This window comes from Thamnophis sirtalis, unplaced genomic scaffold (assembly GCF_051295495.1).
Source record: "Thamnophis sirtalis isolate CommonGarterSnake01/CBP01778 unplaced genomic scaffold, rThaSir2_p1.2 scaffold_3, whole genome shotgun sequence".
Taxonomy (NCBI): Eukaryota; Metazoa; Chordata; class Lepidosauria; order Squamata; family Natricidae; genus Thamnophis; species Thamnophis sirtalis.
In genome coordinates, this window is record NW_028261383.1 from 126,033,539 (window position 1) to 126,321,896 (window position 288,358).

The 288,358-nt window shown below is 42.7% G+C and overlaps 6 protein-coding genes, 1 long non-coding RNA gene, 1 other non-coding gene and 1 pseudogene across 16 annotated transcripts; 5 read left to right on the forward strand and 4 right to left on the reverse strand.

Moving 5' to 3' along the window:
- The first annotated feature begins 10,964 nt into the window (after positions 1–10,964).
- Positions 10,965–11,037, forward strand: TRNAR-CCU (transfer RNA arginine (anticodon CCU)). The gene has a single exon. It is a non-coding gene; the product is annotated as a tRNA-Arg (tRNA).
- A 4,505-nt stretch (positions 11,038–15,542) lies between these two features.
- On the reverse strand, positions 15,543–20,664 carry MRPL58 (mitochondrial ribosomal protein L58). Its single transcript, XM_014057379.2, has 6 exons — positions 20,461–20,664; positions 20,089–20,125; positions 18,070–18,129; positions 17,733–17,815; positions 16,690–16,859; positions 15,543–15,749 (listed from the first exon to the last, which is right to left on the reverse strand). The coding sequence occupies exons 1-6, from the start codon at positions 20,647–20,649 to the stop codon at positions 15,665–15,667; spliced, it is 624 nt and encodes a 207-aa protein (XP_013912854.1). The 5' UTR covers positions 20,650–20,664; the 3' UTR covers positions 15,543–15,664.
- A 7-nt stretch (positions 20,665–20,671) lies between these two features.
- Positions 20,672–52,610, forward strand: LOC106541840 (uncharacterized). Of its 2 annotated transcripts, none has more exons than XR_015696009.1 (4): positions 20,672–20,763; positions 29,940–30,098; positions 44,581–44,839; positions 49,517–52,610. It is a non-coding gene; the product is annotated as an uncharacterized LOC106541840 (long non-coding RNA). The 2 variants fall into 2 exon arrangements; XR_015696008.1 differs by having other exon boundaries at positions 49,520–52,610.
- On the reverse strand, positions 31,608–66,733 carry CDR2L (cerebellar degeneration related protein 2 like). The gene is made up of 5 exons (XM_014057378.2): positions 65,691–66,733; positions 47,513–47,625; positions 45,643–45,791; positions 44,025–44,189; positions 31,608–34,639 (listed from the first exon to the last, which is right to left on the reverse strand). The coding sequence occupies exons 1-5, from the start codon at positions 65,767–65,769 to the stop codon at positions 33,754–33,756; spliced, it is 1,392 nt and encodes a 463-aa protein (XP_013912853.1). The 5' UTR covers positions 65,770–66,733; the 3' UTR covers positions 31,608–33,753.
- Positions 66,734–73,456: 6,723 nt separating this feature from the next.
- On the forward strand, positions 73,457–142,817 carry HID1 (HID1 domain containing). Of its 7 annotated transcripts, none has more exons than XR_015696011.1 (21): positions 73,458–73,782; positions 88,335–88,484; positions 93,673–93,843; positions 104,056–104,169; positions 107,091–107,197; positions 108,014–108,130; positions 108,837–109,059; positions 110,789–110,845; positions 110,929–111,069; positions 111,913–112,003; positions 113,257–113,408; positions 113,529–113,607; positions 114,209–114,373; positions 121,579–121,806; positions 122,844–122,977; positions 124,835–124,915; positions 127,201–127,292; positions 136,660–136,818; positions 139,386–139,468; positions 140,452–140,486; positions 141,368–142,817. XR_015696011.1 is itself a non-coding variant. In XM_087709983.1 (21 exons), exons 1-20 carry the CDS (start codon positions 73,717–73,719, stop codon positions 140,483–140,485), a joined length of 2,382 nt encoding a protein of 793 aa, XP_087566109.1. In that variant the 5' UTR covers positions 73,458–73,716; the 3' UTR covers position 140,486; positions 141,368–142,817. The 7 variants fall into 7 exon arrangements, 5 of the variants coding, with proteins under 5 accessions (XP_087566111.1, XP_087566110.1, XP_087566109.1 ...); XR_015696010.1 differs by having other exon boundaries at positions 141,173–141,997; XM_087709983.1 differs by having other exon boundaries at positions 139,386–139,406.
- Positions 137,660–137,814, forward strand: LOC148048170 (U2 spliceosomal RNA; annotated as a pseudogene).
- Positions 142,818–143,961: 1,144 nt separating the features above from the next.
- On the reverse strand, positions 143,962–163,341 carry OTOP3 (otopetrin 3). Its single transcript, XM_087709987.1, has 7 exons — positions 162,793–163,341; positions 158,630–159,067; positions 158,193–158,326; positions 157,155–157,213; positions 154,834–154,952; positions 144,897–145,828; positions 143,962–144,227 (listed from the first exon to the last, which is right to left on the reverse strand). The coding sequence occupies exons 2-7, from the start codon at positions 159,021–159,023 to the stop codon at positions 144,057–144,059; spliced, it is 1,809 nt and encodes a 602-aa protein (XP_087566113.1). The 5' UTR covers positions 159,024–159,067; positions 162,793–163,341; the 3' UTR covers positions 143,962–144,056.
- A 9,562-nt stretch (positions 163,342–172,903) lies between these two features.
- On the reverse strand, positions 172,904–182,097 carry OTOP2 (otopetrin 2). 2 transcript variants are annotated; one of them, XM_014057384.2, is made up of 6 exons: positions 181,384–182,097; positions 180,445–180,578; positions 179,399–179,457; positions 178,148–178,266; positions 176,926–177,812; positions 172,904–174,647 (listed from the first exon to the last, which is right to left on the reverse strand). In XM_014057384.2, the coding sequence occupies exons 1-6, from the start codon at positions 181,796–181,798 to the stop codon at positions 174,561–174,563; spliced, it is 1,701 nt and encodes a 566-aa protein (XP_013912859.1). In that variant the 5' UTR covers positions 181,799–182,097; the 3' UTR covers positions 172,904–174,560. The 2 variants fall into 2 exon arrangements, with proteins under 2 accessions (XP_013912859.1, XP_013912857.1); XM_014057382.2 differs by having other exon boundaries at positions 174,555–175,052; positions 181,384–182,096.
- Positions 182,098–187,811: 5,714 nt separating this feature from the next.
- USH1G (USH1 protein network component sans) lies at positions 187,812–203,865 on the forward strand. Its single transcript, XM_014057394.2, has 2 exons — positions 187,812–188,165; positions 202,620–203,865. Exons 1-2 carry the CDS (start codon positions 188,002–188,004, stop codon positions 203,863–203,865), a joined length of 1,410 nt encoding a protein of 469 aa, XP_013912869.1. The 5' UTR covers positions 187,812–188,001.
- The last annotated feature ends 84,493 nt before the right edge of the window (positions 203,866–288,358 follow it).

Consider the following 288,358-nt stretch of genomic DNA (forward strand, 5'->3'; position numbering starts at 1 on the left):
CTTTCTGCAACCTGTTTGCATAGTCAGTAGGATTTGGTAGGGTCCTGTCCACCTGGGTTGTAGTGGTGTTGTTCTGGTAAAGTGTTTTATCCACACCCAGCTGCCCGGTTCGTATGGATGCACTTTTTCCTCCAGGGGTAGCGTCTGGGTCAGGGCACTCTGTGTCCACATAAACTGTAGTCTTTCATGCAGGGCTGTAAGATAAGTAGATAACACCATATCCCCACTTTCTAAGCTTAGGGATTGTGGGTCTAGGCCTTTTAAAGTGTCAGGTGGCTGTCCCAAAAGTATCTCAAATGGGGAGATTCCGATATCTCGACGTGGCCTAGTCCTGATGTAAAACAGTGCAATGGGCAATACCTTTGGCCATGAGAGATGTGTTTCCTGGCAGAGTTTTCCTAGTAGGTCTTGACCTCCCTATTAGAGTGTTCTGTTCCTCCTGAGGATGAAGGCGAATAAGGGCAGTGAAGGTTCTGGATAATACCTTGGAATATGTGATTCAGGACTTGAACTACAAAGTGTTTGCCCCTATCCATGTCTAGGACTGTAGGTATCCCAAATCTTGGTATAATATCTTTGATGAGGTGCCTGGCCGTCTCTAAGGCTATAGCATGGCGCCAGGGGAAGGCCTCTACCCAGTGTGTCTGCTGGTCCTGGCATACCAGGGCATATTGGTATCCATCTGCTTTAGAAAATTGTATGTAATCCATTTGTACCCTTTCGAATGGTCTCTGTGTCCAAGGCCTACCGTCTTCATGAATGCTTTTCCTAGACGTACTGTTATTGGCCTGGCATATCTGGCAGGTGCTAGTCACCCTGGTAGATTCACTATATATCCCTGGCACATGCCATACCCTTCTGGTGGCGTCTACTATTGCTTGTGTCCCACAGTGGCCTTTCGAGTGTAGCCTCTGGCAGATTAGCCGTATGAGGCATCGTCGGGCTATTGGCTTTCCATCCGGGGCCCTCCAGAACCCTTCCCTGAAAACTGTGCCCAATTTCTCTTCCCACATTTCAGTTTTCCCGCTTTCCAGGAAGTTGGCATAAGGGATGGTCAGGTTCGCTCTTATTGCTGCAGCTGCTACATTACAAGGGAGAGGTTTGGTTGCTACCCATTTAGCCGTTGCATCGGCATATCTGTTGCCTTTTGTGATTAAGGAGTCATCCGTTCAGTGAGCTTTACAGTGGATGACTGCTATAGACTTTGGCAATTGAATGGCTTTTAGTAGTTTGGAAACTAAGGTAGCGTGGGCTATTCATTGCCCAGCTGGTGTTAGAAACCCCCGCTGTTTCCATAAGGCTCCTGTAGCATGGCAGATTCCAAAAGCATACTTGGAGTCGGTATACATATACATATACATATACATATACATATACATATACATATACATATACATATACATATACATATACATATACATATACATATACATATACATATACATATACATATACATATACATATACATATACATATATGCATACATGCATACATACATACATACATACATACATACATACATACATACATACATACATACATACATATATATATATATATATATATATATATATATATATATATATATATTGGTAGACCGGTCCCTGTCAACTTTGCAAGCTTTCGTTAGTGCTATGAGTTCAGCTGCCTGGGCACTATGGGAGGAGGAAATAGGAGAACTTCATGTAGGGAAACAACGGCGGCTCCCACTACCCTTTTCCCATTATGCATATAAGAGGAGCCGTCCGTGTATAGATCCATGTCTGGATTTAGAAGTGGGGTATTGGTTAGGTCGGGTTGGGGGGATTCAGCATCGTGAACCAGGTAGAGACAATCATAGGTTCTCCCCCTGTTCTGTAGGAAGTAGGGTGGTTGGGTTCAGGGTTGTACATCTTTCAAATGTTATATGATCTGTTGTAAATAATTCAGCCTCATATCATGCTAGGCGCTGCTGTGTAAAGGCTTGCGTTTGTGATTTTAAAAGGATTGCAAAAACCTTGTGAGGGACCTTTAAAAGCAGCAGGTGTCCCAGGACTATGTCTTTTGACCTCTTTACAATTTCTACTGACGCCGCCACTGCTCTTAAACATGGCACAGCCCCCTGAGCTACTGGGTCTAGGGTTACTGAGTAATAAGCGACCAGTCACTGCGTGGGGCCAAACGTTTGTCTTAAAACTTCTGAAGCTATCCCTGACTTTTCATGAATAAATAGTGTAAAACGTTTTTTGTAATCTGGAAGTCCCAGCACCGGGGCTGAGGCTAATGTTTGTTTAATTGTTTGAAGAGTTTGGTCTAAAGAATTGGACCATTCAATGGGATCGGGCATGACTTTCTTCGTTAATTGTATTAAGTGTCTAGCTAATTCTCCAAAAGACGGGATTCATGAGCGGCAGAAGCCTAGCATGCCCAGTAGGGCTCTGACTTGCCATTTCGTTTGTGGAGGTTTCATGTTTAAAATGGTCTGTACTCTGCTGAGGGCTAGTTCCCTTGTTCCCGGTGCTATAATGTAACCTAAATAGGCCACCTCCTGTTTCAAATATTGTAGTTTGGTGGGTGACGCTTTATGTCCCTTATCTACTAAGACTTGGAGGAGGTGTATCGTGTCCAGTTTACAGTCTTGCTTCATTTCGGATGCCAATAACAAATCATCCACATATTGTACTAAGGTCGATTTGTGAGACAATGATATGGAAGAGAGATCTGCTTTTAAGATCTGGGAAAATAAAGTGGGTGACTCGGTGTAGCCCTGTGGCAGGTGAGTCCATGTGTACTGTTGGTCTTCCCAAGTGAAGGCAAAAAGGTATTGGGAAGCCCGGTCTACCGGGATACTGAAAAATGCAGAACACAGGTCTATGACAGTAAAATATTTTGCCAAAGCCAGGACCTCCATGACTATAGTTGCAGGATTAGGCACTATTGGAGCCTGGGATATCACGTGGTTATTGACTAGCCGCAAGTTGCGTACGAATCTGAAAATGGTGTTCCCCTCCCGATCCACCTTTTGTTTCTTTACCAGGAAGATAGGGGTGTTACATGGAGAAGTGTACTTGTGGAGGACCCCTTGCTCTAGATATGCTATTATTAGCCTCCGGACGGGTACGACGGCCTCGGCCTGAATTTTGTACTGTGGGGCTTATGGCGGGATCTCGCATTTTATCGTGATTTTCACTGGGGAGGCTCCCTTTAACAGTCCTACGTCCGTGGCGTCCCAACCCCATAGAAAAGAGGGTAGAATTTTTAGGTCCTCATGCAGGGAGGTGGCCTCAATAACTACCATATGGATGTTTTTTGTCGGGATGTCCAGCAGCAAACCATCCTTTCCACATTTAATAGCGCCCCCCATTTTACACTGGAGGTCTCTACCCAGTAGGGAGAGAGGTGATTGAGCACAGATTGTGAAAGAATGCTTTAGGGACAGCGGACCTAAAATTGACTGGTATCTCTTTGGTAAACTCTACTGGGATAGTTCTCCCTCCTACTCCCATTATCTCGTCGTGGACCCCTGGAGCGACTGAATTTTTTGTTGGGGGTGTTGTTATTAATGAGGATGTGGCTCCTGTGTCTATTAGGCACTCGTACTGTTTTCCCCCTACCCAAAGAGATATCATAGGCTCCACTTCAGGGCCGTTCCTTAAAGAAATGGCCAATCTGCAAAAGGTAGCTGAAAAGTCCGTGCTTTCATCCCCTAGTCATAAGGAAGACTGATCCCTATCCCTTCTTGTGTCCCATGTGTGTCTGTAATTCTCCCTCCGTTCACCCTGATTACCTGGGCGGGCCCTTGGCAGGGGGGCTCTAGGTTGGCCTCAGCGTGGGTGGTTTGCTGGGTTTTGTCTACAATCCTGCTTTATGTGTCCTTGGAGATGTATTGGAAAATAGTCTTTAGCCACGCCTCCATACAGGTAAAGCTGTACATCTAGGCCTGATAGCTGACTTTACAGCAACACCTCAGTGGCGATGATGGCTACAATTCTGTACTCCTGTCCAGTGGTCTTTCGGAAGCTGTACAAGAAATAAAAAGAGGTAGGGTCTTCTGCTGTCAGTGCCACATACTGTTAGGAGAAGATTGATAGATTTTGTTCCCTCATTTCTCCAACCCAATATGTTATCTCCTCTCACCCCACCCTCCCCTTCCCTCCCATCCCCTTCTTTCTGTTAGTAGAAGACTGCTCCTGCCCCACCCCACTGCTGGAAGAAATATCCTTCTGGGTACAGTTCCAAGTGGAGAGAAATACACTGGAAACATAGTGGCTGTTTGGAAAGATGGTTTTAATGGTGGACAGGATCACATTCCTTGAAGATGTTGGGTGAAGAAGAAAAAAAAGGTAGAGATGCTGAGAGTGCCTGAGTTTTATACCCTCTCTGGGCTTCTGAATTTGAGCTTGTATTCTGATTGGTTGTCAGACTATCATGGGGCCATGCAGGGGCAACTCTGTAGGCTATCCTGAGTCCCAGGCTTGGTTGAGCCTTGCTGGGTGCTGTAATCTTCCCAGGTGCCATGTGGTGAGATGGGTTTAGGACTAATCCTACCTTTGTTGGATCTTGGGTGAGGATATTTGCTTATGAATAGACCTAGCTATCTCTTTATCTCTTAAGTGCTGACATCTGCTGTGGGCTATTGAGGAGGGTGGATCTGAAGAGTGAATCTGTTTCCTGCCTAAAAACATGTTTCTCCATTTCTCATCCAGGGAAATATAATATTCTATCTTTTTAATATTTCCTAGAATATTTCATTTTTCTAGGAGGGGGGTGGGTGCTAACGTCCTACACCACTCTATGGGAAAATGGGAGTGAGGCAGAATGATCTCTTTAGCTCATAGTAATGCTGCCCACCAAGACAAAAGGGGGAGCAGTCCTGCTGTCTTTTTTCCATCTACAGCGCCACCATTCTGCAGGGTGGAGAATGAAAGAGCAGACAATCCCTTTCCCCTCCTTCTCTCCTGCTCTGTTTCCCTTGCAACAGAAGGGGAAGAGTGGATACAGGCGTGATGGGACCTTTGGTTCCTATTGTCTGATCCCATGGAATGATCATTTGGTGGGATGAGAGGACTGAGAGCAGAGCTCTTGTCTGCCATCAAGAATTGGCGCCAGTGAAGGCGTTCTCTAACTTGCCTTTTTCTTACACCCCAGCATACTTCCCTGCTGTTCTTTCACAGAAAAACAATACTTTGGTGCTCCTACCTAGGCAGAAAGTCCTTTAATTCCTTTATTTGGTGAGAGGCACATTCTGCCATGCCTAGTCCTGCTAGGAAGATGTGGGGCATATTTTGCTGACAACTTCTTCCCTCAGAGTATGGAAGTAGGCAAAAGAATTTCAGAGAATCCTTAACCTGATAATTAATCAATACTGAATATAATTTTGGGAAATAGAAGTAGCAGGAGAGATGAGGGAATGTGATCATGTAAGCAGTGGCGAAATTCAAATTTTCTTAGTATTGTTTCTGTGGACATGGCTTGGTGGGCGTGGCAGGGGAAGGATATTGCAAAATCTCCAATCCCACCGCATTCTGGGGCCAGCCAGAGATGTTATTTGCCGGTTCTCTGAACTAATCAAAATTTCCGCTACCAGTTCTCTGGAACCTGTCAGAACCTGCTGAATTTCATCCCTGCATGTAAGCAGTGGTGGGATTCCATTTTTTTACTACCAGTTCTGTGGGTGTGGCTTGGTGGGCATTGCTTAATGGGTAAGGTGACCAGATTTTCAGATTGGTAAAGAGGGACACCATTGACGGGGGTGGGGGGGCTTGATTAAAAATTTTATATTTTGTCAAAAGGTCACCCCAAGACACTGAAACCAGCATAAATCCGAATCTGTTGCCAAACAAAATTTTGATCACGTGACCATGAGGATGCTGCAACGGTCGCTAAGTGTGAAAAATGGTCGCAACCATTGACTTATAAATAGACTAATGTTCTGAAAACCTGACCTAAATTACTATATATTTTAAATAGCTGTAAAGCTATGCTGAAAAAGTTGTTCTCAAGGTATTGTGATAAATTCAATAAAAAGAAGGGAATTCTTCATGAACTTAAGGAGAAATGAGAGTATTGGATAGTAAATGGACAAATAAAATTACCAATCAAAGAGAATATTTGCACCTCAGGGTTGAAATGAGATGTTCTCTCTTACTCTTTCCTCTTCCTCTCTTCTCTCTCTGTCTCTCTCATCCTCTTTCTCTTTGTCTCTCTTTTCTTTCTCCTTCTTTTCCATTCTTCCTTCACTTATTCTTTCTTTCTCCCTTCTCTCTCCTTTGTCTCTTTCTGTCTCTCATCCTCTTTCTCTTTGTCTCTCTTCTCTTTCTCTCTCCTTCTTTTCCATTCTTCTGTCACTTTCTCTCTCTTTCTCCCTTCTCTCTCCTCTTTGTCTCTTTCTCTCACCCTCTTTCTCTTTGTCTCTCTTCTCTTTCTCCTCCTTTTCCATTCTTCTATCACTTTCTCTCTCCTTCTCCCTTCTCTCTCCTCTTTCTCTCTTTCTCTCTCTCTCTTACCCTCTTTCTCTTTTTCTTTCTTTCTCTCTCCTTTTTTCCCACTCTTCTATAACTTTCTCTCTCCTTCTCTGTCTCTTTCTGTCTCTCTCCCCTCTTTTTTCTTCCTCTCTCCCACTCTTTTATCACTTTCTCTCTACCACCCAACCTGTCCCCATACTTATCTTTGACTGATCATGTTTGCAATAATTTACCTTTTCTAAATAGGCACAGTTCCCTTACCGGATCCCTCACTCAATCAAACAAACACACACACAAACACACACAACCATTTTTCTCCAAACTTTGGTCACAGCATGGTTCTGTCTTTGGCTGGTGGGAACAGCTTTCCCCTTTCCCCGTCCAGTTTGGCAGCGAGTCTAGCGGAGAGCTGTCCCCATCCCTGGTGACCGGGGCGGAGCGGGGGTAGCGAGAAGGCAGGCCTGGCTCTTCTTGGCTTCTGCCTCTCCTTGCAGCATACAAGAAACCCCGCGATCTCCGGTCTCTCTTAAGATACGGAAACAAAGCCCGGCGCCTGATACAGACGTCACAAGAGAAACGGCCAATAGGAATGGCTCGTGGTCACAGATCAAAAGAGGCGATCGCGACGGAGAAAGAGCATCCATTAGCGCTGCCCTCCCTCCCTTCCCTACTTCTGCGCGTCTCGAGACCACCACGTAAACAGAATTTGCCCCGAAATTTTTCCCGCGGACAATGAGCTCTCCCTCAGACCTTTTACCGTGACCCGACAAAAGCGCGAACGTCATAAGCGCGGCGACAAAATCGTGGCGCTAAAACCACGATGTCAAAAGCACGTCGACAACAGCGCGTCGACAACAGCGCGCCAACAACAGCGCGCCGACAGAAGTGCGATTTAAGTTAAGGTAAGGTTTAGGGTTAGGTTTAGGGTTAGGTTTAGGGTTAGGGTTAGGGTTAGGGTTAGGTTTAGGGTTAGGTTTAGGGTTAGGTTACAGCGCGCTTCTGTTGGCGCGCTGTTGTCGGCGCGCTTCAGGGCTCATTCGTCGCTCCTTCGTCGCGCGGTTTTGTCAGCGCAGTTTTGTCACCGCAGTTTAGTGAGGCGCGCTTTTGTCGTTCGCACATTTGTGGTGAAACCCCTTTTACGCACGCGAAAGATTAAAAAGCTAAATTTACTGCCACGCATGCCTGGAACGCCTGCAAAGAAAGAAGGGGAATGCGGGCAAATGTGTGAAGGAGAAAGAGCAAAAACCAACCCGTCCTTGCGCCATTCCGACAATACAACCACGTGCTGCCAGACTCCAAATAAGTTCTAACTAGGTTACCCAGCCTATGCGAGCGGCAGCGGATGGGCAGGGGAACGAATGAGCGGCTCACTCGTTCCCTGTCCATCCGCCCGCTCACACGCTACAGTACCCAGCCCATGCGAGCGGCAGCGGATGGGCGGGGGAACGAATGAGCGGCTCACTCGTTCCCCGCCCATCCACCCGCTCACACGCTACAGTACCCAGCCCATGCGAGCAGCAGCGGATGGGCGGGGGAACGAATGAGCGGCTCACTCGTTCCCCGCCCATCCACCCGCTCACATGCTACAGTACCCAGCCCATGCGAGTGGCAGCGGATGGGCGGGGGAACGAATGAGCGGCTCACTCGCTCTCCGCCCATCCGCTTGCTCACTCGCTACAGTACTACCCAGCCCATGCGAGCGGCAGTGGATGGGTGGGCGAGCAAGCGAGTTGCGAGCGCCAAAATAAAGCGGGTTTTTTGAAAACGGCCTGGGCCGCGGGAAAAATTATGAAAAGGCGTGCCTGTCCCGCCAGATGCGGGACGTCTGGTCACCCTATTAATGGGCATGGCCGGGTGGTCATGTGAGGGGCTGGGCATGGCCAACTCCACATCAATCATGTCGAGGGGCCCCTTGCCTCGCCCCGCTTGCCTCCCAAGCTCTTCTGGTCTTTGTCTATTAATTTGGCTACTACTACAGTGTCAGGTTGATTATCTAATGCCTGCCTGTCCTTCTGGATCCAGATCTCCCACAGATTCTTAGCTCTATTATTCTTCCCACTCTTCTGTGGAAACTCCTTGATGGCTGGCTGGAGAATTCTGGGAGTTAAAGTCCATACATCTTTCAGCTGAGAGACACTGATCTACCCCTTGGGTTCTATCTAGTGTGGCAAATCCCTGCTTCTATGGATCTGGTGCTTAGTGCCTATTCTTGTGCTGTTATGATCAGTGATCAGTGCTGCCTTTTACATACACACACCACTTGTAATGCTAATGTTCTTAATTTTAAGGGAAAGAAAATTAAGTGTAATCAAATATATTTTGGATTAAAGCAGTAGATTATGTATAAAGTCCCAATAATAATAAAGACTGTAGGATCTCAGGACAGGAGCACTCAAAGATGCTCCAGATCAGGGGTCCCCAAACCTGGCAACTTTAAGACTTGTGGACTTCAACTGGCTGAAAAATTCTGGGAACTGAAGTCCACAAGTCTTAAAGTTGCCAAGTTTGAAGACCTCTGCTCCAGATGGATAGGAGTGCCCAAAGAATGAGATACTCAAAGCATAATTCTAAACAATTCCCATTGAGGGAAAATGGAGGACAGCCAATGACATTATGGCTGCTCCCCTCCCCCCGTCTCCCCCCCGCCGTCCCCTCCATCCCCCCCGTCTCCAATGAATAAGAACGAAGAGCTAAAAAAAGGACATATTCAGGAAATGGAAAGAGAGCCAAGTACAGCCAATAACTGTAGAACAGATGTCAGCAAAGTGGATGTTTAAAATATTAGGATTAGTGAAAGGCAATAAGGATTAATCCCACTTCTTCAGATATTTCAAAAAGAAAGAAAGAGCAAACATTCCACACCTGCTCAATGAAGGGAGCAAAATGTTAAGCAATAACAGTAGTGAATGTAGTCTTTTTACCAGTTGACAGGGTCAGACAATACACGAGCATTGGGGTTGATAGCAATCTGCCTTTCATTGAGGACCTGTATACTGCACAAGTCAAAAAGTGGACTGTGAAAATATCTACAGACCCTTCACATCCTGGACATAAATTGTTTCAACTTCTTCCCTCAAAATGACACTATAAGGCACTGCACACCAGAACAGCTAGACACAAGGACATTTTTTTCATCGCTCTGCTTAACAACTAATTCCCACAATACTGTCAAATTATTTACTAAGACTGTATTACTATTATTCTTCTCTTCCTTGCTAGTAACTATGTCTTCCCACTTATGACTATAACCATGTTGCTTGTATCTTTCAATTTATATTGTTTTTATTTGTTTCCAAGTATGATTTGATAGCTTATTAGTAACCTTAACTATCACTAAGTATTGTATTTCTTATTCTTGATTAATGTATTTTATTCTCCTTATGTATCCTGAGAGCATATGCACCAAAGACAAATTCCTTGTGTATCCAATCACACTTGGTCAATAAGGAATTCTATTCTATTCTAATATCTGAAAAGATCACACAGGAGAAGTCAAAAATTGTTTTTTTCCCCTGAGAGTGCAAAGACAATGGATTTAAGTTTCAGGAAGGCAGACTCTAGCTGAATGTTAGGGGAAAGAACTTCTAAGAATAAGAGAAATTGGACAATAGGGCCGATGATGTAGAGGGATAGTCTTTTTTTGAAAGTATTCATAGAAACATAGAAAACTGACAGCAGAAAAAGACCCAGTGGTCCACCGAGTCTGCTCTTTGAGTTTTTTGTTTGCTTGTTTTTTTTCTTTTAAATTTATTTTTAACTATTTTTTAAAATAAAAAATAATTCAGTCAGAAGCTACACAGATTTTGATTCCTGTTCTGGTTTCCAGGTTGGATCTGATAGCTACTGTAAATGTAAAGCTCTGGGAATTGTTTCCACAGCAGACCTTGTGAAAAAAAGGAGAGTGACAAATTGAAGTATATTCAAAAAAGGGTAACCAAGCTAATGACAAGTCTGAAAATGTTAATTTGTTGCAGAATTTAGGGAGCCCAATTTGAAAATCCTTGCTCTGATGGATCCTGCACAGAGCAGGGGGTTGGGCTAGATGGCCTTTAAGATCCCTTTCAAAGTTTATGATTTTTTAAACAGTAAGTTTCAAACTTGGCAACTTTTAAGATGTGTGGACCATCTGCATCTTAAATGTCTCCAGTTCTAATTGTCTGAGACCCCTTGTGATGTATTTTCTCACACCTCTAGAGCAGTTTCTAGCAAGCTACAGATTTGGAATTGTACTCTACAGTTCTCAAGAGTTTGGCCATTCAGCCTGAAGGACAGGCATTCTTGAAATCCCACGTACTTGGAGACCATTAAACTAAAGGGGGGGGGGGGAGAATGAGAATTATAATAGATTATACAGGCAACACCTAAATGCCAAAAAGAACACCACTCAGATAATAGTATAATGGAAGTAAATTCACCTTGGTTTCCAATTATTACTTTGTGCGGATAGAACAGAAAAGACCGGAGTGAAAAGTTGAATATTACAGAGTTAAGTACAAACGTAAGCAGCTTTTTCTAGCGCAGCCCCAGTGGCCTAATGGATAAGGCACTGGCCTCCTAAGCCAGGGATTGTGGGTTCGAGTCCCATCTGGGGTGGAAAATTTGCTTTTTGGGGTGTGGTTTTTTAAATTGTTGTCTTCTCTTGCTTTTGTGAATATTTAAATTGCTCAGTTTTCCTTCTATTGTTACGAATATTTCTGCTGATTTCTTTACCTCAGCATGACAGCGACCTATCGTGTGAGGCTTTTCTTCGACGCTACACTTGGGTGGAGGGGGCAGGAGGCATACTCGAAAAACGTGCCTAATATCGTTGTCATACCGCAGGCTTTTAATCTGACCCTGTCACTATTTAGTTACTTGCTCCAGATGGTTGAACGTATCAGTTTCGAAATAGAACTGACTAAGCTTTTATAAAATACTGGGCTCATTGGATCTAGAATCATTTTCAGCCGAAAAAAATGAAGTTCTTTATCCCCACCTAGTGGCAAGTGGGAATTACTGCAAAGCCGGGGCTAAGCAAGAGGCTAAAAATGTTAGTATTAGCCCAGAATGACTGGGCTGAAAAATATACACGCCACTCCCTTCCCGAATTGTGTAAGTTCAAAGAATAGATGCTTAGACGCACTTTCATCACTGGATGAATTTTTCTCTCAAACAATAGAAATAGACGTATTTAGTAAATACCCCTTGCAAGTACATCTCACTTGCAGCATTTATAAAAGCTTTAAAACTCATCTGTTTTGCCCACTTTTAAATGACAGCTTTTGTTGAGGGTGCTGCTATTTTTACTTATGTTTTGCTGCGATTGCTGTGGAAATACGTCAATACTACAATGTTCTGTTTGCAGATTCTGGAGATTCAAATTTACTCCTCTTTATTGCATTTTACACTTGTATTTTGTTCACCGTTCTGGCCCTCTCAAAATGATTTCAAAATAAAATTTATAAAAAAGTATTTTGTCAGCATTTGCGTATAAACATTAAGTATTAAGGATCTGCCCCATTTATCCTCATCTTACTATGAGGCATTTGTGGAAAGGAAAAATGTAACCTTTGCCAAGTCCAGTTGTAATATTGATTTTAATGAATAAAAAGTAAGTAAGTAAGTAAATCTTTATTACGGCCAAAGACCAGCAATACAGATTAGTTTTTACAATATGTTAAAAAGTACTGACATTAAGATATAATTAAAAAGTATTAACGTTAAAAGTGGAAAATAACATACATATTCTCAGATTGTTCGGGTCACTCCCTGGTTTACCTGGGTGCAATGCTGTTAAGCATAGGAGTACAATGGTCCAAAGATTGTTAGAGATGTGTCCAGATAATTGGTGCCAGATGACAACTATACTTCTGTAGCCAATTTTTTTCTTATGGACATTGCAGCCGCACAGAACTTTGCCACTGCATACATGGTAACTGGGTTAGTGTCCTGAAGGAGAAAGCCTAGATTAAAATTGTCTGCCCACCCTGGCAATCTCTCTAATAAGGGGAGAATATATGCAGACATACAAGCTCAGTATAGCTCGCAGTGTAATAGAACATGTGAATTATCTTCCACTTCTCCTTTACCACATATACAAACCCGTTCTGCAATAGGTGTTCTCTTATACCTGCCCTGGAGGAGTGCTGAAGGGAGAATGTTGAATCTGGCTCTGAAGAAAGCTATTCTTTGTTTTGAGAAGATCACGTCATTTAGATATCTTGCCGATTCCCACACACCCTGTTTGATTCTGTCCCTACTGTGGAGAGGCAACCTATTTAGTTCTTCTTGGAACTCCATGTCCTTCATTCTATTAATTACTATTTGCTTTGCTTGATCAAAGCCTAGGGACATTAAGAATAAGGGTGAGAGCCCAGCTTGTGATCAATTGCCTGTTTCCAGGGGGAGGGGAAATTGTCAGTCAACACTAGTGGGGACAGTCCCTCTGGGAAGAAATGCATTTTAAGCCAATGAATGATCATCATCTTCCAGGCTCTTACCTGAATTTGAGGCATGCCTGCCTCAATTCTTAACTGGGCATTTGGAGTTCCATTGGGTGCAGCTAAGATGGCTCGCAGGAATTTGGTTTGTATGGTTTCTAGTAAGTCTTTCTTTGCAAGGATTCCTGTTTGTGCCCCATATAGAATTTGTGCCAATGTTTTGGCCTCAAAGAGTTTTAAGGCAGCAGGTACAATCTGACCCCCACCTGTATAAAAGAAATGTTTAATTGCATTTGAGGACTTATTGGCTACTTGCAATGTGTAATCCAGGTGTGCCTTCCATGTCCCTTGCGAGTGGAAAACCAGCCCAAGGTATCTTAATGTTCTAACCTGTTCCAAACTATGTCCTTCTATTTTCCAGGAGTATTGGCTTGGTCTTTTAGCAAAAACTAAATTTTTTGATTTATCAAAGTGAATAAAAAGAAATACCAGTAGAAACCAAACAACCCGTGCCTCATTGGGTCCTTGTTTCAGCAGTATTTCCTTACCTAACAGAGAAACAGAATGAACATGCAAAACACACACACACACACACGCACACTACTGAACACAAGGAGGGCACCAGAGGCCCCTGGGCAGGGACTACTTAATATGGATGGGCTGGCATGAGCCGCTATGGAGCGACGGGAAGCAGGGAGTGCTATGAAGTACAAAATCTTTCTGGGAACTCATAATCTGTAACAGCACTTCTCAAGAGAAAAACAAAAAAACAAAAAAACCCCAGCAGGAGTGATTTACACAAACGATTTGTGACCTTCCTTGCCTGCTTCCCCATTGACTTTCCTTGTGGGAACCTGGCAGGCAGCATTGAAAATGATGGCCATGTGACTACAGCTGACCATGGCAATGGAGCAATGCTGAAGCAGACACAACTTTACCAAATTTGAATCTCATAGAGCAGTGATGGCTAACTTTTTTGTTGTTTTCCAAAAGTGCGTATGTGCGTGTACAACAGTGCCTGGCTGCAGCCATAATGCAATGCACACATGCCCCCCTGCTCCCCAATGCATGCGCACATGACCCCCACCCCCATTTTTGGCATAGGCCTCCCTGCAGCTTCCTGGGAGCAAAAACAACCATGGGGGGGCACGCTCCACCTCCCCTGTGCTCCCTCCATCCCTGCTCATGTGGCCCCCTCTACCCCCCATGCATGTGTGACAGAGACCCAAAAATCAGTTGGCCAGCAGAAGGTGTGCGCGCATGCGCAGTGGAGCTGAGCTGGGACAAAGGTTTGCATGCCTGCAGAGAGGGCTTTGTGTGCCACCTGTGGCACATGTGCCATAGGTTTTCCATCACGGCCGTAGAGGTTATGCTAGATTTTTAACACTTTTTAACGTTAGCCCATTTGAAGTGCGTTGATTCAAAAATGATTGCCATTTCACCAATTGAAGGTTAAAAACAGACGAACAAGAGAGTTTTAGCAGTATATAAATAGGCATAACAGAACAAGTGTATAAGGTAGCAGGTATTGGTTTTCTGAACTTCCTTCCTTCCTTTTCCTCTCTTCCCAGACAAGGAGAAGACTTGAGATCGCCCACAAATGCTACAGACAACTGCTGCACATGAAGAGACAACAAGACAGCTGTCTCTGGTGAGTTTAGAGCAGTGATCCCCAACCCCCGGTCCGCGGACCGGTGCCGGGCCGTGGAGTACCTGGCACCGGGCCGCGCAGCGGCCGGGGGCCATGATCGCTGCAGCGGCCGGGGGCCATGATCGCTGCAGCGGCCGGGGGCCATAGTTTCTTTCTGTAAGCAAATTAGGGCTAACTGGCACAAGGGGTGTTACTGGACCGCTGGTGGCACTCTGACGTCACCAGCGGCCCACCGCCCCCGTGTCCAGCGCCGCCCTTCTCATTCCTTTTCAGCGCTTCAGCGCTGGCCGATTCCTGAAAAAAACCTAAGAGCGCCTGCGCAGCTACGTAGGGCTAGCGTAGACAGCGCTAGTAGCGTAGCCTTGCGTAGGCGCAGTTTGTGCTACGCTATCTACGCTAGCCATACTGAACGCTGAAGGCTACGCTACTAGCGCTGGTCATTGACGCGCTCAGCGGGCCACGGTAAAATTATCAAAGGCTGACTGGTCCACGGCGATAAAAAGGTTGGGGACCACTGGTTTAGAGTTCCTGGGATTTCTGCAGTTACTAGCTAAACATTTTGAAGCATTTCTTGTACAAGAGTATACTTTAATATTGCAATTAGCTATACAGATAGTTAACTTATAACAGTTCATTTAATGACTTATTGTCTTATGACCGTTTTTCACACAATCATTGCAGCATCCCCATGGTCAGATGATCAAAATTCAGGTACTTGGCAATTGACTCACAAGTTGCAGTGTCTCAGGGTCGTGTAATCACCTTTTACCTTCTGACAACTAAGTCAAAGTTGAAGTCAGATTCACTTAACAACTGTGTTCCTAACTTAACAAGTGCAGTGATTCATTTAATAACTGTGGCAAGAAAGATTATAAAATGAGGAAAAACTCACTAAATAACTGTCTCTTGCTTGGCAACAGAAATTTTGGGCTCAATTGTGGTTGTAAGTCAAGGACTACCTATATATTCAGCCACCATTACCAACAGTATAAATGTAATTAAACATCCGTTCCTGTTTCAAGGGCAAATTTTGATGATATAGGTTTTTTTATTTTAATGTAAAGAACACAATAAGTTTCTCATTTCCATCTAGGAAATAGTAAGAGTCCAAGAAATATGTCTTTGCATTATTTATGTCTCCAAAAGATGTTCAGTCATAGTCCACTTGTCTACTTTGCTTCAAAGAAGATCGTGCTTTTTTTTGTCGGAGGCGTTCTCTGTTCCTCTTCTCCACCCTAAAGCCAAACAGATATAGAAAATGACATTTAAGTGGTTCTAAAGTAATTCTGGATTTTTACCCTTCTTCTAGAATCTAGACCAAATGTTCATAAAATAACATTGTAATGGACAGAGCTGATTCCATAGGATGGATTGTGAAGAGTTTCTATCCTTCATTTCCCAGAAACCTCTAGGACAGTACTTTGTAGCAATTTTTGTTGTAACTCTTTACTTGGGTAGGGGATGCCCCCCCTTGTTAACTGTGGGGCATAAGACATAGAAATCACACAGCCTATTCTGGTCAATTACAAAAATATACAAGAGTCATAAAAGAAAACTAAAATCTGTAAATCTACATTCTTTCAAGAAGCAGGAACTTTAGAGGCATGTGATAAGGGAAAATCTGCCTCTCCCTTGGAAGTTACAAATATAACACATATCACAACAACATAACAATTTACAAGTTAAACTTCAAGAAAGAAAATGTGTTGGTTTAGAGGGAGCTGTTGAATCTGAAGTGAGCAAAGTTAGTGAATTACTTCCCCATTCATTAGTAAAGGTTCAACGTCCATCTAGATTATTCAGCATTTTAAATGTAGAATGTTCATGTTGATCCATGATGTGCCATCCGAAATTAACAAATGTTGTCTTTGCTTCCCTAAGTGAAATTAAGAAAAATAAAGAACTAGACTGTCTTATTTATTATGATGTATTAAACTGTAGATACTCAGTGAGTAGGGACATTAAGAATAATGCAAGTGTTAAGCAAGTGTTTTCTTAAACTGCCTAATGTGGTAAGTATGCTGAATAATGAGAGAGAAGAAGTTCTTGTTTTAATTACAAATGGCTCCATCTTGACCTAAGGGAGCATCAACTGAGAATTCTGGTGTATATGCATCATATTCTTATGTCCAAAGGAATTCTAATTCAGTCCTGTTATTTTTGTCTCAGATTTACCTGTTTCTGATCATCTCAGCAGTTTCTTCAGATATAACATGAGGACTCACAGTGGATTCTGCAATCATGTTCCTGATCTTTTGTAGACAGTCTGCCAAATTCCTCATCTGATAGCGACTCACTTCAGAAGTTATTATTAGCTCTCCCAATTTATTGATCTTAAGTTTTTGCTGGGAAATAAAACATTTTATTATTTATTGTATTTATTTTTCATAGTTCTAAACTCCCATCTCCCTTAAAGAGGGAGCATATTTATATAACTTTTTATTCTCTGGAAAATAAAACATGTTTCTTCTATCAAAATATGATTTTTAAAGTCACACGTTAACTGTAGTGGTTAAAATTACATAATGATTCACAATAATGATGATTTTATGATTCCTCTAAGCCAAAATTAAGGGTTAAAGGGTTAAATCACTCCCTATATTTGTAGACAAATTATATTTTCGTCTAACAACAAATACTTTATTTTGTTTGAAAACTTGGGGTTAGACCTTCTTATATAGAAATATTGTGCCCCCAATTTCTACCTGAAACCATTTAAAGCAGTTCTTTGACACTGGGACTTGTCTGCTAAATTGTAGCCGGCCAGTCATTCTTTGAGATAAAAGGAAATAAAGAAGTAATACAATCTTGCATATAACCACATATTCTTATATAATCCTGAGTTTTTGAACTAAGGAGAGAAATAAACAATCATATAAAGAATTTAATTGACAGAATTATCATCTAGAAAATGCCTCCTATTTTCAATGGTCCCTAACATCATGTCTTTTACCAGGCTTTTATTTACAATGTCAGAGTGCTTATAAAAAAAAGAATTTCAATCTCATAATGAGATAAAGCAATTTTTAAGATCCATCTTCTGATGTTATATGTTTATGGATTTTAATTTTGCTACACAACCTAAAAGGGTCCCTCTGGATGATCTATATTTTTTATGTAGGAATTTTTGTGCAGGAATTTTTGCAGGAAATTGGTAAACTAAGTGTATGCTACTTAACAATCTATCTCAAAAGGGGAAAATAAATTTTGAGAATTACCAGCATTGCCATTTTTTGTCGCACTTCTTCAGAGATCCAGTCTGCTGATGCCAAATGGAACCGGACTTCTGCTTTTGAATTCACTGGGTGTGAAAAGAAGCAATAAATAACAACTCTGCAGGATAAAGAGTTATGCAGCTTAGAAGGGCCTACTTTTTCCTCCCAATTTATTGATAAGTTTGCTGCTCATGAATACTTGATCATATTTGTCAAATTTCTACGCTGCTCAACTCCAAAATCTGTACCTTAATTTTATTGTAGGAAGTCTCATTAATGTCAATGGGATTTGTTCTCAAGAAATACATGTATATGTACTCAGTCTTTGTTTTGTTTTTACCTTTATTCACATTCTGACCTCCTGGGCCACTGCTCCGTGAATAGGATACAGACAAACGATCTGGAAATCCAAAAAATGAAAGCATGAAAAAGGATTGAAAAGATATTCATTTATATTCTAAGTATATTTAAAAGAGAAGTAGAATGAGTTAACAAATACAGGTAGTCTTCAACTTATGACCATAATTGAGGCCAAAATTTATGTCACTAAATGAGAAAGTTGTTAACTGAGTTTTGCCCTATTTTACAATTTTTCTTGTTTGTTAAGTGAACCACTGCAGTTAAATTAGTAACAGTTGTTAAGTGAATCTGGTTTCCCCATTGACTTTGCTTGTTAGAAGGTGGCAAAAGGTGATAAAATGGAGATAAACATGACCCCAGGACACTGCAACTGTGAGTCAGTTGTCAGGCATCTGAATGTAAATCACATGACCATGGGGATGCTGTAGCGGTCATAAGTGTGAAAAATAGCAATAAGACTTATATACTGTTTCACAGTGCTTTTACAGCCCTCTCTAAGCAGTTTGCAGAGTCAGCATATTGACCCCAACAATCAGTTTTCATTTACGGACCTCTGAAGGATAGAAGGCTGAGTCAACCTTGAGCCAGTGAGACCTAAACTGCTGGCAGCCAGTGATCAGCAGACGTAGCCTGCAATACGGTGGGCAAGGATAATTGACCCGCAAAATATAGCCTCTCATTACCAAGACAACCCCTGCCTTCTCGAGGTGCCCACCGTTTTCCAACAGAAGGGGCTCTGTCGACTCTTGGGCCCGGCGAGCTCAAGTAGTACTCAGCCTAGAATCATGGATCCCGTTGATTCGGGATGCATGCGACTCTACAGCGAAGGGATTGGCGATGCCGTACCGACGCTAAAGACTTAAGTCAAGTAAGTCAAGCCTGCAATACTGCATTCTATCCACTGAGCCACCGTGGCTCTTTAAAATGGTCATAAGTCACTTGTAACTTTCAGCGGTCATTAAGTGAACTGTTGTTAAGTTGAGGAGTACCTGCACTGGCATCTAGAAAACTCTTATTAAGAATAGAAAATAAAATACAATATTGCCCATATAGCCATTTTAGGAATATTTTCACAATTAAAGGTTTTTTTTAATGCTGTTTTTTCAATAATCAGTAATTTTATTAAGAATTGTTGAAAGATTAAAAACTAACAGAAATGAATGTAGATTAAATAAAAGAAATGGGGGGGGGAGAAGAGTTCAACTGTAAAAGTAAGTACCATATTTTTCAGAGTATAAGACACACCTTTTTCCCTCAAAAAAGAGACTGAAAATCTAGGTGCATCTTATACACTGAATACAGCATTTTTTTCTCCCAAACCCATGCCCCTTCACCAAAATGGCCATGCATAGCCTCTTTCAGAATGCTCCTGAGGGCTGGAGAGGGGAGAAGAGAGTGAAAAATGGGGCGATTTTTGCTCAACCCCCCCCCCCCCCGGAGCACTCTACAAGCCTCCTAAAGGCTATTCATGCCCTTTTAAAAAAACGGGCTGTTTTCATGAGGTCTGCAGAGTGTAAAAACTTTTTTTTAAAATTTGCCTCTTCAAAATCTTGGTGCGTCTTATACTCTGAAAAAGTCAGCAGTCAGCAATAAACATAGATGTTTTTTCTCTAATAAAAAAAGTCAATTTAGCCATCTCAGCAAATTCCAACATCATCATCATTGTTGTCATCATCTTCATCTTTATCATCACCATCCATTTTTTCATTGTGGGTAGAGTCAAGTTGTTTCATCTTTATGCATATTTATTTTAAAAATTTATATTGCCATCTACTCGCACATGTCCATTGACCCTTCTGTGCAATAATCCATCCTTTCTTAAAATATTCTGATTTTCAGTATATAGCCAATGTACACCTAATCAAAAATAAATTCCATTAAGTTGAATGGCATTTATTTGGGACCAAATTTACACTCATTTATAAAGCAGATAAAAGAGATAAAAGATATTAAGGAAATTTAGGAAAGTCATGGCATTTTACTTATGTTCGGGACTCACCCACAGGAATCTCTGGAATTGTCTTGCTTGCCAAATCCTGTAACACAGAAATGCATATAGTTGAGCATGCCAAATTATTACTGTTGCAAATATTTTGTAATAAATTTATCCTATTAAAAGAAAAGTAATAAAAAAGCAATACATAAGACCACATTCAGACCCTTTTTGGAATATATACAAGCACCAGTTCTAAGTCACCTGTATTATTTTATTTCTCCTACTTTTTATTTACTATATTTGCTCCTCTCACCAAATTTCAGAGCAATGCATACATCATCAGATTATATTCCAAGTTAACTGCTACCAATCTGGTGCTTTCAAATATGATGGACTGTTAAATAAGCATTTCCCTTTGGACCTCCGAATCCCAACCTTCGCAGTGTCGGCTTCTTTTTCCTGCGGTTGATAGAGTTGGTCCAAACTGTATGCACTTCGGAATTGAGAACCGAAGGCCGAGTGACCAGAAGCTAAACCTCGAAGCGGAATTTTCCTAGCTGTCTCCCAGAAGAGAAGCCACTGAACCGGCATTCGTCGAAAGCAGCACAGCGAGTGTGCCGCCATCTTGAGGTGTGGCGATCGCTTCTATAACGAAGCCGACTGGAGTCGCCTTCCTATCACCGGCGTTCCGTGAAAATATTGTTCCGGGGTGGAGATGTTATGGAGGGGATCAACGAGGTTTGCTTCTATGTATAAGTATTATTTATTTGCTTAGGTATATTTAAAATTGCACTGTTTTCCCTCAGAACCGTAAAATGCTTGTTCAGTAGAAATGCTTACGAGGGGGACTGCATTTCTGTGCTTTAAAAGTATTAGTTCCTAATAATGTTTCCGTGTAAGCATAATTCTTAGCAAAACAGCAGAGGACTGAGCTGCAAATTACATTAACATAAGAGGCTGAATATAGATCGGATTTCAAATGCCACGGGATTAAGGTTACAAAAAGATTTACAAGGGAGTGAGTCCCACTAAATACACAAGCAAAAAAATAATAATACATTAATTACGAGCCAGCGTAGAGTTTTAATTTATTATATTTGTGTTTGACAGAGTTGGCTGAAAAACAATAGCACTTGTTTACAAGAACTTTCATATCAAATATTTTTATTATGGAAAAATGAAACATTTTGAAAAGAAAATTTATTTTATTTTTTTAAGAATTATTTTAAATTTCCTTTTTAAAAATAATTTTCATTTGTACATGAATTTTTTATAGATACTTAATTGCAAATTCAGAATAGATACATTCTTGTACATAAGAAAAAATATTATTATTCTGATTTTTAGGTATTCAGTAACAAAATTAAAATCAAACTTTTAAAATTTAAGTCAGTCCTTTGATGAACTATATGGCTGGTTTTTTTGCAAGCCGCTAGAACATCAGTAACTAGGATTGCTTGGAACTTCTATTATGAGGAACTTATGTTATTCATGGACCCCTTACTAAACTAATTAAGATAGAACACAGATGGTCCCTCAACTTGTGACCACAATTGAGCCCAAAATTTATGTTGTTAAGTGAGTTTTGCCCCATTTTATGACTTTTCTTGCCACATTTGTTAAGTGATCACTACAGTTTTTGAATTAATAACATGGTTGTTAAGTGAATCTGGTTTCCCCTGATTGTCGCAAAAGTGGATTACATGACTCTGGGACATTGCAACCATTATAAATGTGAGTCAGTTATCAAGCATCCAAGTGTAAATCACATGATCATGAGGATGCTACAATGGTCATAAGTGTGAAAAATGGTCATGTCACTATTCAATGTTGTTGTAACTTTGAACAGGCACCAAGTGAACTGTTGTAAGTCGATGACTAGCTGTATCTTATTTTTAATAATATGTATGTCTGTAGTAGTTTGGAAAAAAGGCTTCAAAGTTCTCTTGCGCCCTTTACATGTCATGACAATCAAGCATACATATGTTGGCTACAAAAATTCTGGGAACTATTATATGGCAGCAAAAGAGCTAAGGGTTTCTTGTAGCTCTTCATTGATGTTTAACCAAGATATTGGTGTTCCTAAAGTGGAATTACGTAAGAATCATGCCCTGGTAACCTCCCGTTTAAGATTATTGCTATGCCCCCTATATGGGATTGCAGCTTGAAGACCTGGAAGCTGTAGATGCTTCAGAATGAAGTCATGTGAGCAGTTTTGGACATTCATAAAATCTCACTGCTCTGTAAAATGCATGTATTAAATATCAAGGCGTGGGAAATATCAAGGGAAAGAAGGTGGGAAGAAAGAAGGAGAGGAGAAAGAGGAAAAACTGGGGAAGGAAGGAGGGAGGGAAGAGAAGAGGGTAGTAAAGAGGGAAAGAGGGAGGGAAAGAAAGAGAGAAGGAGAGTTGAAAGGAAGGAGGGAAGGAGGGAGGAAAGGAGGGAGATTAAAAGGAAGGAGGAGGGAAAGAGGCAGGGAAGGAGGAAAGGTATGTGAGAAGGAGGGGGGGACCGAGGGAGAGAAAGGATGGGGAAGGAAAGGAGGAAAGGAGAAAAGAAAGGAGGGAAGGCAGGGGAGAAGGAAGTAAGGGGGGGAGGGAAGAAAAGAGGGAGGGAAAGATACCTAACCTTTGATGTTTATAATGATTTGATAGTATGGGAATAGCTCGAAATGTAGTTGTATTGTTTGTTACAAGTTATGGATGTTGTATTTTCTTTTTACCAATAAAATCTTTATTAAAAAAAAAAAAATATCAAGGCATGAGGTAAACGGAACGGCTTTTATTCGAACAGTTAACAACAGTAGGATTTCAGAACGCGGACAGCGCCAGCCCAACTGACAGCTCTTTATATACCCGAGCTGTCAGTTGGCTGGCCCATGGGTGGTTGGTGGTGTTACTGCCAGCCGGCAGGCGCGCCCCAGCCAATCAGGTTTCGGCTGCTCCGGCCCCGCCTGTCGGCTGCGTCGAAACAACACAACACCCCTTCCCCCCAGATAGCGCATGCGTACTCCTGTAAGTACACAGGTTTTCTGCGCACGTGCTGCGATCTTCTCAGTCTGGGAGTGTCCTCCGAAGAAGGAGGAGGTGTCCTGCTTTCGTGACGTGGCCGATGGGCAGGCCCGGGCCCGGAGTCTGATGGGTGGAACAAAGGTAGGCCTGTATGGTGGGCGGAGACGCTCTGCGGGGACGGCGGCTTGAGGTGGCGAAGCCGTGATTGGACGTGGCTGGGCAGGAAAGGCGGCTGATGGGCATGCAGGCCCCAGCTGTGTCATTCACGGTATTGTGGTTGCGGCTGGAGACGATTGGCCCCCGGCAGGCGGTGGCTGGATAGGACTAGCAGCCCTTGGGTATGCAGACCCCGGCTGCTGCTGTTGATCGGGCACAGCTGTTGAAGGTTGCGGACCCGCCGGTGCCTGGCACCGAAGCTGGTTCACATGGCGCCTCCATATTCTTCCGTCGGCCAGCAGGACCCTGTAAGAGCAGGGCCCTGTTAGCTTGGTTATCACCCCGGGCAGCCATTTCGGGTCCCCCGCGAAGTTCTGTGCAAACACCCCCTCCCCCACCAGAAATCCCCTAGGGGGATCGGATATGGTTGGAGACATGGGAGAAAAGGAGGGGTGCATTCTGTCCAGTGTGGTCCGTAAACGACGGCCCATAAGGACCTCCGCTGGGCTTTTCCCAGTGGATTGACAGGGGGTGGAGTGCTGGGCTAGCAGATAGGTGCGGAGGCGGTGTGGCCAGGGAAAGTGGTTTAATCTAGAAAGGCCTTCCTTAGCAGAGCGCACCGCTCGTTCAGCCAAGCCATTGGCAGCAGGGTGGTAGGGTGCCGTGGGGGTATGCCTGATCCCTAGGGAAGCTAGGAAAGAGAGGAAGGAGTAGGATTGGAATTGGGGCCCGTTGTCGGAAACGATGACGTCCGGAATTCCGTGTGTCGTGAATAGGGAGTGGAGAATTTGGATGGTGGCGCCTGCCGTGGTATAGGTCATAGGGAAGATCTCGACCCATTTGGAAAGGGCATCTACGACTAAGAAGAAGGAGCGGCCCTCCAGGGGCCCAAAGAAGTCGATATGGAGGCGGCTCCATGGGGAGGGGGGAATCTCCCAGGAGCGGGCAGGCACAGAAGGGGGAGCCGGCCTGACAGCCTGGCAGGGAGGGCACCGCTGAACCCAGGCCGCAATATCGGTGTCCATGGAGGGCCACCAAGCATAGCTGCGGCCGAGGGCCTTCATCCCCACTATGCCTGGGTGTCCTTCATGGAGATTGGTGAGCACCTGCATGTGGAGGGCAGCCAGTATAACAACCCTGGAACCCCACAGCAGGGAGTCCTGTGATGCAGAAAGTTCGTATCAGTGGCGGTAGAACGGATGGAAGTCGCCGGAGCAAGTTTCCTCCGTCCAGCCCCGCCTGACAGCATCCAGAACTCTCTGGAGGAGGGGGTCAGAACGTGAGGCCTGAGAGACATCGGTGGCAGACAGGGGGCAGGTGATGTCGTCGGTCAAGGTGTAGACCGATACCGAGGGTGCAGGGTCCGTGACAGGCAATGGTAGGGGGCAGCGGCTGAGGGCATTGGCATGCCCCAGCTGTTTGCCCAGCCGGTAGATGAGGGAGTATGAATAGGTGGAGAGGAACTCCGACCAACGGCCCATTCGCGGTGACAAGATGGTAGGGGTGGGACGGTCCCCGGCGATGATGCCTAGGAGGGGTTTGTGGTCGGTCACTAAGGTGAAGTGCCGGCCGTAAAGATAATGATGGAACCGTTTTACTCCCACAACGGCCGCGAAGCCTCCTTGTCCAACTGGCTGTAATTACGCTCAGGTTTGGACAAGGTGCGGGAGTAGAACGCGATGGGTGCCTCAGAACCATCGGGTAGGCGTGGCTGAGGACAGTCCCCACCCCGTAGGGGGAGGTGTCGCACGCCAGTATGAGTGGTGGGTGCTTGTCGTACTGGACGAGCACAGGGGTGGCGGTTAATAGAGTTTTGACAGCCGCGAGCGCATGCGCTTCGCGGTCTGTCCAAACCCAGGGGGTAGAGGCGTCAAGAAGGCGATGCAGAGGTTCTGTGACCGAGGCTTTATGCAGGATAAAGGAGGAGTAAAAGTTGAGGAGCCCCAGGAAAGCCTGGAGCTCGGCCTTGGTGGTGGCTGTGGGGGCGGAGGCAATGGCCTCCACTTTGGAGGGGGTGGGATAGATTCCACGGGAATCCACCAGGAACCCCAGAAACTCCACGGAAGGCATGCTGAGCTTGCACTTAGAGCGCTTTAAGTGCAGGCCGGCAGCTCGGAACCTGGAGAGGACGTCCCTTAGCGTTTGGACGAGTCCTGATTGGTCCTTGGCGGCAATCAGGACACCGTCAAAGTAAGGGACGACCCCCGGAATGCCATGGAGTACCCGCTCCATAAGGCCTTGAAATATCCCTGGGGCCACACTGACCCCGAACTGTAGGCGGCGGCATTTGAAAGCGCCGCGGTGAGTCACAATGGTCTGTGCGGTGGCAAAGGCCTCATCTACTGGCAGCTGCTGGTATGCTTGGGCCAGGTCCAGCTTGGCAAAGATCTGGCCCTGGCCCAAGGAGTGCAGAACATGCTGCACAACCGGCACGGGATACGGGTGGGCTTGCAAGGCCTTGTTCAGGGTCGCCTTGTGATCAGCGCAGACCCTCAGGGAGCCATTGGATTTGAGTGGCAAGACAATGGGGGTTTCCCAGGGGGCATGGTCGATGGGCATTGTCGAGCTCGGCGTCCACGCGAGCCCGAAGAGCGAAAGGGACCCGTCGGGCCTTCAGGCGGATGGGCGCCACCAAGGGATCCAAATTGAGGGCAATGGGGTGCCGATGTAGCACCCCAGGGTGTCGGAGAATACGTCATCGAACTCCGACAACAGGGAATCCAGGGAGGAGGCTAACTGAAGGGAATTTATACCAGAAATGCCTAGCCCCAAAGCCCTGAACCAGTCCATCCCTAGGAAAGATGCTAAGGGTGGCTTAACGACTACAAGGGGCAAAGGGCCCCGGAATTTTTGGAAGGAGACAGGGAATTGCCTGCAACCCAGGATGGGGATGGCATTCCCTTGATAGTCATGGAGGAAGCAGTCAGCGGGACCCAGTTGGGTAAGCTTGAGGGTCGGTATAAGTGACCTCAAGGTGTACCAGGACATGATGGTTCGGGCGGAGCCCGTGTCGAGCTCCATCTTGCAGGGGCGGCCTGCGAGTAAGATGCGAAGGTGCATCTTACCCTGGCCGCCATAGGATGACGAGGCAGCTGAATCGGCTTGCCAATCGGGCAGGGGTGGCTCCGGAGCAGACACACCGTAGCAGCTCATGTGGCTTGAAGATGATCCAGGCGGTTGATGGCGACTGACAGGAGGCTGGGCCGGCGAAGGAGGAGGTCTCGGGTTCCGAGCATCTCCAGCGGCTGAATGGCAGACGTTGGAAATATGACCCGACGGCCATACGGAAACGGCAGAAAGCCCTGGAGTGGCGGCCGCCACAGCTCAGGCAACCACCTCCATCGCGCGGAGGCTGGGCCCTCATGCGATCGACTGAAGAGATGGCATCGGCACAAGGGTCAAGTGCCAACATTTGGCTGTGAACGGCCGAGTTGGGCAACGCCTGCAGAGCGGACGTCGGCAAACGGCGGACGTCGGCAAACGGCGGACGTCGGGGGTTGACTGCCCGGCCATTTCATAAGCCTGGGCAGCGTCGACAGCTATCTTCATGGACAGCACTGACCTTTCCAGGATTTTTCTGTGAAGATTTATGTCGAGGAGCCCATATATAAACTGTTCGAGGAGGGCGTCCTCTAAATCGGGGAATTTACAGTTAATTGCGGCTGATCGCAATTCGGCGACGTATTGGGCAATTGACTGGCCCTGCCATTGGATACACCGCCAGAAATATTGCCGGCGGGTGTACTTGGAGGGAGAAGGATTGTAGTGAAGCTTGAGCCACTCCATCAAGACATCGAGAGGCAAGGAATGTACTGGTGCCGGTGCAGCTAGAGCCCGGGCTGTGGCGAACATTTCGGGCCCGCAATAGTGGAGAAATGTGCCCCGTCGCCTCTCCTCAGGGAGCTCTGAGAGGTCGTGCGCCATGAGGAAAACCTCAAACCTCTCCAGGAATGCATCCCATGATTCGGCCTCTGGTCGAAAAGCAGCAAAAAACGGAGGAAGGAGCCAGAGCCGGGACGACGACGGGGTCCGTGTCCGACATCCTCGTCGCCAGTATTAAATATCAAGGCGTGAGGCGTGAGGTAAACGGAACGGCTTTTATTCGAACAGTTAACAACAGTAGGATTTCAGAATGCGGACAGCGCCAGCCCAACTGACAGCTCTTTATATACCCGAGCTGTCAGTTGGCTGCCCATGGGCGGCCGGTGATTCTCCCGCTAGTTGGCAGGCACGCCCCAGCCAATCAGGTATCGGCTGCTCCGGCCCCGCCTGTCGGCTGCGTCGAGAGAACACAACAGCATTAGCTTCCAATTATTTTCTAGGTGCAATCCAAGGTGCTGCTTATCACCTATAAAGTCCTATATGGCATAGAACTAGGCTTTTTGCAGGACTCCCTGTTTCCCATGATCTCTGCTCACCACACCAGACCTAGGAGGGAGGATATGCTCTGGTTCCTTTCCATTGGGCAATCTAATATAGTTGAACCCAAAAGTTATGCCTTCTCTGTGGCAGTACCTTGCCTTGTGGACAGTATCATCCTGGAAATCCAGATGGACCATGCTCAGTTAACATTTTGTAAGTCAATCTGCGCCAGGAATTTAGGAGAGCCCTCTCGGTTAATGTTTTTTCTTTTAAGCTGGTATTTTTGTGAACATTATAGTTTGGATTAATTCAATTGTTAGCTTTAACTTTTCATACCACTGAAAGTCACCATTATAAGTTGTATGGCCATATGCATTTTATTGATCAATTAAAATATTTTTGAAGTAATGTACCAGTGCTATATGAATGATTTTGGTTGCTGTTAAATTACATTTTCATGTATCCAGGGCTGGAAATTCTGGAAGTTTGAGAGCATATTGTGGAGGCATTCACAAAAAGGCAGACACTGGAAACTTGCCTATTAATTAAAAACACTGTCGTAGTGAGTTTGGTTGATTCCCCCCTCCCCCCCTTTTCTTTTTTGCTAAAAGAATCTTTAAAAGAAATGAGGTGAGCAGGGATCCTGGAAGACATCAAAGAAAGAGGTGAAAGGTACTAATGCCAAACTTACCATTTTGCCCACTCATGGACATAATGTTATACCAGTGTTTTTCAGTAAAAGGAAATAAATTCCAATGAATTAATGAAAGAGTGATTTGAAATCAGCATCATAAGACTGAACACTTTAAGGTAGAAGCCAGACAGATTAGGCAATTGTGTATTAACAGTACAATTTCAGAAGATGTTCTAAATAAATGAAGATATGCTAGAAATTTAGAATTAGGTCTCATTGAATTCAACAGTTTATTCCTAGGTACATTAAAACACTGAACATTATTCATTCTTTTATATATTCCTTTTTGAAAGGAGATTTCTAGAGTGCAAACATCATGTGAGACATGCATATTTTAACATATTTAACGTAATACTACATTCAACCAAAAAGCTTAATGATCTATGACATATTTTTCCAAATATGGTTTGTCCAGTCCTACTTTATAGGAATATTATGCAGAATATGCCTGTGATACAACTTAGCTTCCTTATCTAGTACCTAATGCAGCTTATGTTTTCACTGCACCATATACTTTATTGATCAGGGATATATAGGACACTGAAGCTTTAAATAGGGCAAAGAGGGAAAAGGTTTCTAATGAGTGCTATAGCATCTTCCTCCCTTCCCATTCTGTTGAACTTGTAATTTTAATTTAGCAGTATATGGTTCTAGTAACTATACTATTGACAATGGTGGCCTTTGGCTCCTAGAACAAAGTAAGTTAACAGATTTTTGAAGATAGTAGGATGAGGCAGGAATTATTCTGCTCTTAAGAGGACAAAAATAATGGTTACTTAGGCAGAGTGTACAGAACCTGTGTGGTGAGGATTTTGGCAGCAACATTGTGAAAAGGTGACATATTGCAAAACTTTTGAGGCGTATTTTGAAGTTAACCTATTCAATCTTTCCAGTTCCCAACCAAATTGAAAGTGCTGAATTTTTAAAAAATTTTTTGCTGCTCTTAGCAGATTGCCCTACGAGAATTTAGCTCCTCCACGTACAGGTAGTCTTTGACTTATCACCACAATTGAGCCCAAAATTTTTGTTGCTAAGCAAGACATTTATTGAGTTTTGCCCCCATTTCACAACTTTTCTTGCCTCGATTGCTGTGAATCACTGCTGTTGTCAAGTCAGTAACATGGTTGTTAAATGAATCTGGCTTCCCCATTGACTTTGGTGGCAGAAAGTTGCAAAAGGGGATTGCATGACCCTAGGACACTGCAACCGTCATAAATATGAAACCAGTTGTCAATCACATGACCATGGGGATGCTGCAAGGGCAGTGTGAAATTTTTTTTTCACTGCCATTGTAACTTTGAACAACTATTGTATGTGGAGGACTACCTGTATTTTCCTCAAATCTGTTATTTGTAATTTCTATTATTGACTGGGTGTAATAGCAAGTAGTTTGGAGTGATAGCAATAGCACTTAGACCGCTTCAGTGCTTTACAACCCTCTCTAAACAGTTTACAGAGTCAGCCTATTGCCCCCAACAATTGGGTTCTCATTTTACCCATTTCGGAAGGCTGAGTCAACTTTGAGCCTGGTGGGATTCGAACTGCCAAATTGTAGACAGCCAGCAGAAGTAGCCTGCACTCTACCCACTGTGCCGCTCTAATCACTTTGTGATCAAATGCTTAAAAGTCTTTCATGGTGTAGATAGGATCTGGTTACTTGACATATCACTTGTCTGTTTCTGCCTATCCAGTGTCTGGTCAAGGTGGATGCACTACAGGTCCCATCAATGAAGTGTTTCCATTTTATGGGACTGAAGAAGTGTCCTTTCTGTCATAGCCCTGCCCTCAGGAACAACATCCCAGTCTCCTTGATTTCTGGAAGCCTCTTTTAAGACATCCCAGGCATGAAGGTAGGCTGGCTGTGGTGCCCACTGCATTCCCCCCCCTTAAATATTGGGAATACTGTTTTAATCCAGGTAGTCATGTGGTATTCAGTTATTCATAATGCATGGATAGGTTGATTGCCTCATTTAGTGACCATTTGTAGTTACAATGTGATGAAAAAGCGATTTTGTGAATAATCTTCACATTTATGAACTTTGTTAACAAAGGAAAGCTGAAGTAAGATCATAAGCCGTCATGGTTTTGTTTATTGACTGTTTTACTTAATGGCCGAGTAGCTAGTCCCAATTCTTTTGGGTTTAGTTACCTGTACTGGACTTCTTATATGCCACCCAAAATCATGCTGGAGTTGGGTGGCCTTGACAAATCCAAATAAAATAAAATATTAAATTAGAATTGGATTGTTAAACTGGACATCTTGCGGATTCCAATGTAAAAAGTCATGGATATATATGTGGAAGGACAGACTGCCTGAACAGACAAAAGTATCTATGCTCCTTCCTCACACCTTCTTGGCTCTCCCTAGTTGTCAAGATAACCTGATTGTCAATCAAACAGCAGTTGCTGGACACAAGAGGTTCACAGGCCTTGGGAAGAAAAGGTTGCACAAGCACAGTCAAAGCGTGTGAGTCAAATAAAGAGGCAAACTAAAAGACAGACGGACCCGATTAGAAGAGGCAGCCGAGAAAGGAGTAGCTAAAAAAACTGTGGGAAGAGATATGTCTTTTCCCTTCCCTCAAAGCTGGTGTGAGGTAAACGTTCTACTAGCCATTTCCCTACGAGGGAGCAAAGATTCAAGAGAGAAGAACTAAGACACCCAGCCAAAAAACCCCAACCAAGTACAAAAGATGAAGAAAAAGTCTGAAATTCACAACAAAAAATAGAAAACAAACTAAAAAAGACAGATTGAACTCTGCAGAAAGCATGCAACTCTACAGGGTGACAACAGGGAGTAAGACAACAAAAATATAAAAATCAGAAATAAATATATTTGAAATATAAAATCGAAAGATAAAAAATATAGTGAAAGGGGACTTTAAAGAATATAGAGTAGATAAAAAGCTTCTAAAATACACAAAGAACATTATTTTTTAAGTCAGTTCTGAACTAGTTGAAGGGATTTATAACTTTTTATATGTAAGCCTTCCTGTGTATAAAATACACAGTAGTTTCACTTAATGCCAGTATTCCTTTTGGTCAAAGATAAGTTATCAATATTTTGCTGATCTGACAGTAAACTGCAGGTGTTTCTTTGTTCAGAACTGATATTTGCAAAGAGATTAAAAATACATAATACAAACCACTGGAGCATTCAGAAATGTAAGATGACACTTTCTTTTGTTCTGTAGCTGGAGGAAATATCTATTATGAAAATAGCAACAGTACTGTTTTCTGGTGTGTTCCCCTTCCACTTTATTTTATGCCTAAAACATTTTCATGGTCTAAATGAAGGTAAAAAGTTCAAGCCTATTTCTGAAATGTTAACAAATATACATAATGTACAGGAAAATTCAACATTCATAGTACTGGTATTTCTTTTTTATTTAAGAACAGAATAAAGCATTTTTAAATATATTAATTTTAAGTATGCTACACAAACAAGACGCTGGTTTGCACATTAACAGTTTTCAAAACCAAGATTGCAATGGCCCTTTCCCACCCAAAATACTGATGCAACAAACAGATTACTTTTTAGGACAAATATAAAGTCAGAAATCCCTTAGTAAAAAGGTAGTAAAGGAAAATTAAAATGCCACAGCTTTGATGGCTACAGATCAAAGTAAATATTTTGAGAGAACCAACTTCTTTTGTTATTTTTACAGATTACTCATTTTTTTATTGTAAGGCATGAAGGTTTGTATATGGTTACCAAAGTGGTAGCCACAATCATGGGTATGGCTCGTTTGGACCACATCCAGGGTACAGAAGAGGTTTGAGCATTTAGTCAAAGAACCAATTCAAAAGAATAGCTCCTGGATAGACTAACTCAAAACTACTTCCATGTATTTCAAAAGTGACTTCACTTGGTTAAGCACAAGGACTCAAAAGTTTTTCATGGCAAGAATATAGCAAATGAAATGACAATCCGGTCACACAAGAAAGAATATGCTCACTCTCTTTGACTTCACAGTTGACTTCCCACACAACTACCTTCTTAAACTTCTATTTACCGTGTTCATGAAATGGGATATAAAAACTGGACAGATCTAGCTTGATGAAATGCAGACATATAACAAGAGGCCCAAATTATTAGAAAAATCTGTGAGCCTCCATCTCCTTGGTGAAACTTGACAACCTTGACCATTAAAGAATAATTGTCTAAGGATCTTTGTAAGAAAAATCACACAATAGTGTTTAAAGATGAAAGAACAAGAAGGTAATATGCTGAACGTAATATAGCACATTCAAATATCATTTTATGTTATTATAATTCCAAAGAAACAACAGACTTTGGATTTATTCAGATATATCCAAATTGATCCAACATTTCTTCAAGTATAGTACTGCTTGCTAAGCCAATAATCTTATGTATGTGTACCCTAAACATTATTGAAATGTAATACTGGTAAGCGTATGTGCAGTAATTCCTATTATTTATTATGGTGTATCTAAAGTAGCCCAATATTTAATTTCAATGAAATGGAGAGTGATGATTCCTGAGACTGAAGAGAGAAAGCTTTGTGTATAAATATGCAATGTATAAATCACCCCTATTCACGTTTTGCAAGGCATGCAAATTATATTTTAGGATCAGGTCACAGAAGATAATAAGGGTAATCATTTGAGCAACAAGGCTTGAAAAACCAACACCTAACTAAAGATGGAGCTCTCTCCCCAAGTCAGTAATAGCACTTATTTATTTGGCTTCTGGAAATCCCAGAATGAGTGATGACAACTTACTGAAATAAATACTGGAGGAAATATACTGGACATCCTATGTTTAGTTTGCTCTACACATTAGATGATCAGAACAATTAGGTATGCCTGATGAAGACATTAATCAATCTGACATTTCTTTTCAAGTTTTTCCAGTTGCAATGAACTTGCATTGTAAATATTGAAAAAGTTGACCAATAAAATAATGGCTTAAACAGGAAGAACATATTCCCTTTCAGAATAGGGAGCTGTCCATTGAAAAGTCTCACTGATGATGGATCTGATTCCATGGGTTCTTCATGGAAAGAAACAAAATGGAAATATAGTATGGGGGAAGGGTTGAATTTCAGGAGTTGCTTTTGGAAACTTAATTTTTTAAAATTATGTTTTGGATACTCCGAGTCATTATAAGGAATCTGATCTTGATCCTATGTTCCATGCAGAAAAGTGAACAGCGGCTGTGGCAACAGATGTGAAGCTGTGGTTAGTTGGCCCAATTTCCTATTTAGGCGTTCTGGCTGCTGCAGGATGTGAAGAAATCCTCATAAAATCTTTGATACCAACTACAACTACAACATATAGATTTTGCAGCAGATTCAGGGAGCCAGACAGCTTGGAGTAGAATGTGACTTGGATTCTTGCTGATTTTCAGGCACTCCCAACAGGCTCCTTTTCTGTGCAAGCTATCAATATAAGAAGCTTCCAGAGCACAAAGGCAGAAAGCCAGGCAATTTTTCCTGGGCTAAAAAGAATCGGGGGCTGAAGGTGCAGGTGAAGAGGGAAGATTCACTTGCTAGTCTTCTTTTTCACCTTGGTGGCATTGATATCTGCTTTTGTCTTCTGGATTCGAGAGAAGATTTCCTTAAACAGAGCTTTATATTCTGGCTGACTCTGCTCTAGTCGTTTGTCTACCGCTTCCACATGTTTGCTAAGGCTCTTCTCCATTGTTTTGAGCTCTTCCAGCTCATAATTCTCCCCCCGGAAGTCTCTAAAGGAGCTGTCACGGGAGATGGGGCGCGAGGTTTGGACACCAGCATGACGTACGCTGTCCTTATGTTGACGGCACTTGCTGAGAAGCTCCTCATACTTTTCCAGCAGGGCATGGTATTGCTCATCCACTTCCCTCAGGATTGACATTCCCCTTTTCCGTACATTGTTGGCATGGAGTGTATAATTGCCTTCATGGCGGCTCACAGCATCCTTGGTTACAATGGCATTAAGGGCTGTGTCGCTACAGCTTTTCCGGACAGGATGGTTTGGAGAAGCTGCCATGGAGGATTCATGATTTTTCCTCCCATCTTCCTCCGAAAGGTCTATGTAGTCAGATTCAGGAGCATTGTTTAATGGCTCCAGAAGTGTTTCTGATAGGTTGTCCTCTCTGCTGAGGAGATATTTCTTGACTTGCTTCATCTGCTGGAGTTCCAATAATTCAGTTTCCAATTCTTTAATGCGCAATTTGCAGCTTTCCATTTCACAAACTCGTTGCTCAAGCTCTGAGTACTCCTGGATGACTGATGTATACTCTCTCTCCACCCTTTCTTTTCTCTGCTTCTCCTGGATAACTTGGGACCGGAGAGAATTTACCATCGCTTGCAGTCGCTCATTCTCTCGTTCCAAGGGCATTTGGTTGAACTCCATGGAAGAGCTGTGGATCTGGAACGCATCCTCATATCTAATATTAAAAAGACAATATGGTTGGCAAATTAACAGGATCCATGGGTAGACAGCATTATCATTCTAGTGAAGTGCCTAGTGCCATGATGGCGAACCTATGGCATGCGTGCCTCAGGTGGCTGACAGAGCCATATTTGCTGACACGAGCTATCAGCTCTGGCGCCCAGCTGATTTTCAGCCTTCCAGAGGGCTAGGGGGGCCGTTTTCACCCTCCCCAGGCTTCATGAAATCCTCCGGAGCCTGGGGAGGGAGAACCCTCGCCCCCCACGCGGGGGTCACGTACACATGCACAGGTGGACAGGGTGCATTGGATTGTGGGTGTGGGCACGCATGTGCATGCAATAGCATGTCCATCCACAATTTTCACATGCTTTTACAAAAAGGTTCGCCATCACTGGCCTAGTGAGACACTTCTGGATAACCACATAGTTGGCCCTTAGGATAGGCAAATTTAATACCTCAATGCAATAAGTGCCTCTGAGCTGCTAGTTTTCTATGTGTACTTATATATTTTTCACAAAGGTTATTCAAATATATATCACCAAAATTCTGTTTATCACATACCCAAGATTCAGAAAGTAAATCTCTATACAGGTAGTCCTTGTCTTACAACCATTTGTTTAGTGACCATTTTAAGTTACAACAGCACTGAAAAAGTGAGTTACACTTTTTACACTCCTCATATTTAGTCAACATAGCATCTCATGGTTACATAATCAAAATCTGGACACTTGCCAACCAGCATATATTTATGACGGTCGCAGCATCCCAGGGCCATGTAACCACCATTTGCGCCTTCCCAGCTAGCTTCCAAAAAGCAAAATCAATAGGATTCATTTAATGATTGCATGAGCCACTTAACAACTGCAGTGATTTGCTTAACGACCATGGCTAAAGGGGCATAAAATCCAACATGACTCACTTAATAACCACATTGATTAGCAATAAAAATTCTGGTCCCAACTGTGGTCATAAGTCAAGGACTACCTACTGTATATAACATTATCAGAGATACTGCTTCTCTTCTATGCTGAATGCCAGTGTTCTCATTTGAGCTGGTGGTGGTGAGTAGGATTAATGTACTTTCTGAAATCATAGAAATGAACCCTGACAGCAGCTGATGTCTAAAATCTTATGTCTTTCTTATTCAAACACCAGTTTTAACATGCACAGCAGAGATGGGTTGCTCCCAATTTGGCCCAGTTTGGGTGAACTGATAGTAGTGGCAGCGGGAGGCTCTTCTCACCCACCCGGACGCTTCTGCACATGCACACGGGCATGAGCAAACCGGTAATAAAAAAATTGGAAACCCATCACTGATGCACAGGAAGAGTGAAAGGCTACAAAATTATTTCTAGAAAACCACACCTTTCTTCCAGCTAGGTTGCCTAGAGCCCCTAGTCTTAAAAAGGGAGAATTCTACTATACCCTGAAATGACTAAGGACCTGTACTTCTCAATACAGTGTACTTCTGTAGTAACAAGAGCTACTAGTGACTATAATGGAACTAGATTTATCCTTACCGGCAGGTGGATCATTACCAATAGTATTAAAACAGAGAAGGAAAATAACTTGCTTATTCAATTTCCCCATTATCCCTAAGATTCATAAAATTTGGATTCTTATTGAGTAATTCGTGAAATTTCAGACCAGATTTTTACAGATCGTCTACAAATATGATACAGAGGAAACCCAGATTTTATTTTTCTGATAAATTTATATCTTGACTTTTCTGCAGGAGTTCAAAGCAGCTTATGCAAGGATTTCCCTTAATTTTGCCCCTCTACCAACACTGCTGGGATAGGGGGAATTCAAGAGAGAGGGACTGGCTCAAATTGATCTGTGGAGTTCCTGTGGCTAAAGTGGATTTGAATGTGGATCTCCATGGTCCTAGCCCAGCACCTACATCATATTAAAATCACCTCCTTTTGTTGCCTTCCCCTCATTTCCCTCAATAATTCTTTAGATCTTGAGAAAAATTGGATAATGAGCAGAAAACAGAATAGAGCACAATGGCTTTTGATTAAGAATCTAATTCATGGAAATACTCTGAAATTTAACCTTGAACCAGGATTCAGTTAATAGCAGGTTATGTTTAATTTAATTTAATTCCTAAATGAAATTAATATAGCACATTTGGTAACAGGCTACAGGAATATGCACATGAATGTTACTTGCTTTCCCTTTATATGGTGCCATCTCTATTAATGACAATTTCACTTGAGTATAAATTTGAACTGTGCTGAAAAAGATAAGGAGAAGGGAGGAGTTAAACAGGAAGCTATTGGAGTTAAATAGGAAGCTACTGGAATTAAATAGGAAGCTATGGATTTAAGTTTCATTCCATAAAGAATTGGATAGCAACTAAGTATGTAGAAGAACAATTATTTCAATCATCAATAATCAAAAGGACACAATGTCCCTTGTGTGTTCTGGGCACCGTACAATATTTAACTGTCTCACTTACATCAAACACACAGATCTAACAGAGCAATTCTAGCAATACTCCTTGAACCTTGTTTTGTTTTTGTGATGTGCTGCCCTGCTGTCCCAAAAAAACTGGTACACTGATTTGAAATAGAGAGATACAAAATAAGTAAGCATAACTATGGGGGCTGGCCAATTCCCCTCTAAAAATTTGCCTTTGGGTGCCTTTGAATCTGTCCAGTTAGTGGGAGGATGGATATAAAACAAGTGCTGAGTTAATCGTATCTGCTTAATTCAGCACATATTCTTCCTTGAATCTTAATAAACAACTTGTGCCACAGTCATTAATTGAAAAAAAAAGTGTGTGGGTGGGAAAGGAGTGAGCAATACCCGATTCCCCCATCTCTCATTGATATATAGATTAGAAAGAGGGCAGTGAAATCCCCCTTAATTGTTATAAACCAGTATCTATAAAATTCAAATTTTATAAAGTTATACATAGCCTTAGGCACCTCGGGTAAAACATATGAAAGGTATGATAAGGGTGTTTTTATATGGATAATTATAAGATTTTGCCTAGAATTATTTTAGGACCTTAGGACAGCAGTAATTATTTTTGCCAGAACTCCATGAATTATATTTATTGATTGGTTCATTGATTGTTCAACTGTTTCTGCTAGAACCAGATGGGACACCAAAGAAATCTTTCAAAGGTGACTGAATTGTGATTAGTGTTGACGATAGACCGTTGGCTTACCTGAATGGTCATTCTCTAGGTGCTGCGGAGTGTCCAAGCACGGGTTAACTTCAGCTTGCTGCCCAAGGAACTGAGTTTTAAAATTGATTGTAGCTCCGCCTCTTGGTTGCCTCAGAGGCTCAGTTTTGAAAAACGAAGAAGATCCAATAGTCCATAACTCGAACCAGTCTAAGTCCAAGTCCAAGACACAGGTGAAACACACCTCGCAGCCCCACCTCAAGTGTGGGTTTGGACAATCCGCAGCGCCTAGAGAACGACCATTCAGGTAAGTCAACAGTCTTTCTCTTAGGCGCTGCTTGGAGTGTCCAAGCACGGGACATGCCAAAACTATGTCAAAGTCGGGAGGGAAGAAGAAGAACTGTACGGGGCCGGGGTGCTTGCCACAACTCTCTGCAAAACTCTCCTCCCAAATGACGCCTCAGCGGAGGCGAACGTGTCCAGTTTGTAGTTTCGAATGAATGGAGACGGACCAGACCATATAGCGGCACGGTAAATTTCCTCAATTGGAGCTTGAGTAGCCCAAGCAGCCGAAGTTGCTGTCCTCCTCGTAGAATGTGTGGTAATATGAGGGGGAACTGGCCTGGCCTGAGTCTCGTAAGCCATTTTGATACTTGCTCTGAACCAGCGTCCTATGGTGGAGGATGTGCTTTCTTCCCCATGGAAGCTGGTTGGAATGATACAAACAACGCTTCCGACTTACAAAAGGGAGCGGTCCGTTTGATGTAAATGCGCACCGCCCGCCTAATGTCCAACTTGTGCCACGTTACTTCTCTCTGGTGCCTAGGACGAGGACAGAAGTCCGGAAGTATCACCTCTTGCGCCCTGTGGAAAACAGTGTTAATCTTCAGGACGAAGGCAGGATCCAATCGTAAGATGACTCTATCGGAGTGGAAGATGCAGAGGTCGCCTCTGACCGACAAGGCGGCCAACTCCGATATCCTGCGGGCCGAGGTGATGGCCACCAGAAAGGAAGTTTTAAGGGCGAGGTGGCGCAGACCCACCGTCTGCAATGGCTCAAAGGGTGGCACGGCAAGAGCCTGCAGTACAACGGTCAAATCCCAGGTAGGGTACCTATGGATGGGGGGCGGACAGATGTTGGAAGCCACTTTTAGGAAGCCCTGAACCTGGGCATGTTGAGAAAGTGGTAATTGAGAGTTAGTAGACAGAATGGTGCCCAAGGCAGCCACCTGTCGACGGAGAGTGTTGGGTGCAAGGCCCTTGTCCAAACCGTCCTGTAGAAATTCCAGGACTTGTGAGATAGTCGCGGATGAGGCACTTATCTGATGGTTGAGGCACCAATGTGAGAAGGCCGACCAGGTTGCTTCGTAAATACTGACGGTGGAAGGTTGTCTAGAAGCTTGAATAGTCCGGATGACTCTGTCAGAAAAACAGTGAAGCTTCAGGAGGTCCTCCTCAAGTGCCAGATGGCCAACTGCAGCCACTGGGGCGCCGGGTGTTGGACGGTCCCCTGGCTGAGGGAGATTTGCTCCTGAGGTATGCGCCATGGTTGGGACACCGACAAGCTGATTAGGTCGGCGAACGAAGTCCTCGGCCAGTGAGGAGCTACTAGCAGTACCTCCGCCCCTTCTTCCAGTATCTTCTGGATGACCTGCGGGATCAGAGGAAGAGGAGGGAAGGCATAAAGTCGACCCGGAGGCCAACGGGATCCTAGAGCGTCTGTGCCCTCTGCCCCAGGGCAGTGGAACCTGGTGAAAAACCGAGGGAGGTCCATGTTGGCCAGCGAGGCGAACAGGTTGATCACCCGGTGGCCGAACCTCTAGGACGGCTGGCAGAACAGCCTTGGATGCAGCCGCCATTCTGAGTTCTGGATGGTGGTCCTGCTTAGCCAGTCCGCCATCACGTTGTCTACGCCGGAGATGTGGTCGGCTCGAATTGAGGCCAGATGTTTCTCCGCCCAGCGACCCAGGGCCTCCGCTTCCGACATCAGGGCCAGGGACCGTGTGCCGCCCTGATGGTTGATGTAAGCTTTGGTGGCTATGTTGTCGGTCAGAATCAGTACATCGCAGCCCCTGACTTGATTGAGGAACTGACATAGGGCCAGTTTGGCCGCCCGAAGCTCTAGCCAAGTGATGTTGTGGGCGAGCTCCGCCTGCGACCATCTGCCCTGGACCACCGAAGTCCCTAGGTGAGCGCCCCAGCAGAAGAGACTGGCATCTGTAATTATTATCAGGCGCTCCGGGTCCCTGAAACGACTGCCTTCGCGGAGGGCATCTGACAGCCACCACTTGAGGGAGCGGAGGACCTTCGGGGGAACTTGTATCACCCGTCTGGAGCTGCTGGCTCTTCGTCTCTGGAGGGGGAGCAGGAACCACTGCAGTTCTCGCATGTGTAACCGCACCCATGGGACCACCGAAATGCATGACACCAGCTTCCCCATCAGCTGAGAGAGGGAGACGATCGATGCTGACTTGGTCGAGTGGATGTTCCTCACCAGAGTCCGGATGCTGTCTACCCTCTCCTGGGTGAGGAACACTTGGCAGGTCTCGGAGTCGATGATTGTTCCGAGGTGCTGGATTTGGCAGGTCGGGGTCAGATGACTTTTGGTGAGGTTGACCGAAAACCCGTGGAGCTGCAGGACCTTGATGGTGGTATTCAGATCTGTCCGGGCCTGCCCCCTGGATGACGAGTGGATAAGGATGTCGTCCAGGTAGCATTCCAATCTCACGGGAAGAGACCGGAGCCGTGCAGCCACAGTTGCCAGCAGCTTGGTGAAAGTCTGCGGGGCCGACGAGAGGGCCTTCTACTGGTAGTGGCAATCGGCGAACTGGAACCTCAAGAACTTGCGATGTACCTGGTGTATCGATACATGCAGTACGCTTCTTTCAGGTCGATCGAAGTCAGCAGATCGCCCTGTCTGACGCAGCCCAGGATGGTCTGGAGGGACTGCATCTTGAAGCGCTTGTATGCTAGATGTTTGTTCAGCTTCTTGAGGTCCAGAATCGTCCTCACCCCCCCTGATGACTTGGGGACCAGGAAGAGGATGGAATAAAAACCCCCGCCTTCATGACCCTTGGGAACTTCCTCTATGGTCTATCTCCACCCTCATTAGTTGGAGCTTGTGGGCGGACCTGGGGATGGGGCAACGGAGGAAGGTTCTCGGGGGAAGAGACAGGAACTCCAGGGTCAGCCCATAGCGGACCGTGTTCCTGACCCAACTGTCCGTCGTGGTCTCCTCCCACTGGGCGGCATAGAGCTGGAGGCGGCCGCCTATGGAGGGAGCCCTGTGACGGTCACTTAGATTTCCGAAAGGGTTTGTTGGAGTAACCCCCTCGGAATGGCTTGCAGAACCCTTGCTGCCTGCCTCTGTCCCTAAACGAGAACCTATCCTGGGAGCGATCCTGTGGGGGAAAGTAGGCGCGACCGGGTTCGCCGGAGGAAGTAGAGGGCTCGCTGCTTCGAAAGGAGTTCTTACGAAAGGGCTGACACTTACGTTCCTGCTTCTTGGTGACTGGGGGAAGCACCTTGCGTTTATCCTTAGACTCTGTCAGGAATGGGTCCAAGGCCGCCCCAAAGAGCTTTCCCCCTTTGAAGGGAGCGGAAGCCACCTTCCATTTCGCCTTCAAGTCAGCCTGCCACTGGCGAAGCCACAGCAGGCACCTCAAGGTAACGTTTGAGGCCAGGGCCCTAGATGAAAATTTAGTGGCCGTGAGAGAGGCGTCAGCGGAGTACTCCACGGCGGCAATAATCTTATTGACGTCCTGCCTAGTCCTGGAGTCTCCTGCCGGAAGCCCTGCTAGCATTTTTCGAAGCCAGAACAGGGCTGCCCTGCCAAAATAGGAAGAGTACGAGGAAGTGCGCATGGCCCAGGCAGTAGCCAGGTGGGTCTTGTGAGCTGCGGATTCCGCCCTCTTGTAGTCCGCCTTAAGCCCTTCCAGCAACTCCGCGGGAAGGGAAGAGGGAGAAGTGAGGGACATGATAGGATCGTCCACCTGGGAAAGCTTCAGAAGCTCCTCCAGTGGGGCCTCCATAGTGTACAGCTTCCTGTCTATCCCACTAGGGTTGGCCATGGACCCTGGTTGGGCCCATTGCCGCTGAATAATATCTAGGAACAATTGAGGAGCCGGAACTAAATCCAGACGCGGAGGCACCTCTTTAAATAAGCCTGCGCCAGGATCCTGGGGCCCTATGGTCATGCCAGTGGCTTGCTCAGCCGGAGCCTTGGCTGCGGGGGCCGGGAGGCCCATCTGGGGCCCCACTGCCCGGGCCTTGGTGAGAATGGCCCTAAACATAGCGGGGTTGAAAAGGCCTGAACTGGTGGTCTGCTCAGGGGTGGGGTTCTCATCATCCGAGAGAACCAGAACCTCTATCTCGGCCTCCTCCAAATCCGAGACCTCACTAAGGCCCGTTGGGGTAGGAGAGGACGCCATAGCCTCAGAGCCTTTGGGGCGTGCAGTATGGCTCTCAACGTGTTTGGGCGCCACAGAGGGCAACTTAGCCGCTAGCTGTAACATGCCATCAGAAATACCCCGTGATATGGCACGAGCCACAACCTCCTCCATGGCCTTAGATAGCCTGGCCTCCTGACCCTGAGGGGGAGGGGGCTCCAATTCAGAAGGAGCCAAGGATTCTTCCTCAGCCCCTGAATCTAAGTCTTCCAGGGAGTCTACAGCCATAGAATGGGTTGGTGACCCCAGAGATGCCCTAGGAGGATTGGGGGAAAACCCAAAGTCCTCGCTGCCTGGGCCTAAGGGTGATTTCCCTTGCTGGGAGACACTTCTGGGAGACCCACACCCCACTTCACTTGGAGTGGGGCCCATGGAATTCTTACGCTGCGCGGCCTGGCCTTCTGGAATTGTTTCTCCAGGGCCTTCTGGCGATGCACCACCATCCTTTCCTCGGCCTTAGAGGCCATCCCTGCTTTTGGATGATTCTCCCTGGGGGAAGCGCCCACCCCAACACCCTTGGCCACTGGATTGGGCCTATTTCGCTTGCTGAAGAGGCTAGATAAGACAGAAAACTGCAAACGAAATACTAAGAGGCTAAAAACAAAGAAATAAAATAAAAGGAGCTACACTATCTCAAGGATTAGGGGTCCAGCTTGTTGCTCAAGGACTGGAGCCCCACAAATACGTCCTATAGGGCGTCTGAGTTTTTTGAAACTGAGCCTCTGAGGCAACCAAGAGGCGGAGCTACAATCAATTTTAAAACTCAGTTCCTTGGGCAGCAAGCTGAAGTTAACCCGTGCTTGGACACTCCAAGCAGCGCCTAGGAGAAGAATGAGATCTCTGACCTTCAGTTGGTCATGAAGTAAAGCATGTAGAAATGTATCTATTCTTATTATTCTGTAATTCTGTGTCCAAATGGAGGAGTTTCCAAGTGTGAGAAGAACTCAATCGGTGCTATGTATGTGCAATTCACACTGAAACTAACACTCAGGTGATAGTGAGGAATGCTTTAAACCAATACTGGGGAGAGTAACTTCTTGAAGTAATTGTTTCTTTCCATTCGGTCCTGCTGGCATCAGATGAAACAAACACTGGAGCACAGTGTAGCCTATTTCAAAGCAGCCTCTATTTGCATAAATTAGGGAGATATTACATAAAAAATAATCTAAAGCCTCTGTTCTGCACTGCTGCCCCTGCACATGGCAGGTGCCCTTGTTTTCATTTCAAATGCCAATTTAATTGTTTGTTTCAGAGAGGGAAATGAACTTCAGGTTTGCTTTATCTGAAATTGAAGTTCAGTTGTCTCAGAGATTTCTATGTATAAACAACCCTAATGAGAACTTCTCAACAGCACTACAGGAAGTTTCATCGTTGTTAAGCCCACTTTTTAAATATGTATTTTCTTGCATCAGTTTTTTGCTACCCGAGCATTTATAGTCTGGGAATTAAAACAAATGGTTAAAATTTAAAAAAAAGACTTCCATTCATTATTGAAGACTTTAAAAAACAAATTAGAATTTTCAGAATAGCACAGAAAATCCCAAGCCTTGATTCAGTTTGACGATGCATTGATTTCTGATATAACAAATGGAGATTTGAGAACACTGAATGGCTCCAAAATCGGGAAACAACTATCTCCACAATTATTGTGCAAACGGCTGGGAAGGAAAAAGACAGAGGTCCACACAAAGTCAAGGTATACTGTTGTGTCATCTACTCCCTCTATAAATTAACAGATGGCCAAGTAGAGATATTTAACAAAAATGAAGTACTATTTTTCTTGTCCAAAATACCTGGGACTTGAGCATAATTCCTTGAGACAAGGAAATGTGTGGATCGTTCGACGCCTTTCTCTTTTTTCTCGGCGGACACGCAGCTGGTCTAAGCTCTGCAGTTCTTCCACTTGTTTTTGTAGCTCGTCAACTTGATTTTGTAGTCCTTCAATTGTTTCCGTCAGGCTGTAAATAAATTCAAGATTGATGGAAAAGAAATGAAACAAAAAGCCGAGCACTACATTATATAGAATCAAATACAGACATAACATGAAGAAATGGTTATACTATTCATACACCTATGCTTTCCTCCAAGCTATAATTATCTGCCGTACCATCTCTGGAGAATATGTGTATGTGCCCTTCAACTATATTTTTACACTTCAGCAATTCTGGGCTGTAAATTGCAATTACATTTTCAGGGAGGTAAGCCCGTATTAGAACCAGCTAACTGTGCTGTCAGCTTTTCTTTGTTTCTTTTCTCCCTCAATACTAATTATGCATGCTTAGCCCCCAAACATTTAAAGAAGCATAAAACAAAGAATAACTATGTTTCTATCTGCCTATTTTTTTTCAGAAATACTAAATCATCAAAGTTGCTATTGTGTTATGAGCTGAACAGATCCTTCTCACACATCCTTTCCCCATCCCAATACATTTTCAAACACTTGCTTTTTCCATCCTACAAATCCTACCCTGGAAACATGAGATGGTATAGAGGACACAGTCAATACTGTTTTCCAATGGGAATTTATGTATTAGCATTTTCATTTGGAAATACTTTTAAATTACTCTCCGGGAAACAGAATGAACAATAGCCCAAAACAACATATGAGGTAAGAGAAGTCACCTATTCACATGTCCATCAAATACAATTCTTTCCTTGTAGGGAAGTTGGCAAACTGTATTTTTATTTATAACAGGTCCTCTCAAAAGAGAACAGGTCTATGTCTCTGCCACTATACTTGGGGGGCAAATGCTACCTTGCATACATTGTTTTCAGGAGGGAATATCACTACAAAACTTCCTCCTATTATTTTTGAAATCAGTAGCGTTTATCATTTAGAAGCTGCAAAATACAATAGCTGATCTTTCTAAAGATTGGAAAACAAACCCCACTCACTCTGAAAGCTCTTTCCACTATCAGTCAGCAATGCAACCTCTACCTTTCAATTTTTGACATACCCGAGACAAACATGATATCCCTGGGCCCCACGATATGATGGGCCTTTTCAAAGTCTTTGTGAGCTGAATAAATTACCTTTGTTCAGCTGTCACTATAGAGGAAACTGCAAGATAACTGCTCTGAAGAATAGTGGGAACCCCCACTTCATTCCACTTGCCCACTCCTCAGAGGTGCACTTCTTACTTGAACCCAAGCGTCACTCACCCATCCCCAAGCAAATGCAGGGAAGAAATGGCAAATCCAGGGGAAGGGTTTTGATGGATTGCCATTTTTGCACTTTCCCCAATTGACTAGCTTTATGCAAATACAGGAAATGCAGCAAGAGATGCTGCAGAGGCGAGAGGTGTAATGCCAATGTCTGTGTAAATGTGTCAATCATTTGATCTTTAATCCTTTGGGGATAGCAAAGAAAATATTAAAACTACCAATCAGACCTATCAGACAAATGTTTACCATTGTATCTTCTGCTGAGATGCCTTGCTCTCTAACACAAGCTTCTGATTGGCCAGTTCTAGATCCCGTGTTGTTAAATCCAGCTGTTCATAAACTTTAGCATGCTGTTCATTCATATGCCGCAACATTTCCAGCTGTTTTGTCAAATACTAGAAAGAAAAACAAAAAGAAGTGCAGCCAAACCAATCCAATCTCTTTAAGAATAGCATAATTAAATGGGAGGCAAATACAACTTTTTAAATGTCTAAAAATGTATCTCTAATCAGGCATCAATTTTAGGATAACCTAGGCAATTATTGGGACGCGGTGGCTCAGTGGTTAAGATGCTGAGCTTGTCGATCAGAAAGGTTGGCAGTTCAAATCCCTAGTGCCGCGTAACAGAGTGAGCTCCCGTTACTTGTCCCAGCCTCTGCCAACCTAGCAGTTTAGCAGTTGAAAGCATGTAAAAATTCAAGTAGAAAAATAGGAACCACCTTTGGTGGGAAGGTAACAGCGTTCCGTGTGCCTTCGGCGTTTAGTCATGCCGGCCACATGACCACGGAGACGTCTTTGCTGGCTCTTTGGCTTTGAAACGGAGATGAGTACCGCCCCCTACAGTTGGGAACGACTAGCACATATGTGTGAGGGGAACCTTTACTTTTTAGGCAATTATGAAAATGAGCAAATGGGCAATCTATCTTAAAAAATAATATAATCTTTTCTGTCACACAAAAAGTAGAATCTGTGGAGTGATGACTTAGGAGAAACTATGTTGGCGACAGTTACAAAAACGTGTTTTAAGCCCGAGAAATGAAGACAACTTTAGAAAGTAACTTAAGTTGACTCTGCTTTAACTCCCTTCTTGGGATATAAGATGGAGGGAAGGGAAAATGCAGTCAGGATTCTTGTGTTCCAGTTTTTCTCCACAAAATTGAGCTTCAGTCTTCTTGAGGAATCGGTTTCCTGAACGGACCTACATCAAAGGGCTGACATCAATCGTGAAAACCTCACTTTATCTTCCTTTCTCCGCCTCTTTATTTAATTATGAACATTCATACAGATAATCAAGTAAGACACACCAATTTAAATCCCTTTAAAGCAGCAGAAAACATCTTCTGGAATTCTTTCCACCTTTAAAAAACAACAACTCTGCATCATAAGACTAGAAAAGGCAGGGGCTTATGATGAAGCAGTCAGAAGTATTCTGAAATGCTTCCCAGCTTCCTCTCCCAAAGAGATACATACATGAGGGACTTCCCCTCTCCCTCTGTTTCCCCAATCAGGGATGGTCACTTTCAACACAATTTTTCTCTTATTGGGTTTCCCACATCAAATTATCCTGCTTATTGAGAATTATCCCACACATAGAGTTATGAGTTTCCTTTCATCAGTTCTTCTCAACCTCGGTAAACTTATGATGTATGGAGTTCACCTCCTAGAATTCTCCAGCCCACACATCTCAAAAGTTGGGGAGGTTGAGAAGCATCACTTTCCACAATTTCTTTTTAACATTGTGTTGGGTAAAAAAATGCAAAATACTGTAGAGAACCTGGACTAGCTCAAAAGAACCCACATTAAAGTTTCTGCTTAGGTTGAAATTGTATGAGCTGGGGGACAGAGGGTGTTGCTGGATAGTGACAAAACACTTCGTCATGGAACCCTTATGCTGTGTTCTTCCAGAGCTTAATACAGCTTTGCTTCAGCAACTTTCATCTTACCGTCTCCCTAATCATACAACTTTGTGGATACTGCTAATTTCACTGTCCCAAATTAAATCCTACCCAAATATTTACATATATTTTCAAAGCCATGCTTAATGTACACTTGAAGCATGAATAGGTTATTTGAGTTATACATTTGCTTGTGCTTCCCCAGTCTCTGTTGACCGTACCTCTATCTCTTGCACTTGTTCCTCATTAGTGGTGTACATTTGCTGCAGAGAATCTTCCAGTTCCTTGTTGCGCTCCAGAAGTGTCTTCCCTAATTCGGCTGCTAAGTGCAAGTCTGAAAAGCAGACAAAACATGTATAAAGGCCTTTTTAAAAACCCTTTTACCTAAAATAACTTGGAATATACCGTATGTAATGCTGGTAAGGTTGATTTCTTTAAATATTCTTAACCCATTTTTTCAAGACTTTTGGGTCTTGAGTAGCTGCTCAGAAGCCAAAGCTGCCACTAAAGCTGTACCAAAATTCAAAAGTAAAATCAGTAAAAGTCTGACATTACATTATTAAAAGTAAATTCTTTAATTATAATAATTCTTTTAATTCCCAAAAATCTTATGATAAAAGCCACACTTATTTTCTCCCCAATTCTTTCAGACTAGAGGTGTTTTTTAAGCCTCTTATATAATTGAATCATTTTTTTCCAACATGATTTTTTTCTCCTACATATGATAGAAATATTTTATTATTGGGTTCAGCATACATATTTATGAGCAATTTAAAGTTACTTATGATTTATTTATTTCACAGCTCAGCTGAAGGGCAAATTGTTCTAATTATCTCGCTCTGGTGGAAATTATGAGTCAGCAGTGCTAATTGTATTTCTGCTATCCTAATTTCGTATTATAATTCTTAGCCACTCAGAGAAGATGTCCTGAAGAGTGGCATATAAATTCCACAGTAACAAGAAAAATAATGAGCAGGAGAGTATGATTAGAACTAGCAACATGTGCTTTATAACATACATTGTGACCTCTATAAAAAGATACACAGCATCAGGAAAAGCATTCAAGTTTATCTTGCTATAAGATGGGTGGCCTATAAATTTTATAAATACATTTCAATGCCTTCAAGGGATCCAAAATGATCCTACTTTGCGGATACTAAGCCATCTGGAATACAGTATGATCATGGCAATCTGCTACTACTTTAGAGCCTCATGAAGAAGAACCTGAAGATGTGAAGGGCCCAGCCTAAAGGGTTTTTAAAAAGTGAGCTCCTTTGATATAACCTGAAAACGCAGACAATTAATATAATATTTCTGAGATTGTGCATTATGTATGATAAAAAAAACCAACAATTGTCTTTGACAGTTATAAACTTTTGGCCCTTAAAAAAATTAACTTGCCATTCTTCCTTTTTGTCAAGTGACTGACACAAGGGCACGTAGCCACAGACAAACTATAGTTATCCCATTTCTAAAGACATTTATTCAACTTCCTCTCTCATAATCTTGCTACTTGGTCAAAATGCAATTGTTAGGCCAAATGTTATTTGGCTCATTTTAAAGTAATTCTATTTGCTTGGACTTTTATATGTTAAGTTTTTATTTGATACCTTTATAGTTGTAGGACAGAGACTGGCAGAGCTAGGGGGAAGGAGTTAATTGAAGCTGCAGTTAGACTCCTTATGTAGCCACAAAAGAATGAAGTCCAACCAACCCCGTTTGATTGCTACTGAGCTGCATTTAATCCTGTCCAGGTGTAAACTGTTAATCTGAGAAGATTCCTGTGCATAGGTTTTAACAATAATCAGTCATTTAGAACTTTCATGTGTAGACCTGGTTTTTGGCAATAATTGCTATTCTGCCCTGATTATTATGAGAACAAAACTAAAAACTGATAACAAGATGTTGTATGATGGTATATAAGCAGTGGTGGGATTCAAATAATTTAACAACTGGTTCTCTGCCCTAATGATTTCTTCCAACAACCAGTTCACCAAACTGCTCAGAAAGTTAACAACCGGTTCTCCTGAAGTGGTGTGAACTGGCCTTATCCCACCAAGTGCTGCCTAGAAAGTTTCTTATATTGTCCTACAACTTCCTTGACTGCTTTCTACATTGGTTAATTAATCCAGAGTGTCTTGTAATTTACAAAACACTTAGGGAAGTTGGGTTTATAGTTTTGTACAACCACCGTCTAATCCTTTTTGTCCCTTTCTTATCCTCAGCAGCAATTTTACCATGTCTTCCCAGCTGCCTTTACTTCTGCTTGATCACCATTTTGTCAATGCAATGAAAGAAGATTGGAGTATCAGCTGTCTCAGGTGGAACATAACAGAGACTTTCAAATGCAGCTGCCCATTTAAATGACAACTCTCTCAGGGCAATATGACTATAGGGAAATGTCTTAATTATCCCACCCTGGTGGGAAGCAGAAGGAGGTAGTGCTACCACTGAGGTGCTAATTGAATCCCTGCCTTTTACTTGGGTTTCTCTGAATTTAACAAGCTACTGGTGTTGGGTAGCTATTATTTGAAATTGGTTGCTATAGTAAAAGGAGACAGGTGCCCCACTTCTTTCCGTCATTCCCCATACTTGTACGTTTCAGGTTTCAGAATTAACATGCCTTTCCTTTAATAGCACTTTAAGACATGTATCTAACAAAGATTTAGTTAGTCTCCACTAAAATTTTTGATAGCAACTTTAAAAAACCCAGAGTAGGTATTAAAAAGGAAATGTGAATTGTGATAAACATATCTACATTGCAGACATGAGGTAATGGTGTACAAAGACAAAAGGGAATTATTAGGAGGTCAGTTTTGCTTGATTTTCTTTATAAACAAAGACTTCTCAGGAAGCACCATATACCGGTAATTTCCAAAGCTTGACCTAGGACTTTGGTATTCTTGAACTTTTATTTGTTGGTTATTTCTGAGAAATCTGATCTCCAGTTTTGAGTACTATAGCACAGAATGAATTGTTAAGAACCAACTTAATGTTAATTGCAATAATAATATGCAAAAACCCTAGCTGCCAATTGTATTCTTTGAACAGGCCATATTAACAGAGAGTGATAATTACTGCTAAAGAGATATACAGACATCTCCAATTTTCTAAGTGTGCTCAGGAGACTGACAACATAACAAAAATGAGTTAGATGGAAAGAGAAACAGTATTAATTAGTTTTTATATTCCTGCTATATTCCTTGACCAAAGTCTGCATCCAAATTACAGCATTACATGAAATACTTGAATTTTCTAACATTAACCCCGTGTCTTGAAAAATAATAACACACAATAAATAAATTACTCAGGAATTATAAATCCAACTATCCCAGTATAGGCTAGGTACTTAAAATTAACCTGATAGAAACATTCAGAAATCCCTGAAGGAAAAATAGCTTTCCTGATAGTAACATAATTATGGGAGAGCATTCCAAAGCAGAGCCATACCACTTGTACAAGTAGTCCTTCCTTTAGTGGTCCATATAGAAAAATATGTATCGGCAAAGAAGACAGAATAGCTAGGCAGATACATCAGGGATGTCAAACTGGTGGCCCGCAGGCCGGATGCATCACACACAGGCCACGCCCACCCCATTTCTGTGAATGGGAATAACGTCTCAAAACATCATGTGATGGCAACATGATGCAACAAATTTGATACCCATGCATTATAGGATAGACTCCTCGAAATACCTTCTCCTTTGGATTAACTGAACTTTTTGAACTACCAGTACCTATAATTCTACATACAACACAGTGCAATAATTCAATTGACAGGGTAACAGAAATATCAAACTAAGAGCTTTTCCACATGAAGCCTTTATACTAGTTTGAAAGCAACTCTGGGTTTCTGCAATCTCACAGTGTCATAATTAAATTGCACTGAGACCACAAGAAAATGCAGCACTGTGGAGCCTGTGATCCATTTCTCCTTGGCAGAACCTTCTTCTTACGATGCCTTCCGGCTCTTTGGTTTCAGGTTTTTCAAGGAGAAAAATAGCTTGACATTTTTTTTCATGCATAGGTGTAGTTGGGTTTTATTTCGTTCTTTACAGAAAATCAAATGAATAAAATAAGGTTTTTGTTGTAGGATGGGAATTTGATTGGTAACTGCTAGGTTTCAGCACAGAAGTATTCATGGTGATTCAGTAAGGAAGAAAAGCTTTTGAGTTTTTCCTGTATTTCTGAGGATTACGTCACTTTATAACCTTCTCTATTCATCATACGGCATCTAATTTAATCTGCTGGGATTGGGGTTATATTAAATGGATTAGGAAACTCAGGATTTTAGCATCAGGATTTTAAAACAATCCAGCAATGTTATTGTAGGAGTTAGAGGAGGTAAAAATAGAGAAATTGTGGTGAAATATAATTTCAGATTTTTTTTCTATAACCAACTTCAATGAAAGACAAAGAAAAGTTTCCATTTTAAAAAATCTATTTAAATGTTTATTAATTTACTACTGGATCAACAATTTCAAAAAGACTGTATATGGTTTACAAATAATACAAACATAAAAATGGAAATAATAAAGTAAACATAAATAAATAAATTAATAAAGCAATAAGAATAAATCTTCCTGTCCTTTAATGCACCAAGCAAAAAACCAACAATGACATTAGCAACTAGCATCCACTGTAAGGAAAATGCTATCTATCGCTGAAGTTGTTGCAGAACCACCAAGTCTTAGTGATTCTCCTGAAATCTAATTGGGCTGGTGCTGACTAAACCTTGGGTGAAATACAAGGAAAAGGGGCAACAGAAAACAAAACAACGCTCCCTCCCAAAAAAAGAATCTTTGATGATGGCAATCACTCAAGAATTGATCTCAAAATAAATACGACTAGATCTTATTAGATGGTTACAAATTGCATATACCCAGATCCTGAATCATTGAAGGCCTGCTTCTTTAATATATTAGTTTTTTTTTTATATCCAGAGATTTTGCATGCATGTTGTTGGCTGGGTTCAAACAATACATTAAACTAGATTTGCTTTAGTTACTGTTTGTTAAAGAAATTGTTATGACTATGTTCTGTGAACCTTCCCAAGCCATTAACCATGTTTTATAAAATGTGAGTTCACAGACTATGCTTACAAATAACTATATGTTAGTGTGTTATATAGTGTGAAAAACAAAAAATATTACCATTCAATAATTGAAAAAGTAGACTTATCCTTAATCTTTCTGCTATTACATCCCATTCATTGGATATGTTCAACATAAAGATATGGAGACAAAAATAGTCTTCCCCAGTTTTTCTAAAATACAATTCTTTATGCTCTAATTTGTAGCTTGTATCCTTTAACACGGTAATCTCAGTGTTCATTATTATATGGAATAACCAAAATAGAACAAGTTTTGTATACAGTCTTCCCCATTTTCTTCCATTTGGAGTTAACCATCAAGGTACTGACAAACACAACTGCATCTAGATTGAAAAACCAGGATTACTGCGTCTGAATAAGCCAGGATTTTATGTCAATTCTGACATAAGGTTCTGCTTGTTCTTTACTTCAGGTGACCATTGTTCCTTGAGCCAGATAAAACAGAAAATTGAAAACTTCTTGATTTAAAGAAAGGAAGATGGAAAAGTGGAACAGTAATGAGTAGAGAGGGAGGGCAGGAGGGAGGATGTGATAGAGAGAGAGGGAGGGAGGAGGGCATGAGAATTCAACATCAGAACTCCTAACCACAGAAGCAATAAATGAGAACTGATATGGAATTTTTTGGGGGGAACTATTGGGAGATAAGATGCAATTCAAAAACCACACTTGGACATCTTCATCACTTACTGCCTAACTGACCTTGGGAAATCATTGCACTTCTGTAAAACACAGAGACTGCTACATCATGTAAGTACTTTCAGAATAAATATTTATTCTTGCTAGCGCTTATAAAATCTGATCAAGGAGCTTTATCAGCTTGCCTTTTTACAAAAGAGACATACAATATTACATCAGAAGAATAAGGAAGGCAGATAGCAACACAATAAGAAAACAAACTGAGAATTCATAAATTCAGAATGGAATAAAATGGCAACAGTCCTGGAACCAAGTTGTCATGGTTACTGAAATAGCTCTGGGTGACCAGACACATTTGTCCTACTCAGTTCAGTTCTAGGGCAGCTTAAATAAAATATAAATAAATTAATTGTGATTAATAAAGCTTGTTTATTCCATCTATTTTAACTATTGTATAATAGTTTAGTTGCACACTAAATAAAGTTTTAATAATGATTTTTCTATATGACTATTCTCCAATGTTTAATTAAAGGTCATCATTTACCATCCCACAAAGAATGAAACTATCTCCATTCATGTCTTAAGCAAACAAATCAATATTATAGGGTCTATGCTCCTCTCACATAGGGGGAAAAACAAGAAATTAAAATATATTTATGACAACTTGTACATTTTAATGACACAACACCACTGGTATTTTTAAAAGACATATACTAATTAGAGAAGAATGAGTGCCAAAATTGGAAGTAAATCAACATTTGGATTTGGTCTTGGTGTATGAAATGAAAGACTAATAGCATTCTGTCTGGAAAAATCAATTTTTACAGCAAATGCCTTCCTTCAACAATAATTGATGGCTTTACACATGGAGATCAATGGATATATAACAACTAAATCAAATGTAGCATGCATTGTGCAAGCAAAGTTGCAGAATCTACTTGGTCAAAAAGAAGACCTGGGGCTAAATATTAACTTTGTTTTGGGAGGGGAAAAAAGCAAATTTAAGAAGACAAATAAAAGAACCAAAGCTACAAAATATAACTCACATTTGATAATGTGGTAAGGATAATGAACATAATTAATGGTTAGATTGAAATCTGTGACATCATTAAAAAGGACACAAGCAAAAATAGAATGAAATGCAGAAAGAAAGCAAACAAAAGGGAGCAAAAGGGTTGTTGATTACACACTAAAAACCCAAGAAAGCTGAAAAGCTAAAGACAAAAGAGGCATGGGAAAACTGTCCAACCATTGAGTTCCACAAACAGCAAGGACAGATAACTAAAAAAGTAATGTAAAGAAACTAAGGATAATAATCAAATGGGAAGGACAAGAGATTTTTAAAAGGGAAATTAAAGAAATGATACCCAGTCAAAGTACTGAATAACACATTTTATAACTTTCCTTCCCTCCCAGATTTAATATGCTGTACATTTATTTTCCAAATTTATTATTGCACTACTCTACCTTTTGTAAATTGAATATTATCTCTTTTAATGATTTAAACAAAGATATGGTTGTTTTTCTGTTTATTGTTATCTTTAAGTACTTCTTTTATTCTTCTCTAGAAATCTGATGAGTAAAAAATGGCTTTCCTCCATATCTTTTACTATAATTTATTCAGTTACTATACATTTAACGATCACTGCCTCTGATATTATATAATGCCTTTATGGCTGAGAGACCCTAATTTATTTATTTATTTATTTATTTATTTATTTATTTATTATTTATTTATTTATTTATTTATTATTTATTTATTTATTATTTATCATTTATTTATTTATTTATTTATTATTTATTACATTTGTATGCTGCCCAATCCCGTAGGACTCTGGGCGGCTTACAGAAAGAAGATAAAAAATATTTATAAAATTAAGAATAAAAATACAGTTATTAAAATTACATACCATCCATTCTATCTTGGTGGGGCTGGACATTGATCAACAGCCCCAGGCCTGCCGGAACAGCCAGGTTTTGGTGGCTTTTCGGAAGGCCGAGAGAGTGTAAAGGGTCCGGATCTCAATGGGTAGATCGTTCCACAGGGCCGGCGCAGCTACAGAGAAGGCCTTCCTCCGAGGGGCTGCCAGCCGGCATTGTCCGGCTGACGGCACTCGGAGGAGGCCCAACCTGTGAGATCTTGTTGGTCGTTGGGAGGTATGTGGCAGGAGGCGGTCTCTCAGGTAGCCAGGTCCTAAACCATGTAGGGCTTTAAAAGTAATGACTAGCACCTTGAAGCGCGTTCGGAGACCAATTGGGAGCCAGTGCAGCTCGCGGAGGAAGAGTGTAACATGGGTGTATCTAGGTACACCCAGTATCGCTCGCGCGGCTGCATTCTGGTTGCAATTGTAGTCTTCGAACATTCTTCAGGGGCAGCCCCATGTAGAGCGCATTACAGTAATCCAACCTTGAGGTGACGAGGGCATGAGTGACCATTTGAAGTGCCTCCCGGTCCAGGTAGGTCCGCAGCTGGTGCACCAGGCGAACCTGGGCAAAAGCCCTCCTGGTCACAGCTGACAGATGGTGTTCTAACGTCAGCTGCAGGTCCAGGAGGACACCCAGGTTGTGGACCCTCTCTGAGGGGTGTATAATTTCACCCCCCAGGCTGAGAGATGGAATGTCTGGACTATCCTTGGGAGGCAACATCAATAGCCACTCGGTCTTGTCTGGATTGAGTGCAAGCTTGTTCGCTCCCATCCAGACCCTGACAGCCTCCAGGCACTGGCACATCACTTCCACTGCTTTGCTGAATTGGCACGGGGGGGACAGATATAATTGAGTATCGTCCGCATATTGATGATATTTGATCCCGTGCCGGCATATGATCTCACCCAGCGGCTTCATGTAGATATTAAATAGGAGGGAGGACAGGACCGAACCCTGCGGCACCCCATATTTGAGGGGCCTAGGGGTTGATCTCTGTCCTCCAACCAACACCGACTGCGACCTGTCCGAGTGGTAGGAGGAGAACCACCATAAGACGGTGCCTCCCACTCCCACCTCCTGTAACCGTTGCAGAAGGATACCATGGTCGATGGTATCGAAAGACGCTGAGAGGTCAAGAAGCACCAGGATAGAGGAATGTTCTCTATCCCTGGCCCGCCAGAGATCATCGGTCAGCGCGACCAAGGCAGTTTCGGTGCAGTAACCAGGCCTGAAACCCGACTGAAAGGGATCCAGATAATCCGCTTCATCCAAGGTCCGTCGGAGTTGAAAGACCACCACCTTCTCAACAACCTTCCCTACGAAAGGGAGGTTGGAGATTGGACGATAGTTATTAAGAATGGCTGGGTCCAGGGAAGGTTTCTTAAGGAGGGGTCTCGCCACCGCATCCTTTAGAGGGTGCGGGAAGGATCCCTCCCAAAGAAAGGTGTTAACAATCCTCTGGAGCCAGCCTCGTGTCACCTCCCTGCTGGTCGAGACCAGCCAGGAGGGACACGGGTCCAGTAAACAGGTGGAGGCACTCACCGCTCCCATGGCCTTGTCCACTTCCTCAGGAGCGACAAGTTGGAACTCGCTCCAAGATATCTGATCAAGGCCCTCCCCCAGCATCTCAGCTGGTACTGTCCAAGTGGAGTCCACGTCCGTCCGAATCTGAGCGACTTTATCTGACAGAACTGAACAAATTCCTCAGCTCTACCCTGTAAGGGCTCGCCCGCATCCCTACCTTTCAGGAGGGAGCGGGTTATCCTAAACAGGATGGCTGGGCGAGATTCTGCGGACGCAATAAGAGCGGAAAAATGAGCACATTTTGCCACCCGTATTGCCACTAGATAAGTCCTGATGAAGGCTCTTAATTGTGTTCGATCGGATTCGGAGTTACTAGCCCTCCAACGTCGCTCTAGGCGTCTCTTTCGGCGCTTCATCTCCCGGAGTTCCTCGGTAAACCAAGGAGCCCTCCTGGATCCACTGCCGCAGAGAGGCCGTAAAGGCGTGATCCAGTTCAGAGCCTCAGCCGCCGCTGTATTCCAGGCAGCGACCAAGGACTCCGCCCGACTGTGGGCAGGGGAGTCAGGTATCACACCAAGCGCCATCTGAAATCCCAGAGGGTCCATCAGGTGCCTGGGGCGGAACCACCTAATCGGTTCCCCCTCCCTACAGTGGGGGAGTGGTTTCCGAAAGTCGAGCCTCAGTAGGAAGTGATCTGACCATGACAAGGGCGAGATCTCGATGCCCTTCAATTCTAGATCACGTCTCCACTGCTCCGAGAGAAACACGAGGTCGAGCGTGCGACCCGCTGTATGAGTCGGACCCTGAATTACCTGGGTCAATTACCTCTGCACGATAGATGGTATAGATGGTATTGAGATAGAGGGGTCCAAAAAGTTCCAAGGGGGCTGAGATGGGAGTCCCTTGACATCGACGGGTGGTGATGGTCGTACCAACCGGGACCAGATCGCAAGTCCAGTGTCCAGCAGCCGTGAGCAGGGAACCGGATGGCAAGAACCTCGTATGAGTGAGAGCAAACTGAGGGCCAGGGAAGAAAGGAGAGGCCGCACCGTAGGAAGGGCCTAGGGAGTAGTCTAAAGGGCCGTGGCAACGGTCGCAAGGCCAACTGCCAGATCTTATAGCGCCCCATATCAAGCCAACTACCCTTCTATAAAGCCGGCCAGCAGAGTCCAAGAAGATTCCAAAAGAAACAGGGGCAAAGATGTCGAAAAATGCCAGGAGCATCCAATAACGTGATCCGCCGGAGTAGAGGCGCCTAAAGAGACTATGGCAGCCGGGGAATAGGCCAGCTGCCTTGTCTCGGCCAGCGCCGTTCGAGTCACCCACCTCCTTTGGTAACAGTAATCCTCCAAAAGATAGATGGACACCAGGGCTCTTCCCAGTCAATGAGGGAAATAGGGCTAAGGCTAGGACCATAGAGCGCCATAAAATGCCAATCCGAAGCTGTTCGTGGGTGATTGAAACGCCGAAAGCTTGAAACGCCAAAGCAGAGCCTTCAGTGCAGCGCCGCCATTTCCATCAGCCTTGTTGAGCGCTACGAAGAACACTCCGGGCTGCCGTGTGGGCCAGAGGACGTCTGGCAGTGTCGGCTCTCCAGGAAATCATTTATTCAGGTCCCCTGGATCTCGCTCAGTTGCGGGGACCTCTTTTTGTAAGGCTCCGACCCAAAGCGCCGGTTTATTTTGGCGTTTTTCTGCTCCACCGGACGGAGCAAGGGAAGCCAGCGGCCATCCCACCTCGCACATGCGCAGATGTGATATATCCACCTCCAGGGCAAATGATAGGTTCTTTAGTTTAACCAATATCAGTTACATCCAACCATGTGAAATCTTCCATTAATGGTAACAAGTTCTAGGAAACCATTTCCTCTAGATCCTGCTATTGGGTTCAAAAATGCATATTCAATGCATAATATAAAAGCCTTTGGAACTCTAAACTGTGTTCATAATTTTGTCCTTAAGTTTCCAAAGAGAAAATTTAAAATATTGAAATCCAGTGGCCTTTTTTGCTTTAACAGGCTTTCCACTTGAGAGACCGCCTGCTGCCAATTACCTCCCAAAGACCCATTAGATCACACAGGGTTGGCCTCCTCCGGGTTCCGTCTACTAGCCAATGCCACCTGGCTACTACCCGGGGGAGGGCCTTCTCTGTGGCAGCTCCGGCCCTCTGGAACAAACTCCCCGCAGGGATTCGGACCCTCACCTCTCTCCAGGCCTTCCGAAAAGCCGTCAAAACCTGGCTTTGCCGGCAGGCCTGGGGTTGATGAGTTCCCCTCCCCTCTCGACTTGTGTGGTTGCGTGATTCTTGCTTATTTTAATTATCTGTATTCTGTTCTATGTTCCCCTTTTCCCCTTTTTGAGTTGTTCACTGCCCTGAGTCCTTCCCGGAGAAGGGCGGCATACAAATAATAAAATTCAATTCAATTCAATTCACCTTCTTAGAACTGATTCCTTATTATTAAAATGTAGAAAGGCTGCAAAAGGATCTTCATAAAAGTATTTTCCTTATTGCTGAGCTCTAGTAAGAACATTTTCTAATACTATTTTAGCACCTTCTTTGAAATCTCTATTACTAGTAATTTTCTTTGTGTTGATTAGCATTTTAAGTTTATTTTGATAACTACCATATGTGTGGTGAACAGGATTCCAAGCATAAAACTGAGATGATACATAACCCAATACTGCTTCACCTCTTTCATACTTCAGTTCCCCCTGAAGAAAGTTAGCACCCACCCCTCTCCTAGAAGAATGAAATATTATAGGAAATATTAAAAAAGCAGAATATTATATTTCCCTGGATGAGAAATGGAGAAACATGTTTTTTTTAGGCAGGAAGCAGACTCACTCACCCCTACCCTCCTCAATAGCCCACAGCAGATGTCAGCACTTAAGATATAAAGAGATGGCTAGGTCTATTCATAAGTAAATACCCTCACCCAAGATCCAACAAAGGTAGGATTGGCCCTCAGCCATAATAGGAATTGCCCCAAACCCTCTTTATTACATCATCACTCAGCAAGTTTCAACCAAGCCTGGGACTCAAGACAACCTAAAAAGTTACCCCTGAATGTCCCCATGAGAGTCTGACAACCAATTAAACCGGAACAGGAAGCTCTAAGGTGGGGCCCATGAGAGGGTATAAATATATATTCAGCTTCCATATGCTTATTTTGCTTAGGACCCCAAAAATCAATTGTGATCCTGTCCACCACTTGGAACGAAACCCAAATGGACACTTCTTCCAACACCCTTATCCCCTTAAATAGAGATTAGAATCTTTATTTTGGCTTTATTAATCCAGGAGTAAATAAATGCTTACCTCCAATAACATACTTTTCTGAAGATTTTCTTCAAATGAAGTAGTTACCATAGCTTTTTGTTTAGCTTTTTGACTTCTGCTTCTGGTTTATTCTATAAGCTTTTTCAATTCAAAAAATGTTTAATCTGCTTTGAATGCATAATAAACTCCCAGTTGTCTTTGCAACAATAGACCAACATTAATTTTCCAGAACCACCAATACATTTGTGATTTAAGACTTTGTCAACAATATTTCATGCTGCTATTTCACCGTTCCTTTATTTACAATCATACAACGTGATCCATACATTTGAGCAGTAGAAAATTTAGGAATGGCAAGCTAAGACTTCAAAATGGTCTTTTGTATTTTTAAGTAGCATGCCTCTTATCAATGAAATCCAATAAAAAGCTAGAGGTGTTAAGCTCTTTTTAAAAGTTTTTTAAACCTGCAAATATTTCAATAGCCTTAAGGCCCATAGCAAATTAATCAAACCATTTAATTTTAATGTGGGCCCATTTCAAGACTGAAACACTTTTGCTAACCTTAGAACCACTTCTGAATTGTGCCTGTGATGTAAGAATAGTCCATTTCAATCTTAAATCACTTAATTTGAAAGATTTTGCACTCATCAAATGGCTGTTTCATGGAAGGAAATCTGGCTTCACATAACTTAATATGAAAACAGTAAAGATTAAGGACTCAACATTTATACTTCTCAGGTAGGAATCATTGAACCTGCTCCATCACATTAAGATATCAAATTGAGAGACAACCAAAATGATGTTTGTGGAACAGGATGGGCACACATAAACAGTTATTTAGAAAAAATACTCTGGATCTTGCATATGCCCAAGCACCAGATTGTTGAGGGAAATATGCTGACTCTGTAAACCGCTTAGAGGGGGATCTAAAGCACTGCGAAGCAGTATATAAGTCTAAATGCTATTGCTATACAAAGCTACAATCAAATCAGTGACTAAATACTTTCTTTGGAATTTAACTTCCCCAAGCTGGTTACATAGAAATGCACCTGACTTTTGGCTGGAGAAGAGCACTGCCCTGCTTCTCCTACATGTATGGGACAGGAGGTCCTGGATAGTCAAATCTTTTCCTACTGCAAACGAACAGAAAGTATCTGGGACAAAGGGAGGATAGCACATATGAAAATTGGTTTTATGGTATTTATTATTCTAAAATAAGTTTATCATTGGAGGGCATTTTTTAACTGTTTCAAAATATTTTCTATTTTCAGAAAATGATACAAAAACATCATGGAGAAAAAGATGGAAAAATAATTCAGAGCCTTCACATATTTTTGCCACAATGCAACTAACTTTTTCATTGCTAAATGAAACCGATCTTAGAGGATGATCTAGACTAGACCTGGACAACTTAAAAGAGTAACAATGAAGTAAGAGTAACTTAGAGTAGAGTAGAGTAACAACTATTTTTATTTAAAAATAGCCACAGGTGACAATACCTGGCACGCATATGGCTGCTGGATGACAAATGGCAGAATGGTGATGGAGCTGGGGGTGTTAGTGAGGCCTGGAAGTGATTGGCAGCATGTTTTTTGGAGGGGGTGGTGGTAACAGATTTATTGAGTTTTGAAGAAATGCCGGCTTGGCTATACAAAGCAGGTTGGTGAGGCTGTATGTTGTGCAGATCTGATCTAGATTATGGTAACTAATCTGTGTAATTATGTATAAGAAATTAAAATATGCTGTCCTGGTAAATCTGGAATAATTGTTTTGTGTCAGCCTAATCCATTTCATAAGGTTGCTGTGAGAATGAAATGGGGAACAAAGCACACCAAGTCTTCAAAGGTGACTGGCACTGAGTGGGATACAATATATAGAAATAGATTACAAAAGGAGATGTGTGTGTCATGCTCTTGAACACAACTATCAAATCCAGCAAGTGCCAGGTGTTTTTTGGCATCCAACTGCAATTCATTTTAAAGAAGCGTTAATTGTGAAACAGGCAAGACTCAAAGGTTTAGAAAATGTTATTTGATTCTTCACAGTCAAATTTCCTAATTCTCTTCTCCCTTGACAACTCTTAGCAAACATTCCTTGGAAAGCTGCTGGATTATGTCAAAGGAGCCACATCATCATCTTCCAGCTGACATAAACACAGCTCACTGTCGCCACTTCCCTCCGTAGTTCTTCCCCTGTTCATGCATTCTAATCATAGTACTTCCTGAAAGGAGCAAGGAACAATACTTCAATCCCAGAATACCTTTCTTCAGCAAATAGGAATGGGAGGAATGATTACATATATGAAGATACACATTTCAACAAACTATTTTTTTCCTACAGGCTGTTGTTGTGTTTGGATGCACGTATTACTGTTCAGTCAAAACCCAGCAAAGTCAATAATTATTGGTCCTGTTTAAATCGGCTGTTACATCACTGCCTCTAGCTGTTTTTTTTTTACAATGAAAGATGTACAGTATAAAGAAAAGAGAGGTTTTTACCGGTAGAAACAAAATAAGATCATTTTTGTTGATCCATTACCCATATTCACTGAATTTAAATTGAAAAGAATCTAATCCTATGCAAAGAAGTAATTCACATGTCCATTGCGTAAAAATCAATAAGTAATATTGTCTATGGAAAACACATCGGCCAAACTAGAGAACTGAAGAGCTGGAAGAAGCACCAGAAAATCATTCTTATTCCAAATGTTTTCATCTCTCATGATATTTTGCTATTTGACTAGTTAATTCAGACAGTTCATGGGATTTTTTTCCTTATTTAATATTCCCTTCCTCTTTCATTAAAGATGCTAATTCAACAGTATATTTTGGAGGCTATACCAAAGGCTTTGTGGAATTGTATTGGAATTGCGTTCCTCTTAACACCAATTTCACCCAAATTTAGAGCCTATAGAATTTTTTGACCCTGCTGGTTGGAGATAATGCAAATCACATTACAACACATTTAGATGACATCTATTTGGGAAAGGTTTTTTTTAGTACAATACCATCCATATAACCTGCCAAAAATATGAAGACAGAAATGTTTTCATTATTATGATTGACAACACTGAAATTATAAGATGAAACTGCTTTTTGCATCAACTATTAGATTATAAGTTAATTTATTTTATTCATATCAAATTTTAATTTGCCCAGTCTGCTACAAGGAAAAATCAAGAGGGAACGAAGTGTTTTTAGGAAAGAAATGCAATTAATGAAATCAGAAAAATAAAAAGCAGCATAAAAAGTGGTATTACAAATCCATTGGGACAATCATAAGAATATTCAAACTACAGTAGCTTTACAATAAAAGAAAATGCAAATAAATGTTATAAATATTACATATACTTTTGCCATCAGATATAATTCAGTACAATAAGAGGTGGATAGTGTGTGTAACCCTTTAGGTTAGCTTCTATTTAAAGCACTATTAGTTATGGAAAGTCTTTATATCTACAAATCATTAACTGAATTAGAAAAGCAGCAACAATATATATTTTACAGATGAGTTCACAAAGCAACCATTGTTCTAAAAGTATTTTGCTTTTAGCAGTGAAAGCATTTAATCTGAAGAGCAGAGACCCTGCCAAATTTTGCTTTTCCTTCATGGAGAAAGCATCTAGATTCCTTTCATATTGCCATAACTAATAACCATATTGCATCATACCAGCCTCCACACTTCCCAACAAAAAATGACAATACTACAATGAGTATCAATGTTTCAGTCTTAGCCAGGCTCAATGCAACTCCATGTAGTACAATAGTCTTATTACATGACAGTTTTGTGCATCATGCAATCATACCACGTACTCCCAACATTTTTTTCTGCACTGGTTTCTTGGCTGCTGTCAAAAAGTTAAGCAAAATTGGTCCTGCCTCACAGTTGGTTAGCCTTAGTAGAGCATCGGAACATATCAGGCCTGTGGATTAGACCACAAAATGAAAATTGTTGAAAAAAATGTTTGTAAAATAGTTCTTTTCAATAATGTTTATGAATATTTCCATGAAGTCACCAAGAACTGAGATTGATTTTAAGGAACTTATTTTATATTTCTAGTACTTACTATTAACACTACATTTCTGAAATTTGTTTGTCATTAATTTATCAAATAGTTTATCAACCTGATGTGCTGCCATGATACCCCTGCAAACCTGTGTGTCTGACCTTGCACTAAGGCTGCAGTTGGCGTATTCACAACTTAACCACTTCAGCACATATTCACGTTGACATTTAAAGATGCGCTAGCTCTCCAAATAGTACCATACAAACACATATCTTGCACAATTTTACTTTTTGTTCGAATGATAATGCAGAATTATTGGAGCACACTACCGCAAAAGTTTCCATTCATAGTCATCAAGCACATAGCAGTTAGACTTATATACCGCTTCATAGGGCTTTCAGCCCGCTCTAAGCGGTTTACAGAGTCAGCATATTGCCCCCACAGTCTGGGTTTCACCCACCTCGGAAGGATGGAAGGCTGAGTCAACCTTGAGCCGGTGAGATTTGAACCGCTGAACTGCAGATAGCAGTCAGCTGAAGTGGCCTGCAGTACTGCACTTTAACCACTGCACCACCTCGGCTGTCTCACTACTGTAGAGCAGATGTACTACTGCTGACTCAAGAAATAGGCCAACTTGTATATTTTCATGTGTTCTTTACCTTAATCAAGTTTATTGGAGGATGAAAATTAATCTTTCCTTTTAGGATTTTGAATATATGCAAACAACATGGAACAAATGATAATCCTTGAATAAGATCATCATATGACTATATTTAAGAATCATGTTTTGATAAAAAGTTTAGGATATGCTTAAATTAGCGTGACACAAAAATCCTAAACTATGACCCTTTCTCTATAATAAAGACAACTGAACAGCAATTGATATAAAGTTAAACCAGAATATATATTAATTAATTATATTTGTATAGATGCTCATCTCACATGAAAGTTACTAAGGGCAGCATACAGCCCTTAATTAAAAATTTGATTTCTTATTAATATTTTAAACAATTTTTTCCTAAGAACTCCTCTAGGAAATGTAATAATAATCCTGAAATGATAGCTCTATTACCATCCAACAACATCTGCCTTAAGGACCAGACAGATCAATAAAAATGCCAAATAGAGTTTAAAAATCTAGCTGAGTGCGAGTCCAACCATAATAATAATGTTATCTAATAAGAATTAGATAAATACCAAGCCAGAATTTTGTAATGCTGCAAAATGTTAGTCTAAATACTTATTAATTTTCAAATTCCGTGTGACATTGCCCAAGTTGGGAAAACTTTTATGTCTCAGCAAACTGATATGCAGAATTTGCTGTGACTCATTAAAAAATACTGCTGGAAGCAAGCAATGTAATATTTTGCTGCATTTTACAAATTATCCTTTTTAACATGTTGGCTCACTTACTCTTGGAATATTTGCAATTAAAAATCTGATTCTTCCTGGTTAGATGTCTCTAATTAAAACAGACTACAATTGACTCCACCGCAACTAAGAAAGTTTAGCAGGATGAGTAAACTAATTGGACATAAATCAGCCAAGTGTTTTAAGAGTTTCTGCAGGGTACAAACTCTATGAACCCTAAACATCTGCATCAGTTTTAGCCCAACAGAGTAACAAGTGCAAAGCAAAGCTTCCTCTGGGTCTATAGAGGCATTTTAATTTGAAGTTGTCCCCAGGGCGCACTGTGGATGGCCATACATGCAATTTGGCGACTTTAAGTTGCCCAGATGCTGCAAAAGAGGACTTCCAGAAAAAGAGAGATGCTTTTTTTTTTTTTTAAATCTATCTTCCTTCTCCTCTTATCCAGATCTGCTGGGTCATGACTCAGGCCATCCCGTGGGAAGCGCATCTAGCTGAGGGGGGTGGTGCTCATGTTTTTTTGTTTTTTGTTTTAACATTTCCTTACCTTGTTCCAAGTCTTGCTGATCATACCACGGTTCCTCCTCCTCACTCTGAAACTCATCCATCCTGTCAGCGCTTAGCATGAACTCCACTCCGCAAGCATCCAAAATTGAGCTGCTAGCAAAGAAAGACTGACCTCCCACAGAGACTACTGTGGACTACTGCAGAGTGAGAGGGAGAATCAAGGGGTGGGAGGAAAACGGAGGGAGGAGGAGACCAAGAGGATGCTCTCCAAGAGACCGAGGACGCGGGTGAGGGCAGAAAGCGATGGGTCGCCAGACTTCAAGGCGGGAATCGGTGAAGATGACACAGGGGCAGATCCCGAGATTCCCGAGGCCCAAACAATGGCTTTGCAGATGTTTCAGTTGTAATCAGTGCTGCTGCAGCGGTGCCCTCAAGCCCCACATTTTGTTCTCCTCTGTCTGCATCACCTTCCGTCTCTTTTCGTCTGCTTTTTCCGCCAAGGAGAAAGGGAGAGAGCAGGGAGGCGGCGCACGGATCTCGTTCCTCCTTTCTCGCCCTCCGCGCTTTCTTGAAAAGAGAGGACAGGTGTTGGCCTCTTTGTTAACGGATGGAAATCCGTTAACCTGGCTGCTGCAGGGTTCTTGCAGCGAGTTCACTGGGTGATGCACAAAAGAAAGAGCCCAGCTTCGTAATGCAGCCAGTTCCGACTTGTACGCAGCTCGGTGGAGACCTCTAGCACGGAACTGCTGCAAGAAAATCCATGCCAAAAGACGTGGAAAACAGGAGGGGAGCGGGAAGGAGGCGGGAAGGGAGGAAGGTAGACCTCCCTCCCTGTCCCCCCCCCCTCCCGTTCTTTCATCGGAGGAATTCTAGGCGCATTTTAAGCGACTAGGCGGATGTGTGGCTTGTATTCCGGCAGGATCTGGAGAGCAAGGGCGGAGTCCCTAACGGTGGTCAGGCGGGGAGTGGTTTTTCTCGGGGGGACGTTTACCCACTCGTTGGAAAGCTGCTTTGACGCGCACAGGACGCGTGTCTGAGAAAGAGCGGGCGGTGCCGTTCCAGAGACCGCTGGGACCGCTTGCTGGTGGCAATTCTTCGCCATTGTTATTCCCTGGGCAAAATCTCCGCTATGACTCCGGCCGCGGTGAAAGAACCGCCCGACTGGAAAACAGTCCCGGTGCTTTTTCTAATGGCTACATTGGAAGGGGATTTTTTTTTCTTTTTGCAGTTGAAAAGACAAATAACAGATGGCACAGAATAAACAAATAAGATGGGTGGGTCGCGTTTGTCGGCGGCCCGAGCGTGAGCGTCTGGCTTTTTTGTATTTTTTTCCAACCCACACAAAAAGTGTCGTTGCGAGTATTGTAGAGAGTATTGTATGTGGGGCTAGAGAGCTTCATTCTCCGGAGTAAATCAAATGTACTCACTACCTCGGAAGTCCCTTTTCTTTTAGAAATCAAATCCAAGCTGTGGGCCCAGGTCAGCCTACTACATTGCCGTGCCTTTGCTTCCCTTTTTAAAAATATATATGAAAATAGAGAGTTATTATATGCATCAGCAGAATGAGCCTGAGAGATTTGGCCTCATTTGTGTCAAGCAGCCTACCTAAACTGCAAACAAATATCTGGCTTGAAAGTGTTCTTAATTGGGAATCTTATATCCCTGCTTTTAAATCTCATACCTTCTTGAAATGTAACAAAAACTAAAAGCTCTTAGCTTTCTATTTCTCCATACATAAATGACCCTAACAAGAAGAACAACATGTTTCTTCACTACTTTTTATTAATGAAGGTTTTTTGGGTCTTTTTTGTTTGTGAGGATCTTTATTTCAAAGATGTCATCAAAAACAAAACAAAACACCCCACCCTCTTATTAGCTAACCTGAAGTGTAACTGGAAGGAATTTTCTGTCCTTTTACTACAAGCCACAAGAACAATGGCATCTCTCTCTTGGCATGGCAAAGCCCACTTTGGCCTGAGCCAGGCAGAGGATCCTAGCACTATCAGAGAGAAGGCATTGTGCAAATCTTACGTCTTTTTCTATTTAAAGGCCTTTTTGTGGAAAGAAAAACAAAATCAGCAATAAATTACAAATGGAAGACTTGGTTACTTTCAGCTGGACTGTGATTGTAGGAATGATGCCACTCACTGTTCAAATGTCAAACTAATCTGTTCTACTCCTTTCTTCTGTCAAATGATTTTGGGGGGTGGTTTTTTGTACTTAGCCTTGAAGACAGGAGCAACTTCTCATGATTTGTTACTTAACTGAATTTATTTTATATCCTGCCTTCCCTCCAAGAGCTCATGGCAGAATTCATAAGATCTTCATTTTATAATCTCAGCAGCCACCTGCAATACAGGTAGTCCTTGATTTACAAGAGTTCGGTTAGTGACTGCTGAAGGTTACCATGATGGATTCAGAAACAGTCATAGCAGGGTTCATCCAAAATGTCTGTCTCCCTTCGCAGAGTTTATTACTTTTATACACTTTTAACAAGCAAAGCAAAGAGTATATAGCAACAGCATTGTTATTGGTGTATTCTTGTCAATCTTTTAAAAATATCCCAGCCAGGGTAGAGTCTTGAATATCTTGATAGCTCATAGTGGTGCCTGGTGCTGTTAATTAGGTGAGCTCAGAGACATCTGAGGTAAACAGTTACTAAGTCATGGCAGTGTGCTGCGCATGCCTCTATGTAACCTTTCCTCTATCTCTACATTACCACAGCGTTGAGAAATGTGATTTATGACCGTTTTTCATAGTTTTGGCTTTGGCCGCATTCCCGTGTTCATGTGATCAAAATTCAGACGCTTGGCAACTGGTTCATATCTATGACAGTAGTTGCTGTGCACCAAGGTCATGTACATCCATTTTTTGCAGCCATTTCACAAACAAAGTCAATGGGGAAACGGATTCATTTAACAATCAGATTACTAACTTATCAACTGCAGTGATTCACTTAACAACTATGGCAAGAAAGGTCATAAAATGGGGCAAAACTTACTTAACACATTTCTCATTTAGCAACATAAATTTTGGGCTCAATTGTGGTCGTATGTTGAGGACTACCTGTATTGGTTAGGCTGAGAGAGATTAACTGGCACAAGAGTAACTAAGTGAATTTCCAAGACTAAGTGTGGGGAGTTTGGGGAATCATGGATGTTCCCATTACCTTCTAATAATGGGAACATCCATGGTTGGATGTGCTAACCTCTGAAGCAGCCAATATTTTTTTCCAATATTTTTCTGAATTGAATCTTGCTTGTAGTTGAAAATAGAAAATCGTTATAGAAACAAATTAGATATATTTATAAATTAGGTATTATTCATTGTCCTGTGCCTTTGGAGAAAAAAGGAACAAAAAAACTTTTTAAAAAGTTGCCAAGGAGATAGCAAATATTGGAAGAAAATTATTGGAAAAAATATTGGCTGCAACAGAGGCTAGCCAGTAACCAGAAGGGAACATTATAGTTCCTAGAACTCAAAATATGCATCTGATCATATTTGAAGTAGATAATTTAACCTCATCTCCAAGATAACAGGTTGTACTGTTAAGCATAACAGATTTTTTTTCACACCTTGCACTTGTTATTTGGCATAATGGGAGAAAGACTAAGGATACCTGTAGACTTCTTCATTCCTGGGGTGGGAGTGAAATGAGGAAAACATTATATGAGTGAGGAGAAAGTTTGGGTTCATGCACAATTGAACAACTATGAATGAGAATAGGGTCTAACTAACTCAGAGTAGGCTAAACAGCTTTAACCCTGAGGTAGGTAGATTTATTCATGCATACAAAATCTTATTCATGCATACAAAATTGACATAATGATGTCAATAGACCAAATATCCCCCAATTTGTTGTCTATTTTCATTGACAGGGTTTTTTCACTCATGAGACCATGATTTGCTTTTCTTTAATACATAAAATTAGCATTTCAAATTTGGTCCTACCTTATATCTATACTGGAACCTAGTCTATGGGAGTCTTTGAAAGTATTAAAAGCACCTTTATTCAAATGCTGCTTGAATACAATGCAGAGATATTTGGTATTGGATAAAAAGCTTTTTCATTGTCTTGGATAATCCCATAATTTCAGTAGAAGCATTTAATGAAATATGGTACTGCTGGATGATGTAACAGATTTATTTTAAGAATTACAATGAAGGGCAAAAGCAAAGAAAAAATAAGAAAAAATGAGAATAAGTAATCCTAAAATTTAAGATAGAAGTGCATAACTAATAGCCAAGAAGCATGTGTGCCCTCATGCCTTGCATTCAACCTCAAAACCATTTCAAAAGTGTGCCAAACGTAGTTTTAACCAAGTTAACATTTAAATTAAATTAACTTTGCTGGCTCAGTAATAAATCTCAGATCAGATGGCTTAGCTTCATGGCTTAGTTTAATCTCAAAAGACAACTCTACAATAGATTAGAATCTTTATTGTTAAATAATAAAGACAACAATAAAGCTACACAAAATAGATGATTGCAAGTGTAATGGTGAGAAATATACTTTAGTGTTTTAAATATAGTTATTTTTCTCTTATTTCCATAAATTAATGAATTCTTGTCATTGTACTTGGCTCTGAAGCAAAACTGTTCTTACATGCTTAACATAATGGCCATCTGCCCTTGGAGAACCATTGGTTCCAGCCTCAATCTTCACTCTGTTCCCTTCTCCAAGCTCCATCTTGCCCCTTTCAGACCTCCTCAGTCAAGCCAGCAGGAATGGAGACACTGTTTTCATCTCTGCAATTTTGTTAAGAACTCCCCCATTTCAGAAATTTCCACTTCTCTCCCTTCCTGACTTGAGATAGGGGAAAGAGAAGGCTTTTCTTCAACTTCATTGCTTAATGCTCAGGATCAGAACTACTGGCAGGTGCAGAAGCTTTATTGCACAGCCAGTTGGGCAGCTTGCAATTGTGAGAGTCTTGCAAATGGAATGGCGAAAAGAGACAATGTACATGATCATTGTATATTATCTTTCCCAAATGTTTTGTGTCTTGGTGGCCTTCCAAAATAACTCAAAAGTCTAAAAATAAGCTATACTACAAACGCTTCCCCAAGATGTGGGAATGAGTAGAGGGGGACATTCTAGGACTGGAAGGAAGCAATGGAAAATAGGGCGCATTTTCAATATGCCTGGAAATTGCAGATAAAAAGCCATAGACCTGATTAATGCGATCACAGGGAATGATCAAACAACCTAGGCATTTATCTTAGATGGTCATGTGGAGGGGAAATTCTGGGGGAAAGCTAGGCTTGATACACATCATTGATGTTGGTCATCCTGGCAGTGATGAGATCACAAGATCACTTGTAGGAAGGCTTGCATGAAGTAGCTGATCCTTTAGCAAGTACTGACAATTTAACATTCCTAGAGAAAACAAAGATTTTGTAATTGAAAAGAGCCATATACAATTGGCAGTAGACATGGATAACAGGCATATTGTTTGTAGTTTTAAGGTGCCAACTGAATGGAAGTAAATTCAGCTATAGGTCCAAGTTCAGGCCAATTGCCTTGCTAGCATTTTACATAACAGTGAAAGTATTTCTGAGGTTTATGTTCATTTAAACCTTGCCTGAAAGGTGGAAGCAGGAAAAATATAATAGTGGTTACTGATACCTATTCATACAGTCCAACAAAGCCATCAGAAACAAAACAACCATGTTCTCATTGTGCCCAAGCAGATTTGAATTAATGCATCATTGTCTCTCTGTATCTCTGATTTTATCTGATAGTTTTTTTCTGAGTTGATTAGTTAAGGTTTTCATCCCAGTACATATCCTGAGCTAATTGCAGAAATTCCCACAATTTTTTTTATCTTAGCAAAGGCAGAAAATCTCGTGTTAAGAGGCTATTACTTGACTGAATCCTCAAAAATATTTCTTGCACCCCTCAAAAAATTAATATAGTGACCAAAATTCATAGAGTTTGTAGTTTCAATGGTCCTTAGGGCTAATTATAAATCCCAATGGAGTTAGTTGGACATCATCTGATTTTAGCTGTATAGTTCAAGGAAGGAAGTAAATTTTGTTGGGTAATTACAATCTGGTGGGGATAGCGTACATATGCTCAGTGCCAATGTAAGAAAGAATTTTCATACTGAGAAACTTGCTAGTAACTGTCAATAAGCAAGATCCAGGTGCACATTGGCCCATCTTCATAGAAGGGTAGTTTTTTCCTCATTACACTAAAAGCCAAAGACTAAGAAAGCTAAAATCACTATCATAGAAGCCATTCCTATCTAGTCCTATAGTCTTTCTTGCAACAATTTTTATTTAAGATTTCAGTGTCTTACTAGGGCCAAGTTATTATTAATACAAATGTCAAGCTGGGAAGGGATGTCATTCATTTCCAGTTAATGTGATTTTATTAAATGGGGTTTTTAATGGACGGGTTTTAATATTTAATGACATTAATTTATTTGCATATTATTTCTAGCCACTTTGAGTACTTTTGTTGAGAAAAGGCAAATTAAAAATTACCATATTTCATTTGATATTCTGCAGTGGGACCTCATATACATACATACATACGTACGTACGTACATGTACACACACATACAGAGAGAGGGAGAGAGAGAGGGAGACATTGATTGCACTTCCTTCAATTAAGGTAATTAAAACTGCAACCAAGTTGTTAATATATGTTTATGCTTAAAATATGATCTTTAATAACTAGAATTTAAATATTTAAAAGGGGAAAAACATAACTTCATGATAACAATCCAGATTATGCGTAAACACATGGAGAGTGAATTATAAAGAGAATAAGGTTTTAAAGTGTCCTCATTGAATATTGTGCTGCTGGGTGGGAGGGAGAAGGCATGAAGCAATAAATAAATAATGTCAAGGAGAGGCTAATGAAAGGAAGTGAGGGATCGTTTTACAGACTTCGCTTCCTCTGAGGTACAGTGGGGAAGCTGTCTCGCTTGACAAATTTTGCACACAATTAAGGCAGGCAAACTGAGTTATTTTATTGCCATAGTGTTGTTATTGTCAAAATACAAAAAAAAATGCTTGTTTGTGGGAGAGACTCTTGTAAATTGCTGAGTTCCTATTATAGACCCACTCTGGATAAACTTTATGGAGTTAGTGTGAATAGAAAGGTATCATTTTTTTAAAAACCAAGATAAAAGGGTTTGGACTGGCCCAGAGGAGACCTAGCTTCAAAGCCACCCACAGCATTGCAAGATCACTTTGGGGGTAGTCATCTTCTCTCAGCCCAGTTCTACCCACCTCACAGGCTGGTGTTGGTTGGGAAGAATGGGAGGAGAGAAGGGCAAGAGATGGGGTATGAAACCTCAATGAATGAGCATGTGTAAAATTAATAATTAAATAATGAACATGTACAAAACAAGTGCGCCTAAAAGGAGGAAATGCCTAAGGGTCTATTTTAAGGGCAGGCAGCCAAGAAAAATGCGGGGAAGAGGGAACCTTGTAGAACTGCATTTCCCCTCCCGCCGACGTGAGCTGACTCGCTTTTAAACACGGATTTCCGACTAACTGGAACCACCAAGAGGCAGGCAGCGAGGGGAAAAGCCACAGGGCCGAATCAGATACGGGTGGGGGGTCGGATTCGGACGAAGAGGGACGACGACGAAGAGACGCCTTCGCCGGTGGGGAAGGAGAAACAGCGCTCGACCCAGCGGGACTGGCCAGCCAGCAGGGAGGAACCAGCCGGCGGCTCTCCGGAGCCCTGCCGAGGGAAGGAGGCGGCTGTCGTGTAATTGAGCGAAAGCGAGGCGGAGCCGCGCCTCTGACGACTAGGGAAGGCGGGATCAAGCGCCGGGAATAGCCTCAGCTGCCTTTGACAAGCGGGAGGAGACCAGCCAGCCTGCAGGGAGCAGGTGGACGGAGCAGCGCTAATGGAGCCCACCGCGTCCGGCAGAGGGGGCGAGGACGAGGGGGATTAGCGGGACAGGCGGCGGCGTCAGAGGAGAAAAAGAAGGGCACGGCTACCGCCGCAGTGAGAGACCGCCGGCGAGCGAGTGAGCGAAGGAGAGAGCGAGAGCAAGGCGGGAGCAGGGAAGGGAAGCGGACCCGGATCCTGGTGCGGGAGGATGGGTAACGCCGACTCCAAGCTCAACTTCAGGAAGGCTGTGATCCAGCTCACCACTAAGACCCAGGTGAGCGGCTTGCAAAAACAGCCCGGCCCAGGTCGTTGTTTTACAGCTGAGGCGCTCGAAGCAGGGGGCGACGAGCGGGGGGAGGTCTTTTGAGGGGGGCTTTGGCGGAGGGATGGTCGGCCAGGATATTTTATCAGAAACGAGCCCGTGGGGTGACTTTCGGCTGGGGTCACAGCAGGATCTCTTTTCCCCGCCGCTCTGGGGTATTGGTTTCGGAGACGCCATGGAGAAGAGCTGGGGATGGTTCAGAAGAAATCTTGTTTCTTTGGTTCGTGAGACACGGCTAAGCCTTGACAGGCACGGGCATCCACAACCCAGTGCTAGGTTGCCAACCTTTTGCCTGCAGCATCAGGACTCCATAGGCTTCCAGTTTGCTACCCACTACCTCACGTGGCACCCCCACAAATCGGTGGAGCCCTCCATCCATTATGGCTCTCCTGAAGTTCAGACCTTAAGCTACCTGGGCTTTCATTCAGAGCTTTCAGGGTTTAGGCCTAAGAACTGTATCCACCTTCACCTGACTGAAGCGGGAGAACCGGTTAGAATGAGATGCAAGGAAAACAGTGTGAAAATCGGTAAGATAGCCTTTTAGTAATGCTGTGCAATTGATAGAAAGCCACAGTATTCGCCAAAATAACAATCTCAACATGGGTAGAATTGGAACTCAAGTCTTTGCCTCTCTCTGAATCATGGAACTGTGTTAATGGCATCTATTTTATCTATATTTTGCTGAGCTATGTTGGATCTTTCAGAGACTGAAAAAGTGGTTAAAATGTTCTAGAACCGGGAAAATTCAGGTTCAAGTACTTAGCCAGAGAAACTTACTGGTTGATTTTAGGCCAGTTGCTACTGTATTTCTCAACCTAATCTACTCCTTAGTGTTGTTCTCATGGGAACACATTAATGATATTCCCATGTAAGCTGCCTTGAGCTCCATTATTTATTCTTAAAAATCTAATAATTTCTATTTTTTTTCTGGAAGCTTGGAGAATAAAAATTGCTTAGGGCCTCAGGTTGATGTCAGGTGCACAGAGATACTATCAAAGAGAAAAATTATCAAGTAATAACTAGTAGCCTACAGGCAAAACCTAACAGAGTTACTGAGAACAGTCCTGGCAAGTACAACAGCTGTTACAACTTCAGAAACATCCCACGCACTATAGAAGCAGGTTGGAAAGTCTAAAGTGCTGGTTGCTAAAGAAAGGCCTTTACTTTGTATTTGAGGAATGAGAACTGGTCACTTAAAAAAACATCTAGTTTTGTGTCTAAAAAGTTTGAAATGTGAATCTGGAAAATATAGAACTATTTACCTTGTGGAACTCTTGGTTCAAAATACAAGTAATTACAAATGCTTAAATTTAGTTACCATTCTGAGAAGCAGTTATAGTGAAGTAATGCAGAGAGACTTATTAATTTCAAAATGTCAATTTTAATTTCTCTGCACTGGAATAATTCTGTCTTAAATTTATGGGCAGTTAGGGTTTGCAACAAAAGAATATCTTTTCCTTAAGAAAGCTGAGTGATCATTAAAAAAACCCCTCTTTTTTGCTTTCTCCTGTGCACCTGATGCCAGGTCACTTCTTCCCTAATTTTTTTTTAGATCAGGTTTCACTGTTTAAGAACAGTTGCAAAAGCGGTAAGTAATGCTTGCAATCTCATAGAACAGGTTGTGTTTTTCAGAAGCATTTAATATCTACTTTGACTTTTACATAGGTCCATGTATTTTCAGACTTGGGCTTACCTTGGGCAATAGGTGAGGGAAATTAAAGCAGTTTCCATAGTGCTGATAAATATATTTTCTTCAATAAGACTATATCTGGGAAATATTTACTTGCAGCTGAATACATTGGATTCTTTTCTGTTGAAAGGACTTTGTGGTAGCTTTATAAGTAGTCTTCGATTTATGACCACAATTGGGATCAGAATTTCTGTTGCTAATCCAGGGCTTAAGTGAGTCATGACTAATTTTATGACCTTTTTTCCTACTGTTGTTAAGTGAATCAATCACATCACAGTTGAGTGAATCAACCTGTGATCAAGCAAATTGGCTTTCCTCATTGACTTTGTTGGAAGCCACTGAAAAGATCACAGATGGTGATCCAATGACCCAAGGAGGCTGCAACCATCATAAACATATGCAGGTTGCCGAGCACGCAAATTTTGATCATGGGAACATAGGGATGCTGCGATGGTCATAAATGGAAGAAGTGGTTGTAAATCATATTTTAGTGCTATTGTAAGTCCAAACAGTTGCTGAACAAATGGTTGTAAGTCAGTGATGGGATTCAAATTTTTTTACTACCAGTTCTGTGGGTATGGCATGGCTTGGTGGGCCTGGCAGGGGAAGGATACTGTAGAGCCGAGGTGGCACAGTGGGTAGAGTGCAGTACTGCAGGCTACTTCAGCTGACTGCTAGCTGTAGTTCGGCGGTTCAAATCTCACTGGCTCAAGGTTGACTCAGCCTTCCATCCTTCCAAGGTAGGTAAAATGAGCACCCAGATTGTTGGGGGCAATATGCTGACTCTGTAAACCGCTTAGAGAGGGCTGAAAGCCCTATGAAGCGGTATATAAGTCTAACTGCTATTGCTATTGCTAAAATCCCCATTCGCTCCCCACTCCAGGGGAAGGTTACTGCAAAATCCCAATTTCCTCCCGATCAGCTGGGACTCGGGAGGCAGAGAACAGATGCGGGCAGGGCCAGTTAGGAGTGGTATTTACCGGTTCTCCAAATTACTCAAAATTTCCGCTACCAGTTCTCCAGAACTGGTCAGAATTTGCTGAATATCACCTCTGTTGTAAATTGAGGATTATCTGTATAGTGTATAGTGAAAAATGAATAAACATAGATCCATAGGCAGAACTTGCAATATTAGGAAAAACAATCAGGATAATATATAAGTCCTATAAAACCCAGTAAAGAAATCCTGAAGCTCTCATAATTCTTTGTTTTTGTTATGTATTTGTTAAATATCTTGGAGTTTGAACAAAGAATGGAGAGGCAAGAGAACAGAAAAGTAGAAGTTAATAATGCAACCTTAGAGCCAATGTGTGGAGCATTGGAAAACATTAGCGTAGGAATGGAGAGATTCAGGTTCTAGTCCACCCTCAACCATGGAAGTTAATTTGAGCTCTTGGGCAGAGACAGAGCCATACTGTCTCAATCCAATCTACCTCAGAAGCCTGCTGTGGGAAAAAATAGGGAGTGCAAAATATGTGTCATCTCGAGCTCATGAATGAGAGATAGAATATAAATAAAATAAGGATAGAAAAAAGATTTTCTCTGTTGTTTTTTTTTACTCCTGCTAATATATATTTTTGTATTCTGTACCTCTAAATGGTAAAAGGTGAAAATAATTGTAGGCGAGTCTGGTCAAAAGAGCAAACTATTGAGTTCAGTTAAATTTTACTATGGCAGTGATGGTGAACCTTTTCGGCACAGGGTGCCAAAACTGGAATGCACGTGCATGTGTGTGAAGGTGTGCGTGCCGGAATACTGGAAACCCGGTGTGCACATGCCTGTTTTTTGGCTGGTTTTTTGGCTGGTTTTTTGGCTGGTTTTTTGGCCATTCTTCAGCGATTTTTGGGCTGTTTCCAGGCCATTTTTTGGGCTGTTTCCAGGCCATTTTTGGGCTGTTTCCAGGCCATTTTTTGGGCTGAAAAATGGTCTGAAAATGACCCGAAAAACAGTCTGTTTTCTGGATGTTTTGGGTAAGGTGACCAGATTTTCAGATTGGTAAAGAGGGACACCTTTGACTGGGAGTGGGGGCTTGATTAAAATTTTTATATGGAGCAACAAAAATTTTCATACAATGCAAAAATAGTATTGTAATATTTTTTTTATTTCAACATAACTACAATTTACAAATATAAATTGTAACTGTTGCCAAACATCAAAATTTTGATCACGTGACCATGAGGATGCTGCAATGGTCGCTAAGTGTGAAAATGGTCGCTAAGTGTGAAAAATGGTCATCAGTCACGTTTTTCAATGCCATTGTAACTTTGGTCACTATACCACCTTTCTTGCCACAGTTCTTAAGTGAATAACTGCAGCTGGTATTTTGTATTTTGGATAGAATCTTTTTTTAAATAGTCTAAGACAATTTAAAAAAAGAATCCACACAGAATAAATTGAAGTAAAACATTTCAAACTAATCCACAAAGAATAAATTGAAGTAAAACTATTTTTAAAAATTCTATGCACAATATATTTCAAAGTATTGTGCATAGAATTTTTAAAAATGGTTTCACTTCAATTTATTTTGGATAGAATCCTTTTTTAAAATTGTCTTAGACAAATTTTAAAAATACAAAATATCAGCTGCAGTTATTCACTTAAGAACTGTGGCAAGAAAGGTGCTATAATGGGCTTAGTGACCAAAGTTACAATGGCATTGAAAAAAGTGACTGATGACCATTTTTCACACTTAGCGACCATTTTCACACTTAGTGACCGTTGCAGCATCCTCTTGGTCACGCGATCAAAATTTTGATGTTTGGCAACAGATTCGTATTTATGATGGTTTCAGTGTCCTGGGGTCATATAATCACCTTTTGACAAAGTCAAATGGGGAAACCAGATTCACTTATGTTACTAACTTATCAGCTGCAGTTATTCACTTAAGAACTGTGGCAAGAAAGGTGGTATAGTGACCAAAGTTACAATGGCATTGAATAAAGTGACTGATGACCATTTTTCACACTTAGCGACCATTTTCACACTTAGCGACCATTGCAGCATCCTCATGGTCACGTGATCAAAATTTTGATGTTTGGCAACAGTTACAATTTATATTTGTAAATTGTAGTTATGTTGAAATAAAAAAAAATTACAATAGTATTTTTGCGTTGTATGAAAATTTTTGTTGCTCCGTATACAATTTTTAATCAAGCCCCCACCCCCAGTCAAAGGTGTCCCTCTTTACTGAAAATCTGGTCATCTTAGTGATGGAGCACCTACAACCTCTGGTGGCAAGCTGTTCCCCTGGTTGTCTTCACTGTTAGGAAGTTTCTCCTTAGTTCTTTTCTCCTTAGTTCTAGGTGACTTCTCTCCTTGATTCATTGCTTCTTTTAAATTTTTTATTTATTTATTAAGAAAATTGATATGGCCGCCCAACTCACTCATGATGACTCTGGGCAATTTACTGAAGTAAAACTCCATTACAAAACCCAATAAACTCTCAACCCCCTGGTGATCAGATGTTGAGGCTCAGTGCAGAGAAGAGCGACAAAGAAGATTAGGAAAAATAGGAGGCTAAAACATATAAAGAAAGGTTGCTGGAACTGGGTTGTTGTTTTTAGTTGCAAATCGTGTCCGACTCATCGCGACCCCATGGACCACGTTCCTCCAGGCCTTCCTGTCCTCTACCATCCAGTCCATTGAAGCTCACGCCAACTGCTTCAGTGACTCCCTCCAGCCACCTCCTTCTCTGCCATCCCCTTCTTCTTCTTTTGCCCTCCATCATTCCCAGCATGAGGTTCTTCTCCAGGGAGTTCTTCCTTCTCATTAGGTGGCCAAAGTCTTTGAGTTTCCTCTTCAGGATCTGGCCTTCTAAAGAGAAGTCAGGGTTGATCTCCCCTAGGACTGACCAGTTGGATAGCCTTGCAGTCCAAGGGACTCAATGCAGGAGTCTCCTCCAGCACCAGAGTTCAAAGGCCTCCATTCTTTGGTACTCAGCCTTCCTTCTGGTCCAACCTTCACAGCCATCAATTGCAAATGGGAAAACCACAGCCTTGACTAGACACCCTTGTGTTGGCAGGGTGATGTCTCTGCTTTTTAGGATACTGTCTAGATTTGCCATAGCTTTCCTCCCCAGGAGCAAGCGTCTTTTAATTCCTTGGAATTGGGTATGTCTAGTTTAATGAAAAGAAGGACCGAGGTATTGTATTGTGGTTGCTGCAATTAATATACTTAATAATTCCATTTTTATTCTTTATTTTTTAATAATAATTTTCATAACAGCTGCTTCTGTTTTTGTAATTACTGTTTTATATTATTATTTTAGTGGATTGTTGTCACCCCTGAGAGTCATTTCTATTGAGATGTACACATTTGAACAATAAATGTATTTATTTTCATATTTAAGGAAAGGCATCATCTATAAACTAAGCAAAGGTGTAGCTTCCAAGATGTGCCCTTGGGATCTTGAAATTGGTGGGAATCTACTCAGAGGTTAATTGAGGAAAGCTTAACAACAGGGAGTTCTTAATGCAAATCCACACAGAATAAAACTATTTTAATAAATCCTATGCACAATAAATAAAATATTATTTTAAAATACATTAAAAAATAAAAGAAAAAAACCCAGCTCACTTAACAGTAGGCAGGAACAATCCAATCCAATCTAGGTCAATCCAGAATGATGTAGATGTTAATACAAAGAACTGAGCAAATTAAAATGGTTAAATAGTCCCAGGGAAATATTTTTCAAAGAAAAATGAGGAGCCACCATTTTTCCCCACACGAGCTGACCTCCAACCTCCGTGCCCCTTCCCTCCGGAAAATCTAGGAAGTAACAGTCGCTTCCCTCTCTAGCCAGGTATTTCCTGCAGCTCTATGGTAATGGGTCATTTTTTCTTATAAAAGTGAGTAAAAGGGGCGGGAGGAGGTCCGTTTTGTTGCTTTAACATTTTAATATATTCAATGAAAGTACTGAGACATAGAGAGAGAGGTTAGACAGAGTGTCTTTTGTCTTGCCCCGATTAGGATTTCTTAAGAAAATCCACTGGGCTTTCAACATGAAGCCAGAAAATCGGGACTTTTTAAAAACGCCCCAGGACACGGGACAAATTGTTATAAAGCATGACTGTCCCGCTGAAATCGGGACGTCTGGTCACCTTAGTTTTGGGGGCTATTTTCAGGCTGTTTTCTTCTGCTCCAGTGCCTGTGAAAACCAGTTGGCTGGTGCTCACGTGCGCCCAAAACCAGAAGAGCAGCTGGCGACGATGCGTGTGCCTACAGAGAGGGCTCTGCATGCCCCCTATGGCACGAGTGCCATAGGCTCGCCAGCATGGTACTATGGGTTAATAAATTAAGAATTGCAACCATGATATAAACTTTACTTTTAAACTTTTAACTTGGCCATTGACTGTGTTTGCTGACTTTCAAAAATAGTTTGAAATAGTTTGCTGACTTTGAAGTGAACAAGTGTGGGAAATGGTGGGAAGAATGCCATGAGGAAAAGTGGGTAGAAACATCTATATGTACATACTTGAAGGGCACTCCTTGAATATTTTTGTTTGAGCCAGTCACCAAAAGATCTCTGTTAAGATACAGCAGTAAGCTTATGAACCACACTCTTTAATTATCATTTCAATTGGTTTCATTTAATGGTTTGTTTTGATTATAGGCCAGCATAAAACTGTTTACATAACAGTCCTCCTAAAGTAAAAATTAAGAAAAACAATAGAATAAAATAAAGTAAAATTATTACCCTAATTTAAAATTAACAAAGTACAGGGATTAAAATCTGGCTCAGACCTATAAAACTACAAGCAATTTGACAATCAGTAGTGTAAATGCAACATATAACTAAAATAGATAACTGCAGTAAAAGTACTAGGGTTTGTGGAATACTGTGAGAAGGTAAAGCTGTGTTAAATAATACTTGCTACAACCAAAAACAAAACAAAACATAGAATGGTGTTTTTATTTAAAAGCGAAAAAAGGAGGGGGGAGGATGGAAACTTAAGATAAAATATATTGAATTAGATAAAGCTCAACATCACTTCACTCAATTGTTTACGACACAGAACCAGGCTACATTGTCTGAATTTAATTGTAAAGAAAAGGCATTTCCTTCATAGAGTATCAGTGCAAGTGAGCTGATATATTAAAATTTAGCTTTATGATTTACCCTAAAACTTTCCCAGGTCAACAGAAACCAAATACAAACCAAATTCAAGGTTCAGGTCCAGCTAGGAACAGGTAGTTTATTAAGCTAATCAACTCTATTGAAGAAGGTCAGTAGATCTCTTTTTTTGCTTGTGAACAGGAGTTTACTTAGAAATAGACGCTGATAAGTTTTGTTTCTTTTCTGTCCATTGGATCGGTTATTATTACTCTCTGTAATATTCCATGGAATTTAATTCCATGTAATTCAGCAGTGACTTCGATGGCACTTCAATCTGGGAAGAATATTTCTTGGGAGTCTTCTTTTAAGGGATTTTTCCCTCAGTTTCCAGATGTAATCTACTCTATAATGGGAAGCTTTAGATCTTTCTGCTATTTAGTAATGATATTTAATTATTTCTAGTTTAATTATAATTCTGTATTTAGTCTGTATATTATTAGTTTTCTAATTAGGAATATTTTGTGAAAGCTAGTTGTACAACTAATTACAAATAATAAATTTGACATTGTTGTTCTTGACTGGCCAAAATAAAAATCAAATTATGCTTTCCTGCTCTCACACTGGCTGACAGATGCGAGCCGCTGGATATAACAGTCTGTGTACATATGTACACACCCTATTCGCCTTTTGTGTAACCTCACCTATTAAAATAAACAATTATAATATTTTCAAATATCCGACTGCAAACCTGAACTTGCTTTCTAGTCTTGCAAACATTATTGAATTTGTGAATACATAACACTTACTGTTTTGTTTGATACCATGTATAATTTGTATGAATACTTAACCATTATTTTTCTGCTGAGCTATTGTTTTTGTCATAATAAAACTAGTTAATTTGAAAAACATCATTTTAAAAGACACCTAAACTATTCTGATGCCTGTAATTGCAAAGGTCACAAAAATAATGCTATTATTTAAGGTTAGGTTTAGTTTGACAGTGATTTGGCTGGTTTTGCAGATTGTGCTAAATCAAACCAAACAACATTATAGCTTCTGACAATTTGTGAAAAATAGTATGTATTGAGCTGAATTGTCTTGGCAAAGATTTGAACTCAGAACTTCAACATTCAAACTAAAGCATCTTCATTGTCCTATTTTTAATTTCCCATTATCTGAACATCCAGCACTAAGGCAGCCTGCTTTCCTGTTTAAAAAGGAAGATCCCTTTTCTCTTCTTTTCACAGATGTATCCTGTTCCCATATGGATTTCACTTAGTAGTTTGTTTTTCTGGAAATTATTAAAGCAACTGAAATCCACATTGGCATTTTAAAAATGTATTTTATGTTTATAAACAAAGCAGTTAGCACACCTGCAAGTGCTCATTCAGATAATATATTCACAATGGATGGCATTCCTCAATCACTTGCTAATCTGTCTTGTTTGTAAGAATTGTATTTAGAATCAGCGGTATTCTTTTTACTTCTTAATATCAATAATTTCTGAGTTAAATCTATTTCTTACAACTAATTTCTTAATTATTTAAAATATGTATCTTGCCATTCTTTAGATAACAGTGAAAGGAGAATATTACCGTAAATGTACAGCAAAATAGCCTCCTGATTGTTTGGTTGGTTAAAGCAACCATGAGAAACTAATATTAGATAATAAAATATTTCTGAGAAAACAAGGTCATAAAGATAAACTGCTACACAGAGATGAATGTCAGGCAATGTCTTACTGAGTACCCTTGCTTATCAGTTTTTAAATAACAAAATTTAAGATACATCTTAAGGCATTCCATGAATCAAATGCCACACAGCAAAGGTTCTAATTTGAGGTGTTACTCCCTGGGATAAGAGTTGAATATTGGCTTCCAGTGAAATGAAAGGAATGTAGGGAAGAGGATAGTTAATAAGAACCCAGGTCATTGCCATGTATATAGATTACTGCAACATGCTGCCTTTAAAAACTACTTGGAAGTTCTTCAATTGACACACAGTGTAGTAGCTTCGGTGCTCCCAGATGCCTGCTGGGCATATCACTCCTATTTTGCAGCCTTGCATTGGCTTCCTATCAGCTTTCAGGTGAATTTTTTAAAAATCATTCAATAAAGCCTTGGTGGTTTGGATCCAGGTTATCTTCAGGATGGATAGGTCCAACCCCTTTGATTATGCTGGAAGAAGCAGCTAGTTATCCTCATTTTCAGATGTTCAAAGACACCGATGCTTGAAGGTACTTTTTCCCCTGTTCTCTTGAACAGCCTTCTACGAGTAGTTCATTTGTTTTCCAATGTAGCTTTGGTATGTTATCTGTGATGTATATTTTGTGTTTTAATTGTTGTCCCCCCCCCCCAATATTGTGAGCCACCAAGAGGCAGAATATGATTGCAACAAGATATAAAAGCAATAGTAGACAAATAAATTAGTCGTAGCCCAAAACCTTTAAGATCATTAGAGGTTAAACCAGAATGTTAAATTGAGTTCACAAGCCAACTAGCAGGCTGTGCAGGTCAAGCAAGATTGCTACCACGTATTCTGGAGGTCTGATATGAATTAGTACCAGTACTTTGGTTGCAGTGTTATGCGTTGATTGTAGTTGTTGCAAGGTGAGTGCTTGCAGAGTCTATTATAGCAGTGCAATCCAGAAGTGATTAGATCATTAATAACTAGAGCAAGAACACGAAAAGCTAGCTAAATCTAGGTAATAAATGTTCTTGCTACTGATAATACCTGTGTTTAACAGAACACTTCTCACTCTAGACTTGCTGAGTAAACAAGGTGAAGGTTACCTAAAAATATCTGAAAAACAGAATCCTTGGTATTTTCCAAACCCATCTTTGATTACTGTATTTAATTTCATATAACACTGTTTACTTAAACCTTTTCTTCACAAAAAGTCACTGCTATCTACTCAGCTAGAAATAACTTCATTAGGGTCTGAGTAGACATGTATAGGATTATGCTACACATTATTAGTGTTTGAAAATGTTTCTGAAGAACAAATTTACCTCACTTACCTCTCTGTTATTCATGAAAGCAGATTGACTCCCCCCACAATCACATGTAGGTCTAAAAACATGTCTGCTTTAATGAGACACTAAAGTTAATTTGCATCTAAACTGAAATTTAAAGCATTTCTTCATTTTCAGTGTTCACAGATATATAAAATATGCTTCCTATATCTTCCATAGTTTTATTGAATGGTGGCTTTAGATGCAACAGCTGTAGCTGTTATATTTTGGTACATGTAATTTAGAGAAATGTCCTGGCTCAGCTGGCTTTGGTGAGAGATTATCTGCCATTAGAATGGCATTGAATCCTAGCAACCAGATACATACACTTCTGGATGATTTGTCCTCTCTAACCTAACCCTTCAGGCCTTCCAATAGTGCATTCACTGGCACTGTAATTTAGTCCATTCAGCTTGTTGCTGGTCATCTTTTTTCCATCTATCTTTCCCAACATTATGGATGTGGTCTTCACATAATTATCCCAGTCATGGTAATTCAAACCTGGTTTTTGGGCCTCAAAGAACTCTGGATTGGTTTGTTCTAAGATTCATTTTTTGTTTGTTTCCTTGACTATCAATGTTATTCTTAGAGGTCTTCTCCAAGCCAGAGTTCAAAAGCATATTTTCCATCCTGCCTCATCAAAGTCCAGCTTTCATTTCCATAAAACATCACAAGAAATTTTCTGGAGGTTTTTGATATTTGCAGTTATGGGAATATCTGACTATCTTTCCACTAGGTTTAATGGATGTTGATTTCTGTAGTATCTTTGAATGAATTAATGTCTGATCCTTGGGGTGTTTTACTGTGTCAATTTCTGGTTGGAATCTCTTGAATTTGGAGAACTGTTAAAAGATATGCTTATTTTTCCTGTCTGTTTCTATTTTTGTTGTCTTCACAGATGTTACTGTACTGTTTCGTATCTCTTATAATAGCATTCTGCTTTTTAAAAAGTTCTTATCTGAAGTTTTATTTTTTTCTACTCCTCCTTCTCTTCAATTTCCTCTATCTGTTCTAACATCCAGTTTGTTTTCTTCTGTTTCTTAATCTTTGATAGTCTCATATCACATCCATCCTTGAACAACTACTTTGATTCTATGCCATAGTCCCCCTAGTTCGTTATCAATGAAGTCCAGGACTTCAAAACTATTTCTGATGTTCTTGGTGGAAATTTGTTGTCTTTGTTCTTCCACTTTAGCTTAACTTGGAACTTGCATAAAATCAGTTTATGATCCATTGTATAGTCAGGCCCCAGACATACTTTTGCTTTTATAACTGAGCTGTTCCATCGCCTGTGCCAATAATAATTGATATAAATAAATGTCAGTTTGGGTTGTTTGAAGATTGTGTTAGCAATGAAGAAATCATTGTATTGGCAGAAACTAATGAGTTGTTCTGCTTCATTTCTGTTTCAAATCCTTCTTACTCTTTCAGATTTTGGTCTTCTAATAGCACATCTTGTTGATTTCAAATTAAATTTGATGAAAAAAACTAATCAACCATTTTTTCTGCATTGGGATTTGGAAAATAAAGTTGGATAAATCTAACATTTGTGATTTTATTGTTTACAGTTCATCGCAATAGAAAGCAAACACTTATGCCCAAGGAAAGACTATGCAGTGAAGAACTACTATAGTATCTTCACCAAACCAAACTTTTCTGCTCAGTATAATAATGTCTAAATTGTTTGAGATTGCCCTCACTAAGTTATCATTTTACAATTTGCTTCAAGGTTGTACTGAAAACAGTCCTTTGAAAACATGTTAGCTAATATATATGTCAAGAAATGGATATATTTAAGGAATATAGTTCTCCCCAATTATTGTAATAATACTTATTGTACAGTGGTTATTTTGACAAAATTGAGAGCCACTAACTTGAATTCCATTCCATTCCATTTTGTTCTCCTGTAACTTTCAGAGATGACCTATAAAAATACCTGATCCTTTTATATGTGTGTTTTTGTGCTCAGCTTATCTCAAATGTCTCACCCTTCCTCTCCTTTCTCATGAGAAGTACTGAATGCAGATTTGTTGTGTTATCCATTGGCTAAATGTGCAAATACTTCTTGTATTAAAGCAATCACCTGTGACTAAATGTCTACTGGTAAGGAATTTAAAGGGACCTATTTTATAGTTTGAGGATGGTGGCAGAAGCAGTCAGTCATTGGCATAAGGACTGGAAATATGCAGAAAAACAAAGTCACAGTAGGGCCTGCTGCTTTTCTATTTTTAAACTTTTGAAGAGGAGGCATTAAATTTGAAATACAAGCAACTAAAACACCAACCAATTACTGTTATATATGAGGGCTTATATAATTAAAAAAACCCTCATATATAACAGTAATTAAAATAGGTTAAAAGTAATTGAAAAGTGAAACAACTGGTTAGAATGCAGCATTGCAGGCTAATTCTGCCCACTGCCAAGAGTTTGATCCTAACCTGCTCAAGGTTAACTCAGTCTTCTATCCTTACGAGGTTTGTAAAATGAGGACCCAGATTGCTGGGGACAATATGCTGACTCTGTAAACTGCTTAGAATATGCTATAAAGCACTATGAAGAGGTATATAAATCTAATTGCTATTACTATTTAGAATCAATATGGGATTGAGTCCTTCAATTTGTCATTAAATCTTGATTGTATATTGCTTCATCTTCCCATTTTTAGTATTAAAGACTTATCCAGAATTGATATCAGGCTTGTATCTTGAATCCACTCCTTAAAATCAGGAGGATACGTTTTTTTTCAATATGTAAAATAATCCTCTTGGCCAGGTCCAGACTTGGTAGAGCCACAAACCTGCTCAACTAGTTTATACTTTGCTTACCTCCTTTTACTTTTGCTATTTCTATTTTAATGACATATTGCCTATTTGATAAGGTAGTTTCCTTCATCATAGCCAATTCTTAAAACAAGTTTTGCCCTACTTTTAAACAAGCCTCCATCTTTATAGCAGCATAACTTCAGAAAAATGTAAGTCAGGAAATTAAACAAACATACATTTCCTTCTCACTCATCATCCCTAAATACAATTCAAAGCCATGATTATTTCAAATAACTGCAGTTAGTCAAGAGCTTTTGCATGTTTATTATATCATGCTGGGAAAAGAGATCAAGCAAAGAATATATGTTTTATATTTTGGCTTATTGGATGCATTCCATTAAACCATAATGACTAGAGTGCTTGAGCTGTTCAATGTAATAAATGTCTTTTAAATAGTTTTATTATTTTTGTCTAATTGAAAAGAAATTGTAACTATTTTGTGGTCCCTGAGTCATAGTTGAGTGTGAATTTGCAGAAAATTGTACATTGCTCTATCTATGCATATAAAGTTGTATCTCATTAATTTTCCCAAGGGGCCATTTTGATAGGAAATCTATTCTTTAAAAAAAACAGCTGATATTTGTCTTGTTTTTAGTTTTTACTAACACCCTTGCATTATTTCCCCCCCCTTCTCCCCCGCAGTCAATTGTAACTTATTATATTAATGATGCATTCATGTTTATTCTATCTGGAATACTTCATGTTACAGTATAACATATACGTATACGTATACATATACATATACACACACACAATATTTTTCAACCTTATATTGTAGTAGATATTGCAGAAGTTATCTTGAGGTAGCTTGACATACTTATCAGATCAAATATTAAGCAGTATGAATATTGATCATAAATGAATATCAAAATGAATATTTTATAGCTTTTGTTTTCCCAAATTGATTTTTATTTGTTTTTCAGCCCGTAGAGGCCACAGACGATGTCTTCTGGGACCAGTTCTGGGCAGATACGGCTACTTCAGTCCAAGATGTCTTTGCTCTAGTTCCAGCTGCAGAAATCAGAGCTGTGAGGGAAGAATCTCCTTCAAATTTGGCTACTTTGTGTTACAAGGTAAGATTCAGCATATATTTTTTTCCTGTTGAAATTCAACCATTGCAGGTCTGGGCCGTCTATGGCCCGTGGGCCACATCCTGCTCTTTGGCTGTCCCTGTCCAGCCTTCGGTGGTGGTGACAGCAAGGACCATGCAGGTGGCCCTATTGGTTTGGCCCTCCACAACAGTCCCAGTTTCACATTTGGTCTCTTGGAAAAATTAATTTCCCACCCCTGAGCTATAGAATTGCCTGCTTAATTCAGTATGGTTTATTTAGCAAAAAGGAATAATCTGCAACCAAGATTAAATTCCTGTTACACTTTTAACCAAATTAAATGAGATTTCAATTTTATGTCTAAATCCTATGCTTAGGGTTTTACTTTTCCTATATAGAAATGCACAGGAGCCATGTAGCGCTCCTGATTTCAACTGGGGCCACAATATAGGATAGTAGTTGTTAAATCCTTGTACCCCGTCACCATTTTCCAGTAGAAACTCATTCCCAAACTTTTTGATGCTGAAGCTTGTTATTTTTAGTTGGGAGAAGGAGGAGGGTATATTTTCAGTGGAAAAATAGTACAATGAAAAATGTTAATCTCCATTTTCTTTTTTTTTTAATCTAAATGTTTTTTTATTATCAAAGATTCTTTTATTACATTTTCATTTTCCTTTATACAATCACTTAAATACTGTGCAGTTAAAAAAAAAGAAGCAATAAACAACTCATAACACTTCTATCCTACATACACCCTTCCTTCTACCCCTCCAACTTTCATTTCTCCCTTCCAACAATCCCCTCTTCTACTTCCCCTCCCCCTCAGCCATTCCTTTCTCCCCTTCCCACCATCTCACCCTCCTTACATTCCCTTCTCACTCCCTCTTAATTCCCCCCTCTTCTTTCCCTCTACACCTCGCTTCGGTGTATTTCTAGTATTCATTGGTCTATTTGTTTTGTACTAAAACAAAAGAAAAATAAAAGGAAAAGAAAGAAGAAAAGAAAAAAAGCAAAAAAAAAAGCAACAGTATCCAAGTGCATTCATTGTTCTGAAAATTGAGTCTATACTTCCACCCTCCCACCCACCCACCCACCCCCTGAAACCCCCTCCCTGACCCCCTTCCGACTTCCCAGGTCCCATTCCCGGCATCGTTCTTTATCAAGCAAAGTCTGGAGTATATTGAAACCAAATAGATTAGAAGTTACAAAATAATAAAAAATAATAAAAAATAAAGAACAAAAAAGAAAAGAATAATAAAAAGAAAAGAAAAAGGGGGGGGAACCCCCCCCAAGAAAGAGAAGTCAATATACTCTCTAACATTAAACTCAGCTTCTCATTATTTTTAAAATCTTAAACAATGTCTTTACCTGCTTCCGTATATAAATTCTATACCTCCCATCCTGCCTTTACCCGTGTCCGCATATATATTTTATCCTCATCCATTGCTCCTCTCATATTTACTCCACCCTCGTGTAGACTCTCCAGATAATCTTTCTTAACCTTGTATTCAAATAACAATTTATACAAAAATCAGCTTACATTCTGGATCAAGATAATCTAATTGAACTTTCACTACCCTTCCATCTACCCCACGCACCCGACTCCATTCATCCCAAACCACAATCCAAGAAAACTATGATCTCCGCTCTCCTCGCCCCAAAGAATAGATCATGCGCAGTTTAAATTAAGATTCAAACAAGTCTTATATAAGTCCCATACAATATATGTCCAAATTCAGCACCGCTTCTTTCAGTCTCAATATCTCTTCATCGGTATACAGCTTTGTCATTTTATACCAGACAGGAGTCCTGAAATTTTATTCAAATTAAAAATTTAAGAAGTATTTTAAAGGCATAGCTGGATCTTTATTCTTTACTCTTCTGCCCTTCCGGAAAGGGAAAGCAACACCCTCCGCCTTGTAGCCACGTGTCCCGCTGCTTATCTTCTCCTTCTCCTTGTCTTTCTCCAAGTCCGGGTGAATCAGGAAGTCCCGCCTTCAGAGTTTTGTAGTAAAAATCTCGGGCTTCGCAAACAGAATTGAGATGATATTTTTGGTTCTCAAATGTGACTGTGATACCAGATGGCACTTCCCATTTATATTGTATCTGAGAATCTCTGAGTTTTTCAGTTAAGAAAGTGTAGTCTCTCCTTGCTCTTAATATTTGAGATGGTATTTCTTTAAAAACAATCAAGTCCTGTCCATCGATTCGCAGCCTGTTATTGTAGAACTTCTGTATTATCGCATTTCTGGATTCTCTTGTGGTGAAATATATAATTATGTCCCTCGGAAGCTGTCGTTGTTTTGCTACACACGAGTTCTGGCGATAAATTTTTTGAATCTGCCAATCAAAGTTAAATCCCGGACTTCCCACCGAACGTCTGAAAGCTTCAAAAAAGGTCTGTTTCAAATTCTCCTGTTCCTTTTCACGCAATCCTCTGACTCTTATTGCAAACGCAGTCTTATTGTAATTTATCATAACGAGTTGTTTTTGAGCATTTTCAACTTCCTGTTGTAACGTTTGAATTTTAGATGTCAAATTAGAATTAGTTTTTTCCAAAAGTTCCAATTTGTCCTCCATTTCAGAAACATAGCCTGTCATAACAGTCATAACTCTGATCGTATCTTCCCTTGTTTGAGCAATCTTGGTGTCCAGTTTATCATATAAGTCCGATAAAAGTTGTTTAATTTCCTGTCTGAACTCTTTAAGGGTTTCAAAAAGAAATTCTTGCATTAAGAGATCTCCAGTAGGGGGCGTGGGAGGCAAGGGCAGCGATTTTGTAACAATTTCTTGAGATGTATTATTAAGGAAACGCTTAGACTGCTTCGATTTGGGAGCCATTATAAAAAAACGCACAAACAAACAAAGTCTCTGCTCCCCTCGGTTTTAAATGGGATACTATTTATAGACTTTTAACAGTTAATAAGGAGAAGTCTTCAGGAGAATAGAACTGATTGAGTGTGTCATATATCAAACGCAGAAGCTATAAAATCGCCATCTTGTAACGCAGCTGGATAAGAAAGCCTTTTACAAAATTGAAGCTGGTATTTTGAATAGTAATAAGAAAAAAATTTACAACTTCAAGTTAATATTTGGTTTTGAAGCCATTTCAAAATTTATCTGCCTGCAGTTAATAAAACTCTATTGCCTGAATATGCAGCTTTAAGTAAAGAGGCTGAGTTCCCCTTTTATTTTGAAGTTAAGGCTTGGCAAAACTTTCAGTGAGTAAACATTGTAACAAAACCGTTCAGCAGATTCATCACCATTTAACTTCCAGATAAGCAAAGTTAATGAAGGAGTAACATTCTTGTATAAATAAAGCTAATTAAAAAGCTTCTGCTGGCCTATTGTGAAACCAAAACATATGATAAGCAATCTCTTTTGTTTTGAATTCTTGTGAATTCTTGTGAGGATTAACAAAAAGTGTTCATTATTACCGGAGAAACCAGCCTGCTCGGCGCCATTTTAAAAGCCTCTAAGTAAATAATTTTTCGGAGGAGAAAAAGAAAAGAAGCTAAAATGTTGATAAACAATTATTGTGCACGGAAATGGATTCAGCTCGTGATAAGATTAAATCAAACAAAACTTTGAACTGAGTGGGGGAGACCTACTTTGTCCTGCACAAGGCAGTTTGAAGTTCCCAGCACGGACAGCCGTTCTGCCTTGGGCTAGCCCCCCTTTCCCTGCAAGCACAAAAGCTGCAAAAATCGAAGAGCATTTGCCAGCAAAATAGTTTCTTCTTTCCTTCTTGCCTGAAGGATAAGAAAACCTGATAAGACGTCAGATGGAAGATCCTCTAAACAGGTACGTAGCCAGGAATTCGGAGGCAGCTGATTTTTTGCTGCCACCACCAGCAGGCTCCTCCCAGGAAGTCCCATCTCCATTTTCTTGTACCCTGTTTCAAATCCAGATTGGGTGGCATAAGCATTTAGTTAATTTCATGGGGATTGCCTAATATGTATATCTTAAGCAAAAATGGGAATTGAAAATCAATCATTGTTAATGTAAATTAGATTTAGCCATATTTTTTTTTCACATTTGTCTTCAGTTTCTTCATATTTTTATTTCATATTTTTCACATTTCTCAAAGGTAACTAGCTTCAATAATATTTCTATATTCAGCTACAAAACATGGTAGTAAGGTTTCCAAACAATGTGTACAAAACCCATGTTACAGGAAGAAAAATGGCAGAAAAAATGCTGCCCATCCTTGCCTAGGTGATGGACTGAGACTCATGAATGGAAGCTTGATTAATGAACAGTCTGTTTTTATTGCACGGTTTTGATGATACTATTAAAATTTGCCTTTCATGTTTATCAGAGTTGGGTTGTCAATTTTTCTGTTACTGGTTTGGGTGCGCTCCTGCATGCGCTCGCATGTGACACTTCTGTGCATGCGCAGAAGCATCCAGGTGAGTAGGCGGAGCCTCCCGCAGTCACTACTACTAGTTCGTCCAATCCGAGCCAAACCGGGAGCAGCCCACCTCTGATGTTTACCATAAATTGAACTGGAGAATCAATTGATTGGACTAACTTTATATCCTTGTGTGGAAATTTAGAGTTTTCTACCTACCTCCAGAATTATATTCCTACAAACATTACTGCATTCTACAGAAGCAATATTTATTAGAAAATTACTTTAGAACAATTGTGTGGGAAAGATATTGCACTCAGCGTCCTGTTTTCTGAAAAGCACTGATATTAAAAGCATCTCAGTCATATATCCCTAAACAGGTATCTATGCTGACAAGATTGTCTCCGATTTCTAAAAGCTCCACTTTGCTTCTTTCTCCCAGATTTAAATTATATGTGGACCAATGTGTTTCATCTACAAAATCGTAAGAGCCCCTCTGTTACAGAGATTCAACTCTTTAACGAATCTTCAGAGTACTTTTCCTAGAACAAGCTAGAAAATGAGGTTTTGATGTCATAGCTTAAATCTTAGAATTCTATCTCTTTCACACATTCAAGCATTATATGCAGTATACATGCAATCTCACATGAATCAAGCTGTCACTTTCTGAGGGATTGTCTTTTTATGATAGATTTCCAGAGTATGTCCAAAAGGCATTAGCAACAATATAAAACAATTGCCTATTCATCATGGTATTAAGTTTTTAGTCAGTCATTCAGAAACCTGAGGCACTGGGCAAAAAATTGTTACCTGCATACCAATAGTTCATGTCTTTTGCTTTATTCTAATTCACTCCAGGCTGTGGAAAAACTAGTGCAGGGTGCGGAGAGTGGCTGTCACTCTGAGAAAGAAAAGCAGATTGTCCTGAATTGCAGCCGTCTCTTGACCCGCATCCTACCATATATATTTGAGGATCCCGATTGGAGAGGTTTCTTCTGGTCAACAGTTCCAGGGGCGGGGCGAGGAGGGGTATGTATTTATTAAATTGCATTATTCCTTTTCTGGAGAGTGGAGAAAGATGCATAAGCCAGAGCAGTTCGTTGATCAAAGGGCGTTAATGTGAATCTAAATTCCTTACCTGCTGGATTATGTTTATTCACACTGAGGAACTCTTATCAGGCTTGGGCATATTTACCCTGTGTAATTTGTCTTGCTCTGATCCTTTTAGATTTCTGTCTTTTAGAAAAATGCTGCCACATCCTTGCCTGGGTGATGGACTGAGACTCATGAATGGAAGGTTGATGAATTAACAGTCTATTTTTATTGCAGAGTTTTGATGGTACTATTAAAATTGAATTTCCACTTATGAGAATTTCAAGAGAAAGTTTTGAACAGCAGCAAAAAGCAACCAAAGTCTGAATGAAACCTGAACTATTTTAAAGTTAATTCTTCAAACAGGACTAAGAGGGAAGAAAATGAAATGAACAAACAAACAAACACAGGTTTTATACTAGAAAAACTCTGTAAACATATAAGTGACTAAACATTTAATTATTCAGGAGTTATTTTGATTTTCAGTAACAGTGGCAAATGATAAATACTTTTAATATTTTCTAAGTCATACATAGAGAGGACCAAAGAATCAAGGGGTCAGTAGTTCTAATGGTTCAGTCCATTTACACACACTGTGAGGTGAAAAAATATTTTCACATTATGTAAAATATTTTTCTATCATATGTTTATTTACTGAACTATAAGATCTTCATTCTATCATGATTCTGCCTATCTCTGGAACTGGGATATTTTGTGGAAGCAAGGTCCAACACTGTATACATGTACTAACCTTTTATGTATGTCTCACTACATGCTTTTACTGTATATTTATTCTTGAATATCCAGAATATATTCATTTTCCAGAGGAGGGGGAGGGAATGGTCACACGTGGGTATTCTCAAAGCCTGATTGGTCCAAAGACTGAGAGTAAACGCTTAAATACTGGTGCCTTCCAGTCCTATCCCAGTTTTCCTCTCAGTCTTTTCTGGTCCAAGAACTGTTGAGAATTAACCCATGGTAGGATTTACTTTTATTCCAATTTGGTCTCATTTGGTTTAATTGGGCATTTTTAAAAGGTTCTCTAAATTACTAAATTCTGCAGCTGCGGCCCCAAGGGACAGTTTACTGCCCCGGGCGGTTGGGGAGGGCCCTGTGAGGCATGCTGCCTCCCCCTGCGGGCCCAGAGCCTCAGCCCTACCCCCGGGATTGCGGGGGTGCCAGCTCTTATTTCAGCTGCTGGAGAGGCTGCTTTCTCCTTTAAACAGCCAGGAGATGCAGCAGCAGCGCCACGAGGCGCGTGCGAGCCGCTTGCGGAGCCGCCGTTTGATTCGGGCGGCTGCCGCGTTCTCCTTTCGGCTCAGACCGCTGCGAGTGTTCCTGGGGGAGGGGGTCCGTGCCTGGAGGCCGCGTGGCCTCCCCCGACCTTGCCTGCCTCAGCACGGACCTTCGGCCGGCCGGCAGAGCCGCTGGATCAGAAGTAAGAGTTCCGGCGGCCATGTTGCCTTGGTTGCCACATGTGCGAGGATCGCGCTTTGACCTACGACCATTGCAGCTGGTGCGGTCACTTTCCTTTGGCATGGTGGGCAGCAGGGACAGCAGGCCCAGGTCCCGGTGGGGCCTACAGAGGCTTGGAATCCTCCATTCCTTCCGGCTGGACGTGTAAGTGGGGTAATGGAGGGGGGCTTGGATGTTCCCCAGGGCCAGGTGGCAGACCTGGCGGGAGGTGAGAAAGCCCTTCACAGGGGGAGGGGGAGGGGGAGGGTGTTTCCCCCCCCCATGTCTTTCCTCTGCCCTGAAGCCCTTCTCGTGGGAGGGGGTCAGGGGCTGCATATTGCAGGAGCAGAGTTTGTGGCTTAGAGGTTTTTATATTGCCTAAAATGTAAAATGACCTTAGTTCAATGCCAGTAAGGGATGGCTAGCTGATGGGAGCTAAATGGCTTGAAATATTAGTCTTCCTTCGTTCACTATTTCTACTGGCGGCCAGGGTTTCTATCCTGGCCTACTCAGGGTTGGCTCAGCCTTCCATCCTTCAGAGGTTAGCAAAATGATAACTGTTTCTGTAAGTGGCCTAACAGAGGGCTGGGGATATGCATAAGATCTATATGTGTGGGCCTTTGTCATTTATCCCAGGGTCTGGGTTTGGCCTCTCCTCAGGTCCTTTTCAGCCCGATCCACTCCTAGGGGTTTAGTCCTCCTTTGCCCTGGGTTCCCCAGGTAGGTTTCCCCTTTTTTTCCAGGTGGAGTGGGGTCCCCCTCTTCCCCCCCCACTCAGGGGATCCCTGGGAGGGTGCTTCTGGGGGTCCTAACCCGTGCGCAGGTTGGCTCTCCAGGGGCCTGGTTCTGCCTATGGTGGTACGGAGAATTGGATCTGTTCCCCGCTTCCTTCCAGGCATGGAGGTCTGGGCCGCACCCAGTTTTGGGCTATGTCCCCTCCCTTGGTCAGCGGCTATTTCTACTGATTGCCAGGGGTTCTATCCTGGCCTACTCAGGTCTGTAAACAATTCCTTCTTGGAGATGGAGGTGTGGCCCCATTGGATGGGCCCATTTTTCTGGGCTTCCTGGCCCAGACTTGTTTGCAATGCCCTTGGGCAGGGCACGGAACATGACTAGGTGGGGTGGGACCTTGATTCCTCCACCTAGGGATCCTGGCATGACCACGTTTCTGCCGCGGCCATGGACTAGAAGGTGATTTCGGCTCCTCCCTTGGCTAGGGAGGCGCTGACTATACAGTGGGCGCATTCCCCCGACTTCTGTACTGGGGGCATTGGCCACTGGCTCTTAGAGTGAAATGGGCCCTTGCCTTGGCTGTTCAGTTGCCGTCCGTCGACTCTCCAGTGGCTGCCCTGGTATCCATCAGGCGTGCTGAGCGTCCTTAGATGTGCAGTCGATTGCCGCTGCGTGAGACGGCATCTGCGACCTCGGCCTCCTGTTTTAGTCAGGCCACGGTCACGTGGCCTTTGCAGCTCCGGAGCGCATTCACGTCCCAGGCGAGCGACGCCACCTGGATCTCTTCTAGATCAGGGCAGCCCGCCTGTTCATCCGCTGGGGCGACCGGGGCTCGCTCAAGTTTGCGTCCAGGGTGCTGACCACTTCGGTCACGTCGCCCGGGCTCCAGTGACTGCGTCACTGGCTGAGGGCTGGCTCGGCCTACTGACACTGGGCGGCCATGCCATTCGAGGGGCCTGGTCCCTTTGGGTGGAGGGGGCTCGTCCCCGGTCCAAGGATGGGAACATGGGACCGTTCGTCCGCTTGAAGCTGCTGAGCCGGCTCTGAGTCTCATTCTTGTCATGTGCCAGTATGGGCTTCCGATTATGTCAATAACCTGCGTTCTCTTCTTCCATTTTGTTAGGCAGTTCCCCAGTTCATCCTTTTGGAGTGGATATGGCTCCTACCTCCAGTCCAGGCGGTCCAGCCACAGGGGGGGGGCAGCGCCCCTTCCGCTGAGGGAAGGGGCTCGACCTCGGGTCATCCCATCGGAGGCCGTCATCCCGCTAGGCGAATCCTTGGGACGGGTCGGTGTCGGACGCTTGGGCATGAGCCACTGTTTGCCTTGCTCCCGCGTTGGATTCTCTCCACCCCACCGGCTCTCTTCGGGGTTTTTCCTCCGTCCTGGAGCCTGGGGTGCCGCTGCCTGGTGGTTCAGACCATCGCCCTTCTTCTCGGGCGGTGCAGGCGGTTCCTCTGGATGAACAGGGCCTGGAACGCTTCTCCCACCTGTCCATGGTTCTGGGTGGCTGGAAGGCTTGGCAGGTCCTCACACGTCTGCACCGTTCTGGTGCACAGGCGAGGAGAGCGTCCTCCCTCTTTTCCGTCCTTCGGGGTATCGGGCAGGGGGCTCCTTGGCCTCAGTGGCCCTCACAGAGGCCTATCTTCGTACCTCGATTCTGGCCGGTCATCGCGGGTTCCTGGGGTCCTCCCACAGAGTTCTTCCCTTTGGGCTGGACTCTGCTCCCCGGGCCTTCGCGAAGGCCCTGGCGGCCCGGGTGGCTCGTCCGCGCCCCATCAAGGGGGCTCCGATGTTCCCTTGGCGGTGTCTGGTTCAGGCGGGGCTATCCTATTCAGGTCTTTCGGATATTTAGCGCCCCTTCTGGAAGCTTCCTAGTCTTGTTTTCCTCGGCGGGCTTCCCCAGCAGCCTCCTCTCCCCTTCCACACGCCTGGCTTCGGTCATAGGCTCCATGTCGGGGGAGGGGATGAGTCTGTCCAGGGAGCTCTGCTACGGCCTACGTCAGCTGGCGGAAGGCGTTCAATGACATCGTTCGGTTTCAGTTCTCCCTCTATCTCAGTTTTTTGGGCGAGATGATTCTTGCGCAGGGATAGTCCCGTGAGCCGGGCCCTTGGCCTCTTCTGGGGGGCCTCGTTCCTGGTCAAGGGGGCGACTGTGCACCTCTCTGTGGATCCTCCGCCTCCCGGGGGTAGCCCGAGTCTCGCCGGGGTGGTGTCTGCCCAGGCCATTCGGCGGGACTTCTAATTCAAGGAGCCAGACAGAGCGTGCGTCATCACGGACGCGGACCTGTTTGGGGGGGGCCCTGGTGGGCTCCTGGTTGGCTCAGGGCAGGTGGTCGCTTTCGGACTTTTACCTCTTCGTCATTGGGATGGAACTAGTGCCGGCCCGCCGGGCTCCGCGTTACCTTCAGGCCCCGGTGTTGGGGCATCGCGTGCTTTCCCATTGGGCACGGTGATCGCTGAGGCCCACATCTGTCAGGGGGGCCCCTTCTCCAGCTCTCTGCCGTTCTGCTCTGGCCCTGGACGTCTGGGCGGTGGGATGCCGGTTGTTCTCGGAGTCGAGACTCACCCCGGGCTCCCCTGCCTCCTGGCGGATTGGCTGCATCGGGCAGCTCTGGCCAAGGGAGCGGGCCTACTACCTCAGTCGTTGGTTTTTAGTGGATCTGTTGGCGGCTCGGCACTCCTCTGGGGCGCCTATTTGCTCGCCCGCATGTTCCATTCTTCCCCGGGGTTTCACCCATTTCCTGTCCTAGTCTGCGGAGGGCGCGAGCGCCCTCAGGGGAAGGTGACCTGCGGGCCTTCGGTATGATTTCCTCCCTTCCCCCTGGTTCCGGGTCTCCCCGGAGGGGGGTGGCATAGGGGGTTCTGGTGTGGGGGTGGGCCCTTATGGCCAAGGGCCCTTGGTTCGCGGACCTCGTCCGGCTGTCAGTGGCCCCTTCACGGAGGCTCCCGTGGGAGGGGTTGGCCTGGCAGCAGGGGGGGGTCCTGCTTCGCCCGGTCCCTGTGGTTGCATCTGTCCCCTGACTCTTGTCCCGCAGCTGTTGGGGGGGCTGGCCTGGCCGCTGGGGTCCCTCGCAACTTGGGGTGCCTTGGCGCCTTTTTACGGCCCGCGGCTGCTGTTCCACCTGGGTGTCGTCCGGTGGTGTTATGCTCCTGGCCTTCGCCCGGCAGGGCCACCTTTCTCCCTAACGTCACGGGTTTCCTAAAGGAAGGGCCTTGGCAACGGACCTCCACAAGAGTTGTGCCGCCCTGTGGCGGTTTTGTTTTCGGTCCTGTAGGGGGTGGGGGTTCTTCCCTCTCTCAGGTTCCCCTGATCAAGGTTCTCTGTAGGGGGCGGCTTCTTGGGTCTCCCTCTGTCTGCGGGTTCCCCGTGAGTTCTTCCCCTTGTGCTCAGGGCTTGAAGGGGGCCCCTTTCGAATCTCTTCGGTATGTTCATCTGCAGTCTTCCTTGGGGCGGTTGTCTCCGCCCGGTGTATATGGAGTTGGGCACCCTGTTCTGGGGTCGCCCCTGTCATCTCTACAGGGCGGGGCGGTGCTTAGCCTTGCTCGTACCTTCTTCCCGTAGGTGAACACTTCCCTTCGTTAGGCTTGGGAGTTCGTCCTGCCCGGCCTGGCCCGGGCCCGTTCCTAGGATAGGGGGGGCTCTGGCATCGGTTGGACGTGCACCGCGCCCTGCGGTTCTATCTCCGGTGGACAGGGGGGGTCTGTAGGTCGGGGCCTTGTTGGTTTGTTTCGTTCCAGCCGGGGTCGCTGGGTTCGAGGGTGTCTTCGGCTACCATTGGCATCGGCTGCGTCAGGCCATTGCGGAAGCCTACGGGGCTTCGGGTCGGCAGGCCGGCCCCGTCGGGGTTCACGGCCCAGTCTACTAGGAGCGCCGCAACCACGGCGGCATGGGCCGTGTGGGCCCGTTGGGGCCGTCTGTCGCGCAGCCACTTGGCTTCTCCGGCGTCTTCCTCCGGCATTATTGTCTGAATGCCTTCGCGTATGCGGGTGCGTCCTTGGTTGAAGGGTCCACTGGGGGTGGCGGTTGAGGCTCCCCTTGGGCCCTAGTGGTTCTCGTTCTCCCTCCCTGGGACTTTAGCTTGGGTATGTCCCACGTGTGACCATTCCCTCCCCCTCCTCTGGAAAAAGGACGTTGGTCTTACCTGAACATCTATTTTCAGAGTGGGGGAGGGAATGGTCACGACCCGCCCTGAGGCTTTTTCTGTCGGGGCCAAGGGGAGAGCCCGGGTGGTCCCCGGGGTTTTTGTTGTGTGTTTGTTTTTTGTCGTTTCAGTTCTACCGTTCGCCTTTGAGGAAACTGGGATAGGACTGGAAGGCACCAGTATTTAAGCGTTTACTCTCAGTCTTTGGACCAATCAGGCTTTGAGAATACCCACATGTGACCATTCCCTCCCCCACTCTGAAAATAGACATTCAGGTAAGACCAACGTCCTTTCTTAACCATTGCGTTTCATTGTTGTTCCTGGTACAGCAATTGAAAGAGCTGTTTTACCGTACATGAATTTTAATTACTCTTGTTATAGTTGCAGCATAGGCTTGGCATGTATCCCATTATTGGCTTGTTTAATGTGGAGGCATTATTTTTGTATGATGGCTATGTATCCCTACTGTATCTTCTCTCCTTGCCTTTTATCCTGAGTCCTATCCACATATCTTGTGTGAATTGTGTGAGAACTGATATTGATGCCAGTGTAGAATTTTGTGGACAAAGTACATGCACAAGGTATGTACATTCACACAGAAAGTATGGTTATTGAAGCATCAGTAACCATTATAACTCCAAAAGAATATACCTGAGGAGTCTTTCAAAAACTACTCTAGTTGAGAACCGAGGTGGTGCAGTGGTTAGAGTGCAGTACTGCAGGCTACTTCAGCTGACTGCTAGCTGCAGTTCAGCAGTTCAAATCTCACTGGCTCAAGGTTGACTCAGCCTCCCATCCTTCCGAGGTGGGTAAAATGAGGACCCAGATTGTTGGGGGCAATATGCTGACTCTGTAAGCTGCTTAGAGAGGGCTATAAAAGCACTATGAAGTGGTATATAAGTCTGTGCTATTGCTAGACAGATACAGAAACACTGAATCCAGATTCTTGTTTCACTCCCTTCCCGCTAGTAATGATTTAATTATTTTTCAAAGATGTTTTAATCTATTTTTACCCATCTTTGGATCATTTGGTTACTAAATAAATAAAAATATTCATAGTTACGCTTTTGCATGCTCCTGGCAGTAATTAAGAAGTGTGCAATTAGGATTGAGCATCTTTACTTCTTTAGTAATGCTAAAAATGTTTTGCTATCATCTGGAAAAACCTGTATGAATATTTTTTCCCTCCTAGTTTCATGTTTCTCCCTTTTCCTGTCAAAGAATTTGACCAGAATTCAAATCATGGTTCAACAATAATCATTCAGACACTTTCAATATGTGCTGATATGCATATACCACACAGCCATTTATACTTGTAATATGATTTCTCACTTAGATTTTTTTCTTGATTTTGAAATAGTTTGATCAAATCAGCCATTCTTGTCAAATTTCCCTTATGAGGATGTAATACAAGTTTCTATCTTAATCCTCATAATTCTGTACTGAAACAGGAAATGTGAGAGGATAGGGTTTAAAAAAGCAAACAACAATTAATTAATATGAAAATAGAACAGAACATTGTTTCTTGCTCATTTGCAATTTGTCCTGACTGCAGCTATGACTTAGGAACCTGCATTGGCTGCCAGCTCACTGGATTTGAACCTATGGAGCCAATTTAACTGTTGCTTTGTAAAACATTTTAAATAATTAATCTAGCAGGTGGCAACCTCCAGCTGTCCTTGCTGATCTCAGAAGCTAAGCAGGATCAACCCTGGTTAGTACATAGGGAGGGAGTAGCTTGGGAATCCCAAAAGTGTAGAACAGTTTGGGAAATATGACCCCCCCCCCACCCCGGCCTGAAAATGACAGTGGTAAAATGTTTCCATAATGCTATTATATCCTCTAACATAGAAGATCCATTTACTATGGTAAGTTCAACTTGAGGATATCTTTATTAACTATTATAATTCTGGGAACGCATAAAAATGCTTGATATTTAGAATAGAATTACAGAGCTGCAAGGGACCTGGTAGATCATCTAGTCCAACCCCCTGCTCAAGCAGTAGACCCTACACCATTTCTAACAGATGGCAGTCCAGTCTCTTCTTGAAGGCTTCCAGTGATGAAGCTCCCACAACGTCTGAAGGCAACTTCTGTTCCATTGGTTGATTGATTTCACTGTCAGAAAATTTCTCCTTATTTCTGGATTGAATCTCTCCTTGTTCATTTTCCATCCATTATTCCTTGTCTGGCCTACAGGTGCTTATTTTACTCTGGAAAATAGGTTGACCCCCCTCTTTTCTGTGACAACCTCTTATTTGTAAAATAAGAGATTAATCTTCTCTCAGTAAATTCTATAAATACAGTATTTCTGAGCTAATTCTATTAAACTGAGCAAAAGTTAAAAGTGTACAATAATTGTAGTGTTTTTGTTCATTTTACTGAACTGGAGAATCTCATGTAGAAATGTAACCAGTAATTCATCAGTGCTGTCTAGCGTTTATTCCTGTGAGGTATGGCTTTGTTTTAAATATCTTGATTATCATGGGGTTGATGGATTGTCATAAAATGATCTCTTTAGTTAACTGATTCATGTTTTTAACCTTTCAGATTCTAAGGCTCCTTTTTCCTTCTCTAATTTCAAAACTAAATTAAAGTATCTGCAGTTGATTTTTTTTTAATGTCTTGCGACTGTTTTCTGCATTTGAAACACTTTTATTAGATGTTCTGATGTGGCACTAGATAATGTCAGATCAATACAGGTTATTATTATAATCCAGTCTGCTTGCTGTGAGTGAAAGCCTTTGTGTCCATGTCATGCACAAGTTGATACAGGCTGGCTGTCACAGATAAGAGCCTGTCATTTCCCCCCCCCAGCACAGGGTGGGGGCAGGAATATGAGATCCGGGATGAGTAAGGAGGGAGGGGTGGGGGAAAGAGCTAGAGACCTGCTGACGAGGATCTATGGTTTCCTTGGAAACTGTTGTAAATGTGGAGTGAAGCGTCAGCATTGAGACAAAAAGACGGAGCTTGAAGCCTTGAAGCACTCAGGGTGTTTTGCAGGGAGATATTTTGGTCTCATAGGTCTCAGCAAGCCGAGAGCATATATTCTATAAGTGATCTCTGCTCCTATTGTATATTGGTCACGGGCTGCACCACAGCAAATGAAGTTATGTGCTTTGCTAAAATTCTGTTCATACGAAAGATAATGAATTGAAGCCCATCTAAATTGTAGTTGCAAGTATCAGACCACAGTAGTTCATAGTCGGGGTAGTTCAGCCTGCTTGAATTTTGCCTGGGGTAGTGCATATGGGGATAAACCTTATAGTATCTATAGTGTAATGAAACTTCTGGCTTGTGTAAATGCGATTTTTCCATGTGGCATAATACAGGTAGTCCTTGGCTTGTAACAGTTCGTTTAGTGACTGTTGAAAGTTACAATGGCACTGAAAAAGGTGGCTTATGACCGTTTTTCACAGTTATGACCTTTGCAACATCCCCATGATCAGGTGATCAAAGTTTAGTTACTTGGCAACTGGTTCATGTGATCACCTGAGACCTGACAAGCATAGTGAATGGGAAAGCCAGATTCACTAAACAGCTGGCTTATTAGCTTATCAACTGCAGTGATTCACTTAACAACTGTGGCAAGAAAGATTGTAAAATGAGGCAAAACTCATTTAACAAATGTTTCACTTAACAACAAATTTTGGGCTCAGTTGTGCTCATAAGTTGAGGACTACCTGTATGTCATAAAGTATCAGTAACAATATTGACCTAATAATCATCCGGATTTCCCTAACACCCCTCTCCCCCCATTGTGGACTTTAATGATATAAGGTCAGATATGAAATATTGTAACTTATTGCTGATTTATAGGGAGATGAAGATGATGAAAATGCTAGGCCACTGGCTGAGTCACTGCTTCTAGCCATTGCAGATCTGCTCTTCTGTCCAGAATTCACTGTCCAGAGCCATCGTAAAAACAATGTGGTAAGTCAAACATTGTTTGTTTAGGATCTAGTATGACAGCCTCAGTTTTTAAGATGTCAATAGGAAACATTTATTGCTATAATAATTTTTTGTATACAGTCTAGTGCATTTGCTGAGCTGTCTGTATTAAGGTGGAATTTCCCGTAAGTGAAGTAGTGATTGCACTGAGCCAGAGGTGGGTTGCTCCCAGTTGGGCCCGGATCAGGTGAACCAGTAGTGACGGTGGTGGGAGGCTCCGTCCACCTGCCCGGACGCTTCTGCACATGAACCATTAGTAAAAGAAATGGAAATCCACCACTACCCTGAGCTATCAATCTTTGTCGAAGTTGGAGACCAGCTACTATGGAATATGGAGGAATGGAGAATTCTGACACATGTGATTCATTTAATGCCATTTGATTTATTTATTCATCAAATTTATATACTCCCCATCTCATTATGAGCCCTGTTGGTGCAGTGGTTAAAGTGCAGTATATGATTAGAATGCAGTATTGCAGGCTACTTCTACTGACTGCCAGCAGTTTGGAAGTTCGAGTCTCACCGGCTCAAGGTTGACTCAGCCTTCTATCTTTCTAAAGTTGGTAAAATGAGGACTCAGATTGATGTGGCCAATAGGCCCACTCTGTAAACCCCTTAGAGAGGACTGTAAAACATCGTGAAGTGGTATAATAGTCTAAGTGTTATTATCAAAGTGTTTTCTGGGCAGTTTACAGATAAAAAAACCTATACAATCCATACAAAAGACAAAGTTAAAAGAGTTAAAAACAAACCTAAAAAGACAGGAGTTTTTAAAAAAATGGAATGATGACCAGTTACCCCAGAGTTGCATTCTGCTTTTGGATCCCCTGGATAATTGATAGAGCCAGTTTTTTAACTTTCTTCCACAAGGCCAGAAAGATGGGAGTCACCCTCACTTCAGGGCAGGATGTTCTGCAGTGGTAGAGAAGATTTTCTTCCTGGTTCCTGCCAGTTGAATTCTTTAGCTGTCAGGGTTGGAAACTTGCCCTTCCTGCCTGACCAGGTGGAAAAAGCTGATATAATTGGCATCAGGCTGTTCCTCAGGTAACTTGGTCCCATGCCATTAAGGGTTTTAAAGATGACCACCAACATGTTGAATTGGACCTCGAAGCAAGCCAACACCCAATACAGCTTACACAGCAGAAGTCTTACATATGTGCCACTAGAAGTGCTATAACCCAATGTAGAGCACTTTGAAGTAGTCCACACCAGGGGTGGGTTGCTGCTAGCATTACTGCTAGTTCAGTGAGTGCAAAAGTTTTAGAAAGAAGAGATATTATTGCAATGCAATAGATCTCTGAAATCTTCCTTGCATTGCATTGAATTGCATTGCCTACACACGAATGCAATCCTAGGGAAGCTTTTTTAAAGCATAGCTATTATTGTCTATGGATACTACGGATAAGGGGATTGTGAGTTCAGTGCTTGTAGTCTTGGTCTTTGTGAGGAAGTCTACTTGTAAGATTTCTGATCACAAGCACAGAAAACTCTTGTATAGCAGACCTCTAGCAAACCTGTAAAACTGAACTGCAAAATAATGACTCATACCTCTAGGCCACAGTATGACTAATTCTGAAACAGCAAACCCCAAATGCATTTGGGCTGCATTTGATGATAGGACATTCCTAAATATGTCAGCTTTCATTAAGATTAGACGGAAATATTGAAAAGACCTGTGGAAATTTATTGTAGCTTAGTTTTTGCAGACCAAAGTTCGCGTCATCAGAAGCATGAACAATAATCTAGGTGAATGTTTGTTGAACTATTTTCATTTAACATGTTTTTAATATGTTTATTGTTCTATTGTTTATTGTTCTATTTATTTTTTTTAGGCTGCCCTGAGTCACTTTTTATGAGATTGACAGCCATATAAATTTGATAAATCAATAAATAACAAGCAATTTCTGAAAGTGATTGGAAAGAAAGTACATGAACTCAGTATGGTATTGGACCTGGGTACTTGAGAGACCGCCTCCTGCCGATCACCTCCCAAAGACCTATTAGATCCCACAGACTAGGCCTCCTCCGAATTCCATCTGCCGGTTAATGCCGATTGTCGACCACCCGGAGGAGGGCCTTCTCTGTGGCTGCTCCGGCCCTCTGGAACGATCTCCCCGTGGAGATTCGGACCCTCCCTACCCTTCAGGCTTTCCGTAAAGCCATTAAGACCTGGCTGTTCCGGCAGGCCTGGGGTTGTTGAGTTCCATCCCCACTCGAATTGGTGTGTTTGTTGAGACCTTTTAAACTGGTTTTGTATTGTTGTCTTGTTTTTTTTCCATTTGTATTGTTCCCTTCCCTTCCGGTTTGTTCGCCGCCTTGAGTCCCTTCAAGTTGAATAAAACCTCAAACCTCAAACCTACACTTTTGAAGGCTTTGATTGCAGTTTGAGCAAAAAGATAGGTATTCCCTCATCTCTAACTGCTCTAAACCTGCTGAAGACCATTGCCTTGTGATCTCCGTACAAGGAGCAACTGTTAGGAGCACTTGTGGGCGATCTCAAATTTTCTCCTCATTTGGAGAGGGGTTACAAAGAGCTGGTCTATTTGCTGGCTATGCATTTCGTCACGCTGGTATCAGTGCAGTCATCCTCACTCTGTCATTTTGAGACTTTTAATGTGCAATCAGTACGCCTCATTCACACAACCCTGTAAACTTTGCATGTCTTTCTGTATTTTTTCCACCTTTCTTCTTATTGTAGAAAACCCATTAAGGTGGGGAAGGCTATCTCACATGATTTGAATTAGTAATGCTAGAAGGTACCCTCTAATTCTGCACCACTGGTCATTGTTTCTTCCATCTGCAAGAGAATTGAGAGATTTTGTCTAAATATTCATAGTCCTATTCATAATTTTACCTGGAAGGTTTGGCATTATTTGATGTGCTAATTTCTTTTTCTTTTCCAGGACACGGCTGAGGACATCCATGCAATTGATAGTTGTGAATACATCTGGGAGGCTGGTGTTGGATTTGCTCATTCACCGTCGCCCAACTTCAGCCATGATTTAAATAGGTGAGGACATCAGCAAATGACAGATCAAGCTATGAGAGAGTGATTGGCCCAAGGTCACCTTAGGTTTTCATGCCTAAGGCAAGACTAGAACTCATGGTCTCCTGCTATTTAACCTGGTGCCTTAATCACTAACTTCAAGTCCATCTTCTGGATGAACATCATAGAATATAAAAACTGAGACATTCTTAATTTATTAAAGTGCAGAAATTGCCACTACTATTACGCATGGCTTATAAATGACTACACAATTTGTTATCTTTTACTTCATTGTTAGTTTTCTGTAGTCACTGTACATAAACTCTGATTGGGATGGAGCTAAGCAGAATATCCAGTTGAATAAACTGTGAGGTCCGAACAACTAGATCCATAGGTGAAGACTTCAATTAGTTGTTTTATTGCTCAAGCCTATACACAGGAATCTTCTCAGATTGATGGTCTGCACCTAGATAAGGTTCAATGACATTCAAGGGGGTTGTCAGACTTCACCCTCTTATGTTCACATAGGAATTCCAGACTAATTCCTTGTTTGACTCTCTCCTTCTGCCTCCCTCCCACTCCCCTGCCCGGCCAGTCTCTAATACTAAATATTGTAGTAAATGTCTTTGTGGCTCCTGGTGGCTTAAAGGTCTTGAATTGTACAGTATTTCTTTAAGAAATCCTACTGTAGGAAAGCCTCATTCTAGTTTTAGCACATTTTTTTAAAAACAGTTTAACAAACTTGCTCCTACAAAATAAAGAATAAAACTGTGGCAAAGTCCCTGTGAATAATAATGAATACTCCCTCTGACCGAAACTTGCTATTCATACATTTTTCAGGACAGAGCTACTGAAACTTCTGCTGACCTGTTTCTCGGAGGTCATGTACTTGCCTCCCTCCTCTGATAGCAGCAACACTAATCCTTGGGTCCAGTTCTTCTGTTCTACAGAGAACAGGTGAGAAATAGCACATTGCATGCGATGGATGCTTTGAAACACATTTGTTTAATCTAAACCTTCTTTAATTAAAAGGATTGTGTATATACGATAGACATTATTCCATTACTCCTTATGCCTTCAGTTATTTCTTTTTCCTTATTACTTCAGTATATATGTCTTTAGGGCTATGTTTGCCTAATTGGAGCCAATCAATGTTTGATCCAAATAGTGGATGGTTTTGGAATACTAGACTATATCCAGACAACTGCTAACCCTCCCGCCATAGAGTTAGCAGGAAAGCTGCCCCCCACCTCACCCTAGTAGCATGCTGAACATTTGTCCTTAAGACAGGAGGCACTGTAAAATAAGCAGTTTGCAATAATTAGCAGATTATACAAAATGAATGGGTTCTTTTTATTATAAATTGAAGAATTTTTTTTTAGAAAGAGTTGGGTCAGTTTTTAAATATGTGACATTCTTTTGCAGTCACTTAGCCATACTGGAGAGCAAAATAGGATGTTTTAATCTATGTTGTCATTCATATAGCATATTATTTCATTCATTAAAATAAGTAAGAATAATGACCTCAAATGCATTTTTTCTTTTCACTAATGAATGTGTCTGAGGAATAAAAACGCTATTTAATCATTGCTAATAAAATGAAAGCTTATTCTTTGTTAGAAAGCTTTTAACATTGTTTTGAGCATGTTGGATCCTCTTCTAGGCATGCCCTTCCGCTCTTTACTTCCCTCTTGAATATCGTCTCTGCTTATGATCCAGTGGGTTATGGGATTCCCTATAACCACTTGCTCTTCTCGGACTATCGTGAACCACTGGTGGAGCAAGCCGCTCAAGTCCTTATCGTCACCTTGGACTATGACACTTCTACCAGCTCCAGTCCCACAGTAGATGGCACGACCACTGGAACAGTCATGGATGATACCGATGTGAGTTGCTCCCAGATTTAGCTGTGTTTATAATATGGAGGAGTAACAGATATGCTCAACCGGCTTTCTTAAAGCAAAGCAGCTTTGAATGGAAACTTTTAGAGTACATAGTGCTGATAACCCAGCATTGCCTGGGTATTTATTTATAGGGGGGAAATGTCCGGACCAAACGTAATTTCTAATGTTGGATTTCCCCCTTACCAGAGGGAGCCCCCTTGTAGAGTACTGTGAAGCCATTACCATGGCAACTCCACTGCGCTGTACAGTATAATCCAATTTGCGGCAGTACAGTAGAAGCCATTTTAAGGCACAACAGGCTATATCTTGACAGAACACACACCCCAAGGGGTGTCTTACCCCCACAGTATTTTTTTCCAGAGAAAACATCTGTGTACCAAGTTTGGTTGAAATTGCTCGAGGCATTCCAGAGTTATACTGGAACACACACACACACACACACACACACACACACACACACACACACATTTTTATATAGATAGAAGATAAGTGACCCTAGAAAGATGGTACTAAATTCTTCTCTCAAATGGTAGCTTTCCATGGTTCCCAAGAATTCAGATAATTGGTTTGAAACATTTGAAGATATTTGGGCTCAAACATAAAAATGGATTTTAACCATCTTTCTGATTTTGTTTTAAGCAAGCATTTATCAAATACAGGTAGTCCTCGATTTATGACCACAACTGAGCCCAAAATTTCTGTGGCCAAGTGAGACATTTAAGTGAATTTTGCTGCATTTTACAACCTTTCTAGCTGCAGTTGTTATGTGAATTATTGCTGTTGTTAAGATAGTGGCAGAGTTGTTAAATGAATCTGGCTTCCCCATTGACTTTGCTTGTTAGAAGGTTGCAAAAGTTGGTCACATAATCCCTCTTGCATAACCCCAGGACACTGCAACCATGATCAATATAAACCAGTTGCCAAGTGTCCAAAGTTTGATCTCTTGACCTCAGGACCACTACAACAGTCGTAAGTGTGAAAAATGATCACAAGTCACTTTTTTTCAATGCTATTGTAACTTTGAATGGTCACTAAATGAACTGTTGTAAGTCGAAGAATACCTGCATCTTAAAGCAATGTGATGGATCTGAAATATTGCCTCTTAAGTGCTTAAAGATGTACATTTGCCTTCTCAATACCAAACTAACTATTTTGAATTCTTTTTCCATGAGCAGATTTATTAATTCAGACCTTTTCATTCACTGCATTACTAGCATAAATATTTACATTTTCCTGTATTTCCTCACTGTACTGCATACTGGAGAGGTATTCATAATACCCATGAATGAACAGAGACATGAGCACTTTAGGCATTTGTTTTCTGATGAAAAGGAACTAATTAATCTATTCTATGCTGTATATTTTTTAAACTAGGAAATATTAGATCTATGTTTTATTTATTTCATAAAATGATAAGCAACCGTTATATCCTAGTTCTTAGAATAGTGAAGGCTCTCCAGATGTTGCTGAATTATAGCTCCCAGTACCCTATCCTGATTGAGGCTCCAGGGAATTATAATTCATTGATATTCATTGATTCATTGATCCTTGGGATCAAAGGTATCAATTATAGTTTAACACTTAACATAGTATCAGGATTGTTTGACTGATTTAGTGAAAATGTCATTTGCCAATGAATTCAGAGACAAACATACTTATCCCAAGGGTGTTTTAAATGTAAGAAACATTTGCTTGGTTTCTTTCAATGCAGCCTCCAGGACCAGACAACCTGTTTGTCAATTACCTGTCTAGAATACACAGAGAAGAGGTAATGAATCGGATTTTTAAAAAATTGTATGGGCTTAATCTTAGGTTTCCATATTGTAACATATTTATGCTTTTTTATGTTAGGATTTCCAGTTTGTTTTGAAAGGAGTGGCTCGTCTGCTTTCCAACCCTCTGCTCCAAACCTACCTACCAAATTCGACTAAAAAGATTCAGTTCCATCAAGAGCTGCTGGTTCTCTTCTGGAAACTCTGTGATTTCAACAAGGTTCTGTTTTCTATTGCTGGCATTATTAAAGAATTGGGGTAGGAGAGCAGGATCAGAGCCTGATAAATGAACACACGGGAGAATCTTAGTGGTGATGAGCTGGTCAACGGTAACAGTTTTGGATTAGAAGAGAAACAAATGGTTGCAAAAGATTGGGTTGTGATGCAGTTGTTTGGAGTCACTGACCCAGAGGTGGGTTGCTCCCAGTTCAGCCCAGATCAGGTGAACTGGTAGTGGCGGTGGTGGGAGGCTCCACCTACCCGCCCGGATGCTTCTGTGCACGAGCAAACAGGTAGTGGAAAAAATGGAAACCCACCACTGCACTGACCCATTGCTGATGCTGCGTACCTAACAAGTCTCAATCTCTGCCTGTGTGTTCAGATATCAGGCCTGTTGAACCTGTATTCCTGAGAAACCATCATCTGAAAGCAATCTGCATAGGAAAATTATGATGCTTGCCTGTTCTTTGATGCCTTCAGATCAAAAATAAGGAAAAGAGGAGGATTTTTATTCAAGGCATTTTTAATGCCAACAGTGCAATTTTCTCCAAGTTTGCTGACAAATTATCACTTTGAGTAAGGAATTCACAGACTGACGGTTCACAAAATCCTCAGTCTTACCCTCCGTAAACCGGTATAAAAATGTGAAGCCATTGGAAAATGAACAAATAAGGAAAATGTTTTAAAATGCAATATTTTTACAGGCCTGCTAGAAAACATTAATAAAGATGCTGAAACATTCCTCTCCCCTATTGATGCAGTTTTATTTTGTCCAGCTTTCGTGACAGTTATAAAGACTCCCCCTCGATCAACTTGGTGTCTAATTGGTCTTTTTCTTTTTCAGAAATTTCTCTTCTTTGTTCTGAAAAGCAGTGACGTTTTAGATATCCTGGTGCCAATCCTTTATTTTCTTAACGATGCTAGAGCAGATCAATGTAAGTTTGGCTTTACCTATTCTCAGAATTTATGCTGGAAAAAGTTGATTCAGTGTCTTTTCAACTGATTCCCCAGTCCTAAGACTGGGGATTCCAGAATTATAAATTGTATTTGGATCCAAGTCCCTGGGTGACTGGTGCTTATTTACAGAATGACAAATCTGGCATTTCTAATCTATATAGCAAAAGGTGACATCGCAAACAGCCTCTCTCGTTCCTGCCTTGATATAGATAAAATTGTATGTGACTGCAAATGCTCCCAACTGTCTGTGGTTATCCCAAAGGCACGGTGGGATAGCATTGGGCATCCTGTGGCTCCATTTTTGTGACCTTGAGAACTTGGCTTCATCAACAGATTTAATCTTTTCTACAATTTAGAGATAGGAAAAAACAGAATCTGTAATGTAAGCCTGAGATTAATTGTGAAACACTAGGAAATTGAAAAAACTGTGTGTTTTATGATACACACAATATGACTCACTAATTTTGCATCGTGCTGCCCCCTCGTAGCTTTCTTCACAGCATAGTATCCAAAAGTGAAGCTCTCTGTCATTAAAATGTCTTTCTTTCTTTCTTTCTTTCTTTCTTTCTTTCTTTCTTTCTTTCTTTCTTTCTCCCTCCCTCCCTCCCTCCCTCCCTCCCTCCCTCCCTTCCTTTCTTTCTTTCTACATCCCCCCCTCTCTCACACACACATACTTCTACACCTCTGTATATCTCTTAATAATAAAGGACTTGATAGGTGGATAAAAATGCCAAACCTAGTCTAACATTTGGCTGGCTGTGTAACCAGCCATATTGGATAATAATGTTAGAACATGCCAGAGAAATGTGTTTGTTTATAGGCTTTAAAGGTCAAGGGAATGAATTCAGATAAGACCACAAGCTATTTCCATGTCATTTTGTGGGATAGATTAAGATCAGTGATTTCTGAGATCCTAGTTAGAGAAGGGCCAGAGCTGAGTTGGGACCAAAAGCAACCACATGTATTTATCCACATATTGAGTCATACGGGTTACATTTGTAGTTCTGCATAAAATTGCATAGCAACACATGCAGGCTGCTTCTCGATGTTAAAATGTCTGCTGGACAGCAGCATGGGTGTCATTGAACCATTTTTTTTTGAATACCACACCAAATGAGAGTGAGATATTGATGTTAGTAAGCATTATATTTTGCTTTTGAACTGCTATTGTTAATGGCTGGCTTGCCTTCCGGCCACTGACAGATTTAATTTTGGCGCCATATTTTTACAGCTCGAGTTGGTCTTATGCATATTGGTGTCTTCATCTTATTGCTGCTGAGTGGGGAAAGAAATTTCGGTGTTCGTCTCAACAAACCATATTCTGTACGCGTACCAATGGATATTCCTGTCTTTACAGGGACACATGCAGATCTTCTCATCATTGTGAGTCTGGAATTTGCTAGCAGCATCTTTGCTCGTAGCAGAGAATCTAGCTGCTATAAAAATAGTACAGCAGCTCTGTGATCTTTTGTTTACATTCTTACTTTCTATTCTATCCTGCAGGTTTTTCATAAAATCATCACTAGTGGACATCAGCGATTGCAGCCCCTGTTTGACTGCCTCCTTACCATCATAGTGAATGGTAAGTTGCCGACTCTACAATGACAGCCAAAACTGAAAGCCTTAATATATATATTTAAACAATATTTTAATTTTCAAAATCTTGGGGGCAAATAGTGCGGTGTGGTTTTCCTTCAGAATTGAAACCAGTATAATCATGCATGCAGGCCTTATCATGTCTAGAAATTTAATTTTAGTACCCAAGACTCTTTTTGGAGGCAACTGTTGAAAAATTAGGAGATATAGGTGTAGCTTTGAACATCTCTTGGTTTTATTTGAGGGATGTCATCGTTCAAAGAGGATATAATTTTAAAAGTGGTTGAAGAGTTGCTGTAATACTGGCTTCTTCTCAGTAGATGGCGTTCGTTTTCTTTACCATTATGATGTAGCTGTTCAAGAGTTCAGTGACATTTACACTATTGCTATTTCCCTTTATAAAATTAATTTGTAGCGCCTTCCCATAGCAAGTGTTAAGATATCGATGTTACTCTTGGATCTTAACTGATATGGACCTTAACACTTGGATCTTAACTGATTGTACACTAATATGGTACATAATTATAGTGGATGTTTGATCTCCCCAAATGACTTTTCCTTTCTTTTTAATTTTTTCCATCTCCTAGTATCTCCATACTTGAAATCTCTTTCCATGGTAGCAGCTAACAAATTGCTGCATCTATTGGAAGCATTTTCAACTACTTGGTTCCTTTTCTCCATGGTGCAAAACCATCACCTTGTCTTCTTTTTGCTGGAAGTCTTCAACAATATTATTCAGTACCAGTTTGATGGTGAGTGGCTCAACGGTTAAAAAAAAATTCTATTCCTCTCTGATTGTCAGCATTGACTTCATTTAGTAATCAGGAAAGAAACCACTCAACTCCATTTGAATTGAAATCAAGTGTACTTTTACTAATTATAAACGAACAGTTGCAAAGCTAAGCTGAATCTGGTTAATTAGGCGCGAAAGCGAATAATATCATGTATAACTCAATCCCCTCCCCTTGGCACCCCAGTCCATAGTCCAATTATAATGCACCCAACTATCAGGTGGGAGATAACTTCAAAAGGCATCACCAGGATGGAATGCTGGACAGTTAACCTTGGCGGGAAACTCCCTTCTTCCACATGCGCAGTAAGATGGTCAAACAGCGTCTAGAATCTTCCTCCAGCACAGCATGATTCCCCTCCCAAATACCATGCCCCCCCTTCCCGTTTCAATGGCAGCCAAAGCAGCAGCAAGTGGAGGCTGACATCCGGCCCTCCTCCAGAAAAAGGGCGGTCAGACCTGCAGAAATGAAAAGAACACAAACAAACAGACAAACAACATCACACCAAAGAGGGAAAGGGGAAAGGAGAAAAACAAAAGAAAGGAAAATTAGGAGAGTGTCCAAAATCAGGGCTTGTCAGGATAAGCAGAGTAGAATTTGCAGAGCAGACGAGGCGCTCGAACATGGGACCCGTCAACCCATTCAGTGTGAGAAGGGGGAAAATGCTTCCAAGCCACCAGGTACTGGACACGGTTCCGGCGTCTACGAGAGTCCAAAATTTCACGGACTTCGAAATGTTGCTCACCCTCAAATCAAAAGCGGAGCGGGTGGAGGAGGGAGAGGCGGCCTCAGAGAAGAAGTGCAGACAGGCTTCAGGAGGTTAACATGAAAAACAGGGTAAACCCGGTTGAGATGCTTAGGCAACTGGAGCCGGACAGAAACAGGGTTGATGACCTTGACAACAGGAAATGGACCAACATTCTTGGGCCCCAACTTCTTCGACTTCTGGGGTGTCTGAAGAAATCTAGTGGACAAATAAACTTGACTACCAACTTTGTACTCATAGGGTTTAGTCCGTTTCTTATCAGCCTGTCTCTTATGAGCACGGTGCGCAGCATTCAGAGTTTGGAGGGCCAAAGACCAAATGTCCCAAAGGCGATCACTCCACTCGGACAGCGACGACACCTGGGGTTGTTCATGAGGAATCTTAGGAATGGGCACGAAATCCTGGCCAAACACCACACGAAAAGGGGTAAACCCAGTGCTGCTGTGCACGGAATTATTGTAAGCTACCTCAGCATGGGGCAACAAATCCACCCAATCATCCTGTTGGTAGTTGATGAAACAACGTAAATATTGTTCCAATACAGAATTAGTCCTTTCACAAGCCCCATTAGTCTGAAGGTGGTGGGAGGAGCTTAACCCCTGGGTGGAGCTAATCTGCTTCAGAAACTCTTTCCAGAAAAGGGAGGTGAACTGAACCCCCCTGTCCAAAATGATGCAGTTGGGCAGCCCATGTAAGCGGTAAATATGGGAGATGAACATCTTAGCGAGAGATTTAGCAGAGGGAATCCTGGAGCAAGGGATGAAATGGACCTGTTTGGAGAACAAGTCGGTAACAACCCAGATAACAGTGTGTCCCTGACTCTCAGGAAGTTCGACAATGAAATCCATAGAAATCTCCTTCCACAGGGCTACTGGGTGAGCCACCGCCTGGAGTAATCCCTGGGGCTTACCTGGAGGTCGTTTAGCAGCAGCACAAACGGGACAACTGGCAACATATTTCTCAATGTCCTTTTTCAAAGAGGGCCACCAAAATTGCCACTTGACGAGGTGGAGAGTCTTGATGAATCCAAAATTCCCTGCCATTCGGGAATCATGAGCCCGTTGAAGAACAATGGTCCTAAGGGACGCAGGAACGTATAGCTTCATCCCAATCCAAGGCAACTCATCCCTCATAGTGCATTCACGTGCTGTCGGAACCAATCATCATCAGTGAGGGCCTTTTTCAGGTGAGAAAGAAAGTCCTGAGTGACTTCCAGCTTAGAGGTTGCGTGACTCCTAGTAACAACAGGAGCAGCGAGGCTCGTTGCGGGAATGACAGGCTGGATCACACTGAGCTTAGAACAGTTGTATTGAGGAAGTCTGGATAAAGCATCAGCCATAAAATTTTTCCCACCCGGAATGTATTTCAAGGTAAAATTAAATCTATTAAAATGCTGAGCCCAGCGCATTTGCTTAGGAGAAAGTTTTCTGGGTGTCCTCAAAGCTTCCAAATTCTTATGGTCAGTCCGCACCACGAAATGGTGTTTGGCGCCCTCTAGAAAATGGCGCCATGTGGCCAAAGCCCAGCGAACAGCAAAAGCTTCTTTTTCCCAAATGGCCCAACGTCTCTCCATGTCGGTTAGTTTGTGAGAGGTGTACGCGCAGGGTTCTAATTTACCTTGACTATTAGTTTGAAATAATACAGCTCCCATAGCCATGTCACTGGCGTCAGCTTGGACCACAAAAGGCGCATCCATGTCCGGGTGCTTGAAGACCGGTTCCTCTGCAAAAAGCCGCTTTAACTTCTCAAAAGCAGCTTGGCATTCCATAGTCCAATTCAGCGGCTTGCTATGTTTGGGTTTCGCCTCACCCTTAGACTTAAGGAGGTTAGTTATTGGGAGAGCTATTTTAGCAAAAGAGGGAAAAAATTGATGATAGAAATTAGTAAAACCCCAAAATTTCTGCAATTGCTTACGTGTACGAGGGGCCTCCCACTCGGTGACCGCCTTGACCTTACCGGGGTCCATTTCAACACCCTTGTGGGAGATGCAATAGCCTAGGTAGTCAACCTTCTCCTGATGGAATTCACACTTGGACAATTTGGCGTAGAGTTCAGCCGCCGAAGTTTCTTTAGCACTGTGCGAACCAGCTTCACGTGTTCTTCACGTGTTTCCGTGTAAATAAGGATATCATCTAAATAGACGATAATGGCTTTGTAAAGATGGTCATGCAAAACCTCATTAATCAGTTGCATGAAGACCGCTGGCGCCCCCTGTAGGCCAAACGGCATTACACGAAATTGGAAACAGCCAAGGGGGCAGTTGAAAGCAGTTTTCCATTCGTCCCCCTCTTTAATTCTGACTCTATAATACACCTCTCTTAAGTCCAACTTAGTGAAAATATGGCTCTTCCCCAGGTGGGCCAGCATGTCCTTCATCAGTGGCAATGGGTAAAGGTTCTGGGATGATATCGCGTTCAGGTTTTTGAAGTTCACACATAATCTCAGGGAGCCATCTTTCTTTTCTCTGAACAATACTGGAGCTGCTACCTTGGGTCTTGCTGGTTCAATGAAGCCCCTTTCCAAGTTCTTATCAATGAATTTCCTCATTTCCCTAGGGAACATTGAATATATTTGGGGCTTTGGAAGCTTTACCCCAGGCAAAATATCAATGGTGCAATCTGTTGGTCTGTGTGGGGGTAATTTATCAGAAGATTTTTCACTAAAAACCTCCTTGAGGTCCCAATACTCCTTTGGAATTGTTTCCTCCCCCTCGATTCTCTCCTGCCCCCTGGCTGCCAATGCGGGGGGTAGTAGTGTCAGAGTCTGGAGTCTCAACCCTCCTCTCAGGGGGGTATGTTTGTGCGAATTCGTAACCAACCCTCTCTCCAGTTAATGCGTGGGTTCCATCTACGAAGCCAGGGGAGTCCCAAAATAAGGGGTCGGTCCATCCCAGGCACCACAATAAAAGCTATTATTTCCTGGTAGGTACCCATCCTCATGTCTATGGGTTCTGTAGAAAAATGAGCAGGGCCACCTCCCGCAATAGAACCATCAATTTGGCAAAAAACAATAGAGGTTTTCAAAGTTCTTAACTTCAAGCCCAGTTTTTCCACCATCTCAGGGCTTATCATGCAGCGGGAACAGCCTGAATCTAGCAGAGCTAAAAGTTTTTCAGTTGTGCCAGAAGATGGCACTCTAAGTTCAATAGGGATAAGCATAGGGTCAGTTCTGGAACTTACCCAGCGATGAGATTCCTCCCCATCTGATTCGTCAGACGAGCTGGGGCTCACGCCTCCCTCCGCCTCTGGCTGGAAGTGTTGGGAAACATTCTCAGCAGTGAAAGCAGGTTCCTTTCTCTTGCTTGGAGTTTTCACTGATTTCCCCTCCCTCCGGGGGGGTGGGCCGGGTTGAGCCAATTTGACGCGGCAATTCACAGCACGATGCCCCTCCTTTCCACAGCGGAAGCAAGTGAAAGGCTTGGCTTTGCCAGCAAAACTTCCCCTGCCCTCACTTCTGGGGCGAGGGGGGGGGGGTTGGGACTGCTGGGGAGGATTTCTCCACATCTCCCTCTTTCATGCACTGAAGCCTGGCTAAATCCAATTCCATGTCTGCAGCGTTTTCATACCAAACTGTTAAACGACGGGGAAGGTGTCTATTTATGCATTGTTGGTATATATCTTTATGCAATCCCTCAGCAAACTGATCCAGCAAAGCCTCTTCCAACCACCCCCTCATATAAGCTGATAATTCTTGAAATTCCTGCACATAATCCGGCACAATTTTCTTTCCCTGTTTAAGACCCATAAATTTCAGGCGGCCGCAACGCTCAGTCACAGGGTTGTCGAACCTCCTTCTCATGGCTGCCATAAATTCATCAAAATACCTCAGGAGAGGGGAATTGCATTTGTGTAGGCCGACCATCCATTCGGCTGCTTTCTTCTCTAAAGCCATTAACACCATTCTCACTTTAATTTCATCTGTCTCTAAATCAGGTCCATAGATTTCCATATAATTCCAGACCTGAATTATAAACAACCCAAGACTTTTGGGGTCTCCATCATATTTTACGCTTAAGGGAGGGACCTTTGCCATCCGGCGTCGCTGCCCCCCCCTGCTCTTTGAATGACTCTAGCCGCAGGGGGGGAGGCTGGTTCTGGGTTTTCTTGCGCACAACCCTCCTCGACCCCTTCACTTTCCCTTAAGCTATGCATTGAGTACCTTTGTTCCAGCTCCTCTGTTGGCTCTCTTTCCACTGCTCTCTCTCAGCTTCGACGTTCAGTCCATGCCTCTTCGAGGAGTCTCATGGCGTGGGAAATCTTGTAATCTTCTTCTCCAGAGCCACTCCAATCAGCTGCTGGTTTTTTCTTTGGCCTCCTTCTCGTAACTCCAGCATGTAATTCCTCAGGTTTCTCTTTCTGTCCCACACCCCAAGTCCATCTGGGACAGATGGCAGGTTCTTCCACCCTCAGTTGGGCCAGTCTTTCCGTTAAAGATGGTCCCACCGCTGCCCCATCTTCTTCCTCCTGGTCGCTTGCATGCAAATACATTCCTTTTCTTCTTGTGAGGGCACCCCCCTCGGTAGTTGTTAGCTCCGGGATGGGTGCGAATGAGATTCAGCTTAATGTCAGCATTGACTTCATTTAGTAATCAGGAAAGAAACCACTCAACTCCATTTGAATTGAAATCAAGTGTACTTTTACTAATTATAAACGCACAGTTGCAAAGCTAAGCTGAATCTGGTTAATTAGGCGCGAAAGCAAATAATATCATGTGTTCTGTTCCACCCTCTTTCACTGGTTAACAGACGACAGGCAAATAAAAGGAAAGGGAATTCTCTTTATCAGTTCTCAGTTCAAACTGGCTTCGAGCCCAAAAATAACATAAATACAAGTCTCCGACAAGAATGCAAAACAAAATTCTTACAAGCAATGCACTTCTTCCAAAGTCTCCACGAAACAGGGTTACAGGAAACACCAAAGCACTTATCCAAGTGTATCTTCCATAAATCACGATTAATAAGCAATGTTGTACCAAACAAGGAACACACGAAGGGACGTCTGAAGGAACGTATGTTGACTCCTGCAACTAGGGCGTGGCAGCATCCGTCCTTTTATCTCCAAACCTGCCTCTCTCAAGCCCCAGCTGCATAATGAATCTTGTATCCCGAAAAGACTCACAGCAGACATCTGCTGAGTCACAACAATCATGTATAACTCAATCCCCTCCCCTTGGCACCCCAGTCCATAGTCCAATTATAGTGCACCCAACTGTCAGGTGGGAGATAACTTCAAAAGGCATCACCAGGATGGAATGCTGGACAGTTAACCTTGGCGGGAAACTCCCTTCTTCCACATGCGCAGTAAGATGGTCAAACAGCATCTAGAATCTACCTCCAGCACAACATGATTCCCCTCCCAAATACCATGCCCCCCCTTCCCGTTTCAATGGCAGCCAAAGCAGCAGCAAGCGGAGGCTGACACTGATAGTTTATCCAAGATTAAATATTAATCTAGGTATAAAGTACAAAGCTTCTTCATCAAACATGGTGCAAATAATCCTTCTTTCTTAGATTTGCCATTTCTGATTAGTAAAATAAAATATAAAATGTAAGTTTGTTCCTTTATTATTTTAATTGAAAAAGGAAGTTCCTGTTACTGAAAACCACTATTGCACTCAACACTTCTCACTCATTACTTTATGGCATTTTTAAACTACAAAGTGCAACTTAGCCCACTTTTGATTTTTCACTTGTTGGTGAAATCTTTTCAAATATAAGTTTCTGTAATATAAATGTCATTTATAAATTGGGAATTAAGTCTGAGTGAATAAAACAGACTCTCAGTTATTTGATAGCCAGCTAGAAAGCCAAATATGCCTGATATCCTAAATCTTGTGTGCTGGTCAATGTAATATAATCAATCACTTTATTTCATTGTGTTTTTAAATAATTTCTGGGAAACATCAGCTGGGATAATGTTGTAGAAACATTTCCTGATATAATGCTGAAACAGACAGAGTTATCTGTAACAGATAAGTTATCAATTTTGTAATAGATAACATATCAGTTTATTCTTTTGTGGGACAGTAGTCTAGTGATGAGCTAAAAGGAAGAAGTCACCATCTGAAGGAACAACTGTTCAAAAACTCCAGGCTATAATTTGACTAACATGAAGAAAGGGGGTAAGGGTAGGGGGAACAGAACAATGCTAACCCTCTACTTCTTGAGTATGAAACTGAGCATATAGATTTAGCTATAGTTAATTTCTCATCATCTCACAATTAAGGCTGTCAGATCCAAGCAGCAAACATTCAGACAGCCATTAAATCGCAGGAAGCCATTGATTACTTGGGTTTTTTTGTTCACCTAGTAGTCCTACCCACAATCTTTTTCAATGTGTGTTTCCCAATTACAGAAGGTTAAGGATGTTATTTTTCTCCTCCTGCTGTTGTGATTTCCTAGGTAATTCCAATTTGGTGTATGCCATTATTCGCAAGCGAAATGTATTTCATCAGCTGGCCAACCTACCCACTGACTTGCAGTCTATCCAGAAAGCTTTGCAACGCAAAAAGAAAGCTCCTGAGCCCATCTCTCGTACCAACTCTCAGGAGGGGATGTCCATGGAAGGGTCGCGACCTGCTGCACCGGCAGAACCTGGGACACTAAAGGCCAGCCTAGTAGCAACCCCAGGTAAGTCCAGAGTACCTGTGACACTGAAGCTCACAGAAGATTTCACTTTAGTCCAGAAGGTAGACTGGGGTAAGCCTTTGATGGTTTAAGACCTGGATCTACTGTAGGTTTCTGATAGTAAAGAATTTTCATTCTGTGATCTGTATGACTTCATTATTTATTTCTGTCTTTCCCTTTTATATAATTTAACTTGTTAATTTAGGATTCTCCTTTCTTAAAAGCTAGTGGATGTCTAGAACAGGGCTGTCAAACTTTTGGCCCACGGGCTGGATGCATCACATGCTGGCTACATCCACGCCCGGTTTAGCAAAGGGAAAAAAGTCCTGATACGTCACGGGATGCTGCCATGATGACATGAGTTTGACACCCCTGGTCTAGAAGAAGCAAAAATAAACAGTAGTCATTTCATTAAAAAATGCTAAATGTGTTATTTTAAACTATTGTGCAATATTTTTAACATTGCACAATGTTGAAAATCATCTGATATTGTAAGTTTTGCCAGCTACTTGGTTTAATTTTTTTGTTTCCCCAGCAAAGTGCTAAGGAAACTTGCTGTAGACAGAATTGTGTTCTGATCTTGACTAGAAAGATGGAAAGAAAGATGTTGCTAAACCCTCTAGGTCTGTGATGGCGAACCTATGGCACATGTGTCACAGGTGGCACACAGAGCCCTCTCTTCAGGCACGGCAGCTTTCACTCCAGCCCAGCTCCACTGCGCATGTGCCTCCTGCCGGCCAGCTGGTATTTGGGGCGGGGCGCATGCGTGGGGGGTGCTTGCATTGCATAACTGCGCCCCGTTTTGGCTTCCAGGTTGGTGCAGGAAGCCTTCTAGGCCTAAAACGGGGCGGCATAGTGTGCATGCATGGGGGGTACACGGGGGGGGGGGTCACGTGCGCAATGCATTATGGGTGCGGGCAGGCGCGCAAGCTGTCGCACGCACACACACTTTTGGTACACAACGACAAAAAGGTTAGCCATTACTACTCCAGGTCTTGCCCAATTTTTTTTCTTTTTTTAATGTTGCCTCTCAAAATCAGGCATTGACAAACTCACAGAGAAATCTCAGGTGTCAGAGGATGGGACCATGCGCTCCCTAGAGCCAGAGTCCTCTCAATCTCCAGCAGAAGAAAACCCACCAGGCGTGGCGAGTGATACTGAAACTTGGAACATGGTAAGTTTGCAAATTGCTCTTGGGTAGCTAGTGGTTGAAGAACACAGTGATGATTCAACAATTCAGAGTAGCATCTTAATATAATGTTTGCTGTTTCTTAGATGGGTAGTCAAGAATTTCATTATCCTTGACAGTAGATCCCCCCCCCAAAAAAAAAACTGGAGAAAACATTTTCTGTACAGAAAATAACTTAATAGAATGTTGGGGCGCATTTTATTTAATTTCAATTTAAAGTCTGCATTTTCTTACAGGAAATTTCAGATATAGTGGTTAAATTCAGTCCATTCCCTCCTATCAATAGGAACAATCTAGGGAGTATATGTATTCAATTCATTACTCATTCGAAATATCCTGCAATAAACTCCTAATCTATTGGATAGGTTCTCATGATTAGGATAGTACAAGTTGTGCCCAAAGCAAGTATTTTTATGAATGTATTTTAAAGAAAATTTATTGGAAGTGATACCAATCTCTGAGCCTATGACAACTAAGTTATAGTAATTCTAAATAATGCAGGTTTGATTGATTGTTTTATGCAACAGTAAATCCCAGAGACAGCAAAGCTAACAGCTCAGAGCATCCTGCATCTTGCTTGTTTTAGAGATCAGCTCTGAAGATAAATTATATCGCTAAAGGATTCTAATTCTGCTTAGCTTGAAGCACTTGGCTATGGATAATATACTATAGCTTTCTCCTGCTCAAGTGCTGTTGTTGGGGATATATATGTATATATTTCCTCCTGATAATTAATGAGCACAGCGATGAGTAAGAATAATAAGAATATGTGAATGGATGCGTTTTTGTATGTATGTAGGTGATCCTTGGCTTATGACTGCTTGTTCAGTGATTGTCCAAACCTGTGATGGTGCTGAACAAGGAGGATTTACGACCAGTCCTGTAGCACTGGATTTTGCAGTGTCTCTGCAGTCATGTGATTGCAATCCAGGTGCTTTTGCACCTGGCTAGTGAGGGACGTGGTGGCTCAGTGGCAAAGACACTGAGCTTGTCGATCAGAAAGTCGGACGTTTGGCAGTTCGAATCCCTAGCATTGTGTAACGGAATGAGCTCCTGTTACTTGTCCCAGCTTCTGCCAACCTAGCAATTAGAAAGCATGTACAAATGCAAGTAGAAAAATAGAGACCACCTTTGGTGGGTAGGTAACAGCATTCCGTGCACCTTTGGTGTTTAGTCATGCTAGCCATATGACCATGGAGACGTCTTCGTACAGTGTTGGCTCTTCGGCTTTGAAACAGAGATGAGCACCGCCCTCTAGAGTCGGGAACGATTAACGCATATGTGAGAGGGGAACCTTTACCTTTACCTTTTTTAGTGATTACAATATCATAGTCAGGCACAGTCTCTTGATCGTGATTTCCAACATCCCTGCCAGCTTCCCACAAAGTCAAATAGGGAAGGCGGCAATTTGGAAGTCATGGTACATGAGACCCTCACTTAAAGACTTGCATGATCCTTACCTAATGATGGAACTGCTAAAACTGCCATCACTAAGCAATGCTGTCCTGCAAAGTTTCGCTTTACGATTGCATTGCTTATCAATGGCAGTTCTGGTCCTAGTTGCCATCCTGAGGTGTAAGTGTGTGAAACACTCTCTCTCTCACACACAGACAACATCCACACATGGCGTAGTGATTGAAGTGCTGGACTAGGTGGGGAGTCCTTCTTTTGACACAGAAAGGCAGTTGGCTCTCTTTGAGCCAGTTCCCCTCTCTCAGTCTTGCACTGGGATGCTGAAAAGTAGATCCTTGCTAAACAATATTTGATTTTATGTGTAGCAGTATACAACCGAGGGAAGTTGCAGCCCTTGGATAAGCGAAACAATTTGCATTCTGTCCTTAGGAGTCCTCACAATCCAGACGGGATCGACGACGTCTGTCCAGCACATCCTCTGTTGGGCAGTGGAATCCAACTCCTGAATGGGTGAGAGATGCTGGCAGCTCTTGTTAACAAGCCATACAGAGATATAACTTGCTTTTTAATCCAGGAGTGAAATCAACTTACCTTCACTACCAGTTCGCAAATGTGACCACGCGCACATGCACAGGATCTTCTGCGCATGCGCAGAGCGTCAAAAACAGGAAGTGATGATGTCCAGGTCGGTGGGCGGATTCTCCCACCGCCACTGCTACCGGTTTGACTGAACTGGATAGAACCGGCTGAATTGCACCACTGTTTTAATCACCTGAGCGACATTCCTTATTATCTTCATTTGATAAGGAAGCAAGTGACGATGTGAGAAGAGATAGTCGAATCATCCACAGAGGGTGATGAAGTATCTGTTTACTAGTCTCTGGAGTACTTCTCTCTTTAGCCAACATGATAATGGTCTGCTGCTTTCATTTAGGACAGGGGTGGGGAATTATGGCCCTTTTATGACTTTGTGGACTTCAACTTCATGGCTGGCTCAGGAATTCTGGGAGTTGATGTTCACAAGTCATAAAAGGGCCATGGTTTCCCATCTCTGATTTAGGAGGAAGGACATGCCTTACCCCATTTTGCCATTTATGCTTAAAAAGTGCTAGATAATATATCTTCCTGGAAGCATTTTCACTTTATTTATGGGTTGAATTTTACCTGACCAGAAACCAGGTTATCTCAGCTGCTATTGAACTGATGAGAAGGAATGTTGAAACTCTGATTCATAAAAGCCCAGATGATTGTCTTCCTGAATAGTAGGATCACTATTAATAATTTAAATTCTGGAATAGTTATCCCTGTTATCATCTACAGCAGTGTTTCTCAACCTTGGTCACCTGAAGATGCGTGGACTTCAACTCCCAGAATTCCCCAGCCAGTTCTGCTGGCTGGGGAATTCTGGGAGTTGAAATCCACGCATCTTCAAACACTGATCTACAGTTTTTCTTCCCTGCATGATAATAGGTTGCTCTGCTTCTCAAACATTCTCATTTTCTATAGCTGTTTTCTTTCAGAAAGCTTTAGGGTTGAAATGTGTCAAGTATGCTCTGAGGTAGAGGTTTCCCGTAAAAAATGAAGCGCTCATAAAAAGCCTGGGTATATTAATGAGCTAGCCTCCCCCCTCCCCCCATGGCAGGGAACCCATTAGTGGAACATCTCCTGGAATAAGAGATTACTTTCGCTAAAGTCTTTCCTCCCCCAATGTTAGGAATAATCAGAAGGTTATGCTACTACACCTATATAGGGGTTTTTTTATCTCAAAGAAAAGCACTGAATTTTTGCTCTCTAGATCAGGGCTGTCAAACTCCCACCTCATGGCCTGACCATGCCCATGCCCAGTTTAGCGAAGGGGAAACAAGTCCCGATCATCATGTGCCACCGACGTGACGACCTGAGCTTGACACCCCTGTTTTAACATATCATAGTCACTAGATGGTCATTCTCTATCTCTTTTCTTCATCTTCCAAAGCTCAGGTAACACGAACAGGTAGTGAAGATAATAGGATACCATTACTGGCTGCAACGCACTATGAAGTCTAAGTGGTATATTGTTAGGAATATAATCTAACGGTTGGGTTGGCAATATATAAACCATGTAACAATGCTATACCTGTTTCTTTAAATCATACTGTAAAATGTGATTGGTTGCTGTTTCCTCAATTGGCCAGAAGAGGGAGCCAAAATGACTGTTAGCTCTCTGTTTTTTAGATGCTGGGCTGATCTGATCTGAGTGTTTTTGGAAGCTGGCTGTTAGAAAGTGCCGTGAGTTATCCCACTTCTGACACCAAGTCCAAGTCATACACGGATAAGACAGTCAGTCATCAATGTCTTTCAGTTAAGGGATAATCCAAATAACATAGTCCATAATCATAGAAACAGTCCAGTACTCAAAGTTTGCTAGCAGTTGCAAAACTTACAATAGCTCACGGCACTTTCTAACAGCCAGTTTCCAAAACACTCAGATCAGATCAGATCAACCCAGCATCTAACAAACAGAGAGCTAACAGTCATTCTGTCTCCCTCTTATGGCCGATTGAGGAAACAGCAACCAATCACATTTTACAGTATGATTTAAAGAAACAGGTATAGCATTGTTACATGATTTATATATTGCCAACCCAACCGTTAGATTATACTCCTAACATATATAATTCTAAGTGCTGCTTTATGTGAACAGAGACAGATTTGGATGCATTTTTTTCATCTGAATGAAAGCCTTCCTGTCAGGTATTGATTTGCTGAGTTGGCTCAAACTCTTAGCTCTTCACTGCTATCTTTTTCCTTTGCAGGTGGTGTCTTGGAAATCAAAATTGCCCCTGCAGACAATCATGAGGCTATTGCAGGTCCTGGTTCCCCAGGTAGAGAAGATTTGTATTGACAAGTAAGTGCCACAAATCTTGTAGATAGAGCTATCCGGGTGGTGGTGGTGGTGAGTGGGAATTATAAGGTGGTATGAATTTTCTTATTGAGTACTAAACATAATTCCTGTAATAAAATTAGTCTTATCCTCTTTTCACATTTCTACAGATAAAATAAACAAAGACTATTATTGTGGAATTGGGTTGATTGGATCATGCATAAGGACAAAGCAATCACAGCTTTCTATTTTGGGATAAGAAAGTGTAGAGTAGAGTAGTGTAGCGTAGGTAGAATAGAATAGAATAGAACAAAACATTCTTTATTAGCCAAATGTGATTGGACGCACAAGGAATTTATCCCCTTTAATAATAATAAGCTACTTTATGCAGAGCATATAAAAGGAGTAAGAACTCACCAGTAAAAGACATTAAATGCATAAGAAAAATAAAAGGAAATGGTTTACACTAATACCGTTCACTATACATCTCCATACCTATCCAGCCTTATAAATTGTACTTGCTTCCATTTTATGTACATACTGCTACATACATTGTCTTTTGTTCTCTAAATGTTTCATATTGCTCTTTTGGCAGATCTCAGATCTGTCTATACATGACTCTCTTGACCTTTCCTTCCTTTCTCACCATCCATTTATTTTTTTCTTCATGTTTGTTTGCACCTTGATCCTCATTCACTCTGCATATGACCAGCCTTAATGAATATTGTTTCTACAGTCACTAATTTTTGTAATGCATTTATCTTCCTGATAAAGTCAAACTTGATCCTATCATATCCTGTTTTATTCCACAGATTTTAAGTACTCCATTCCCTGTATTCTATTTATATTTATGTGTGTCCATTTCCCTAAAGTGGAGAGAACCATGCTGTTATAAGGAGCCATTTTTACCTTTTTTGATAAATACTCATCTCTCACAATAGTCAGCGTGCTTCCCTTCCCTTTCTGGGAGCCTAATCCCAAAACTAGATGGTTCCACATTCAAAACTTCTCCTTACCTTTACATTCTTCACTAATTCCCTCAGTCTTTCATAGGATACATCACACTTTTTGGTTTCTATTTTCCTTTGCCGCATACAAATATTAGAAGACTTATGCTTAAACCATGTACATAAAACATGAATATCCTTTTCTTATTTTTTAATGCTTTTTTTTAATGGCCCATTCACCTTTTTCTCTCACCATTTTCTCTCACTTAACAGAATATTTTTCCTTTAGGTCTAATTTACTGAGAAGGTTGCAAAATTGTTCCCCAAACTAAATCTCCAGTTGTCCCATTGTCACCATTAAACTGGAGTGTAACATGCAATTATCACCAATTATTGACTTATACTTTGATATTTTCCTATAGTTATTCATACTTTCAGGTAAGTATGTAATATTTAGTTCTTTCATTATTAAAGCTGTACCTTCACTTGCTTGCATATATTCATCAATTCCATACCACAGTATCAGGCCACATTCTTTCAAATCTATTATATCGTTCCATTTTTTCCTCCACTTTGTGCTCTTTATGATTCACTCTGTTCTTTCAAGTTGTGATTTTCATAGGCCATAGACACCACTGGATATGCCATACATGCTACCCATCATGGCTTTGGTCAATTGAGGCTTTCACATAATGCTTTTTGGTAAAATAGAAAAAATACAGATTGTGTTACTAGCCTTTGTTGCACCCGTCCTCCATGCAGTATTACATTCTATTTCTAACTATAGTGCTGGTTAGTTTGGATACATTTTGACATGTAACTACAAGCAAAACCAAAACCCAATTTGAACTTCAAAGACACTTATGCTATTCAAAGGAAGCTGTGATATCTAATCTGTATCTACCTTGCAAGTTAACATACTGTTACCTAAATCCTACCAATTAAGACACTCAGGGCTTTGGATCATAGGTCATGCATATGATCCTAACATTAGTTGATGTTCTTTATGATCTTTATCCTTATGGCTGTCTGCATATGCACAAGCACAATTTGGGTGTTCAAGCAGTAGTCCCCAAAACATCATGGTTTTATTTTTAAATAGTATGTTTAACAATATTGTTTCCATTTTAGTATGAGGAGGCATTCAGATAACAGACTAATCTCTCTGCTGATTCAGGAAAGTGGAGCTCAGATAACCAAGACCTTTAATTCAACCCACTTCCATTACCTTTCTTCATCTCAAACAGAGCCATCTCTCTCTTCTTATCAACCCAAAGTCCAGAAATGACACAATGAAGTCCAACTGAGTCCATTCCAGGGGTGGGTTGCAGGAGGTACGCCCCGGTACGGGTATACCGGAGCCAGCCCGGAGCACCGGATACCGTTCTAGTACATTGCTCTGGAGGACCCACCTGCCCGCCCGAGCTCCTTACCTGTGTTTTAAAGCTTCTGCGCTGCCGCACACGTGCATGGCGCATATAGCGCCTGTGTGATGCTCCATGGAGCAGCTGGAGCATCGCGGAGTGTCGCAGAAGTGGTAAGACGCATACGTGCGTTGCGCGTATCTATGAGGACGCTGCCAGGGCTTGGGGAACCTAGAACTACGCCATCTATGCTCTGACCTAAGTGTAGTACACAAAATTATCTGCTACACTGTCCTACCCGTGAATGACTACTTCAGCTTCAACCACTATAATACACGAGCAAACGATAGATACAAACTCAAACTCCAAACTCGATTGCAGAAAATACGACTTGAGCAACAGAGTGGTCAATGCATGGAATGCACTACCTGACTCTGTTGTTACATCCCCAAACCCCCATAACTTTAACCTAAGACTGTCTACTATTGACCTCACCCCATTCCTAAAGGTCTGTAAGGGGCATGCTTAAGTGCACCAGTGTGCCTACCATCCCTGTCCTATTGTCTCCATTTATTCGTACCTATTTCCTCATGTTCATATTTATGGTTATACTTATACCTGTTATCTTTTACATGTTTGACAAGCTAAATAAAATAAAATAATAGACAGAATCTTGCCAGCTATAGAAAGCTATAACTTTCTATGCTACTAGCTATATCCTGAAAAATTCTAGGGTGTGGCTATCCTGAATTGTTTCCCACTTCAGCTTGGAATCTCTCCATCTTTTGATCTTCGTCTCTTCCTGGGAACACTCCCAGTGGAAAAAATTCTCCCTTGCTGTTGCTGCGGCAAGTACACATTACATCACACTTTTTAACCATATGCAGCCTAATATTTTTCTACTTCATTATTTCTTTATTCCACCAAACTTTGTTTCCCTCAGCTTTTCTGTGGGAAAAGGAACAACTTTCATACATATGAAGACTAGGTGCACTACGCTATCAGATTAATGAGAGCAACAATGAGGAAATTATTTCTTGGTTTGAAGCTGAAGCTTGTCCTAAAGGTTTCATTAGCTAATCATGATCTTCCATAGAAACTGAGATTGCACTAGGAATCTCATCTTCTACTTGCCTAGTATGACCTGTATATCTCAACCATAGTTGTCCTGCAAGTCTTTCCTTTTTTTAATCTTCCATTTTTTTAAAGTTCTAAAGTATTATAAAATGCAAAAGCAAATAGAAGAGCAATGAGGGTGAGGAAAGGGGGGGGGAAGTGAGGAAAGATAGGGGAAAAAGAAAGAAAAGCATTGACTTCCGACTCTCTCTGTTACAGTAGAACTAGGCTTTAACAACAGATCACAGCTTTTTGCTTTTCCATAATAGTATGAATAAGTCATTTCTATAACGATCTATCAATCTAATCTGTAAAACCCAAAGTCAAAGTTTCATTCTTTTCCACATCAAGCATGAAGTTCAGAAGCCATTTCCATGTGGAAACAAAAGCACTCACGTTCTTTTCTTTAATCGTTAGTCAGTTTTGCCATTTCAGCCAACTCCATCAACTTCTGCAACTTCATCAACTTCAACCAACTCCATCAACTTCTGCAACTTTCTATCATTCTTCCATGGTAGGAATCAAAGTATCCTTCCATTTTTGTGCATACAATAAATAGTCTTAATGCTATCAACATATGTAGTAACAAAGTTCCAATGTTTTTCTCCAGTTCTTTTTCCATTAGACCCAAGAGGAAAAGTTCTGGTTTCCTTTTATCTCCAGTTTCAGAATGTTCTGTATTGAAATATGAATCCTAGTCCATTTTTTTTGCTTTATCACATGCCCACCCTTCTTTATTTTTACACTTCCTGCATACATTTGACACATCTTTATACATCTTAGATAACACCAGACAAACTATACAAACTGTCCTGCAAGTCTTTCCTGTCTTGGAGGATTGTCAAAGAATGCCCAAATTTCTGGGATCTATAAAAATGGCAGTTGCAGAACTACAAAGGCTTAGAGATTAATTCAACTCCTACGGTCCCTCTTTGGAAATACATCAGTGGGAACATACACCACAGATGCCATCTAGAATCTTGATTCTTGGCTCCTTCACTTTCCTAGTGAAATTATGGCCTACTGTAGGACAGGATAAGGGTGGGATAGCTCAGCGGTTAAGATGCTGAGCTTGTCAGCTTGAAAGGCAACAGCCTAGGTTCGAGACCTGAACACTGTGCGACAGAGTGATCTCCCGTTACTTGCCCCAGCTTGCCAACCTAGCAGTTCAAAAGCATACAAATGTGAGTAGGGAAGGTAACATTTTCATGCTGGCTACATGATGATGGAAACATCTCTCAAACAATGTAGGCTCCCTAGGCTAAGAATCAGAGATGAGCACTGTTATCTTGAGTTGGTCACAACTGGACAGAGGAAACGTTTAAAACTTTTAGACAGAATATTTGGTTCATTGCTGCTTCTGACCACTGGATGGCAGCACCTACTTAAGATCTTGGCCCTTGCACCATTCAACTATTGCTATTTGATGAATAACTGTTTCTGACCATTAGATAGCATGCTTTCCAGAGAACAAATGTATTAACCTTTCTCATGTTAGAGTATCTTCCAGACTCTCAATCCGATAGCAACAGAATGTTTGGCCGCTGCCACTAAGTTAAAAATTGGATGTTTTGCTACCAAATTCTGGCCCTGCAACTTTATGGTACTTCAGTGCAGCATTAAGGGATGCAGTGGCTCAGTGGCTCAGTGGCTAAGATGCTGAGCTTGTCGATCAGAAAGATCGGCAGTTCAGCGGTTCAAATCCCTAGCACTGCATAACAGAGTGAGATCCTGTTACTTGTCCCAGCTTCTGCCAATCTAGCAGTTCGAAAGCACATAAAAAAAATGCAAGTAGAAAAATAGGGACCACTTTGGTGGTAGGTAACAGTGCTTCCTGTGCCTTTGGCATTGAGTCATGCAAGCCACATTACCACGAAGACATCTTCAGACAGCTGTGGCTCTTTGGCTTAGAAACGGAGATGAGCACCGCCATAGGTGGGTTGCTGCTGGTCGGCCTGGATTGGGTGAACTGGTAGTAGCGGTGGCAGGAGGCTGTGGCCAGACGCTTCTGTGCATGTGCAGAAGCGTTGCACAGGAGTGCGCCCGAACCGGTAGTAAAAAAATTGGCAACCCACCACTGAGCACCGCCCCCTAGAGTCGGAAACAACTAGCATGCATTTCTGGGCGAACCTTTACCTTAATGAAGCATTAATGACTAACAAAGTCAAGTCAAAGATTTTACATAGGACGTCTTTGTACTTCTTTTTTAATTCATTAACAATATTCAAAATAAAACATCCAGTGACAAATGCCAACAATAAGAGTACTAGGCAAAACAAATGAAATGAAAAAATTAAAAGAACAACTTAGAATCATTCCTCCTGGTGCTCTTCCTCAACCTCAAACAATCCACTGTAAGATCAAGTCCTCTTTGTTGAAGATTGAGGGCCATAATCAACATGGGTGGCTGATTCTTTCCAGGCTAGGCCTTAGAAAGAGTGACTGATCTGAAATCTTTCAGCCAGTTCTGTGTCCTATGAAGTCCTAGAACTTGGATCTCCCTGCTCTTAGGCCAGCATCTTAACTACTACATTACTCTGGTTCTCAATATTTTCAATTAGTTACTCTTAGTATTTTAAAATCACATTTCAGTGCATATAAATCCTATTGGGGATGGAATAGGGCCAGGCATATACCTGTAGGAAGGGTCTTTAAAATTATAGATTAACATAGCTTCTGATCCACAGCTTCCTTTATTTCTGGATAGTGTGGCTCTTGGAGCAGGACCCCTTTGGATGATCTCACAGAGTGGGCAGAAACAATTCAGAGTTATACTGCAAAGGATTTTATAGCACTTTACATTAGACCTGGAAGGTTGCCAGTAACCAGTGTAGTGGTCCAAGAGTAGAAATACTGCAATGTTGAGTCACCTATCAGCATTCTGCAGTACAGGCTACTCTATCCTGTACAGACTGAAACGTATTTTCAAAGGATCTCGTAGAGAGCACATTGCATCAGCTAAGGAATGCAGTGATGAGTGGATGAGTATTTATTGTTGGGGTCTGATTATTCTTTGGAACTGGTGCTCCTTCCTAAGCTTGGCAACGGGGCCACCATTTCCTCTTTTAGCAGGATTCAAACGTTGAGAAGTTGTGAATGCCCCAATATTGGAAGTCTTTAAGAAGATGTTGGATAGCCATTTGTCTGAAACGGTATAGGGTTTCCTGCCTAGGCAGGGGGTTGGGCTAGAAGACCTCCAAGATCCCTTCCAGCTCTGCTATTGTATTATTGTATATAAACTTCCAAGTCATACTATCACTGGAAACATTGTTTCTGGGCAGGCCAAATGTATATAATGGTGTATCTACTTTGCTAGTAGTTAATTTGAACACATTTTGCTCTAAACAACATCCAGATCTCTGTAACATTGCTGCCAAAGCTTGGAAGGCATCATACAGTTGAATATTATTAACATGGTACCTCATCCCAAACCAACTGCTGACTGTTATACCCCGTTATTATATGCTATTCATTATACGCTATACGCTATATACTATATATTGTATGCATGTCTGTCAGTGGTGGGTTTCAAATTTTTTTAGAACCTCTTCTGTAGGTGTGGCCTGCTTTTTGGCATGGCTTGCCGGCCATGTGACTGGGTGGGCGTGGCCAACTTGTAAAATGTGGTGAAACACACTTAACAACGCTTTTGCTTAGCAACCAAAATGTTGGCTCAGAAATTCTGGCATTTGAAGCATGCAAGTCTTAAAGCAGTCAAGTTACAGGACCCTCGCATCCCTAACCCTTTAGAAAAAAAACCCCAGGGGTGTTCAAACTTGACAGCTTTAAGACTTGTGGACTTCAACTCCCAGAATTCCTCTCGCTCTTCATCTTGATGATATGCAGACGGGCGGGGGGAGGGAGCTGGAACTGGTTCTAAATGGCACTGTAGATTTGTTAGAACTGGCAGGAACCCACCTCTGATGTGTGTATATGTGTGTTAGTGAAATGGCATGGAGGAAAGGCCCTGAGCCCTATTGGATCATCTATATACTCAACTATTTTTCCCTTAACGACTGTTGGTTAGAGGTGCCCACTCAAGGAGTGAAATCACCCTTAAAGGGTGCTTCATGTCTTTGCAGGTGGTCCAAAAGAATATTGTGGTTGATGATATTGCATGCCAGTGAGAGGCATAAAAAGACTCCTCCTATTCAGGTTCTAATGAAAGTCATTTACCATTTGAGCATGGTGATGATTAAAATAACGTTTTAAATGAGATAAGCGTAAAACACACTTAATGATAAAATAGACTGATGGTGACCCTTGTTACACATAATGCAACAGTTCAATATTCCTTAACCAAGGAGATCATATCATATCACCAAAACAAATGAATTAATAAAGAAGAGCTATATGGACCCCTTGGTTTTTAAAACTATATATTTAATTGATTTTCTAATGGGCACATCTCTGTTACCTTAGTAATAAATAGGAAAAGTTTATTTTGCCTTGGCTATTAGTAAACATTCTGAAAAACAAAATTGTTCATGGAAGGAAACAACAGACATAACATTTCCAGAAGGCTTGGAATCTGAATATATGCATAGCAATAGCAATACTACTTAGATTTATATACCACTTCACAGTGCTTTACAGCCCTGTCAAAGCGATTTACAGAGTCAACCTATTGCCCCCAACAATTTGGGTCTTCATTTTACCTACCTTGGAAGGCTGAGTCAACCTTGAGCCTGGTGAGATTCGATCTGCCAAATTTCAGGCAGCCAACAGTCAGCAGAAGTAACCTGAAATACTGCACTCTAACCACTGCGCCATGGTGGCTCTTGTTTCGTGGGTGTGTGAGTTGGAAAGGGGAAGCTCTTTTGTTTCTTTGGAAATAGTCAGAAGTTGGAACGATTGCAACATTAAAAAAATATCACATCCTAATTGAATTGGAGCCTTGCTTCATTTAATAGGTTGGAATATCCTTTCCTGTGCCTGTGATCTAGAATGCAGTGATCCTCTGATGCATTTTCATGAATAAATGTAGTTTGACATCCCCACTGTGATATAGAATGATAAACAGTTTGTTGCTAAATCAAACTAATGTTCTTGTATGAATAGAAGACAATATATACAGTATGTAGCTCAGGGTTGAACTGTGAGTCCTAAGTTCTCCTTGTGATTGGTGTTCTCTAAAAGCACCAAAGACTCCCAAATATTTCTGAGTGTTCAGGAGAGAGAATGAGTGAATATTTATGGATAACATTTGGTAAGATTTCCTGAGAATGCTGGAGAATATTTGTGGTTTCTCATAATCACCCTTTTGTTTTTGTTATGGAAGGATCTAATCTATGGCTGGTTGGAGAATCTGAAGTCTGCAACTTGGACAGCCTTAATCTAATCTAAGTTTATAAACGATTGTCAGGGTTTCAAGTAACACCCCCAATGAAAGAAGTGTCCAAAGACTGAGTTTTCTCAAAGTTCCATTTTATTAAAGTTGTCATATTGGCACATCTGGGAAAACCTGAATCTGAAAGTTTCCAGGTTTTCCCCACCCAAATGAAAGTCCAGGTCCCTGCCCAGCACCCCCATGTCCATCACATGGCCCAAACAGGCACCATCCAAAACTGAAGATGCCTCCCAATCACCTCATCGCAAGATGACCTTGACTTTCTGAGAAAAGAATGTTATTTTGACTATATATCACCCATACTCCATATAATCTCTCTCCCATTTTCCTACAGTGGAAAATGTGGCCCAAATGTAAAAGATGGCTTCCAGGTCTGACAATTATAATGTATTTTACTGTATAATATCATATAATATAAATATTAAGCAAAAATAAGAACACGTCCATCAAAAATTAAGTAAAATAATCTCAAAGGGCAGACTCGATGGCTCACTAGGTCTTGTTCTGCTGTCAATTTTCTATGTTTCCATAAACCTGTATGTCCAATTGTCTGTAGTTTGCACTAGAGGGGATGCAGTGCATTGTAAAGATAAATGTGTCCTCACTGTCTGCAGGGGCCTTACAGATGAATCCGAGATTCTGAAATTCTTGCAACATGGCACATTGGTGGGGCTCCTTCCTGTCCCTCATCCCATCCTGATCCGGAAATACCAGGCTAATTCTGGTACCGCTATGTGGTTCCGCACTTATATGTGGGGAGTTATATATCTGAGGTAAGCTAGCAGGCTGCTACCCAATTTCCTTCTACTTATCATTAGCATGCTGAATGAGAACATTTTTTTTGAGTCAGACGTATTAGCCTGAGGTTTAGCTTGGTCTTTAAATTCAGTGGTTAGAATCACAGAATACCCTTACAGTATCACCTAGAAGGATAATTCACTGAATGGAATTTGCATTACTTTTGTGCTGCTGATTTATATAATACACAGCATATATTACTCTTTCTTCAAACTCTGTTGATTCTCAAGGGTCCTGGTTGTACATACGGAGCAGTGGTGGATTGCAGGCGGTGCCCCGAGCACCGGGTACCGTTCCAGTACGGTGCTCCGGAGGGGCCACCCGCCCACCTGAGCTCCTTACCTGTCCTTTAAAGCCTTTGGCGCTTCTGTGCACGTGCATGGTGTGTGCAGCTCCTGCCCGCCACTCCACCGAGTAGCTGGAGCGTCGCGGAGGCTTGCGGAGGAATCACTGGCAAGTACAAAGCATGCGTGCGCTGCGCACACATGTATGCAAGCTGCACGCATCCATGTGGACGCCACTGGGCCTGTTCCAACCATACTTGTTGGAACGGGATCCGGAACCCACCACTGATACGGAGTGACATTTCATTTTTTAATAAACTATTTGATATTTAGTAAAAAGTGACCAAACTCTTTTTACTCACTGAAAGTAAGAGGCATTGGGTGCTGAAATGAATTAGGATCTGAACACTTGACAAAAAAATAAAAGTAGTCTTTGATTTACGACCACAGTTAAGCCCAAAGTTTCCATTGCTAAGCAAGACAGTTGTTAAGTGAGCGTTGCCTCCGTTTACAACCTTTCTTGCCACAGTTAATCGCTTCTCGGCCTTTTGGCTAAGATCAAGTGTAGTGTACTTGCCACAGTTGTTAAGAGAATTACTGCAGTTATGAAGTCAGCAATACAGCTGTTAAGTGAATCTGATTTCCCCCATTGACTTTTCCTGTAAAAAGGTCACCAAAGGTCACATGACCCCAAGACATTAGCATAAGTTGCAACAGTTGTAAGTGTGAAAAATGGCCATAAGTCACTTTCTTCAGTGCTGTTGTAGCTTCAAACTGTCACTAAAAGATTGATTGTAAGATGTGAACCACCTATGAAAAGGAGGTTTTAAAGTTATTATTAGGCAGTTAAAAATTAAAAAGGGTAACCATTTTCAACTAGGCCCTGTAATATTGGATTTAAATCAGAGGTGGTATTCATCCAGTTTGGACCGGTTCGCCCAAACCAGTAGTGGAAATCCCGCCCACCTGCCATTATGCCATCCTATTTAGGCACGTTTTCAAGCTGCATGCATGAATGCAATCCATGTGCGTTATCAAAACACATGCGCGGAAGGCCAAGCACATGCTCACATTTACGAACTGGTAGGGAAAGTAAGTGAATTCCACCCCTGATTTAAGTGCTGCATTTAAACTGAAAGAGAAATTATATGCTTGTTAATTCCTCTCTCGTCTGAGCTATGATCTCAGTGCATACTGGAATTTAATTAGAGGATGTACATTGAAGTGCAGAAGTGTGCTATTCAATTAATATGTAACTTGTTCCCAATTTATTTCAGTTGCCTTTGAACCTGAATCTTAGGTTGTTTTGCCATCTTGTTTTCATTTTAATTTACCTTTGTAGTATTCGTTGAAATCAGTGCATAAAATTTAAATTGAAAAACAAAATTGAACTTTAGAATACCATCAGATGTGATTCCTTAGTTGGAAAATCATGTATGGTATCTTTGCTCACTTCTAATTTAAACATCAACTCCAGTGTAAATGAGATTCAGATAATGGGAGGATAATGTTTACAGTATTAGTTACATGTTGTAGAGTAGTGGTATCAAACTTGTGGCCCGTGGACCCGACACATCACACGCTGGCCATCCCACCCCTGTTTTAGTGAAGGGGGGGAAAAAGTCACAATAGGTCATGTGATGACAACACGACGTCATAAGTTTGACACCCCTGTTGAAGAAGAATATGAAGATAAACTTGAAGAAGGCATGCAAGAACGGCTACATAATCATCTCCTTAGCCCTGGGAAGGAAGAGAGGGTGAGAACAGAATGCTGGATTAAGATAGGCTTTGTCTGATCCAGGACATTTGTCTTATATTTATTATTTTCCCAAATAATTCAAAGAAGTGAATATATCCTCCATTTTACCCACAACAACCACCCTGTGAGGTGGGCTGATCTGAGAGAGAGAATGACTGGCCCAAAGTCACCCAGCTAGCTTTTATGCCTAAGGCGGAACTAGAACTATAGGCCTCCTGCTTTCTAGCCTGGTTACTTTGATGGACATTATACCTTTTAAAGACCACATTAGTGCTAAGACATATTATAGATAACAAATGAATTTGATGAATTCACCTAGCCTAAAAATGTCATTAGAAATGGCTGTCTGTTAAATAGCTTCCTTTTCTATATCGCTGGGTCTATTGATTTTGCTTGCTTCCATGTGTAAAAAAGTGCTGGAAACATGCTGGCTTTCTTAGATCCACCCTGAGGTTTATGTTATGTACAAGGGAATGAATATCTTTTTTCTCTTTAGGAATGTGGATCCCCCTATCTGGTATGACACAGATGTAAAGCTATTTGAAATTCAGCGCGTTTGAGGAACGGAACTTGCCTCTGGTTGAGTAGCAACACTGGAAAAAAGGATCTTGCTGTGTGCTTGTTCATCACAGCTCTTTCTTCATTTCACTGCCTCCTGCATGTTCTAGAGAACAATCACAGCCATTTTCCCTTCTACTTTTAAAACTCAGCAGCCCTTCCTAACTTTGCCCCCCCACCCCCTCAAGAAAAGGTGTGATGGAAAATTGTTGAAGGAACAGCCATTGCATACTGAAAACCAAACAAGAGTTTAATCAAACCTTCCCCATGCTTTTTGGTGCAATTTTGAATCTGACTAGCTAGAGAAACCATCTTTCACTCCCTGGTCAGATTCAGCCTTTACGTAGAAAGACAGTGAATGTAAAGAATTAGAAAGTGGACCAGTGAAGGAAGATAAACTGCAAGAAGTAGCTTTGTGGTTCTTTTCCAAAGAATGTAGGCTCTCAGCCCTTCCTTTCCAATCCTCTGTTCCCAGGGTCCCAACTGCTTTATTGCATTCTTATGAGGAACGAGAAGGAGTTTCCTTTAGTGACTGTTGACCCAGCAGTCTACTTATTTATGTTACTTCAGGGAAACATTTTGGTTTTGTTCACTCCCCCCCTGTGAAAATGTGCTTAATTCCTTTGTCCTGATGTTGTTACGGAACATTCAAATCACATTTTTGTTTGTTTTCCTAACCTTGTAGGTAACTCCTTTTATAGACACGTGTCTTAAATATATTTCATATTTTAAAATTGATGTTTATTTCAAGAATTGTTTTTGGGAAAAGTACTGTGGGACATTTTGAGAGATGAGGAAACAGCTTGGGCACATGCTATTTTCAGGGATTTAGAAATTATTGTGTGGGATTTTTTTTTTTTTAAATGTATTGAGATCAGCAGTCAGACTGCTGGAATAGAGTTTTATTCTCTAGAAAGTCACATAGTGTGGCTTGTATTCTAAGTTGGTTAATTAAACTGTAATTGATGTAAAGTAAAACAAATTCTCCTGCTTATAAATTTCAGGATGGCCTTACAGGATCCAGTAGCATCATATTAGTGTAAGTGTGTTTTGCTCAACACTAAGGATGGCAAGTATGTTATTATCTCCTTCTTGCCAATTTTTATTTGAGCCCTAACCAGAGAATCTGAAATATGAGAGGCTGTTTTGACCTAGCTCCTTTTTATAAAAACTTGTCTTTTTTCATACCTGATGTTAAACAAATATTGTCACCTTGTGGCATAGGAATGTGTAACTTAAACTTGTGAAATTAATTCTAACTGCAGTTTGTTTGTTTTTCTGCGCAAATTTTTTTTCCCCCCAGGTTTTTTTATTACAATAAAGTGAGCAAATTGTAGGTGCAGTTGGAGAGTAGACTGGATAAATAAGATAATTGTTATTCCTTTTTGACATTTCTTCCTTTGACATTAATCATTTCATGTCCTCCTCATTAACAATAACCTAATTAATTCTTATTACATACTTATTGTTAGAAAGAGTGAAGATTATATTTTCCTTAGAATGTCTGGTAGATGCCCACTTAAGGTTCTGATGAATTGCACCATATTTCTATCTCACTACAGAGTAAAGATTCTTGTTAGTATACACTCATCCATGTCTTTCACCTGTATGCACAAAGACTCCCATATATGTGTATATGTACACTTCTGTGATGCTCCGATATTTTATTGTATATTAATGTATGGTTTTTTTTTGTGAATTTACCTTGACTTTTTCTTTCTTTAGAATGGCATCTCTGCTCTTTGTTCCCTGAAGAATCAAAATTGCACTATAAATTATTTACTTTACATATGGAGATAAAATTATCTTGAACGCTGTAGCTGGCTTTATCTATATCACAAGAGTTTATTAGCTTATTTGTGTTACTGTTTGATTTATGATGCCGTGGCATTCTTTGCAACATGTACCTTTCCATTAAAGGCATGGCTGCAGAGGAACTTCTGGATCGATACTTTACTGTTCAGTATCTGAAAGAATAATGGTGTGGCACATTTTACACCAGCACATTTGCTGGTGAGAAGAAGGGGATAAGTGGACTGTACCTCAGATTCTAGATGACTTTGTGGAATTAAAATGTACCAAATAAATGTACCTTCAAAGAAACATGAAATTTAAGGAAATGAATTTGCCAGCTGTTGTGACTGAGGAATGTGAGACTTCTTTTCCTCCCCAGATTTTGAAAGATATATTTAGGTTCTGGTTAACTAGTTGGTCTGTGGATCATGGCTCAAGAATTTGCTCCAGACTGCACCAGTCTTTATTGCTAGAGCTCTTTCCCTGCTTTTACCTCAAAAACCACCAACTTTCAGTAAGTTCCTTTGATAGGACCTTGGGTTTCAACTTGTGAAGAATGGGACAACTTTTTAAGAAGGCTAATTTACTAAAATCTTATTTCCCCTGGTAACTTTTATTGACGCAGAACAGAATAAAAAAATAGCCAAAATGCAAAATTCCAACCGCTGAGAACGTTTTTCTTTGAGGTTTGAACCAGCTTCCTCTTTGGAGCAGAAGTTTTTTTGAATGGAGCCTGAATAAACTGCTTGCAGCCTATTTTGACTTGGTTTTTAAGAGTTGTGAGAAAGCCAAGCCCTGGACTCTGGTCTCAGTAATTCTTATTTTACAGGAGAGCAATAAAAAAAGAAATGTTTACATTTCTACTTCTTATCCTTTATCAAAGAGAAAGGTTTAGTTATTACTAAAAGGTAGATTGATCACAAAGCTTGGATCAGTTTTAATCCCTTATATAATCAAATATCTATAATAACTTACAGGAAGTTTTTCAATGCAGTATGTTTTTTATATCCTGAACTCTGGGAAAACCAGCTATGTGGAATAAACTGTGGGAAGTTATCATCCAGCCCTCTCCCAGAAAAATGAAATAGCCTAGGAAATATTGAAATATTGAAAAGGCAGAATATTTCTCTGGATGTGAAAAGAAAGAAACATGCTTTAAAGGACAGAATAGTTGCCTGTAGCTTCCTGCCCATCCCCACTTTGTCAATAGGCCATTGAGAAGGCCAGGCTAGCCCACTTTACATAATAAAGACTTCCCCACTGCAGCTGCAGGGGGAAGAGATATTACTCAACTCTCCACATGGCATCTGAGAACTCATCTATACCTGGATTCAAAACAGCCTAGAGAGTAGCCCCCTGCATGGCACCATGGGAGTCTGACAACCAATCAGAATACATTTCTTACACAGGAACAGGAAACAGAGAGGTGGGACTAAACAGGGTATAAAAAGCCTAGCAAGCCTCTTCCTCAGCCCTTCTCTTCTTCTTCACCAACATTGAAACATGTGATCACCTTTTCTGTTCAGGGTTCAAGCTATGTGGCCCTGTCCAACAATAAACCATCTTTCCAAGCAGCCTCCATGTCTCCAGTGTCTTTTCCCCCACTTGGAGCTGAACCCAGAAGGACATTTCTTTCAACAAAACCTAGGAAGTTTAGCTGCTTATTATTTCTAAGAGATTGAAGCTTTTCAGAATTTCCCACTGTTCTGCTTCTGTGTTTTTTAATAATTAGTAGTTCTGATGAGATCCTAAACTTGATATTTTACTCAGCTTTGATATATTTATTCCTATATTATTTGATATTTTATTATTTAGATATGTGCAAGATAATGAAAACAGGACTTTGTCTGACCTTAACTTAAATTCTGTATGATTTTGGTTAACAAATCAGAGCCTTGGAAGAAGCAATCATTTTATCATGATGAGGGTATCATCTGAGTAAGGCTGTCCAGTTCAGGGCACAACTATCCAAGTGCAGATGGGTCTACTGGCATGGTGTAGTATCCTAAACAGAGTTGCTTGTTGATTTACAAGGAGAGGTCCTTGCCCTTTCCCACACTTTTTATCACCTAATTTTAAAAAAATGCAGATCCAAGTTATAAAGTTTGAATTGTTCCAAAGTATATCAGCAAACTCAAACATTTTCTTATCTGCTTGATATCAAAGTTATGTTTCAATCTTCGTAAATATTACATTTTCTGCTTGATTGCTTCCACTGATGCGAAATATAAGACTGATTGTCACAAACATATCTAGAATGGCCTTGGATTGTCACATACGCATGATAGACACAATCTTTATGTTTTGATTATAGATGTAAATAGATGCCGCAACTGGGATGTTTTCATGCTTTTTCAAAAGACATTGATAGAAATGTCCTTAACTTAAAAGTGGTCCATTTCTCAGTCTCTTTTCAATGATTCAGCCATATCCAAGGATTGATGCAGTAATAAAAAGTGACCATTTCACCCTAGGGATTGCCATGCTCAACATAGTTTACCTCTCTTTCAAATGTGACATTAGCAACGTATTCTTAAGGTTAATAATTGTTCAACATCACTGCAATTAGGTTTTGTAAGTAATGTGTACAGAAGAAATCAATCCTATTAAGTGCTATTATGGAGAAATGAACCTTCAGTGATTAATGGACTACTTACAAGATCAGATTATTCTTTCTGATTAAATAATTATTCAAAATGATATCACATATTTCTCTAATGTGAAATTCTCATAATTTTACCCATTTTATTACAGGTCTTCATAATTGCATTTGTAGCAGAATAAAAACAACAATGTGAGAAAATTTAGATTAGTTTCAGGCAGAGCGATACACCTCCAGAAGATCACCAACAGAATGCATTCTGTAGAACACACCCAATGGAAGCCCAAAGTTGACAATGGCAAACCAGGTGGAGTAGCCATAAAATGACTTCTCTATTCCATTCTCAAATACTGGATGTGCTCCAAATGATGGCATAATCCACAGCTGGAAAGGAGATATAAAAAGAGAGCCGGGTCAGTGAAAAGTTGTGCTCTGATTGGTGGGGTGTGGATATGTTCATTTACTATCATGGTAGTTTTATCTTTAATTTTGGTACTACTGCCTAGTTTCCCCACTTCCATTGAGTGAAAATCTTTGCAACCTTGGCTTTTGTACTACATAAAGAGAAAATCTGAACAAGTTTTTGATCATTTGTTTTCATGGATTAGGCAATTTCCCATGCCTAATCCATGATTCAGGCATTTCCTGTTCCTTGTGTTTTTGTTCTGTGTCTTTAGCCTTTTGTCTTGCCTCAGAAAATCCATTATGAAAAAGTTAGAAATCCTGCATCTTTTGCTGCCTTTCTGTGCTAGGTTATTTTGATCCCAAATGAAATTTTGTTTTGATCTTTTGGTGGATGCTGATCCACACTTTATATTAAGGTCTAGTCATATTTGTGGATTGTTGACAATCGTGCTTGAAAACATATGACAGGATTAGAAAGTTAGAATTCTCCAAATATTTTGGACTACATTTTTAACCAAAGTTTGTCACAATGCCTTTGGGCAGAGATTTCAATAGAATAATCATTCAAAACATCTGGAGAGGACTTAGTAGGTCATCTCTAGTACAGTAGGCTATACTTTGAATTATGTCATTTATATTAGTACTTACAATGATATTGCACATGATCAGGAAGCTGGAGATCTCCTTCAGAGCTCTTCTTTTCCAGTTCAGATGCCTGTAGGCCGTGATGTAAGTCCATGAAACAGACTGATTTTTCTGTCTTGTCTCTAGGTTATTCATGTTTGGGGAGCTGTCTTCACATTTCTCTCTTTCACTTTTGTCTGTCTCCTCATTGGCAGGGGGTGGGGCAGGTTCTTCATAGAGATAAGATAGAACCTTATCTTCATTAGGTAGAACTTGGGTGGTGGGAGGCCCTTGGGTGGAATGTGCAGCAGGTTCAGAGTTCTCACTCATCAGTAGTGGTTTCCTGTGGAGCCCCTCAATGATGAAGATATTCTGGGAAATGTGTTGAATGATGAGGCTTATTGAATAGGCTAGAATGATGCTGTTCAACATGCTTATTGGATGAGTGGCCACAATGGCTACAATGGAAAAATACGAAATGGCAATTTGGCCTAAGGCTGTTCCCATGAGCAGGATGACATCAAGGTTTCTGGTTGGATTTTTCAGGGTATCCAGCTCTCTCTCTTCTAAGGCATGGATAACAGTTCCAGCCAAAGCTGCCACAGTCATTACAGGCAATAAACAAATGTAGTAGGAATAGTACAGTATGAATGACATAGGACTAGGGAAAGAACTGGTGACTTGGATTTGATAGATCATGAAAATGCAAATCCCAATAATTATTGCAGCGATACCAAGCAAAGGCCCCCAAATGATGCCATGGAGTTTGAATCTAGGCTGGGTTCCAGAGATATGGCTCTGAATTATGCGCCGGCCCACATTTTTCCACATGACATACAGCATGGAGCAACAGATCAAACAATATTCTGTATTGAAGGGATATAACAGAATATATCCTTTTTGGAAGATCTTGCAGATGGTCACGCTTGAGTCCTTGCATGAGTACGTCAAATTACCTGAGCAAGAAAGGGAAAATGAAGGATTATGCAGAAGGTGGCTATGAGAGTTCCAGATCACAAGATTTGCTTGGAACAAAATTCATAAAGTTATAATATGTTAATACCTAGGCTGAATAAGGTATTTTCTCAGATTTTGGTGCTACTATCATAGAAGACGGAAGAACATATCCTTGGCAATGATTATGAATTTTGTTTCAGTCAGTACATGAATATTGTCTTTTCTCTGCTGATTAGTGAAATGCTAAACATGAAGGTCCACCAGGTAATGCATTGATTTATCATGCTACCAATCAGTATTGGGAAGCTTTAGATCAGTGGTTCCCAAACTTTTTCAGTCCACCACCCTCTTGTTGCTACAAACTGATCCTCAGTGCCCTTCACCCAGTGGTGGAATTCAAATGTTTTTACTTTTGCATCTTGGAGCGAAGGAAGAGGACGCGACAAGGAGGTAGTAAAGCAGCAACCTTTTATTCAAGCAGAGTAACTATGATTCAACGTGGCGTGGTTCGCGCCAAACATTTATACCCCCGGGTTTGAACAATGAGCCAATGGGGCGTCGAGTAACCCGGCCAATCGGGGAAGGGATTGAACCGGCTCCACCCGCGAGCCAATCAGAAAGGGAGATCTTACTTCCCGCGCTAGTATTCAACACCCCTCCCCCCCTAGTTAAGCACCCTCAAGAAGGGCAAACATAGTCCTGTAGATAGGTGGGACGATGACGCTCTCGTCCCGACCTTCGTAGCTCCCCGGCGGTTGTCGTCGGGGGGGGAATCGCCAGCGGAGACATGTCTGTAGCGGAACGGTGGTTCTGCGACGCAACCCCGAGGGATGGTGTGTCCGTGACAGCAGGAATGTCCGACGATTGACCCGTGCAATCTGGTTGGAATATAGGTTCAAAGTCTCGACAAAGGCTTCGAGGGCAAGAATAGCCAAATGAGGCGCGTCTATCCGAAAAGTTCGTATCGGCTTGTCCCCCGTTTCCCGAGGAGGGGAAGTCCGTTGGGGATAAAGTCATCGAGGGTAGCTCATGCTGAGGGCGAATGTCTGAGGGGCTCGGGCCGTCTGTTTCCGCGGGGAGGCGTCGCCTTAACTGGTCCAGGTGGCGCCTCCATTGCGTTCCGTCGGCCAAGCCGGCCCTGAAGGAACAGGGGCCAGTCAGAGCTGTGATGGTTGCGGGAACCCACCGTGGATCCCCAGAAAAGGAACGAGCCCATACGGGATCCCCTAACTTAAACGTATGGGAAGGAAGGGCCCCCAAGTTGCTCGGTAAATCCCCTGCGTAAAGTGGATGGAGCCTATCTAGGGGGGTTCGCAATCTCCTACCCATCAAGAGCTCCGCAGGACTTTTATTAGTCGTTGGACAGGGTGTAGAGTGCTGGCTCAAGAGATAGGCCGCCACTCTCTCCTGCCAGTCCCCCTGGTCCATGCGACCCAAGGCTTCTTTAGCTGAGCGAACTGCGCGCTCCGCCCTACCGTTACTAGCTGGATGATACGGGGCTGTGGCCGCGTGTCTAATCCCTTGTCCGGCCAGGAATTCTTGGAACATAGTGGAGGTAAACTGGGGCCCGTTGTCTGAAACTATCACATCCGGTAGCCCATGTGTGGCGAACATCTTACGAAGGGCCCTCACGGTACTCTCTGCTGTAGTGGAGGTCATGAGTACCAACTCCACCCACTTAGAGTAAGCATCTACCACTATCATAAAGTTTCGGCCGTGAAAGGGACCGGCGAAATCAATGTGTAAACGGGACCATGGGCCTCTAGGGATTTCCCACTCACGAGGGGCGGCTGTGGGGGGATTCGGCCTAGAATTTTGGCATATTCTACATCGACCTACATAATCTGCGATTTCGGAATCTAGCAAGGGCCACCACACATAGCTGCGGGCTAACGCTTTCATTCGCGCTATGCCTGGGTGGTTTTTGTGGAGTGCAGGCAGGATTCGTGCCCGCAGGGCTGTGGGGATCACTACCCTATCCCCCCAAACAAGGCAACCCCCGTGAAGGGCAAGTTCAGCTTGTCGTGCCTTAAATGGTCGGAATTCTTCCGCTATCTTTTCTACGGGCCACCCCCTCAACACCCATAGAACTACTTGGGATAAAACGGGGTCAGCCTTTGTACAAGCTGCAACATCCGCAGCTGAAACGGGGAGGTCGGATTCAGCAATAGACAAAATGGAGAGAGAGGGCACGTGGGCTGTGTCCGTCTGTGGCAAGGGACAACGACTCAGGGCGTCTGCGTGCCCTAGCTGCTTACCCGGACGATATAACAGCGTATATGAATACGCCGCTAAAAACTCGGTCCAACGTGTCATGCGGGGAGACAAAATGGGGGGGGGTTGGCTTATCGCCTGCCAATAGGCCTAGGAGCGGCTTGTGATCCGTGACAAGGGTGAAATTCCTACCGTAAAGGTAGTCATGGAATCGCTTAATGCCGGACACTGCAGCTAGGGTTTCTTTATCAATTTGGCTATAATTTCGCTCCGTTGAAGAAAGCGTCCGGGAGTAAAAGGCTATGGGCGCCTCTGAGCCGTTCGGGAGAACATGGCTCAGAACCGCCCCTATGCCATAGGGAGAGGCGTCACACGTTAAAACTAGGGGCATCCTGTCGCTATATTGAATTAGGACTGCTGACGAGGTTAAAACATCCTTTATAGTCGCGAACGCCTGCGCTTCACGGCTACCCCATTTCCAGGCCGCTGACCGGTCAAGCCGTCGGTGTAACGGTTCAGCTAACGACGCCTTGTGGGGAATAAAAGGGGCGTAAAAATTTAAAAGCCCCAGGAACGCCTGCAATTCCGCCCTAGAGGTGGGTGCAGGAGCGTTTTTTATGGCCGCAACTTTCGAGGGAGTGGGGTGGATGCCCTGTGCATCGATGAGAAATCCCAAAAACTCTACTTGGGAAACAGCAATTTCGCATTTACTGCGCTTTAGCTTCAATCCGGCCTCCCTAAAACGTGTAAGGACCTCCCGCAGTATTTTTAGGAGTTCCGAGTGACTAGGGGCTGCAACCAGGACGTCGTCAAAATAAGGAACGACGCCTGGGAGCCCATGGAGCAACCGCTCCATGAGGCTCTGAAAAATCCCCGGGGCGACCGAGACGCCAAATTGGAGGCGGCGGCAACGGAAAGCCCCACGGTGGGTGACAATAGTCTGGGCTGTAGCCGCATCGTCGTCTACGGGAAGCTGCTGATAGGCCTGTGCCATATCCAGCTTGGCGAAAATGCGGCCTTGCCCTAAAGAATGGAGTAGATGTTGCACTACAGGAACAGGATATGGATTTGCCTGCAGGGCCAAGTTGATGGTCGACTTATAGTCGGCACATATCCTCACCGATCCGTCGGGTTTGACCGGGAGAACTATAGGGGTTTCCCAACGGGCGTGATCTACGGGCTCTATTACCCCCTGCTCTAGAAGCTTATCCAATTCAGCGTCTACCTTTGCTCTCAATGCGAAAGGGACCCTACGCGCCTTCAGCCTAATAGGCGCGACCTGGGGATCGAGGCAAAGGGAAATGGGGGTGCCCTTGTAACAGCCCAATTTCCCATCGAACACATCTGCGAACTCATCTAAAACGCTATCTACGGTACGGGGGACTACCCTGTGCACCCCTTCTATGGTGAGGCCCAAAGCGGGAAACCAATCTAACCCAAGAAGAGCGGGCAGGTTATTCCTAACAATTAAAACTGGGAGTTTCCCCTTAAAATCTCCATATTCCACCCGAATGTGGAATATTCCTGCCGTGGGAATCCCATTTCCCTGGTAATCTAGGAGGGAGACCCCAGCAGGGCGCAATTTACTCTGAGGAACCCTGGGGCAAAGATGGGAAAACAAAGCCCAAGATAGGAGGGAACGGGAAGACCCAGAGTCCACCTCCATTCGGCAAGGCTGACCTTCAAGACGAACGGCGGTGCTAATTTTACGACCGCCGGCAGGGACGTGGGAGGCCCGGTAGACCACGCACTCAGCGCTGGGGAGCTGGTAGGTTGAATGGCAGTCCTCAGCTCGCCTCGCTAAACGTGGTTGTCGGTGGCGTTGCGGTGTCTGACGCTGGTTGCTGGGCTGCATAAACGATGGGGCTGGCATGAGAGCCCGGCAGACCTTTGCGAGGTGTCCTTCTCCTCGGCAACGGCGGCAGACGGCAGAACGAAACGGGCAGGATGCGCGGCTATGACGGCCGCCGCATCCGCGGCAAGGTGCGTTTGAGGCTGGCTGAACGGGCGTCGGTGGTTGCTGGTGTTGCCTCTGCTTCGGCTGCGTCCTCATCTGTCCGACGGTTTCCTCCTCCTCATCTTCCGTGGGGGAGAGGTCGTCTACGAGGTTCGTCTGATTGGAAGGCCCCACAGCGGTTTGCGCAGAGGTTTTCAGCTGGAGACGTTCCATGTCGGCCGTGGATTGTTCAGAGAGCTCTGCTGCTCGCGCGGTCTCCACAGCTTGCACCAGGGTAATTTTGTGGTTTCGGAGCATACGGCTGCGCAATTGCACGTCGCGGACCCCGCATACAAACTGCTCCACGAGGTTCTCCTCCAGGTCTGCAAAATCACATTGAGCGGCCACTGTGCGCAATGCCTCTAGAAACTGGCTGATGGATTCGTTAGGCTTCTGCACACGGCGGCGAAAAGTGAAACGACGTGCGATCAAGGAAGGTGAGGGAGCGTAATGGTCCCTCAACCTGGACATCAGCTCGTCCCACCCAAGTTTGTAGGCTGGCCTCGGAGCGGCCAGGGCTCTCGCAGAAGCAAACATGGAAGGCTCACAGCAGGACAGGAAAAAGCTACACTTCTCCTCGTCGGTCTGTGCCCGGTTCTTTGACGCGATTAAATAACATTCAAACCGCTCCATGAAGCCGTCCCACGATTCTCCGGCAGACCCAAACGGCGCGAAAGGAGGAAGCGCTGTTGCCATGATGGTGCGAAGCCAGAGAAGGGGAGGAAAGGGCAGAGAAGATTTTTTGTGTTCGCTGCCGGCGTTCCCGACCTGAAGAGCGTGGTTCAAACGCGAAGGCAAGCTGGGTTGTTCTTCTCTGTGGTCGCGGGAATCTCATCCCATCCTCGTCGCCAGTTTTGCATCTTGGAGCGAAGGAAGAGGACGCGACAAGGAGGTAGTAAAGCAGCAACCTTTTATTCAAGCAGAGTAACTATGATTCAACGTGGCGTGGTTCGCGCCAAACATTTATACCCCCGGGTTTGAACAATGAGCCAATGGGGCGTCGAGTAACCCGGCCAATCGGGGAAGGGATTGAACCGGCTCCACCCGCGAGCCAATCAGAAAGGGAGATCTTACTTCCCGCGCTAGTATTCAACATTTACTACCAGTTCTGTAGGCGTGGCTTGATGGTTTGCACAACGGAAGGAAGATAGTAACAGTAAAATTAAAAACTGTAACAATTAATTGCACATTTATTCAAAATCCAATTTAAAAACCTTTTTAATGTTAATTCAACAAAATTGTTGAATATGAACCAGTGATACCAGGTTTTCAAAGTCTGATAGTCATTTATCAAGAACCTTAGTAACTAGTAACTTAGTAAACTCAGTAAAATTTAGTAACTACTTCACTGATCAGTAAATTCTTAATGTGATGGATGGGCTTGATGAAGTGATACCAGTTTCCCAATGTCTGGTTTTAAGTCACTTAGCAAGAGTCTTAAATCACCACATTCAGTAATCTAGAGTCGATTTCTTTGTTGGAGAGAAGTTGGATGACCACACTGAAGCCACGTTCCACCAAATATGATGTTGGAAATGCAACAAGGAGTTTCTTAATCACTCTCCATAGTGCAGGATAGCGATCAGAATTTTAGTTCTGTAATCAAAACTCTTGGTACAATTTCTTAAACTTTGGCTTCAGCTCAATGTCATTTTGCAACTCTATGAGATGTTCCTCCACTACCGCATCTTCCTCAGTATCTGAAAATGGATTTATCACCCAATCTGGAATTTCGATCAAAAGAAGATCCTGATATCGCTCGGAAATATCTTTATGCAGCATGTCCAAATGGTCACAAAAAACTTGAAGATCATCTTGTATCCCACCTTTCTCTTCTAGCTCAGACAAGCTCGGAAATTGGTATAGCTCACGACGGCCTATATTGCGCTTGAATAGAGTTAACTTTGAAATAAACGTAGAGACGACATATTTGGCCTTAATAAGATTGACCTCATTTCCTTGCAACTGCAAATTCACTTCATTGAACTTTGCAAATAGTTCTGATAAATAAGCAATGTCATCCCTGATCTCTTTGAGTTTGCCACTGAGCAAAGCATTCTTGTCTTCAAAAAACTCCACAACCATGTCAAAAAGATTGTAAAAGCATCTCACATAGTTGCCTTTTGATAGCCAACGAACTTCTGTATGAAGCAGCAAACAATCAAGATTCTAGGAAGGGAAGGAGCAGCATAGCAACAGAGACCTTAATTACTCAATCAGAATAGAGCTGGAAGAGACCTTGGAGGTCTTCTAGTCCAACCCCTGTTCAACCAGGAGCAATCCTATACAATTTCAGACAAGTGGCTGTCCGGTCTCTTTTTGAAAGCCTCCAGTGATGGAGCACCCAAAACCTCTGGAGGCAACTTTGGTTCCACTGATTAATTGTCTTCACTATTAGGAAGTTTCTCCTTAGTTCTAGGTTGCTTCCCTCCTTGATTAGTTTCCACCCATTGTTTCTTATCATGCTTTGGAGAACAGGTTGACTCCCTCTTCTCTGTGGCAGCCCCTCAAATAATGGAAGACTGCTATGAGGTGTGTGTCCCCCCAAAAATCCTTTTCTCTAGACTGACCATTCCCAATTCTTGCAACTGTTTTTCCTATGTTTTAGTCTTCAGGCCTTTAAACATCTTAGTTGCTCTTCTTTGCACTTCTTCCCAAATCTTCCAAGGTGCATGGAACACTGTTACCTTCCCACCAAAGGTATTTTTCTACTTGAATTGTTTATGTGCTGAGACAAGTAACAGGAGCTCACTCCGTTACACGGTGCTAGGGATTTGAACCTCCAAACTGCCGACCTTTCAATCGACAAGCTCAGCATCTTGATTTAGTAAATGATCAAAATTACAACAGCACTGAAAAAAGTGACTTATGACTGTTTTTCACACTTAAAACAATTGCACCATCCCTGGGGTCACTTGATCAAAATTGGGATGCTTGTCAACTGGATCATTTTACGAAGGTTTTCAGGGTCATGTGATCTCCTTTTGTGACTTCTGACAAGCAAAGACAATGGGGGAGCCAGATTCGCTTAACAATCATGTGACTCACTTAACAACTGCAGAGATTCACTGTAACTGTGGCACAAAAGGTTATAAAATTCACTTAACAAATGTTTCACTCAACAACAAAAAATTTGATCTTGGTTGTGACCGTAAGTGCTGGCTGCCTCCCAGTGAGCCTGAGGGAGAGGGTGGCATCAGATGGGTTTCAGAAATACATCCGTAGCATTTTTCTCCAGTCCCCGGGGAGTGTGTGTGTGGGGGGCGGTACACCTGGCATTCCTCCAGGTGCCCAGAACCAGCTTTTCCCTGTGAAATGCCAGAGAGACGCAGGAGATCGTCGCCCCAGCAGCGAGTCTCCCCAGGATGCTCAGAGCAGTCACCTATCTAGGCCCCCATCGTCCCCGGGGTAAGTCCAAGCCTGCAGGAAGCAGCAGCATCCCCCTCACCTCCCGCGTGTCCTGCCCTGACTCCTCCCCCGCCCCTTAGACGGGGAAGCTTTAGAAGGCGGGATTGGCGGGTGGTGCTCATCGCCTAGGAGATGGGAGGGATGGGGGTGGGGCTTCGTGACCCTCTGCATTGGCCGCGTGTTCCGACCGGCGCTCCGTGGGGTGCAAAGAATTTGGGGCCAAGAGACACGTGTCCTAACTCGGCCTTGGACCCCCCCCGCCCTCCTTGTCCGGGTCCCCGAAGGACATCCGGTGCAGCTGCTGCCTCGCCCACCGCTGGCCAGGAGAGGTGGCGGGAGGAGACGGAGCCCAAGCTGCGCAATCCTCCACTTATTATGGAGCGAATGAAGAGAAAGACAAATTGGGCGAGGAAGCAGGATGGCCGACATGGGGCAGCGTCTGCGGGACAGAACTGCGTGGGGAAGGGCCATGGCTGGCCGTTCAGCCCGGCACCTGCCGCTCCAGGCCAGCCGTTGGGAAAGGGAGGGACAAGGCTTGGGGGGTATTGTCCACTTCTTGGGAATAAGAGCCGTGGCCTCGGGCAGCTGCCCATCTCCTACCCTACAAACTCATGACAGATTTGGAAGGGACCTTATAGTTCATCTAGTGATCTAGTCCCTTGCCTCTTAGTCCCCCCTGCTCCCCCCTTGCCTCTTAGTGCCCTACCTAAGTCATCCCACCGCCACTGCTTTAGATTATTTCTTTTCTACGTACTAATGGCTGGATTTGTTATGCACACATGTTTAAAAGGAGTGGAGAGAGAGAGAGAGAGAGTTAGCCACATCAAAGTTAGCCTGCTTAATCTTGTTGTGGCATCACTCTGGAGGATGGTTTATCAACCATTGAAAATGTCAGAGTTCCAAATAGCATCTTCAATCAAATAAGAATCTTGAATCTAGAGGTTCCTCAAAGTTCCAATTTATTGGAGCTTCCAGGTTTTCCCCACCCAGTTGAAAGCTCAAGACCCTACCCCAGCACACACATGTCCATCACATGATCCAATCAGTCATTGTCCAGAGGAAGATTCTTCCCAGTCATGCCACTCCAAGTGCAGGGGCAAGTTGACCTTGACTCATTTAGAAAGAATGTTATTTTGACTATATGCTTCACATGCTTCATACAATCTCCCCTTCCAGTTTCCCACAGTAGAATATGTGGCAGGCTTCAGGCCCACTGTAAAAGATGGCTTCCAAGCTGGACAGGAACAACAACTTATACCAAAACCAACCCAAAACATAAAGACAGTTACTGAAATTTGTGGGACGGAATTCTTTGCTCTAGGATACTTATGGGAAGAAAATGTCAAATTCATTGGAATTTATTTAAAACAGAAAAATGACCCTTGCCTTCATATCTTTGCGGAGACTGGTTCAATTCTGATTCAATTTGTCTGTGAACTATATCATTGGCCACTGCTACAAACCATAACAGGAGATTAGTGCCCAAGGTCAGCATTAGCCCACATCTGTCAAAGAAGGAAAAAACACTTTTAAAATCATCTTTGCCATTGATCTTTATGAAACAAGTTGTGTTACACTGGTTTATAGAATATTCTCTATTTCCAGAACACCTTGTGCAGTGTGAAAATCAGCATGTCAGTAACTGAATTGGAGACTTCCAAATGACAGCAATATAAGAATTAAGGAACTGAGTAAGAATGAGAATAAGGTTTTACCTAAAAGTTTTACCCACTCCAAAAGTTGGCTTTTCAATATGGAGACAAACCTGAGAACTGCAGTTAATTGTCATAAGAAAAAACTGTGTGGGTTTATGTGTTGGTGTGTGTTTGTGGAACCCTGGAGGTTCCACTCTGGATCACAAGGCAAATGGTCTCAGAATGGAGCAGCTCAGGGGTGGGTTGCTCCCGGCATTACTGCCACTTCGATGTGTGCAAAAGGGAAACAGTTAAATTTGTGCAATTACAATTGTTTTGCCCATGCTCAGAACCGAAAATCAAATGGTGGCCCCATAGGAGAACCGGTTCGGGGATGTGGCAGGCCTGGGTTGCTACCGGTTCCAGTGACCCAGGCTGCCAAATCACTACTGGTTGAGCTTAATCGGTCCAAACTAGTAGGAACCCACCTCTGGAGCAGATAGTGATGGGTTTCCCCCACCCACCCGGATTTTATTCTCTATAGACTCTGGTCTGGTCTGATTCATATTCAGTTTTTCTTTTGCCACTTTTCCCTTGTGGAAAAATTGGTTCTTAACTATTCAGTTTTCAGCCTCAGATGACAGAGTCCCTGGATCTCTCTACATAATTTCTTTTCAACATTTTGCTGCATTGGAAGAATACAAAGACTTCATGTTATGGAAGAAACTTTGAAGGGCAGTGCTCAAGCTAAAAAGACTTGTGTATTGAAGTAGGAGTATGAATGGAAAAATAAGAATAAATAAAATAAAAATAAGAAAAAAAATAAAGCAGTGTTTCTCCAACTTGACTACTTTAAGATGTGTGGACTTCAGCTCCCAGAATTCCCATGCTGGTTGTTGAATTCTGGGAATTGAAGTCCACACGTGTCTTAAAAGTTTGAAAAACACATAATCTAAACATATTTGGTTCATATCAGATTTCATAAAAACAGAAAAACACTTTTACTTCCAATAGATATGAGAATTATGTGTTACCTTGAAACTTTCTGCCCCAGAAATCTTGATATAAGACAGAGAATTAGCAACAACCTCACATCAAAAATGATGCAAAGTATGCACTGTTAATAAACTTTGCAATTGGAAGGGCAAAAAAAAAGATACAAAGCAATGGAAATCTATAGTAATTCAAACATAATCCTTTTTGCTGTATCTAGATTTCTGTTATATCTGCAATTTTCTCTTATGTAATTTTGAGATTTTTGACAATTTTATATCTGTGTTACATTCATTTAGCCGTGTCATTGGTTTAAGGCAGGGCTGTCAAACTCCCGGGGCGCAGGCCACATTCATGCTTTGTTTAGCGAAGGAGAAAAAAGTCCTTATACGTCATGTGATGCCGCCATGATGACGTGAGTTTGACATCCCTGGTTTAAGATAAACTGTCAGGGACACAGAATAGAAGCATTCTGAAGATGATAATAGAATTGAACATTGGCTTTGAAATATATGTATATATATGTATATGTATATATGTATGTGTATATATATATATATGTATGTGTGTGTGTGTGTGTGTATATATACATACATACATACATACATACATACATACATACATACATACATATATATATATATATATATATATATATATATATGTTATATTTATGCTGATAAATAAATAAAGGGAGACTAGTATAGATCTATTTCAAGCTATATACATATACATATATGTATGTATATCTGTGTATGTGTGTATGTATATATCTATGCATATGTATATATGTGTATATATGTGTATGTGTGTATGTAGGTATGCATGTATGTGTGTGTGTGTGTATGTATGTGTATATATATATGTTTGTTGTATTTTTGCTGATTATATATATATTCGTAGATGTAAGATTGAGATCTCAATCTTACACGTGAAAAGACCCGAATACAACAATATATTCTTCAGGAAATGTGTATAAATACATATGAAATATACTTTTATTACTCACTGCAAAGAATAACATATAGGGTATTCCTTCCATCTGCTCAAAAGCAGTGTTTGCTGCTTCTATTTTCCTACCTGGTGAGATTGTGCTGAACCTGGATACAGTCTTTTGCATGACACCATATAAAGTAGGTCTGAAAGCAACGCAAAGAGTAAACTTAGGTGTGAAGCATAGAAACACTTCTATGCAACAACTTATACAATGGCTTATAAGGGAAAGGGTTCAGTGTCGTGCATGCTTAGTCAAGAAAAAAAAGTATTGCAGAGACGAAAAGCTATTTCTCATTGTGCTACAGCACACTGCAATGAGATACTGTACTTCTCATGTTCTCCATTTGTTCTCCAAGGATACTTGCTTAGAGCTTATGAGGCCAGAGCTACAACCACATAGGGTTACTCAGAGTAGTGGGCTGCTGCCGGTTCAGACTGGTTCAGGTGAACCGGTAGTTCTGACGATCAGCTGGCCCCACCTACCCAACCCCGCCCTATCCTGTCCTTTATTTCCTTCTTTCTGGCTCACCTGATCTGCATGGCACATCTGATTTCCGTGCCTCCGCTGTTCTACTTACGGGGGCTGCCTTAGAAGCTAAGCAGTTTAGCTTCAAATTGCTGTATTTTGAAGGCTGCACGCAAGTACGTTAGGTTTATGTGTGTGTGTGTGTGCGCGCGCAAAGCTCATGATCACCGAACCGGTTGTTAAACAGGTTGCAGCCCACCACTGGTTACTCATGAGTTGTACTGGTTATTCCTGACTATTAAGAAATATGCTTTATACCCTTTATCTCCAAATGAAATAATCCCAACTTCTCCTTATCTCCACATCTATTGAGCTTCTTTCTTAGAGTAGCAGGAGGCAAAAGGACTAAGGAAGCAGTGCCTGAGGGGCTGCCCATTTCCTTCTTTGAAAAGATGTCCTGGAAGCATAAACGAAAGCATTGCAATCTCCTGTGAAGCCAGTTACTGGCAATGGTAGCTTATGTTGTATCCACACAGTAGCCATCAGACTCAGTTAATCTCTAAATTAGTCTGCTGTTCGGAGTAGATGCCTTTCCCCCAATGGCTGTCCTTTCTATACACAATATTTAAGAACCTGTAGTAAAGGAGGTTTATTACCTGAATGCAGATGAAGAGTATTTCTATGGATGGGAACAAAATTTCCATTTGCGATTCACTCTGAATATAGATGTCATACCCAATCTGGAAACTGTGCAAGACAATGCTGCATGCTCCAAACAACATTAAAGACCCTATATGGACATACAAGATGCCCCCCCCAAAGTTTTGTTAACGAAGAACCAGTTATATTTATCACATGCACAGAGAGTGCAGCATACGATCAAATAAAGCAACATTTTTTCAGTTTTTCCAGAGTCTGTAGTATCTATACAAAAAGGGCTGCCCATCATGCTTCTCTGTCATCAGATACCTTTCTGGTAGTGTTTGGAGGTCATAAGGGGTAGCCTTCATTGAAAAGATTGCTCACTTATGCCTGAATGTTACAAATAAACAGTTACGGCATTGTGGGAAAGATATAGGGCAGCAATACTTACCTCTAATCCAAATAGCTCCTGCATGGGCATCCTGATACAAGATGGCAAATGGTTTCCTTCTAGTGAACAGCAAGTAATATGCTATCCAGCTCAAGGATAAGATCTTGAGGATGCACAGGAAAATACAGACATCTCTCATGGTAATGGCTACTTTGTTGAAAAGCATACTACATATGAATGCACTGCCAAGAAATACTACATTCATGGCTAGAAGTCCGGAGAAGAGCTGCCCAGTCTTCTGGGCCTGCTTGTCGCGGTGTAACAACGAAGAGCAACGTTGGTGGAGCCATGACTTCTCATAATGGATCTGCCAAGACTCCGGTTGTGTAGTCAAGGATTCATCTCCAGCTTCTTGGAGTTGGTGTTCCTCCCCCATTCTCTTTTTGCTGTCCATGACAATTGCTTGATAAATTTACTGCTTCTGGATTTTTTTTTAATCTATGGTATTAAACAAAGTTAAGATTATTGAAGACTTAGATGTAGATCCTGAATACCCAACATGGCATCTGTGGACCTCCCTTGGTACTGATGAAGTTCCTTGTGTTATCCATTTTTTGGGAAGTAGGACATACATAAATTTGTTTAATTAAAACAAATAGGTGCCGAAGCCTCTCATTGAAAAGATGGCATTGTGTCTACATGGTTGGCTAGCTAGATCAAATAAATAAATACATGCTGAACATTGCAGTAATTCCTGGTATAATATCCTGATCTATCCTCCAATGAGGATCATTTCTGTCTAAAGCTGTATCTTTTGCTGCAGAAGCAGCACTAAATCAATGTGAATCATTTCATGTAATCTCTGATATTGTCTGAGACAATTGAGACAATTCTGCCTTCCAGGTCCTATTATTCTGCTACCACTAGGAGCCAAGGTGGCGCAGTGGTTAAATGCAGCACTGCAGGCTACTGCTAGATCAGCAGTTCAGCGGTTCAAATCTCACCGGCTCAGGGTTGACTCAGCCTTCCATCCTTCCGAGGTGGGTAAAATGAGGACCCAGATTGTTGGGGGCAATATGCTGACTCTCTGTAAACCGCTTAGAGAGGGCTGAAAGCCCTATGAAGCGGTATATAAGTCTACTGCTATTGCTATTGCTATTACCACAACATTTTTACATAAAAGGAGCCGGATACAAAACAGGTGCCATGTCAATAGTATTTTGGAGTGGAAAGGAGGAATGCAAACATAGAGATCCCAAACATTCTAATATTTGTTTTTAAAATGGGGAAGAGGTGTATGTTATAGGGTGGAAACTGAGAGGGAATAATAAGGGTTGAAGTGGTTGAAACAATACTGATTGATCACTGTATGTTTTGAATTGGAATTTGAAGGGTGGGAATGAGAAGGAATTATAAAGACTGGTTAATTGGAAGTGATGTTTAACCCCAAGAATTCTTGGGAGACCCACTAATTCTCTGGAAGCATTCTTAGAGAAAATTGACATGATAGGGATGTGAAGTGCAGAGCTCTGTGCCCACCTGTCTAGAAAACAGATACAGGTAATGTGAAGTGGTAGACAGCACTCCGACATGTCAAGTTGTAGAGCGACACCACTAATTTGTTTCTTGGTAAACTGACGTTTTGTAGAAACAAGCTATGAATCTCAAGGGAGTTCAAAACCTGTTTGCAAATTTCCTAAAGTGCCCACACTGAGATAGGATTAGGAAGTCACTGTCATGGTCATTGAGATCAATTGTTGTCCCCCAGGAACAACAATTTGAATTACTCATATGTGTGTGAAGAAATAGTAAGAATGTTTGAAATGTGTACAAGGTCAACATTTTCATAATCATCTCAAGCTATTATGTGTCTTTACGTGAAGAAAAAAAGTTACCTCCAGCCCTGTCTCCTTGCCCAATTATGGAACTTTTGACTTTGTAAAAAATTGAATATGTGAGAACTTTCTCAGTCCAAGTTTGATAGGCTGAATTAAGGAAAAACTTCTTAACAGTGAGGCCAATTAACCAGTGGAACAGCTTGCCTTCAGAAGTTGTAGGTGCTCCATCATTGGAGGCTTTCAAGAAGAGACTATCTGAAATGGCATAGTATAGGGTCTCCTGCTTGAGCAGGGAGCTGGGCTAGAAAATCACCAAGGTCCCTTCCAGCTCTGTTCTGATTGAAATGCCACTGCATTCTATGGGAAGCTTGCTTCTGGGGAAAAGGGAAATGTGTGATTGCAGCCTAAGTTACCAAGCCTGAAAGCAAATACAGAAGAGGATTAGGGCTGGGGCAATAAAAGGAAAAGCACCCTGGTAAATGATTTGCAGATTCCCAGGATTAAGAGTTGATGCATTGCTGTACTAATATAACATAAATCTTGGCAAGTTAAAAATATGGGACAGAAAAGAGTCCTAAATTGCAGGAAAAATAATTATTAAACAGGCCAGACATATTTCAGGGGGGTTCATTTTCAGGGGTTCTTGAATCAGACTTTATTAATACAACAAAGAAACTTTTTAACTCTTTGATTTTCTTTCCTTCCTTCCTTCCTTCCTTCCTTCCTTCCTTCCTTCCTTCCTTCCTTCCTTCCTTCCTCCTTCCTTCCTTCCTTCCTTCCTTCCTTCCTTCCCTCCCTCCCTCCCTCCCTCCTTCCTATATATTCCATTCACTTTTACATGAGATGAGAGTTGGAGCCAAGACATCTCAGTCCACTCCATAATCCTTTATTTTGCATTAAATCAAAGCAAGAGATACACATCTATTTTTAAAAGCTTAATATGCTGCTTTGTATTTTTTAAAAAATAGATATTTTGGAATGCCAACATAAATATCAACAATAGCTACACTGAATTTTTTTGTAGTTCTTTTTAAAAAGAAAGACATTTTGCAATTTGTTGCTGTACATTTAAATTTTTTTTAAAAACCATGCTGTCAAACTCTTTATGTATATAATAACTACACTACAGTCATGTTCCCAGATTCATCTTTCTTTTATTAAATATTTTTGGAGGAAGATAAAACTAATACAAACTGCTATCAAATAAGAAAATAAGAAAAAGGAAAGGAAAAACAAACAGTCAAAGAAATAGCTAAGGGTTCAAGAAAAAAGGTAAAAGAAAAATGGAAAAAAAGAATAAACTGCTTCAAGATTATTGTATGCACAAAGATGGAAAGATTTGGCACAATGAAGAAATGGCTAGTGAAGTCTGAATCACAACTCTTCCATGTTTTTCTTCTCCTACCTTTCAAGTCATTTAAACATGCAAAGTGACATTTACTCTTAAAAAACCCCTCGACCTCCATTTTGCTCAGTGTAGGATGATGAGGGCATATAGAGAAAGAACAGCGCCTGAAGCCACAATATTATAATTATGCAGAGGGTAGACGCCAACAGTTCTGTGTTTAGTTTTTTGCCCTTGAGTAACAACTAACCAAAACAAGTAACAAGTAACAAATTGCACCATCAAAATATCACTGTTAGAAGGCAGCTCTTCCAGTTTTTCTTCTTTTTCAGCACCATTAACACTGCATACAAATGGAGGTGATATTACCAGCTAATCCAAAAACCAAAAAAGAAAAAAAATTGGCGCAGACAGCTTTGGCCTTATATAGCCCATTGATGCCGTACTTGCTTAAGCATGGAAATATGAATCTAAATCTATAAATCTATGAAATATGAATCCAAATCTATGCCTCTTTAGCCACAGAGTTACTTTAGAAGCTGAAGTTTCATCACAATCTGCCTATGATATTTTGCCTTTGGCTAGACTTAGCCCAAGGATACGTATGGCCTTGAGCCCATGAGGATTGAGGCAATAGATAAATAGTATTTTAAAAAATAAGGCACTCTACCCAGATCACCATTTTAAGCCTTGTGTTTAAGACGTTAAACCACACCTTAAATAGATCTGGCCCAAGGCCCAGATCCATTTAAGGTGTATTTCCATTGTTAACAACACTCATGTGTGTTGGGTTGCTTTAAGCTATTATTCCTTGCAGGCATCACTAGAGACCCCAAATTGCCCGAATCTCTGGAGTATGTGTTTGAGTGTTGTGTGGGGAGGGATTTTTAGGATTCCTATGTACTGATCAGAAATCCTCCAATCATATTTCCAAACTATCATAACAAGGCATTTTTCTTTTTGTCATTTGTCATATTTTTGGGATCTCCAGAAAGGGTGGAGAGCAGAAAATGCAAGGATTCTATATTTGCTCTTCTTACCTCAGGACTGGTGGCTTAGCTGCAGCCTCTGCAGGGAAAAGACCAGAGATGAATCTTCCAGAGAAACTGAATTAACAAAAGGGATTTTTCTCCCCCTTTTGAAACACTATTTCTTCTCTAGGGTGGAAATGATTTTTCTTCTCAGAAGAACTGAGAAGCTGTCACTGGCATCCAGAGTTGCCAATGGAAAGTGTAGTTTGCATTGATTTTTTCCCCGTCTGTTGACTTATGGGATAGTCTTGTCATTATATTAATTATTAGGCGGAGAGTTCATTAGCCTGGGAGAGCCCAACCAATGGGAATCAAGTGTTTACCTTTGCACCTGCCTGGTCAATTCCTGTCAACAGGCTGTGGACACAGCTCAGAGCATACTGAGCACAAATCCATAGGCTTTCTTGACCAAAGGCGCCAAAGCTGCACTTTTATATTTATCCAGGGCTCCAGAAATTGCCCCACTTTGGCATCCTGGATAAAATACTATAGATCTGTTATGGCCTGTCACACCTGTTTCCTTGCTTTTGCCAGTTACTTCATTTGTCATCAAAACAGTGGAAGTTTCCTCAGTGCCGCCAAGAATGGAGATTGCGAGATGAGGGTGATTCTGGGCACATTATACCATAAGAACAGAGTTTACCAAAGTTCTAGATTGAATTTGCTAGACACTGTTTAAGTTACATTTCATAACATTTGAGGCATTTCAGGTCCAAAAATGTAGTTGGAAATGTACATAACAACACTAATAACACCAACATCAAATTAACACAGTGAAGTAATTCCAAACTCGGAACATGAAAAATGTAAGAAGTCTGAGGCTGCCACCCTTGAGTAATATGCAGAGATGTTGAACTACAATTCTCAGCATTCCCAGCTCAATTTTTTGGGTCACCCTTGCAGTATGAACTTCCCTTTAGAACAGGGGTGTCAAACTCAAGGCCTGGGGGCGGGATCTGATCCATGGAGTACTTAGATCTGGCCCACAGGGCCACCCTGGAAATAGCAAAGGACCGGCCTGCGGTGCCAGCTACCAGTTTCCTGAATAAGAAGCGAAATATTTTGTTCTTCCTCAAGAAAGAAAACAGTCCAGTTGCCTTTTTTTGGGGAAAAAAAAGCACAATTGAGACTACTAGATTCCTGATTCTTGTCACCAAAGACTAACTGGGATTGGCGACATATTAGATGCAGAGAAATCCAGCCATTTTGCCCTTTACTAGTAAGCAAATCATGTCACCCAGATTACCTCAAGGAAGGAAAAGTGGAAATGACTCAGTTATTTTTTTTTCAATTTCACCATGATGCAATCCTCTTACATAAATTGGGCATAGTGGCTGAAAGAGCATTAATCTTGCAAATCATCATCATTTCCTCCTGCTGATTAGCTGCCTTAGGAGGAATGCTTGCATGCTCCCACATAAGAATATAACTGGATTTCTCAACATGCTAATCAATAGGTTAAATGTCAGTAAAAAGGTAAGTGAACAGGAAGTTGCACAAAGCATAGCGATTAATCAGGGAGTCTTCTTTATATACTTGCATGCTTTGGTCCTCCAACACACACCTGTCTTGTGCAAAGATCACAGGTGTAAAAATGTTTTGTGAAGGAAACTATTTTATGTTTAAGTGAAGCCATTTTGTTCTAAGTATCAAAATGGCTATGATAGATTGCCTGATTTTTTCGTATCTACATGATAGTCCTGGGAAAGAATGTGAGAACATGATAAATCATCCAGTTGTACCAGCTGCAAGGACAAATAAGGTGGTGAGCACAAGATGTGTGGTGATAAGAGGAAGCAAGATAGTGAAATAAGGTAGTTTTACTGAACAGATCATAATTGCTACAGGGACAATTACTACCCTGATTGTGCAAAATCATAAAAGGCATGTACAGGAGGAAAGGGGCTGAGTGAATCCCTGCCTTCTTGCTTGCAAGCTGAATATACATTAATCCGATGGATGCCAATAGAATCCAAAGATTTCTCTGTGGCAGAGCTCACACTTTTTAAATTTTTTATTTTTACTTTTCTTCAACTGCAAGGACACAGAGTACTGATGTGAAGACACATGGGTGGAATCACTTGTTCTCAGAGGGAATTTAGGGGTCACTTTTAAAGGGGGGGTGATGTCTCACATGAGGTCAGCTGGACAGCTGACAGCCCAGATTTGAGACCCAAGCTCCATGCGATGCGGTGAGCTCCCGTTTCTTGCCTCAGCTCCTGCCCACCTAGCAGTTTAAATAGATAAATTTATACCATTTTGGTGGGAAGACAACACTGTATATGGTTGTATACACTTTGGTGTATTGCCATGCTAGCCACATGACCACGGAAATTGTTTTTGGACAATGCTGGCTCCCTTGGCCAAGAAATGGAGACGATCCCTGTTTTCCTAGAGCCCTAAACACGACTAATAGGGAAACTTTTAGCTTTAATAAGAGAATCAGAGCTGCCTGCAACTCCTGGACCAAGGATGGCATCGATGGTGGGATTCAATTTTTTTTACTACTGGTTCTATGGGCGTGGCTTTGTGGGCATGGCAGGGAACGATACTGTAAAATCTCCATTTTCGCCCACTCCAGGGAAAGTTTACTGCAAAATCTCAATTTAATCCTGATCAGCTGGGACTCGGGAGGCAGAGAATAAATTGGGGGGGGGGGGGCAGCCAGAGGTGATTTTTGCTGGCTCTTCGAACTACTCAAATTTTTCGCTACTGGTTCTCCAGAACTGGTCAGAACCTGCTGAATGCCACCTCTGGATGGCATGCTTTATGCCCTGATGATGTGTTGCTAAAATTTAATTATGATCAGGCATTTCAGGTAATGGCAATTTTGAATGTTCTGCTCAGAAAAAAACAAATCTGAGCTAGGTTGTTGTTTGCATAGTATTCCACCCATGCTCTTCAGCAATTTTTGCCATTGAACTTACCCTCAGTCCATAAATGAACAGATTCAAGTCACTTTTCCTTTAAAGTTTATGGCTAATATTTCCAAATGCTGTACATAGGTAATTGGGTAATTCTTCCTAGGCTGGGAATATCAAATGTAAGAAATGAACAACTCCCCTCACCTTTCTCTCTCTTTTTGTCTGTGTCCTCCCACCCAGGAACTTTTGGTAGTGCTAGCTTTGGCTAACTCTCTTCATCCTGCAAAAAACACATCTTAAGGCGTTCCCAGTCAGAAAGTGTTTCTTTGGATTAGATTCTTTAATACTGTAAAGCAAGGGTCCTCAACTCCTTGGCCCATGGATTGGACCTGGGCCATGGCATGCCAGAAACAGGGCTGTGTAAATAAGCGAAGCCCCATCCGTGGGATGCAGGCATCATGCAAAACCATGCCGGGTGTATGGAAAAATCTTTCTCCTCTTGAAAAAGCACCTTTGGGACAGCCATCACCTGGATGACTGAGAATCTCCATAGAACTGCTCCCTGATGCCGAAAAGTTTGGGGGGCCCTACTGTAAAATGTTTGAAACCTCCCCTTTCTTTTTTGTCTGCCACTCAGTTCGGCCAATTAAAATTAATTGGTTGCATTGTCTTAGATTTGAAGGTCACATGGAAGCAGCTGATTATTTGAAACTCCTTATTGATTCCTTCCCTGTATTTTTCAGTTGGCCTGTCTTCTTCTTTCTTCTTCTCTTGTGCTATTCTATCCATTCAGTCTTCCTACCCTATGATTTCCCTTGAGCCTGCTTAGTCCTGCCTGCTTTTGCCTGAATGCCCTGTCATTACCACACCCAGACTCATTACTTGCTGTCTCAGCCAGCTGAACCGCCTTGGCATCACACCTTACGCTGACACTGGTGGTCCTGCGTGAATTTGAAGGAATGGTCAGGCTCCTCCCGGGTTGAGTGATGATGCAAAGTCGGTGTACATGACCCAGGCAGGATTTTTCATTTCCCACCGTTAGCGAGAGATTTGGGCTCTTTCTCACATCCCCACAATTTTAGCATAAAGATACCTGGTAACAGTTTCCATACCACACCCTCCTGATGTTACCTTTGTCTCATCCCCCATATACAATTGAGGCAGCGTAAAGACATCTTCTCCATTCAATTTTAAAGAGGCGTTCCCCTGTCCTCCCGATACAGTATTTGCCACAACACGCTTCATTGGTGATGTAGTAGTTGGTAATGTGGTCGTTACCACTAGGAGTAAGATCTGCCAGCATCTATTAGGGTTGTGTGGTGGGCACAATCTGTTCCTTGCGGTTGTTGGGAATCTGTTGTGGCCCACCAGCAGAGCTGGTGGCAGACTCAGACAGTGAGGAGGTTGGGGAAGAACATGGGCCAGTCCTGGAGATTAGGGAAGGCTCTGATGAGGGCTCTGCATCAGAGGTAGAGCGGGGGCCAGGGCCGTCTGACAGTTATCAGCTGCCTTTGGAGTCGGACATCGGTGGGAAAGAAGAACAGCTGGAGCCTGTTCCAGATGTGAGCATGCACAGAGCTGCCAGGAGAAGGGAACAGCTAAGGAACAAGGGCCGACTTGGGAGTAAAGGCACAGATGGACAGTGAATAGCCCCTCCCAGAGGGAATGAAGAGGAGCAAAAGGGGAGTGGAGTTGGCAGGAGACAATTTGTTTCATTAGTGTGAAGATTTGTTTGTGACTCTCAGAGACTCCTTGCCAATTATTTTTTGTACAGCATTGCAAAGGTATCGACCTGGCAGCTCTCCAAACCTGATAAAGTCTGTGGTTGTAAATTTACCCTTGAAAGACTGCTGGGATTTTGCTGGATGTGAATGAGAGGAATTCACATTAGCTTAATAAAAAGGGGGTTGCCTCTTGATTTTCTGAAGCCTAGGTCAGAACAGAATCCCGGATTTGGTTTGGGACAGACACCTGGCTTCTCTAGAGATTTCTGCCCTTGCACTCTCTGAAACTTTCCGAAGCATTTTGAGGTTTTCATGTGGGTTTCTTCTACCGAGAGGTTTTCAAATACAATTCTGTGTTCCACTGAAACTGAGAGAGAAAGACTTGGGGTCTGGGTGCATGGTAAGATCTGTAGGAAGTCAAAACCCATTCCTCTCCCAGAAAAATGAAATATCCTAGGAAATATTGAAAAGGCAGAATATTTCCCTGGATGTGAAAAGGAAGAAACATTTTTAAAAGAGAGAATAGCTCCCTGCAGTTTCCTGCCCCCACCCCCTTTGTCAATGGGCCATTAAGATGTCCAAGGCAGTCCCTTTATATGATAAAGAGTTCTTCTCTTTAGCTCCAGGGGGATGGGATTAAAGCATGATAATATTGGCCCTTTACCCAACTCACCACATGGCATCTGAGAACTCAACCAAACCTGGATTCAAAACGCAGCCTAGAGAGTTGCCCCTGCATGGCCCCATGTGAGTCTGAAAACCAATTGGAATACATTTCTTACACAGGAACAGGAAACAGAGAGGTGGGGCTGAACAGATTATAAAAATCCTAGCAACCCCCTCCCTCAACTCTTCTCTTCTCCACCAACACTGAAGCATGTGATCACCTTTTCTGTTCAGGACTCAAGCCATGTGGTCCTGCCCACCATTAAACCATTTTTCCAAGCAGCCTCCATGTTTCCAGTGTCTTTTTCCCCACTTGGGGCTGAACCCAGAAGGACATTTCTTTCAATAGATCTTTACTGCATCTGCTAAAGAGTTTCAGGTGGCCATTGTCCCCCCACCTCTGATTTTATTACTTGGGGAAGGCTCACCATTTCCCCTCCTCCATTCGATTCCTGCTTGTGAACATGGCAGCCCTGAGAGTGGAATGTGACTTATTGCCAGCACAGCCAGTCCTTTGTATTGGTAGTATTTGTCAAAGTACCTGTGACCGGCCAGCTGGCTGGGCTATTATTTTAAAATATGGGTTTAGTGTTCGTTGAAAAGAGTGTTAGGCCCATGCTTGGAAATAGCTTGACAGCTATATAATTGGAGCACATGTGATGCCAATCAGTTGTCCAATTAGTTGGACAACCTAACTGGTAGTTAAACAAGCTGAACTCGCCAAGATTTATCCCAGGGCAGAGGAGAGTTGCTAATTTTTTTACTACTGGTTCGGGCGCGCTCCTGCATGCACAGAAGCGTCCAGGCGGGTGGGCAGAGCCCACCTCGGCCCCAGGTCTATCAAAGTTATGGCCCACAGCCAAGATGCATCACGTGCTGGCTACGCCCCATCCGGTTTAGCAAGGGGAAAAAAGTCATGTGATGACGCCGTGACAATGCGAGTTTGACACCCCTGATTTACCCAATCCCACCTCATTCATTAGGGAGAAGGAAGGTTATTTTTCCATCAGAGATGTCACTTGGTAGAAGAGGAAAAGGATTGATCAATCACTTTAACTTGCCTCAAATTAAAACAGCAGAGACGGGTCTGGTTGTTGGCTTCATTACTGTGACAGAAGAACATGTGACAATCAGGTCAAAGGACTTTCTACTTTCCCTGCATTCCTGACTGATGTGAAACAATTTAGCATGGCTATCTGGCTGTGCCTTCAGGGGACTGTAAAGAAATTCATCTACACAGTATCTTTTAAGCAGTGAACCATCAATCTCACCCTCCCTACCTCAAAATGGAAAACATCTTGCTAAATTTCAATGACTGAAATTTAATAGTATTGATCAAAGTAGACAATTTGTTAATAATATAACATCCAACTATTAACAGATGATTACTTGTTAACAGGTGGCCAGCTCTGTAATCTAAATTAATGTTACTGTATAGATTAAAAAAAAAACCTTTGTCATTAAGCTGAATTAAAATGCTACCTACCAATCCTTGAACCAGCAGAAGATTGGTGTAAAATTTGCTACAGTGGTCCTTATAATTCTTTTTATTTATTTATGGTATATTAAGGAGAAGGAATTGGTAGATTCCTCCAGCTTTGTTTCTTCCCATTCCCATCAACATCACCAACCAGTAAGAAAAAAAATCACCAATCACTCTTGTTAACGTGGGATGGAGAGGAAAGAAAATTAGTTTTGACAGATGGTTAAACTTGCTTTGTGCAAGTGTTTCATGAAGGTGAATTCAAAAACATCTGCAACATCTTGCCCTCTTTGATCCAGTTTTTGGAACTGAGTGGCCGGTGACTAGGCAGGAGAAGGGGGAGATGGTTGGAAAGGACCAGATTCTCCAGGCGTCCAAAGCCTCTGGAAAACAAGGTTGAGGAACTGGGTAGGAGGAAGAATGTCCTCATCAGCTCTAAACCTGTGTACCTATTGGGAGACATCTGGCTGTGCCACTGGCTTGAATGTTCCATGAAGTGTAACAACTTAACTCCATGGCCACAACCTCTGTTGGACAAGAGAAAAAAATATGCCAGTACAGCTAGGGACACCCTAAGGCTGATTCACATATATTATTAGATTTAGGCAATATGTTGTTGCTATAGTTGTTGTAAATGATAAGTTCACAGATTCAGCAATAATTGCTAACTGAGAGATGTCAAATGTAAGAACTTAAATATATTCATGGCTGTATTGGAATTCCATGTCATCCTGGCTGTGCTGGTTAATGACCACAATAAAATCTTTCATTGTTGGACTTGAGGAGGAACCAACGTCTCAACGATACGGACGTGCGGTCTCGATGCTCCGAGACCACAGCCGGTACTTTTGCCACTGGGTGGTCCAATCAGACCTAAAATGTCCCACAGAGACGGTGATCAGGAAGAATACGTCTTGCTAACCTCAAGGACATCGCAAAGTCCCTGATCAATGCAAGTGAAGTTCTTCAAGCTGGCGACAAAAAATCCAGCCAAGGCTGATGAAGTCAGGGCGGCTCCAAAACGAAAGGATATGGAAAGAGAAAGTGTTTCCAGCTGGTGAGAAACATTTACCATTTTAAAAAGAGACTGCCTATAAAAACTTAAAATTAATTTAAATTGGAGAACAGAAGAATTAAGTGGCAGAATTAAATTTGGAATGGTTTTGGACAGTGGGTTATCTTACTTTTTAAATGCTACTTTTATGGATGGAATTTATGCAAGCCTTTTAAAACGAATGGATTAAGTTTTCTTCTACTACTTTTTTCTCCTTTATTATTCTCTGTAACCTAAGGACTAAAATTTTCCTCTTTCATTACTGTAGGTGTTCTCCTAACTCATTCAAAAATTGGACTATTTTTTAAACTTGAAATACAAAAAAGATACGATAAGAAATAAAGAAATTTGCAACAATAACACTGCTACTCGGAGGCTGGAAGGTTTGTGTAGTGGAAACGAAATACTCTTATTTTTTTCACTGATTATTTTGGCTTAGCACTACAAGAGCTCACTGCTTGGTTATAGAGAGTGATAAGAAGGAAAGCATACAGATGTCCCTTTGAAGTATATCTTTAACCAGAGAAAAGTGAAAACAAAATGTTATTGTGAATCTATGCTTAATCTTATTAACCTTCCAAGCCAGAGCAGCTGTGTTTGTTAGCTGGAGATAATGGCACAATTTCAACAGCAGAAAGAAACCTTAAGCTTGCCAAAGATCTTCTCAGAAATACAGAACTTATCAAATACATATGAGAGGATAGAGAAGAAGCTGGAAGACTTAGAGCATCTAACAGCAAAATATGATGAAGAAGTTGAGGATGTTCGTCAAGTGTAAAACATGGTGGTTAAAACAAAAAAAATCGAAGTGGAAAATGAATATAAAGAAATTAAATTTGCTGATATTTATGGTGATTGGTTTGTCTCTGAAAATGGAAAGAATGGAATACTGAAAGAGGAATTAAATGGAGGGGAAATTTATCCCAGATGGCAAGATACAGAAGAAGAAAAAACAAAAGAATTTATGGATTTAAAGAGAGAAATTTTATTAGCAATATCATTGATAACACTACTGACAATCAAAGAGAAGCTGATTAAGGAAACAGAAGAAGGGCATCAAGATTACATGAGAGATCTTATAAGCAAGGAGTTGCTAAGAGGAGTCCATACAAAGTTGATCAAAGAGATGATTAGAGGACTGACACCACAAATGGCAGAAGATATGAGATTGTTTTGCTATTGGAAAGATACAGGTTGATAAATGGAAGAGTATAATTTAAAACTAGTTAAATCTAGTGAAATTTATTGGCAATATAGTTTAAATAAATAATTGATAATGTTACTAATGTATACAATGTGTAATGTCATGATGAGTATAATTGGATATGAATATTGAATGGTACCCATGAAAGGAAGACTAGAAATCCCTTTGGATTATATATAAAGATTAATTAAAAAAGAACTAAGTTAGATACAGTTAAAGTTTTGATTATTAGGGGGAAAATGTTATGATACAGGATATAGTTCAATAAAGGAGGGATAAGGATAACAACGTATATATAGATATGGCTATAACATAAGGAAACTGGATGTAAATTCTAAACAGTGATTTGGAAAGGAGGATTAGAAAATTTTGTTATTAAATATTATGGATGTTTAGCTAGAATAGGACACAAGGATTCAGTGTTAGTGGAGGATTTTAGAAATAGCAAACGAAAGGCCAGTATGTGGTTATGTATTAAATCTTGGTATATTTTATGATGAAGGATGTTTAAACGATTATAGTCAAATGAAAATGGAGATATGATGATGGTAACATGTATAAATATCTGAGTTAAAATACCTGAATTAATATGAAGTATGTTTGTTGACTGTGGAAGAGATTCATGAAAGTCTTTTTGTAACCAACTGATACACTTTCTACAGCATGTAAAGAAGGATGTTGTGTTTGTTTTGAAAATTAAAAATAAAATAAAAATATATTTAAAAAAGTCTTTCATTGTTTGGTTTTATTTTTGAAATCAGTCCTTTCCCAATTTCCATGGTGGAAATAGCACCATTGATCACAAACACTGTTACTGAACAGGATGTTTGAAGGAAAATCAAACAAGACAAGAATTCACAAGTAAATAAACAGATTCTAGTTCTGTTTAACAGACTACTTTTGCCTTTCTTTTGGATTTCCTACTCTGATATCCACTTTCTGTCATCATTATGCCATACTGACTGCAGCAAGATTTTTTTCTTAAGGTTCCAAAACTGCTCAGTGAAAAAAAATTCTTGAAAGCAGGTTAATGAAACAGGCAAATAATAAATTTCAGAAGCAAATAAGATATGCAGGACAAAGTGGAACAATTTCCTTTTATTGTGTCATCAGAGATATTTTAACTTCTGTGGAGCCTGTCATCTTTACTCTCCCTCAAGCCATTTTCCAAAATCACATTTCTTTTCATTGTAAATACAATTTCATAAGAAAAAAATGGGACTCTTAAACAGTGCAATTAAATAACTATTGTGATGATCAACCAAATCTCTAGTCAAATTCTTCCACAGATTGAAATATGTCAAAAATTCATACCATTAGCACAGCTGTTACCTTGTACACTGGAAAGAATTAGATAAGCCAAGCTTTGGGCAACCTTTAAAACATGTCAGATACTTCTAGATAGAATCCAGTATCAAAGGGGAATTTTGCACCAGATTGGCTTTACGTATGCATGAAGACAAAGATAGTGCTGCTATCCTGCTGTGCATATCAAAGACTGATTTCAGAAAGCGTAACATTGCAGAGAATCTCTTAGTCCTGTTCAATTAATCACCACATTAATCAAATAAGATTTCATAATCTGTTATTGAAGCTAGAATAGGGAACTCTAATCTTGAAAATTAGGACCAGCAAAATTTATTTACTTTTTTGGAATGGAAATATATATTCTGTTAATTTCTCCTCTTATCAGCTGTGGTTTATGGTCATATAGAATTGAACGGCATGATTTAAATTTAATACAAAGAGGCGTAGAAATTGTTCTACCGGTACATCCAAATACCAGCCTAGGAGAGATGCCTCAATGGTGGCCAAAAAAGAGAGGAATCTCTTTAAAGCAATCCTCTCCAACCTGATTAGCAAAGTTCCCATCGCTCCAGCAACATGCCCCAAACTCTTAACATGAAGATAGAAGGTGACAGAAAACACATTTTGATGCATGTGAAGAGACAACTAAATTAAGAAAGGGTATTATAAAGGAATAAATTCCATAGGTTCTCATTGATGGTCAATTTCTCTTTTTAGTGCTAGGAGGGCTTAGTAACACAATGATGATCTTAAGCCAATGCAGAAGATCTGGAATTATTTATATGACCATTATCCTAAGGCGTGAACTATAACTAAAAGGGGTGTGTGTTTGTGTATAAGATTTTGTGAAGGAAGCACTATCTAACTAATCTAGCTCTAGACAGAGTTGTAGATACTTCATGCCATCGTCCTAAAAGAGATCCTCCAATGGGATATGAAGGAGAACAATATCCCCCTTGCTGCAAACTCTGAGCTGAAGCAGCAGAGGAAGTACCACCTTTGGCAGGCTCCCAGTTAAACGCTACTAGAGGACTAAACTTGGGCATGCGGGGAGGGGTTTCCCTACGGTGGTTCTCTGGGGCTTCATTTCCCTTTTAATTATCACAATGAGAATCAATAAATATGTACATTTTATAAAAATAGGCTCATTAAAAAAAAATCCAATTATCGTTAAAAACTAACATTTCTTATTACGCTCCTGACAGAATAACCCTTTAGATGGACTCATACAGTCTTCAGGCCCTGATTCAGGACAGCAAGGAAGTCCCATCGAAACCCAGAACAGCTCCAGGATTCTTCTCATCATGTATGAACATTAACAGGGTCGTATTTTCCTGAGCCCTTCATAAATCACTGGAGAAGGGATCGAAAGGTCAGGAAGGAATCTCATGACGCCATCCAAATGGCACAAAGGCACAGTTACTTTTAAGAGTCTTCAACATTCACTAAATTCTTCTTTTCAAGTTGTGACTCCTCAGACTGCTCTACTGAAGTCAAAAATGTCCTTTAAAGTGACCAGGAGTGAATCTAGGCCTCTATAAGGTCCTTGATGTCTGCATATCTGGTAGAAAATGAAAACATAACTGAAGATGATTATCAAGAAAAGGAGTCCTTAAAATAGGGAAAAAAGGGAGGGTTTGTTTCGACTATTGTCAGTTCTCTGCATAATGCCCATCAAATCACTGGGCCTGGCACCCAAAGGGACTCAACCGCCTCAGTGTAGCTCTTTAGGCTTTAAACTCCTGGGTGCGGTGTGAGAAATGTGGGCTCTTCTAAAAAGTTCTTCATTTCTCCATTAGGACATGACATAGACCTCCGTTAAGCTAGCAACCGCATGCATTCGGTAGAAGATGCCGAAGGGTAAGCAGATGTCCACAATAGCAGCCCACATGGGGTAACCATAGAATTCAAGCTCTGTGGTATTATCAAATTGTGGCCGGGCTCCAAACGCAGGCATAATCCAGAGCTGTTTGGGAAAGAGACAAAGATAACAGCACTGTCAGCAAGTAAAAACAAGGAAGAACGAGACTAGCGAGGCCCAGTTTTTGATGCAAGAGCTACCTCGATGTGAGATTAAACACAGGGCAGCCTGATTCCAAGAGCATCAGAAGCAATGCCATCTAAGTATAAACATTTAACTGACATGCCTCTGTGTCACTGAATTCTTTAAGGCAATGAATGACCCTGATCCAAAAGAGTATGGAGTACCCTAGAACAGTGTTTCTCAACCTTGGCAGCTTTAAGATGTGTTGGACTGCTGGTTGCAGAATTCTGAGAGCTGAATTCTTGAGCAATTTTGGGTGGTTCAAAATAACAGCAAGATTGAGAAAGACTGCCCTAGAATTTTGTTAATTTTTATTTACCCCAAATATTATGCCTAATGGACAAGAGCCATACATCTTCTCCTGCAGTGCCACAATCTACTCCCCCTCCTTCATGCCAGTTTCCCAGTATTTTTTACGAATGCCAGATGCATATTTGCATTTCCTTTTCCGTCACAGAAAGGGTATTGCAGCCCAGTCAGGATAAAAATGAGAGATGATCCACTATAACGTGTCTTGGGGCTTTCTAGAGAAAAGGTGGAATATGACTGGACAAAATGTAAAAGTCACTAATTTATTCAAACTACTTTGGTGCAGTCAAATATGCACAAAAAACAGCAAGTACTGCAAGGCAATCTTCCACAAGTCAAATTCAGCGTTTCCCTTCATTTGCAATGTGTGCAGAACAGCACACCTAATTGTTGTTTATTACTCAGTCCTGCCTCTCCTCTTGCTGCTTCTGCAGCTCCTTTTATTTTAAAAAAGATGCCAAATTTGTATTTATTTGTACAGCTTTTAAATGGTTGAAAAACAAATGGAGGAAGGGAGGGAGATGGCTTTGCATTTACTCCACTTTCCACCAACAAAACTAGTTTCTCTTAATATAAAATCTGGGAAACTGAACATCATTAAACAGAATTTAGAGAACATCAATTTACTATATCACACTAGTCAATTTATACACAACCGCTACTCTCTTTAGAATGCTACTTTTAAAAAGACCTGGAAGAAATGGATGGCTCAGCTGATTCTTGGCCTTTTTTTTGGATATAGACATCACCTATCACATGAAAGGTTTCATACTTCTCTTCCTCTCCTCTTTGTTATCTGACAGTGATGTGAAGCACAGTAAAGTAAACAATACAGTAACACGTTTGGATCAGAGGTGGTATTCAGCGGGTCTGACCAGTTCTGGAGAACTGTTAGTGGAAATTTTGAGTAGTTCAGAGAATCGGTAAATACCACCTCTGACTGGCCCCACGAGTCTCAGCTGATGAGGAAGAAATGGGGATTTTGCAGTAACCTTCCCCTGGAGTGGGGAGGGAATGGAGATTTTACAGTATTCTTCCCCTGCCACGCCCTCCAAGCCACACCATGCCCACCACGCTACACCCACAGAACTGGTAGTAAAGATTTTTGAATCCCACCACTGGTTTGGATTCCAAGAAGAAAGAAAAGAAAACTCAAGTAGGGGTAGCAGCTCCATGATTTTTGTAATTGTTTTTCCTCAGTCTAGTCCTCCCTTCATTTTTTTACACTACTATCCCCAACATCCCTAACTAGCTTGTCTGCAACTCTTGGGCATGTTTGCTAGAGATTGGGGGTGTGTATGTTCGTTGAAGTTATAATTGAGACAATTCAATAAGATCAGCAAAACTTCATATTTCAGTGTGAAGGTGTTTTGGTTGAATAGGATTGAAGCTAGTTCTATCTTTCGCTATTCGACAAGAACAAAGGAACTACTCTAACTATCAATGACTAATCCAATTTTGGCTCAAATAAAATGGTCCTACTTACAATTGCATTACACAGGAGCAGGAATAATGAGCTTTCTTTTAAGAATCTCCTCCGCCAGCTGATTTTCTTGGACGTACTGATGGATCGTGTTATTTCATGAGGAGCCTGGATGGCTAGTCCTGGAGATGTTGGTGATAAAGCGTTTCCATCTTCAGGGACGCGAAGCGATACAGCATTTAAGTTGACAAAAGTGAGACCATAAATGTCTTTCTCCTGATGGTCCACTTTGCTTTCCCTTTTTAAGGGCTGCCGATGGAGGCCTTCAATTATGAAAATGTTCTGGAAAGTATGCTGGGCAATCATCAGCAAGGAATAGGTCAGGTTGAGGGCATTGATTGTGTCCCTTGGAGAACTGGCCACAGTGGCCACAATAGAGTAATAGGAAATGGCATATTGCCCTAAGGCTGCACCCATTAATAAGGCCACGTCAAGTGTTCTAGTTGGATTCTTCTCACGGTCCATGTCTCTCTTGTCAAATCTGTAAACAATGGAGCCCCCCACAGAGATGATGGACATCAGGCTGAGGCAGACAATATTGAAAGTGTAGTACATGGTGAGTACCTGATTCTTCACTTTAGCTTTATTTTTTGAATTGATCTGGATTTCATACACAATCAGGATTGCTATGCCCGACGCCATGATCAAGAGTCCCATTATGAAACCCAAAAAGTAAGTCCTCTTGAAAAGCTTAAACTTGAGATGATGAATGTGGTTGGAATGGTGGTCCATGATGCGGCCAACGTTCTTCCACATGACATAGATCATGGCAGAAGCAAAAAGGCTGTACTCAATATTGAAAGGATATAGCCAAAAGTAACCATTCTTGAAGATTTGGCAGATCTGACTTTTGCAGCCACAGTTGTCAGCGATGCCTTCTTTTAGATCAACTGCAGAGAGAGAAGGAAAGCAGGTCAAGACTAGCTCAGGAAGGATATTTTTTTTAAAAAATGTTTTTTGATTGAAAATGACATTGATGCGCATGTGCGCACACGTGCAAGGCTCCACTTGCATGAATGGCGGGTGAGTAGTGAGCAAGCAAACATGCGTGTGCAAAGTTCCATTGGGCTAACACGCTGTGTGGATTGGAGCTGTGGATGGAGTGTGCTGCTGGACTCACATGCTGGGCCTGGTTGCCAAAATGGAAAGGTTGTGGACCTCTGCCTTAAAATAATGCCCTCTAGGTTCATTTGGTCATAATTCTTATGATTCCCAGTCAACTTACCCATTCTGTGTGAAATATTTCCATCTGGTTTTTTTGATTCAGCCTTATGCACTGATTCATCTGTTACAGCAGACATCCACACTGCTAGATTGGTGGTTAAGATGAGCATCAGTCCACATCTATCATAGAAAAATGGAGAATTCTGGTTTAATGAATAAGCTCTATTCATTCCAAACACCCAATCCCCCAGCAGTGGGATTCCAAATCTTTTCCTACCGGTTCTATTAGAGCGTGCTTCATGCGTGCATGAGCTTTGTGCACGTGCACAGCACTCAAAGACTGCTCTTGGTGTCAGTGCTGATGAGCTGAGCTTTTGTTTAGCTTAGCTGAGGCGCAGCAATCCAGTCTGCCGTGCAAATCAGCTGAGCTAAAAACCAAGGGAATAAAGGACAGGGAAAGGTGGGGGTGGAGCCAACCAGAGGTGGTATTTGCCAGTTCTCCGAACTACTCAAACTTTCCGCTATCGGTTCACCAGAACCAGTCAAAACTGTCTGAACATCACCTCTGAACCTGCCTCGGGAGGCAGAGCAAATAAACAGTAGTGATCAACCTTAACTGAAATACTTTAAGGATAATAGTAATTTAATTACATTCCAAAATGAGCCTAACTCTTCTGCTTGCAAATATTTCTCGAAAAGCTTCTTCCTTTTAATAGAAATTCTTTTCGGTTGGCTAATATAGCATCCTTAGGACCTGTCGTATTACTTTGTGCACCATGACATATTGGCAGAGTAGCAATTGGCAAGTGATTGTTCATTGTAATAAATGAACTTAGTAGTATATAAAGTAAGTTTAGTATAATTTTAAAAAACCACCTTAAAACTATTTCACTGCCAGAAATGTAAAGGAAAATCCTGGCTGTGTTATTATTTATTTCTATTTATTTATTAAATTTATTTGCTGCCTGTTTTGAAATGACTATCCAACTTTGCCCACTTTTATTCTAAAGCAAGAAAATACTCTATTCAGAATTATCACCAGCTTTGGTAGTTAATCTTTTTACATCATATTACCCAATGGAAAAAGTTTCAGAAAAGTGAAAAAGACAGGTGCTCCAGAAATCATTCCCAGATCCAACATGATCCTTGGAAAAGGTCTTTTACCTTAATTGTTGAACACTATTGCTAATATTACTACAGATAATGCACTGTGATTCTGTCTGCCCAAACCCATCCTATTTTTCATTCAGTCAGTGACACTTGCAGCTTAATAAGATGGAAAGACATATTTTTGAATGATCTTGATACTAACCTGGTAAGATCCAAATGTACATGAACACAGTCTTTGGCAGACACCCACAGAAAATAAGTCTAGAAAGAAAGAAAAAAAATGCAAGTTTTAAATTTGCTTTCTATAGCATCTTGTTATCCTGGGTATGAACAGGACAGGGATGGGTTGCTACCGGCATTACTGCTGGTTTGGCACGCAAAAAATGTGTGTGCACATTTGCACCTAAAAAGGTCTGTGCATGTGCTTGTTAGAAAAGGGAAAAAATTAAATTTTTCAATGAAGATTCTTCTGCGCATGCGTAGAACTGCAAATCAAGATGGTGCTGCCGCCGATAAAACTGGTTCAGGGGCGTAGCCGGCCAAGTTACTACCTACTCAGCTGAACCGGTCCAAACTGGTAGGAACCCACCTCTGGACCAGGATAGAGTTTACTAGACTTATTGGAACACATTTTGCAGGATTTTGCTATCCAAGTCCTAAAACACTTATTGCTACTATTTACAACACGGATCTCAGCCATTTTGATATATTTCAAGTTTTTTTTAAACATTTTAGTTAGCTGCCACATCTCACAACCAGTTTATAGATTCTCTAATGTTGGAAAGCACCCATCCTGGCAGAGAAAAAGGATTAAGCATGGATCTAACATGGAGTCACTGTGCAACTACAAAAGGGCTGCGACTGAACACCCCCCCCCCCCAGTTCCTTGAAGCCTTATCTAATTGTTCCCAGGAGTAGGCTGCCAGACTGGGTAGATTCCTGTATAATAGACAGATTCTAATAAAGTGGCTAGCTTAAATCCTGTACATTTAGGTCTGTTTGTTTGTGCCTGACATTTAATTATACTTGAAATACTGGTGCACACAAACCAATCGTTTTGCTATGCTTATTCTAAGAAACAAAATATCACTGCAAAGCTACTCTCTTGAACTGAACAGCACCCTCTTACTATTTAGACTTTTAGATCTTTACCTAGCTTCTATTTTCTCCCTACTATATGTTTCCCCCAACCAATTAGCACTGGATTGCATATAAATATGTTTAAATACATAACAGTTACAAACTCACCTGGATAATTACAAAGACAGCCTGCACAACTGGATACATGATTTTGATGACTGATAAGCACTCGTAGTTACTGAAGTATCCTGTCTTGAATATATCCATCACCAATGTGAGGATTGCAAATAAGACCAAGCCACCTGTTTTGGAAAACAAATGTCATTATCTTCCCATAATAAATACACAATCCAAACTCTCTAATTGAGTTCTATGGACCTCATAGCTATGACAAATCTTCCTCAGCCCAGGAAAGAAGACAAGGGATGCCCCAATTCTGCCAAAACCTGAGCCCTACTTTATTGCACTACTAAAATTGTAAAACTGATTGATTAGTTTATAAATCTTCCCTTGAGCATGTGTGGTGTCCAACTTCAATGTTAGGGTTAAATCTTCTTTTCTACAAATAATGTTTAGGAGCAGCAGAAATCTTTCAAATCCTTAGGGCTATTTTATTCCAGAAATAGTAGTGGCACCATTTCCAAATTTTCACTGAGCACTGAGAGACTTATGGTACACTTTTTATCATTTTGCTCAGACAAGAGACCTGAGCTGCTTGTTCACTTTTATAATTTTCAATCCATACTCCTTATATGCCTGTCCAGAATACCATATTTAATCATAGCTTAGATATACAAAATCAAGCTTGAACTGGATCCAAGACTTAGCTTCGGAGCTGCCTGAACATTAGTGAGCTCTAATTACAGCCTAACTCTGCAGAGCTGTGATCAATATGATTCACAGCTTCCTTCCTGGTACTCGTTTACTCAAAAGCATTTAACATTTCCAATCTTATAAATGCAATGGGAGCCACTGAGATTTTATTTTTTAAACAAACACAGTCTGATGCACTGATAAACCCAGCACTCCTCCAGCATGACAATATTGGCTGTGCTTTGCTTTGCCTCTTATCAAATCAAAGGTACGCTTTAACCAGCATCTCCTTACCTCTTAGCCAGATAGGTCCTGCGTGATTGTCTTTGTAAGGGATGGCAGCCTGCCGCCTGGAGGTACTGAAGATATAGAAGAGCATCCAGATGATGGCAATCAGCATCACAATGGTGAGCATGAAAAAGGCATCGTAGTCATGCAGTTTGACGTTTTTGAATGCCCCACCACTGACAAGAGTACATGCTAGTAGCATCAGGTTGATGGCTAGCAGGATAGAGAAAACACGCCCGCCTTTTTTCCAAACTTCCTTGGGGCTGTGCGGCAAAGAGATAGAGGAGAACCTGTGTATATGTTGGCCCACAGGTGGTAAATGATCAGGACTAAAGCTGCTCTTGTCATCCTTCTGGCCGGAGCCCATGATGGAATCTTCACGTTTGATCTCACTGTTTTTCCTCACAGACACATCGGTCATGGTTTAACCAACACTAATATAGAACTGCCAGCATAAAGGAAAACAGAGAAAGAGAGAATGTGAGAACACTTCAGGAGAAAATATATTCTTTTATATCAGAGTCCAGGTTTCTTTCAGATTTAGACTAATAATGGTTAGATATTAGGCAGATGGAATGGAAAACCGAATTTCAAAATGTAAGTCTACAGTATTTTAAATATGACTTGAGCCAGAATCTCTCAATAACATTTGGATAGAATTTCTTATATAACCCTTTCAATTTGAATGAAAGCCCGTTTTGTTATTCATGTCTGGTTATGATAGATGTAAGGACTTACAATATTTTGGTGAGACTTTATATACACATACAGTACATACATACACATAACATACATACAGTACACACACACACACACACACACATATACACACAGAAATCAATTTCCCTTTTGATACCCTATTTGTTCACCAACAATTTACATTAATTTTTTGAAATTGAGGTCTCCATTTTCTGAACTCGATTCAAACCACATCATGATCCATCAATGAAAAGATGGAACAAATCTGAGTTTCCACCATCTCTTCTGGGGCTTGTGGGTCAAGCCTGGCTTATTTCTCAGCTGTTCAGTCAGGCTCATTATTAACACATAACAAATCCACCAAGTGCTTAGGCATAAAGCTCCCTTAATTACTCTTCTGGTCTGTAATAATTGGGGCAAGATGTTTTGTACCAGACTATGGCTATGGCTCCCGGAAGAACAGAAATCACTACAGACAAAATGCCATATTACAAACCCTTCTTTACTCCCAATCAAAAGCAGAGATTTATCTCAGGATATCATTGCATTGAGGAAAAACAAATCTTCAATTCAAGCCAATAAGGTAGATAAGGGGTCCTTGGTATTCTCTGTAACACCATCACTGATTATTTTACCTAGTTTGGGTAATGAAATGTCTGCAAGAAAACAGGCAAGCTCAGAGAGCACCAAGGACCCCTCATTTCAACCCTGAGCTACAAATATTCTCCTTTAAAGATAGATAATACCTTCCTCTACACTGGAATCTCTCAAACCTCTAAACCAGTCATGTTCTCTTCTTACATCACCAGTCTATGCATGTCCATTCAGAAATAAATCCTATTGCAGTCACTATGGTTTAGTAGTCCCAAATCACTATGTTTAAAATTAGGGTTGTATAAAACATGAGTCCCGTGGAATGAGAGGGACACAAAATGAAAATAAAAACTGTAAAAGTTAGTCCCTTTACTAATATTAAGCTCAGCAGTTATATAGCTAGGCAAGCAGAACGAAAATCATGGTTTTAGCCAAGCATCATCTCACCAACCTTTCTGCCTTCAGGTCGGCTTGTTGTTCTCACTGGTTTTGCACAAGCTTCCTTTTTTTGCCCCAGTTCACAACAGCCCTGAGATTTATATTTGTCCGGATGTCTTTTGATTTACACCATTAGTGAGGTTGACAGGACTGCTTCATAAATGTCTCAGAAAGGCTTACAGTACCCATTTTGGGCCTGAATTAAGTTTAGGGCAAAAAAAAAAATCCCAACACGTGAGAGATTATAAGGATCAAGGTTACTTGATATGAAAATGGGAAGAAATCATCATAAATATCCTGCCAACAAAAGCAGAAGTGCAATTTTTTTTTATAAAAAACCACATGGGAAATTGTTCTTAATTTAGAAACTACCTGTCAGTCCTGAAAAAAAAGTGTCTCTCATGTGACACTTTTTGCATGCCATGTTCTTTAAAAGGCAGAAGTCTAAGGCAACAAAAACTTCAGATGCTGATGTTTGTATGTTGAAGGACGACCTTGGACCTTTTTCTATGAGGTGTCAAAGATGTGTGTCTCCTCCCCCACTTCTGAGACCACGTTAAGCCAGCCTTTTAAACTGCTAACTAAGCCAAACATAGAATCTAATTCACACATTCTGTTGAGCCAATTTAAACCCCATATTGGTTCAATGTTATATGTAAACCAGCCACTGTTTTTCCCTGGAGCAGTTCACTTCCCAACTGATGTGACATTCAGTAAGAGGATGAACATTGAAGAGCCCCCCAATTTTGAACACAGCTAGGTTAAGGCAACATCATCTGTAAATTTGTTTTACAAATATTTGTAAATCATTTTGTTCGCATTTGACTACTCTAGAGCAGTGGTCTCCAACCTTGGCAACTTTTAAGAACTGTGAACTTCAACTCCCAGAGTTCCTCAGCCAGCTTTGCTGAGGAACTCTGGGAGTTGAAGTCCACAAGTCTTAAAGTTGCCAAGGTTGGAGACCATTGCTCTAGAGTAGTCAAATGCGAACAAAATGTATAAAGACTAAAATGTAATTGCATAATTAATGGGTTTAAGTACTAAGCAAACTTAGGTAATTCAATAAATTACACCGCAAAGGTTAGTGTGCTATATAAACCACCATTGTGACATAATAATTAAAAATTCTAGATTAAAGAGTTCTGGGTTCAAATCCCTGCTTGGACACGAAGCTCCTGGATGGACTTTTGGCCTACCTTACATATTTGTTCCAAGAGAAAAATGCAATGGGAAGAATGCCTAGGGAGACGGCCCTGAATTCTTACAGAAAAGGCAGAAAGTAAATCTAAGGATATAAATTCCAGGTTAGCATAGATATGCCTAGCAGTAAACCTAGAAAAATTCCAGACAGGTCCAGCAGGCATTGGGGAAGATGTTTGTGTCTGTCAGAAGAAAAGGCTTGGCTTGCTGCTCCCTCTCATGGGGAATTTATAGCCTTCAGAATGCTTCTAGGCTCCCAGCATTCTCAGACCACACAGCCAATGGTGACAAAGGCTGTAAGCTGTAGTTCCCGAAGCCTGTAAGTTTCCCACCCAATTAAAATTTGATCTGTGCAAATCACCAGCTGAAGCTTTTTGAGATGATGATGGTGATCATCTACTAAGGCCCACTACTGTTAAAGAGACACTGTTGAAAAAGGAATTGTCTTCCTTCCATATTTTTTTTTTTAGTGCAAGGAAAAATTACAGTTGGGAAGTAAATGTATGCTATGTCATTTGAAAGCCTAGTGTATTTCTTTTTTGTCAGAATTTCACATCTTGGATTACTTGGAAGTTGGTTATTTTTACAGCAAAAGTCAGGAACAGTGGCTGTTCATTAATCAATGTCATGTTACCTCTGTATCCTAAAAGGAAAAAAATTAAAAATAGTTAAGTTTCCTAAGCTAGTCTTTAACACAGGACTGTCAAACTCCTGGCCCATGGGCTGGGTGTATCATGCACTGGCTGTGCCCACGCCTGGTTTAAGCGAAGGGGAAAAAAGTCCTGATAACGTCACATGACATCGCCATGAGGACGTGAGTTTGATACCCCTGCTTTAACATATCATTAACTCAAAAAGGCTGGAAGAAATAGAGCTTCTGGTAATTAACAATATTAAAAACAATCATGAGGAAAATGTCCTATAAATAAATAGTTTGCCAATTGCCAAAATGCTACAAGAGTTTCAAGTTCGCATATTTTTTGTGTGGTGTTGCTCAGTTGTGGAATTTGGATTTTATTTCTCATAAAAGGTTTCCCATGAATTTTATTTTCCCACTAGAGCAGACATTTTAACTGCTCATAGCATTCCTTCGCTGTTAGGATGATATTGGGCGGGTGATGAACAAATACATCAATAGCTTTCAGGCTCTCAGGAAGTCTGAACAAATGATTTTTAATGCAATTGTTAATTGATAATATATTTGTATTCTAATCGTATGGATCTTCATTCATACAACTACCTAATCATTTCCTTCCTTCCCCTACTGACCCATCCCTATTAATTTAAATTTTCCACACATCTGATGAAATCAGCTGTAATTCCGGAAACCGATACTAATGCAATGTTTTATTGTACGCTGAAAACGTACTAGCAGACTCTTTCTACTTCTCTAACAACAGATGGCGATAGAGGAGCAACTATTTCCAAAAGAGGGCCTTGCCATTCTTGTGGAATTCAGTTTATTATTTTGTATTTAACAGCTAAAGATTCTGTAAATGCACAAATTGAATCACATTGATGTAGTGATTAAAAAAAGGGGGCACAGTGAGTTATTGTTCTGCCTTAGGCAGGAAGCCAGCCAGGTGACCTTAAGGCACTCATTCTCCTTCAGCCCTAGAAACAAGGCAATCTTGCCTAGAAAACTGCAGGGACCAGTCCAGGCAGGTGTCAGGAGTCAACACTAACTTTAAGGCATATATTGTACCTGCAAAGAAAAAAAAGTAAATGAATGCAACAAAGATGTCTTGGATGCCCCCAAAATTGAAGATGAACTAAAGGCTACTAAATAGTAAATAGCAAGCAGCAACTGCCCAATCTTTTCTGAGCTCAGGAGCTAAGCAGGATTACCTGGTTAATGCATGGATGGGAGACCATATGACTATCGGCTAGACTGAGAAATTGTCAAAGAAAGCTAATCAGATCCATATTGTTCCAAGAAAGCTATTTGGAGACATCTTTTATTTAGTTTATGGCAGGAGGCATCTATGTACTACAGGGGTGGGTTGTTGCTGGTGTTACTGCGCATATGTGCAGTTGCCTTAAATAGGTCTGTGCATGCACAGAACATCAAAAAATACCCCAAAAAACCCCATGCTGTGGCGACCAGGGAACTGGTTCAGTGGCGTGGCCAGCCTGGGTCGCTGCCAGTTCTGTGACCCAGGCCAACAATCCACTACCGGTTCGCCTGAACCAGTAGCAACCCACCTCTGATGTACTTCCGGTATATCAACAGGAGTCAAACTTGGCATAGTAGTATATTTTTTCTTTAGAGTCAAGCCCAGATACGTTATTGCTTAATAAATGAAATCTCTGATAGAAATTTCATGCAGGCTGATTGAATTATATTGGTGTAAGGGAAGGGAAACTAGTTACTTTAGAGCTGATACACTTTTGTGTCTTATTTTATCTGGGCCCAATGCATGCTACTTAAGATTAGGCTGCCTTTAGTAGCCTGTGTGCAAAGATGGTGGCCTGCCATGTGTCTGTTGGAGATAAGCTCATGCCTACTGTTGTGTAGTGGGGTGCCCAGTGTCAGACTGTCACCTGGAGCCATTCTCTAAATGGCTTCATAACACTGGCCTGGCATATAATTAATCTTTTGCTGGGCAGAGAGTCAGTATGATATAGTAGTTAAGGTCAGGGGTGAGTTCCTATACAGGTCGGTATTGTTACTGCTTTCTTCGCTCATGCACGTGCCGGCCACATGTTGCTGGCGCATGTGCAGTTGAGTAAATATTGTTCTGCACATGAACAGAAACATGTCGGCAACGGGATAAGAGACATGGGAACTGGTTCAGGGGTGTGGCGAGCCTGGGTCTCTGCCGGTTCTGCAACCCTGAACTGGGAGCAACCCACCTCTGGTTAAGGTGCATCACCAGCAACTATGAGTTCTAGTCTTGCTTTGGACACCAACCAACTGGGTGACTTTGGGCCAGTTCCTCTTTCTGAGCCCTCGGAAGGAGGCAGTGGAAAAACATTTCTGGAAATTCTTGCCAAGAAAACTGTGGGGACGTCCATGCAATTGCCAGGAGTCAACACTGACTTGAAGGCCTGTGCATGCCCCCCTGCCCCCCCCACCTCCATAATCACTGGCCAGCAGTGGGTACTTCATAAGGGATAAGAGATTTTAAAGCCTAAAGTGATTGTGTAATAATTATGTATCTCTCTCTTCACTCATTCCCCCTAAAGGGAAAAAAAGATGGTAGAATTGGTGAATAAACATGGGGAGGAGTACGAATGTAGAAGCAGATACATTTCTGAATATTTTTACTCTTTCTGCCAGAATTCTTTCGATGGGACAGAGTAACTCTGGAATAAAACTTCAGCCTGGATGAGTCTAAGTATTCTGAAGTGCTACACTCTTGATTTAGTAACTGTTGCTTTAGTAATTCAAGCCAAAGTTTCCAAAAGCACATTCCCAAGCAGATATTCCCACCAGGTAAGTGGCCCAAAGGAGAAGTGTCTTCTGCAAGGGGCTAGCTAAGGCAAAGGCAGGAATTTTTAGGACCCAGGGGAATCCACAGCAAATAATATGCCTTCAATATGAGGAGTTCCTGCCCTCTCCGGGCAGGGAATCTCAAGTATCCTGGCAACGGAGCTCCCTCCTCTCTGACAGCTGCTTTTCTAGAACTCTGTTGCCATCTCCGTGCCGTTCACCCTCCCAGGGCCATGGGCAAGCTTTAAGGCTACACCATGAATGACCAGTACCACCGTGCATCCAGAGACGGCTATCTGGACCTGCTGAAAGAAGCCACCAAGAAGGACTTAAATTCCCCTGATGAAGATGGCATGACCCCAACCCTGTGGGCTGCCTACCATGGCAACCTGGATGCCTTAAGGCTGATAGTTAGCAGAGGGTAAGTCTGATGTTTTGCACCATTGTGTTTTTGTTTTCATCCAGGCCTGGATGAAACCTTTCATCCCAGGAAGGAAAGGTTCTTTCTTTCTTTCTGGGTATCAAATCCACCGAACCTTGCAGGCCACTGAAGTGACGACAGCTTTCATTTGTACCTGGTGGCAGGTGAGATGCCCTGAGTTCACTGTTGTTCAGGAAGGGCAGGATTTCAGGCTGTGCCCATCAGTAATGGTTTCCTCTTATCTTCGCTACCGGTTTGGAACTGGAAGTGCACATGTGTGTGCACTTACTTTGCTCCCGTGCAGCTCGTGTGCAGCTCGTGGGCGGAGCCTCCCTTTGCCACTTGTACTGGTTCGCTTGAATCGGGGCAAACCAGCAGAATAGCACCTCTGGTTCTCATCTTATGAAGTTCTAGATGTATTGATGGTATGTGTCTTGAGAAAGCAGAAAAGCTCTGACTTAGATCAGTTCCTTCAATATTTCTCCTCCTCACCCCATCCAAACTTTCAACAGCTGAATGTTTTGCTTGCATTGATCTAGAATGGTCTCCATCACACTCAGATTGTTTGCAATGAACTCCAGTACTCCCTTGGGTTTTACTGAAAATTTGGATGGGGTGAGCTTGTCACTGCTCATGGATTGGCTGAAGAGATGCATATCTTAACTAGGGGAAGAAAGTGTTTTGTTCTGAGCCTTCATTTTCATTACAATCTGAAGAAATATTTCAAAGGCTGAAAGTCAAGGTTGGAAGGGATTTTAAACAGGATCTATTCCAATCCCTTGCTCAATGCAGGCTCCGTTTAACATCTTAATCATCTCCTTTCCAACAACCATTGAAGGAAGTGGGCTGATTAGGATTGTCTTGTGACTTGTGATCCAAGCCAGTTTGGATATACAGTGCATATCTGAAAGTATTCAGATCCTCTTCACTTTTGTCAATGCTGTTATGCTGCAGCCTGACTTTACAGTTGTTGAAATTCAGTACCCCATAATGATAAAGTGAAAACAGAATTTTAGAAATGTCTGCAAAACACCCGCACAGCATGATGCTGCCACCGCCATGCTTCGCTGTGGGGATGGTATTGGGCAGGTGATGAGCGATGCCTGGTTTCCTCCAGACATAACATTTAGAATTGAGGCCAAACAGTTAAATCTTGGTTCATCAGAGAATCTTATTCCATACCATCTGAGAGTCCTTCAGGTATTTTTGCAAACTCCAAATAGGTTTTCATGTGTTTTGCACTGAAGAATCATGCCCAATCAATTTAATTTACTACAGGTGGACTCCAATCAAGCTGTAGAAACATGTCAACAACAATCAAGAGAAATGGGAGGCACCAGATCTAAATTTCAAGTGTTGTTGCAAAGGGTCTGAATACTTATGCTAATGTGATATTTCAGTTTTTTTTCTTTTTAATAAATTTAGACATTTCTAAAAAATTTTTTTTCACATTGTCATTATGGGGTATACTGAGGGTAGATTAATGAGAAAACAAATGAATTTCAACAACTATAGGATCAGGCTGTAGCATAACAAAATCGACAAAAGTGAAGATCTGAATACCTTCTGAATGCATTGTATACATTTATTTTCTTTGATACAATCAGTATTTTGTATTAACTATTGAAAGAGTAAAGAAGGGAGGAGAAAAATTACCTGGAAGGCAACAGAATTATTGGAGGCACGTTTTAGGTTGTTCTTGAGGTAGGACCCAAACGCTGAGCTTTACAAGAGGTAAAAGAGCTGGGTTACTTATTATGGTATGGGTAGTTCTCGAGTTATGGCCACTTTTTTCAGCAACTGAATAAGGGGGATTTATGACCAGTCTGTGAAGTTATAGCCTTTGCAGCATCCCCATGATCATATGATTGTAATCTGGATGCTTGGGACTTGGCTTGCAATTACAAATCAGAGCAAGCCATAGTCACAGGATGACCCTTTGGAACCTTCCTTGCTGGCTTCCCACAAGCAAAATGAGTGAGGAAGCTGGCACGGAAAGTCACATGTAGCTTCTGTAAATTGCTCCCACTGCATTTTCCCGAAGGAGTCCCAGTACAGAATAGAAGATTCCCAGGAATCCTATACTCTGCAGCACCCCTCTGATCACCTGCCCTCCATCGTGCATCCCTGCCCACCGCACCCCATCCAGACTCTTTATCTGGGATTCCCACTTCTTCTCACTTAATGACCCAGTTTGGATAGGCGGTGCACCTGGGGATTGGATGAATATCTCCCCCAGCGGCCGCCATTTTTGGCCCCGACCTTCTTCACCGTCTTCTCTTCTGGTTTACCTTCCGAATAATACCATCGCTGTAATGATTATAGAGACCTTCTGGCGTGTTGGCAGCTTTGCAGCTCGTTGTGTCGCACGCCTTCGACGGAAGGAAACGACGGGAAGCAGTGGGGACACAGGCGTGAATTTAGCATCTCTTCTAACTGGCGCCTACACCCCCCCTGAAACCGCTCCAGCCATTTCAGACTCTGGGCCCTCTGGCCCCTTTTGCACTTTTCCGGACCCACAGGAGGGAAGAGGGATTGAGGAACTCTCCCTCCTGCACCATCATTAGTTTCCGGCTTTCCGAACTGCGCGAATCCGCTTGGGTGGAATTTAAGATCTGCATAATTTCTGCTGGTGGAGTATGTGTGGTGTGAATGAAGATGAATGAACCCACTTTTAATTTAACCAATTTTTATATTATTGTACTACTGTATTTTGTATATTTTTAAATGATTACTGTGGGGTATGTATGAGAGAGTGTTTGTGTGGCATACATAAGAGGACTCAGAGCGCAGCCTGGTGCCCCCTCCACTGAGTGCATAGGCAGAAGTGGAAGGGGGCCCAGACCTACCTCTCGTCCTAGATAGATATGGCCTGCCAGGAAAAATGGGGGCCATGGGAGAAGGGGAGGGGTCTACAGGGATGGGGGCGGGTCGGAGCATCTCGGTCACATCCGGGAGGGGCAGGTATGACGGGAGCTACAGGGCTAGCCATTACCAGGGAAGGAGGGCTCGCTACGTCACAGCGATCCTTTGTTCCGGCCCTGTAAGCTCAACTCAAGGACCTGGTGGCAAGAGAAGCCAGGGCCTTGGTCTCAGGTTGCTGCTGCTAAATGCCAGGTCTGTGACCCATAAAGCTCCCCTCATCCGGGACTTAATACTTGACGAGAGGGCAGACCTGGCATGTATTACTGAAACCTGGCTGGGCCAGGAGAGAGGAGTCCCCCTCTCAGAAATATGCCCAGAAGGTTTCCAGGTGCTCCACCAACCACGACACCAAAGAAGGGGTGGGGGAGTGGCAGTTATTATCTGTGGATCATTAGTTCCTCGCAGGATCCCCGTTCCAGAGACTGTGGGGTGTGAGTCTCTTCTCTTGAAGTTGGACCTAGGGGTTCAAGTGGGCTTGTTTTTGATGTACCTACCTCCCAGCTGCATCACAACAGCCCTGCCTGCGCTCCTAGAGTCAGTAGCCGGAGTGGCAGTTGAGTTCCCCAGACTCATAGTACTGGGGGACTTCAACCTGCCATCTCTAGGTGAACGCTCTGATGGGGCTCAGGAGTTCATGGCTTCCATGACAATCATGGACTTGACCCAGGTAATTCAGGGTCCGACTCAAAGAGCGGGACACACACTCGACTTTGTGTTTCTCTCGGGGCAGTGGAGACATGATCTTGAACTAAGGGGAATAGAGATCTCGCCCTTGTCATGGTCAGATCACTTCCTGCTGAGGCTTGACTTTTGGAAGCTACTCCCCCACTGCAGGGAGGTGGAACCGATTAAATGGTTCCGCCCCAGGCGCCTGATGGACCCGCTGGGATTTCAGAAGGATCTTGGAGAGATATCTGACTCCCTTGTCCAGAATCCGATAGAGTCCTTGGTTGCCGCCTGGAATACAGCGGCGACTGAGGCGCTGGATCGGATTGCGCCTTTGCGGCCTCTCCGCGGCAGTGGATCCAGGAGGGCACTTTGGTTCACCGAGGAACTCCGGGAGATGAAGCGCCAAAAGAGACACCTAGAGCGACATTGGAGGGCTAGCAACTCTGAATCCAACCGAACACTATTAAGATCCTTTATTAGAACTTATTTAGTGGCGATACGGGCGGCAAAATGTGCACATTTTCCCACTATTATTGCGTCCACAGAATCCCGCCCAGCCACCCTGTTTAGGATAACCTGCTCCCCCCTGAAAGGGGAGGACACGGGGGAACTCTTACAGGAACGGGATGAGGAATTTGCTCAGTTTCTGTCGGACAAAGTCACTCAGATTTGGACAGACCTTGACTCCATTTGGACAGTACCAGCAGAGATGCCGAGGGAGGGTCTTGCTCAGATTTCCTGGAATGAGTTCCAGCTTGTCACTCCTGAGGAAGTGGACAAGGCCATGGGAGCGATGAGTGCCTCCACCTGTTTGCTGGATCCGTGTCCCTCCTGGCTGGTCTCGACCAGCAGGGAGGTAACATGAGGCTGGCTCCAGAGGATTACAAACTCGTCTTTGCAGGAGGGATCTTTCCCGCAACCTCTGAAGGAAGTGGTGGTAAGACCCCTCCTCAAGAAGCCTTCTCTGGACCCTGCTATCCTTAAAAACTATCGTCCGGTCTCCAACCTCCCTTTTTTAGGGAAGGTTGTTGAGAAGGTGATGGCCCTTCAACTCCGATGGACCTTGGATGAAGAGGATTATCTAGACCCCTTTCAGTCTGGTTTCAGGCCTGGATACTGCACCAAAACCGCCTTGGTCGCACTGACCGATGATCTCTGGCGGGCCAGGGATAGAGGACATTCCTCTATCCTAGTGCTCCTTGACCTCTCAGTGGCCTTCGATACCATCGACCATGGTATCCTTCTGCGACGGCTGGAAGAGTGGGAGGCATTGTTCTACGGTGGTTCTCCTCTTACCTCTCCGACAGGTCGCAGTCGGTGTTGGTTGGAGGGCAAAGGTCGACCCCTAGGCCCCTTAAATATGGGGTGCCGCAGGGCTCGGTCTTGTCCCCCCTCCTATTCAATATCTACATGAAGCCACTGGGTGAGATCATTCGTCGGCACGGGATTAAATACCATCAATATGCGGATGATACACAGTTGTATCTCTCCACCCCGTGCCAGCTCAGCGTAGCAGTGGAAGTGATGTGCCAGTGCCTGGAAGCTGCCAGAGTCTGGATGGGAGTGAACAAACTCGCACTCAATCCTGACAAGACCGAGTGGCTGTGGATGTTGCCCCCCAAGGACAGCCCAGATAGTCCATCCCTAAGCCTGGGGGGTGAAAATTTATACCCCTCAGAGAGGGTCCGCAACTTGGGGGTCCTCCTGGATCCGCAGCTGACATTAAAACATCACCTGTCAGCTGTGACCAGGGGGGCCTTTGCCCAGGTTCGCCTGGTGCACCAGTTGCGGCCCTATTTGGATCGGGAGGCACTTCAAACGGTCACTCACGCCCTCGTCACCTCAAGACTTGACTACTGTAATGCGCTCTACATGGGGCTGCCCCTGAAAAGTATTTGGAGACTACAACTAGTCCAGAATGCAGCCATGCGAGCGATACTGGGTGTACCAAGATACACCCACATTACACCTATCCTCTGCGAGCTGCACTGGCTCCCTATCGGTCTCCGAGCACGATTCAAGGTGCTGGTCATTACCTTTAAAGCCCTACATGGCCTAGGACCCGGATATCTGCGAGACCGTCTTCTGCCGCATACCTCCCAATGGCCGATAAGATCGCACAGGGTGGGCCTTCTCCAGGTGCTGTCAGCCAGACAATGTCGGCTGGCGGTTCCCTGGGGGAGGGCCTTCTCTTTAGCCGCTCCGACCCTATGGAATGAACTACCCCCAGAGATCCGGACCCTACCCACTCTCATGGCATTCCGAAACGCTATTAAAACCTGGCTATTCCGGCAGGCCTGGGGCTGTTGACCTCATGACTGAGGTCCAGCCCCGATTAGACTGGGTGCATGATGTGGTTTTTTAATCTGTTTTCCTCCGTTTTTTAACTCTTCACTTTTTAAAATTTATTTTCTGTAAGCTGCCCGGAGTCCTTCGGGATTGGGCGGCCTATAAATTTATTAAATCAATCAATCAATCAAATCAATTGATCACATGTCTTGGGGCTATAACAGCAACCAGGACTGCCAGAATTGCTGTTGCTAAGTGATGCAGTCACGTGATGTTGCATTTTATGACTGCTCTGCTTAGCAATGGCAATCCCGGTTCTAAATGCCATTGTAACCCGATGATCACCTGTAATACTTCTGTGTGATATTTCCCATTTTGTAGTTGAACTAGTGGTAACAAATCAGGGCTTTCCTAAGGCAAATCAGCAAGTAGTGGCATCTTTTTGAGCTACTTTCATGTCTAAAATATATTGCAGTGGCATCACTGGCCCCCAGATTTGGGGGACAAAATAAGATCTTCACAAGGCCTTTTAAATTCATAATTTTACACATAAAATAATAAATGGAAACAATAAGGATCCTCACACTGAGGTTTTTTAAAAATATTATTTTCGTGACTGCTATTATAACACATGTGCTTATAAGAAATTGATGTTTCTCCATACTTTCTGCCAAGTATGAAAACTATCTCCTATGTCCTTTGTTTTCCCATTTATACTTTTTCTTGCGTTCTTGTACTTTTGAATTTTGCTGGATTCAGAACCCCTGGTTTTTAAATATGCATGTACTGGACCAATTCAAATAACAGAATTCTCTTTAAGTGTGACTACTGAGTAAACTAGTATTTTTCCTTTCTTGTTGGAATTCATGCCTCCTGCTTTAAAAACACATCCAAAAACCATAAGAGGAGGTGTAAACTCAGAAATCCATATAATTCTGCTCTGATGTAAAAGGCATAGAAGTTGGTTTCTGCAGAAAGATGCTCTTAGTACATACAAGCTGGAGTAAATATTCCCAGCAAAGAATCTTGCTCATGGCCTGGCTAGTGTTTAATGAACTGAAAAAAAACACCCGCTTGCTGTCTGTTGAAGAATACAAGTACTAAAAATGCTCCTGCCCTTTTGGCAAAGAATCTTATTAGGAAATGATAGATAGTCCTGATGTTTTAAAATAAGCTTCTATCATTGACTGTGTTTTATTGGGGGAGAAGAAATATTTACAGGAACTTAATTGAAATAAACAAAGAATTTGCAAGAGAGAGGGAGAAAGATTTACTATCTTAAGAAAAGCCAAAGCATTGAAGTTCAACATCAATCCATGTTCCCTTTTCTAATTAACAACAGTTTCATTTTCTTCTGTGTGGTCAAAGATGAAATTAGAAGAAAATATGACCTGTGATTCAGAGAGCTGTGGGCTCAATTATTCAGAGTGCTTTTGTCCTTTGCAAGATTTCTGGGGATTTTTCTGAGTCAAAATAAGCAATGGATGTAGCAGTGGTACGGAGCTAATGAGACACCACATGGATCTATCAATCTGGTTTCTTCTCCAAGGTCAGGTCAGCACTTGTACCTAACTACAGCACAAAGGTATTTGGCAACATCATTTTTCTACCATAGCTTCCATGACCTTGCCTCTGTTTCATCCCCAGCCAAAAAGCAAGATGGACTTAAGTCATCTTTAACTTTAGCATTATTGAAATAATATATTATCCAAGGGCAGCCACCAGATGTGCAAAATATGCCGGGTTCTGCCGCCCTTCACCAGTGAGTTGAAGCAAAGAGGTAGAGAGGATAGGGATTGGCAACAAGGGCAACACATTTCATGCTGGGAGACACCCTTTCAAGTATGGGTGAACTGTGCATTAGGGCCTCAGCAGGTATCTCTCTTGTTCTGTACTTTAATCATGGTGGTTGATGTTCACAGGTAAGAAACATAACTGTTGGCCATAATGGCCTTAACTCGAGGACTACCCATACCATAATAAGTAACCCAGATCTTTTACCTCTTGTGAACTGTGAACATAACTGTACGTTCACAGGTATGTCCTACAGGTAAGAAATAAAAATTGAATGATTCCTTCCCTACATTACATAACAGATGGATGGTCTGTGTATGGAAAATCCACCATTATTTTTCATCCAGCACAGGCACTAGAGGGAGGCAGCATTCTGCCTAGTTCATTAGTGTTACAAAAAGCATCTCTCCTCCTCCTGTCCGTGCTCTAATGAGGGGCAAAAGTAGAATTAATGGGATGGCTGGAAAAAGAGAGGCGAGTCAGCCTTTTGCTGGCCAAGATCTCTGTTCTTCACTGCAGCCTTTGACAGCCTATTCCAGTGATGGGCAACCTTTTTGGCGTGGTGTGTCAAAAATCGGCAAAAAATCGAGCATAACTCGCGTTGTGTGTCACTTCGACAAAAACATAATTTTGCGCAATTTATAGTTTAAACTACAAAAATGTATAATTGCAATATATAATTGTATTTAATAAACCAAAAACAAATTATTTAACATACCTGCTTAGTAACTTCTTTGTTCATCAGTCGATTTCGTATGTTGCCCTTGATATTATTGAACTTGTTTGGGGTGCCGAGAACCAGGGCTGTGGAGTCGGCTGCTTCCAGCTCCACGTCCTCATCAACATGCCGCTCCAGCCCGCCCCTGCTATGAATATTCCTAGTGACGCGAGGGCGAAGAATATGAATATTCATAGCGGGGGAGGGCCGGAACGGCATGTTGATGAGGACGTGGAGCTGGAAGCAGCAGACTCCACAGCCCTGCCGTGAACTGAGATAAGTGTGGTGTGGTCGTAACCGACAGTCCCAGGAGTAGACTCTCTGTGCCGGCCTGACTGGAGAGAGGCGCGCACTGTTCCCGCGCTCCTCTCCTGCGGGTCCTCCCTCGCCGCGCTGATGACGTGTGTGCGCACGGCACGCACGCCTTACCAGCAGCCCCTGCGCTCAGAAAGGGGTGGCGGCGATACAGTAAGTGAGTGTGGGCGGGGGAGATCACACGTCCCGCCCCCCCGTTCCTCCAGCACAGATTCTTTCATCCTCGGCAGCTGTGCAGGAGCCGAGGATGAATCGCATGAAATCCTGTGCGTGTCACCCCAAATGGCTATGCGTGTCAGCACTGACACGCGTGTCATAGGTTCGCCATCACTGGCCTATTCAGTGGGGCGTCTGTGATGGCTGATACCAAAGCTGATGATTAGCAGAGGTCAGCCAGGAAGGGCTTCAGGAGATGAGATAGAGAAAAGACTGTTTTGTTGGCAACCTCATTCTCTCTCAGATAGAGAGGTCTTCGGCTCCTCTTGAGTTATTCCTGAATGAAAGTAGGAACATTCAGTACTTCAGATATAATCTGTCAGATCTGGCATAGGACACAATTTGGAAAGAATATGTATTGGATTTGAATCTCATTTGCTCTCTTTGTAGGAGGAGGCAAAAACCCACGATAAAATATGTGGTTTATATTGCAGGCAAAGGAAAATTTAACACTGATGGAAGAAACAATTCAAAGGACAAAAGTGATACTGATGTATAGATAATACGGTATAGACAATCTAGATGTAGGACACACCCTGATACTGGTAGGAGCGGGTGTTAATAGATTTGGAGTACAACTTCCTCTGTGTAAGAAGGAAAAGGGGCAACAATGACACCGGAGAATCACAGAAGAATGTGGTTTTTTTTTTTTTTTTTTAGACTGTGTGGCAATTAAGAAATAAGTTGGAGGGAATACTTTGGGGTTGGTGAGGATATGAACATAACACTGCTTTGCAACTCCTTGAAGCAGCTGCATCTTTTCTCAGGATGACATGACTATCTTTTGTTGCTGCATGGGAAACAAGATGGCTGTCATATTATCTTATACATCAGTATCACTTTTGTCCTTTCAATCATTTCTTCCCGTTGGTGTTTAATTTCCCTTTGCATACAATATAAACGTGCCACGGATTTCCTCATAGGTTTATGCATCCTCCTACAAAGAGAGCGAATGAGATTCAAATCCAGTACATATTCTTTCCCAACTGTAACAAATGCCATCTTTGCACCAATATACGCTCCAAAGTACCTTTTGTGATTGAATGTGAAGAACTGTGTAACTCCTTTTTAAAAAAAAAAAGAAAATGGAGAATTGTGTGATCTGTTTACATGTTGCTATGTAGATAACATGTATAGCAGTAACCATGGCCTAATTTATTGGATTGTATCATATTATCTGTGGTAAGAAATGACCTTAACATAGTAGCATACACTGTGTGCTATAATACTCTTATTATTCTATTAAACAGATGTTCTCATTGACTGGAATATACAGTAAACCAGTGTAGTACAAGACTTCCTTACAACAGTATTTTCCCATTGTTTCCCCATACTTACTGATTCCTGCTTTGGTTTGTTTTGCAATGTAATAATTGCACATAATTATATTTTCCTTAACCTGATGTACTAGTTGAGTCTATTAGAGCTTCTCCAGAAATGAGGATCTGAAATAAGTGGGAAGGTGATCTGAAGGTTCTTCCTCTACCACTCCCTTAACCTTATGGGACTAATTTGCTCTCTGTTTTCCATATTCCCCTTGCCCACGCAAACGGGGTGATGCTTAAATGCTGCATATCATCATACCAGACAGCAATGGAGGTTGTGTAAGGGGATGATACCAACCTTGTACTAGGTCAGAATGGAAGATATTGTGATCTGCCCTGTCCCATTTATTGTGTGTTGCCTTACATTTGAAAATTCTTCGGATGGGAAGAAACCAATAAGTTCTCTCCTTCATCACTCCAAGCCTCAGCTTCTAATTCCAAAGCAAATATTAATTACTTTTCCCTGGAGTTCACTCACTGAAGAGTAATTTCTCCCAAATATTGAGGGGTGGGTTGGAATTACCACGCTGTCTCAAGGAATTGCTTGGCAACATTTTAAAGAAGCAGAGAAAATCTTTTTTTCCCAGATAAGTGAAGTAGTCTTCCTGCTTAGGCATTAAATGTTGAGGTTTTATTAGAGGGGCAAATACTTTCAATTTCACTATTTACATATGTTGCCATTTGGGTTTTCTGACATAAATGCTACAGTTGTTTGGATAACCCTGAGTGGATTATGAAGCACAAGGTGGGGACATCAATGCACTATAGCTCCTGGTACTGTAACTCTGATCTGAAATAGTATAGGGCTGTGATGGCGAACCTATAGCATGCGTGCTGGAAGTGGCACACAGAGCCATCTCTCCCGGCATGTGAGCAGTTGCCCGTTGCCCTTCCGGGTTCTGGTGCGCTGGCCAGCTGGCCTTCATGCGAGCGGGAGCACCTGAAACTGGAAGAGCAGCTGCCCAGTATGCATGCCCACGTTGGGAAGATGATCTTCTGGTTTCCGGCATGCGCATGGGCAATGGCCACCTGGTCTTCTGGTTTCCAGTGTGCATGCATGCGTGAAGACCAGCTGGCTAGAGCATCTTCCAGCACGTGCATATGCGCCGGGTAGCTGCTCACCCGGTTTCCAGCATGCACGTGTGTGCTTCCATTTCGGTACTCAGTGCCAAAAAGGTTTGCCAACATTGGTTTGGGTCCTCCTACTTGAGCAGGAGGTTAGACTAGAAGATCTTCAAGGTCACTTCCAACTCTTATTCTGATTCTGATCAATAGGGCCAATAGCAAGAAATACGGGTGGGGGGAGGGGGGGAGAAGATTTATACCCCTAAAATAAAAGTAAGGGTTCCATAGGTATATCACATCTGTAATATGGAATGGCATTGCACCTGTAATTTTTTTTTAGTACATGATTTTTGACTGCATGATTTATTAGAGTTAAATAATAAGTAATGCAGAGCAGAATATGATCTCAAGAAAGGAGCTCTCCAGATGCAATATGTTTTGCAAAAGAGGCACCAGCAGCCAACCACTGTATCTCTGTGTCATTCTCTTTCAGCAGCTGGAGTCCAAAAGGATTGGGTGGGGGTTGGGCTGTTTTCCCATTTTCTCCTCCTTCCCCCTAGACTTCAGAGCAGCTTCAGAGATAAGGTTACTGTGAAGTCTAGACTAGTCCTACCTGAACTCCTCTGGTTACTTTCTGGTCAATTTGTCAATCTACTGTATAAAAATGCTCAGCTTGAATTTCTCTGTTGATTTAGGCCAGGAGCATCCAGCTATTTATATGGCACAGTATAATTATATACCCTAAATCCTTAGCTCCCTGGATTTAAATAAGCCTCTCTTCACCTATTCCATAAACATAAATACTAGTATATAGCAACCTATGGGCAGGTTTTTAGCTATCGGGAAAAGCATCTAACTGCGGAAGAACAGGGCCATGCCATCATGCCAGATTTAATGGGAATTTCTACTTAGGAAAAATGATGTCTTTAGGCTGGCAGCTGTTCCTTAGTGCATCAGATTTTTTTTTTAAACAGTGAGTTGGCAAAATGCATGCAGCAGATACAGAAGTCAGTAGATGTGACAATTGGTTAGCAATTTGTATTCTCCCCCACTAAAGTCCTGCCACAGCAGGGATTTTCCTAACTCCAGGAACTGTTATAATTCAAGGTATGGGCCACTGACTGAATGGTAGTTTCCCCATTTCCTCCTGGTTGGCCTGTGGGAACATGAATTGGCTCTGGGTATTCCCAGCTTATTCTTAGCATTTCAAGACTGGCAAATTTAAGAATTAATTAGAATTAAGAGGTACCTAAACAAAATCAGCATCCAAACACCATCACTCGAGGCACATGACACAAATATGTACAGTATGTGCTTCTTTTTCTTTTATTTGCATTTCTTGCCTGACTCTAAGGTACCTCATAGGATATTTGACACAGGCCTAGAGGTCAGTGCTTATGGTCAAGTAAACAACTGCCCTGTACTTCACTGACTATGGTAAACTCATTTTGTTCCTCTGCACAGATGACCTCACTTAGTGAGCTAACAATTAGAACATAAAGCCTCGTGTACCCTGTATCCAAAGTTTAGTAGCGCTGGCATTTTCAGTTTCACGGTCTCTTTAACCACATACTATCAATAATTTATTCCTTGCCTGCAATTCATCAAATATTGATATTTTCCCTCAATTTCCCACTACTGATAGGTCAGTATCAAAGCAAGAGAGCGAGGGTGGGCTAAGCAAGTAGCCCAAATGAACTTGTTGCAGGTGCTGAGTGCTCAGCAGAGAAAGAAACTCTGCTCCCACAACTTCACTTCTTTTGGGTCTTTGCTTTGCCCACATTATCAGTGGCTGAGAAATGTCATGGATGTGTTTCAAATGTCAAGATTTGTGTCAAAATTTTAGCCCTTGTTAATGTTGGGAAGCTGCCCAAATATCCACACTAAGAAAGAATATTATGCCTCCTGCCTTGTCTATACATTTCAAAGGGGCTAAGAAGCATTGCAAAAGCCTGAATCTGACTCTACTATTACCATGTTTTTTCTCCAAAAGCATCTAAGTTCTTTTTCTCTTTCCGATTTTACCTGCAGAGCAATCTTTTCAGGTAGGCTGTATACAAAAGTTGTTTAATTTAAGGTTGAAGGAGACCTTGGAGCTAAACTCTCACATCTTAGTGAAAAAGCATAAGATAGGGAATTGGAAATGGCTCAAGTATGTTCCTTAAGCTTCAGAATGAGCGGAATATAAAATAAAATAAATGAACTAAATGTGAAAGTTGCCAAGTGTTATTTTTGCAAGGCAGAATATATATCTGTGAGGCTTGATAGGTGTGCTATATGTGCTCAATTGTCTATTTAAATGTGAAATGCATAAGGTATTTCTCTTTTCTCACACTGTACATACTTCTCATCTTATAAAGCTATGTTACAAATGTTACTGTTGGTCATCACTTAAACAAGCAAGGCTTTCTTCCTTCAAAGACTGCTTGAAAAATACTCTTAGCAGTTTAACAGCATAAATATGAATAACAAAAATGTAAATTATTTGCATTTGTTAGCTTTCCTCAACATGCTCTTCAAGAAGGAATAATCAGAGGATTATAAGATATGGGGATGTTTTTATCACTGGATAGAAAATGAATGTAGACAAAAAGAAACAGAAAATTGAATAATTGGGGGGGGGGAAGTAGAATTATAGGGGAAGAGTTGAATTAAAAGGCAATTGAAATGTAAATGTAAAGGCAAGATAAAAATAGATTAAAAATGTGTAACTGTTAAATATGATGATACAAAGACTGTACTCAGATGACACACTGTAAGATTAATGATGTAAGAGTGGTTATGGGAAAAAAAACTTTAAAAAAAATCATGCTCTTGTGATGGGACAAAAATTTAGAATTCCCAGCTAGGATGGGATATTCTGAGACCTGATCTCCAAATGCACTCAGAAGGAACAAAGTAGGGAAAGGCTAGTCTATGCCAGCCTTCTCCAAACTGGGTGTTCTCCAGAGCTATGGACTTTAACTCCCAGAATTCTCCAACCATCTTGTTGAGAATGGGAATTCAAGTCCATACAACTGGAAAGTAACCAACCTACGGAAAAATGATTTATGTATTTTTAGACGTCTGAAAGAATATCTACAAATGAGATTACAGACCTCTTTGAGAACTTACTATCTGTTTTTCACACCATTTTAGGGGTGATCCAGACAAATGTGATATCTGGGGGAACACACCTCTTCACCTGGCAGCAGCCAATGGCCACCTGAATTGCCTCTCCTTCCTAGTGTCTTTTGGGGCCAATATCTGGTGTCTGGACAATGACTACCACACACCACTGGACATGGCAGCCATGAAGGGTCACATGGAGTGTGTGCGTTACTTGGACTCCATTGCTGCTAAGCAAAGCAGCCTCAACCCTAAGCTGGTGAGCAAGTTGAAGGACAAAGCCTTTAAAGATGCAGAGAAACGTATTAAGGACTGTGTAAAGATGCAGAAAAAGCACCACGAAAGGATGGAGAAGCGATACAAGAAAGAGATGTCTGACCGCTCAGACACAATGAGTTTCTCCAGTTACTCCAGTAGCACATTGAGCAGGAGGCTTCAACACATGTCTATGATGAATTCCTTGCCTTACTCACAGGCCACCTTACAGGGCACAGCCAAGGGCAAGACAAAAATCCAGAAGAAACTAGAGAAGAAGAAACAGGTGGATGGGACATTCAAAATTTATGAGGATGGGAGGAAAAGTGTGAGGTCCTTGTGTGGCTTACAGTTGGGCAACGATGTCATGTTTGTGAAACAAGGCACCTATGTTAGCCCAAAGGAATGGACCCGGCGAAATGTTAGGGATATGTTCCTGTGTGACGAAGATACTGTCTCCCGTGCCATAAGTGATCCAGGTTTGCACCTGGACTCCACCCATTCTGAGGTCAGTACTGATTCTGGCCATGACTCTCTATTCAATCGGCCTGGACTTGGTACCATGGTATTCCGGAGGAACTATGTCAGTAGTGGACTATTTGGGATTGGTCAAAGTGATCCCAGTATTTTGGGGGAAGACAATACAGACAGGATGAGTGTTAAGCTTCACAGCCACCTTCAACGCTCACCAAGTCTCAACGACAGTATTGGCAGTGCCAACAGTCTTCAGGAGAGGAATCTGGAGGACTTGCCCTGGGATGAAGTGGAACTGGGTCTGGATGATGACATTGAACCTGACACTAGCCCTCTGGAGACTTTCCTAGCTTCTCTGAATATGTTTGAGTTTATTTCTATCCTCAAGAAGGAGAAGATAGATCTGGAAGCTCTGATGTTGTGTTCAGACAATGATCTGAAAAGTATCAACATTCCCCTGGGGCCCAGGAAAAAGATTCTGGATGCAGTTCAAAGAAGGAAACAGACTTTGGACAACCCTGATGTCATAGAAGACACGGATCTGTAAGCAATAGAACTACTCAACTTCATACCTTGGGTGTCCTCAGGTCTTCAACATACGATGAACATAACTTAGAAGGGTACTTGTTACATGTACCTCATCTAAGAATGGAATGTTTTAGTAGATTGTGGTGTTAGAACAGTGGTGGGATTCAGCCAGTTCATACCATTTTGGGAGAACCAGTTGTTAACTTTCTGAGCAGTTTGGTGAACTAGTTGTTGGAAGAAATCATTAGGGCAGTTAACCGGTTGTTAAATTATTTGAATCCCACCACTGTGTTAGAAGAAACTTTGCCTAAAACCTGATGGGAACTTGCCAACCTAATTGATAGAATTTGAATGATAAAAAGGAGTCTGTATAAATGTTTCAGTAGCTATGAGATGAATAAATAAGAATAGAGGTGCTAACTATATTAATGTAACAAAATATTCTGCAGTTTTCTCATTTCTGAATTCTTATTATCCCTAATCAGTATTATCCTATTTCCCCCAATAAACCTATTGGAAATATATTGGTTACCCTTCTAAATGGACAATCCTTTTCCGTTGAAGGGGGGCACTGGCTTTTATGGAACTTTTTAGGTGATTCACAAATGACCAATCTTGGCAGGGAGACCCACAACACTCTTGCATTCACATAATGGGGAGTGATCTTGAATAACATAACTGAGAACAGATCAGTGGGAAACAGCCCTGTCAGGAAGACCAAGGCACGGCAGGGGATACAGGATGGGATAAGAACCTGCCTGTAGCAAGCGGCACTTTAACAGACCTGTTCCAGTATGAAGTAGCAATAGTCAGAGCAGCAGGCAGTCCTGTTGATGTCCAGTTTCATTTGGACCTCAGAGCCAGCACTTATACTGGAGAGAAGTAGCCATCAGTAAGCACATGTCTGTCTGGGACAGAGGTGGGTTCCTCCCGGTTTGGACTGGTTCAATCTAATTGATAGAATTTGGCCAAATAGGTAGTAACTTGGCTGGACACGTGACTATACCGGTTCTATCCTTGGCGGCGGCATCTTGATTTTCTGTTCTGCACATGCGCAGAACAATCTTCATTGAAAAAAATGCCCTGATCGGCTCAAATAGTGGCAAGGAGAGCGGGTGGGCGGGTGAGCCCCTCCAGAGTACCGTACTGGAACAGTACCTGGTGCTCCCAGCAGGCACCGGTATGCTCGTACAGGGTGTACTGGTCGTATCCCACCACTGCCCTGTATGATCTATGATCTCTCTCATTTCTCTCTCACTTAAATTTATACAGCTGATTCACTATCACTTATTTACTCCGGCATCCTCTTTACCAAACCCGTCCAAAGTTTTAAACTTATGTAAGGAGATCTAAGCAGTTTGGAAATCTAGAGGAATTGCCAACAGGAATGTTTCCAATCTCTACCGAGTAAATCCAATACTGGATATTGGCAATCCAGGAGCTATCCAATAAACTTACTATTGGCACGATCTCTCTCCTCTTTAAAGCAAATGCCTTTCATAAAAGAATTCTTATTTCATTCTCAGGTTATGTTTCCAAATCACTATTTTGCTATAGCATAGCATCTCTATTCAGGGGTGGGCTTCAAAAATTTTAGCAAGGGGTTCTCTCCCCGGTTGCTGGGTGGGTGTAGCCATGGTGGGTGTGGCCTAGTCAGCCTCCTGCATCACAGCAGGGGTTGTTTTTGCCCTGCCCTGGCTCCGGAGGCTTTCCTTGAGCCTCCAGGAGGGCGTAAACAGCATCCCCAAGCTCCGGAGGCCCTCTGGAGGCCGGAAACGGGCTAAACTTATGGTAGGCCTGTTTTTCATCCTCCCAGGGCCCCCACACGTGCCCTGCACTTACCTGCATCCAAAATGGGCCACATGGAGACTCCTGGGAGGAGTGGGACAGATGGGCGGGGTCAAACAGGAGTGGGATTTGGGGGTTCTACGAACTGCACAGAATCGTAGCTAGAGATTCTCCCAAACTCCTGCGAACTCCCAGCAGCCCACCCCTGTCTCTATTGTTATAAGGCATTACCAAAAAGCAGGGCTGCCAAGTTACCAGGGCAGCTCTGAAATACAGTGGATGGAATTAACTGTTGATTTTAGAATGGTTTCCTCTCCCCGTCATTTTATGCTCAATCATTAGTGATTAGTTTCTGTTCGTTAATGCAATAGTAATATCACTGTTCATTAACAAAATCTGTTTTCTCCGTTACAGATAGCCATGAACACAGGTGAAAACCACTTCTAAGTTGCCAGAAATTATCTCCTAGAGATCCAATCAGTAGGAAACACGGATGCCACAACAAAACGCCTCAATTATTTCTCAGCTTCCTATTTCTGCTTTACTGTCTGCAGAAGCATGTCTGGTGCTAAACAGCTTTTTTTTTTTAAGTGTGGGAGGGGAAGAACACCATTTGCATTATACTAAAATATATAATCTACTGGGAGAGCTAATGTACAAAATAAAGATGATCTAATAAAGATGATTTCTTATTGCGTAAGTTCTAAGCGCTTAGTAAAATAGTAGAAATTTAGCAGGGTAGAAATTTGGAATGTTTTTGTGGAGTTAAGAGTCACAGGTCTGTGAAAAATAAACAATGAGAAGAGCAACAATTTATAGGAATGACAACAATTAATGCACACTGCATTAATTACAGTGCATAATCTTCTACATGATGGATTCCCCCAAAAGGTGGGATTCAACGTGGTTCCAACAACTGCCCCATCATGTGATCTCATTTAAGCCTGTTTTACAGCTGTGTGTGGCATCCTATGATCATGTGACTGCAATTTACAACAAAAACATGATTCATGATTCCCCCCTCCTTAAAATTACCATTTACATCTGGTTTTTGGCAAAAATGTCCCATAACAAGCAATGGTTTTTTTAAATGACCACTCCCCCCCAAAAAGCCAACATCAGAAAATCAGGTCAATCACATGATAATCCCCTTTACTGAATTACAACCATCATGATTCGCTGTTTTATATTCAGCAAGATCCTTAGTCTGCCTGCCCCTTTCTCAATAAAAGATCAGCCAAGAAAAACAATAATGCCTTTCATGTTAAAGTGCCATGCAAAAAGAAACATTTTGATTTGCTTTAAACAGAAAGCAAGTCAGTCTCAGTCTCATATTTTATTCCCTGAGAGGACGCCCTAAATTGGTGCCATCTTGTCCTCTCTCTTAGACGTGGGCATTGTCTTCCCAGAGTGATGGCACTTGGAGAAGGACATCTCTGAAGCTCTTCCAGCGTAACCAGTACAATACAGAAAGAATTACTCCTCCGTTTATAGCCATTTGCCAAGTTCAAAGATTGCCAAAACCAATTCTTATTAATTACTTCTCACACCCTGGAATCTTTGATATCAATATAGATTATTGGCAAAGATGGTACTGATTCATGCCAACTATCTAAAATTATAAACCGACTATCTAAATTTATAAATTAACTACCGGTATCTAAAATCATAAACTGGTTATTAATACATTTCTCCTAAGGGAGAATTTCTCCCAGGACTATCTGCTATGCTGGCCCTATTTTGAGTGAGACCTTCAATAGATCTTGTACAAGTTGTGTGTTCTGTTATATAAGGCATGGTTGTCTAATCTTTTGGCTTGCCCGGAATGCATATAAATAACTAACTTCCTTTAAAAAAAATATTTTTATTATCTTCTGGGGTTGCATTCGGCCTGTGGATCACAAGTTGGACATGCCTGATGTAAAATCTACCTAAACCCCCACCCTTCTTAAGTCTTATGCAAGATGTCATTCTGGAAGACATGATGATGACGTAGGTGTGCTACATTAATAGCAAACAGACGGGAGCCCTGCCCATTTGCCAAAGTCATTTCTTTCAACCAACTACACACCCAAGCAGGCAGGAGTTTCTTCTGTGTTTATGAACAGTAGTTTTGGGAACACGCTACAGTACAGATATACAGCATGAGAATATGTGCCACCCTCCTTCAGGGAAGGAGAGGGTGGCATATTGCCCAGATATAATCCCTCTTAACTAATCCGTTTAACCTCACCCATTAATGCAGAAACAATGGGTGACCATTCATCCGTGTGTGTCTTTGCAAACAATTATAGTTTAGCTATCAGCATATGTGTAGGAAATACATAATAGGTAGCTAATAATACTTGTCACATTCAGAGTTTGTAATTTTACTTTACTATGCACACTTCACCAAATGTATCAAATAGTGTGTGTGTGTGTGTGTGTGTGTGTGTGTGTTTGTGAACTGATTCAGTTTCTTCATTGCTGGTTTTTATCTTAATATTTATTTATTTATTTAGATTGTCACTCATGTACAAGATAACAGGAATAAGAATAAACACGAATAAGAACACAGGAAATGGGTAGAGATAAATGGGGACAGTAGGACAGGGACGTTAGGCACACTGGTGCAGTTATGCACGCCCCTACTGACCTCTTAGGAATGGGGTGAGGTCAGAAAAATGCTAAAGTACAGTCCTGCTCTACACCTTTTCCAGGCTCTCCACAGGATATTTGACAGTGGATTAATTTAAGTGTTACGGAATGTACATTTCCCTTGGCTATTTCCATAATATTGTCATGTTCAGTGCAGTTTAAAACTTTGCTATGGCATATGAAATTTGAATATGGTTATTCCATGACTCAGTGAACATTTGCAAAGCATTTTTTCTTCCTTTTCTAAAACCAGTCTGTATTGTATGTCAAATAGGTTCTTTTATCAAATGTTATATGCGGTTCAACCAAATTTTGTTGACATATAAATCAGGGTTATAGAGCCATATTTGGATAGTCATTCTACTTTTTGAATGGGATGAACCCTGATCTTTCTCAATCTTTTAGCAATTTATTGGTGTCCCATGTTTTTTGACACAGCTTTATAATTGTTGTTCTGATGGTCCAGAGAATTTTCCTTTGGGTAGTTGTTACCTCCTTTTCTAATATATCTAGTATCGATATATCTAATATATCTATAATATATCTTCATATTACTATTTGTTACATGGTTTTTTAAAAAAAGAGTATACAATTCCTCCTGCCATCTGTGTTTGCTTCTGATCATTCCTTTCCCATCTCTGCTGCTATTGGTCTTTTGCATGCAGTGAATCGTTTATGGATTTTCCTGATGAAGACAAAAAGGTATCTGGAGTGCTTGTTTCAGTTTTTTCCCTCCATTTCTTTGCCATGCTCGTTCTAGAATTTTGTCCTTTTTAAATTTATGTTCAAATTCTGCATTTAGCCAGCTTGTTTAAGGTGACCAGACGTCCCGATTTCAGCGGGACAGTCACGATTTATAACAATTTGTCCTGTGTCCCGGGGCGTTTTAAAAAAGTCCCGATTTTCTGGCTTCATGTTGAAAGCCCAGTGGATTTGCTTAAGAAATCCTAACCGGGGCAAGACAAAAGACACTCTGTCTAACCCTTCTCTCTGTGTGTCAGTACTTTCATTGAAGGTATTAAAACGTTAAAGCAACAAAATGGACCCCCCGCACCCCTTTTACCTCATTTTATAAGAAAAAATGACCAAGTACCATAGAGCTGCAGGAAATACTTGGCTAGAGAAGCCGCAAGTGTTACTTCCTGGATTTTCCAGAGGGGAGGGGCACGGAGGTTGGTGGTCGGCTCTGTGGAAAAAAATGGTGGCAAAGTTTCTTTGAAAAATATTTCCCTGACTAATTTCACAATTTTAATTTGCTCAGTTCTTTGTATTAACATCTATATCATTCTGGATTGACTTGGAGTGCTCACTTGTGCCTGCTGGTAAGTGAGCTGGGTTTTTTTCTTTTATTTTTTAATGTATTTTAAAATAATATTTTATTTATTGTGCATAGGATTTTTTAAAAGTTTTATTCTGTGTGGATTCTTTTTTTAAATTGTCTTAGACTATTTAAAAAAAAGATTCTATCCAAAATAAATTGAAGTGAAACCATTTTTTAAAATTCTATGCACAATAATTTGAAATGTTTTACTTCAATTTATTCTGTGTGGATTCTTTTTTTAAATTGTCTTAGACTATTTAAAAAAAGATTCTATCCAAAATACAAAATACCAGCTGCAGTTATTCACTTAAGAACTGTGGCAAGAAAGGTGGTATAGTGACCAAAGTTACAATGGCATTGAAAAAAGTGACTGATGACCATTTTCACATTTAGCGACCGTTTTCACACTTAGCGACCATTGCAGTATCCTCATGGTCACGCGATCAAAATTTTGATGTTTGGCAACAGATTCATATTTATGATGGTTTCAGTGTCCTGGGGTCATTTTAATTGCCTTTTGACAAAGTCAAATGGGGAAACCAGATTCACTTACGTTACTAAATTATCAGCTGCAGTTATTCACTTAAGAACTGTGTCAAGAAAGGTGGTATAGTGACCAAAGTTACAATGGCATTGAAAAAAGTGACTGATGACCATTTTTCACACTTAGTGACCATTTTCACACTTAGTGACTGTTGCAGCATCCTCATGGTCATGCGATCAAAATTTTGATGTTTGGCAACAGATTCGTATTTATGATGGTTTCAGTGTCCTGGGGTCATTTTAATTGCCTTTTGACAAAGGCAATTTGGGAAACCAGATTCACTTATGTTACTAACTTATCAACTGCAGTTATTCACTTAAGAACTGTGGCAAGAAAGGTGGTATAATGGGCTTAGTGACCAAAGTTACAATGGCATTGAAAAAAGTGACTGATGACCATTTTTCACACTTAGCGACCATTTTCACACTTAGTGACCATTGCAGCATCCTCATGGTCACGTGATCAAAATGTTGATGTTTGGCAAGAGTTACAATTTATATTTGTAAATTGTAGTTATGTTGAAATAAAAAACAATACAATACTATGTTTGCGTTATATGAAAATTTTTGTTGCTCGGTATAAAATTTTTAATCAAGCCCCCCTCCCCCCCGCTCCGGTCAAAGGTGTCCCTCTTTACCAATCTGAAAATCTGGTCACCTTAGGCTTGTTCATCTCTGTCACCAAGGCTTTACCCTTCATTTTCTGCTCAAGAGTTTAAGGTGGCGCAGTGGTTAAATGCAGCACTGCAGGCTACTGCTAGATCAGCAGGTCAGCGGTTCAAATCTCACCGGCTCAGGGTTGACTCAGCCTTCCATCCTTCCGAGGTGGGTAAAATGAGGACCCAGATTGTTGGGGGCAATATGCTGACTCTCTGTAAACCGCTTAGAGAGGCCTGAAAGGCCTATGAAGCGGTATATAAGTCTACTGCTATTGCTATTGCTATTGCTAAATTACAGGCCTAAGTTGCCAAGTTTGGGGCTCCCTGGTTTAGATGGTTCTTCTGATAGCCATTTGCTTATTTGTATGTATATTTATTTATTTTTGCACATGCCGTAACTCTGGTCTCTTTTGCTGATCATGCTTTTCATTTCTTTCCATAATTCATCCAAATATTTTCTTGGGAAATTAAATAAGTTGAATGTGTTCTTCACTAGGATTCAGGGGTGGGTTTCTCACCCCGTTCCAACCGGTTCAGTTGGAACGGGGCCGGCGGCATCTTCGTGCATGCGTGCGGTGCACGCATGCATACTAGCATCTGCGCGACGCTCCAGCTGCTCCTGGAGGATCGCGCAGGCGCTGTATGCGTCCTGCGCATGCGTGGAAGCGCAGAACTTGTCAAAACCGGGTAAGGACTGCGGGCGGGCGGGCGCGCCCTTCGCCGTTCCCGGAAGTTACTTACTTCCGGGTTCGCCGACCAACCGGTTCGCAGGGACCGCCGCGAACCGGTTGAAACCAACCCCTGCTAGGATTGCATGTGGAGGTGAAATGTTGTCAATATTTTATTTCCTTGGAGCAATGTTCTTTTTTGATGTTGCAGAAATTGAATCTAAATCAGATTTTGACTAATTTGATTGTTGTACAGTCCATTTGGAGATGTCATGTCTACAAATGGCTTTTAGGACAAATAAATTCTGCATTGGTGATCCTGGTTTTCTTGACAGAACTGCAACAAGCTTTCTTCTAAATCAAATCTATCAAGTATTTCTGCTTCTTCTTTGTCTCCAGTTTTGCCTTTGAAACCTTCCATAATGGCTTTTAAATTTTTTGGGGGTGGTTGTTGTACCCTTCTTAAATGGCGATCTCAAAGAGCTTCATTCCTCCTTCAGATGGATCTGTGGTTGGTGCATATATTAGGAGAATTGTGACATTCAGAGGTTGAATTTGGATCTGAATGGCCATTATTCTGTCATAATGGCAGCTTTCACCCGATTTGCTGGTTTTCTTGTCTGTAATCAGTGCTAGTCCATTCTTTTTGATGTTGTCCTAACCATATTGTCAACTCATCTGACTGAAAGTAGCCACCTCCAGTCTAGTTCATCTATGTTGTCCTATTTTTGTCCTTCTCCTTTCCTTCTAGATGGTTTGTTCTTATCTTTCACATGCCAATCTTGTTCATTTGCTTCCATTCCTTTTCTCGCAGATTTCCTCAATTTTTAGGATCTCTAAGGGATTTCTTTCCTTCCGACACCTTAATTTCTTAGACTACCTACAGCAGGTCATTGCTCTCCCTTAATAGCATGTTTAATATTTTCTTTCCTGAGTATCCCACTTTCTGGTACTGTCTTTGACCTTTTCTTTGCAAACTTTTCCACTAGAGCTTTGTGACTGAGTACTGAGTAAGTTGCCAACTCTTTTCCATTCCTCCCCATTTATCCTGGCTTAGGACTGGTCTATAGATGAGTTACCAGCTATACAGTTGGGTTTTGTTATACTCTCTATGCAGTCATGTTGTGGTAATATTGGGTTCTATGCCAAAGCTATTCCATGTTGGCAACCCAGGACTTGTTCTTGCAAATGTTTTCAGGTTTGGACATTGCTGCTGACCTGTACCATTCTAAAAACTTCCCAAATGGTAGCAAGGCCAATAATTGATTACAAAGCAGGTACAGTCATGAAGTGACATTTGCGGGTACATGGATTAACCTTGTGATTATACCTGCAGTAGTACGGTCTAGCCACTGCAGGTATAATCAAAAGGTTAGTCCATGTGGCCACAAATGACATCTCATGACTGTACCTGCTTTGTAATCAATTATTTCCACTAAATCATGGCTAAGATAATTACTCTTCCCCAGCATAATATTAAAGTGAAAATTATGGATTTTTTTTAAAGGCATAAGATGGCAACTGCTGAAATTTTGGATGCAGCTAACCATCCTCCATTAATTTCAAATGGCATTGTCAGCTTAGAGAAGAAAAAAAAAGACAATATTCAAAAATGCAAAACACAAGAATGCTCCTGAACAATCCTATTGGTGTATTAAAAGAAATGGGATTTACAGTCTTTACATGACAATGGGGATAAATGCCACAGTAGACATGATGGGAGGAAATGCACTAAAAACCTAGTGCAGACTACACTCTACTAGATACCATCTCGAAAACGGGTGTCAAACTCGAGGCCTGATTTGGCCCATGGGGTGCTTGGATCTGGCCCATGGTGCCTCCCTGGAAATAGCGAAGAATCGGCCTGCGGTGCTTCTGCCAGCAACAATCGATCTTGTGGCCCTCCTGAACTCCCTTTCAGCCAGCAGAGGGTTGCAGGAGGCTGTTGCAGCTGAAAACAGAGCTCAGGAGCCCATTTTTGCTGGCAGAGTGCTCAGGCCATGACAGGTGCCCCTGACATGAATGACATTGAGCTGGCCATGTCCATCCTGGCTCCCCTGAGGTCAAACAGAATCCTGATGCGGCCCTCAATGAAATCGAGTGAACTAGAAGGATGGGGACTACAATTCCCACAGTCCCACGTATCACTGTAAAGGCTACGCATCTTAAAAATGAGAGGTTGGGGAAGCTTTTTTGAGAAGAGAGAGAAAAGCCCACTTCTATATAGGAGCAAGTCTTCAACACTGCAGTAGTTCTGATCTCAGTTAATACCTTAGAGGAAAAAAGTGACTAAGAGTTTTTGATACTCTTGCAGAGTAACTTTACAGCATAAACTTCCAGGCTCACAGACTCAGCATAAACAACTGCATGAACCCTGATTCTCAGTTGGTAAATGCAGCAATTTAGAGAAGAACGTGGCAGCATAGGCACCAAACAACCATAAAATGCAATATGCATGTAAAGTAATCAGGCGTATTAAAACCCACAGAAGCGTTTTTCGTTTTTCTATCCTATGGCTTGTGGGATGATTGCATTCACCTTCTGTTATGTCATAACATGGTTTATTATTTTTGCTTAATAGATCTAAATACTGACACCAATTTCAGTAAATCATGGTTTATGGCTCAACAGCTCTCTGCATCTCCCCTCAATACTGGGTGGGGAATACCATAAATTTCATTGGACTTTAAGCCTCGCTCAGGGACTAGGATTAGTGATTCAATTGCTCCCTCTGCTGGTCAAGTAATGACTAATAAGAGACCACATCCCTATTAGGACTGCATCCATTTAAGTACAGGTAATCCTCACTTATGACAGTTCGTTTAGTGACTGTGCAAAGTTACAACAGCATTGAAATATGTGACTTATGAGCGTTTTTCACAGTTACAACCTTTGTAGCATCCCCATGATCACGTGATCCAAATTCATAATTATGACTGTTGCAGTGTCCCAAGATCATGGGATCTCCCTTTTGCGACCCTCTGACAAGCAAAGTCAATAGGGAAGCCAGATTCACATAATAACGGAGTGACTAACTTACCAACTGCAGTGATTCACTTAACAAATGTGGCAAGAAAGGTGGTAAAATGGGGCAAAGCTCATTTAACAAATGTCTGACTTAACAATAGAAATTTTGGGCTTGATTGTGGTCGTAAGTCGAGGATTACCTGTCCTTCAGCAATATGCAAAAAAATTCCTGACCAGAATCCCACCCCCATTTCCTCTCTTCCCTCTCCTTTCTCTGCAATTTGTCTCCTTTGTGCCACATTGAAAGTGAATCCCCCACAACTGTACTCAAAGGTATTTCTATTCAAATATTTTTGAACCCCTAGTTATTTCAGAAGAATTGCCCACAAGACTGGAACCTGGTCATCCCCATAGATATATCAAGAAAGTATCTATCTCCCTGTGCCACATTAAGCAACTTACTACCGTGTTTTCCCGAAAATAAGTCAGGGTCTTATTTTCTTTTGACCCCTGAAATAAGCGCTTGGCCTTATTTTTGGAGAGGTCTTATTATTTTTGAGGTGCAGGAGGCGGCGAGTGTGGTCACCTCATGGCTGCTGCTGTGTTGCAATGTGTTTGGGAAGGGCTTACTTTCGGGGGAGGGCTTATTTTCAGTGCATGTGCTTAAAAGCCCGATTGGGCTTATTATCTAGGGAGGACTTATTTTCAGGGAAACAGTATTCTATAGTTACATTTGGATGAATTAAAGTATGATATTGGTGATGACTAAAAAAAAAGATACGAGATTTCCCCCAAATCCTGATCATTTTCAGAAAGGGGAAGCTAAGGTTATTTCTGTAAATCAGTTGGTACCTTCCATGAATGCTGGGGCTACAATGTTCATGTTTCCCAGCCAGCACAGTGAGAAAGAATTATGGTTTAGGATTTGTGAGATTATTGCCTCTGAAGGGCACATGACTGATGGAAGCCTCCTGTTGAGCTTCTTTGTGCCATCCCATAATTGATTCTGTGACACGACTGACGTCTGTGCCTTCCTCCCAAACACAATGAGCTGAAACCAAAACTGAGCAGTTACTTCCACCCAGCAGGATCGTCTTCAAATTAAGGAAGTATTTGAAATCTCATCTGACAGGGTTAAGATAATAAACAGCATAAAGACATGGTGTAATACAAAAGGAAGCTGCGCCCATTGAAGAACGCAGCATTTAGAAAGCTTTGGAGGTGTATGCATGCACCGTGAGTCAATTCTAGCCACCCGAGGAAAGCAGACGTTCATGCATAATTCAAAATATGTGCAACTCTGCTGCTTGGGACCTTATGGGCCATCTGTAATAGCAAGAAGAGCAAAGTTTATCAACCATGTCTTCCAGACCATTCCTGCCAGGAAGAGTCTAGCAAAGTTGGCATGCTAATATCTTATGCTTGAGGTCTTCTCTTGGCCATCTGACTGTCTGTCCACCGTGTTTTCCTGAAAATAAGACAGGATCTTATTTTCTTTTGACACCTGAAATAAGCGCTTAGCCTTATTTTCAGGGAGGTCTTATTATTTTTGAGGTGCAGGAGGAAGCGAGTGTGGTCACCTCATCGCTGCTGCTGTGTTGCAATATTTTCAGGGAGGGCTTATTTTCAGGGGAGGGCTTATTTTAGCACATGCACTCAAAAACCCGATTGGGCTTATCATCTGGGGAGGTCTTATTTTTGGGGAAACAAGGTACCTACCTGACATTCACCAAAAACAGAGTTGTGCATTTGTGTGATGGGGCACATGATTCTGAATCAAGCGATACAGGTAGTCCTCAGCTTAACAACCATTCCTTTAATGACCGAAGTTACAATGACACTGGATAAAAGTGATCCATAACCGGTCTTTGCACTTATGACTGCCACAACATCCCCACAGTCATGTGATCAAAATTCAGGCACTTGGTCACTGGCATGTATTTATAACCTGTCATAGTGTCCTGATATCTTGTGATTGCTATTTGCAGCTTCCCAGCTGGCTTCCGACAAGCAAAGTCAATGGGGGAAGCTGAATTCTCTTAACAACCATGGGATTCACTTAACAAGTGCAGTGATTTGTTGAAGAACCATGGCAAAAAAGGTCATAAAATCTGATGTGGCTTGCTCAACAATCACCTTGCTTAGCAAAGGAAGTATAGACCTGGTATAGATTCCCTTCTCCATAACTGAAGTACAACTAAGGGCAATGTTCATCTGATTTGGTTCAAACCTTCCACAATTAACAGATACAGTTGCCTCAATATAGGACAAACAGGGCTGTTGCTTCCCACTTCTCCTTGTACAGCTTGCTCAGGTTTATGAAGAAGAGGACATATTTGAAATAGTAAGTAAAAAGAGAAGCTATTAGTTCATATAGTTCCAGTGAACAAAATTCAAAGCTTGTGGCGGGTCTTGTCCATGAACATTACACATTTGTTGGACACCCCCTAGAGTCCACTCCCCAATTCTTTCCCATCACTATCAACCTTATGATCTATGGCTGTGATCTGCAGGTATCCTCTCAGTCAATCTGTCTGCAGCTGGAGCTAACCAATATCTGAGGACCAAGAACATAAAACTTGCTAACTATTGCTCTTTTGTACTGTTCCTGCTCCAGGGCATACTAAACCAAGTGTTCCCCCAACTCCTCTCAAAAATAAAAGCCCCAAATTTGTTAACAACAAACACATGCAGAACAAATCCTGTCATTTTTGCAGATTAGAGTGATGGCTTTTTTCTAGTGATGGCCGGCGGGAGGCATGCACACATGGACGGCAGAGCTGAACTGGGTTGATGGCATGCCCACAGAGAGGGTGATGTGTGTCACCTCTGGCACGCGTGCCATAGGTTCTCCATCACGGGGTTACCTTATATCTGGCTGCTATATATATTTTTATTTTAGTTTTTACATTGTGTGTTTTATGTGTTTTATTGTAAGTCAGCTAGAGATGTAAAAATGATATGGGCTGCTGTATGAATCAAATAAATGAACAAATAAAACAAATACCTCTGTTGACCTCTGTTGGTTAGAATTGCAAATTGATCTGCTTGATGGGGCAAAAAAAAACATGGTTGTTTTCAGAAATGAGGAAAATGGAGGCTCTCTTCCCTTCCCCCCCTCCTCCATTTTATTATTTTGCTTTGATATATTTCTGTATCATCTTTGGACACATCTCCAGTGCTATGAGCCAGATTGTCCACATGTGTGGTAGACCACAATGCTAGAAATGTGGAAATGTTCTTCTTTTGAACCATCTACCGACAAACCGGTTCAGCTCCTTCATGCAGGGGAACTAATTTTCGCAGCTGAGGAGCTTTGAAGCAGCAGAACAACATCTTTCCGTGGCAGCTCATGTTCAGAACATTTGCAATCATTTTTCCAGGCAGTCTTGACTTCCCTCTTGAATTTCTTATTTTAGAAGATAATTTCTTGGCCTGACTTGATCAGATGAACTAATGAAAGCCCTGCTGCCTGGTAATCCATCTGATGTATGGATGAAACTGTTCCTACAATCAGCAAACCAAGATCACCTGGGAAATCTACCCTGAGTTATAGTTAGTAAAATTTATGATACCATTGCTCTTTTGTGGTTTTCTGCCTTTATCTTTCTTTTCTTTAGGGTTAATTCAAAGAAGGCCCATGTCCTGCAATTTCCCTGATGACATTATTCATAGAATTTTGCTGAGAGGCCAGGTATCGTTAAGATGTAAATATATCTTTTCTGCCCACCACTACCCTCATATGAAGCAGAATACACCCAAAAAATTAAAGACTTTTGATTGTAGTGTTAAGCTCTATCTTTCTGAAGAATTTGGAGGTCATACAGTAAAATCGGGTGTTATTTTTGAGGCCAAAGAAGAAGGCAGAAGGAGAACATCATGTAATGGCGTGCATTACAGAGACCTGATTGGGCCAAGAGGGGGGCTGTTCCCCTTAGTGAATTATGCCCACCAGGCTTCCGGGCGTTTCACCAGCCGAGAGCCCAGGGCAGGGGTGGTGGTGGCAGTGGTTATTAGGGAAAGTCTCAGACCTCAGGAGGTCACTGTGCCTCAGATAGGCGGGTGTGAGTCCCTTTTTGTGAAATGGGGCCTTGGAGTTCAGGTGGGCCTTTTTGTTACGTACCTGTCTCCCTGCTACATTTCATCGGCCCTGCCGGAGCTGCTGAATGCGTTAGCTGGATTGGCGGTTGATTTCCCCAGGCTTATGATCCTGGGGGATTTCAATCTGCCTTCCATTGGCGAGACATCTGAGTCAGCTCGGGAGTTCATGGCTTCCATGACGGCTATGGACCTAACTCAATTAATTCAAGATCCCACTCATAATCGGGGACACATGCTCGACCTCATTTTTGTCTCTGGGCAGTGGATGAATGATCTAGATTTAGGGGACATTTCTATCCAACCCTTGTCATGGTCGGATCATTTCCTCATCAGGCTTGACTTCCATACTGCTACCCCTCACCGCAGGGAGGCGGAACCGACTAGATGGTTCCGCCCCAGGTGCCTGATGGACCCTGAAAGGTTCCTGATGGAGCTTGGGACTTTTCCTGAATCCCTTGCTCACAACTCAACCGAAGCCCTAGTGGAAGCCTGGGATAGGGCGGCCACTGGGGCTTTGGATCATGTTGTGCCTTTGCGGCCTCTGACCCGGTGTCGTCCTGGGTAGCTCCCTGGTTTACCGAGGAGCTCCGGGAGATGAAACGCCAGAAAAGACACCTAGAGGGTGGTTGGAGGGCCAGGCGGTCCGAATCTGATCGAACACGAGTAAGGATTCATATTAAATCCTACTTAGTGGTGATAAAAGCGGCAAAATGGCAACATTTTTCTGCTCTTATCGTGTCCGCAGATAACTGCCCAGCCGCCCTGTTTAGAGTGACCCAGTCCTTACTTAACCAAGGAGCTGGGAAAGACCCTTTGCAGGGTAGGGCTGAAGAATTTGTTCAGTATCTGCAGGATAAAATAGCTCAGATCCGGACAGGCTTAGACTCTGACCGGGTAGATTCAGGCGAGTCGACGGGGATGAATCTTGTGGAGACCATCTGGGATGAGTTTGATCCTGTGACCCCCGAGGGCATGGACAGGATTATGGGGAGACTCAGTGCTGCCACTTGTGTGCTGGACCCGTGTCCCTCTTGGTTAGTCTCGGCTTCCTGGGAGGTGACTCGAGGCTGGCTCCAGGCAATTACCAACACTTCATTGAGAGAGGAGGCAGTGGTGAGGCCCCTCCTTAAGAAGCCTTCCCTGGACCCAGCTTCTTTAGCCAACTATCGTCCGGTCTCCAACCTTCGCTTTGTAGTGAAGGTTGTTGAGACTGCGGTAGCACGTCAGCTTCCCCAGTCCCTGGATGAAGCTGTCTACCTGGATCCATTTCAGTCAGGTTTCAGGCCCAGATACAGCACGGAGACGGCATTGGTCGCGTTGGTCGATGATCTCTGGTGGGCCCAGGATAGGGGCTGTTCCTCTGTCCTGGTCCTATTAGCTTGGGACTCAGCGGCTTTCGATACCATCGACCATGGTATCCTACTGCGACGACTCGAGGGGTTGGGAGTGGGGGGGCACCGTTTTACGGTGGTTCTCCTCCTACCTGTCAGATCGATCGCAGTTTGTGTTGACTGGAAGACAGGGATTGACCCCGAGGCGCGTCACTTGTGGCATGCCCCAGGGGTCGGTTCTCTCACCCCTCCTGTTCAACATATATATGAAACCACTGGGTGAGATCATCCGTGGTTTTGGGGTACGGTATCATCAATATGCTGATGATAAACAACTTTTCATCTCTACCCCAAACCACCCAAACGATGTCCTTGACATGAGGTCCCGGTGCCTGGAGGCTGTGTGGATCTGGATGGGGAGGAACAGGCTCAAGCTCAATCCCTCCAAGACGGAGTGGCTGTGGTTTCTGTCATCCCGATTTGTGCATCTTGTTCCATCTTTGATGATAGAGGGAGAAATTTTAGCCCCCTCAGAGAGGGCCCACAATCTGGGCGTCCTCCTAGATACGCGACTTAGTTTAGAAGAACACCTGATGGCCATGACCAGGGGGGCCTTTTACCAGGTACATCAGTTGCGCCCCTTTCTGGATCGGGATGCTCTGTGCATAGTCACTCATGCCCTCGTCCTTTCTCGCCTGGACTACTGTAACGCTCTCTACATGCTTGAAGAGCACCCGGAAGCTTCAACTGGTCCAGAATGCGGCTGCGTGGGTTGTCATGGGGGCAACCAGGCACTCCCATGTTACACCCCTTTTAGGCGGCCTGCACTGGTTGCTGGTTGTCTTCTGGGTGCGATTCAAAGTACTAATTATGACCTTTAAAGTGCTCCATGGCTTAGGCCCAGGGTACCTGCGAGACCATCTACTGCCACCGGTAGCCTCCCATTGTCTAGTGTGATCCCACAGAGTTGGCCTCCTCAGGGTGCTGTTGGCCAGACAGTGTCGGCTACTGACCCCCAGGGGGGAAAGCCTTCTCTGTGGGAGCGCTTTCCCTCTGGAATGAGCTGCCCCCGGTGCTTCATATAATCCCCGACCTCCGGTCCTTCCGACGCGCCCTAAAAAGTTGGCTTTTCCAGCAAGCCAGCCTGGCCTGAACAAAACAAATCAAATTATTGATTACTGTTAATTTTAATTTTAATTCTTTTTTTAAAAATGTGTCATTGTCAATTTTAATTGGGTTTGGGATATCCTGTTTAATTTCTTCTTAACTTTTGTATTATATGTTTCTTTTAATGTTGTATGCCGCCCTGAGTCCTTGGGAGAAGGGTGGCATATAAATCGAATAAACCTAAACCTAACCATCATAGCTTCAAAACCTAAGGGACTGGTTTGGAGAAAAAGCAGCACTTTTTCATGTGGCTGTTGACAAAAAATAGGATTGCCAACATGATCGCCAACGTCTGATGACGGATATGGCACAAGAAGAAGAAAGGGAATCAAGAACACTTAAATTCTTGAATGTGCGATACATTAGCTTACAGTTTATTTTAGAAGTAGGTACCAAAACTGATTAAAGCAATTAATCAATCAACCAAAAATAAGTGTAAGGATGGTAGGTAAGATTCCAAGGACAAAAATTGCTGGTTTTTCCTCATGGAGGCCTTCCTTAAGACTCTCAGAGAGAAGCTGTTGGCATCTGCCGTTATTGGTGGAAAGAGATTTGTTAGAACTGGTGCACCTTTTGATCCAACTTCTGCATAGTTCAGAGTCCCCATGTTCTATATTTCTTTGACTAGACTGTTAAATGTTAACACCCCCCTCCCCAGCTTGTTGAAAGCAACAATTTCTCTTGTCTCAACAGAGTTGGATCAGCTGAATATACTAATTGCATTCCTAGACGTCATAACAAGATCAGATTTCTTTTGGAAAAGCGGTTGTGAAACCATTGCCGGGTTTCACCCCTTCAAATGTCTGTCAATATTCAGCCCTCAGGGCAGAAACTACTGCAGGTGATGGAAAGCTTCTTTTCCTCAGTTCCCCTTCTATGGGGAAATGGTTCTTTTGTCTTGCATGCCTGCTTCTCTTTCATCCTGATCACTTTTAAAAAAAAACTTTAAACAAAAAGTTGTCTTGTGGCCTTAACTAATACGTTTATTCAGCAGACTGATTTATTTTCCTGGGAAAGGGAAAAGGGGGCACCTAAGGCTGCAGTTGGGTGTCCTTTATCATCCCTGTATTCACCTCCCCTTCTCTGATGTCCTTTGACAGCTGAGGCACTGCTTTGAGACAAGACTTTTATCATGAAAATGTCTTGCTTTGTTCATTGATTGCATAGGGACTTAAGCGATTGTGTTCTATTTGCAATTCACCCTCTGCTTCAGGGCCCTTTTCCTTATCAAAGAAAAACCATTAAGAAGTAAAGGATTGTGTCATGGTTCCAAGTAATACCCCTAACTGTTTCCCACAGTAGAAAATGTGGCAGGCCTGAAGGCCCAAATGTAAAAGATGGCTTCCAGGTCTGACAGATGGAATCAGACCACAAGCCTCTGTCATTGATAGTCCTAGGAGCCTTTCATCTGTAAGTCAACTTGAGTTCACCCAAAAACTAGTTTTGATTGTCTTCGGAGGTTAGTTGATACGTAGATGCTTCCTTCTGTAACCCTGTACATAACTCCAGGGCATGGACATAACAGAAGGTAAATGATAAAAAGCATGATATCAGGAACATGATTCTTAGCTGACTGCCAGGTTTCTCAACATTGCCATTTTTTTTTCTTCAGACAGGCTAATTGATACCTAGATTTCGAAAAGAATATGCCATTTGATTTCAACTTTCTTCACTCCACTGAAGATTTCTTTAACAGTTGCACAACTGCAAGAAAGTATTCCATTCAAGGACTTTTGAATGTATATAAAAAAGTGACATTCTATCTTAGTTCGGTGTGTACAGCTGTTGAATAAGATGGGGGAAACCCCATCAGGACGTCATTTAAATACGGATTCGTTTTTCAGAGGAAGGATTTGCAAAATACAGGAACAAACATTTGAATGGTGGCTTTTCCATCATTTGTTTGTGCCCATTATTTTTGCTTTGATCATTTCTTTCCTTTACCTCTCTTAAATCAGAACATTATGCAACATGATAAATATCCAGGGGTACCCAACTAGAGCAATTAATTGTTTCCCCTCGTGTCAACGTCAGATATTTGCCTAAGTACTATGAAGAAGCCGAATTTTTATTCCATTGGCAATGCAATTTGCTCCATGAAAATAAGCCTTCTACTGTCATTTCCTATTTAATTTTTCTGATTGCTTTTGATTTTAATAAGCAAAAGCAGTCTTTTTTGTTGTAATTTGTTTCTCTGGTATAAACGGTATAAATACCACATTATTTGTATTTTAGTATTATGAATCTTTATACCTGCCATAACTGTTGAAAAACTATACGGAATGTGTTGGTCTTGGAGCTAGGATTTCCATATTAAATTAATGCCCTATATAAAATTGATATGCTAGCTAAAACCAAGTCTTGCTAGCTTCTTTAAATAATAACATATATAAAATGGCTAAATCCCCTACTATGTCAAACATGTTGGGAAGAAACCCTATCATTAAAAAATTTTTTTTCCTACATCCAGAAAATGAGTAATTCTGGCAACTCAAGACGCTTATACAGGTAGTCCTTGACTTTTGACCACAACTGAGCCCTAAATTCTTGTTGCTAAGCGAGACAGTTGTTAAGTGAGTTTTGTTCCACTTTACAACATTTCTTAACCTTTCTTGTTAAGTGAATCCCTGTAGTTAGTAACATGCATGTTAAGTGTATGTGGCATCCCCAATAACTTTACTTGTCAGAAGATGATCATATGACCTCAAGGATACTACAACTGTCATGAATGTGAGTCAGTTGCCAAGAGCCTGAATTATGATCAGATAACCATGGGGATGCTGCAGTGGTTATAAGTATGAAAAATAGTCATAAATCACTTTTTTTCCAGTGCTGTTGTAACTTCAAACAGTCACAAAATCAACTGTTGTAAGTTGAGGACTAGCTATACTTTTCTGAAATTGAGCAATTTCAGCTTACCATGGAAACCTCGCCAGTTTCAATAAAAGATTTTTTCCTTTCTCCAGTATTGTGCAACTGTATAGGCGTATAACAAGAGTGCAAGTAGTCCACTCCCAGAGGATTCTTATTGCGATCCAAGAGTAACTCTAAAATATATGAAACATTTTTGAGCCACTTCCCAATTGCAAGTATATTAAGACTAGGGACTTGGGAATGAATAACCAGTGTGAAACAGTTAGGGAAAGGATTATGTATGGGGAGCAAAATCTATGGGAAAAAAAAATAGAATTGCTCCACAGATCTCATCAAATAAAGCCATGGTTTGTTTTAACAAAGGTTTATTGAATTAACTGTAAAGGCTGAGTTCAGACATCCTACTAAGAATGTTGATTTTATTATGGATTTATTTTAATTTAAAATATTAAACATTAAAATATTTAACTCATATATTGTACTGTATATGTATATATGTGTGTGTGTATATGTATGTATATATATAAAACACACACATGTACACACACACATATACATACATACAGTATGTATTGGTGCTTTACTTAAATTTATATTTGTGTTTGTGTGTATAATGTGCTTTACTAGTGTTGTACATCGGTGATTGCATGATCTCTGTAGATGCATAAATAAATAATTAAATAAAAATCCCAATAATTAAATAAAACCCCACTAAGAAAATCCATTTATGACCTCCACAACTAATTCTCATTGGCAAGAAAGAGCAGCCCACAAAGGCTTAATTAGAAGAAACAGCCAGATATTAGAAGCACGATGCAATAAATGTACAAGAAATGGCTTCAGCTCACTTTTTTTTTTCACATCCAAACCAGACCAACAAGTTCTAGGAGGGACATGGGAACGTCAATGTTGGCAGAGTCTCAATTTGCCTCACCTTGATGTAATGCTAAGCCAAGGGAAAATAAGTACTGGATTTTGGAAAGGCCCTGAAAAATTCCAACACATTCTTTGGATGAGATCCTCTCTTCACTAGATTTTTCTCAATCAGAGGCAGTTCAGCCACCACTAAGGATGCTAAATTAGAATGATAGCCTTGATAGCCATCGCTAACATTGCTGCCTCCACAAGGGCTCTTTTATATATAAGGGAGGTATAGCTCTCTAGTCTATTCAAAATAACAACAACAACAACAACAACAACAACAACAATAATAATAAACATTCTACTTTTACAAAAAACTACCCTACTTGGAACAGCTTATATCCTCCGACGTTACCTTAACAGTTCTTAGGTCTTTGGTTAGGACTTGAGCTGTTGAGCTACCAGCTCCAAGGGCTGTGAATCTCATCAAAGATTATCATCATCATCATCATCATCATCATCATCATCATCATCATCATCATCATCATGTTCAGCAGTGACATCAAAATGAGCTTTGGGCTTGAAAAATGTGCTATATTATCCATGCGGCGAGAAAAAAATGGAAAAAATAGAAGGAATAGAACTTGGAAATGGAAATATAGTGAATGCATTAGCAAAGGATGATGGTTACAAGTACCTAGGCATATTGGAAGCAGATAACATCTTGAATGGAAAAGTCAAAGACTCAACGCAAAAGGAATACATCAGGAGGGTCCGCAAAATCTTAAAATCAAAGCTGAATGCTGGAAACCTAAAGCCATTAATACATGGGCAGTTCCAGTGATATGCTACTCAGATGGAATCATCAATTGGCTGAACTGAAAAACTTGGACCGGAAAACATACAAACTTTTGAATATGTACCACACTTTACATCTATGAAGTGACATCAACAGGTTGTACCTGCCAAGAAAAATAGGGGGCAGGGGGCTATTGCAAATTCATCAAACTGTAGAAGAAGAAAAATGAAGTTTGAATGATTATGTGAACCAAAGTACAGAAAAATTGCTGCAGACTGTGAAAATGGAGGACAGCATAAAAACAACAGAAACAAAGGCAGAATATAAGGAAAAACAGCTGGATGACAGATTAAATAGATGGAAAACCAAAGCTTTGCATGTAGAGCACTTGAAAAACATTGAAGGAAAATGTGATGACAATGTGACCTGGACATGGCTTAAGATGGGAACTATCAAGAAAGAAACAGAAGGTTTAATGCTGGCTGCTCAAGAACAAGCACTACAAACTAATGCCATGGAAGCGAAGATAACAAAATCCACTGACAACCCAAACTACCAACTTTGTAATAACAAAGTCGAAACTGTTTCACATTTAATATGTGAATGCAGCAAAATTACACAAACTGATTACAAAGCTAGACATGATTGAGTTGCTAAATTAATCCACTGGTCACTATGTAAAAATATGATTTATCTGTATCCAGAAAGTCATGGGAACATAAAGTGGAAAAAGTTATTGAAAATGAGAAGGTGAAGATCTTGTGGGACTTTCGAATACAAACGGATCGTCATTTGGAGCACAAGACGCCAGATATCACAGTTGTAGAGGGCCGAAGTGTACAGTCTATTGATATCGCTGTTCCAGGAGATGCCAGAGTCAAGAACTAGAAAAAATAATAAAATATTGCAACCTGGCCATTGAAACTACACGGCTATGGATGAAGCATGTAACATTGTCATCGGGGCCCTTGGCACCATGTCCAAGAATTTTACAAGATACATCCACAAATTGCAGCTTCCTGCAATAACACCAGCGGAACTGCAAAAAACTGCGCTACTCGGAACATCTTATATTTTAAGAAGGTACTTGGTTGATACCTAGGACGCTGGCAGCAAACCGTATCAACCATTAGCGCTAGTCAATGGTATTTGTGATGCATTTTTGAGTGTTCAGTTGGCTGAGTTTCATGTTTAATGAATGAAGTATATAATAATAATAATAATAGAAAGTAAAGTAAAACTAACTACTTTCCCTACAACACATTTAAATCAACTTATTTTTTTAATCCCACCTTTATTATTTTTATAATAATGTGCAAGCAAGGTGGCAAATAAACCTAATACTACGTTTTCCTCCTATTTTTCTCACCACAACAACCCTGTGAGGTGGGTGGGGCTGAAAGAGAGTGACTGACCCAAAGTCACCCAGAAGGCTTCCATGCCCAAGGCAGGACTGGAACTCAGCGTCTCCTGGTTTCTAGACTAGTACCATCTGGCTGGCTGTCATGAAATATTTGTTAAAGAAATAGGACACTGCATATATCTTTACAAGGCTGATGTGGCTGGCTGGGATTCAGGCAATTGGTAGCCTAAACATGGGTGAGGGAAGCTGGGTTCGTTCACTCTGGGGCCAAGAGAGCCAAGGTGGCACAGTGGTTAAATGCAATAGCAATAGCAATAGCAGTAGACTTATATACCGCTTCATAGGGCTTTCAGCCCTCTCTAAGCGGTTTACAGAGAGTCAGCATATTGCCCCCAACAATCTGGGTCCTCATTTTACCCACCTCGGAAGGATGGAAGGCTGAGTCAACCCTGAGCCGGTGAGATTTGAACCGCTGAACTGCTGATCTAGCAGTAGCCTGCAGTGCTGCATTTAACCACTGCGCCACCTTGGCAGCACTTGCAGGCTACTTCAGCTGACTGCAGTTCTGCAATTCGACTGTTCAAATCTCATCGGCTCAGGGTTGACTCAGCCTTCCATCCTTCCGAGGTGGGTAAAATGAGGACCCAGATTGTTGGGGGCAATATGCTGACTCTCTGTAAACCGCTTAGAGAGGCCTGAAAGGCCTATGAAGCGGTATATAAGTCTACTGCTATTGCTATTGTTGGGGGCAATATGCTGACTCTGTAAACTGCTTAGAGAGGGCTGAAAGCCCTATGAAGCGGTATATAAGTCTAACTGCTATTGCTATTGCTAAGTGGGCCACTGAGGCTTAAAAACAAAAAGGCAGAAATAGCAAAGATTCCTGGGCTCTGAAAGAAGGAGGCTACATGCTTCCATTTGAGAAAGTCTTTCTTTAGCATCTGCTTGTTTTGAATTCCCTTGAAACCCAATCACCTATAAAGGGATTGTTTTTCCTGACCTACTTTGCTTTAAGGCACCACCTGAACCCATAAGGTAGCAGAAGGTGGCTGGATTCTGGAGGACATAACACCCAATGGCATCTTCAAGCCACTCCTATCCTGCCACAAAGGCAACCACCACCCATCTCCCTTAGCTGTTTTGTAAAAGGCCTGTTCTCCAAGCTCTGCCAGGACGTATGGGGTTGCCAAGTGGTTGCAGGCTCCCAAGGTCATGTGATTCCCCTTCTGATCACAACCTTCTGTCCAATCTTATAACAAGCAAAGTCAATGGGGAAGCCAGATTCACTTAACAATTGTGTCATTAACTTAACAACTGCAGTGATTCATTTAACAACTGTGGCAAGGAAGGTGATAAAATAGGGCAAAAGGCCCTCAACAACTGTCTTGCTTAGCAGTGGAAATTTTGGGCTTAATTGTGGTTGTAAGTTGAAGACCACCTGTCGTAAGTTGAGAACCTGTCCCTTTACCGTACTGTGAAATGGTCTAGTGAATGAGCAACTCCTGCACTTATTAAAAGGGCTGGACTAGATGACCTTTAATGTACCTTCCAACAGTATGATTCTTTGATGTCTAGATCTTCATGCAAATGAAAACCACACATCTCAAAGACTCACCCTTGGATAGGAAAGTGATGGTTACTGGCTTTCCTGACGTGGCTTGTAGAGGGCACTTCTAGCCAAGTACCTGGCCAGGATCATTGTCAAAGTTAGAAAACAATTTTTAAAGGCAGGTTCGTTTTCAACTGGCATCAGCAGGAAAGACAAGTGGTTTAAATCTGCCATACAGAATTTTCCTCCCTTTGGTTGGCCGGCCTGAAAATTATGTGAAACCATGGTTCATTAAAAATGGTTTATTAAAAAAAGTATCCAAATGCAATAGCAGTAGACTTAGCAGTAGACTTATATACCGCTTCATAGGCCTTTCAGGCCTCTCTAAGCGGTTTACAGAGAGTCAGCATATTGCCCCCAACAATCTGGGTCCTCATTTTACCCACCTCGGAAGGATGGAAGGCTGAGTCAACCCTGAGCCGGTGGGATTTGAACCGCTGACCTGCTGATCTAGCAGTAGCCTGCAGTGCTGCTTTTAACCACTGCGCCACCTTGGATTCATACAACATCTACCCAGTAATTCCTGGATTCATACAACATCTACCCAGTAATTCTCACCTGAAAATTTCCAGGGGTACAAATTTCAACTCCCTGGGTTTTCTGCAGCCTGGGAAAGCCTGGGAGCTGAAATCCACATAAGTGAGAGTTGCTGAGTTTGGGGAATATTTCTCTAAACCAAAACCTGATGGGGGAGAGGTTACAGGGGTGGATTCCGGCTTGTGGCTGCGCCGCGCACTTTGCATGCATGTGCAGTGCAATAAAAATTGCTCTGTGCATGCACAGAAGCAAAAAACAAGATAGCAGCGCCTATGGCGCCATCCAGAAAACTGGTTCAGGGGTGTGGCAAGCCTGGGCCACTGCCAGGTCCAGTGACCCAGGCCGCCAAACTACTACCAGATTGCTTGAACCGGTCTGAACCGGTAGGAACCCACCACTGGAGAGGTATCGTCTGGGCTGATCTTTCCTTCTTCCTCTTCCTACCTGCATATCCTGCCTCCATACATGCTATATGCTTATGTGAACAAACAACCCGTCTTGCCAACTCAACACCCACACATGTCTCTATTCTGTTTGATATCTTCTGGGATGCTGAGTGGAGATGACACCAACCATTACACACACCTCACATTCAGAAGCAGCTGAGAAGCAACTTCTCTTTTCTGCCGATATTCAGTCAGTTCAAAACCCACCTGGCTCTTAGTTCCCTCCCTTGTTTATCTCTGGCTTCACTACATAAAGTTGTGTTGTTTGAACAAATGGCTTTGGGCATCTCCAACAAGGGAGGAACAAAACTAGTATTTCATCCAGGGGATTAGCTTCCTTAAGAGACACTCAGATGCATTTTTTTTGAAATGGGCCATTTGGCTCTTTATTACATAACTGTTGTTCTAACAGAAGCCTTTTCAGATCAGTGAAGCAGAAACGCTCGCTCGGATGAAGGTTGGTCTGAACTACAGGACTTCTGGGATGAGCTTCAGTTCACTCATCTGAGCCTGTGTGGGTGAGTGGGCATGCACATGCGTGTGCACCTGAGGGCTCTCCCTCATATGTCCAGCTGGCCAATAATGGGTACCTTTTGTATGGTGCACCCAGTAATCAAATTGTTCCAACGTCAGATGCAACTGAAGTGCTGAGGTTAAAAATCTGACCTAGAATAGGTAGAGGCCAATAAGGACAGCTTAAGAAGGTTGATTTCCGTGACAAAAAAAATAATAAAATAAAAATCCTCTCCACTTGTTCTACTTATAGAAATAGAGTGCTTACCAAAGGCAATAGGACTGAACCCTTCACTGGTATTGGGGACAGGACCAGTGGTGAAATTCAATTTTTTTTTACTACGGGTTCTGTGGTTGTGGCTTGGTGGGCATGGCGGGGGAAGGATACTGCAAAATCTCCATTCCCATCCCACTCTGGGGCTAGCCGGAGGTGGTATTTGCTGGTTCTCCGAACTATTTAAAATTTCCGCTACTGGTTTTCCAGAACCTGTCAGAAACGGCTGAATTTCACCCTGGGAAGGACCTTCCCATTTGAAGGTTTACTGATGCTGCCCCTAGCAGCTGCCATCTGTCATTCAGACTTCATCTAGTGGTAGAACGTGTCCTGAAACCAGGATATCTGGGGCATCTCCTCCTTTGAAGTTAGGTTCCCCTCCATTCCTCTTTCTCTTTTCAGTCATGTCCCCACTTATGAGAGAGGTACAGGTAGCCCTCGGGATGAAAGGTCTGTGAAAATCTATGATGTTTTACTGCCTATTTTAGTGAGGCAGGGCTTGCCAAAAAAGAATTCATCAGATCAATTTCGTGATCTGCAGTACTTTATGATGATTGAGAGGTTTCAGATGCGTATCATTGATAAAGATGGCCTGCTTTATCTACTGAAAATATGGCCCTTGTTCTTTCTTTCATTCTTTTGTTGTTAGTTGTACTTTGATCATTATAGAACTCAGAAGAATCTATGAAGATTCTTTCCCTCCCCCACTTCTAGACATCTCACCCTATTTGACTCTTTGTGAATTGAATAGAGGAAGTAGCAAATAATGTAGTTCCCATCGTGCTGCAAGTCAGCCTCTCCCCATATACTGCCCTCCAGATAGGATGTGGTTACACATCCCAGAAAACCCCAGCCAGCATTCTTGCAGCAGAATCCTGAGGATTGCCCTCCCAATACATTTTGGAGCCCAGCCTGCTAGAGATGGCTGAGCCGCTGTCAGATTTGATGGCTGGTTGCATGTTTATTGCAATGAATGAATCATTTTATGTAATAACTGGTAAGTGAGAAATTGTGTGTCTGGGACTGGCACGAAGCACAATACCTTCCAAAAGCTATAAGATATAATGAGCAATAGTGTCGTGACCCGACAAATGCGCGCCTGACAAATGCGCGCCGACAAAACCGCTGCGACAAAATGGCGAGGTTGAAAGCACGCCCACTAAAGCGTGCTGACAAAACCGTGCCGACAAAAGCGCGATTAGGGTTTTTAGGTTAGGATTAGGGTTAGGGTTAGGGTTAGGGTTAGGGTTAGGGTAAGGGTTAAGGTTGTGGTTGTTAACGTTGCTACCATTGTTTTCACGTTGTTTTTGATGGTGCGCTTTTGTCAGCGTGCATTTGTCGACGCGCTTTAGTGGGCGCGCTTTCAATGTTGCCATTTTGTTGCAGCGGTTTTGTCAGCGCGCATTTGTCGGGCACACATTTGTCGGTGAACCCAATAGTGTAATTAAGGTTTATAGCAGGAGTCCCAGTCCCTGATCCGTGGACTGGCACTGGTGCGTGGCATGCCAGAAACCGGTCCGCGCAAACAAGTGAAACTCCATCCACATGATGCAGGCAGTACACAAAACCATACCCCCTCTGGTCCATGGAAAAACCTCTCTCCATGGAACTGGTCCCTGGTGCCCAAAAGTTTTTTTTAGGGGGGGGGGGAGTTTGCTGGTTTTTTGAATGGCAAGCCTTTCTTACTGGAAAGCCCCCTCCCGCAATGCACCGTTAATCCTTTAGCTAACTTCAATGCAGGTCCTTTAAGAAGACTAGAGAAGTTAGCAAATTGTGCCACTTCCTTGGAGCTTGCAACTTGCCTGAGTGCTGGATGGCTCAAGCAAAATGGAGTTGGAACTCAAGCAGCTCACCTGCATTTCTCAACTCCTTGTGTTAATTTCTTTGTGACGTTGGGCAAAGCACTGAATTGCCTCTTATTGTTTCCTCACTTATAGAATGAAAAATGGCAGAGATGGAATGCTGATGATTAATTATGTGTCTATCCGTGGTTTGAGATATTGCAGTCATGAGATCAATGTGGTTACCATCTAAGAGCTACTGGATAGTGGGTTTGCACTGGGAAAAAAGTCCCCCAATCTAAAATATCAATAGAAGGATTAATGCTTAAGTTGGAAGGGATCTAGGTTGTTTTGGAAGGAAAGTGTGGGAAGAACATGATCTTTGTTGAGATGACAATTCATATCACCTTTATGATTTGCTTGTCATCATCAAGGTGTGGTAGCAACTCTGCTATTATCTTACCAACCTGAAGTTAAGAGAAAGTAAAGAGGAAGTTAAGGAGAGAATGTGAGTCAAAAGAGTATGGGGCTTTAACCCAATCATCTCAGTCTAGCTTGTCTTTGAACTACAGCGGTTTGTACGATATGATATGGAGGATTGTTTGGTATGAGAATTATACAAAAATATGAGACTATAATTTCACCTCTGAATAGCACACTAAGAGCAATGCTGCAAAATGTGGGTAAGGCCAAAACAAACCTAAGTGCCAAGGCAGAATCTAAATTTGGATCTGATTTACAGATTGAATTAAATGCTGTTGAATTGCATGACATGAATACAATGAAGGTAACTACTGCCCATAATGATTTTCTCTGTCTTATGGGGAACCCCCCCCCCCCAACAGATTAGTGGCAACATTTGGAATGTCTGTGAAAGTGTAGTAAAAGCTTTGAGAAGCAACATAAAATTGAAGCACCATAGATGGGCTCCAAAATCCAGATAACCACCAGATGGTAGCAAAAAGTGAAGAGTTTGCTGTATCTTAGTGCTGTCTTCAAGAGTAGCCCTAACAGACTAGTTTGGAGGTCTCAGTGGGTCCACCTTTCCCATATAATTATAAATTCCAGCAGTGGAGGGTGACATTTGCTTTTCTCTTCCCAAGGAATCAATGGAGGTGATGTCATACCTTTGGCAGTTCATAAACATTCTACCATCTCTCAGTTAGTAGGACACAGTTGCCTTAATGTGTAGTGGAGCAACATTAACCAATGGCCATCCCTTGGATACCAAAATGCTTATTGCATTCTTATTAAATACACAAATCACAAATCAGCTGATCACAATCTATATATGTTTTTTTATCCTCCACCTCCAACCTGTGACATATCTCACAGGCCAGTTGAAAGTACAGTACTTTATGTTTTTTTGAAATTGATCAGAAATATGGAATTCCATCAGCTCCAAGGTCTACAAAAGCCCAAATCTTTGGGGGAAATGGGTATAAAACTGGCTTTCAGTGAGCTATTTCCTTTCTGAAAGGAAAGGTTTAAATAGATATGTATAGTTAGTTCTATGAGATTTGGAATGTACCTTCTCAAATTATGTCATAATCTTGTGTGACAACAGATGGTGCTCTCTGTCTCTCTGATTTCATGCAAATTATATTGCTTGAGTATGTTTTCTTAACTTTGCTTAAGTCATCGGACACTCCTAAGTATAAGCTTTTACCACTGAAAAACTTGCTCACTCCACTGGGATTTCTGAAATTTCCCCACATCTATACTTCCTCATTTTTAGTTTTTCTTGGCAGATATAAAAGCTGTGTATCCCCCCCCCCCATTTTCCTTCTTTTAATGAACAGATAAAACCTGGTTTGACCATACGTGCCACTCAGTTCTGCGGAACTGAGGAATATTCCAGACTAAAGAGTAAATAATTGCATTAAAATAAGAAAGCAACTTAGAAGCATGAAACAAGAAAGTATGTTCTTAGTTGGGTGAGTGAAATATTTTCATAATATTGCCTTTCACCTAAATAATCACGAACCTCATAAGAAATGATTTCACACAGATTAATATCAGCATTTTGGCAATTTACCTTCTGTTCTACTCTGTGAAAGCAAAGAGCGGTTTCAAAATTTGATAAATAAATCAATCAATAAATTCTATAAGGTTTACCTATTAAGTTTGACATGAACTTCTGTTGCCATATCATTGTCCCACACTTTGAGCAAAATCTAGAATAAAGTTATAGTAAAGGAGTTTGCCTTTGATATTGCTACATTCATTTTATGGGCGAACACAGTATTTGAAAGATCCTTTGATAAGGGAATTAGATTGCTTAGAGGCCAAATATAAAGCTTTAGGATCTCACAAGATCTCAATCGTGGAGAGGAGCACCCCGGAATTTGATGTATTGGAAGATTTTAAAATTTTGTTTTCCTCCTGCTTTCCAGTTTCCAGTTATCTGTGACAAGCAGATCCAACCATGTTAACCAGTTAGGATATTTGATACAGTTTTGGTTGGCCTCCTGTGGTGACATTGTAGATTCACTTGCCAAATATTGCTAGTCCCAAACCTGGTTTATGGAATGGTCTCCCTTCTCACAGATTAAAAAAATAAACCCAATATGGAATAAGTTGCCCAAATCTAGAGAGAAAGGTATTACTATGTGGATCTCTATGGCAATCTGGCATCTGCTCTGGCCTTGCCCATTCTCATAATGTCACCTGAATCCATTTATTACTAGCTCCTTTAAGATCTATGCTAGAAAAATCTGTCATATTCCAGCTCTGCTGGGCTTCAAGACCATTGGTTGCCCCTATTCTCTCATACCTCACTCTACATTTCAAAATCAGCAACCATGAAGTCAATTGCAAGGAAGTGAAAATGGTGGCAGCATAGTGGTCCTTTGAGGTCAGATATTTTTAGTCCAACAGCTGAAGTCAGAATGCATAAACTGTTGTATCCAGCTCTGTATAAATCAGGGCTGTCAAACTCCCAGCCTGTGGACCGGATGCATCACGCACTGGCCACGCCCACACCTGGTGGTGGAAAGGGGGGAAAGTCCTGACACATTATATGATGCTGCTGTGACAACGTGAGTTTGACACCCCTGCTCTAAATACTGCACCAGAGATGGATAACCTTTGCAGCTGTTGGAGGATGTGAGCCAACAAATGGATGGGAGTAAGGATCTAGAATTAAATAAGATAGTTCACCTTTTCTGCTTTCTATTTGTGATATCCCATTTATTTCTTATCTTTCTGATGCTCTTGTCACTCCCTTATTGTTCCCCAAGGAAAGAATAAGGCAGAGCACAGAAATATAATTTTGGGCGGAGACTTTTGAAATTAAGGAGAAAGCAAAAAGATACTTTCAGATTGCAAACCACCCTCCACCCAAAAGGAATGGGTTTGGGAAAGCTATCCATCAGTTTTGTCTTGCCTTTGTGCAGAGCAGTGCCAAACATTAATTCAGGAGGAAGACCTGCTGAATTTAATGGGATTTGGCTCTGACAGCTCGGTGATTTAAGATTGCCTAAGGATTGATTGTGTAACGGACTTGACAGATACCATGTTGCCTATTCCTGTAGAACTGCATAGACTATGAAAATGCAAAACCTAGCCATGAACAACAAATTATATAGCATTAAGAGGTGGAAGTATGCCAAAACTGTTCTTTTGCTCGTTAAAGAAGTGTACTGTAAGATGTTCTTGGCATCCCGGCTAGTGTCACTCCATGTGCTTCTCTAGTCATTTCAATGTTCCCTCCCTCTGACTCAACCCTCAAAGAGACCTAGCAACAGAGAGTGCTACTAAATTAATTATACATGTCACCACTAAAAGTATTTGCAGCATGTGTGGCGATGCTGCAAGAGATCTTTCGGTCATCTAGAAATGGTGGTGGAGTTCATTCGCCTGTCCTTTCCCCGAATCTTTAATAGCCAGGCAGTTAAACCACAGATAACAGTTAAGTCCGGGATTCCCTTGCTCCGGAGAATGGTAAGAAATTATAAATTGGGTCTGAAAACAAGGCAAACCTCATTAGTGCTGACTTCTGGAAATTATAATTCTCCCAAGCTTCTTGTCAATGTTATAGTTCCTTGCTGGAACCTGAGAAGATATTCTGGATACTACACAGAGTAAATTTCTTCTGGTTTTTGCATAAAACTTTATTTCTTCTTGTGGGGATACACATACGTGTGCCACGATTGCAAAATACATACATAGGTACATTCACACCTACATCCTTAATTGTTCCATATTTTTAAAAACTACGTGGTTTTGATAAAGTATTCTAGGATTAAAATTATAGCATAGCATCTTCTTTCAACCCAACAGCTGTTAATCCCCAACTTCGCACTTTAAAACTGGAAAAGTCCTGGTAGATGTGCATGTTTCAGCAATCAATCTGTTCCCAGGACTGGACTCTTCATATACTAATGAGACTACTAATTTCTCAGCCTTACCATAAGGCTTTGCACATAGCCTAAAATGCAAACCTTGTCATTGTGCTTTAAGGCTTTCAAACAAAAAGAAAAAAGAAAACATGGATCTGGTTGACTCAGATGGGGACTTAATGGCTGGGTTCATACAACACTTCAAGACTTACTTATTTTAACTATTGTTTTTTGGAGATGTCTAAATGATTGAATTCACCCACCAGGCCCACCTGTAAACTGCTATCTGATCTTTTAGGAAGCATGCCTAGAAGGACAGCTTTGAATTTCATACTGCCGGGTTCTCACATCATGTGAATATGAAATAGTTTAATTTTAATTTAGCATCCTGCCTACAATATTGGCACCAACCTCAATAGCATCAGAATGGGATTGGAAAACTTTATGGAGGATAGGACTAACGATGACAACGAATCATTAATAACCTATTATCCCATGTTGCTAAAGAGTATGAGCAAGAAGCTATAGTTGAGTTCACATCCTGCTGTGGGCATACCATATGTGAACAAAATGTACATTACACCAGCTTTCCTATACCTGGGTCACTTCCAGTTGTATGGATTTCAATTCCTAGAATTCCCCATCAAGCAGACTACCGCTAAAGCCTCTAAAGTATCATATACAACAAATGCTGATCTTAACTAAACCTTAGCACAAACTACTATGGTTGCAATCCTGGACCACCTATGTAGAACTTAAGGACTTACATACACAAACACACTTCTTGCCTCTTGGTCATCTGATTTACAAGACAAATTAGGAGAGGAAAGGAAACTCTATAAGTTACATATTGGCTGAAGTTCCAACATGTAATTTAAAATGTTAATATTTACTAGCAACAAAACAAAGAAATCTATGATACATGCATATACTAGATTAAGCACACTGCACTGCTGACACGAGACCTTCTCCGGTATTCAGGATGAAAGAACTATTGTGATGCTCTTTGTAAAAGGCAGTGATGGAGACAAGGAATAAGCCTTTCTGCCTGATGTTCTGAAAGGCCCAGCAAACAACATAGAACCGAATTAATGTCTATATTCTAACTGACGTTTTGCATATCATTTTGAGCCGAGGCAGAGACGAAAGTGACCAAATTATTGTTTCAGGGAGTAGCATGCTCTTTCTGATTGAATCCTGGCCCTTTCAAAATAATAACAGCAAAGAGATTCCACACTTCCCATCCCTGATGATAAATGAAACCTATCCATAGTTTTAATCATAAAGCTGCAAATGTTTTCCCCTGCAACTGTCAGTGCTGGAATAGTTAAATCCTGTAAAGTTCTGTAAAAGAGCCTATTTCTACCTCATGGAGCTTCTGATTCTGCTGGTCCACATTTAAGTCTCCTGCTGTTGAAACGCCTTGTCCGACTATTTAATTAGTATTAAGAATCAGGCCACAGAGCAGCACCCTCAAATTGTTTTTCCCTCACCACTTGGGCAGGTATCTACTTGAGGCCCAGAGAGAAAAAGAACAGGGATGCTAACAGTAGAGTTTGTTCAGGTCTTCTTCCAACCCCAAAGCAATGCAGTTTCACAAACGTTATCTTGTGCCCCTTCAGTGTCAACAAAGTCTGCTCAACATCTTATATCTTAAGTCAACTTAGATTCAACTGCAACATATCTTGTTGGGGAAGACTTAAAGGCCATTAAAGATATGTCTGAATGCATGCACTGCAGATAGAACAAATCCCCCAAATTCTGTCCATGCCGATGTTACGCTTGTTCAAATCTATCCCATCCTGATTCTATAGTTCTGAGTGACATCTGCACAAAAATTAACATTTAGCCATCTATAAAACGGTTTAACACATTTTCACGAGGAACGTAGATTTATAACTTGTTTCAACAACATGAGCAGATTTCTAATTGTAAGTTATCCTAATGTACACATCTTTAAATATACATTAGCAGGCTGTTAAAATAACATTTACATTGCAAATTCAGAGATATAAAATTCAAGGAATACTGTAATTTTGTTTGTTTAAGAGCTGTAAATCAGGTGAGCTCATACTGAAGTTTCTTAAAATACTTATTGAGAGGATTAAATTTCTATCTCTAAGTCTCTCTATGTACGTCACGGGTGAAATACTTATCACTCCACCCAGTCTCTGTATATTCCCACATAAATGCCTGCCTAAGGATTTGGGGTTTTTTTTCTGAGAAAAAAGAAAAAAAAGAACATTTAGGATGTGTGTCCAGGAGCTCTTCAGTGGGCTTCTATCAAGTTGCAACTTGCAGATAGAAAGCTTCAAAACCATTATTGCAGGATGAAGCCTGATTTGACCATGTGATGAAGTAGTTGGATGACTCTATTCTGCTCTGGCGGCCACTAATGTTCAGTAATCTTCCTGAGTGGTTAGACAGAATTTAGGTGACATGAATCATCCAGTTCAAAGCCAAAGGCAAGGGGAGCCTTCAGATGAGACAAGAACTACAGCTAGGAAGAGGAACTTACTGTAGCACCATCCAGAAAGCAACTGCTGTAACTATGGCATGTAACTCAGTACCTCGTGACTCTTACTGATACTCAGTCCTCACCAACCAGAAAAGGTAAAACCAGGAAAAGCACCCGAAGCACAAGCAGTTACATTAAAGCACTCTTTTCAGTCAATCACCCTCCTGAATAATCCTTTCAAAAGAATAAAGAGAAAGTAGGAGAACACAAAGAAGCTTCGTGTTTCACTGACCTTGCTCCATCACTTGTTTCTCTTGTGGACACGGTAGGTATGATGCTGAGAAATGATGCAGGGTTGTTTCAGGCTCTCAGTGGGAAGAAGAAGAAGAAGAAGAAGGAAGCCCAAGTGACTGTCTTCATTCCAGGCTGACAAGAAGATCCAGGTTCTTCTGTCTGATGATGAAACACCTGGCAGGTTAAGCAGAGACACTCAGAAGTAGTGACTCGGACAGGTGTTTCTATACACTCTTGGTCCTCATTAGATTCCCTGCCTCCTCAGATACTGCCCCGCCCCTTGTCAGGTCCGCCTAAAACTCCACTCCTAAACTCTGCCTCTCAATTCAGTTTGGTAGTGATTGGGCAAGACTTGCTTTCTTCTTCTTCTTCTTCTTCTTCTTCTTCTTCTTCTTCTTCTTCTTCTTCTTCTTCTTCTTCTTCTTCTTCTTCTTCTTCTTCTTCTTCTTCTTCTCCTTCTCCTTCTCCTTCTCCTCCTCCTCCTCCTCCTCCTTCTTCTCCTCCTCCTCCTCCTCCTCCTCCTCCTCCTCCTCCTCCTCTTCCTCTTCCCCCCTTTTTTTTCAAATGGAGATCACTTAGAATAGGGAGCACTTCAAAAGAAAATAAGGCATGCCAGGGTTACAGGAAAGCAAAGCTGGTTGTTTGTCACGGAGAGCGAAGTATTTCCTTATTGTGGGAAATAATGCTGAAGTAAAGCCTACTCGTCTGGACAGGCACATGCTACCTCTCGGCTTGTGCTGCTTAGAATGTAGAATGGCTACTTATGATTAGTGGGTGTACATTTGTTAGTATACACATGCAGTACATCCATCCATACAACATATGAACATATTTCAGGTCTGAACATATGCTGAATTTTTCCTTTAAGCCATTTTGGATATAACCTTCCTTTAAAAATGGAGTATATAATACATGTTAACATCCCAATATATTTTAAATCACACTGAGCTCTTCATCAAGGAAACATGCTCAATAACAACAACCACATAACATGCAGGCAATGAAATACATATATTGTCCATGTAACTAAGACCAATGTGGTTTATTTACTGCTCCCCAATCGTTTGGGGGGGGGAACTTCCTTGCTGGGGAGGTGATTTTTCAATATTGCCCTACATAGAGGAAAAGCATGATCTTCATTAATCTGATTGTCTGCTATGAGAAAATTAAAGGCTTTTTTATATGTCCTTTTGCTCATAAGAACCAAACTAGCCTTTCTTAATTTTTAACTAGGCAAGTGTTTGTTTTAACCTCAAAATAAAAAGCTGCATACCTGAAATATCTATATAACCCAAACCACAGATCTGCCCAGTCTTGTCCTCTGCCTTCACAATGTACAGCAGAAGCTGCATTGCTCTTAAACCTTTACTTTCTCTCCAAAGTGCTCATTTAATACCACTTGTGGAATTAAACTACCATTCCTTTTGGTTGCATTGTACCACTAGGGGTCAGTAGGGGGGCTGAACTTTGCCAGGTCTTAGGGGTAGTAAGGCTCAGAATCTGCTCATGAGATCAGGATAAAATTGAGCCATAAAATGGGACCTAATGATTAGACAAAACCCTGACCACTACCAGGATGCTGTATCTTTCTTCTGCGCATTTTAACAGTTTATTGGAATTGTTACGGGAGCCCTCGGGCACCATGCCACTGGAGGACCTTTCCCACTGCTGAGGTGAACTCCTCTCCACCCATCCTTAATTTAGGAGAAAACAATACCGGCATGTAATTTGCTGTCCCATTCCTGATCCTTATCCTGCCTCTATTGCCTCTGTTCCCGCTCATCTGATTTCAATGGTACCCATAAGAAGGCAAGAGGATTTCAAAACGATGACACGTGCATTATGATGTTGGCGTGCAAGCGGATGGATTATGTAATGACATCATGGCTGGTGCAAATCTACATGTCATGCCATCATGGACATGTCATTTTCCCACTTTGCCCCTTGAGGAAACCCACGCCTACCTTCGCTCCGAGATAATAGATGTTAAAGCCCAACAAATTTTACACAATTTGAGGGTTCATCGGACAGTAGCAGAATAAAGAGGCAAAGCTTGCTTTAATTTAAACCTGTCTCATTCAGAGGTGATGGGTGAGGAGATGTCATGAGGGCATAGCAGAAAAAATAAATGCTATCAGGCAGTGGTGGGTTTCAAATTTTTTTAGAACCTCTTCTATAGGTGTGGCCTGCTTTGTGGGAATGGCTTGCCGGCCATGTGACCAGATGGGAGTGGCTTGCCAGCCATGTGACTGGGTGGGCGTGGCCAACTTGTAAAGTGTGGTGAAACTCACTTAACAACACTCTTGTTTAGCAACCAAAATGTTGGCTCAGAAACTGGCATTTGAAGCACACAAGTCTTAAAGCTGTCAAGTTACAAGACCCTTGCACCCCTAACCCTTTAGAAAAAAGAAACCAGGGGTGTTCAAACTTGACAGCTTTAAGACTTGTGGACTTCAACTCCCAGAATTCCTCCTCCAGTCATGTTGGCTCAGGAACTCTGGCATTGAAGCATGCAACTCTTAAAGCTGTTAAGTTACAAGACCCTTGCACCCCTAACTCTTTAGGAAAAAAACCCCAGGGGTGTTCAAACTTGACAGCTTTAAGACTTGTGGACTTCAACTCCCAGAATTCCTCCTCTTGCTCTTCATCTTGATGATGTGTGGACAGGCGGGGGGAGGGAGCTGGAACCGGTTCTAAACGGCCCTGTAGATTTGTGGAACCTCTTCTATAGAAGAGGTTAGAACTGGCAGGAACCCACTCCTGCTATCAGGTCATGTGGAGAGGCCCGGTGGCTCAGTGGCTTAAAACATACTGGAGAAGGTATGTGCACTGGCAGTTTTAGCCCGACCACGTGTGAGGCAGTTTGAAAGCATGTAAATGTGAGGAGATAAATAGATACCACTTTGGTGGGAAGGTAACAACGCTCCGTGTTTCACCGCACACTCATCTCTGTTTCAAAGCTGAAGAGCCAGCACCATCCGAAGATGTCTCTGTGATCTTGTAGCTGGCATAACTAAATGCCGAAGGTGCACAGAACTTGGTGTGATGCCATGCTGGCCACATGACTGAGGAAATGTCTTCAGGCAGAACTGGCTCAATGGCCTAGAAATGAAGATAAGAACCAGCCCCTAAAGTTGGCTATGACTAGCGGAGCAAGACCCACAGGGACTCTTTTTACTCTTTACTCAAGTCATGTTGGTGCAAGTGGGGGCGAAAACCAGAGATGAGAACTGATAAAGCTGATCCTTTTGGATGTTCTGTAGAAAGATACCATCTCAGGGTAGGCCTTTTTTAATTTAATTTTTTAATGTTCTGCCTTACTCACTTTTGGAACTAGGCCCATGTTCTTGGCTTGGCTAAATATTTACTTATTCGTTTAGTGACCATTCATGAACTCTAAAAAGGTTATTAATGACCCAGATGTGAAGTTCTGATGGCCCCTCCCCCACTTCTAGTTGCGTGATTGTATTTTGGGTGCTTGGCACATTGCCTGCATTTACGGCGGTTTGTGGTGTCCTGTGGTCATGTCAATGAAATTTATGATGTTTTTGGTGGGAACTGGCACTTCCTGTTTCCAGCAAAAAAAGAAAACAGTGGTAAACAGCAGGTTTCCTTAACGACCGCCACAAAAACGTTGTAAAATTGGTTACAGTCATGTGATGACCTGCTTAATGACCATCGTAATTTACCACTGTAATTGTGGGCTCAATTATGGTCATATGTTGAGGACTACTTATACATATTTGAAATTGCAGGCAATATCTGTACATATGCATTGAGAAATCCTTGGCTTCTCATTTTTAAGGGAGAGGCCTGGGAGAGATGACAAAGATTTCAGTCAAACTACTATGCCTTATTCAGGAACACCAAGGAACAAATTTGAAATATTATCCTAGTTTACGTTTGGCTTTCCTTCTTGAGACGTGAGTATATTTCCAAACTAAACTGATCTGATGAGGATAGAAGCAGTATTTTGAGATGGGTTGGTCAAACAGAGAGAATGTATAAATCACAATACGGATAGTCCTCAACTTACAACATTTAATGATTGTTCAAAGTTGCAACAGCACTGAAAAAAGTGACTTAGGACCATTTTTCACACTTACGACCTTCATAAATGTGAAAAATGATCATATGATCAAAATTCACATACTTGGCAATTGGTTCATACTTATGACTGTTGCTGCTGTGTCCCAATGTCATGTGATCAGCTTTTGCAACCTTCTGACAAGCAAAATCAGTGGGGAAGCCAGATTCACTTAACAACGGTGCTACTAAATGTATGGGCTCAGAAATGTTGGGCTCAGTTGTGATCGTAAGTCGAGGACTACATGTACAAATATAAGAAGGAAGGGTTGAAAGGAAAGGGAGGACTGAGAAAGTTATGACCAGATGAAACTGATGTCTTCCAAAACAGAGTGGTGAGAATTTTAAACGAAGTATGGATATGGAGGAAACAAGACTGGTGGATCTTGGAGGATAAGTTAAGGTAAAGGTTCCCCTAGCATATATGTGCTAGTCGTTCCTGACTCTAGGAGGCAGTGCTCATCTCTGTTTCAAAGCTGAAGAGCCAGCACCATCCGAAGACGTCTCTGTGATCTTGTAGCTGGCATAACTAAATGCCGAAGGTGCACAGAACAGTTACCTTCCCACCAAAGGAGTTTCCTATTTTACTACTTGCATATTTTATGTGCCTTCGAACTGCTAGGTTGGTAGAAGCTGGGACAAGTAATGGGAGCTCACTCTTACGCGGCACTAGGGATTCGAACCACCGAACTGCCAACCTTTCTGATTGACAAGCTCAGCGTCTTAGCCACTGAGCCACCTTTATCTTGAAGCATAGAGAGGTACAAAGAACAGTGAATGGTTAAATGTCTATGGAGATTCTCAGTCATCCAGGTCATAGTTGTCCCAAAGATGCTTTTTAAAAAGGCAAATAGACTTTGTTTTTCCTTGAAAACGTTTTGCTTCTCAAGAAGCTTCTTCAGTTCTGAATGGTATTGGGATAAATACCATTTTATCTCTGTTTCTTTTTCTTTTATCTCATACCTTTAATTTCTTTTGCTTACTACCATATTTTTGGAGTATAAGACGCACCAAGGTTTTAAAGAGAAAATTTAAAAAAAAAAAGTTTTTGCACTCTGCAAACCTCCCAGAAACGGCCCATTTTTTTTTACAAAAATGGGCCCATTTTTTTAAAAAGGCATGGATAGCCCTCAGGAGGCTTGTAGAGTGCTCCTGAGGGTGGGTGGGGCAAAATTGAGCAAAAAAACGGCCCATTTTTTGCTCATTTCTGCCCTCCCCAGCCCCCAGGAGCTCTCTGAAAGCCTTCTACGGGCTCTGCACAGACATTTTGGTGACAGGACAGAGGTTTCAGGAGGCAAAAAATGCTGCATTCATTGTATAAGACGCACCCAGATTTTCAGCCTCTTTTTTGAGAAAAAAAGGTGCATCTTATACTCCGAAAAATATTTCTTTTTTATTTTATTTTATTTTATTTTAAACATATAAACACATCAACAAAAACAAACATATGACTTAAGACAACATAGGAACAAGAAGTTCCATCAAATATCATACAGCAGTTCCGTATCAGTTTCTTTGCAGTTAGTGTTTTCCCTTCTATACCTTTCTATCTTACATTCATTGTCTCCTTATTCGTTATCCATTTTTATGTACAATTCTATATTTATTTATACTTAGCTATTTATAGCCAGATACTGTTTACCTATATTGTGCTATATATTCTTACTATCATTTATTCTCTTACATACAAATCTCAATTTTATGTTTTCTTGGGGATGGTATTTTGAGAAAAAAAAGGTGCATCTTATACTCCGAAAAATACGGTATTTCTTAATCTATTTCTGCATCCTGCATTATGATACTTATCCTGGAACAGAATAATGTGACAGTATGGTTATCTATAGCACTGGACTGCAGCCATTTTATTTTCTAAGATGGCCTATGAGAATGAATTGACCCCCTACTGCCATTTCATAGGGGTTACCACACAATGTATTTTGTGTTCACTTCTTAAATGAGAAATCTAGAGCTGATTTTGCCTTGGGAAGAGCAGAGTCTTAAAGTACCCCCTTGCTGTTTTGTGTGTATGTTTTTTAAATTATAAAGATGTTGTGCCTCCTACTTTTCAAAGATTTGAGGTGTACTTGAGCATGGCTCAACTTTAGAGCAAGATGGGCAATATTTGAAGAGTCGGGTTTGTAGCAGAGGTGGTATTCAGCAGGTTCTGACCAGTCCTGAAGAATCGGTAGCGGAAATTTTGAGTAGTCCAGTTTCTTAAAACACCTTATTATGATATAACTCTTTACAGAAAGAATAGTGAGGCTTTGGTAGGTAGTAGTCCTGGGCCACTATAGTTATTAATTTTTACATAATGCTTATCATTTTATCAAAAACCTTAGGGTCATTTACAATAGAAAAATCACAAATTTGATTTTCAAAGAATCCTTGCATATTTGCAAGCATCTTTCATCCAGGTAAAAAAGTGTCATCATATGATGGTTGAACCACTAAATATATCATTAAACCACTAAAAATAAAATGTATGCTGTAAAGGAAAAGAGACTGTATGAGGCATATTAAGCGTAAGAAAAAACAAGAACATTCAAGACCTCAGTACAGGAGTGAAATTCAGCAGGTTCTGACAGGTTTTGGAGAAACGGTAGCAGAAATTTAGAATAGTTCGGAGAATTGGTAAACACCACCTCTGGCTGGCCCCACCCCCATCTATTCTCTGCCTCTCCAGTCCCAGCTGATTGGGAGGAAATGGGGATTTTGCAGTAACCTTCCCCTGGAGTGGGCAGGGAATGGAGATTTTACACTATCCTTCCCCTGCCACGCCCACCAAGCCACACCCACAGAACCGGTAGTAATTTTTTTTAAATCCGACCACTGGGTTGTAGCTTGATCATCTGAGGTCAAAAGGGTCAGAGGAAATCTTCTGGACCTTGCCAGGAGTGAATTTTTCAGCTCTTTGTTTTTTAACCTGTGTTTTATTGCAATTGGAAATTGGGTGGAAAACTTTGGGGGAGAAATGGTTCCCATCCCAACATACTATCTATCCCACCCTTCAGAATTTGAATATTTGCCATTGAATTTTGGCAATATATATTCTGGGGGTATTTAGAAGATCTGAATTGAATCATATCTGTCTTAGTGTGGACCAGCAGTCAATCATCTAAGCCTCCACTTTCATTTTGACTTGGTGCAATTCCCAGACCGGATTGTGAGAACCAGCTTTTAATTGTTTGCTAGTCGCCACATCATTACATTCCCATGCTAACACATTATCACATAGATTAGGCCAGGTGATATTGATTGCACCATTTTAAACAACAAGGGCAGAATCATATTTTAGATTGAATACGGGCCACATGCCAAGCTCAGGAATAGGGCTTGGTTTTTTCCCCCCCTTGGGGACAATTGGTATGTCACCTTCAAATGGATTTATTTGCTTAAAGGTAAAGGTAAAGGTTCCCCTCGCACATATGTGCTAGTCGTTTCTGGCTCTAGGGGGCAGTGCTCATCTCCGTTTCAAAGCCGAAGAGCCAGCGTTGTCCAAAGATATCTCCGTGGTCATGTAGCCAGCATGACTAAATGCTAAAGGCGCACGGAACGCTGTTACCTTCCCACCAAAGATGGTTGCTATTTTTCTACTTGCATTTTTAAATGCTTTCGAACTGCTAGGTTGGCAGAAGCTGGGACAAGTCACGAGAGCTCACTCCGTTACATGGCGTTAGGGATTCGAACCACCGAACTGCCGATCTTTCTGATGGACAAGCTCAGCGTCTTAGCCACTGAGCCACCGTGTCCCTGTTTATTTGCTTATCTCTTCTAATTTGTCTTCTCAAGCTGAAAGGGATAGACCCAGGAAAACAGCATAATAACTGAGGCTGAATCAAGGAATCACCACCAGAAACACTATTTAATCTCAGATTTATTTTCATAATTCCTATTGATATTGCCTAGATTTTCTTTTCCATTCGAGTAATCGGAAGGATTACCTTTTCTGTGGCTACATACATATATTTTAAATATTTAAATATGCATGTAGCCACAAAAAAGGCAATCCTTCTAGCCACTCTAATGGAAAAGAAAAGCTAGGTGATATCCATTTATTGAGAATGTTGTAGCTTCAAACCACAAACAATGCTAGAGAAAGATAAAACAAAAGCAGCCGAGTAGCTCTGCATTCATGGTTCTTTTGTTGTGACATATGGATTATATCAAGAGTTTTGCAGAATTCAAGGAGAGCTTTTGACTTCCTGCTTTGGTGAAATAGTCAATAGATTTCCTTTGATCCCTTTTATAGCCTGACAATGTTGAGAAATTGAGAATACGTATGGCCTCAGTGTTTATTTCCTGGAGGGCTTGGAAGTTCCTTCTGGAATAGGCAGAGTGTCAGTATATTTTTGCTTAGGTTTCTGTCTAGATTATCATGAAACAATGATATTTTCAAAATAAATTTCTGGATAATCAAGGCTGTTACATGGACTACTGAAGCAGTTTTTGAAAATAAAATAAGGGCCTGGAACATGAAGCCCTTAGATTATAGTAAGCCTAACCCACCCACTCCTGAGCCTAGACCCGTGATGGTGAACCTTTTCAGCACTGAGTACTGAAACAGGAGCCCATGCACACACTCGTGTTCTTTGAGTGTGTGCTTTGTGGAAAGTTTATCACCCAGCCCTCTCCCAGAAAACCAGGGACTCAGCTTCTCTTCCATCCTTCCCTTCTCTTTTTCTCCACCAACATTGAAGCATGTGAATCACCTTTTCTGTTCAGGACTCGAGCCATGTGGCCCTGTCCACCATTAAACCATCTTTCCAAGCAGCCTCCATGTCTCCAGTGTCTTTTTCCCCACTTGGAGCCGAACCCAGAAGGACATTTCTTCCAACAGCTTGTTATGGCTGTAACCTGGAAGAGGAGATACCCAAGGGACATGTGCGCACTGGAAAGAGAGCTTCCCCTCTTTTGGTGCGGGCATGCGTGCTGGCCAGCTAGTCTGCACATGTGACAATCAACTGGCTGGCGTGCATACCCACACTGGAACATGGAAGACCAGCTCTTCCAATTTCCAGCACTGCCCCATGCACAAGGGCCGTGATTGTCACCTGTGCATGTGCGCCAGAAAACTGGAAGATGAACGGGCGATGCTGCACGGGGCAGGCGACATGGCTGCATGTGCCACTTTGTGTGTTCCATAGGTTCAACATCACAGGCCTAGACCATGCTGGATCTTTGAGAGACAGATGCTCTCACTTAGCCTAGGAAGGAAGCAATGACAAACCACTTCCAAAATCCCATCAAAAAGACCTACAGGGGACTTGCCCAGGCAGTCACAAGAAGGCAACACTGAATCAAAGAAAAAGAATGGCACACAAAAAGAATGGCATACAGCTAGTCCTCAACTTATAACGGTTTGCTTAGTGACTGTTCAAAGTTACAACTCACATTGAAAAGAGTGGCTTATGGACCATTCATTACATTTATGACCATTGCAGCATCCCCATGGCCACAAGATCAAAATTCAGATGGTTGGCAACTGGTTCATATTTATGACGGTTGCAGTGCCCCGGGGTCACCTTCTGAGAAGTAAAGTCAATGGGGAAGTCAGAGTCATTGAACAACCTTGTTACTATTTTAACCATGGCTGTGATTCACTTAACAACTGTGGCAAGAAAGGTTGTAAAATGGGGCAAAGCTCACGTAAATGTCTATTTATTTTATTTATTTATTTATTATCAAAATTTATATGCCGCCTAATCCCGAAGGACTCCGGGTGGCTTACAAAAAAAAGAGGGGGAAAAAAAGAGAAAAAAGACAGTTTAAAATCACAACACCACATACATTCATTCTAATCGGGGCTGGACCTCAAGAATGAGGTCAACAGCCCCAGGCCTGCCAGAACAGCCAGGTTTTTACAGCTTTCCTGTACTTAACAACATAAATTTTGGGCTCAATTGTGGTCGTAAGTCGAGGACTACCTGTATTAGCATAGTGGTGGCAAAAGGAATATCAAGACGGAAAATTGTTATTTGGGTTTTTTAAGATACAAGGCGTGAGTTAAAAGTAAACGTGTTTATTCAACAGATAACGGCAAGAACAACTTCAGAACACGGACAGCGCGCTGGCTGCCTGACAGCTATTTATATATGACAGCTGTCAGGCGGCTGGCCAATAAGCGGCCAGTGATTTTCCCGCCAGCCAGCAGGCGCGCCTGGGCCAATCAGGAGCCTGTGGCTCTGGCCCCGCCTGCCGGCTGTGTCGCAAGGATGCAACACCCCTTCCCCCCCAGACAGCGCATGCGTAGTCTTTTAGGTATGCCGGTCTTCTGCGCACACACTGGGATCGCCGGAGAGAGGGAGTGTCCGTCGCTGGAGGAGGAGGTGGTCTGCTGCTGTGACGCAGCAGACGGGAAGGCCCGGCCCCCGAGTCCACAGGAAAAGTTAAAGGTAGGCTGCCTCCTTTGGTCGGAACATTGAGACGGCGGTGGTGCGAAGCGGGGAAAACGGCAGGAGGTGGCAGCACCGCGGCTGGATGTGGCTGGGCAGGTTGGGCGGCCACTGGGTGAGCAGGCCCCGGCTGCGGTGGTTGAGGAGCGGCAAGCGTGGCTGGAGACGGCAGAGCCACGGCTGGCTGTGGCTGGGTAGGTTGAGCGGCCGCTGGGTAGGCAGATCCCGGCCGCGATGGTTGAGCGGACGATGTTGTTTGCGGCTGCTGACTCTCTGGTGCTCGGCGGTGCAGTTGATTCAGATGGCGCCGCCAAAGTCTTCCATCACCCAGCTGGACCCTATAAGAGCATGGGCCTGTTAACTCTGTAATGACCCCAGGCAGCCATTTCGGGTCCCCCGCGGAGTTTTGAGCGAAGACCCCCTCACCCACCAGAAAAGACCTAGGGGGGGTCAAGGAGAGGGCCAGCAGCGGGGGAGAAGGAAGGGTGCAGCCGGTCAAGGGTGGTCCTCAGGCGGCAGCCCATGAGGATCTCTGCGGGACTCGTGCCGGTAGACTGGCAGGGGGTGGAGTGCTGGGCAAGCAAGTAGGTGCGAAGACGTACAGGCCAAGGCAGGTGGGCAAGGCGGGCAAGGCCCTCCTTGGCCGAACGCACAGCACGCTCAGCCATGCCATTGCCAGCCAGGTGGTAGGGGGCAACGGGGGCATGCCTAATGCCCAGGGAAGCAAGGAAAGAAAGGAAAGGAGTAGATTGGAATTGGGGCCCATTGTCAGAGACGATGATGTCCGGTATTCCGTGGGTGGTGAAGAGGGCTTGGAGAATTTGAATGGTGGCGCTGGCCGTGGTGGACGTCATGGAGAAAATGTCCACCCACTTGGACAGGGCGTCCACTACAAGGAAAAAGGAACGGCTGTCTAGGGGGCCGAAAAAATCTATATAGAGTTGGCTCCAGGGGAAGGAAGGGGTCTCCCAGGAGCGGGCAGGGGCGGCGGGCAGAGCCGGCCGAACGGCCTGGAAGGGCGGACACTGCTGGACCCAGGCAGCGATGTCCGCGTCCATGGAGGGCCACCAGGCATAGCTGCATGCGAGGGCTTTCATGCGCACTATGCCCGGGTGCCCTTCATGGAGGCGATGAAGGACTTGCTGGCGGAGGGCAGCAGGTACGACGACCCTGGAGCCCAGAGTAGACAGTCCTGAAGGACCGACAGTTCATCTTGGCGGCGGAAAAACGGAAGAAACTCGGAAGAACGAGTCTCATCCGTCCAGCCCCGCCGAACTGTGTCCAGGACCCTCTGGAGGAGGGGGTCGGAACGGGAGGTTTGGGAAACATTGGAGGCCGAGAGGGGACACTCGAGATCATTGGTCAGGGCCGCGACCGTGACCGAGGGGGAGGGGTCGGAGACCGGGAGTGGCAGCGGGCAGCAGCTAAGGGCATCGGCGTGGCCCATGTGTTTACTCGGCCGGTAGACTAGGAAGTAGGAATAGGCGGAGAGGAACTCCGACCAACGGCCCATACGGGGTGATAGAATAGGGGGTGTAGGCTGGTCGCCAGCGATGATGCCCAAAAGGGGCTTGTGTACCGTTAGGAGAGTGAAGCGGCGACTGTAGAGGTAGGGATGGAATCGTTTTACTCCCGCAACTGGCTATAATTGCGCTCAGGTTTGGACAAGGTGCGGGAGTAGAAAGCAATGGGGGTCTCGGAGCTGTAGGGGTAGGAGTGGCTGAGGACATCCCCCACCCCGAAGGGGGAGGCGTCGCAAGCCAGGAGGAGTGGGAGGTACTCGTCATACTGCACGAGCACAGGGGCAGAAGTTAAGAGAGTTTTGACAGCCGTGAGCGCATGCGCCTCGTGGTCTGTCCAGTTCCAAGGGGTGGAGGCATCGAGAAGGCGATGCAAAGGCTCCGCGACAGAAGCCTTGTGGGGGATAAAAGTGGAGTAGAAATTGAGGAGCCCCAGGAAAGCCTGGAGCTCCGCCTTTGAAGAGGGAGTGGGGGCGGAGGCGATGGCCTCGACTTTAGAAGGGGTGGGGTGGATTCCTCGGGAATCCACAAGGTAGCCAAGGAATTCTACGCCGAGCTGGCACTTGGAATGCTTCAAGTGCAAGCCGGCAGCGCGGAAACGGGAGAGGACAGTCCTAAGGGTTTTGACAAGTCCTGATTGGTCCGGAGCGGCTATCAGGACGTTGTCAAAATAGGGGATGACTCCTGGGATGCCATGGAGCACCCGCTCCATGAGCCCTTGGAAGATCCCGGGAGCCACACTGACCCCGAACTGGAGCCGCGGTGAGTTATTATGGTTTGGGCCGTGGCGGAGGCCTTGTCTACCAGCAGTTGCTGGTAGGCTTGGGCCAGGTCCAACTTTGCAAAAATTTGGTCCTGGCCCAAGGAGTGCAGAACATGCTGCACCACAGGCACCGGGTATGGATGTGCCTGCAGGACCTTGTTCAGGGTCACCTTGTAATTGGCACAGACCCTCAGGGAGCCGTCAGCTTTCAAGGGCAGGACAATGGGGGTCTCCCAGGGGGCTTGGTTGATGGGCTCCAGGACGCCGTGAGAGACTAGCTTGTCAATCTCGGCGTCCACACGAGCCCGGAGGGTGAAGGGAACCAGTCGAGCCTTCAAGCGGATGGGCGCCACCATGGGGTCCAAATTCAGAAAGATAGGAGTGCCGGTGTAGCACCCCAGAGTGTCGGAGAAAACGCCACCATACTCTGACAAAAGGGCCTCTAGAGAGGAAGCAAAGCGGAGGGAGTTAATTCCTGCTATGCTCAGCCCAAGAGCCCTAAACCAGTCAAGCCCCAGGAGAGAAGCTAGGGGGCTTTGTACCACCACAAGGGGGAGGGACCCCTGGAAGTTACGGAAAGAGACAGGGAAGTAACCACAGCCCAGGGTGGGAATAGGGTTTCCCTGATAGTCGCGAAGGAGGCAGTCAGCAGGGGCTAGCTGGCTAGCCTTGAGGGTCGGTATTAATGACCTCAGGGTGTCCCAAGACATAATTGTGCTGGCGCAGCCCGTGTCCAATTCCATTTTGGAGGGGCGGCCGGCGAGTAAGATGCGAAGATGCATCTTACCCTGGCCGCCATAGGAAGAAGAAGCAGCAGAGTCGGCCTGCCAATCGGGCAGAGGAGGCTCAGGGCCAGACACAGCATAGCAGCCCATGCGGGCGGAGGAGGAGGAACCAGGAGGCTGGCGGCGGAAAGCAGCAGGCTGAGCAGGAGAAGCCGGAGGAGGAGGTCTCGGGTTCTGAGCATCTCCTGGAGCAGATCGGCAGACATTGGAGATGTGGCCCCTCTTCCCACAGCGGCGGCAGAGGGCTGTCCTGAAGCGGCAGGAGGCCCTGGGATGGCAGCTGCCATAGCTGAGGCACCTGCTGCCATCCTGTGGAGGCATGGATCGAAGCCGATCGACGGAAGAAACGGCGTCGGCACAAGGATAGAGGACCAACATCTGACTGTGCACAGCAGAATTGGGCAGCGCCGGCAACGCTGATGGCGGGAATTGGCGGACATCTGGGGTGGACTGGCCGGCCATTTCGTAAGCCTGGGCCTCGTCCACCGCTATCTTCATCGAGAGCTCGGTGCGAGCCAGAATTCGACGGTGCAAGTTGATGTCGAGGAGCCCATAGATAAATTGTTTGAGGAGGGCGTCCTCCAGATCAGCGAATTCGCAGTTTATCGCAGTGGCTCGCAATTCAGCCACGTACTGGCTGATGGATTGGTCTTGTCTCTGAATACAACGCCGGAAATATTGCCGGCGGGTATACTTTGAAGGCGTAGGCTCATAGTGAATCTTGAGCCAAGCCATGAGGAGATCTAATGGCACAGTGTGTACCGGGGCCGGTGCAGAAAGAGCCTGGGCGGTGGCGAACATTTCTGGCCCGCAATGGTGCAGAAAAGTGCCCCGTCGTCTCCCCTCAGGGAGCTCGGAGAGGTCGTGTGCCTGGAGGAAGACCTCAAACCTCTCCAAAAAGGCATCCCAGGATTCGGCCTCTGGCCTAAAAGCAGCGAAAACAGATGAAGGAGCCAGGGCAGGGACGATGACGGGGTCCGTGTCGCTCATCCTCGTCACCAATTTAAGATACGAGGCGTGAGGTAAAAGTAAATGTGTTTATTCAACAGATAATGGCAAGAACAACTTCAGAACATGGACAGCGCGCTGGCCGCTATATATGACAGCTGTCAGGCGGCTGGCCGACAGGCGGCTAGCGATATTCCCGCCAGCCGGCAGGTGCGCCTGGGCCAATCAGGAGCCTGTGGCTCTGGCCCCGCCTGCCGGCTGCGTCGAAAGAATGCAACAGGTTTTATTTCTTACTTCCTTCTTTGCTGTTAAACAGCAAACAAATAGGATTTCCTGGAATGGATGTTTTGAACAGGAAGAGCCCCTTCAAAATGTGGCTTTCTAGAGAAACAGAGATAATAGCAAAGATCAATGGAAAACAAAGGAAAAAAAGCACTTTTTAAACTAGACTGTTAGCATAGCAATGAGTAATGTTTCAGTCTGATTTACGAGATGTGTCTTAAAACTGGCAGAATGTGTAGGGTGACCAGACGTCCCGCATATGGCGGGACGGGCACGACTTTTCATCATTTTTCCCGCGTCCCACCCGGTTCTCAAAAAACCCTGCTTTATTTTGGCGCTCGCTGGCTCCTCCGCTCATCATCAGCTGCCACTAGCTCGCTCGTTCTGTTCCCCCATCTATTCTATCTACACTAAAAATCTAAGCCAGCCCAGCCTGCCGCTCACTGATTGGCCTGGACTCCAGCCAATCAGTGAGCTGGCTGGGATGGAAAACGCGGCGTGCTTAAAGTTTTCCATCCCAGCCAGCTCACTGATTGGCTGGAGTCCGCTTAGCATGCCTCATGAGTTGCAGGAGTCTCCATTTCATTTCGCCTTCGCGGCCGTTTGCTTTGTTTTGCTGCTTCACTGGTGAGTAAACCGGGAATTAGTAACCTGCGCGGGGTTAGTGAAACAGCTGCCGCCGCCCTCCTCCCCTTCCCTGTGTGCAAGAAAGGCGCCCGCTCACCAAGCGCCGCCGCGCTGGTTCCTTCGCGCCCCTCCCACCCCTCTGCCTCCTCAGACCTCCACGCAAGAGCGGCGGAGCGAATGAGTGGCCACGGCCGTCGTTTTAAACGAGGCTCCGCTCGCTGCTCATCCTGCTCCGAGCTGGGAAAGGGGCGCTTTGGCAGGGCTTCCGCAGTGCCCCCAAGGACCGTCGCGCGAGGTCGTCATCGTCGTCGTCGTCTGCTGCTGCTGCTGCGGGCCTTTAGTAACCTGCGCGGGGTTAGTGAAACAGCCGCCGCCGCCCTCCTCCCCTTCCCTGTGTGCGAGAAAGGCGCCCGCTCACCAGCCCGCACCAGGCCGCTCACCCTTGGGCTCCGGGGGCAGCACCTTCCCAGCTCTGCCGCTGCCGCGTGGCTTCCTTCGTACCCTGTGGAGTTTTCCCTGTGTCTCCCAGGTCGCGCCCGTCCTGTGTGCAAGAAACTCTGCAAGGCGCGAAGGAAGGCGCTGGGGAGGTGCTGCCCCAGGAGCCCAAGGGTGGGCGGGCGGACTGGTGAGTGGGCGCCTTTCCCTGTGTCCCCCAGGTGTGGTTGGGAGGGAAAAGTGCTTGGCGTGAAGAAGGACTTTCTTCCAACCAGCGGAACCCTCAATTACCAGGGGCATCGGACTCCAAATCCCATCGCAGGAATCCCCACTTGCCAAGATCGTAGGACTCCAAGTCCCATCCCCTCCGCCCGTCCCCGCCAGCGCAGCCCCTGCTGCATCAGCCGGAATCTAATTCAAGAGATCTTAATCTTGACAGTGTTGTTGGGGTCTGCGGGTGAAATTACTTTAATCAATGGGGTAAAGTCCTTTCTCCCCCCCCCCCCAGCTCTGATGCGGGCGTAAGGAAAGTCCTCTCTTTCCCCCTCATCAGAGCTCGGGCAAGCGAAAGAAAGAACGTTACCCCACTGATTAAAGTAATTTCTTCACCTGCAGATTCCAACAATGCTGTCAAGATTAAGATCTCTTGAATTAGATTCCGCTGATGCGGCAGGCGGCACGGATTGTAGCAAGGACGGCCACCGAACGCAGCCCGATTGCGCCAGGGGGTTCCGCTGGTTGGAAGAAAGTCCTTTTCTGCGCCAAGCGCTTTTCCCTCCCAACCACACCCCTCTTGTGTTCTTCGGCCCGCTGGACCAATGGGGCCCGGGGTAGGCGGAGCCCGGTGAGCCTCCCGGGCCGAGAAATTGGAAGGAGCAAAGTTGCGAACGCTCCGAGGAGTGAGTAAAGCGCTGCGCTCGGAGGAAGTAGCGGCACATGATTGGAGCGGGAAGAGGGGCTGAGTTGGGGCATCCTCGGCATCCCCCGGGTGATCTCCAGGCCCCCGGTGTCAGAACCTCTCCATTAGATAATTAGGAAAGAAGACCACGAGACTCCATGAGTAGAAATCAAGTGTACTTTTACTAATTATAAATGATTAAAGGCATAGCGAAGCGAAGTCTGATTATTTAGGCGCGAAAGCGATTGATATATAGAATAACCCATTCCCCACCCCTTGGCATCACAGTTACAGTCCAATCATAATTCTCCCAAGTGTCAGGTGTGAGATAACTTCAAAAGGCATCACGAAGATGGAATGTCGGTGCCGTTAGTCCTGGTGGGAATCTCCTACGCATGCGTAGTCCGACAGGCAGCTGAGCTCCAGAACCTTCCTCCAGCACAATGAGTAACCCCTCCCAAATACCATGCCCTCCCTACCCATTTCATGGCAGCCGAAAGCAACAGCAAAGCAGAGGCTGACATCCGGCTTCCCCATCTCCTCTCCTATGGGGAGACGTTCATCATAATGTTGTAAGCCGCCCGGAGTTACCTGTGTGTGAGGTGGGCTGCCCTATGCATTTGCATGTGTGCGCTGGAGAGAGAGTGAAAAAGAGAGGGAGAAATAATTATATTAATAGCAATAGCAGTTAGACTTATATACCGCTTCATAGGGCTTTCAGCCCTCTCTAAGCGGTTTTACAGAGTCAGCATATTGCCCCCACAGTCTGGGTCCTCATTTCACCCACCTCGGAAGGATGGAAGGCTGAGTCAACCTTGAGCCGGTGAGATTAGAACCGCTGAACTGCAGATAACAGTCAGCTGAAGTGGCCTGCAGTACTGCACCCTAACCACTGCACCACCTTGGCTCTAATTAGATAGATCAGTGTTTCTCCACCTTGGAGACTTGAAAGTGTGTGGACTTCAACTCCCAGAATTCTAGGAGTTGAAGTCCACATACTTTCAAGTCTTCAAGGTGGAGAAACACTGAGATAGATGATAATGAGATGAGGGAGGGAGAGGGGGAGAGAGAGAGAGAGAGAGAGAGAGGGAGAGAGGGAGAGAGAGAGACCATAACTAGATAGACAGATAAGCAGGCAGATAGACGGATGGATAGAGAGAAAGAGAGAGAGACAGATAGGCAGGCAGATAGACAGACGGATGGATGGATGGATAGAGAGAGAGAGGATGTGTATAATTAAGGTGACCAGACGTCCCTAGCGAGGCCGTGGGCTGGCAGTAACCGCCGCGGCAAGCTCCCTCCCCCCCCGGTCAAAGGGGTTCCACCACAAAATCACGGAGGACAAAATCGCGCTCTACGAAAGCGCGCATTTGACGTCATCACAGCGCGACGAAAACATCGCGCTGTGATCGAAAAATGTAAAAATAAAGCGAAAACCTTACCCTAACCCCCCCAAACCTAACCCTAAACCTAACCCTAAACCTAACCCTTAACCTAACCCTAAATCTAACCCTAAACCTAACCGTTAACGTAACGCTAAACCTAACGCTAACCCTTAACCTAACGCTAAACGTAACCCTAATGCTCTAAACCTAACCCTAACCCTTAACCTAACCCTAACCCTAACCCTTACCTTTATGTGAATCGGCTTGCTTTAATTTTAATTTTATTTAAATTTTTAATTTTTTTTGTTGCGCTGTGATGACGTCACATGCGCGCTTTCGTCGAGCGCGATTTTATCCTCCGCGGTTTTGACGGGTCACGGTCAAAGGTGTCCCTCTTTACCAATCTGAAAATCTGGTCACCTTAAGAATGTGCCCAATTCATCATCTGAAGGGCTACCATCCAGTTTGCTGTTATGGCATTCTGTCCCCTTTTATGTGGAATGTCTGGAGTAAAATCTCTTGTTTTTGAGAATATCCAGCCAGAAGGTATTCACTCAAGGTATTCTCAAGATATACTCAAGATATTCACACATATCAAGTCTGAAATCACTTAAACTAAAGATTAAAAGTTAAAAAAGGAAGGAAGGGAGGAAGAAGGAAAGAAATGCAGGTTTACATCACTGAAAGTGTGGGAGGTTGTTTTTTTTTTTTTTTTTAATGGAATGAGGAAAAGATGACAGCCTCAAGGAGGGATTTTCTTATTGGAACCCGTACAAATGTGTTGGGAAAAAGGGGAAATGGTATGCAAAGAAGAGCGGATGACTGGCTGCTGAAGACTTCCTCTGCTGTAACTTTGTTTTAACAAATCAATTTCTTTCATGGGAACTGAGTCTGAAAGGATATGATGGCATATTAAAGTATTGATTGATAATTGCAATTGATGTTGATATTACATCACAGTCATATAATCAATGCATATTTATTTAGAACAGAGAATGTTACGTGGATTAAAATGAACGATTGCCAAAGGGAAATGCATCACAGGCTGAGAAAATGATGGATGATCTTTCTCCCAGATGTCTTCACAAGAGTTATAAGTAATTAACTCTACCAAGAGTTTACACAAACCATTTTCGCACTTTCAAAGAACATGCAGGACCATCTCCTCCCTCCCCGATCAAATGTTTGTTATATATGAATGGGTGGTACCCTTTCTTGAATGTAGGAGCTTTCTAATCACACTGACATTGATTTATTTACCTAAAATAGCTATAATCCACCCTGGGCCACATAAAGCAGGGGTGTCAAACTCAATTTCACTGAGAGCTGCATCAGGGCTGTATTTGACCTTGGGGAAGCGTAAACTGGGTGGGGATGGCCAGCTCAATGTCATTCATGTTGGGGGCTACCTGTGGTAGCCAAGTGCTGAGGCAGGACTTCCCCCAGATCCTCCCTCCTTGTCATTATAACTTCCTTCCTTCCTTCCTTCCTTCCTTCCTTCCTTCCTTCCTTCCTTCCTTCCTTCCTTCCTTCCTTCCTTCCTTCCTTCCTTCTTCTTTTTTCTTCCCTCTTCTTTTTTCTTCCCTCTTCCTTCTCCTTTCTTCTTCCTTCCCCTCTTTCCTTATTTTTCCTCCCTTGTTCTTTTTCCATCCTTCCTTCTTTTTCTTTATATTTCCTCTTTCCCTTTCTCTTTTCCTGTCCCTTCTTGGATGCTCAAATGCAAAAGGGGGAACATTTCTCTTTTTGTTTTGTTTTTAGTTTGTTTTGCTAGTCCTCTGCCAAAGAAAACAGAGCCCTGGGGGGGGGGATTTCCATCTGTCAATTATATAAGACCACACAGTTTGGATCTGATTACCTACTATGCCGATAACACTACAACATCCTTGGGGAAAAACGTGCTGCAAATGAAGGCCAACACCAGCTGAAGAACTGGCACCTGTGATTTCACATGGTTGTGTATAATAATAATTTTTTTTTTATAAAATACCCTGCATGGAACTATTATATCCTCAGATGTTGCCTTAATTCTTAGAAATTTGGTTAGGTCTTGAATTATTAAGTTTCTATCAGTCTCTGTGAATCTAAATGTAGATTGCCACATAATGGTACATATAATGGTTGCTGTATGTTACCCAGAGTCACATTCACACACACACACGTGCGCATACACACACACACACACACACACACACACACAGAGGCAGCTATATAAATTTGATAAATAAATAATTTATATTTATGTTTAAGATATTGGAAGGAAGATAACAGCCATTTATCTGCCCTATCAAGATTTATGGCCGTGGATATTTAAGTAATGAAATCTATTATTATTGTTGCTTTATTCTTCTCACTACTGTGGATGAAGAGATAGATACTAATGGTATAGAAATGAAGTAAACACATTCAAAGACATAATATTCTTATATAATCTCTATATCATGCTCCTGAGTTCTGCTCCATCTGTGGTAATATTCTCTCCCTGTTTAATAATTTTAGCCTGCACGTTCAAAATGCTTACATATGTGATTTTCTGTTCATCCTCACAAGTTTTGGTTTCTTTTAATCTGAAATATTCTTGCAGATAGCAGCAGAGAAATGAAATGATGACAGGAAATGGAAATCGTTTGGATGCCTTTTCTTTCTGTTGTTCATATGCTCAGGCCCACCCACTCCTGTTTTTCCTATCTCTTCCCAGGAGGGAAAGCAACAGAGAAGAGGAGACGACAAGACAAGACCAAAGAACAGGAAGAGAAAGTGCAGTGTACTGCTCTGAAGCAATAGTTAGTGACTCTCACAGCTTTGGCTCTGGGTGGGGCCTGCCCCCTCCTCCCTACCCAAAGGAGCAGACTTATGATTTGGGAAATGCTTTTGGACTCAGAGTTTCTGCTTAGAGTTGGTTGGCCAATTGGGTATATTTGAGGATCTAGAGGCTCTAATGATAGTGACTCATCCCCACACAGTCAGAGGTGATACAGCTGATGTTGAAGATGACTTAAAAGCTAAAATTGGTCTGAAATGAGCAAATGGCCTGTCTGCTTACCAAGATTTAGCAAATTAGTCTAAATTTGTCTGAATTGGTCTAAAATATGCAATGGTCTGTCTGCTAAACAAAATTTAGCAGCATAACCACGATCCTTTAATAGTTGCACTGGCTACTGATTTGCCCCCAAGACCAATCATTGTCAGGCCTGGAAGCCATCTTTCGCATTGAGCCTTCAGGCCTGCCACATTCAATGCTGTGGGAAAATGGGAGGGGGGATTATATGGATTATGGGAGATATATAGTCAAACTAACATTCCTTTCTCAGAGAGTCAAGGACATCTTGTCCTGTACCTGATAGGCATGACTAGGAGGCGTCTCCAGTTGGGATGGTTCCTGATTGGACCATGTGATGGACATGTGGGTGCTGGGCAGGGGCTTGGACTTTCACTTGGATGGGGAAAACTTGGAAGCTTTCAGATTCGGGTTTTCCCAGATGTGCCAATATGACATCTCTAATAAAATGGAACTTTGAGGAACCTCAAGCCTTGGAGTCTTCTTTTGTTCGTGGTGTTACTTGGAACCTTGACAATCATAGCATTGGTAATTACCTATTACTCTTTGTGTGGCTTGGTTCCAGGGTACATATAGGGCTATCTCTCCCAAGAGGGTTCAACCCATCTTGTGTATCTTTCCAGCAAGCGGATGCATGGGTCACAACAACCTACGTGAGGGGAAGGGCTTAGAGGCCCACTGATGCTCCCTCCCAGTAATTGCCCCCCTGTCTGGAGTAATTTGTCTCTTGGGCCTCTAACAGGTTAGCCTTTTATTAACCTTTTATTCCACAGGGCATAGGGGTACCAAAAGGCTAGCACTGCTTTACCATTTTTCTGTCAGCACCTCTCCATTAATTAATTAGGAAAGAAAGACCACAAGACTCCATGTGTGGAAATCAAGTGTACTTTTACTAATTAAGAATGATTAAAGGCATAGCGAAGCGAAGTCTGATTATTTAGGCGTGAAAGCAATTGATATATAGAATAGCCCATTCCCCACCCCTTGGCATCACAGTTCCAGTCCAATCATAATTCTTCCAAGTGTCAGGTGTGAGATAACTTCAAAAGGCATCACAAAGATGGAATGTCGGTGCCGTTAGTCCTGGCGGGAAACACCCACGCATGCGTAGTCCGATCAGCCGGTGAACTCCAGAACCTTCCTCCAGCACAATGAGTAACCCCTCCCAAATACCATGCCCTCCCTCCCCGTTTCATGGCAGCCGAAGCGATAGCAAAGCAGAGGCTGACATCCGGCCGTCCCCCGGAAAAAGGCGGTCAGGCCTGGAAAATGAGAAAACACAAACAAACAGACGAACAACAAAACATAGAAGAGAGAAGAAGGGGGGGGGGGAAGAGAAAATCAAGGTTTGTCAGGATAAGTAGCATAAAACCTCCGAAGCAGTCGGGGAGCACGAACATGGGATTTGTCAACCCATTCCGCATGAGAGGGAGGAAAATGTTTCCAAGCCACTAAGTATTGGATGCGATTACGCCGCCTGCGGGAGTCCAGTATTTCACGAACTTCAAAGTGTCTTTCACCATCAATCAACAAGGGAGCAGGAGGAGGGTCATCAGGCAGACGTAAAGTAGAAACACGAACAGGTTTAATGAGGTTAACGTGGAACACGGGATGAACACGGTTGAGATGCTTAGGCAGCTGCAATCGAACGGAAACAGGATTGATGATTTTGATGATGGGAAATGGACCAACATACTTAGGTCCCAACTTTTTGGACTTCTGTGTGGTTTGAAGGAATTTTGTGGACAAGTAAACCAGGTCACCCTCTCTGTACTGATAAGGTTGCACACGCTTCTTATCAGCTTGTTTCTTATGAGCACGATGTGCAGCATCCAAAGTAGCAAGAGTTAAAGGCCAAACATGGCTCAGACGTTCGCTCCACTCAGCGACGGAAGAAACTTGCGGTTGGTCATGAGGCAACTCAGGAATAGGAACAAAATCTTGACCAAAAACAACCCGAAAAGGGGTGAAACCAGTGCTGGTATGGACAGAATTGTTGTAGGCCACCTCAGCATGCGGTAGCAAGTCAACCCAATCATCTTGCTGATAATTGATGAAACAACGTAAATATTGTTCCAAAACAGAATTAGTCCTCTCACAAGCCCCATTAGTCTGAGGATGGTGGGCGGAGCTAAGGCCCTGGGCGGAGCCAATGCGTTTAAGAAATTCCTTCCAGAAAGTTGAGGTGAATTGGACACCTCTATCGGAAATAATGCGATCAGGCACTCCATGCAAACGGCAAACGTGGGAAATGAAGAGTTTAGCCAGTGCCTTAGCAGAAGGAATTTTGTGGCACGGTATAAAATGAACTTGTTTCGAAAATAAGTCCGTAACAACCCAAATGATGGTGTGCCCCTGGCTCTCGGGAAGCTCGACAATGAAGTCCATCGAAATTTCCTTCCAAGGGGTGACAGGTCGGGCTACAGATTGAAGCAGGCCTTGTGGCTTTCCAGGTGGCCTTTTAGCGGCAGCACAAACAGGACAACTGGCAACATAAAGTTCAATGTCTTTTTTCAAAGAGGGCCACCAAAATTGTCTCTTCACTAGATGTAAAGTCTTTACGAACCCAAAGTGACCCGCCAATTTGGAATCGTGAGTCCGTTGGAGGACGACGAGATGAAGAGAGGGGGGACATAAAGCTTGGCTCCGATCCACGGTAAATCGTCCCTCATCGTGCACTCATCCAGATGCTTCTGGAACCAGTCATCCTGGGGAAGGGCGCGTTTGAGGTCAGAGAGAAAATCTTGAGGCACCTCCACTTTCGAGCGTGCTTGCTGGCGAGTGACCACCGGAGCCGCCAGGCTGGATGTGGGAACAACGGGCTGAACAATACTCAGTTTAGAGCAGTTGTACTGAAGGAGTCTGGACAAAGCATCAGCCATGAAATTTTTCCCTCCAGGGATGTACTTGAGTATGAAATTGAAATGGTTGAAATGTTGGGCCCAATGCATCTGTTTAGGGGATAGACGGCGTGGGGTCCTCAAAGCCTCCAAATTTTTGTGGTCAGTCCACACCTCAAAAGGGTGCTTAGCGCCTTCGAGAAAATGGTGCCATGTGGCTAGGGCCCATCGCACTGCAAATGCCTCCTTCTCCCAAACGGCCCAACGTCTTTCAGTGTCCGTGAGCTTGCTGGAGGTGTAAGCGCAAGGTTGCAAATTACCTTGGTCGTTGGCTTGCAGCAAGACGGCCCCAACAGCGACGTCACTGGCATCAGCTTGAATGACGAAAGGCTTGTCCATGTCGGGATGCTTCAGGACCGGTTCCGCAGCAAAGAGGCGTTTCAGTTTTTCGAAAGCAGCTTGGCATTCCATGGTCCAATCCAGTGGTTTGCTAGGCTTAGGTTTAGGCCCACCTTTGGACTTTAGCAAATTTGTGATAGGAAGCGCAATTTTGGCAAAAGAAGGAATGAACTGACGGTAGAAGTTAGCAAAACCCAAATTTTTTTGCAATTCTCTGCGAGTTCGGGGTGCCTCCCACTCAGTGACCGCCTTAACTTTCCCAGGGTCCATCTCAATGCCGGCGGGAGAGATGCGATACCCTAGGTAGTCAATCTTCGCCTGGTGAAATTCACACTTGGACAATTTGGCATACAGTTCAGTGGCCCTGAGTTTTTTCAAGACAGTGCGTACTAGAGCGACGTGTTCATCATATGTCTGAGTATAGATAAGGATATCGTCCAAATATACGATAACGCCTTTGTAAAGGTGGTCATGCAAGATCTCATTAATTAATTGCATGAAAACTGCAGGCGCCCCCTGCAGGCCAAAAGGCATCACTCGGAACTGGAAGCAACCAAGAGGGCAGTTGAACGCAGTCTTCCATTCATCCCCTTCCTTTATACGGACCCTATAGTAAGCTTCCCTGAGGTCCAGTTTAGTGAAAATGCGGCCCTTTCCCAATTGGGCCAACATGTCCTTCATCAATGGCAGCGGGTAGAGGTTTTGGGCCGAGATCCCATTAAGATTTTTGAAATTAACACAGAGCCTCAGGGAGCCATCTTTCTTCTCTCTGAACAATACAGGAGCAGCTACTTTTGGGCGTGCAGGCTCAATGAAACCCTGTTCCAAATTTTTATCGATGAATTTTCTCATTTCCTCCATCTCCCTAGGCGACATGGAATATATTTGGGGCTTTGGGAGCTTCGCCCCGGGTAAAATGTCGATTGAGCAATCAGTAGGCCTGTGGGGCGGAAGTTTATCTGAAGATTCCTCACTAAAAACTCCTCTCAGGTCCCAATACACTTTGGGAATTTTTTCTTCTCCTTCAATTCTCTCCTGCCCTCTGGCGGCCAAATCAGAACTGCAGCTAACAGGCTCTGAGGAAATGCCCTCCCCCTCCGGAGGTGTTTTCGTGCGAATGCGCAACCAACCTTCCCTCCAATTAATGCGAGGGTTCCATTTTCGAAGCCAAGGGAGGCCTAAAATGAGGGGCCTGTCCATCCCAGGAGCCACAATAAAAGAGATCAGTTCGGTGTGAGAGCCCATTTTCATCTCTAGGGGTTCAGTATAGAAATGGGCGCCCCCCCCCGCCTGCTATGGACCCATCTATCTGGCAAAAGACAATAGGGGTTTTCAAAGTTTTAAACTTGAGGCCCAGTTTCTCCACCATAGCAGGATTGATCATGCAGCGGGAACAGCCTGAGTCAAGCAGGGCGGGAAGGCTTTCTGACACCCCATCGGGCGGAATCCTTAACTCTATTGGGATTAGCATGGGGCCTTTGTTTGAACTCACCCAGCGAGGCGAGGCGTCATCATCGGAGTCATCAGAGGAGCTGGTGGAGACGTCAGCCTCTCCCTCCAGGGCCTGTCCGAAACGCGGGGGGTGGTGGTGGAATCCACCGCGAACGCGGCTTCTTTTTTCTTCTTGTCCGGGGCCTTGCTGGATCTCCCCTCCCTCTTGGCAGGGGTTGTGGTGGTCGTGGGAAGCTTAGCGCGCCATTCTGGAGCGCGGTGGCCTCCCTTTCCACAACGAAAGCATGTGAATGGCTTAGCTTTGCCTGTGGGGCCTCCTTTCCCTTCGCTTCTCACTCCGAAAGGGGGCTTGTGGGTTGGGGGGGGGAGATTTCGCTGCTCTTTCTCTCTCTTTCTCCCTCTCTTCCTTTGCACATCGGAGTCTAATTAAATCAAGCTTAATATCAGCTGCATTTTCATACCAAACTGCAACGCGCTTAGGAAGGTGGCGATTAACACATTGTTGATAAATGTCTTCATTCAAGCCCAAAGCAAACTTATCCAAAAGGGCTTCTTCACCCCATCCTCTCATATAATTACAAAGGTGTTGAAATTCCTGAATGTACTGAGTCACCAGTCTATCTCCTTGTGTGAGGGTCATAAATTTCAGTTTACCCCGTTTCTCAGTTAGGGGGTCATCAAATCGTCTCTTGAACGCAGTCATAAACGCATCAAAATTCCTGAGGAGGGGGGAGTTGGTTTGGTGCAAACCCATCCACCAATCAGCCGCCTCGTCCTCCAAAGCAAGCAACACCATCCGCACTCTCATGGCATCTGATTCAAAATCGGGCCCATAAATTTCCATGAAGTTATAAACTTGCATAATGAAAAACCCCAGCTTCTTAGGATTTCCATCATACTTTACAGTTAAGGGGGGGACTTTAGCCATTCTGCGTCTTCTGGGGGGTGGGGCCCCTGGCCTGGCAGCACCCCTGGCTGGGGGGGGGGTGAAGCTGCCTGTGGGTTTTCTTGCTCCCATCCCCCCTCGGCCTCTTCACCCTCCCCGAATCTTTGGCTAGAGTACCTCTGTTCCAAGTTCTCCGGCTGACTTCTTTCTCGGGATGTTCGTTCGCCCCCCGCTTCAAACGGCCTCTCCTGATGTTTTCTTCTGGTAACCCCAGCATCCCAGCTTGCACTATCTTCTCTTTGTCCCACAGACAAGGACCAATGGGGGGGGGATCGCAGGGCCCGCTATTTCCAGCTCAGCCATCTTCTCGGGTAATGATAAATCAGCAGTCTCTTTTTCAATTTCTTCATCGCTGGTGTGCGAAGACATTTTCTCTGTTTCTTCTTGTAGTTTTCACCCCCCACGGAAGATTGTATTCTCCTGGTAGGGTGTTGATGAGACTTCGCTTACTGTCAGCACCTCTCCATTAATTAATTAGGAAAGAAAGACCACAAGACTCCATGTGTGGAAATCAAGTGTACTTTTACTAATTAAGAATGATTAAAGGCATAGCGAAGTGAAGTCTGATTATTTAGGCGCGAAAGCAATTGATATATAGAATAGCCCATTCCCCACCCCTTGGCATCACAGTTCCAGTCCAATCATAATTCTTCCAAGTGTCAGGTGTGAGATAACTTCAAAAGGCATCACAAAGATGGAATGTCGGTGCCGTTAGTCCTGGCGGGAAACACCCATGCATGCGTAGTCCGATCAGCCGGTGAACTCCAGAACCTTCCTCCAGCACAATGAGTAACCCCTCCCAAATACCATGCCCTCCCTCCCCGTTTCATGGCAGCCGAAGCGATAGCAAAGCAGAGGCTGACATCAACTGCATTTTGTTTAATTTATACCATTGCACTTTGTTCCTGTTGTATTATCAGCCACTGAATCTTCTGAAGTGGGTAGCAAAGACCAATTTTCATCTATTAATTCATTTCTGTCATTTCTGTCTGCCTAGTTACCAAATGCTGCACTCCTTCTGGTGATCCCCCCACCCCAAACACAAGCCACCACCCTGAGGCAGATTGTATAAGAGAGCCAGTGGCTCAAAATCAACTCATGAATTCCTTGGTGGAGAATGGATTTTGGTTCTCTCATCCTAAAGGGCATTTAAATAATAGCATCTGATTGAAGTGTGGGGAAAAAAGAAACCTTCCTAGATCGTTGCAGGGAAGATTCATGTCAGTTTGAAGCTTAAATCCATTTGGTTAAAACTAGAAAGGTCAATTATATTTGCAACTTGCAACTTTCTTCCTTCAGTGAATGCTTTCAGCTTTGTATCACTGCTGATTTATAACCCATAGATTCACAGAAGTGTGGGAAAGGGATCTGTTGGGAATTGCCTAACCAGACAGGGAGAAGAATCAAGTGGGGAATTAGCCATGAATTGTTAGTGCGGCCACAAGAGTTTCAGGACTGATCTCTACTAAACTGAATGAAACCTTATTTGTCTACTCGCAAGGGAAGACAAGCAGAGCTGGTGATTCCTATATTATAGACAGAATACAATAAAGTAGCTAGCTTGAACTCTACCAGTGTGAATCTGGTGCTTGACTCTGACAGATCACTCTCTCCACTTTCCTCTGTTTCAGTATTTTAGTACCAGCTTTTATACATGTCTTGGACATAAGCTTTAATTCAATAGGAAAATGCAAAGGACAGAAGATCAGAAGCAATGACAAAGGGAAGAATCTGATGAGCTTTAGTGTTTACTGAGCTATCAACAGCAGTTAAGAATAGTTCTAGATGCAAGGACATAATACTAATAGAGATTTAGTTATTAACTAAGGTCTTACTAACTTGGATGAATTTTAAAGAACATGTGTTTGTGGTCAGATAAATGTCAGACTTAGCCGAACTCCAATGAAGAGTTAATCTCTTCAGTGGTGGGGAGAAGATCCAGTAAAGTTGAGGATGTGTTGGAATAATGAGAGAAAAGCCGGAAAGGAAGAAAATGTGGAGGCAGGGTTATACCTTGCTAAACCCAAGATGGCTATGAGTAAGAAATAAAGAGGTGTTTCTTCTTAAAGCTACAGTAGCAAGAAATGTAACAAAAATATACAGTAATATCATAGAGTCATAGGATATACATCATAATTATTCCCCCTTTTATATAGAAGTTTAAATCTTCTTACACAATTAGATTACTAGGATGATTATTAGAATAATTATTAGGATGATTGTTAGGATGATTATTAGGAGATTTCAGGGAAAACAGTTCAAGGAGATTGGGAAACTCTGAAAAATGAGATTATAAAAGCCCAGTTTACAAAATACTACTGAAAAAGAAAAATAAGAGATCCCAGAAGAAACTCTGAAAAACTGAAAGACAAAAAGCATAAGTATTAAAAATGGAAAGAGAGACACATAACCAAGGCAGAATACAAGCATATGATGATGATGTTTGGAAAGCTAAGACTCAGAATGAAATTTTGAAGGATACAGGAACCACATGGAGAGTGGGGCTGACGTCGCAACGACACTGTTAAATATTCATGAGCCATGTAAAATAGGCTCAGATAGTTAATGTTGCTTCAGCACCTTCTCGGAGGCCAGCAACAGCCTCCTGCGTCCTGATTGGCCAGGACGCAGCAGGAGGCTGTTGCCGGCTGAAAGTTACCTTTAATTGGACCAGGGACTTGACAGCAGTTGCTGCCCAAGTCCCGGGTTCCTATTGGCTGTCTAATTAATATAAATACCTTGGCGCGCACCGCGGCCATTTGAATCGCTGTCATAAGTTGCCTGTTAATAAAGAAGTTGTTGTTGCTCACCCTGGCGTCGCGTCCCTCCTTCCAGAATTCAATACTGGCGACGAGGATGGGATCGGTGATTCCGCGACGCTAGGGTGAAAGAGAGAGAGAGAGGCAGTTAGCTGCCACCGCGCAAGACCGGCACCGAACACTGCTTGGGAGAAGAAAAGAATTTTTTCCCCCCTCTTCTCTCCCTTCATCCATCTCCGTCAAGATGACTTCTGCGCTTCCTCCATTCGCCCCCTTTGGTTCTGCCAGAGAATCCTGGGAGGGTTTCATGGAGAGGTTTGAATGCTACTTGATAGCTTCAAAAAACCAGGCACAGACCGAGGAAGAAAAGTGCAGCTTCTTCCTCTCCTGCTGCGAACCCACAATGTTCGCGTCCGCTAGAGCCCTGGCCGCCCCGAGGCCAGCATACAAGCTGGGGTGGGACGAACTTATGTCAAGACTAAAAAACCACTACGCTCCCACCCCATCTGTCATCGCACGCCGCTTTGCTTTTCGCCGCCGGGTCCAGAAAAACGAATCCATAAGTCAATTCCTCGAGTCGTTGCGCACGGTGGCCGCTCAATGTGACTTCTCTAATTTAGAGGAGAATCTTGTGGAACAGTTTGTGTGTGGGGTCCGCGACGTCAACCTGCGGAGCCGCATGTTCCGCAACCACAAGATCACCTTGCTCCAGGCCGTGGAGACTGCCAGAGCAGCCGAGCTCTCGGAGCAGTCCACGGCCGATATCGAGCGGCTACAGCTTGCTGCGCCGGACCTGCCACCTCCGGAGCCACCAACGCAAACCCATATGATTGATGACGAGCTGCCCTTCGAAGACCCGGAGGAAGACGTTGTGGGACAAATGAGGGCACAGCCTAAACGAAAGCCCAAGCAGCAGTCAGCAGCGCAAACCGCTACGAATGTGCCCTGCCGCGGTTGCGGTGGCCGTCACACCCGCACGGCCTGCCTTTCCGCACCGCTATCTGCCTCAGATGCAAGGGGGAAGGCCACCTGGCTAAAGTCTGCAGGGCCCTCCTGCCGGCACCGTCGTTCCTGCAACCTACGGGACGGTCCCAGGCGCAGCCGCGCCGCCAGCAGCCGCAGCCCGCTCGGCGGGCTGAAGACTGCTACTCCACCTGTCAGCCGAATGCTTCTGACTGTTTAGCTAACCAAGCCGCTGCGGGAGTCCGGAAGGTCGCAGCCTCCGTCCAGCTGGAAGGTCAGCCTTGCCGGATGGAGGTGGACTCCGGCTCTTCCCGGTCTCTTTTGCCCTGGTCCCTTTTCTCCCGCCTCTGTCCAAAAGTTCCCCAGAGCCACTTGCTGCCCGCTGAGGTTTCCCTGCGGGACTACCAAGGGAAATTAATTCCCACTCTGGGCTCTTTCCCTATATCAGTGCGCTACGGCCCATTCCAAGGGAAATTGCCCATCTTAATTGTTAGGGATGACCTACCGGCCCTCCTGGGCCTGGATTGGTTCCCAACCCTGGGATTGTCCATTGGGGGGGTGCATCGGGTAGTTCCCTCTTCAATCGAAGACATATTAAAGGAGTTTGCCGATGTCTTCGATGGCCAGCTGGGCTGCTATAAAGGCACCCCCATCTCTTTAAGCCTAGATCCTCAGGTTGCTCCCATTAGGCTGAAAGCCCGCAGGGTGCCCTTTGCCTTGAGGGCCAAGGTTGACGCCGAACTTTCATTTCATTTCATTTCATTTATTAAGATTTATAGGCCGCCCTTTTCCCTGAGGGGACTCAGGGCGGCTTACAATCACAAGGGAAGGGGGTGCAGTATCAAAGGACAAAACAAAATGTGAACAAAGAAAAAAAAATAAAACACAACTTTCGTTCAGCAATCAACACTCGGGCGGGTAACTTGGAAACCTATCCCCAGGCCTGCTGGGAGAGCCAGATCTTGAGGGCTGCGCGGAAGGTCTGGATGGTGGTGAGGGTACGAATCTCAACGGGGAGATCGTTCCACAGGGTCGGAGCTGCAACAGAAAAGGCTCTCCTCCGTGTAGTCGCCAGTCGACATTGACTGGCAGATGGAATTCGGAGGAGGCCCAGTCTGTGCGATCTAGTTGGTCGAAGGGAGGTAATCGGCAGAAGGCGGTCTCTCAAGTTGTCAACTTGACAAACTTTTGGCGCAGGGAGTCATCGAGCCCGTAGACCATTCTCGTTGGGAGACACCCATTGTTCTCCCAATCAAGCCGGACGGGTCGGTGAGGATCTGCGCCGACTACAAGTCGACGATCAACTTGGCCCTTCAGGCAAACCCCTATCCAGTCCCTGTAGTGCAACACCTGCTCCACTCCCTGGGGCAGGGTTGCACATTCGCCAAACTGGATATGGCGCAGGCCTATCAACAGCTCCCGGTGGATGACGATGCGGCGGCTGCCCAGACCATCGTCACCCATCGTGGGGCTTTTCGTTGTCGCCGCCTTCAATTCGGCATTTCCGTGGCCCCGGGGATCTTCCAAAGCCTCATGGAGCGGCTGCTCCATGGGCTACCGGGTGTTGTACCGTATTTCGATGATGTTCTGATCGCTGCTTCCAGCCGCTCAGAACTCATCGAAGTACTCAGGAAGGTCCTCAGTCGTTTCAGGGGCGCGGGCCTAAAACTTAAACGCAGCAAATGCTCGTTTGCTGTCCCTAAGGTGGAATTCTTGGGCTTCATGATTGACGCCCAAGGCATCCACCCCACGCCTTCAAAGGTTGCAGCCATTAGGAACGCCCCGGCACCCACCTCCAAGGCGGAGCTGCAGGCGTTCCTAGGGCTCCTGAATTTCTACGCCCCCTTCATACCTCACAAGGCGTCACTAGCCGAGCCGCTTCATCGGTTGCTCGACCGATCCGCGGCCTGGCGCTGGGGGAGCCGCGAAGCGCATGCGTTCGCGGCTGTCAAAGAAACTCTGACGTCAGCGGCAGTCCTGATTCAGTACAATGACAGGATGCCCCTGACGTTAGCGTGTGACGCCTCCCCCTACGGAGTCAGGGCGGTCCTGAGCCATGTCCTCCCAAATGGCTCGGAGGCCCCGGTGGCCTTTTATTCCCGGACACTCTCCTCGGCGGAGCGAAATTACAGCCAGATCGACAAGGAGGCTCTGGCTGCAGTGTCCGGGATTAAGAGGTTCCATGACTACCTCTATGGTCGGCCTTTCACTCTTGTCACTGACCATAAGCCACTCCTTGGGCTTCTGGCAGGTGACAAGCCGACCCCCCCCATCCTCTCCCCCCGCATGACACGATGGACGGAGTTCCTCGCAGCGTACTCGTATACGCTGCAGTACCGTCCGGGCAAGCAGCTAGGGCACGCTGACGCCCTGAGCTGCTGCCCCTTGCCGGAGACTAATACCGCCCCCGTGCCCTGCCTCTCAATCCTCACCATCGCATCTTCCGGCCTCCCCATCTCTGCCGTGGATGTCGCAGCCTACACTAAGGCCGATCCGATCCTCTCCCAGGTCGCTTCCTGGGTCTTGAGGGGATGGCCCACAGACAAGGTGGCAGAGGGCTTCCGGCCCTTCAAAACTAGGCAAGCGGAGCTCTCCCTCCACGGGGGGTGTCTCGTTTGGGGGGATCGAGTAGTGATCCCTAAAGCACTTCGGCCACAAGTCCTGTCTCTGCTCCATAAGGATCACCCAGGCATAGCGCGTATGAAGGCATTGGCCCGCAGCTATATCTGGTGGCCCTTGCTGGACTCAGAGATAGCGGCCTATGTAGGCAGCTGCACCCCATGTCAACAGTCAAGGCCCAATCCCCCCGCTGGGCCTGCTCGTGAGTGGGAGGCTCCGAGAGGCCCATGGTCCCGCCTCCACATTGATTTCGCTGGGCCCTTCCACGGCCAGAATTTCTTGATTGTGGTGGACGCCTACTCCCGCTGGGTGGAGCTGGTCCTGATGGGCTCCACCACGGCCGAGAGGACGGTCCGGGCCTTGAGAAGGCTATTCGCAACCCACGGGTTGCCGGACCTGGTAGTTTCGGACAATGGGCCCCAATTTATGTCCACCACATTTCAAGAGTTCCTGGCCGAGCAAGGCATCCGGCATGCGCCCATAGCCCCGTACCACCCGGCCAGCAATGGCCGGGCGGAGCGGGCGGTCTGCTCAGCGAAGGAGGCCCTGGGCCGCATGGACCGGGGCGACTGGCAGGCGAGAGTGGCGGCTTACCTGCTAAGCCAGCATTCCACTCCCTGCCCTACAACCAACAGAAGCCCCGCGGAGCTCTTGATGGGCCGGCGCCTGCGGACTCCCCTGGATAGGCTTCACCCGCTCTATTCAGGGGATCAGCCGAGCAACCTGGGGGTTCTCCCTCCCCGTTCGTTTAAACTGGGGGACGCAGTCTGGGCCCGCACTTTCTCAGGGGCAACTCAATGTGTCCCGGCCACCGTAACCGCCCTGACAGGCCCCTGTTCTTTTAGGGTTGGACTGGCTGACGGATCTCAATGGAGGCGCCACCTGGATCAATTAAGGAGGCGCCTCCCGCCACCGGCCGGCAACCCGGACACTGTTGAAGACAACACCGCCCTACCGGGGTTGCCGATTGAGGCCTTTGCCGAACCAGGCCTCGCCTCTCAATTGCCAGAAGCTCAATCCGAAGAAGTGCATCCTCGGGCCTTCACCACACCAGGCCCGGCCTACCCAAGCGCCCCCTGCAGGGAGCACCAACAGAACGCTCAAGCCGCCGCAGAAAAGGCCCCACCTATAGCTCCAGCATTTCCCAGTGACACTCCTCCCAGGCCTAACTCTGTTGTTATGGACGCGCCACCTCGTCCCAGCTTACCATTGTCGTTGAGCCCGCCTTCTGGGCCTTCTCGAGAAGGCGTGCCTTGGAGCTACACCCCCTTCTGGGAGGAGCTACTACAAGCAGGTCCACCTCCGCCGACGACTCCTGTAGAACTGCGAAGGTCAGGGCGGGTCCGGCGCCGCCCCGCCTATTTACAGGACTACGCATGCTCCACCCGGGGAGCATGCGCGGAGCTGGGGGGAAGGGGTGTTAAATATTCATGAGCCATGTAAAATAGGCTCAGATAGTTAATGTTGCTTCAGCACCTTCTCGGAGGCCAGCAACAGCCTCCTGCGTCCTGATTGGCCAGGACGCAGCAGGAGGCTGTTGCCGGCCGAAAGTTACCTTTAATTGGACCAGGGACTTGACAGCAGTTGCTGCCCAAGTCCCGGGTTCCTATTGGCTGTCTAGTTAATATAAATACCTTGGCGCGCACCGCGGCCATTTGAATTGCTGTCATAAGTTGCCTGTTAATAAAGAAGTTGTTGTTGCTCACCCTGGCGTCGCGTCCCTCCTTCCAGAATTCAATAGACACGACATGTAATTTTGGAGCTCCAGGATTGCTGTCGATATCTCTGCTGCTGGACAGTCCTTTTGGACCTAAACCATCCTGTAGAGACGGTGATAGAAAAGGGCACGTCCTGCTGATCTCAGGGACATCGCAAAGTCCCTGATTGATCCAGGAGAAGCTCTTTTTTCTGGTGAAAGAGAAGCAGCCATTGAAGCTGCGGATGTTTGGGACAGCCCCTGAACAGAAGGAAAGGTAGGAGAGAGAGTGTCTTGAAATGGTGAGATAAATTTTAGTATTAGAGAAGAGAACACCCAAAAAGACTTAGAGTAAAATTAAAACTAAAGACAGAAGAGAGCAAGCGGCGAATTAAGCCTGAATTAAACTTAGTGTGTTATCTTTTTTTAATTTTGTTTTTTGTTTTATGGATGGAACTTTTACAAATGCCTCTTACTTTTTAAATTGGATTGGTTTCTTGTTTCTCTCTTCTATTTTTTTTTCTTTTTCATATTGGTGGATTATGATTTTCTTTCTCTTCTTTTTACAACACTCGGCTGGATTGTTCGCTTTTAAGCACTTTTTTTCTTAAGTTCTGAATTTAAAGAGAGGGGTAAAAGCAGAGGAAAAAAGAAGTAACACTGCCACCTAGAGGCTGGAGGCTTGGAAACATCATTTTTTCTTATTTCCTTTGAACATTTGACTCATATCTTATACTTCAAGGCTCCTGATTTTGTATATTGAAAGGGATACTGGGAAGAGTATGGATTGTTTATGCAGGTGCTCTTTTGGAATACTATCAATAGCTGGACTGGAGTGAAGAGAAAGCCTTAACTTGAAAGATTATAGTGAACTTGTTTGAAACTTAACAAAAAAGCCTTAGATGTTTTAGTGGCAGTGTTTATAACCTGGGAGAATGGCGCAACATGAAGAAGAAAAAGAATTAATGTTGCAAATCATTATGTTAGAAATTCAAAAAGTACAAATAAGTACTGAAAACATTGAAAAGAGAATGGAGAACATAGAACAAAAAACAGAAAAAATAGAGGGAAGAGTTGAGAATATTTACAAAACGATGATGAAATTTGAGGATAGAGTCCAAAAAAATTGAAGAAAAATATGAACAAAGTGATAAGAAAATTGTTGATATTGACAGCAAATTGAGCGTGGTTGGAAAGGACAGGGGTGGAATGTTGAAAGGAGAGATTAACAAAATGGAACTCTATCTCAAACTTCAAAACATGAAAGAAGAAAAGGGAGAAAATCTGGCAGAAACAATGAGAGAAATTCTAGCAGAAGCATCAGTGATAACTAAAGACAAGCGGATGGAAGGAACAGATGGAGGGTTTCGAGTCTTTACAAGATATGCAATGAACAACAAGGTGCCAAGAGAAGTCCACATAAGACTTATCATGAAAACAATTAGGATACAAATACCACAAATGGCTAGAGATATAGGACTGCACTACTATTGGAAGGATACAGGATGATGAAATGAAATGTTAGAATAAAAATTAAGTTAAACTTAGTGAAATTTAGAGTACTATGTATAAAATAAAGTAATAATAGTTATAGCTAAATAAATGATTAACAATGATAATAATGCATACACACACACACACACACACACACACACTAGATTGATAATATGAAATTGTATACAAATTGTAAGTGAGGACTATGGAGAGGATGTTGAAAAGCTTTGTTATAAAAGATAAACAATTCTATATAGAATAGAATATAAAGATGTAATACTATTGGATGATTTCAGGATGATGTAATGAAATGCCACAATATAAATTTATTTTAAATTTAGAATATTTTACATAAAAAGGATGTAATAATAGCTATAGTCAAATGAATGTTTAATAACCATAACAATTCCATACATATATATTAGATTGATGATATGAGGCTATGTAAATTGCAAGTGAAAACTATTGTCAGAATGCACAAAGGTTTTGTAACCAATCGACATACTGTAAGCAATTGGAGAAGGGTTTTTATTTTGTGTGTGTTTATGTTTGTTTGTTTTATGTTTGTCTAAAAATTTTTTTTTTAAAAAAAAGATACAGGAACCACTGAACAATATCTTCCAAAGATCCTGGAGTACTGGGGAACTATCAGAAAACTGGAAAAGAGTTGATGTGGTTTCCATCTTCAAAAAAGGGGAAAAAGTGAATCCAGGAAACTATACACCAATCAGCCTGATATCAATGCCTGGGAAGAGCCTGGAAAAAAAAATCAAATAATAAATGTGCGATTACCTAGGAACAAGCAAAACTATTATTGGAAGCCAACATGAATTTGTCAAAAACAGATCATGCCGAACAAAACTTGCTAGTATTATTTGACAAAATTAGTGGACAAGCAAAATGCTGTGAACATAGAATATCTGGACTTCAATAAGGCATTTGACAAAGTAGACCACAACTTACTTCTTGGTAAGATAGAAAAATATGGGATAGATGGCATCACCACTAGATGGATTTGTAACTGGCTGACCAACTGCACAAAGTGTAGTTCTCAATGGAACTGTATCTACATGAAGGGAAGCATGTAGTAGGGTACCCCAAGTTTCTGTCTCAGGACCAATATTCTTTAACATCTCCATGAAACAATTCAGATGAAGAGAACTCATCAAATTTTCAGATGACACCAACCTGGGGGGAATAGCTAACAATTTAGAAGATAGACTCGAGATCTAGAAGGATCTTGACAGACTTGAACACTGGGACTTATCTAATGCAATTCAATAGTGAGAAAAAAATAAAGTTTTAAACTTAGGCAAGAAAACCCAAATACACAGGTATAGAATAGGTGATATGTGACTCAACAGCAGTAACTGTGAGAGGGATGTAGGAGTCTTAGTGGACAACCATTTAAATAGGAGCCATCGGTGTGCTTTAGGTATTAAAAAAGCCAATGCAGTCCAAGGCTGCCTCAACAGAAGGATAGAATTGAGGTTATGTGAATTGTTAGTACCATTTTATTCTGCTTTGGTAAGAGCACACTTAGAATATTGTGTCCAGTTTTGGTCACCATAATACAAAAAAGATGCCGAGAGTCTAGAAAGAATGCAAAAGAAAGCAAGAAAGATGATTGGGGGTTGGAGGCCAAAATATATGATGAATGGTTGCAGGAAATGGGTATGTGTAGTGTAATGGAGAGAAGAACTAGGGGAGACATGATAGCAGTGTTCCAATATCTCAGGGGTTGCCACAAAGAAGAGGGAGTCAAACTACTCCCCAAACCACCTGAGGGCAAGACAAGAAGTATTGGATGGAAACTTATCAAGGAGAGATCTAACCTAGAACTAAGGACAAATTTCCTGACAGTGAGAACAATTCACCAATGGAAGAGCTTGCATCCCAGAGTTGTGAGTTCTTCATTACTAGATATTTTTAAGAAGAGATTGGCCAGACATTTGTTTCGAATGGTATAGGGTTTCCTGCTTGAGTAGGGTATTGGACTAGAACAGGGGTGCCAAACTCAAGGCCTGTGGACTGGATCCAGCCCACGGGGTACTTAAATCTGGCTCACAGGGCTGGCCTGGAAATAGCAAAGGACTGGCAGCCAAAATGGGGCACAAGGGAGCTGCACACGGCCCTCCTGTGCCCCATTTTTGGCCTGGACGGCCTCCTGCAGCACCCTGACGGCTAAAACATGGTGTGGGGGAGCCATGCGCATCCACGTGCCCCGTTTTGACAAGTAGGGTACAACAGGAGGCATCTATTCCATCTCCCCCCCCCCCGGGGTGGCCCATGGAGGAGAACTATAATGCTGATCCAGCCCTCAAAGAAATCTAGTTTGATACTCCTGGACTAGAAGGTCTTTAAGATCCCTTTCAACTCTGTTATTTTGTATTCTAGTTTTAAACCATATTTCACATTCCAAATACTTTGAATTTTTCATTTGGAACATCATCCATAATTAGCTGTTTCACGTGGGGAATTGCAGTGTTTTCTTCAGTACTTTTAAAATAAAATTGAAAACACACTGTATTACAAAAATAGAAGGCAAACTACATTATGAATGAAAACTAAAAGTAGTTCTCCATTTATAGTATATTTTTCCAAAATTCCCAACCAGGAAAATATTCTCCATAAAATTGTAGCATCCAGATAATTTTGCAGCAGACTTTTGAATTTTTGCAAGCATAGTTTGAATTTCTTTGCCATGATTAGGGAAATAGATATAGCATTCTGTACCACCTCTTGCAGAGGCAACGCCTTTAGCTGCTGGGATCTGACCTAAAGCTGACCTATTCTATAAAAACATTTGTCTAAATACTGAGGTTTCTACAGTTAAGGAGCCTCTTTCTCTGTGTTATTTGTTACTTCTTCAAATACAGCTGACACATGTTTTAACTCATTGATTTTCTGACCAATAACGTTCATCAGAAGCATAATTGCAAAGTTTTTTGTTGTTTAGTTGTGGCTTAGTGCATCCTTATTGTGCATAATGGCTGGTACTTAAAAAGACAAAAAAATAGGACTCACAAAAGGAATTTGGAAAGTATTAATACTCCTGCTCTTTTAGCCCTTCAAGATAGGCTAGGTCAGGAAATAGACACTGCAAGGATTCCAAGAATACTATTTTATTATTGTAGAGCACAGTTACAAAATCTTGCAAGCTTGTCAGTTTCTCTTCCCCATCTTACATTAAACACAATCAAGGCGGGGTTACTTTGAGTTTCTTTCTCACACTTTCCACTTTCCCAGGACTGCATAATTGTTTTTCTTCTCTTAATGGTTCACACATTCCTTCCTTAAAGTTATCTTCAGATTCCTTTACAGCTGTTTACAAACAAAATAATGCCTGGCTAAAGCCGACAGCCCATTCTTGCAGGTCCTACCTAGAGTATATGAAAGGTGGAGAGGAATGGTTGTCTGGAATGCCAAAGATGGCATAATGAATATAGTTAGAATAGCCTTCCATAGTTATATTAAAAGTCGACTTCCCTACATAAAATTCTGTGCCCATTACACTGAAGGCAATCTGCTGCAAAGGGAGTAGCTGAGGTTATGATATCAGATATTTTCCTTCTACTAATAGCCCAGGTCTCACTTGACCTTAAGCTAATTCCCTAGACTCATCACTTCAGTAGGGTTCAAAAGATGGACTATTATGCCAATTCTTCTCTGCTGGAGGTGCACAAAGAGTCCACATGGTGGCTAAGTGATGGGCTTTCTGAACTTCTATTGAGCATTTTGGGTTGTGGGTAGGCAATTGTGATGAATGGTTTCATCTGAAAGGGAGAATGAAGAAGCAGGATTGAGAACAAAGACTGATAATTATATTTAGAGAGATAAGAAGAGAAAGGTCATAGGTTGGCTTTTGAGCCAGAGCGAAACTAAGAGTTTGCTGTGCAGCCCTAAGAGGCTGATGGGTGAAAACAAAGGATGCTGAAATGTCTGTGGAATAAGCAGCAGCAGCAGCAGCAGCAACTTGCAAGTATGGCAGAAAGCAGCAGCAACATGACCTACAGCTTAGCTGTAAGGAATCTGTTTTGTTCTGGCTCCTTCATCTGGACTCCAAGACACATTTAAGACTTAACTCATCCTTAGTTGTATTGGTGCTAAAGTAGTGCTTCTTCCTTGTCCATTGTCGATTCTCATACTGGTTGTTGGACTTGTTGCCTTTAGTTTGATGTCCTTTATATTTAATTTTAGACCCATTTTTACTCTGTTCCTTAACTTGTATTAATTACCAAAACATACAGATTATCCATATTTTCAGTTTAAAGAGTAGTAAAATTAATATAATGGAGATTAAACTGTTTCTTCCTGCAGTTTTAAACAACACTCCTTTTTTTCTAGTTTAGCTTCTCTTAATATTTATTTAGCATATAATAGGGGAAAAGGATTCAGCCTTGCCATCCTAAACTGGATGTTTTGCCATGTTCTTTACAATCTTTGGCTTTCTGTCCTGTGTACAGTTTTACATGAGGACAATAAGATGTTCTGAGATTCCCAGTTTCATAAGCACAACCACATCTTGACATAATCAAAGTTCTTTTTATAATTCAGCACAAACTGACCTTTTTTGGTATTCTTTGGTTTTCTCCATTATTCAGGGAACATCAGTGATAATGTGTCACGTTCCTCAGCCTTTTTAAAAGTCAGCTAAACATCTGGAATCTCCTTTTATGTGGAAAGCTCTAATTTGCATTGGATGTTCCTAAGCACTATTTTGTTAGTGTGTGAAATTAAAGATATTGTACCAATTGCTTGCATCAAGTGTCCTTTCCAATCTTTTGGACACTGTTCTTTTTGAGGTTTGTTGGCTTCTTTATTTATTTAGAATAATAATCAATGAACTACAATAATCAATAAACTACTTCGCCACAAAGAAGAGGGAGTCAAACTATTCTCCAAGGCACCTGAGGGTAGAACAAGAAGCAATGGGTGGAAACTAATCAAGGAGAGAAGCAACTTAGAACTGAGGCTAAATTTCCTGACAATTAATCAGTGAAACAGCTTGCCTCCAGAAGCTGTGAACACTGGAAGTCTTTAAGAAGATGTTGGATAGCCATTTGTCTGGAATGGTATAAGGTTTCCTGCTAGGCAGGGGGTTGGACTAGAAGACCTCCAAGGTTCCTTCCAACTCTGCTATTGTATTGTTAGTTAACAAGCAGCAGAATCTGTGATGCCTAGCACAAAAGAAATCCATTTAATGTAATATATGTAGCCCAGAGTTGAACTGTGGAGTCCTTGGTGCTCACTGAGCTTGGTCGTTTGCTTGCAGATGTTTCAATACCTGAATAGGTAACTTCATCAGTGCTATGTTTTGAAGCCTCTGAATTAGCCACTTCATAAACACCATTGCAGTAGTGCACCACATGATTCTAGGTCTTCTTTGGTAGCATGTTTCCATCTGATCTGAGGAGTCATCAACTGACACAATATTCTGACTCACTTTCTATTACCGGTATCTATCCATGTGTTTGTCTGTTTGTTAAGGCAGAGGAGTGATTGCCCATTGCCTTCTCCCACTCAGTATAAAATATTTATTACTAAGTTTGTTTACCACCCCTTTCACTGCAAGGAAACTCCTTACTATTGCCATTGTTTTTGAAATGTTCATTTGCCTCTATATTACTGCTGCTTGATACAGATGGCTGCTGGCTTTAGATGGGCAGCTAGGATGACTTTCACACTTACCGTGTGGTAGTATATACTCCCAGTTGATCCCATGTGTCTACTAGAAGTATACGTTCTTGCAACACGCAATACCCAGAGTGTATTGCTCATCCATCTCAGGAACATACAATAGGACAACATATAATATTTTAATGGATTTCTTGGACCTAAACTTTAATCAAGTAAGAAAATTATAGGAAACAGTGGTAGAGGGAGCATTGAGCTATGTAAATACTGTTGGGCTTTATCTCCATTACGTTTGGAAGGAAATCAGATGGTGGAAATGGCAGAGAATAGAGGTAACAGAATTCAAATAGAGATTAGCAATAAATTCCCATTTTTTAAAAAACGTTTTGAGTGCATCTCAGTTCAGCAGTGGGGAAGTCAGACCATGACATGGCTGGAATGAGCAGGGTAATTGAAAAGTGGAGTTGCCAGGGTAAAACAGGCATAACCTACTTAGTTTCATAATGATTTACACACAGACACACACACACACACATGGCATATGAGACAGAAAACCCAAAACTGAACAAAAGTTCCTCCAGTGAAAATTGGCTACTGAATTTCCCTGGTGTGATGATGGAGGGTCTCAGAATCTTTAAAGATGCCTGTTCCTTGTTCCGGCTGAGATAAAACAATGTCTGCCTTCAACGTATAGAGCCCCAGATTATTTTTTTAATCAGTTTACTAAAACAAATTGCTCGTTGCCTAATAAGAGCTGGATGAGAGTGAAACAGTATCAAAAACTTGTTTTTATTTCCTTCATAGAAGGAACTGAAATACAGCAATCTATTGCTGCTGCCACACCATTCTGCTGGTTGTAGCCAAGCAGGTTTGGGGTACATCTAAAAGCAAAGGAGTCATTTGGCATTTTGTCATTCTGGCATTTTGAAGGGTGTGAGTTGAAGCCATCATCCTATTCTCGGAACACTTGCCTCACTCTATCTCCCTAGCCAAATGTCTGAACTCTTCAGAAGATTTCATAGGCAGTCTTATCAACCAATCAGATCTTAATCTTCTAGTCAGTTTCTAGGCATTCATAATCCTGGAAACCAACTGTGTTTCCCCATTTACATAACCAACCTGTAAACAAAATCTTGCCTTAACCACTCCTGTCCCCATCCTCAGGCTCAAGCAAGCCTTTTCACCCCATCCCTACCCTTGTTCCAATCCTTTCCCCATCTGCACTTCACCGTGGTCCAAAAGATGCATATATATATATTTTCCTGCTGCATCCCTGTGGTGGTCCCTGCATCTCATTCCCAGCTTCTGAGTGAGGCAGGTTTAAATCAACTTCAGGTGTACCAATGTTGAAATTGTTACCCTTTTGTTGAAGGGGAAAACAGGGTCAGCATCTGAAAGGTTTATTGAGAGAAAGCAGGGTATAATAGGAGAGGCCAAAGAAGAGCTTAGAGACAAGGAATGGAATGCTATCGCAATCCTGATTTATTCCTGCTTTGGTGCTGTGAATGGCGGATGTTTTTCCTGCCAGCTAATGAGGAAGGGAACAGGGAAGAGAGCAATGCTGGAAGAATCAACCAATGACTTTATTTGTCACATGCTGCACGTCCCAAATCTGGACAGCACCATTCAGCACTCAGTCAAACCGCTGTAGAAGGATAATGATTGACAAGGAGGTAGGACATTTCCAGGTATAAAGTTTTTTATGTTTTTCCTTTCATATACATCCACAAATATACATTCTTGTAAATACTATTAACATTTATCTATTAATTATTAACATTTATTACTATCTTCTTACAAATATAGAAAACACACTTGGGGCCACTTTCTTGCCACCCCGTATTTCCATCTTGTTTTGCAACAACCCTACTCTTTCCTTCTTCTCAACCACCCTTGTCTACTTTCTTCTTTCTTCCTCTCTTTCCTCTTTTCTTCTTTCCCTCTCTTTCCCCCACTACTCCTCTCTTCTTCTCCTTCTTACCCTCTCTCTTACTCTTACTTCCCCTCCCTTACCTCCTCTGCTTTGCCCTTTCTTCCTTTCCCTCCTCATCTTCAAGGAGGTAGGACATTTCATGCCAGTGCAATCAGCAGTTGTCTTCAAGATGGGTGGTTAGCACTTTCTTTCTTTTTTTAATAGTTTTTATTAAACATTTTAACCTTTAAAAACTAAAAAGAGATGCAACAAACAAAGAAAAAAAAACAAGACAAACGTAACCATATAAAATAGCTATACAGCCTTCTGTATCGGCATTCATGTTTAGCCTTTGTAGTTCACCATTCTACATTGCCTTCCTATCAGTTTTAACTTCTATAATCATGTAATAACAGTTATATTAACACTTAATTGTTCATATCACCATTATATTTACATTGTGGTCAGTACTTTAAGTTTGATAGCAATTAGTAAATAGTTAATTAATAATTAGTTAATTTTTATTCAATACTAGTTTGGGGAACCCCCTCCCCCACAAATATTTATATTTCCTGTTTTGACATCTGTTTTCTAGCCACTTATAAATTCTATAATTCTATAATTATAATTCTATAATTTATAAGTGCACTTAGCACTTTCATTCAATGGGGAAAAGGAGTTGAGAGATTCCACAGTGTGACCTACAGCCACTGTTGTCACCTCCGGGGAAATCAACAGGTTGCCAAATGAGAATATTGGGTCATTAGCATAACTTTCAGTGGGAATTTATTTGCAGGAATAACAATGCCTTGACAGTAAGGAAAATTTGCCCTCTTATCTATAGTTCAGACAAATGCCCATAGACAGAAGCTATCACCGGCTGGTAGCTTAAGGCATAGAATTTTAAATGGAATAGAGATAAGGGGCCAGGGTAGTGCTGGCTATTTTACTTTTAACTCTAGGAGTTTGCTGAAATTAAGCAGGGAGGTCAGTACTGACAGAACTATAATTGCGGCACTCTTTTGTTGGTCAGCTAGAAGGGCACTAATTACTCATAATGTTCCTGCTTGTTCTTGGCATTCTGGATTGACAGGAGTGAAGACAATTACACCTCCAACATCAATAAGTTTTATAGAGGAAAAGGTCTAGAAATAGCGCCATACCAGAGCACCCTTATAGTGTGGAGGTAAATACAAAGTCCAACAAACCCAGCTATGCTCTGTTGCAAGATGGTGGCATATACAATTGTTTTGTATTACCAAGATCATGTCCCTTGCTGTGACTTTAATTATTCCTTGGGATGTTTCTTTTAAAACATCCATTGGGCATCTTAAAACTTATTAAGCAAAATCTTGGTCACCCAAGTCAGAAAAACAATAAATATACAAACTAAAATGAGTTGCAGTGCCCTCCCTCCATTCAGTGGCTTAGCACACCTATCAATTATCTTTTGAAAGCCCTAAAGAAGGAAAGCACCATGCAGGAAGTAATGGAATAAAAAATGGCAGGTAAACAATATTCTGCCCATTTATGTATTTAGCAATTATTTTTTTCTGGAAGGGAAACATTCAGTTTAAAAAGCCTCCCTCCAATTCTTCATTTTCATTGACATTTTGAGAAGCAGCTCCTTGAAAATTGGCCTTTAAACCAGAATTTCGTTTTTCTTTTCTTGGTAGTTAGGCCACTGTTTGACGTACAAGAATATTTTGCATCTTTGCCAGCACTATATTGTACGTAATTTTAAAGGGTTTGATTAGAACTAAACAAAAATGTTTTGGATTAGTTTTTATTTAATTTAATTTAACTATTGTCTGTCTGGGGGAGCTAAATGGATATGTTTCTGATTCTAATCTAGTTCACAATGAATTGCATCCACCTGCAAATTTCATTTAAACCATGGTGACTCTACAGACATGTTGTACAGCTGTTGTCCTCACAAGGGGAACTCCTGCTTCATATTGCAGAAGTGTTACTCTAGTACTGCATGGCAACATGATCAAACCATAATTGCAACATTTGTCTGTGTTCCACCTTCACGGGAATGGTAAAATACAACTGAGGAATAGCTTCCAAGTGACCACTTCTGATTTCTTTCATCTTCTTTTTTTCAATAGTTGGCCTTCCAGTCTATAACTTCCAATGATGGCCCATGCTTAGAGGGAAAGAAAAGGATATGGATTGGTTCATAGCAGATCACATGGTGTTTGTGTTTTGAGGACATGTTTGAACTGCTTTGTCAAGATTCGGGGATGGAACCACTGATGAGGTTATTTCATGTGGCTACATGACTGAAGAGGATTTTGTAGTTCAGAATCTCAGAGTTTGAGAATCCTGGTCATAATGATCTAACTCTGATGTTCTGGTCCCAAAGACCAACTTTTTGATAACAGAAGATCCATGAAGATCTTTTTCTTTGTTCTGGGAGACTGGTATCTATTTTTCAGGGAAAACATTTTCTCTAGTTCTGTTTCTCCTATTAACTATTCAACAATTTCCACTGCTGTTATGGGCAAGGATGTGACTTACTTTGTTCCTATTTTTGACCTCATCTAGCTAGGTTTTTTTTTATTAGTGCCTTCCTAGAAGTACTTTACTTCTACCACCACTTTATTCCCTTTCTCATGGTTATCTTTTCTTCTCTTTCTTGCGATAGCAATCCCATATTACATCTCACAGAGTATTTTTCCCTACTCTTACCTAACCAGATAATTATCCATTCCTTGCAGATATCATTTATTCTGATTATTTCCTTTAGCAAATATAATCTGGCTATCTCATTTTTTCTGCCATGTGCCTTGCCTACAACTCATCCCTAACCCATATTTAAGCCACATGGATGTTAAGGGAGTGTTTTCCCTCTTAAACCACCAAGGTTCTGGGCAATCACAAGATGTATAAAATCTGTTTCTCACCACTCAGTACAGGTGCAATGAGATGACCGGCAGTGGATGGGGTCAGAGCAGTTGGTTGTTGTTGACTATTCATTGCTGGCCCTCCCCTGCTTTCCAATTCTTGGTCAGCCTCCAGTCTGTTATTTTCTTTCTATTGTTTAATGGCAGGCTGAAATGGCAGAGTAGCAGAATGGCACAATGCTGAAATGACAATGCTCTCCCCACCTCAAAAATAGAGGTGATAAAAGTCCAAAAGTATTATTGCTTAGGTATACAAAGGCAAAGAATAAGAGAGAACTCATAAATAAATCTTTTCTGACTTTAATCTGCTTTTTCTTTATTGAGCCTGAAGTTATGACAGAAGGAGGACACAGGAATTTGACTGATTCATGATATTGAGCTCATAGTGGCCAGCATTATAGGTCACCGTGTTCGCTCACCTTACGACATTCTTACTTTCTTTCTCCAGGACCTGGTATTAATTCAGTTTCTTTGCTTCTCACAGTCAAGCTATGTTCAAATGTTCTGTTTTGAGACGAATCTACTTGTTCGCCCTTTACCTGATCAAATTCTCACTGAGCAATGTGAATGCACTGAGCAATTCATTGAAAAGAACAACATTTTGCTTGGGGAACATCCCCCCCCCTCTTTGGGTGAATTCTGTTGTCTGGCTTATTTGTATTATCTGTAGAAAATAAATAACTTGGTTCCATTGTTCCACTGATATATAAACCTCCATCTTGTAATTGGCTGTTTGTAGGGGTGACCGCATGCGCCAGCTTTGGGAGGCGAAACAAAATATATGTCAGCCCTTCTTCATTCAAAAATCAGGAAAGAAAACCACAGGATTCCATCGGTAGAAATCAAGTGTACTTTTACTAATTATAAATGAATAGAAGCGAAGCTAAGCGAAGTCTGATTATTTAGGCGCGAAAGCGAATAATATATTGTATAATTCATTCCCCTCCCCTTGGCATCCCGTGCACAGTCCAATCATAATTCTCCCAATTGTCAGGTGTGAGATAACTTTGAAAGGCATCACCAGGATGGAATGCTGGTTCCGTTGGCCTTGGCGGGAAACACTCCTCCTCCACATGCGCAGTAAGGTGAACAGTTCAAACTCTAGAATCTTCCTCCAGCACAACAGTCAGTCCCCTCCCAAATACCATGCCCCCCCTCTCCGTTTCAATGGCAGCCGAAGCAGCCGCAAAGCGGAGGCTGACAATATAATTTTTAGGAAATGTTTGGCACATTACATCCATGCATTATTTTTACATGCTGGAAGATAATTCTTGGCTCACTGGCACATTCCCCCCCCCCCCCGAACATTGTTTGGGAAATCTCATGAAACAGCTAGCCCATTTTGAACGGAGTCAGGGGCAATATACCAAATTCTCCTCTTTTCTTTCTTGTTTTTTTAAATCAGTCTCTGTTGAAGACTTCAAGCCCTGGGTGTCCTGGATAAAAGTTGCTACACTTTGCTTTGCTATGCCTCCCTTGTGCTGGAATCAGGCAAGCAGGGCAGTGTGGGAGACACAAATATAGGGCTTAGTCTAAGCTGTCTCCAGGCTCAATAGCATTCTTCCCTTCTGCCCTCTCACCAACTCCTACTGCTTGTGCTACTTTGCCTATTTATTTTGCTGAACATCAACCATCCGGAAACAAATCCAGGACAAAGCAGGAGGTCAAGAGAACAGTTTGGAAGTTTGGAAGTTTATTAGCATTTGTATGCCACCCACTCCCAGGGGACTCTGGGCGGCTTACAGACAACAAGGGAATATAAAACATTAAAAATAGAGATACAATTATTTAAAATTACACAACATACATACCACTTAAAATGGGGCTGGATGCTGATCAACAGCCCCAGGCCTGCCGGAACAGCCAGGTCTTAGTAGCTTTACGGAAGGCCGGAAGAGTAGTGAGGCTCCGGATCTCTACAGGGAGATCATTCCATAGGGCCGGGGCAGCAACAGAGAAGGCCCTCCCCGGGGGGGTCGCCAGCCGACATTGACCCGCCGATGGCACCCAGAGGAGGCCCAATCTGTGTGATCTTATCGGTCTTTGGGAGGTAAATGGCAGGAGGCAGTCTCTCAGGTAACCAGGTCCTAAACCATGTAGGTCTTTAAAAGTAATGACTAGCACCTTGAAGCGTGTCCGGAGACCAATGGGGAGCCAGTGCAGCTCACGGAGGATAGGTGTAACATGGGTGTATCTAGGTACACCCATTATCGCTCGCGCGGTTGCATTCTGGACCAACTGCAGTCTTCGAGCACTCTTCAGGGGCAGCCCCATGTAGAGCACGTTACAGTAATCCAGTCTTGAGGTGATGAGGGCGTGAGTGACCATCCAAAGGGCCTCCCGGTCCAGATAGGGTCGCAACTGGTGCACCAG

Bases quoted from the DNA above. Each gene is read 5' to 3' on its own strand.
- OTOP2 (XM_014057382.2), bottom strand. From the start codon at position 181,798: ATGACCGATGTGTCTGTGAGGAAAAACAGTGAGATCAAACGTGAAGAT. The intron at 179,458-180,444 runs GTGAGTTTGTAA...CTTTCTTTCTAG, and splicing joins CTGTCTTTGTAATTATCCAG to ACTTATTTTCTGTGGGTGTC. The intron at 177,813-178,147 runs GTAAGTTGACTG...CTCTCTCTGCAG, and splicing joins AAATATTTCACACAGAATGG to TTGATCTAAAAGAAGGCATC.
- HID1 (XM_087709981.1), top strand. From the start codon at position 73,717: ATGGGTAACGCCGACTCCAAGCTCAACTTCAGGAAGGCTGTGATCCAG. The intron at 104,170-107,090 runs GTAAGTCAAACA...TTTCTTTTCCAG, and splicing joins GCCATCGTAAAAACAATGTG to GACACGGCTGAGGACATCCA. The intron at 136,819-139,385 runs GTAAGCTAGCAG...TTTTCTCTTTAG, and splicing joins TGGGGAGTTATATATCTGAG to GAATGTGGATCCCCCTATCT.
- MRPL58 (XM_014057379.2), bottom strand. From the start codon at position 20,649: ATGGCGGCACACTCGCTGTGCTGCTTTCGACGAATGCCGGTTCAGTGG. The intron at 17,816-18,069 runs GTAAAAACAAAA...TTTCACACCCAG, and splicing joins AGGTCAGAATGTGAATAAAG to TGAATTCAAAAGCAGAAGTC. The intron at 15,750-16,689 runs GTAAATCTGAGA...GTTTGGCTTTAG, and splicing joins GCTGAGATGATCAGAAACAG to GGTGGAGAAGAGGAACAGAG.
- USH1G (XM_014057394.2), top strand. From the start codon at position 188,002: ATGAATGACCAGTACCACCGTGCATCCAGAGACGGCTATCTGGACCTG. The intron at 188,166-202,619 runs GTAAGTCTGATG...ACACCATTTTAG, and splicing joins AGGCTGATAGTTAGCAGAGG to GGGTGATCCAGACAAATGTG.
- CDR2L (XM_014057378.2), bottom strand. From the start codon at position 65,769: ATGCTAAGCGCTGACAGGATGGATGAGTTTCAGAGTGAGGAGGAGGAA. The intron at 47,626-65,690 runs GTAAGGAAATGT...TCTGCTTTTCAG, and splicing joins TCAGCAAGACTTGGAACAAG to ACTTGCACTTAGCAGCCGAA. The intron at 45,792-47,512 runs GTACGGTCAACA...TTTTCTTTCTAG, and splicing joins AACAAGTGCAAGAGATAGAG to TATTTGACAAAACAGCTGGA.
- OTOP3 (XM_087709987.1), bottom strand. From the start codon at position 159,023: ATGGACAGCAAAAAGAGAATGGGGGAGGAACACCAACTCCAAGAAGCT. The intron at 158,327-158,629 runs GTAAGTATTGCT...ATGTCCATATAG, and splicing joins AGGAGCTATTTGGATTAGAG to GGTCTTTAATGTTGTTTGGA. The intron at 145,829-154,833 runs GCAAGGGTCATT...TTTCTTGCTCAG, and splicing joins GTCTCCGCAAAGATATGAAG to GTAATTTGACGTACTCATGC.